The sequence below is a fragment of the Doryrhamphus excisus genome, chromosome 1, assembly GCF_030265055.1.
Source record: "Doryrhamphus excisus isolate RoL2022-K1 chromosome 1, RoL_Dexc_1.0, whole genome shotgun sequence".
In the NCBI taxonomy this organism is placed as follows: domain Eukaryota; kingdom Metazoa; phylum Chordata; class Actinopteri; order Syngnathiformes; family Syngnathidae; genus Doryrhamphus; species Doryrhamphus excisus.
The window spans coordinates 7166832-7455189 of record NC_080466.1 but is presented as its reverse complement, the minus strand read 5'-3'; the positions used below and the strand labels follow the sequence as shown (position 1 = coordinate 7455189).

General features: G+C 40.3%; 19 protein-coding genes across 44 annotated transcripts in view; 11 read left to right on the top strand and 8 right to left on the bottom strand.

Annotated features, from left to right (window-relative positions):
* Positions 1-13348, top strand: part of septin3 (septin 3) — a 15640-nt gene extending 2292 nt beyond the window's left edge. For both annotated transcript variants that reach the window (XM_058085766.1, XM_058085775.1), the window contains 9 exons: positions 1463-1843; positions 3132-3260; positions 4975-5056; positions 5431-5568; positions 5814-5931; positions 6158-6253; positions 6328-6424; positions 6532-6583; positions 7717-13348. In XM_058085766.1, the coding sequence (XP_057941749.1) occupies positions 1465-1843; positions 3132-3260; positions 4975-5056; positions 5431-5568; positions 5814-5931; positions 6158-6253; positions 6328-6424; positions 6532-6583; positions 7717-7846 (1221 nt within the window). In that variant the 5' untranslated portion in view covers positions 1463-1464 and the 3' untranslated portion in view covers positions 7847-13348. The remainder of the gene's footprint in view (positions 1-1462; positions 1844-3131; positions 3261-4974; positions 5057-5430; positions 5569-5813; positions 5932-6157; positions 6254-6327; positions 6425-6531; positions 6584-7716) is intronic.
* A 4060-nt stretch (positions 13349-17408) lies between these two features.
* On the top strand, positions 17409-54040 carry atf7ip (activating transcription factor 7 interacting protein). Of its 6 annotated transcripts, XM_058070512.1 has the most exons (14): positions 17409-17981; positions 29772-29904; positions 32714-33217; positions 34540-34912; positions 37676-37854; positions 38753-38890; positions 39007-39078; positions 39173-39258; positions 45139-45209; positions 49223-49873; positions 51519-51620; positions 51704-51778; positions 51970-52049; positions 53069-54038. In XM_058070512.1, the coding sequence occupies exons 3-14, from the start codon at positions 32720-32722 to the stop codon at positions 53534-53536; spliced, it is 2793 nt and encodes a 930-aa protein (XP_057926495.1). In that variant the 5' UTR covers positions 17409-17981; positions 29772-29904; positions 32714-32719; the 3' UTR covers positions 53537-54038. The 6 variants fall into 6 exon arrangements, with proteins under 6 accessions (XP_057926495.1, XP_057926486.1, XP_057926477.1 ...); XM_058070503.1 differs by lacking the exon at positions 29772-29904 and having other exon boundaries at positions 17410-17981; positions 53069-54036; XM_058070494.1 differs by lacking the exons at positions 17409-17981; positions 29772-29904 and adding an exon at positions 21768-21834 and having other exon boundaries at positions 53069-54040.
* A 2973-nt stretch (positions 54041-57013) lies between these two features.
* Positions 57014-152092, top strand: grin2bb (glutamate receptor, ionotropic, N-methyl D-aspartate 2B, genome duplicate b). Of its 7 annotated transcripts, none has more exons than XM_058069451.1 (17): positions 57014-58505; positions 61141-61745; positions 78156-78827; positions 114488-114631; positions 116920-117190; positions 117799-117991; positions 130371-130485; positions 130571-130776; positions 132394-132565; positions 133448-133601; positions 134989-135114; positions 137589-137818; positions 139890-140050; positions 141524-141711; positions 143106-143344; positions 145943-146351; positions 147915-152092. In XM_058069451.1, exons 2-17 carry the CDS (start codon positions 61737-61739, stop codon positions 148301-148303), a joined length of 3678 nt encoding a protein of 1225 aa, XP_057925434.1. In that variant the 5' UTR covers positions 57014-58505; positions 61141-61736; the 3' UTR covers positions 148304-152092. The 7 variants fall into 7 exon arrangements, with proteins under 7 accessions (XP_057925434.1, XP_057925433.1, XP_057925431.1 ...); XM_058069450.1 differs by having other exon boundaries at positions 145943-146945; XM_058069448.1 differs by adding an exon at positions 62563-62690 and having other exon boundaries at positions 145943-152092.
* A 5407-nt stretch (positions 152093-157499) lies between these two features.
* Positions 157500-160612, bottom strand: si:ch211-243a20.3 (uncharacterized protein LOC100151507 homolog). The gene is made up of 4 exons (XM_058086238.1): positions 160511-160612; positions 159006-159128; positions 158792-158921; positions 157500-158032 (listed from the first exon to the last, which is right to left on the bottom strand). Exons 1-4 carry the CDS (start codon positions 160536-160538, stop codon positions 157768-157770), a joined length of 546 nt encoding a protein of 181 aa, XP_057942221.1. The 5' UTR covers positions 160539-160612; the 3' UTR covers positions 157500-157767.
* A 4993-nt stretch (positions 160613-165605) lies between these two features.
* si:ch211-243a20.4 (uncharacterized) lies at positions 165606-168417 on the top strand. Of its 2 annotated transcripts, none has more exons than XM_058046182.1 (6): positions 165606-165752; positions 165818-166087; positions 167367-167488; positions 167718-167843; positions 167940-168050; positions 168133-168417. In XM_058046182.1, exons 1-6 carry the CDS (start codon positions 165659-165661, stop codon positions 168193-168195), a joined length of 786 nt encoding a protein of 261 aa, XP_057902165.1. In that variant the 5' UTR covers positions 165606-165658; the 3' UTR covers positions 168196-168417. The 2 variants fall into 2 exon arrangements, with proteins under 2 accessions (XP_057902165.1, XP_057902164.1); XM_058046181.1 differs by having other exon boundaries at positions 167715-167843.
* Positions 168418-168570: 153 nt separating this feature from the next.
* Positions 168571-174047, top strand: f8a (coagulation factor VIII associated). The gene is made up of 12 exons (XM_058046180.1): positions 168571-168685; positions 169028-169074; positions 169182-169254; positions 170045-170204; positions 170812-170880; positions 170976-171096; positions 172049-172141; positions 172586-172650; positions 173181-173262; positions 173362-173408; positions 173698-173753; positions 173828-174047. Exons 1-12 carry the CDS (start codon positions 168627-168629, stop codon positions 173907-173909), a joined length of 954 nt encoding a protein of 317 aa, XP_057902163.1. The 5' UTR covers positions 168571-168626; the 3' UTR covers positions 173910-174047.
* Positions 174048-174539: 492 nt separating this feature from the next.
* On the bottom strand, positions 174540-179900 carry emp1 (epithelial membrane protein 1). The gene is made up of 5 exons (XM_058046183.1): positions 179809-179900; positions 179034-179117; positions 178012-178111; positions 177089-177229; positions 174540-175781 (listed from the first exon to the last, which is right to left on the bottom strand). The coding sequence occupies exons 2-5, from the start codon at positions 179106-179108 to the stop codon at positions 175624-175626; spliced, it is 474 nt and encodes a 157-aa protein (XP_057902166.1). The 5' UTR covers positions 179109-179117; positions 179809-179900; the 3' UTR covers positions 174540-175623.
* Positions 179901-182911: 3011 nt separating this feature from the next.
* On the top strand, positions 182912-193243 carry LOC131100911 (uncharacterized). 5 transcript variants are annotated; one of them, XM_058046173.1, is made up of 20 exons: positions 182919-184263; positions 184337-184495; positions 184817-184935; positions 185005-185176; positions 185548-185660; positions 185742-185850; positions 186655-186822; positions 186907-187019; positions 187401-187647; positions 187857-187984; positions 188078-188174; positions 188269-188391; positions 188693-188865; positions 188971-189068; positions 189573-189700; positions 189822-190002; positions 190122-190266; positions 191937-192013; positions 192186-192218; positions 192299-193243. In XM_058046173.1, the coding sequence occupies exons 1-18, from the start codon at positions 183882-183884 to the stop codon at positions 192009-192011; spliced, it is 2730 nt and encodes a 909-aa protein (XP_057902156.1). In that variant the 5' UTR covers positions 182919-183881; the 3' UTR covers positions 192012-192013; positions 192186-192218; positions 192299-193243. The 5 variants fall into 5 exon arrangements, 3 of the variants coding, with proteins under 3 accessions (XP_057902156.1, XP_057902155.1, XP_057902157.1); XR_009119141.1 differs by having other exon boundaries at positions 182918-184263; positions 185742-186822; positions 192117-192218; XM_058046172.1 differs by having other exon boundaries at positions 185742-186822; positions 192299-193241.
* Positions 193244-193593: 350 nt separating this feature from the next.
* LOC131100957 (RNA binding protein fox-1 homolog 2-like) lies at positions 193594-231636 on the top strand. Of its 4 annotated transcripts, none has more exons than XM_058046178.1 (13): positions 193594-194789; positions 202704-202754; positions 216237-216443; positions 217436-217603; positions 217967-218020; positions 218112-218204; positions 221300-221387; positions 222299-222355; positions 222447-222600; positions 224049-224085; positions 226753-226841; positions 227627-227699; positions 228601-231636. In XM_058046178.1, the coding sequence occupies exons 1-13, from the start codon at positions 194538-194540 to the stop codon at positions 228643-228645; spliced, it is 1368 nt and encodes a 455-aa protein (XP_057902161.1). In that variant the 5' UTR covers positions 193594-194537; the 3' UTR covers positions 228646-231636. The 4 variants fall into 4 exon arrangements, with proteins under 4 accessions (XP_057902161.1, XP_057902160.1, XP_057902159.1 ...); XM_058046177.1 differs by lacking the exon at positions 224049-224085 and adding an exon at positions 223681-223726 and having other exon boundaries at positions 193595-194789; positions 217439-217603; XM_058046176.1 differs by lacking the exon at positions 224049-224085 and adding an exon at positions 223681-223726 and having other exon boundaries at positions 193596-194789.
* A 1442-nt stretch (positions 231637-233078) lies between these two features.
* On the bottom strand, positions 233079-235025 carry LOC131101061 (retinal cone rhodopsin-sensitive cGMP 3',5'-cyclic phosphodiesterase subunit gamma-like). The gene is made up of 3 exons (XM_058046185.1): positions 234928-235025; positions 233745-233863; positions 233079-233677 (listed from the first exon to the last, which is right to left on the bottom strand). Exons 2-3 carry the CDS (start codon positions 233852-233854, stop codon positions 233560-233562), a joined length of 228 nt encoding a protein of 75 aa, XP_057902168.1. The 5' UTR covers positions 233855-233863; positions 234928-235025; the 3' UTR covers positions 233079-233559.
* A 4881-nt stretch (positions 235026-239906) lies between these two features.
* On the top strand, positions 239907-244870 carry LOC131135677 (endoplasmic reticulum resident protein 27). Its single transcript, XM_058081874.1, has 7 exons — positions 239907-240063; positions 240521-240606; positions 241902-242039; positions 242116-242232; positions 242304-242429; positions 243531-243728; positions 244790-244870. Exons 1-7 carry the CDS (start codon positions 239997-239999, stop codon positions 244829-244831), a joined length of 774 nt encoding a protein of 257 aa, XP_057937857.1. The 5' UTR covers positions 239907-239996; the 3' UTR covers positions 244832-244870.
* A 6342-nt stretch (positions 244871-251212) lies between these two features.
* bglapl (bone gamma-carboxyglutamate (gla) protein, like) lies at positions 251213-252667 on the top strand. The gene is made up of 4 exons (XM_058081514.1): positions 251213-251326; positions 251503-251805; positions 252076-252169; positions 252249-252667. Exons 1-4 carry the CDS (start codon positions 251266-251268, stop codon positions 252349-252351), a joined length of 561 nt encoding a protein of 186 aa, XP_057937497.1. The 5' UTR covers positions 251213-251265; the 3' UTR covers positions 252352-252667.
* Positions 252668-254416: 1749 nt separating this feature from the next.
* Positions 254417-268432, bottom strand: LOC131123108 (sodium-dependent phosphate transport protein 2B-like). Of its 4 annotated transcripts, none has more exons than XM_058065438.1 (13): positions 267198-268432; positions 260183-260219; positions 259965-260075; positions 258701-258829; positions 258483-258626; positions 258297-258408; positions 257877-258069; positions 256509-256604; positions 256321-256441; positions 256076-256243; positions 255875-255991; positions 255338-255462; positions 254417-255261 (listed from the first exon to the last, which is right to left on the bottom strand). In XM_058065438.1, the coding sequence occupies exons 4-13, from the start codon at positions 258750-258752 to the stop codon at positions 254737-254739; spliced, it is 1653 nt and encodes a 550-aa protein (XP_057921421.1). In that variant the 5' UTR covers positions 258753-258829; positions 259965-260075; positions 260183-260219; positions 267198-268432; the 3' UTR covers positions 254417-254736. The 4 variants fall into 4 exon arrangements, with proteins under 4 accessions (XP_057921421.1, XP_057921419.1, XP_057921420.1 ...); XM_058065436.1 differs by lacking the exon at positions 267198-268432 and adding an exon at positions 261537-261799; XM_058065437.1 differs by lacking the exon at positions 267198-268432 and adding an exon at positions 261537-261799 and having other exon boundaries at positions 259965-260033.
* Positions 263089-265332, top strand: LOC131123206 (OCIA domain-containing protein 1-like). The gene is made up of 8 exons (XM_058065444.1): positions 263089-263274; positions 263429-263513; positions 263628-263681; positions 263766-263813; positions 263957-264086; positions 264181-264323; positions 264900-265061; positions 265150-265332. Exons 1-8 carry the CDS (start codon positions 263221-263223, stop codon positions 265185-265187), a joined length of 714 nt encoding a protein of 237 aa, XP_057921427.1. The 5' UTR covers positions 263089-263220; the 3' UTR covers positions 265188-265332.
* rhbdd2 (rhomboid domain containing 2) lies at positions 263844-267238 on the bottom strand. Its single transcript, XM_058065443.1, has one exon. The coding sequence runs from the start codon at positions 267019-267021 to the stop codon at positions 266020-266022; it is 1002 nt and encodes a 333-aa protein (XP_057921426.1). The 5' UTR covers positions 267022-267238; the 3' UTR covers positions 263844-266019.
* On the top strand, positions 267844-274109 carry chic2 (cysteine-rich hydrophobic domain 2). Its single transcript, XM_058065447.1, has 6 exons — positions 267844-268220; positions 269467-269521; positions 270271-270426; positions 270516-270572; positions 270738-270797; positions 271623-274109. The coding sequence occupies exons 1-6, from the start codon at positions 268090-268092 to the stop codon at positions 271671-271673; spliced, it is 510 nt and encodes a 169-aa protein (XP_057921430.1). The 5' UTR covers positions 267844-268089; the 3' UTR covers positions 271674-274109.
* A 594-nt stretch (positions 274110-274703) lies between these two features.
* On the bottom strand, positions 274704-278615 carry LOC131123224 (uncharacterized). Its single transcript, XM_058065445.1, has 6 exons — positions 278338-278615; positions 278126-278271; positions 277586-277647; positions 277353-277466; positions 276191-276289; positions 274704-276052 (listed from the first exon to the last, which is right to left on the bottom strand). Exons 1-6 carry the CDS (start codon positions 278443-278445, stop codon positions 275889-275891), a joined length of 693 nt encoding a protein of 230 aa, XP_057921428.1. The 5' UTR covers positions 278446-278615; the 3' UTR covers positions 274704-275888.
* A 168-nt stretch (positions 278616-278783) lies between these two features.
* On the bottom strand, positions 278784-282124 carry LOC131123240 (uncharacterized). Its single transcript, XM_058065446.1, has 6 exons — positions 281163-282124; positions 280857-280999; positions 280696-280757; positions 280495-280608; positions 279309-279407; positions 278784-278933 (listed from the first exon to the last, which is right to left on the bottom strand). The coding sequence occupies exons 1-6, from the start codon at positions 281274-281276 to the stop codon at positions 278809-278811; spliced, it is 657 nt and encodes a 218-aa protein (XP_057921429.1). The 5' UTR covers positions 281277-282124; the 3' UTR covers positions 278784-278808.
* Positions 282125-282262: 138 nt separating this feature from the next.
* Positions 282263-288098, bottom strand: fip1l1b (FIP1 like 1b (S. cerevisiae)). Of its 3 annotated transcripts, none has more exons than XM_058065441.1 (16): positions 287814-288098; positions 287445-287496; positions 287013-287133; positions 286818-286936; positions 286575-286639; positions 286372-286482; positions 285698-285828; positions 285452-285570; positions 285148-285201; positions 284668-284767; positions 284434-284590; positions 284252-284333; positions 283752-283804; positions 283433-283634; positions 283038-283184; positions 282263-282829 (listed from the first exon to the last, which is right to left on the bottom strand). In XM_058065441.1, exons 1-16 carry the CDS (start codon positions 287890-287892, stop codon positions 282688-282690), a joined length of 1734 nt encoding a protein of 577 aa, XP_057921424.1. In that variant the 5' UTR covers positions 287893-288098; the 3' UTR covers positions 282263-282687. The 3 variants fall into 3 exon arrangements, with proteins under 3 accessions (XP_057921424.1, XP_057921425.1, XP_057921423.1); XM_058065442.1 differs by having other exon boundaries at positions 282263-282832; positions 286818-286930; XM_058065440.1 differs by having other exon boundaries at positions 282263-282832; positions 287814-288097.
* Between the last annotated feature and the right edge of the window lie 260 nt (positions 288099-288358).

Sequence of the window (288358 nt, the reverse complement as noted above, 5' to 3'; positions counted from 1 at the left end):
CATACTTATGGACAATTTGGAGTCACCAATTAACCTAGCATGTTTTTGGAATGTGGGAGGAAACCGGAGTACCCGGAGAAAACCCACGCATGCACGGGTAGAACATGCAAACTGAGGGTGGAATTGAACCCTCGGTCTCCGAGCTGTGAGGTCTGCATGTTAACCACTAGACCGCCGTGCAGCCCCATGTTGGACATGTGAATCCAAAATTTGAGAAGCTCAAATTGAAGTTTTGGTTCATCCTGAAATGTATCTGAAATATTCCTAACTTCTTGTGAGTAGTCTGTAATGATAATTAAAATAATCAATTCCAGGGTCGCTCTATCATACAAGTACACAGGCCATGTTTAAATAACATTTTTGCAAATATGCAATAAAATATCCATCAATTTTCTATGCCGCTTGTCCACACTATGGTCACGGGGGTATGCTGGAGCCTATCCCAGCTGACTTTGGCCGAGAGAGAGGGATGGTGGGTGATGAGAAGGTTATTTGTGTCACAGATGCAGCTCACGCATCAGCAGTCTTGTGTAGTGTAGAAATAATTGAAGTGCTGTCAAATATAAAAACAATCACTCAACCTTGCCAACCCAACAAAAGGCAACAAAAATCAATGAAAACACAAAATGTGCAGTCTTTTAAGGGTTGATGCTTGCTGACCTGAGAGGCTTAACCACATTTAATAATCAGCTTCTCCCCCACATCTCAAACCTCAATAGCATTTGATTTTAGATCTTCGCCTAATGGGATCATTAGACATACATTCATTCATTCATTCATTTTCTGCCGCTTTTTCCTCACGAGGGTCGCGGGGGGGCTGGAGCCTATCCCAGCTGTCTTCGGGCGAGAGGCGGGGTACACCCCGGACTGGTCGCCAGACAAACAACCATTCACACTCACATTCATACCTATGGACAATTTGGAGTTGCCAATTAACCTAGCATGTTTTTGGAATGTGGGAGGAAACCGGGGGTACCCGGAGAAAATCCACGCATACACGGGGAGAACATGCAAACTCCACACAGAGATGGCCGAGGGTGGAATTGAACCCTAGTCTCCTAGCTGTGAGGTCTGTGCGCTAACCACTCGACCACCGTGCCGCCCCATTTGACATACATCACCTAGAAAACTATATTTGGAGGCAAAAACTGGTTAAAACAAAAACTCCCACAGACATACTTCATATAGAAAGTCTTCCCAGAAGAGTAGAAGCTGTGGAATCGGCAAAGAGTCCAGGGTAGAAATACTTTTGTTCATGTAGTGGACATTATAAGGTCAACAGTGTCTTATATTTGCATCACTAGATACTAAATGTGTCAAATAATATAATAGAATAAAAGCATAAAAGTCTCTGGTAGTAGCATCCCAAGGACTTCCTGTATCTGCTCTACTGGCCTACTTCTGACATGTGACAGTATATTTTTAACCTGAAATATCATTTCCATCTCGCTGTCCTCTGCAGACATGTCAGATATCGTTCCTCCAGAAGTGAGACCCAAACCGGCTGTCCCCGCCAAGCCCCCTAATGTGGGCGCTCCTTCCCCGTCAAGCCCCTTCCCACCCCAGTTGCCGAGCATCGGAGGAGGGGGTATATCAGCTCCGCCTCCCAGTGCCATCCCAGTTCCCATTGGGAGTCACGGAACGAGCCATGGAGGAACTCACGGTGTGGGTCACGGAGGTGCTCACATTGGAGGACACAGTGGAGGTCATAGTCACAACACCTCCAACAGCACCAGTGGCGGGGGGTCCACTCTGCTGGGTTACATCGGTATTGACACCATCATTGAGCAGATGAGGAAGAAGACCATGAAGACTGGCTTTGACTTCAACATCATGGTAGTGGGTGAGTGTGTCAAATGGGAATAAAGTCACACAAAAACTTGCACGAGAGCATTAAAACTTGTAAGATGTTTGCTCAGTGAGCATGAAAGGAAGTAACTGATGCCACTACTGAAGGCTACCACCTATGGCAAAGATATGAAATGTGATAACAGAAGAAGAAATACAACTTAATGCAACAAAAACAGTAATATTCTGAATATGTAGTGAGTACACTGAACCCTTTGGTGTTGTTTTATGGTAATACTGGTTCACCAAAAATAGGAATAATTCACACTTCTTTGACGCATTCATTCATTAATTTTTTTACAAACTGAAAAACATTTCTGTTCTTATCTTTTATTTATGTATCAAGTACATCCGGCCCTTCCTTCTCAAGCCATAAAGCGCCAACAACGCTCTGTTTGCATATTAAGATTAAGATTAAGATATGCCTTTATTCATCCCTCAGTGGGGAAATTTGCATTGCACAGCAGCAAGAGTACAGAAATCAGTTAAGCAGTACAAAAATACACAATATAGAAAAATAAACAATATAAACAACCCAAGTATTAACAAAAATCAACAGTTTTTCCCAGAGTTATATACAATACAGTATGTAGATAATATGAAACGAGATGAGATATATGATCTTGCTAGTGAGTTAATATGAGGCGTTATGGAAATACTTCACATTGAACTTAGTATATTGCATTTAGAGCCCTTAATAATGCACATGGAGGTTGATCAGATATTGCACAGTGAATATAATGTGACGTGCACATTAACCGCGCTACAGCAACATTCTTTTTATTAACATTTTTGCACAGATGGAACTACGTTACTGGTGTATTATCACCATGCTACACCATACCAGGTAACTACTAGCTGGCTAGAGACTATATGAAAATCAAGAAGAAAAGAATGCCATCAAGGATGATGCAGCGATGATTCCACGTCAGCGCCATCATAGGTGTTATACAACAGAGTGCTGTCATAAAGGAATGAAAGTTAGAAAATGGAGGAGGGATATGGAAGAGTAAGGGAAGGAGAGATTCATCATGCATCCCCTGACCACACATCACTGATAATACTAGAAATTATAGTATAGATACATGTTGTTTCGCTAACAGGAGACTGTAAATGATATAAAGGTTTGAATGTTTATATATGTTAATATATGATAGTATGTGTCCTGTGATTGGCTGGGTCAAAGTCAGCTGGGCTGGTGTCCATCTCACTTGTGTCAACTCCTGTAGTATCTACGTATTTCCAGCTTGTTCATCTCTGCATCTAATTTTCTCCACCGTCAGGTCACAGTGGCCTTGGGAAGTCGACTCTGGTGAACACATTGTTCAAGTCCCAGGTGAGCAGGAGGAGTGCAGGGTGGGGACGCGATGAGAAGATCCCCAAGACTGTGGAGATCAAATCGGTGTCTCACGGTGAGTACATTCAAGAAATTCAATGCTTGGGCACACACTTCAAAAATGAAATAACAAAAAATGCATTAGCCAGCTCATTCAAGCTTGAGTGGTTTGGGTAATTGTATCCCACCTGTAGGTAGGATATTGTACATTTTATCCACAGTGCTCCATCTGCCATCACCACAGAGTTGTGTTGTGCACAGAATGCAGGTTACATTTTCATTTCCAACAGGATTTGACATCTCAACATGGGTGGAATTTTTTTTTTCAGTTATTATGAATTAATTTGGGGCGGCACGGCGGTCTAGTGGTTAGCACGCAGACCTCACAGCTAGGAGACCAGGGTTCAATTCCACCCTCGGCCATCTCTGTGTGGAGTTTGCATGTTCTCCCCGTGCATGCGTGGGTTTCCTCCCACATTCCAAAAACATGCTAGGTTAATTGCCGACTCCAAATTGTCCATAGGCCGAATTGTCCATAGGTATGAATGTGAGTGTGAATGGTTGTTTGTCTATATGTGCCCTGTGATTGGCTGGCGACCAGTCCAGGGTGTACCCCGCCTCTCGCCCAAAGACAGCTGGGATAGGCTCCAGCACCCCCTGCGACCCTTGTGAGGAAAAAGCGGTAGAAAATGAATGAATGAATGAATTTGATACAACCATACATATTTTTGTCTGATAACTGCAGGGTGTCTGGAGGGATACATTGTGGTGTGCAAACTTTTTTTTTTCTTCCTAGTTTACTGGCAATGGTGTGCCTCCTGCAGAAAAGTGATGAGACCATCATTAAGCATCCGCCTCTGTGATTTTCGAGATGTGCGGCTTTGTTGAACATTATCATACACATTTCTGATTCAAAGCCATATCCATATTTTACACCATTTCCAGCCAGACATGATAATGTCCCATGTTCAAATACTTGCTTCTTGGCAAGAGAAGACAGACCCAATAGAGGCAGCAGATGGACAAACATAACGCTCGTACAACACAGGCTGAGTCACTGAGGAAAACCCAATAACATGGCTGTTGGATAGATTTAATTATTTTTAATTCTGTTACACCAAGGTTGATGTAAATTACTTTTGCAGAATGCCATGAATGCTGACAGTAATGGTTGGAGGACATGGAGACCCTCAGGATGCAACTAACATCTGCGTTTATGACTAAAGCTTCAACATCACACGTTAGCAAGTCTTTAAAGGACGTAGTTTATTCCTGTATGGACTGGATCAACTTCTTTTAACCCCGCAAGCAACGTTCTGATCTGGCAGTTTTGACATTTTCTCACAGGCCTACAAAAGAAACATCACACTGGTTGACCTTTTGTCATGGACTCATCGTCCCTGCATATTTCTCTTTTCATATAACAGAGCAGCAGGCTACATGTACAGTACAGTACAGTAGGGGCTTTCAAGTATAAGGTGTGACACTCATTTCAGAGTGGCCTTTTATTGTGGCCAGTATAAGGTACACCTGTGCACTAATCATGTCAGATTGGCATCTTGATGTGGCAAGTGATCACTATCAAACATTTAGACAGATTTGCGAATAATATTTGAAAGAAATGGTAATATTGTTTATACAGAATGAATTTTTTGAGGATCTTTGAGTCCATCTCATGAAATATGGGAGCAAAAACAAAATTTTTGTGTATTATAATGTGAATATATATTTAACACCCAACACCGAAGATTGAAATGTTTTGTTTTTATTCTTGTTCTTTGTATGTACAGTTATCGAAGAGGGCGGTGTAAAGATGAAGCTGACTGTTGTTGACACTCCAGGTTTTGGAGACCAAATCAATAACGACAATTGGTGGGTGAATATCACATATCACAACATTGTTTTGTGTAGTCTTTCAGACAAGGAGGCTACTTAGTAGGGAGGTTCCAATCAGGGTTTTATGCTGCTGATACCGATCCAAATAATCCATGAGTGAAATCCATACATGTAGCATCAATGTTTAAATATACTACAGCTAAATTAGGGCTCAGCAAGGTTTTTGTTTTGAAAGCTACTTTCCCAAAATAGAAATACTTATTTTTGTAACATTTATTTTCATAGCTTATTTCAAGCCAAACAAAGCCAAAAGCATCGTTCGATATCGATCTGTGCTTTTTCACACTGTCTCTAGCTGATCAACCCTATCAACTCTAGCTTAATGCAGCTTTTTTTATTCATATCCGCAGCTGGGAGCCTATTTCCAAGTACATCAACGAACAGTACGATAAGTTCCTTAAAGAGGAGGTTAACATCACCCGAAAGAAGCGCATCCCTGACACCAGAGTACACTGCTGCCTGTACTTCATCTCCCCCACTGGACACTCGTAAGTGCATCTTTGTCATGGCTAATGGCTCGCATATCACATCAAATTGAGACATTGAGTGTGAATTCAAACAGCATATTTCCCAGCCTTATCCCCCCCACTCCTTAGACTTAAGAGAGCCAATGAGACGTACGAGACATGGCAGCTTAATTAATTATCTGCTCCTCCTGCTGCTGTTCTGATTAGTACATATGCATGGAGAGTTACAATCTCGTTGTTTTCCATTTCCTGACTGTATGTGACAGACTGCGGCAGCTAGATGTGGAGTTCATGAAGCGCCTGAGTCACTCTGTCAACATCATTCCTATCATAGCCAAGGCCGACACAATGACCCCTGAGGAGAGACAGGAGTTCAAACAGCGGGTGAGTGTTGCACCATTGAAAATATTCTATCGTGTGCATATTGTTGCCCATTGAAGGATGAAAAAAATTAACATTTTTAATGATATATGCTATGATTATACTGCAATATGTCGGTCATCTTACTGAAATATTTCAGCTGGACCCACCTTTTTCACATGGCTATTAATTTAAATAGCCATTTTTATTAACATATAACACATAATTACTCCTGCGTTTTGCAACGCAGGTGAAGAAGGAGCTGGAGATGAACGGAGTAGAGTTTTACCCTCAGAAAGAATTTGACGAGGACATGGAGGACAAGAGTGACAATGACAAAATCAGAGTAAGTGATGCACTTTGCACCCCACGACTTCTCAGTGGTCCATTTCACGTTTGGAAAATGTCTCATGTCCACAGGAGGTCATGCCCTTTGCTGTGGTGGGCAGCGACAAAGAATATCAAGTGAATGGCAAGCGTGTTTTGGGGAGAAAGACAGCATGGGGAGTTGTAGAAGGTGAGTTGTATTTTTTTTTCTGCTGACCATTTATAGCCGTTCCCACAGAGAAGCTATTATTGATGCTTTGGAGGTGATTTGGCATTTGACTTTTTTTTTTTTTGCAGTGGAAAACATGAACCACTGTGAGTTTGCTCAATTGAGAGACTTCTTAATCAGGTAAAGCTGCTTTATTTATTTTTTTTTACTATGACGACATTAAAATGCTTAAAGTAACTCATGGAATATTTTTAGTCCATGAGACCCTGTCTTGATATTCTACAGCAGGGGTGGGCAAAATATGGGCCAGGGGCCACATGTGGCACACCAAGCGTTTGAATCCGCCAGTTGCTTTCTAACTATTTCAACTTTTAACATACAAAGTGGCTACATGACTTGCAAGTCGGATGTGTTATTTAGTAAAAAAAAATAAAAAAACACAAAATTATAAAATTAAATTCCATGTTTATAGTGCTCCTGAAAAAAGGGGACATGAGAACATACAGCTGATAGTATAACACTTTTACAGATAAAATTAGACAAATAATTCAAGAAAAATTCTAAGCATAAAATAGTGTGTGTGTTAAATATATGTTCTGCCCCCCCCCCCCCCCCCCCCCCCAGATAATTTTGTTAACTCAATGCGCCCCATGAATCAAAATATTTGCCCACCCCTGTTCTACAGTGGACTCCAAATTATCCATAGGTATGAATGTGAGTGTGAATGGTTGTTTGTCTATATGTGCCCTGTGATTGGCTGGCGACCAGTCCAGGGTGTACCCCGCCTCTCGCCCAAAGACAGCTGGGATAGGCTCCAGCACCCCCGCGACCCTCGTGAGGAAAAGCGGTAGAAAATGAACGAATGAAAGAATGTTCTACAGTGTACTGTATTTCCTCAAATAGTGGCCTCCCCCTCAAAAATATGCCTCAGTTAATTGCCAAACTGCAGTAGATGCCTTCCTATTCACCATCAGGAAAAAACTACTATTACCACCTATTGTAATGCCTGCATTGGGGATGTCGATAGTTCAACCCTCCTTTTTTTAATGAGGGACAGGAGACATGACCTTTTGGGAACACTGTTAATTCCTCGCATTACAGTTTGGCTCATATCAGCACCATTGAGATATTATGAACTGGCCATATTAACACACATAACATATACCTTAAGAGGAACTGGGCAGTAGAGTTCAGCTTATATGTCACGCTGAAATGCCCTTGGCCACTGTTTGAAAAAATATAGTACATTTGTCACAATACAACTGTAATAAAAAAATGAGAGAAAAACAAAAGCGCTGACCTTTTTTCCTCAGGTCTCACTTACAGGACCTGAAAGAAGTGACTCATAACATTCACTATGAAACTTATCGTGCCAAGAGACTCCATGAGAACGGAGGCCTGCATCCCGTGTCCTCCAATGACACCCAGGAAAGCAACTTGTAATCAACGCCGATACGACGCAGTACATCAATCTACAGTATAGTAACATTACTGGCATGGTCGCATGCTCAGAAATCACTCCCGATATGTACATATCTGTGTCATTTACTGTTATTTTTTTATGATGCCACGCCCTGTTACGTAAGTAAGTAAATAATAAATAAGGAAATATTTGGGTGTCCCACCCAGAGTCATGGTGCCATGATATTGAAGACTGCCAACGCCTTGTCAGTACTCATAGGTTAGTTAAGCTGTGCAACGTTATCATCATGTATCTCAGAGCTAATGTTAGTCATTACTAGGGATGCTGCTATCGATCGGCCACCCATCAGTATCAACCGATTTCGATAATTAATAGTCAAAATCGGCAGCTTACACAGCTAAAAAGGTTGGTCAACATTTGCCCCATATGCGTCACAGGCAGACGGCAAGGCAAATAACCCCCCCAAAATAATTAAATTCAATAATTGCAGCTGCTAAAGTCCTCTCTAAGTTTCAAGAGTGATTTATGTTGTCTTGAAACAGTTAAGCAGAATATTTTTTTGTCTAAATGCGGATTATATGGTTCCCTTTTTCATATTATATAGCCAATAGCAGGGGTGCAGACAGGGATTCTGGGACACATGAGAAAAAAAAATAATTTTAATAATTACCGGCTACCTATTTTTTGGTCAGTTCGATTTTCATATTTCACTGATGAGGATCGGTATGAGGATCAGCCCTGATTGGAGCATCCCTAGTCATTACTTTTCTGTGTATTTTCTGCACTGACATGTTTTAAATTAGAACTAATTCAAGGAAACTGCACTTTTTTGCAATGTTTCTCATGACATGTCTCTTTTTGCTGTGTTCTAGATGGCCACCTCGTGCTGGCCGTTTTTTCACTGACAGTGCAGGTAATGTAGGATTCACCTATTTCACCTATAAAGCCCTCTAAAAAAATGTAAATCCAAAACCTGTCAAAAACGCTCCACTTACATGCTGTGACCTGGATAGGAATCAAGCTATAGCAGGGGTCTCAACTCAATTTACTTGGGGGCCACTGGAGCTCGGGTCTGGGTGAGACTGGGCTGCAACAGGTTTTCCAAATAAACCAAACACATTTATTAAAAAACAAAAAATTTAAAAAACTTTGCTTTGGTTCCAATTTTCTACAAGAAAAGCTCTGATAAAACATTCCATTGTTCTCTAATATCTTACTTTTTATTTTTCTACACAAAATAAGATGAAAAATAAATAAACAAATAAAGAATAAAGAAAATCAATCAGTAATAAATAAATAAATATAATAATAATAATAAAACGGCAAATAATAAAAACTTAAGAAACCACATATAGTTGGTGGGTAGACAAATTATTTTTCAGATTAAAATGAACAAAGCATTATTAGAGCCCTGTAGACATGACAAAACACGACTACAGTCACATTTATACTTTTTTTTATTTACAACATATTGCGCAACTGCAGGGTCTTGAGACACATGCTAACTCGCAAACGAGAGAGCTAGCGACCTAAACGGTAGCCTTCAAGTTATTTCCTTTAAACTTAAATAGCCAAAAACTTACCACTTCCACACAGATAGGGAGGATAACTATTAACAGTTATTTAACCTTTAACATGAACATTAATCAAATGTAATAATTTTTTCTGGGTACATGATACCATACAGCATCCATATCAAACTTGCGCGGGCCGCTCTAACATTAAACTTTCATATCAAGGCGGGGGCCTCAAACTAGTGTCCTGCGGGCCACATTTGGCCCGTGGGCCGCGTTTTTGAGACCCCTGAGCTATAGCATTATTGTAGGAGCTAACACTAAGGAAGTACTTTTCTGGTGTAGTAACACAGTGCCTTGCTCACTGCACCCCAGGCCACTGAGAGGTAGTAACGCTAGCTACTGGAGCTGCTGTATAGCTTTTGGAGTGTGAAAAAGTTAATGCTAGGTTATAAATCATTGCGGCAATGAGCTGGGCATTAGCAAAAAGTGATGTGTAACACAACATTACGTAACGATTGCTGTCCTTAATGCGTTTGTGACAAATTCGAGAATGCAATGGGAGTCAATATTTTCATAACAAAATGATTCCGCGTAGGAGATTAGGGAGGAAGAGAACATTTTGGCTATGGCAGTTCATGGAGAATTTACTGCGACGTCTGTTCCGAGGAGCGCGTGTGGGTGGCAGCTGTGGTGGAACATCACTGACACTTTTTAAATATACAGTATTCTATTTTGTCATATTTTCAAATGACAAGAATAACCTTTGCCTACAACATTGAGTACCTTTATCCAAGTCTCGCATGGTCAACCATGCCATTTGATGACATGTGACCTACACGTCATATGCGACCTGACCGTTCTGACTTCAGTGGAGCGGATAAATAACAGATTTATATCAAGGCCTGGGTTGCATTTGAAAAAATTGGAATGTGCGACATCGCGAGGAGGACTTGCAAGATGCTTGTTTATTTTTTACCTAAGGACAATGCTGAACTTAGCAGTTCAAGTCGTGTGCTGAAAGATACAGCCATCTCATCAGTTTGCGTCCCAGTGATAGCGGACATTGTAAATAACAGTTTGTCTCACTGTTTTTATGTTATTTTATGTTTTTATTTTATGTTATCTTATTTTGTCTAAATATTTAGCACAGGGGTGTCCAAAGTGCAGACTCGTGGCCATTTGTGGCAAGTGGCACTATTGACACTACACATTGCTCATTGATACATTAAAACTGTCAAAAATAACGCTTTAACGGCCGTAACTAATTCATTTCTTTAATTAATTTAAATGTTTCAGTGTAATTAACGCATGCGCACCTGAGCAAGATCGGGTCCACTGTCATAAATTTCATTCTAACCCAAACACACACAGCAGTACAATTCCAAAACCTGTATGTATCTCCAACTCAGTTTGTTTATCCTTTCACATTGTCATTACAAGGCGAGATGCATTCAGGGACACTGCGAACATGAATTGGATATTCTTATCACTCACTCTTAAAAGAGTTTGAGTTTGATGTGGTGCGTACATTTGAAGTGCCGTGTGCAGAGCTCAAGGTTGCTATGAAAGTTCACGAAGCAGCACATTTTGGGTCGCAGAAGGGGACATCCCAGAGGATGCACAGTGTACGGTATGTGTAGCACGAGTGATCAAAACTATGGCGTCTAAAGAATTAATTCGGATGTACAATTTGTTACATTTAAGTATGCTGGGGAAAAAAATTACCTTAAATTACTGTCTTTTGAACACAACCTCCATTGCTCATAACAGTTTAAAGCGTGATTCAAACGAAAGACAGCTGGTTAATTGGAGTGGCAAAAAACATGACGCAATATTATGCAGTGGTTCTCAACTGGTTTGGTTCCGGAACCCACCATCACTCTTCACTGTCAAGCGGTGACCCGAATTTGCAAAAAAATTGAAACGGAAACTTCTCAAATAACACACACTTGCACTGGAGTTTTGAGCCGGTTGCAACAGTCCCTTTGATGTAGACATTAAAGTGCAGTTGGAATTTGAGGGGTGCAAAATAACAAGGAACATTTATTCAGTCAACGCTTATCCTCACGAGGGTCGTGGGGGTGCTGGAGCCTATCCAAGCTGTCTTCGGTTAAGAGGCGGCGTACACCCTGGACTGGTCGCCAACCAATCACAGGGCACATATAGACAAACAACCATTCACACTCACATTCATACCTATTAACCTAGCATGTTTTTTTGGAATGTGAGAGGAAACCGGAGTCCCCGGAGAAAACCCACGCATGCACGGGGAGAACATGCAAACTCCAGACAGAGATGGCCAAGAGTGGAATTGACTCGGGTCTTTTAGCTGTGTGGCCTGCGCACTAACCACTTATCCAACAAAGAACAAGAAGTTAAAAATAAAGTCCAGTTTCTCCAATTCAACATTATTTATCATGTAGATCACCCCTCTGCCGCGGCCAATAGATCAAATTTTACAATTAAACAATATCATCATACTGTACCTGGTAGTCTGCATTGTGGGCAGAATTTTCCCATGCTTTTGGCTTTATTCCGCATTCTCCTCCAGTAGTTATCTACCTGTGTGTCAGACGAACACAGCGTCCACACAATGTTCTTCCTCTCCAGCTCAAGCAATATAACGTACTTTTTGGAAAATTTGCCCGAAGACAGCTGGGATAGGCTCCAGCATGTCTGCGACCCTCGTGAGGATAAGCGGTAGAAAATGAATGAATGAATGAAGGTTAGGAGAAAATAAAAATATAGGAAAAAAAGTCATCATACAAATGGTAACCTTCCACTGTTTCCAGGACTGTTTAATTTACTCCACCCCCCCGCCCTCCTCTAGGTACGCTCACTCCGCTGTGATTGGTCACACTCTTAAGTGCTCCTGATGACTTCTGGATATACTAGGTCTGCAGCCCGTATAAGGAAGTCTAGATGGCACTGACGTCAGTAGAACCATCCAAAACTTCAAACCTCATTATCTGACGCTTTGGCATCATTTAACCAATCATTTAATACAACTTTTTAACAACATTTATAGGTCAGAAAAGTGAAAAAAGTATAATTGGCCCCCTTTCAGAAGAAATCGAGTGAACTTAGCAAGATGCGAGTCAAGCCAAAACACTAAGTATTACATGTTATCATGAACATATGATGTTACTACATGGTTACAGCATGGATATAAAACATTGTTGGAGTTTTTTTTCATGTTTTCTTTTAAGAGGGCTTTCTAGGCATAATAAGTGAAAAACTGCCAGCATGAGGCATGTGGCCTCAAGGGAAAGACGTGTTCTTGCAGTTTTCCTTTAAAGTGGCAATGGTTTCTGAAAGGGTCCATTCTATATAGCTGTTTTTGAAGAAGTGTGTGTCCTATTTTAGAAGACATCACTAGTAATGCTTTTTAAAATGGACATACTCCTCTCTACCACTTGGTGGTAGCATTCTTTCAGTGTCCAATGTCTGCATCCTTTTAAGATGCTGCAGTCATTTTTCGGTCTTTCCCTCCCATTTTAATAACATTCTACAAGATTCTATATCATTGATACTTTTAATGTTTACTGTCATGCAGCAGTGAACAAATATGCCAAAAACGACATGCAATTTTACTGATTTTTACTGGTTCTCTTCTTTTTTGTGTGTGAGAATTGTGCATTTGTGTGATTTTCATTTAAGATGTGATGTCTGATGTCCAAGTAGAAAAGCAGTAGTTTGTGATTTTCAGTGGAAGTAGAAGCAACAGTACTACATCCGTTCTGTTTCTGCTCTGTTTACGTGTGCACGCTTGAATCCACAAAATCTCGGTTACAATTTATCAGTCTTTTTTAATTTTCAATCTGTGATATTTATTTCCATGAATTTGTTACAAAGTAAAACACTGCTGTATCAAGATAGACAGAACACTCTGCCATTTCATTTTCATTTATTAACTAGTTTCTGTGGTACATTGAGGTATAGTTTCTTATGATCTGTATTATTTATTACCATGTATTCCTAATTTAATAAATGCACATTCCCGTACATGTTTTCTTTATTTTCTTTTTTTTTGTCAGTAAGTGTGAAAGCCTCACTGGATTTTAATTATTTGTTTAAATTAAGTCCATATTTCTTGCAAAATTGTTTAGAGCTGTCACAAAATGATTAAAGCTGTGGATGATAATATACGTAATATAGAAGTGGCAGCGAGCGAGGCAGGATTGGAACTATACATTAAGTGCTTTACACACACAATAAACCTTGCAATGCTGCCTGCACTTGGTGTTCACAACATCACTTGTTCGCAACTTGTGGCTTCCGCCGTTTTAATGTCCAAGCAGAAGCTGTTCTACATTCTACATTTGATCAACTTTACTTAAGATTTGTCAGATCAAAACACAATCATTGTAAAAACAAGTGAAAATATGAGAATCCAATCACTTCTGTCACAACATGTGATAGAGTCTATTTCGGATTCACTACTTAGCTACAACTACTAATTACCTTGTATCAATCTCTAAGCAGCACAAGAACTAGTTCTTTTAGTGGTTAACATGAAGCTAAACTACTTCTAAAGTATATATAATCCAATCACAATGAGAACAATTAACTAACAGTCATACCAAGCTTCTCCTTTGCCGAGATAATCCATCTATAGTAGTCAGGTGTAGCAGAAATAGATGCTGATTAAACAAGCATGATTATTGGACATGTGTGCTTTAAGTTGGCCACAATAAAAGGCCAAATTAGATTTTTTTTTTCACCTCTACTTACCATAATTTCTTCAGCTGCTGCTAAGTTTTTGCGCCAGGACATATTGCGTCAAACGTCATTGTTATGAAATATGTTGTATATGTTTGTGGCCACTAGAGGTCAGGCCTGCATTGGTGACTGAGCCCCACACAAGCAGGCACTTTAGCGTTGGAGGCAAGGAAAAACTCGTAAGAGGAAACTTTGCACTGAACCCAGTCTCGGGTTAGTTGCTACAGCTAAAAAAGTGCTAAGAGTTCTATGGGTTGTATAGACCAGGATCAACCAACATTTCTATTAATTGTACTTAAAATGTCAACATATATATAGCAATTCTGGAATAATCATATATAACCACCAAGAGGGTGCAGACCTCTGCCAAGGCAAACAAAAGTGAGGGAAAAATAGATTGAGACTTATGTTTGTTTTCCTTGGCCTGGAGGTTACGTTGTGGTTTATTGAGGGTGGATTGTTCCATTCACGGTCATGGTAAAGGTATATTTTATTTCCAACATGTTCGACAAAGTTACATTAAGGAACATCACGTTTGAACGTACTTCAACATATCTGAAAAGGAGAAGGAAGAAGCAGAGCATAATTCATATACAATACAGTTACAATGCACATTTATTTTATGTGGCCAAACTAAGCCAGTGGCAGGCTGGTTGCCAGCCAATCACAGGGAACATATAGACAAACAACCATTCACACTCACATTCATACATATGGAAAATTTGGAGTCACCATTAACCTGGAATGTGGGAGGAAACCGGAATAACATGCATACATAGAGATCCCCAAACGGAGATTCAAACCCAGATCTTCCCAATGTTATTATTGTGTGACCAACATGCATGGTAGTCCGGACTGTTTTGACCATTTTGGGATGTAAGCTTCAATGATGATCTACAATTGAGCCATATAAAAAAAGGCAAGTATCAAGGAACAAAATGGAATTTACCCCACCAACTGCCAGTAGAGGGCACTAAATCAGTGCTATCTACTTCCTGGTTTATCTTAACAGAATCGCCTGTTGACCTTGAACTCCATCCATCCATCCAGCCATTTTCTATGCTGCTTGTCCTCACTAGAGTGTATGCTGGCAGCTGACTTCGGGCGAGAGGCGGGGTACACCCTGGACTGGTCGCCAGCCAATCACAGGGCACATATAGACAAACAACCATTCACACTCACATTCATACCTATGGACAATTTGGAGTCACCAATTAACCTAATAATTAACCTAATCATTTTGGATTTGGATTTTAGGAGGGAGCTGGAGTACCTGAAGAAACATGCCAACTCCACACAGAGATTTGAATCCAGATCTCCTCACTGTGCGGCCAACATGCTAACCACTAGCCCACCGTGCAAACCCAAATGTAAACTCAGCAAACCGAGTCAGTCGTGGTCAATTTTTCAGGCTTCTGATTGGACAAAATGCATATGACAACCGGTGAATGTTTTTATGTGGAATTATGGTAATGAAAGAGAGAAGGGACATTTTAATGCAGGTGGAACTTATTAATGTGGAACAACTGTAATTCTGAAAGTGAAGTTCACATAGGTTAGCTGTCCGCTCTCTGCACAAGCCATATAAAGACAGAAGATAATGTACTAAAAGCCGAACAATCACAGCTTTACTGATCATGACCTCATTTTGAGAGGTAGCAATATGCTAACTGCAACTTTTGGATTTTAGCCATGGTGCGGACAACCGGCGCACAAGCATAATAAAGTCATCTTTATGTGGCAATGTGCTCCAGCTTTGTCCCAAAAACATGCTAATTCAGCGGTTCTCAATTATTTCCTGTCGTGCCCCCACTGGGGGACAGAAATGTGTTCCGCCCTCCAATTTGAAATTAATCTATTCTGTAGACCAGGGGTCTCAAACAAGCGGCCCGCGGGCCAAATGTGGCCCGCAGAATGCTAGTTTAGGCCCCCGCCTTGATATGAAAGTTTAATGTTAGTGCGGCCCGCGCAAGTTTGATATGGATGCTGTATGGTATCATGTACCCAGAAAAAATTATTATGTTTGATTAATGTTCATGTTAAAGGTTAAATAACTGTTAATAGTTATCCTCCCTATCCGTGTGGAAGTGGTAAGTTTTTGGCTTTTTAAGTTTAAAGAATATAACTTGGAGGCTACTGTTTAGGTCGCTAGCTCTCTAGTTTGCGAGTTAGCATGTGTCTCAAGACCCTGCAGTTGCGCAATATGTTGTAAATAAAAAGAGTATAAATGTGACTATAGTCGTGTTTTGTCATGTCTACAGGGCTCTAATAATGCTTTGTTCATTTTAATCTGAAAAAAATAATTTGTCTACCCACCAACTATAAGTGGTTTCTTAAGTTTTTATTATTTGGTGTTTTATTACTATTATTATATTTATTTATTACTGATTGATTGATTTTCTTTATTCTTGATTTGTTTATTTATTTATCTTATTTTGTGTAGAAAAATAAAAAGTAAGATATTTGAGAACAGTGGAATGTTTTATCAGAGCTTTTCTTGTAGAAAATCGGAACCAAAGCAAAGTTTATTCATTTTTCTGTTTTTAATAAATGCGTGTTTGTTTGTTTTTTTTGGAAAACCTGATACGGCCCAGCCTCGCCCAGGCCCTAGCTCCAGTGGCCCCCAGGTAAATTGAGTTTGAGACCCCTGCTGTAGACTGAACTAGAAACTAAATCCAGTGAAATGCAACACAATGGAACAGTGACGCCAATAAGCGTTTTCAAGAGTCAAATTGCATGCTGAGTATGATAAACTCACACATTTTGGCAGGAAGTCCTCCGTGCCTCTTACTACCGCCCCCCGGGCACTGGGGTAATTGGAGACTCTAAATTGTCAATAGGTGTGAATGCTTGTTTATTCCTGTGTGTCCTGTGATTGGCCGGTAACAGTCCATGGTGTACACCACTTCTCCCCCAAAGTCAACCGGGATAGGCTCCACCTCAGGGCACCATAACGAATCATGTATAAAAAATGGATTGCATGACATACCCCCCTGGTGGCCTCCTGGGGAACTACATGTTTGAGGCAAGTAGACAAAATGGCTGACAGCTGCATGATGTCAGCAGAATGTGATAACCACCAATATGTCCTCTCAATTTAATAAAGGTGAAATGTTTTTAGGGTGGAAGAGAAGACAGGAAAGGAGGTTTGTTTTCTTAGCGGTAGCGGCTGTTTTTGGAGCCTATTTTTGGAGGGAACTCACCTACCTGTGTGAGTGTTGACAGTCACAGGGTGACTCAGGACTACACTGCAATGAAGAGTGAACAACAAAATTAGTTAATTGTCTCCATTTTGTTGCTGTTCAAATAAGTTGACTCCTCCCCTTTCGATTTAGTCCCTCCCCTTCAGGTCCTGGCTCAGTCAAACCCCGCCCATCCCATACTAATGTTCCTAGCAAGTCGCCTGTGTGTTTCTCATCCATTTTCGTGTTACTGCAGTCCGGATACCATCTAGCCCAGTTTCTTCCTGAAGTCCAACGGTAGCCGGTCTAACCCTGGAGAGCTATATACCTCGTTGTGATCCATTAAAGAAACTGACGACGTCCCCTACGCGAGTTTTTGTTGGTCCCACCACCACCCATCGCCAACAACACGACCTCTCTAGCCTTCCCGCCTCCGCGCCACAGTGGGTTTTTGTGTTGCAAAAGAGGAGGAGCGATTGAAGGAGACAGGACGACTGACTGGAGAGTAGTCTGCTCGCCACAGCGAGAAGCAAACCTGACTGCTGCCGTTGTGGCACCAACAGCTAGCCGGTTGTTGTTTATTCTCACTTTCAAGCCACCGGACTTTTTTTTTTTTTTTAAAGTAGCGTTGGTGCAATCTCCACAGCAGGCGAGGAGAAGGAGCGGACAGTTTTTTTAATAGAAAAAAAACGAAAGAAGAAAAATCGGGGAACACTGTGACAACGCCTCTGTAGGTGAGTCCTGGTACTGCAGCTAGCATAAACCACGAGATACTGTTTGTTGCCATTTAATGAAAACAAAATGGCAATTCTTTCAATTATGTTTCAATATGTAAACATTTTTATCACTTGTTTCTACTTAAGAGCCTTAAAGGTTGTGCTCTTAGGTGACTAGCTGTTAGCGTTTGCCGCTTAGTGAGTCTTTTGGTGACATTTTAACAAATCTCTCTCTTTTATTTCAACATATTTTCACTTGTTTTTGTGCTTTTACCTAATTGCTTATATGTTGCACTTTTAGTGGCTAGCGATTGGCTTTTGTTTATTTTGATAAACAGCTTTAATGCTGTTGGTTTAATTTTAAGCATTCCGACAAAATGGTTTCGTGTAAGTTTCCAAACTCAAATTAGAGTTTTAAAAGAATTGCACGTGAGTTCTGAGAAATGTCTTAAGAAAAACAAATTAGGAAATGTTGTTGCCCCCTAGAGGCTGGGAGTATGATTTGTTTTCTAAGGGTGTACTATTAATGTCCGTGTTTTGCGGGTGTGAGGATGGGTGATCCATTTTGCGATACACTGCAGCTTGTTGCGATAATTATATACATTACGATATATTCTTCTATAGATTATAATATAAGCATTTCAAAACACATAACAGATTACAAAGGCTCTTTTTCCATAGGTGGTAACGTGATGCGTTGTTTTCGGACGCCTGCGCTCACAGTGTAACTGATAATACATTCAAGCTAGCTTAGCTATTCCAAGAAATGTAATTTATTTATTGTCATGTAAGCGAGGAAAAGGAACTTAGTGGAGCGACTCAACATATACGTTAGCCTCACTAATTTCAAGGCTACATCACATTGGCGATTTGTTGAACCTTGTCTCCGTGCTTTGCAGAACACGGCTTGGTTGAGTCATCAAAATGTATTCTCGCAATTGGGCAAATTTAATTCAAATATTGATATTTCTGATACCATGTTTTCGTGTTCTAAAATTGTCACTCAAATCAAAACGGGGATACTTTTGATACTAAAGTCATTCGAGGTCATGTTTGTCTGAAACGTTTTCCTGGTGAAACGATGTCCGATCATTAACAGATCCATGTGCGAATTTTTAATAAACTTTTAATTTTAAGGATTATTTTTATTGATGTGCTTATTTTCTTTAATTTAAAACACAGTCGTCACATATTTTATTTGAGTTCTTCCTGTTTTTTGTGCTGATTTTGGCTTGAGCACTTTATATTCCAGATGCCCTTCTGGGCGAATACCAATGATGCTTACTAGTGGAGATTTGAACCCTTTCCTCCGAAGTCCAGAACACTAACCACTACACCACAGCGGCTTGCGTTAACTCAATATACTTTAATTAAATGTTTTGTATTTTTATACTATAATATGAAATAGACTACGCACATTACATAAATTTGCACAAAACATTGTTATTCGATTGGTATAGCTGATACCAGCCTGAATTTTACTGCATATCGTATCGGAAGCGAAATCAGTGGTATCGTACATCACTAAAGATTAGTCGACATAACCAACAGTGTCGGTCATCAGAAATTGTTGATGAAGATTAGGTATTGTCGACGCGCTGCTGAATAACATTTTAATTGACAGACCTCATGAAAGCAAAGAAGTACGAAATAAAATTTACGGGTTAGGAGCAAGAAGCAGAGTTATGCGAGATAAGAAGTCGACGCAAACAAAAAATAAGCATGCAAAACCAGGCTCATGTTTCACAGCCAAAGAATCCATGAGCACCTTAAATCCAAACACCCCGATATCGTGTTGCCTTCCCCACCATCACAACCAGGTAATGCTCAGCTCGCACGAAACTAATAAAGCATTGATTGTTTGCAGCGGGTTTCTGTGTTTGGGCGAAATGTAGAAATAACTTCGAGACCATGTTCAAGATGTTTTTCGCTTTTTCAGTCGCTTTTTAGTTGCAAAAGGTCCCACGTGAAAGGGTCGGAATCTCTCCCATTTGTTGCTATTTAACACACCCTTGCATGCAGGTTGCTGCTACGATTGTTGAAGTAAGCGATAAAACCAACACAAACTAGTTTGCACATTGTATGATTTCTGTATATTTCATGGTATTCATTGTATGTCTTATTGGATTGAATTGTTGGTGCTTGAACGACTCACGAGGCACAGCATACTGCAGAGGTGAGAGAGTGGGACAAGGACAAAAACAGGAACAAATTGGCCAAGAAGTTGTTGATCTTGGAGTACACGTGCCAGTGTTTTTATACAGAAATAATAGATTAATTTTAACTCTTTATGTATGAAAAAAATGTGTTACTAAAAACACTAGTGTTTTTTTTTTCAATACAAGGTTTTTGGGTTGAAGCCCCTCTGACAGCAGAATTTGTTCCAGGTACATTTTCAGTCATCCACCCCTCTGTATATAAAGTGGTAGGATCCAGTAATTTTCCATGCGCCACACTGGGCTTGAATGTGGGTGTGGCCTAATTTCAGCGGCACAACAGACACAAGCAGTTTTGTGAGCGTGCCCTTAAAATATCGGCATTCTACTCTATGTAGATGGAGGGATTTATTTACACATAAGTGACTAGTAATGTGTGTTCTGTGTCCAAATCACTGACCGTAAGTCATACTTATGCAGTTCGATGAATTTGGCCCCGTTCAGGACTGTATTACCTGAATTCATAGTAACAGATCACATTGTGCACATGTTCAGTTTATATTGTAGAAGGTAAAGATTTTTCAAAAACATATTTATATTTATGTATTTATCATTGAACAGCCCATCTCAGTAGAGGCTCCTACTTGCATACTGGAGATATCGACTCAATCTTCATTTTAGACCTGTTGATCTGATCAAGGTAACACAGACAGATTTTAAGTGCATATCAAAGTAATGACAAGTCTGATCTGGGAATAATTTAGTTTGTTTATGTTGGACCAACAGACTAGGTTAAGATTCTGTGGCTGGCGGTCATGGCTGCTCTAGCGATTTCACGTTGCACCCATTCGATTGACTGCGGCAAGATGTCTGCCACACAGACAGCACAGAATTCACTTGATTTAAAAATGGGCCAGAAATACTACAGCTGATTTTTGATCATCTCAAACAGATAATCACATGTATGAATTGATCACGATTAAAAAATTATGATTATAAAAATATCGGAAATATGCCCATTAAAACTATTTTAGTAACACAATGATAATTTACACACATAATATATTTATAATAATCCATGTGTATTAACAGCTCTAAATGAATCAAAAAATGTAATCAAGCTAGAACATAGTATAAACTAGCACTGCAATGATTAATCAGTGATTAACTGACTATCCAGTTAATCAAAAACTGTTTCGGTAATTGATGAATCGTTTCGTTTAAAAAAATTTAATGTAAATATCCTGATTTCAGCCTCTGAAATGTGACTATTTTTTATTTACTTAGCCATTCATGAAAGCAGACCGACTATCTTTGTGTTTCAGGCATATGAAAATATCAGTTTTATCGCGTATACCGCCATCTACTGTACATAGTTGTAGGTTGTAATGGGTTTATGAGCGAGGGGCAAACTTGTTTGCGGTGGTGCAATCTAATTGAGGTGTTTACATGCGTTTTAAAAAGCTTCTTACAACTGAATTCAAATAGTATTTTTTTGCGCATGTAAATATAGTGAGTGATGAGATAGAAATCAAAGTAATATGATTGGATGCTCAAAAATGCTTTGATGCAAAGAGTCTTGCTCTCATTGGCACATAATTGCTTTTCTGTCCATGATCTTTACCTTTAGCAGCAAAACAAGTAAGAGCGATTAAAAACGAGCGGACGACTATCCCCCCCCATCTGTTATGCTTGACAATCATATTGGCTTCTTTGTAAGTGCTCTGATCTTTTGGCGATACTATTTCAACAATGATGTCCAACTGCTTCCATGATCTTGCCTTGATCATATCACCAAAAAGTCCAATATTTTTCACAACAGTTTTTGGAAAGTGTGATCTTGTGAAACATCCAGGTATAAAATCCTCTTTGCTCCTTCTTTAGGTAGTTCAGAAGTGCTCCAAAAGCCAACAGAAGTTGCGACAAGCTATAAGCAATGGAAGTCGCTATAGGCTACCATATAATTATCAAATGTATCTTCACTAAACCAGGGATAAAAAAAGGGCACTTTGCTTCCGGTCTTCAGTTAGTCATATTAGATCCAGATAGTTCATGTTCAAGGTTTCAGGTCCCCACTCTTTCTGAAAGATACATTTGTTAAACCATCTGGCCTACTAGCTTAGCTTTTGATGGTTTTACTGACGTCACTCTTTACCATTGCCCATCGGTCACGACTGAAGGGAAAGATAAGAAATATGATTGTTGGTATAGACCTTGATTAATTAGCAATATTCGGAAGAACTACAAACCAGTTTCCAAAAAACCTAGAAGGGTAGTTCACCAGCCAATTAAGCACCCAGTAGCTTTTGCCGAGCTCGGGATAAAGATTTGGACTCAGGAATTATACTTAGGAACCACCCACCCACTAGATGAAATAATGAAGCCGCCCTATGTTTGCAGCATCTGTCGTCATCCAAGAAAACCAGGAAGTACCCCACTATCTATTGAAGGAATTCAAGGAGTCTTTTTTTTGGAGAGTTCGTACTTGGCAGCTCTATCGAGTACTATGTTGTTTATACAGGACCAATTATTGCTGACAAATCTTCATGTACTGAATTCTCTTCCGGTTGTTCTCAGAGAGATTGACTCTACTGTGGACTTACTACGGTCAGACTTGAGTTGCATTAAACATTAAGCAGCCAGAAGCCAATAAGATTGTGAACAATGGCATCGGTACGAGGAAGGATCGCACAGTAATAAGGAATTGGCTTTGTGTGAGGGATTATTGGAACAGATCATTAAGTGCTTATGCACAATGTAAACCTTGCAATCCAACCTACCTCTGCGCATGCCGCCATGTTAATGTTTGATGAGAGTTACTTAAGATTTGTAAGATCAAAAAACATGGATGTTCAGAATTGTTTTCACCCTGAATCACAGACTGGCATGGCTCAGTTGGTAGAGTAGTCGTCCTGCTGTGATCATGTTGAAGTATCCTTGGGCAAGATACTGAACCTCCAGTTGCTCCTGATGCTGCGTCATCAGTAGGTAATGTGCTAACAGTGTCACAGCCCTTTGAGCGCCTTGGGGGTGGAAAACAAGTGAAAGACCATTTACTGTTTGCATTTACTGTAAAGCCAACTTTTCAAGCACCGGCGATCACCGGTGGAAGTTAGATACTAATGCTTCGAGTAGCAGAAATGTTAGTCAGGCATATCGGTGACAATGTATTGGAAGATTAAGTGTTTTTCTTCATTAATAATGCTACTGTAACAACAATTTCATCTTCGCTTGATAACACACCTCATACATAGAAGAGATCCGCATTGGCCATTTAGTGACATAGTCGCTATATTCAGTGGGTAGGGGTGCGCATTGAAACTGTCTCTTGCGTCATGTTTTTATTCAGTAATTAAATAAAAGTGGTCAACAAAGGTGAAGCTTTCTAGATCTTCCAGGATCTGCACCTATTCCAGTTGTATTCCTTTGATTTCTGTTTTAATTCAGTCCACCCATATGAGTGAACTCAAAGGGTGGTGATGTAGGTCCACGTTTACTGTGTGTAGACAATCTTGACACAACACTGGTAGTCGAAATGTGGTATATACACATTCTTGTGGGACTGCCCGTGGGTAGATCTGGTAGATCCACCGATTTGTGGTGGAAAAGGCTATTAGCAACTCCAGAATCGGTGAGCCAAGTAACATTGGAAAGGCATCAGGCTTCAGCAATAGTTTGGTTCATAGTCCAGTTTTGTCCATGTCCATTTTTCTGTTCATCTGGGATTTGCAACTCCAACTACTTCTGCCTGATGCTGTCCTCTTTTGGAAAGTTAGCTTTCGGCAATGGATTTTCAAAGGCTGTGAGATGGGTGAGCTTTCACACAGTGTTGTATCATTTCACAACTGAATACCGTAAATTCTGGTGTATAAGTCTCCACTTATTTCTTAAACTTTCAACCCTGCAGCTAATTTATGGCTAAATTCCAATGTAGTGACCTCTTCTTTACTCTAGAAGTACTACCAATTGTTGAAATATTTGCTATGCGCAAGTCAATGAAGAAACGCTCTTTATTCGTCAGGCGCCAATCACAAGCTACTGGATGAGTGCTCTCACAACAAGCTTGTCAACCCACTGGAAATCTCAGGAGGTCATTATATGTAACAGTATACCAATACAGTCTGATTCACCGTGTTAAATTCGTCACACAGCAACTTAACACTCAAAAGCTATATCTATATACAATATACAAATGTGTACCAATACGAGTTCCAAATGAAAAAAAGAGAGAAGGAAATCATTGTCTTTGAAGGGTTTGAAGGAAAACGTGGGGTTGAAGATCGATATAACCAAGATAGCCTTAGAATTGTCCATAGCTTCAGCCCTTGACTGTTGAATCCCCCTTTGTTCTGCAATGGTTTAGTCCAGGCCGGACTGTAAAACCTCCAACTGGAGCAAACCGGTTGCTGCTGCGGGGGAGGGGTGTTACCTTTGTTCTGCAATGGTTTAGTCCAGGCTGTACTGTAACACCTCAAACCGGAACAAACCGGTTGCTGCTGTGGGGGCAGGGGTGTTACCGCTCTGTCTCTTGTTCTTGACTTCAGACCCGCCTATTTGGTGCTAGCTCTAGTCCAAACGTAAAACTTTCATATATATTAAAAAGCTGCTTTGTACCAAGGACTATATCCAATATAAATTGACTGAATAGCTTTGCCTTTTATTCTCTTCATGAGGGGGGCTTTGATGACACTTCTTGACGCTTCTGTTCATTGTGTAGCATTATGGGTCAGCATTTTTGTTGTTTTTGCACCCGTAAGGAGAGCTTCCGTAGTATGGTAGCGATGAAGAATGAGGGAAACTAGCTCTGAAACTAGCGCTGAGGGAAAACTAGCACCGCTACCATGCTACCATCCCCCACCTTTTCTTCCCCCTTTTCCTTCTAATCAGCCTGTGCTAGCCTGTGACGAAAGGGAAGCAAATCATGTGCACTCCCATTTGGCAGGCTAGAGGGCTGTGCTAGTTTATTGCTAATTCTATGGTTGCTATAACAGAAATGTTGAAGACTGGCACATTTTCAGGGTCTCTCACTGTGGTTACGATATGAAAGCATTGGGTAGCTACTTTGGGAACAATGTCAGAAATCTGAACCAAAAAGACACAGAAACAGCTGTTTTTTTTATTCCTATGAACTAAACAGATAAGATAAGATGTGCATTTCACTGCTTTAGCCATTTTCTGTTGTCCCCCCCCCCCCCCCTTGTGCTCTAATGGTTTAGTCCAGGCTGGACTGTAAAACTTCCAACTGAAGCAGGCAGGTTGCTGCTGCTGTGGGGGAGGGGTGTTGCCGCTGTCTGCCTCTTGATTTGAGACCCGTCTGTTTGGCGGTAGCTGTACTACAACAGTGACGTTTTCACTGTCATTTAAAAAGCATGATAAAACATCACAGAACAACTTATGTTAATTGGATAACATTGTTTTTTTTTTTTAAAAAAGAGAACTTTGTTTGCACTCCATTGTAACCTTGGTACATGTGTTTATTATGTAGCATTGTAGGATTTACATGCATTTTTATTTGTTTTTTGCACACACTTCCGCAGTAGAGCCATGCTAAAGAATACTCGACATGCGCTGAGTGAAAACTAGCGCTTCTACCATCCCCCACCTTTTCTTCCCTTTTTTCCTTCTAATCAGCCTGTGCTAGCTTGTGAAAGAAGGAGGCGGTGCTTTAGATTGCAAGTTCTTTTACTTCTTTATGCTATGACAGAAATGTATATTTTTCAAGATTATCACATGTCTATTAAGGTGGTGCTTTTAAAATAGCAAAATGTTTGTCTGTGCTGTAACTGAAAAATTATTTTTTTTAAAGATTTTCAATATTGTCACATGCCCATTTTAACACACTTTCACAAAGTCTTGTACGTTGTTTTTGTAGATGAAACCACAGGGTTGCTACATTGGGAATAATGTCGGAACTCGAAAGCAAGGAGACAAAAACAACTGGCTTTATTGATTTATGAAATATAATACACGGATGAGATAGACTACGATGTGCATTTCAGTGCTTAAGATGTTCTCTGTCGAGAACCCATTTGTACCGAAGTGGTTTAGTCCGTGCTGGCCTGTAAAACTTCCAACTGGAGCAGGCAGGCTGCTGCTGTGGGGGAGGGGTGTTGCCGCTCTGTCTCTGTCGCTTGATTTCAGAACCGCCTGTTTGATGCTAGCTGTACTCCAACTGTAAAACTTTCATAGTTTGCATTTTCAAAACTGCTTCTTACACCATAAAACATCAATGAACACGACCACATATGCACTGTACATTTACTGGATAAGCATTAATTTTTTGGGAGAACCTGGTTGGCACTACTTTGCCATCTTGATGATTCTGTTCATTCTGTATCATTATGCAGTTAATGTACATTTCTGTTGTTTTTTTCACGCATATAAAAAGAGTTTCTGCAGTAGAGCAGCGCTAAAGAATACTTGACATGCGCTGAGTGAAAACTAGCGCTGCTACCATCCCCCACCTTTTCTTCCCTTTTTTCCTTCTAATCAGCCTGTGCTAGCTTGTGGACTAAGGACAGGAAATCATGCGCACTTCAGTTTGGCATTTTAGGAGGCGGTGCTTTTGAATTGCAAATCCTTAGCTTGTTTGTACGATAAGTCAGAATTTTGTTTTTCTTTTGTTAATTCTATCTTGGCACACTGCCACGTGGTCCACATTCTAAACATGTGGTTTTGTATTTGGAGATACATTTTTTTTCTGTGTGGCAGATATACTTAGATGGAAAACCTGTTACAGGAAAGCCCAACTATTATTTCAACTCTGGTTAGTTTTATATTCATAGACTAGCATGTATAAAACAGGCTGAACCTGCAGAGAAAGAACACAAATATCGTAAGGATAATTGTGTAACATTTGCTTTTGTTCCATAAAACTAGACACCGTTTTTGTGTCTATGATATATGATCAGATTATTATATTATGTAGGTCACAGTTATGCAAACAATGCGATTGCTTTTATTTTGCTGTTGTAACATCAGGCATGCTCAATGTAGCAGGCTCAGCGCGCAAGCAGACCTAGTGGCCATTTTGAGTTTCAGTGAATCCAGATGAGCACTGTGAGGACGGATGGGGGGGAGGGGAACCATATGCACCATGCGCATTATTATTGGAATGCACACTCTCAGAGCTCTGGATTGCGTTTTTATTTTAATGCACATAATAACCCATCTGTACTAAATACAGTATATTGCTTTTGAAAAGTAAGAGAGTATGTGGAAAGTCCAAGATACTATGTTATGTCAACCTGCAAAGTTGCAAGGTTGACTCCATTTGACTCCACCTCATCAGTGATCAAAAAATGAAAATGTTTCTTTTTGTTTTACACTTATATATAAACAGTTATAACATTGAGCATGGAGCATGGTCTCAGCAAAAACAGGTCTAGAAACGTTATGTCCGTTTTCTAACCACATTCATACGTGACAATGCAGATTTCTGTTGATACGGTTTCTTGTTTCTTTGATTTTTTTTCTTCTTCCTGCGTGGTAGGCGGAGTCGGTTGAAGGACTCAGCAGTGTATGTCTCATGCTGCTCACAGGAGAACTGGTGGCCATTTTGTGTTTCTGCACTCTCACAAAGTGGGGGGATGGGCACAGAACAAGCATGCAGCCTGTTTTATTTAACTTCAAATAGGGCTTCCTGATTTTATTAAAGTTCATTTTAATCACAGTTCACATGTCTTAATATATTAAATAATACATACAGTACATTCATTATATATCAAGTTAAACATTTTTTTTGTGATCAACAGCTATTTTGAAAAAAAAACAAAACAACGTAATTTGAATATTTCCAGTAAATTATAATCAAAGATTGTCCTTATTCTCACCTCTTTTAGTGAAGTTACCACCCCTGAGTTGAAATGGTTCAGTCCATTCAATAACAGCCCTGCCCTCTGTGGGGGAGTGCAAATGGAGGCTTTGTCGTGTTCCTGCCTGTGCTGCGGTTCCTTACCAGGCTCAAGGCTAACATGCGATCGTTGGCTAACTGCCCCTTTTCCTGTTATTGTTAAGAATACCTGACAAAATATACATTTTCTGTTGAGATTTGCCAATCACTTCCTATGCTAATTGTCTTTTACTATAAGTAATCTTTGCCTCTTCTTTTTATACTCAAGTTCCAAAATGCTAAATACACTCAAGAATAAAAACTTAGTAATGATACTTTGAGTACTTAAATGTTACCTTTTTATACTCGGCTTCACCACTGGTACAATGGTTCATTCTATATGTGAAAAGAAAGGGAGGGGTGTATGTGTGTTTGACAGGGAAGCTGTCTGCCTGTTGTAGAATTTTCATTTTTATGGCACATTTTAGAGCTATTGTTTTCACTCATTCTCTGCATTTGGAGAAAGAGAGACCGGATATAATAGCTTTAAAATTGACTGATGAGGGAAAAAAATGGAACCGTTCAAAGTAGGCTCCTCCCCTTATGCTCTCATTTTTTTCCATGAGGCAGGTCTTCATGTATGTTGTGTGTTGTGATTATTTTTGGAAATGTCTGGCTCATTCGGTTGCTCCTATTCTTGATTTGTTATGAAAGAGGCATTTTGGATTCAGACAAAGTGAAGTTCCGATTCTTAAATTTTTTTTTTTGTGCAAATGAACAAAAAGAGTAGGAATAACCCACCCCTCTAGAAAGATAGCGGACAAACTCCACTATAACCATGCCCAGCGTCGTTACCCAAGTCTCAGGTTACCACTGGGAACGAGAGAACAGCTTCTCTAGTGTTTTTAAATTCACAGAAAGAACTCAACCTCCGGTATATTATCTTTGACCTTTATATCCTTGGTTCATATTGGAAAAGGACATTTCTCTCTCTCTCCCCCCCCTGCCCTCTTTCAGAATGGTTTAGTCCATGCTGGAAGTAGATTTCCATATAGTGTACTAGTCCGTGCTAGAGTTGGGGGAGGGGTGTTGCTACGCAACTACGGGTGCAATCTACTCCCCTTCTGTCTGTGCGCTGCTAGCTAGAGTTGATCTTGATTATCACCGCGCTACACCGCAGCACGCTACAGACATCAGATTTCTATCTATGACATCCATACAGGATCTACTGTTTACAGAGCCAGAAATATATATTTTCATATGAAAAGTACTTTCTTCTTTTGTGTTTATAGAATTCAGATTTGTACATCTGGATTCATGAACATGAAGGTTTTTATTTAGCCCATGTTACAAGGTAACCACATATCCTATCCCAGGATGCACCTCTACTTGCAACAACATGGACTCGTCCTCAAAGCTCCTCCTTCTTTCTTTTATGTTTTCCAGCAGGCATGCACAGCCTCTCCCTTCCCCCACTATGATTAAGCGTCAAAGGCCTCAATCTCGCAAATCTCCCTGCTGAACGTCAATGTTTCTTTGTCTTTGAAGCATAGTTAACACTTATTTCTATCTTCGTACATGGACATACATACCTGTATATTCTGGTTGCACAGCACTGTTGGCACATGTTTATCAATGCCATTTATTATGCTATGCTAAGCTATGTTAGACCAAGACGTCAGAACTATAGTGGTAAAGGAAGTCCTAATTTAATGAAACTGGTATATTATTGCTTCAGAATAACAATGTTATAATGTTGCCACATACTATAATGCACAGCTGCCCACACACTCTATCACAACATTCACCCCTTCATTTCAGTACAAGATGGACTAGTCCTGAAAGAGCTCCTCCCCCTCCTTCGTCTTGTGTTCCCTGGCTGGGCCTGGTTAGCTTTTCCTTGCGCCACAATCTCAAAGCAACAAAAGCCTCAATCTCAAACATCCTGCCAAAGGTGGTCCTTTTTTATTCTATAGCATGCTTACATTGATTGTAGATATTTCTATGCCTATATATTTATTTCACATTTTCATGTCATTTCACATTTTTGCCAAGGTCATTTTTTTTAATGCTAAGCTAGTCCATGGAGTTAGCATTGCAGCTACCGTATATCTGCAAATATATTGCACGTTTGGCTTTAGTATTAGCACGTGAGCCAATCAAACTGCTTGGTCACATCTTGTGCTATTTGCTCTACCAGGAATAGTAATGCATTTTTAAACTGTTTTAGCAGTTGGAGATCACTTTAATGCAGATTTTTAGCATGATTTGAATGTTGGAAAACACAATATGACTTGTGCCACAGGTTTTATGTTAATTTTTCATTGCAGCGTGAACATCGCTCCCTCGCTCAGGTTTTCAGGTTGTACAAAACTGCAAAACTATTACATTTATTAGTAATGAGTCCTACTTTGTGGAAATTCTCAATGCCAACAGTTTTTGAGAGTTAAAAAACAGTTACTTACCACAATATATTTCTAAATAATCTCTAAATAAAGCGATTCATAGTCCAGATATTTTTTCTTTCTCTTCATGATATACTCCGGTGCGACTTATAGTCCAGGAAATACGATACGTTTAGCTTGTAAGAGTGCATACACACATGGTGCACGTGCAACATAGCAACATCGTAGAATGACATTTTACACATTTTATCATATAAATGAAATACAAAGACACAAAATGTACATTGCTTAACCGCAACTATACTCATGTGTATGATTAAAAGGTGTCATTTAATTAATGCGATCACTCAAATAAATGAGCAAAATGGAAATTTACTATAAAGTTATCGAAGTTGCAGTAATACAGGAGAATAGAATGTGTCATTTAATTATCGAGAAAATTAAATGCTAGTAATTGACAGTGGCTACTTTGTACAAAGTAATTTGAATAATCCAATAATAATAATAAGAGTAATAATCCAAATACGACTGGAAATAATCCCCAAAAAAGAAACAGCAGAGTCGAAGTTATGGGACAAGCAAGTGGGCCATGGCTTGAATGCATTGCATGAACGCAGGCCAGCAGGGGCCATGAGTGTGAGTTGGAATTACGCCCAGGTCCAGCACAGCATGAGTGGCCTAGTGTGAGTACGTTCTAAAAATCCCGAAGTTTGGTGACTTTCTTTCCGATAAAACCAACTTGTGAATAGTGAATGCTGCGGCACTGTGGTCAAGCATTGTTTGCTTAAGCACGCTACATTCTTACTGAACATTGTTGCTGCAACCTGATATCTCCGACGAGACAAGTCCTTTCAGCTAGCTCATGATAGTCCCACCTGGCAACAAACAGCAGAGCCGACGGCCATTTTGAGTTACTGCACTGAATCCTGGTGCAGAAAATGAAGCCGGTGGGTGGGGGAGGGGTTGATGTGGAGCTCTGCGCAGTGTGCAACACTGGAATGTAAGGACTTGCGGTATTTATGCTCGCAATTCACATCGCTCTTTACTTCTTTATGCTGTGCTTTTTATGTTGTAGGTTGTTTTCAAGCAACTGTGCAAAGTAAGTATGCACTGATGTTTTAGATTACAGCCATTGCTGGAAGAAGATTTTGATTTGAAAACAGCACAACAATAGCTTTCAGTGTTGTGCGAAAGTATACGCTCTCTACCAAAAGTGCCTTTTCATCTTTTCATGTGACTTAAACGGATAAATTACCTTTCTGTATTCATAAAGTTTAATTCCCTTGAAGTTGTCCATACTTTTGGTAAATTAAGAGCTTTATGAACAGAGACATGCTGCTCTCACATTGCATATTGCTGTACATTGGAGCACCTTTTAGATTCTTGATAGATTTCTGTTTCAAATAATTGACCTTTCTTCTCGCATTTAGTGCAAGGTCTTCTGTGATTAAATTGATTTTCCTGTGATTAATGTTTTAATATGCTGCAGTTTTTCCTACTAGTCTAAGAATGTTGAGTATTGGGTAAATTAATTAGAAACGCTCTGGATTGAGTGGGACTTATTTGCATGTGGTTTAGGAATAGGTTTTATATATAACCAGTATAATTGAATCAATTTACTACCTTATTACTTGCTTGTTTTTTTAATGCTTCATGGTGCACCTAAGTATGCTAAGTACAGTCTCCCGTAGGTTTTCATGCATTTCTACTCTCCTTCAGCTTGGTTTCAAGTCAAGGTGCAGTTATTATGTGCAAATCAAAGGCTACTATTTAATGTTAAAATTAAGTGAGTAGTTCGGAAGCTGAAATTGTGTGCAATGCTTATAAACATACGGGAAAATCTTCCATGTTTTTACATAACCTCTGCACTGCTACCCAAACCGGCCTCAATGTATGCACTCTGATTGGCTGAGTGTTGAACCAATCGGAAGGTGGGGGGATGGGAGGAAGGTTAGGTTGCTGCTGCTTGTTGTTAGCTTGTTCGCCACGTTGGGACTAAAGGTAAACTTTGGGTAGAATTCATTGGGTGAACAAAAATATATTTGAAGCAGGAATAATTTGAAAGAGCAGGTAAAGCTTTCCTCTCTAACTATGAAAAAAGGTCAAGTCCACCTTAACCATTGTCTAGTGTGCTACCAGAGTCGTGGCTTTGATTTAATTGGGAAAAAAACATACTATTAGAGATTTAGTTAAAAAGAGTTAGAGTCTATCCCGCATCAACACATTTTGGAAAAGGACAGTCATGAAATCCATAGGGCTCCACAGTGACATCTAGTGTTTCTTCTCAAAAGCTACATTCTTTTTCCTATGTGCAATTCATCTTTTGATAGCATCTAATATGTCTTTATTCCTCCACAGGCAGCTATGGAAGTTGTTGTGGCAGAAGAGAAGAAGAAGATTTTCCGTGCCAGGAAAACCATGAAGATCAGTGATCGGCAGCAACTGGAAGTTCTTCATGGCACCTTGTTTACGGCTGCGACTAGTTCATCTGAACCATCTATACCTCTAATGAACGGCTCACACAAAGAGGACGGACAAAAGAGCGGGGAGGCCGAACAGAACAGCCACCAGGACTCAAACTCCCCGATCCCCACATCACCTGCCTCTCAGACCTCGCTGAGCTCTCCCGCTCCATTCCTGTCACTTAGTCTATCCCCCTCGCCTGTACCTTCGCAAAGTCCAAAGGAAAAGGATGATTCTGCCCCTTCTTCACCATTCCACTCTATTAACTTTGAACTGAAAAAGTTGGAGGACGAAAAGACTGATTTGTCATCGCCCTTGTCAAAGGAGACTGTTGAAGCAGCAGCAAAGGAATCCAAAGAGCAGCAGGATGAAGACGGCAAGGTGTTGGAAGAGACAGAGGTATGGTATTTCTTTCTAAATCTGCATAACAAGCCTCTTTAGATGCTTTAAGTTAGTGCTGCCCATATAGTGGGGCAAGCCACCCTGATAGGAGTGTGGTGAGGTGTCGGAGTTATGGAGGGACTATACTTTTGAAATATCCACAAGTTGGTCTTTATTCTTGTATGAATGATGCTGGTGCCACCAACTCATAAAGTGGTTTGTACCGAATAAGTAAATATTACAGGTTCTCAATAGTAGGGTTGTCGCAAGTTCTCGCAAGATTAAAACGTGACAATATTTCTCCTCTCGTGGGCAGTAGGCCTGGCACGATAATAAATAAATGAATAAATCACCCAATATATGAAATTGAACATGCTAATTTTGCCGGCTTCAATATATTGGCAAGTGCATGTGTGCCTGTTTTTCTCATCTCTAGCATCCAAACAGGCAGAGTGCATTGGTTTCAGCACCATGTCACGTTCCGTAGAACACCATGAACACAGTGAGCTATAAATATAGCTAAAAATAAATATTTTTTTCAATTACTTTTCAAAGTAATGTTAAAGCAGGGTCCGATGGGGTGGCATGACAGAAAATATTTGAGAACCACTTCTATAAAAGTTAGTTTTGCCTGTTTTGCCGTTCCATAGAAACAACATGAACCCGAGCAGAAAGGAAATCGTTGAAATTTTGAGGCTTCTGAGTTATTATCGGAGATGGTATGATTATTGTTTGTTCCATACCACAATAACAGGACAGGGTTGTTACGGTGTATGACACCTGAGAGTCTCTTTTCCCACCCTCTTGTGTTGATATTTAGATATATATATATGTATGCACATGTGCTGCCCTTCACAGCTAGGAGACCCTAGTTCAATTCCACCCTCAGCCATCTCTGTGTGGCGTTTGCATGTGCATGCAGGTTTTCTCCGGGGACGCCGGCTTCCGCCCACATTCTAAAAACATGCTAGGTTAATTGGCGACTCCAAATTGTCCATAGGTGTGTGTGTAGTGTGAATGGTTGTTTGTCTATATGTGCCCTGTGATTGGCTGGCGACCAGTCCAGGGCCTAATCCGCCTTTCGCCCGAAGTCAGCTGGGATAGGCTCCAGCACCCCCGCAACCCTTGTGCGGATAAGTGTTAGAAAATGAATGAATGAATGAATGTACATATGGGTCCAAATTTGTATGAGAATTAATTTATAACAAATATAAACCGCTAAATGTAGAACTTCTATAACTTATATAATCAAAAAGATCCGCTGTGGCGACTCCGTAATCAGGAAGAAGCCGAAAGAAAAACAAACACTTTATACCTTGAACTTATATTTTCTTCTTTAGGAGGACCAAACCGCCACAGAGGGCAAAGCTAATGATTCCAACAAGGACCTTGCTAAAGAATTAGCTTCCCGTTTGCCACCTCCAGTATCTGACTGTACAATCCTAATGGAAACCGACACTACTCCCAAGGCCAAGCACACAGCTCCAACAAAGTCTTCTATATCTTTGACTTCCATTTCCTCCACTCCTACTTTTTCTGTGGATATAAACCAAGATGTAAAAGAGGAAATGAGTGGCAATGAAGAGACAAAGAAAGGCTTGATAAAAGACAACAAAATTGAGGTGGACTTTGTAAAAGTGGACACCAAAAAGGAAAAAGTGGAAGTTGGGCAGAAGTCCTCTCGCCCATCATCCACCCCACCATCTAATACAGGTAAGAGATATTGTTGAGTGCTTTAATGAGTGAATTACTTGTGGGTGCCCGCACTGTTTCATTAAGCGTCTACTGGAGGGCAGCAGGCCTTGATTAGTTTTGCAGCTCATTTTCTCTGCAGTGCTAGTTAGAATTTGCTTGAAGAACATTGAAGAACTCTACTAGTTGGGTTCATGTGAGTCAATGACTGTGGCTTTGAAATCTGCTCTGCAGAGGCAGTAAGGATGCTGCAAGCCCCACCTACAAATCCATCATGTACAAGTATGCTGTGGAAATATTTCATTGTCGCAATGAAATGGATAAGACTGGTTCCTCTAGCGATCACCACAGCATGATCTCCACCTCTTGCCCGTAGTTATCGTGCAGAGGCTCCAGCCTTGTTGTGACCCTGAGCAAGCTTTGTCCTTGCTCTTCATGTCTATCGTTATCAAGTGTCACCGGCCTCTGCCATTCATCATTAATTGAATTTTCTTTTGACCTGTCTTTTATTATGGGCATGGATGTGCTGTGGAACATTGCTAGATTGTGAGTCAATTAGCCAAGCGCTGTTGTCATCTCACCTGTGTGGCGTTAATATTAGGGCTGGGCGATATATTGACATTTAAAAAAAAAGATATTTGTATTATGCACGATATCAAAAACAAGCATATCGTTCATATTGATATAGATTGGACTTGACGAGGAGGTCTCATGTTTCAAGCTAGTAAAGCAGCTCTGAGTCTTCTGCTGCGTTTTAGTGTTTAATAGTGACTTTTGAGTTTTGTCTAAACTATATATTGGGATGTATATCGATATTCAACCTGGAGTCTGGAAGTAGGGGTGCTCCGATCAATTGGCCGATATCAGTGGAAAAATCATGGTATTGGTAGACGATACTTGCTTTAAAATGCAGATCCCTTCCGCCGATCAGCTCCGCCCCTGCTGCTGCATTCAGAACAACCACATTTGCTGTGGACTTCCTGTCTTTGTGAGTGATATACATTTTGCACCCTGCAAAATATGTCTGAAAAAATGTCTCATCGGTGTGGTGCTTTAGAAAAGCTTTCGATTGGTGTGGCTTTAGCGGGCTAGCATTTAGCGGGTTGTGGTGAGATTGAGGCTGTTTGATGTGATCATCTGTCAGGAAGCCACTATAAAGCCCTGGTCCCAACCTGCTGTACTTGCAGGTGTAGGGAAAATTTGTGGAGGAGTACCGCCTCTGTACGTATTTGGGAGCATGCAGACACTATGTAGCACATTTCGTGCAGGAGGAACTTGCGTTGTGTGCAGGGGCTGCATCGGGCTTCAGATGATGTGAGACACGCGTGCCCTCTGCAACCATTTCTAACTCCATGGTGGGTGCACCGAAGTCTCTGCACTTCCCCAGTTCGGCTGTCCAATGAGCATGCTCAGCTCGCGTTGACCGTGATGAGTGAGCATATGCGCCGCGCTTGAAACGTGCATTGTGCACCCTGATTTCAGCAGTGACGCCAGCATTTTGTCTCCTCTCCGGGCACAGAAGAGGGACTCTGCTGCATCTGCGGTTCAGAAGGCAGCGGATGGGCTCAGCAGAGGGGGGCAAACCTGCTTTTCGTTTAGATTTTCAGTTAACGATGTGAGAAGACTAGAATACAAGCATATTGGCTTTGTTTGGCTTGAAATAAGATATGAAAATAAATGTTAGCTTTTGGCCATTTTCATTTTGTAAAAGTTGCTCTCAAAGAAAAATACGTTAGTGGCCCCTAACATAGGAGGTGGTACAATTAAACATTTACACTACATGTACTGTATGTGATCGGTATCAGCCGATTTCACTTTCACTTAAAACCCTGAACATCCCTATCTGGAAGGCATCCTGACAAGATACCCAAACCACCTTCTCTGCATTGAGAGGAGCAGTAGTTCTACTTGGATGATGGTTTCTGCCAAATGAAAGTGCTTCTCACCTTATCTTTATGGGAGAGCCCAGCTACCCTACAGAGAGAACTAATTTCAGCTGCTTGTATCCGTGATATTGTCCCTTCACTACCCAAAGCTCATGACCATAGGTGAGGGTAGGAACATAGATGGACCGGTAAATTGTGATATTTGCCTTTCCGCTCAGCTCCCTCTTCACCACAACCGGCCAATGGATAGTCCACATCACTGCAGTTCAGGGGTGCTCCGATTGATTGGCCACCAATTGGTATAGAGCGATATCAATATCGGCCGATACTTGCCTTACAACACCGATTCCCGCAGTGCCCGTCCCCGCTGCAGCATGAAGCATGTCTGCAGTTTGTGGGACTTTCTGTCTTTGTGAGAGAGATATACGTTGTGTACCCTGGGGTGGTGCTTTGAAAAGCTTTAGATTGGTGCAGCACTTTGGGGCAAGCATGAAATGCACCCAGTGCACACTGATTTCAGCAGTGGTGCCAAGCAGACAGATGAGTGCTGGCATTTTGTCTCCTCTCCGGTTCAGAAGGCAGCGGATGTGGCTGGAGGGACCCAGCAGAGGTGGAGAAACCTGCTTTTCAGTTCATAATGTTAGAAGAAATACATGCATTTTCAAATCCAAAACTTGAGTTGTGCATACCAGCATTTTATTAATGTTGTGTTTATTATAACGCACTTCTTTATAAGCCTGAATTTTTTAATGAGCAAAAGGTTTCCACACTACAAATGATATGAAGTTATGGACGAGGCAATGAGCCGCAGAAGACTGCTATATGATGTGATTCATTGAAAATGTAGTACAGTGAATGCCACATACAAGGTGATGGAATGTCTTTGTATCTCCAACAGCGTCAGATGAAAGAAACTTTGCTTCTGGACTCAAGCGCACTTTATCAGAGGGCTTTGACAGCGATGGGCAAGCTCTGAAAAGGGAGGGGAAGAGACCGAAGATGGAACGAGGAGAGTTGGAGGCTGAACTGGAACTGAAAATAACGGCAAAAGCTGGCAGTCATCACAAGCTTGAGAAGGTTTGTATCTCTTATCCAAATGCTAAATAAGATTACACATGCATTATGCGCATGCTACACTGACAGTCAGTAGAAACGGCGAGACCATACTTTTTCAAAATGGTCTTTATTTTGAAGCCATAAACTAGATTTTCCTCAAATTAACAATTTGTTTAAATCTCACATTCAAGAATAATTTCAAAACTAAAACATAAAACAAAATGGCACCTGCCAAACACAAATCCACTGACACACAGTGGGGCTGCTGATCTGAGTGTTGTTCTTGCTGTTCGTGCTGTATGGACTGGCACAGTGAAACCAGTCCCGCAGGTGTTGCAACCGGATGTAGCGATCCTGGTCTGGAGTTGTCACTCTCTCTCTCTCTGGACTTGGTCTATCGTCAACAAAGACTGTCATGTTGTTGCGTTCATGCAGGTTTCTGATTGTGGGTTGGGAACAGCCAATACACTTGGCTATATCAGTGTATCTCAAACCAGCATCCACTATACCCAGTGCCTGGAGACGTTCCACATGATAGATGTGGCATGATGCCGTTCACTGAACTAACAACGCTGGCCTTTTTTGGACCTTTATATAGGCCCCCAAAACCAATCCTCAAATTATCCAGACACCTACTGAGTATTGCACAATATGTATTTGGTCCAAACCCTGTACAATAAACCATGATAACATGTCAACTCATCATTATCCCAACTACCCGAGCACTCGGCCAACAATAAATCCACAAAATATAATTTCAACCCTCCCACAAGTAGAAATATGCACACATTTCTACCTCAAACTTTCCATTGACTGTCGGTATACATTGTGACATTTTTTTTACCCTAACATGTCAGTTACTTTTGTGCAGTTCATTATCCAATACAAATGCATGAAAAAAAATGATTCTCTTTTTCAGATTGTGCAGCAATTAGTGGAGGAACGATTGAGGATCCTAGAGATGTCCATTTTTGAGAAAAATTTCCTGGAGATGAAGGGCAGAGTTGACAAGATTGACTGTGCCAATAAGCACCAGACAGCCATCCACACTCTCCAAGTACGTTGCACACATTCATATTCATATACACATTCATATAGGCAGTATCCGTAAGGTATTGTAAACTGCTCTCGATATTTATCCCAAAATGTTAAGCTTTTCTACTTACTTCTTAGGCCAAGATAGCCCGACTGTCAAAAAAGTTTGGTGAGGCTAATCAAGCATCAGAGAACAAAAGGAAACAGGAGGTGAGAGTTTGCATTAATGTTTGCATGTGTTTATCAAGTGATGACGTGCAGAAGAATTTTTTTCTGACAATATATACTGTCTCCATTTCTTCAGGCCCTTGCCGCTTCTGCTGCCGTCGCTGCTTCTGCTTCTGCCGCTGCTGTCAAGTCAACTGTTGCAAGCACGCCTCAAGTTCAACGGTAAGTGTGCTATACATTCTTTAATCTTGATACCTGCTACCTGTTTTATTCATTTTGAGATGGGTTTGTGGTGGAAGGACCCTTTTCATCACTCATCAAATGACAAATAATAATGGTTCACTTCATAAATTTATGTACACATATTATTAACCCTAAGGGCTCCCTCGTACCGGTTTACAACCAAACTGTACACTTTTTTTCCAATGCGACACAAATCGCTCATTTACAAAGGTTGCTGGGCTGAAATTCAGTCAAGGAGCTTCTAAGGGTCTACAGCTTTTGGCCATAAAATGGTACCGACGACTCTATGGTCCCATTTAACGGCCAGTTGACTCCCACTATAACATTTTCAATATGCAATAAATCTAATATTGTAGCACAAATTTTTCACAAATACTGGCAGTATCTAATTGTTTGCAGTTTTATGAATAAGTTGTAATTTGTCTCTACAACCACTAGATGGAGCCAAAGCTCCATAGTAGGTTTTTTCCATGTGTTGTGCTATTTTCACAATTATATGCAAAAAAATAATGATTTCTGCGAGTACAACGATCTTAGTAAGTTGCGATTGGTATAGAAGCGTTGTGTGAACAACACTCTGGGTATGTGCGTGTTAGGATTTTAATAGAAGAGCCGTGTGGGGAAAAAAAGATATTTCTTCAATATTCTTGGCACTAGCTTTACTGATAAATTATGAAATTAAACTTACGGTATTGCTTGATCAAAGAAGCAATCTCTTGTTGTTTGAAATAAATCAATACACTTGTATTTAAAGATTAATATGATAAGTAAATCTACAATACTAGTAAACATCAAAAGGGATGAAAGCAGGTATAAATTGGAGTTGTGAAGCTCGTGAAGCGTTTTAGAAATAAGATCCGCACGAACAATTATTGAATTATTGAAACAGGTAGCATTACAGTTTGAACTTTACTATCCACGAGAACAATTCTAAACTATTGAATTAGTGAAAAAGGTGATTACAGTTTAAACTTCAAAGCAATCAGGGGGCAATTAGTGAAGTGAATATTTAAATCCAGTTACACGTGACCAGCTTTCGTGTCTCCTCGAGACACTATAAAAACGGTGTAGCAGAGCTCACATCTTTCATTACTGCTGCAATAGCATCTGAAACATAGTCTTCTTATATACAGTTTTTCAACACCAATTTCAACCACGGGGAAACGTAAGAATTGTGATCTCGAAACGAAGTACAAGGCAATAGTGGCTGTGGAGGAGAATCCAACAAGAAGCAAATCCTCCATTGCGAAAGAGTTCGACGTGCGGCAGAATACTTTATCAACGTGGTGGAAGAGTAAAGATAAAATAAAGACAGCATACGAAACGTTGGTCTTCGGCCCTGCATCAAAAAGGATGAGAAAGGCAGCACACCCTGATGTTGAGGACGCGTTGGATACCTGGATGAGGCAAGCGAGGAACCACAACATCCATGTATCAGGAGTGATGCTGCAGACCCAGGCAGAAACGCTAGCAAAAGAATTGGGCCATGACGACTTCAAATGCTCCAAAGGCTGGTTAAATCGGTTCAAAGAACGGAAGCATCTGAAGCTACGCAAAATTACTGGAGAGGCCAAGACAGTGGATCAGAAGCAAGTTGACGACTGGCAGAATGGCAGACTGAAAGAGCTGCTGAGGGATTACAAACCCGACATCTACAACGCTGACGAAACTGGTTTGACCATTGGTTGAATTTTAGAAGAGAAATAGTCATTAAAAAAGTGTAAAGATGTGTTTATTTAATGCACAAGTTTATTTTTCACTAATTATTTTTTCACTAATTTTTCACATTATTATTCATTTATATGTGTGCAAACATAAATATATTTTACAATAAAATAATAAACGCAAATGCAAACAAATTTTTGGACTTACTCATTGTATGAAGTCAAAAGTGTGTCAACTTGGTCTGTCTCCTGTCTATACAAACGTTTGCTAACGTTTGCTACCTGGGTCTCTTTATTCATCATTCACAATCGCCGTGCACAAATACAGCCATATGCTTGAACTCTGAACTCCAGTCTGTCACTTTTTAGAGGTCTGTGGTAAACCCAAACAACAATAACAATTCCTGTTGTTACAAAAAGGCACCTGTAATGTCTTGTTGTGTGCAAGACGTGGTGGTGTCTGTAATGTACCGACCACGCAAAACTCATTTCACAGAACCAAAAAAACACTGACATCTACGACACCAAGGCTGTTCACGCAAATACAGCCATTGTTTACAATAACCTCCCGTATACAAGGCCAGTTATCACGTGAACATCTGTTCTTGCGAGCACAGTTTTTGCCGCCAGAGTGGACGCTCCCCGCAGTGCCCACCGGTTTCTGTCTGAATGCCACTTTGCACCAAGATGGATTGGTCCAAGACCACTGCCGCAACAGATTCAGTGTGAGTGTGGGGTGATGTAGTCAGAGGAGGTTGACCTTTTTTTCAAGTGAGGAATCTTCTGATAGCCGGGAGGAGCTTGAAGAATTTATTCCTGCTGTAGAGCAGCTTTGCAGCACGGAAGAAGAAGAAGAGGAGGATGATGAAGGCAGCAAGGCACAAGAAGCTGTGCTATGGAGGTCGTATGATGGAAACATCCAGTGGTCGCCCGCCCATCTTTACCCCAGGACCTACACATTATGTTCCTACCAGCAATGTTTGAGAAGCGCTTGAAAACTAGAACCATACGCTTTGATGATCTCCTGGACCGCCCAGCCCCCCACAGGAGGGACAAGCTGGCTCCAATTCAAGATCTGTGGAGCAGATAGAGTACTTTACAAAGATGTTCAATCCTGGCGTTGATGTCTATGTGGATGAGCAACTGGTCACTTTCAAAGTCAACCAAGGGATGAGTGTTGTCCTGGACCTAGTGGATGGCCTTGAGGGCCACACGGTCACGACGGACATTTTTTTTACATCGTTCCCTCTGGCTGTGGAGCTAAAGAAAAGAAGGATGGCCTTGGTGGGAACAATTCAGAAGAACAAGCGGGAGCTTCCCCAGCAGCTGCTGACAACAAAAGGCAGACTGGTTGCATCATCAATTTTGGACTTCACTGCTGGCATCACACTGGTGTCACACCTTCCAAAAAAGGGCAAAAATGTCATTGTGTTAAGTTCAAGACACCACCAGCCAGAAGTTCAAGAGGATGCAGGGGAAAAGCCAAAGATGATCCTTGGATTACACCAGCTTCAAAGGAGCGGTTGACACTGTGGACCAGGTAAGCACAATTATTCATCAATTATTTTATTTTTTTTAATTTTTCTATTGAAGGATTCATTCTTAAATGTCACTGGGGCGGGGGAGTTTCACACCTTGTGGGAGCAGGGTAAAGTTTCACACCTTGGGCTCTAATTATTAGTTGTTTAATGGGTCACTTTTTTCTGTTTCCACAAAGTCCGGGCTGCGTGATGGCTCATTAGATGGTTACGAAGGAGAGGGAGGGGGGTTGGGGGGGGGCCTGGGCTATGAAAAGCATCCAACACCACCTAAGTAGAATTGCGATTATGTCTTTGGTCTGACATCAGATGTGATGGGACCAGATCAGAGCTGGCAAGTTTTCAGCGCACCTTTTGTGGACACCTCCCATGGTGCGCCGGCAAGCCCATCTCCGTGCAGTTTACAAACCAAATTACCAAATAGGCTGCGCCAACACTCGACACCCTGCACCACCTTGTGCTGCGCCACAAAATTAGAGCCCTTTGTTGTTAAAAGCTATTTTTAGTTGTCAATACTACTGTGAGTAGTATATATTTTAATAATTCATTTTTTGCAGATGTGTTCAACTTATTATTGCCGCCAGAAGACAAAGGTGGCCCATGTGCCTCTTTCAGCACATCTTGGATGTGTCATGTTTCAATGCCTATGTCCTTTACACTGCGGTGGACCCAAACTGGAACAGCAACAAAACCTACAGACGGCATAGTTTCCTGGAGGAGGTGGCGAAATATCTTTTGACTCCTGCAATTTTGCAGCGAAGACATCTCCCCCAAGACCCATCCACAGCAAGACTCTGAGAGAAACTGGAGGTCAGGCAGAGGAGCAGCAGTCACAGTCTGCCACACCAGAAAGAAAACAGTGCCCGGATGTGCTCCCAGCGTCAGCGATTGCAAAACCAGTGCAAAAAAAATATGGGCGCCATGCTTGTCGCCAGCACATGCAGCTTGTCTGCAACAATTGCTATGAAGCATAAAGGTACTAAAAAGTTTAATTTTTAATATGTTTATGTTATTTGCCGATGTATTTTTTGTTCATGTGCCATTTGTTTGTTTGAAGTAAATTCTGTTTGCATCAAACTCAGTGTTGTCATTTACCTATTCAGGGTGTAATTACCTCATAATAAACATTCAGCTTTAAAACGATTTTTTTGAAAATATTGCATATTTTGTGTTTTGGGACAAAAAGGTCATAAAACATTTAAAAAAAAAAAAGAAAAACTTTATATCAACGGACAAATCTGAAACTGAACAACAAAAATTTCTATATGACTAACATAACTAACATAACACTCTTATGAGGTCTTTAGGACCCAATGTCTCTTCACATATAGTTAATTGAGGGATGCCCTAAGGGTTAACGGTACAACAGACTGCAGCTTTTTCTTATGTGATGTAATTTGGCCCTTGTATGAACGTGACAATACCGGACTGAAGCCAGTACCTCATGTTCACAGTGTGATTGTCCCTGGTTTGCTATCTGTAAACTGCTCAATTTTCAAACATATGACCAAACTGAAACAATCCTTACATCCTCCAAATCCATACCATTCTGTGTTCCACGTCTTCGAATTGATCAGGATCATCTTCAACTTAGAAAGTGGATTTCTTCAGACTGGTTTGGGCATACATGTCCAGGTCTGTATTGCATGCCTGCAAAGTAAACCTCCTGGTCCTGAGTCTTGTGACGTTCTACAATATCAAGCCTGAGCCTTTTTTTCGGGCAGTGCAGAGCGTAGTTACAGCTGCACCTCTCCTTCCAACAGCGTGGTCCCTCGGCAGACAGTAGAGCCCCAGCCCAAGTCCGCCAGACAGGAAGTGACGCTCTCTGATGGGAAGATTCCTGTGCGCTATAACAAGAAGGAGAAGAAAAAAGAACACACAGGGAAGGAAAAGGAGAAAGACACTATCCGTAACAATACCATGGCAAAGAATCTGGTCGAGTACAATGAAGGAAAATGCAGAGCCGACATTAAACTCCGCCCAATCACGACAACATTGGAGCAAGTGCTCTACCACAATTCCAAGACAAACAATGATGGACACCGGCCCCACCGTTATGCCGCTTACATATTTCGATACTTAGTCCCTTATGAAATTTACTGCAGCTGGGTTAAAAAGGTCAACTATACTGGCACAATGGGCAAGGATGCACTGCCAAAGAACTTGCGTAAGGCCATGAGGGTGTACATCGAGCGTAGATTTCCCAGCCTCCCGTGTGGCCACTGGAGAGGGATTAGAGATGTTATCAATGAACTACTGCGAGTGAGGAGAAAACCATCCTGCTTCAACAAATTTTACCGAAAAATAGCTGTTCATTTTGACAGTCATGTGTTAAAGTCATAGAAGCATACTGGGACAATTGCCATTGTGGAATATATCATTGTAACACTAGATTACCATCAATGTGTACTGAGGAAACAGGTCTGTAAATGCTTGATGAGTTGTACACAATTGTTGAAAACGTTAAACTGTACTCAACTCGCATACTAACTGATCACAAGAAGACACCCTTGTTTTTAGTGTTTTAGAATGGGTGTCATAAGTTGTTCAGAGGAAATTTAATAAGGAAAAATAAAATGAACTTCATCAAAACTGGTGGGTCCATGTCTGGTTTCCGTGAGGCGAAACAAATCTAAGCCTCAAATCTTTCTAAACAGGCCAGTCGTCCGGGCGTCCATGGAGGTGAAGCAGCCTTCAGCGACAACTGTTACGATACCTTACACCAATGGTGAGTTGCAACTTTTCCTTTCTCTCACTACAGTGCCACCAAGGATATCCATTTTTAATTTTTTTGCATTGAATTAGCCGTGCATGCATCCATAAAATTTTACAAAGGTTGAAAATAATGTGAAATGAAGGATTGCAAAGATTCCTTCCTCCAGCTAGTTTGACCAAGACAAGCTTTCTAGAATTTCTAATCCCACCTAAAGGATGGCAAATCAAAGATGCCATAATCACAAGATCCATGTGGGAGGTCATATTCTGAGACGGCCATTTCTCAAGCATCTTTGCTCTTGATTGGCACATGACTGGAGGTTAGTGCTGCAGTGTTTTGTAGTTGCTGACTTAGGACACAGGGGCTCAAAGTCAGCTTCCTCTCAGAACTAATTTGAGGTACATTTTTTGAGAATATTTTTTTTACCATTTCTGCTCACTCCGCTGTATAAACATGAATGAAGTCAGCTCAGCAGGTTTGAAAAATGCCTCAAGTTACAGGAACACATCTGGTAGTAGCGGTCTTGCGGAAGTCCTTGTGGAGTTTTGTGTCCATTTTCTGGCAAATGGGATTTGTTTCAAAGAGAGAAGCATTTGGGGAAAAACACTTTGGTGATTCAAGGTTTCCCAGGTTGACAATAGATGAAAAAAATGGCACCATGCTGACTCTCTGAGCTGTATAATAAGACTATGGAACGCAATTAAAATCCGACTTTTGGCAGATAGACTCCCATTGTAATTTATATTTGTTGATGCACTGTAAACCTGTTATCATGCATTTCCCGTGATTTCCGATTCAGTCCATTCAGTGGTGAGTTGAAAAACAGGAGAAAGTGAAAATTGTGTGTTGAAAATGTTTACACCCAGAATCCACTAGGTGGTGACACAGACTAAACTAATGAGTTTTGCGTCTTTGAAATTAGCGCACAATCGTGCAAAATGAATGTCATGAAAACTGTCCAGATTGCTATAATATTTGTGTGTGTGTGTGTGTGTGTGCAATGCTGGGTGAAGTTATTTTGCAAAATTTTGTCATTTGAAATTTGTGCATTTGAGTACGCGCGTTTGTGTATGCAGAATCTGCAGGTGCGTCAACTTCAAATGGCTGATCTGTTTGCGGGAATGCTGCGATTGTTGTTTGATGTTGCTAATTCAAATCTATTGGTACAGAGTTTGGAACTGACCCTTCCCCCTTCCCTCTTCCTATTGGATAGCGGTGTTTTGAGCAACTTTAGAAAACTTTGCTCAGCATTTCCCAATAGAGCTCTAGTTTGTAAAACAGCTACAACGATAACGATGAAGCGATGAAGAAGTTCGAGGATTGGTCATGGAGCATGGAGAGGATTTTTCCACTTATTCCACATCTTTTTCCCCATCTTCCGATGCCTCTGATCAGGATTTTATCCCTGACTTTTGGTCCGATGAGTCGGAAGATGAGTTGGAGGAGCAAGAAAGGCCGGATGATGACGTGGAAGAGGTAGTTGATTTTTCGAATAATTGGAGATCAAAAAATGGCAAAATAATGTGGTCAGCTACTCACAATGTTGCCGGACATTACATCTCCTGGCCATTCCATTGCCGGGTCCAACATGCTACACCACAGCCAGGATCAGCAGCAATTTGTTTTTTACTGACAACATGATCATGATCTTATTGTTGAGATGACAAATTTGCAAGGAAACCGTACGATGACTGGATTGAAGGCGATGACCATGCAAGAGATGAGGACCTATTTTGATCCTGTCTGGATTATATAAATCAAGACAAGCAGCCTGTGGAACAAGAAAACTGGTCGCACATTTTTTGCAGCGGCAATGGGGCATACCAGATTTGTGCATATAAATAGGATGTTGTGATTTGACGGCGGCCACAGCGACATCATGAAACGAAGATGTCGCCTATTCTAGAACTGTGGAGGACATGGAACAGTCTTCTGCCCCGCTTGTTCAATCTTGGCAGGGAGGTCTGTATTGATGAGCAGCTCATTTCATTCAAGGGCCGCTGCTCCTTCCGGCAGTACATGCCCTCAAAGCCGGCCAAATATGGCCTTAAAATCTGGGCATTATGTGATGTCAACACCGCATATGCCTGGAAACTTGATGTCTACACAGGCAAGCCACCTGGGGGACGACGGGAGAAAAACCTGGTGTGATTCTCTTGAGGGTCACACCCTCACAACTGACAATTTTTTTTACATCATTCACCCTGGCTGATGAACTAAAAAAAATGTCCTTGGTTGGAACACTAAGGAAAAACAAGGCCAAAATTCCTGTGCAGCTCCTCAAGCATCAAGACCGAGCACTCCTCTCAAGCCTCTTTGCTTTCACCAAAGACAAGTGTTTGGTCTCTTGTGCTTAGCACAATGCACAGGGAACCGCAAGTTGAGGACAGCAGCAAGAAAAAAACTTAAATTATTCTTGAACAAATGCAAAGGAACTGTAGACCACCTGGACCAGGTAAGCACATGTTTTGTTAGCACATTGTTAGTGTCCACCGGCGGGCACAGAGATGGCCGATGTGCCTGTTTTATCACATGGTGGACGTGTCGTGCTATGATGCTTTTGTGCTCTTCACTGAAATCAACCCGGATTGGAACGCAGGAAAGCCGTACGAGCGGAGACTTTTCCTTGAAGAACTTGCTATGGCACTTATTGAGCTAGAAGGAGGCCGCACCTGGACCTTCATCGAAGAGAAAGCAGTGTGGACTTTGTGATAACCCACTGAGAGCGTCCAATGTCTGCTCTAAATGTGGCATATCAGTATGCCGAAAGCACATGAGGCCGATTTGCATGAAATGTTAGAAAGAAAAAAAAGTTCACCATTAGTTTATTGTTCATGTTTACATTCATGTTGTTCATTATTTGTTGGTTGTTTATAAATTCTGTTAATTAACTATCTATTCTTTGTTGTGACTATATATAGCTATAGTACATTTACAGTCTTGTATTCATAAATGACTTAGTTATCACACTTCCAAGGGTCTGCCAATGTCTGGACAAAAAAATCACATTTCAGGGGTCATCAACAGAAAATTGCTATTGCCAAAAAAATGTGCATGCCTCAAAAAATCTGTTGCTATGTTTTCTTAACATATTCCTAATTATTCATATCAAACATTCCAATTTTTTTTTTATATGGATATACACATAATTGTTTATTCACTGAAAGCACATTATTGCTTTTATTGTACATAAAGGGTATCAAATTAAATAAAAACTATATATGTATGGATAGGTCTGATGCCACTGAAAATGTTGAGTGGTCGAAAGTAAAAAAAAAAAAAGTATTCATAAATGACTTAGTTATCACACTTCCAAGGGTCTGCCAATGTCTGGACAAAAAAATCACGTTTCAGGGGTCATCAACAGAAAATTGCTATTGCCATGCCACAAAAAATCTGTTGCTATGTTTTCTTAACATATTCAAGGCCCTAATTATTCATATCCAATTTTAATTTCTTTTTTATATAGATATACACAATATTGTTTTTTCACTGAAAACACATTATTGCTTTTATCGTACTTAGAGGTTATCAAAAATAAATAAATAAAAACTATATATGTATGTATGGATACGTCTGATGCCACTGAACATTTTGAGTGGTCGAAAGTAAAAAAAGTATTCATAAATGACTTAGTTATCACACTTCCAAGGGTCTGCCAATGTCTGGACAAAAAATTGGATTGCGGCATATGTTTGACAAAAATGCCACAAGGGTGGACCTCCGTCCCCCTCGACTGGATGCTTCTGTTTCAGATGTTTCAGATGCTGGAATAAGGCCTGAATGGGCCTGAAACAAATGTTGCAGTGTGCAGTCACTTGTTCAACATCTGTTCCCGCAATGCCAAACCAATGAAGCAAATTCCTTTCTTCGTAACAACGTTCTCACTGTTGTTAGTGGTGATGGTAGCAGAATCAGGACTTTTTTAAAAGCATCCACAACAAACAAAATTGAACGAATTAATAAATTTGATGCATTGGCCAGTTGGAGGAGTTAATGGTTTCATTGTTTTCTTCTATTCCCAGCAAAATCCGTCCCACCTTCTCCGGCTCCAGCACCAGCACCTACCTCCACAGCTATGGTTTCACAGGCCCCCATCATTAAACTGATCACCTCCACCCCTAATGCTGTCTCCACCTTGGCTACTGGCATCACCACTCAGAGTTCTCCAGGCACATTGGTGCTGAAGACAGCCCCTGGGAGCGGCGTGATGGCTACTGGCCAGCCACTCCTCATACAGCTCCCGCTCTCCATGGCTAATGGCCAGACAGGAACACTGGTCAACATCCCGGTGTCCTCTCTGTCTGCAGCAAGCTCGCTCAATAAGCCCAAAACCACTGCTTCCACTGCCACTTTCATCATCAAGTCCGCTCCTGTCACTACGACTGCCGCAGCCTCCATTCCAGCTGCTGTCACTGTGCCGGCGCTCCAGGCTCCGACTGGACAGATGCCTGCGGGTCAGATCTCGCTTGCCCGAGCTGTATACCAAGGTGGTGCTGGAGGGATAAGTACCCCAAGTGCCGGAGTGTCTGTGACCACAGCCAGGACCGTGGCTCAGCCTGTGTCTGTAGCTGGAGCCATGTCGACGGTCTCTTCATCGGCAACTTCTGGTCCAGCGGCGACGGGTTCAGCAGCTCCAGGCCCACCACAAGGGACATCTCTGACATCCAAAACAGGTGTGGTAGTTTGGGTCTTCATAAAGTTGTCTCTACCGTTATTTGCATTTTACGCCATGTATATACTGTAGTCATGTCAACCAATTTGGACACTCCCTGTCTGTAAATGAGGATTGTGATGCCCCCTATAGGTTATGCTCTAAATGGTTTGGAGGATATGCTTGAATACAACATGTATACCCTCAAATTTTAATAATTTAAAAAAATGTATAATTTATTCGACAAATTGTCAATGACTTATGGACAATTCTTTGCCAAATCTGATTCCATGTTTTTCCAACCAATATTGCTCACACACGTTCTTGTCAGTCCTGTAAAGCAGTGACTCCCAACCACATAATCATGTGTGCCATGGAAAGTTATCCAATTTCAATTAATTGGTCCGAAACTGTGTTTTACTGGGAGGAGGAAGTAGAAGAGGCAGGAGATTCTACAGAAGGTGCAAGGCTCTACAGCATCACTTGCAGGTCTTTCTACTCTCTTAAAATATTGTTCCAGACTAGCCTGGAAATATAAACTCCTCTTCTTCTCCAGAGCACAGGCAACCCTTACATCTCAATAACACCACTATGTTGCTTAGTTATCAATAGCCACGTTTACATGACGAGTTTTTCCTCTTTCCGAATGACTTTTCCGAAAAACAATGGTATACATGGAAAGGACTATTCCAATCTCTTGTCTACATGCGCCATTATAATCAAACAGAATAGTCAATGGTGCATGTGCAGTAAAGCGTAAACATCAACATCATGTGATACTGCCTTCTCTGAGTTTTTCTTTCACTTGTTGGAATAACTCTGCATTGTTTTTTTTCGTTCGTCCAGTGTTGAAATTTAGTTCGGATCAAAAACAAAAACGATTACTCGCCTCCATTTTTAAAACTGAAGAACGTCTCGAGCTGCATGTTACGTCATATCTGAGCATGCGCTGAAAGAACGCACCAGGGCTAAATTTAAACAGGAAAATCTTGCTAATATTTTATAATTAAACTCATTTTACATTGATATACATTTTCTGTATACATACATTTAATGCACACAGAAAGCTGCTTGCCAACCGCTGAAAAACACGACGAAGAAGAACACACCCAACTTTCCATTCGAGCGGGTACAAGATACCTCAATCGGACTGGGGAAAGGAATATTCCACCCCTGTGAATCCGATTATATGTTAATTCGGATTGACACTTTTCTTTCGGAATGATGTGTATACAAAGGTTAAATTCTTTCCGTTTGAGCAAATAAACCAAATGCAATTGGAATATTTGGGTCCAATTATACGTGGCTACTGTCTCTTTCATAGGAGCAGATCTTTTAACATGGTCATGCATATAAATTGACCAAAAGTGTGTGAAATATTGGTGTCCGTTTCTCCTCTCTCTAATGATGTCCAGCCATTGTATTGGCTGTTCTTTTTCTCAGCACACTTCTGCCAGAAGAGCCTGTCTTACCTTTAGACATAATAAAATGGAAGGAGTTAGTTAATAAGTGATGTCATCCGGTATGTGTCGCTGTGAATGAGGTGCTGAGTAAAAGAGTTAGCTTCCAAAAACCTCCCATTAGGGGTCCTAATATTTTCACATGAATGTCATGATATTATATAATGTATGTATGTCTTAAAAATATTTTGTTTCCTTCCTTTAAAGACAACCAAGCCACAGGATTCACCCCATCTAAAGTAGCTACTCCTGGAGCACGTCCCAAAGGCTCTGTCATTGACCTCACTGAAGACGACGATGATGTGATGGGTAAGGTTATTACTATATGCCTGTCTATTCCCATTCACTACATTTTCCCACTTGAATCTGAAGAATTGCATCCTGCTTTGCAGTGACTGGAGTGAAGGCGGCGACAGTCCCAGCCCCCTCGCCGACCCAGCGTTCGCATACAGTCAGCATTCCAAGCAGTAAGTCTGCGTGTTTTTCCCAATACTTATTAGGCCAATGTTTACCTTCAATAAAATGTGTTAAGGTTTTGGTTCCAGCGGTTTGTGTTTTACCAGTGTAGCTCAAATCCCTACTTCACCAGTTTCAGTTATTAAACTTCTTGGGTGGGTGTGGCATAAGACAAGGTGTCTCATTTGTGCTCTCTCTTCAGGCTCAGGGGCCAGGTCTTCCCCGCAAAGCAGCCAGAACACCTCCAGCAGTAATCCATCCGCGCACAACCGCCCCCAGCTGGTGAGAATTTGGAATTGCATTCTTTTAATGTTTTTGTAACATTCCATTTTTAATATCTAAATTCGCCAAGTCTCGTTTTGTATACAGAGGCTGTTTAATGAGAAGCACGTATTTCCAAATGTCAGGGTTCTTCAGTTTTTAATCTGAAAAAATTAAGCCATCACCATACAAAATCAGAAACGCGCACAATTTACTGATACATGCATTTCATTGGACAACAAATGTATACACTGTAAATACTAATCATGATATTGAACTCACAATGATATTATCAACCCATCGGAAATCATAAGAGGTCATTACTCACTATAACAGTTTGACACACTAGGCTCTCATTTTGTGGCGCAGTGAGACTGGGCTGCGCCGAGATCAGCTGTGGCGGCGCACCAGCTGGCGCAGTGACAATTTTGTGACAAAAGAGTACACCAAAGCAGGCCTGAAAGGACGCCAGCTCTGACCTGGTCTATTCTTGGCGCAGGTGAAGCTAATGCATCATAACTAATGCATTATTCTCAGCAGTTGAGTTCATTGGTAAACGACAGCCATGGCTGCAGGGCCACCATAGGTAGCTCATTGCTCCCTACCTTTTGAGTGTTAAGTTGCTGTGTGATGAGTAAAGCGTTGTTTGTAAGATGATACTGTCAGTTAGACTGTTTTATATTGAGTAACGACCAACTGCGATTTTCAATGGGTTGACAATCATGGAGAAATAGCTAATCAAAAATAACTAAAGTGACATTGTTCCATATTCCATAATCTATGATTCCATATTCAGCGCGCACATAAAGAGGACCACCCGTAGTTTCAAATATGACTCTTACTTTCCCCAAACTTGTGGGTTGTTTTTTTGTTCAAATTGACACAACACAATGGTTGCATATGATTTAATTCAGTAAGTTTGAGTCCTGGTAAAGGCCATAAGTGGAAAAGGACAATTATTTTGTTTATAAAAGATGGAATGTTTTAATTGCATTTTCTAACTTTGGGAAATGATCTGAAACATGTTTTCTTGATTGTAGGAGTCTTCAACGAAATCCCGTACTTCATCAACCACTACGCCAAGCCGTGGCTCCAGCACAACACTGCCACCGCTCCCGGCTGCACCTACACCCATGAGCCTGCCACCTGAGGCTCAGCGGACCTCGCCTCCCCAGCAGCCTCAGCTCAAGCTGGTGCCAAGTCAAACCGGCATAGTGCTATCGTGGTGTGTGTCCGAAACCGATCTAACGTGCGCGGCTGTTGAAAGCTACCACCTGTATGCTTACCACCAAGACTCAAACACCAATTCCAGCAGCAACGCAGCTCAGCAGCACTGGAAGAAGATCGGGGAGGTGAAGGCCTTGCCACTGCCAATGGCCTGCACACTGACTCAATTCCAGTCCGGCTCCACATATCATTTTGCAGTCCGGGCCAAAGACATCTATGGTCGCTTTGGCTCCTTCTGTGAACCCCAGTGCACAAATGTTATCAATTCCAGCTCAAACTGAACAGCTACAAAGCTATAAGTATTCACATTTGACTGTTCTCCGGTTTTTATTCAACTTTTGTCTTAGGTGCTCTACTGTTGTGCTTTGTAGACATAATGCATCTGTAAATACTTCCGTGCAGGCTTCTGACTTATGTCTAGGAACGTTACAAAGGTTGCAGTTGAATGGTTTGTGTATGTCATGTATTTTTCAGGGTTGATACGGTTTGTATATAATTGAACTACTTTCGCTCCTCACTTACCATGTCAAATAATTTATGTTAATGGATCATGTTAGTCTCATCCAGCTTTCATTTGCTTTACTGGAGACATGATACCATGAGGATTGTCGTGTAAACAGAATTGCACAAAAGCGTATGTGTGATAGGAAGTAAATGATAACTTTTGTAAGTTTTGTCTGGTAACCAGACTTGTGACAAACACAATAAAAGGTTTTATTAAAGCCTGGTCTTGACTTTGTTTATGGAGCATTTCATTTTGTGAGAGTTAATGCAAGTTAATGCATGAGGTTGCATTCCAAGAAAAGTATTTAATAAAGTAATGCACACATAATTAATAGGGAACATGGAAACAAAGGGCACGGAGGGCGCAAAAAGGTTGCAGTTACAACCAGAATACTTAAACTAGTCTATAAGCCTAAGGGCAAAATACATACACCTGATGGAGAGGGGTTGTCTAGAAGCTAGCAGGGAGGCGAATAGATGACCACGACAACTAAAAACAACTCCCCTGGAGCTAATTATGGACTGGAAACAGGTGCAACAAATCCTAACTGGTAGGGAAAAAAAGACCCAGAATGATAAAATGTATGATTATTTTTACATATTTCCCCATTCAAAGACTTCCAGTGGACATAAATATTTAAACTACCGACCAGAGCGAGACAGGTTGGCGACGGAAAGGCGGGCAAGAAGCTGATTGACTGACCGGAAAAGGAGGGGCCACAAAGGGTAGCGCGAGGCAAGACCGGAAGTAATCAGCCCGCCAAAAGCTTTCAAAAGTTCATATAAGAAAGGGGAAGTACGTTGTTCAATAAAGGGAACGCAATTCTTTTCAAATCATCCGGCTTCTTTTATCCATTTTGGATCGACGGGACGACCATCCATCGACCAGGCGGTCATAGAAAGCAGCTTAAACGACAAAATGCACATGAATGTCTGTACTATTCAGAGCTATTATAGATCATTTTGGTTCGTTTGCTTCATGCTCCCATTGGGAAACAGGTGGCCAACACTTTTCAGGTAAGCTGTAATGACAGATCTTCACCAATAGAGGGTGCTCGTTGGGTATACAGTACAATAGGGGAGACCGGGCACTATTGTAACACTTTTTGTTTGAGCAAATGTAATTCAGTGGTTCTTGACACACACTTGGATTTCTACTACACCATCACAGATTATGTAAATGAATGTCAAATACAAAAAGGTATTTCGTTGCAATTACCCATACCCTACCAGGGTGAGTTGTAACCCAAATGATGTAACAATTAAATTATTATGCTTTAAAAAGATCCACATTAATAAATGAATGGAAGCACTTGAATAATAATGAACCATAAACCTGTATGTATGTATAATGAATAATGTCGACTTTCTTTCAGTATAGTGTATGATAATGAAAGTTTATGCCACAGTTTTTTTTTTTAATTCACGGCATTGGTAATTACCAAAAATCATTTTTGTAAAAAAAAAAAAAATCTGTAATGGTTAATACGGCAATATGTACAAGGTTTTAACCACTCTTTAATGTAAAAATATTAGTGTAGGACAGTATTTTTATTCAGGAATTTTCAAATGTATTGTTTACAAAAATAAAGAAAAAACACTAAAATGTTGACCTCGACTCGGGATGTAGTCGGACGGTGGAAGGAATACTTTGAGGCCCTTCTCAATCCCACTGACATTCCCAGCCCAAAGAAGCCACAAGGGATCTCCCCCTCGTAGACCCCCCCACCAACGGGGGCAAGCATAAGGGTCCAGTGCATTGTGTGTTGGGTGGCGGTTAAGGGCGGGTGCCTGGGCGACCTGGTCTTCGGCGGCCAAATCTGGTTCTTGGGACATGGAATGTCACTTCTCTGGAGAGGAAAGAACCTGAACTTGTGTGAGATGTTGAGATATTCCGACTAGACATAGTCGGACTCACCTCGACCCACAGTTTGGGTTCTGGAACCAAACTCCTCAAGAGGGGCTGGACCTTGTTCTACTCTGGAGTTGCAGCAGGGGAGAGGCGGCGAGCTGGTGTGGACTTATTAATAGCCCCCGGGCTTGGTGCCTCTGTGTTGGAGTCAGCCCCGGTGAACGAGAGGGTCATTTCCCGACACCTTCGGGCTGGGGAAAGGGTCCTGACTGGTCCGCACTGATTTGTGCGTAGGTGCCAAAAGGCAGCTCGGAGTACCCGGTCTTCTTGGAGTCCATCAGGGTGCTCTACAGCACCCCAGCTGGTGACTCTGTCGTTCTACTGGGAGACTTCAACACCCATGTGGGCAATGACAGTGTGATCTGGAGGGGCGTGATTGGGAGGAACGGCCTCGGGCATCTAGTCCGGACGCCTCCCTGGTGAGGTGTTCCGGGCATGTCCAGCCGGGAAAAGGCCCCCGGGCAGACCTAGGACACGCTGGAGGGATTATGTCTCACAGGTGGCCTGGGAACGCCTTGGTTTCCTCCCGGTGGAGCTGGAGGCGGTGGCCGGGGACCGGAATGTCTAGGCTTCCCTACTGAGACTGCTGCCCCGTGACCCGGACCCGGATAAGTGGAGGAAAAAGATGGATGAATGGACACTAAGATGTCATTCATTCATTCATTTTCTACCGCTTTTCCTCATGAGGGTCGCGCGGAGTGCTGGAGCCTATCCCAGCTGTCTTCGGGCATGAGGCGGGGTACACCCTGGACTGGTCGCCAGCCAATCACAGGGCACATATAGACAAACAACCATTCACACTCACATTCATGCCTATGGACAATTTGGAGTCACCAATTAACCTAGCATGTTTTTGGAATGTGGGAGGAAACCGGAATACCCGGAGAAAACCCATGCATGCACGGGGAGAACATGCAAACTCCACACAGAGATGGCCGAGGGTGGAATTGAACCCTGGTCTCCTAGCTATGAGATCTGCGCGCTAACCACTAGTTCGCCGTGCCGACTAAGATGTCATATTCTACTTTTTTTTAAAACTCATATTCCTGACCACAAAAAATGTTTTACTGATTATTAAAAAATTCTGACTTATATTATGTATGGTAGCGTTATCATAATTGAAAAGTGAACTACCTACAAGGTACCAACAGAGGGAGCCATTTCTCCCATGATACAACAACCATTGCTTTGACAATTGTTGCACCCTCCCTTCTGTAGCATCTCATTCAGCATCCTATGGAGGGACCCCACCTCCACAATTCTCTCTCTCTCTCTCATTCGCTCTCCCTTTGGAGGAGCGCAAGCGAGCACAGTTGGAGTTGTGTGCTGCGCCTCACACCAACCAGTGGTGCTCCTGGCCTCCACACTTTGCAGCCTGTCTGTCTGTGCAGGCAAAAGGTATAGCGCTCATCCAAAGGAAGCGTCTTTCTTTGAGGAGGAAAGCAGACAGCAAGAGCGACAGAGTGGGGGGGGGGGGATAAAACTGAAAGCTCCCCTCTTTGCCCCACTAAACACAGCAAAAACGGAAGGCTTTGGAGTATTCAATTTTTTCTTTCGCTTTATATTTTTCCTCTTCCTCATCGCGGTGCTGGGAGGTGCTTCATCTTTTCACATAGTCTCTGTGTCTGTTATTTGCCTCCTCATCTACTTCACCATCTACCTTGTGTACAATTTTCTCTATTTATGACTGAGAAAAGTCGACTTTTCTCATCATTGCCATCTTTTCTTCTTGTCCTCCTGTGACACTCCTCTCTCATCAACATCTTCCCATCACCATTTCACCATTCCCACACCTCTGTCTCCAAACTCTCACCTTTTACCAACTTGGATCAATTTTCTGACAAAAAAAAAAAAGCTCCATGAATGACTTTTTCCCCCTTTTTTCTTCTCTTTTGGTCCCACCCACACCCGTTTACTTTGCACCACATTCTTGCGGGATTCTTAAATGTTACTCTAGGTAGGTTAACTATCGTTTAGTGTCTGTCTATCTATCTGTCTGTCTGTGTGGATTTGTGTCTACTTTACATAACACACATATCAATATCCCATACATGCACGAAATCAGGGTTTCTCAAACTTCAGGGTCATTTTTTTTATTTATTGGGAGGCCAGGAAAATATTAGTATTTCTCATCAAGCAGGCACATGAGTCTTTTGTAAATCTATGGTATTTTTGTTCTTTATTATTAGTTTATCTACTGTTATTGTCCACATTATGCCAATACATTACGTATTTTCTATGACTAAATTATACAATGTTTCTCACGACCCTTCTCGTGTATTTCAATTTTTAATCAGTACACGTATATTACACAAGCAAATATTTTCTTGTTAAAAGGAGCAAAATTTGTAACCTTTGACACATATTTTACACATGTTTCATTCATTTGATTTATATTTTGGATACTATAAGATATATATATATATAGACTATATAGATACTATAGGATTTCATTAGATTGAATTACTGTATATAAAATATTAATATCTTTTAATCTGATTTGAAAAATATGACACTATTATATTATTTTAGTTTTATTTTAATGACATCTTCATTCAAAAGAAATTGAGACAGACTGATAGACAGATTAAATAACATACATGGCCAAATAAGCTCATGTTTCTGTCACATTTCCCTCATTTTTGTTTATGTTGTGCTTTACCGTCACATCCCTTTTTAACCTTAAGGTGAAACATTACCATCTTTCTTATGAAAGGAAAAAATGGACGGCTCCTTTTTTTTTTTTTTGCTCTGTCTTTGTATTTATCAGCGCTCCCTGTAAAACATCTGCATTGTGCTCTGTAAATTATGTTTTGCAGAAGAGAATTAATTAGGTGAGTAGTGCATATATAGCGTCCCTTTTCAAATGAGCATGAAGAGTATAGGTGTGTGCACTGAATGCACACACATTTGTTTTGCATGATGGAAATGGAAATGTACTGTGCATGAACTTTCCTCAGCAGCAGTAGCTTCCGTCTTTCTATTTAAACCCTATTTCACCCTGATGTGACTAATTGGTTGTTTCCCAGGCCCAGCTTTTGATCTTTATCCATCTCCTCTGTACGTGTGCTACTGTATCCATGTCTTATTTCATGTTGTAGCATATTGCTGGATAAGGATTTGAGCAAAAAGCATCTCTAGTATATGACAGAAGGCAGCTCCAACTACACTGATAGCGTAAATTCACTTTTCAATTCATTTTAGTGTGGGGCTTTGTGAAGGTGCATGTAATCACCTAATCACCGTAATGCAATTATGTACGGTTATGTTTGCTCTTTATGCTGCACTTTCCTGGAAAATATGCAGTACAGCTATGATAAACACGGACAGGCCACACTGAGTATACCTGTGACAATTTTAAACACGTATACGAAATCCTACAATTGTGTATTGGAAGTCTATTTGCTGGAATGAGTTTTTAGTACTAGAAAGTACTTTTAGTACACTGTACTGGGAATACACCATTGTGTGTGTCTGTAGCTTTAATGTTGATGAGTTGTTTTTGTCCACACCTGTCAGTTTGACTCCAACAGGTGCTGTTGTGGATTTTATCCACTTTGTTAAATACACATTGTAACTGTCCAACATAACACATACAAATGTTAGCATAGTTAGCATAGCTAAGCATGAGCTACATACAGAGCTACACAACAGGTGCTGTTGTGGATTTTATCCACTTTGTTAAATACACATTGTAACTGTCCAACATAACTCATACAAATGTTAGCATAGTTAGCATAGCTAAGCATGAGCTACATACAGAGCTACACAACAGGTGCTGTTGTGGATTTTATCCACTTTGTTAAATACACATTGTAACTGTCCAACATAACACATACAAACGTTAGCATGGTTAGCATAGCTAAACATGAGCTACAGAGCTACACAACAGGTGCTGTTGTGGATTTTATCCACTTTGTTAAATACACATTGTAACTGTCCAACATAACACATACAAATGTTAGCATAGTTAGCATAGCTAAGCATGAGCTACACTATAGTCACATTTTGACATCAGCTTCTGCTAGGTTAGCTTATTTGCTGGAGAAAAACTAAATTAGGAAACCTACAGCTCCCATGTCTGTAGCTGATTGAGAGGCCAGGCTTTATTTTAAGATGTATAGTGAAGCCTGATTCTTTCCTCTTTTAAGTGGTGATGTATACACACAGGCCTATCTAGTTAGGTGCAGGTCAGTGGTGGTGTCGTATCCATAAGGAAGAACATTTTTCCTTCATTGCGTCATGATTTCGGGCTGAGCGGTGAAGAATTACCACGCTGTGAGTGCGTAACTCTTTAAATAACATGGCACGACCACTTCTTGGTTTTGCCTTTAATAAAGGATTTATTTATGTAAAGAAGAGCGATTAAGAGTGCCCCCACTTAGTGTACATCAAACAGCAAAGCAAAATGATGCAGTGTTTAGAACAGGGGTCTCAAACTCAATTTACTTGGGGGCCACTGGAGCTAGGGTCTGGGCGAGGCTGGGCCGCATCAGGTTTTCAAAAAAAACAAAACAAAAAAAAACTTATTTATTAAAAACAGAAAAATGAATAAACTTTTCTTTGGTTCCGATTTTCTACAAGAAAAGCTCTGATAAAACATTCCACTGTTCTCAAGTATCTTAATTTTTATTTTTCTGCACAAAATAAGATGAAAAATAAATAAACAAATCAAGAATAAAGAAAATCAATCAGTAATAAATAAATATAATAATAATAATAAAACAGCAAATAATAAAATCTTAAGACACCATATAAAACATATAATTGGTGGGTAGACAAAAATTTTTTTCAGATTAAAATTAACAAAGCATTATTAGAGCCCTGTAGACACGACAAAACACGACTATAGTCACATTTATACTCTTTTTATTTACAACATATTGCGCAACTGCAGGGTCTTGAGACACATGCTAACTCGCAAACTGGAGAGCTAGCGACCTAAACAGTAGCCTTCAAGTTATTTCCTTTAAACTTAAATAGCCTAAAACGTACCACTTCCACACGGATAGGGAGGTTAACTATTAATAGTTATTTAACCTTTAACATGAACATTAATCAAACGTAATATTTTTTTCTGGGTACATGATACCATACAACATCCATATCAAACTTGCGCGGGCCGCACTAACATTAAACTTTCATATCAAGGCGGAGGCCTCAAAATAGTGTCCGGGCTGCATGTTTGAGACCCCCGGTTTAGAACTTATGAAGTACATCCAATCCCAGTTAGTAGAGATTACACTACCCTGATTGAATGAGTGGTGTAAGGTGTTTTACGACAATGAGAACAAGAAAAAAACAAACAGAGTGGAACCTCTGAGGTCAACTAGTTGATTTATTCACTGACCGATTAGTTCCAGTGTGTCAAGCTGTCACCGTCATAAAACTTTAAAGTGTGTGATTTAACCAGTAACCCATTGTTCTACAAACAGCCTTCATTTGCTGATGCTGTTCTTTCTCCTTCAGACTGAAGAAGAGAAGATCCAACATCGAGTCGGGAAACCGCTAAAGATGGCTGGCTAGCGACGGAATTCAACAGGCAAAGAGAGAGGAAGAGAGGAGAGAAGAAGAGAATATAAATACATACGGTACACTGGTTCTCATCTTCTCATCTCCACGGCAACTGCACAGACTTCTGGGAGGAGACCTGGCTGAGTTGTAGTCGGTGTTGGAGCAGAGCTTGTGGAAAAAAATGCCACTGAACCAACATTCCTCCATGATGTTCCATCATCCAACATCTTTTACTTTCTTGTGGTTCATCTTTTAGAGCTGCTTGTCAACAAGTTCAAATATCAGCCTCATTTTGTAGTACATTTACACAACCGCAGCCTTTTGCATCCTCACATTGATACACCCCCCCAACCCTACCTTGCCTCGCTCCAAGCAGCGATTCTCAGCTACAGGCCACTCTATTGCCTCTCCTTGCAACGTTCCCCCCACCTTCAAGCTTCCGTGAGTGAGCTTCCGACTCTTCATCCGAGGCTATGAGAGGAGGAGTCGAATCCCAGCAGCTCACTCCATCATGCCAGTTGTGAAGAGCAGAGAGGAGATCCGGGCTGGCAATGTTCAAGGTAGGCCAGCGATATGAGTAGTTGATGTCTTGTCAGAAAAATGTCATTTAGTAAGCATGAGCATGAGCATGAGAACATGGCAAATATTCACATGATTAAACATCTTTGTTCATGCAACCAATGAGGCTGGCATATCTAGCATATATGCTATGACTTTGTTTACATTTACTGAAAGCCTAAAACAATTTATATGTACTACATGTGTCCATAATGCAGATTTATTTTTCTATGTAATGGTCTATAGGCAATAGAGACTCTCATTGGGGGTTCGAACCCTGCTTTTTCCAGCCAAGTCACTGTTGTTCACGGCCAAAGCACTGCATCCACGTTTCCCACAGCCCATACTGGTGCTACAACTGTGGATACAGATATAGATTACCACCACCACGTGTGACTTTTAAAGTGAATGAATCGGGTGTAAATTGCGTTAGGTGTCCTTAAAGCCAATTAATTAACAGACTATTATTATTAGGGATGCTCCAATCTGGGTTTTATGCTGCCGATTCCTATACCCATCATCCATGGGCCGATACTGATCACGTCAATTTTTCAATTGATTTATCATGAGTGCTTTATAAGCCCTGTAAGGGGGGAAGTTAGGATAATTCCAAGGTCCTTTGACTGCCAGCGGGATCAAAAAATAGGGAATTATTTAAGAAATGAAAATGGGTGACCAATGTAATTAGATTTTTTTTTTCATGGGGCCCGGAAGTCCTGGTTGCACACCTGCTATTGGTAATATGATATGAAAAAGGCAACCATAAAATCACCTTCATTGAGACGAAAACATGTTTTGCTTACTTTACTGACAAAGCAGAGAATGAGACGCCTTCTTGAAGGACACTAAGGATGTGAGCGTACATTGCCAGATGAGGCTCCAGCAGGACTTCCATGCTGCAGGGCTCCAAGTGAAAGGGAAGTCATCGAACCGATGTCTTCCACCTCGTAAGGATGCTCATCTAGTCCCATGAATTCAATTATTTTTGGGGGACATTTGCTTGGACTATTGACTGTCACACACATATGAGTGACTGTCCTAAGTACCGTTTGTGGCCCACAGCCAGTTTTTGATTGGCTATCTTGCCTATCTTAGTTCATATCTTGACCTAGACTGCTTAAACAAATTTGACTTCCACTCAATTATGTTTTACAAAGAAAATCCCAGTAAAGTACATTGAACTTGGTTGAAATCACTTAATTGATCAGCTATTGGACAAACAAAAACCAGTACATGTCAACATCGTCTTCGATGTGCAGAGACTGCAAATTAAATAGGCAGATCTTATTGAATGTAAGAAACACCTTGCAGATGAGGTGAATTTCATCTCATTTTTGTGCCTTTGCCAAAACGCTCTTACTTGTCTGCACTATTGGAGGAGGTACATCGATAACATGTGACAGTGAAGAAACAAGTAGACAACAATTAGTTCTGCCTCTAACCACACTGCATTATTGATAAGAAGCAAGAAAACACAGTCAAACAACGTGTGATGCATTCACCTATTATTGTACCACTGAAGTAAATTCTCAAGTCAACAGATTTGTACAAATGACACCTCCTTCAAACAAACATCCTTGAAAAATGAAATACAAGCGGCCAACAGAGGTCAGGTATACTCTGAGAAAAAGTTGTACTCGTTCATGAGCAAATATGTACTAGGACAGCTCGTAACCAAACTGTTGAACCTTCTCAGCTACTTTTGCTCGTGTGTGAAACGGAGAACATGTCAAATCCGGTCAACGTTCAGGCCACTGCCAGTAGAAGGGACTCTGGGATTTCTCTTTGGCTTTCTGCCTTTTCTGGATTAGCTTTTTGTCCATCTCTTTGTTTTCTGCCCCCTCAGCTTGGAATGAAACTAGCACATTAAAAGTGAGCTTTGAAACATTTGCGCTTATACGACAATGTGAGCAAATCATCTTATATAGTAAGATCCATGTTGAAGCATGACCAACTTTTTTTGTATTATGTTTGTATTCATGTGTAAAGTGCCATGAGATAGCTGCTGTTGTGATTCTGCACTTTATGAATACATTGAATTGAATTGAATTACTTAGCTAAAGCTGCATAGCTTTGTAAAAATATCCCCACTGTTAATATTAGGAACAACAACAAAAAAAAACTTTTTAGAATTGTATGACTTTCAAGGAGCCACTCTAGAACCATCCATGATTTCAGACAGGAAGCAGAACTGGAGGTAGCAGAGATGCGGATGCTGAGGTTCACAGTTGGAGTGACCAGGATGGATAGGATCAGGAAGGAGTAAATAAGAGGGACATTACATGTTAGAGGCCTTGGAGATAAAGTCAGAGAGGTCAGACTGAGATGGTTGGGACATGTCCAGAGGTGAATATATTGGTAGAAGGATGCTGCGTTTAGAGCTGCCAGGTAGGAGGCGTAGATGGAGGTTTATGGATGGCGTGAAGGAGGACATGAGGGTAGTTGGTGTGAGAGAGACAGATGCAGAAGAAAGGGTTGGATGGAGGAAATTGGTTTGCTGTGGCGTCTTTGGGAAAAGCCCAAAGAGAAAGAAGATACTCTAGAACCATCCATCCATCGATTTTCTTCCGCTTATCCGAGTCAGGTCGTGGGGGCAGCAGCCTCAGCAGGGAAGCAGAGACTTCCCTCTCCCGGCCACTTCATCCCAAAGCGTTCCCAGGTCAGTTGAAAGACATAGTCTCTCCAACATGTCCTGAGTCTTCCCTGAGGTTTTCTACCAGTTGAATGTACCATGAACACCTCGTCAGGGAGGAGTCTGTGATGCATCCTGACCAGATGCCCAAGCCACCTCTGTAAATTTCAGATTAAAAATAATGTACTAAGCCACACCCGTTTCTGGTTAAACCATGCTCATTTCCGGCTTATGCCCCACCCAAACAGATACAGATATTGATAGATCAAAATGATTTTTGGGCGTGGACTGATGCTAGCGTCTTCACGTGCCTGCACTGCAGGTGACCTGCATGTGTGTAGAGAACAGCCCATTTGGGTACAGGATGGAGACGGCTTTTCTACAAGCATCCCTCACAGTGTGAGCGTCAAGGAAAGGGGTGTGACATCGCAGCGTGGTGATGCTGAGCGTTTTTAGGTTGTGTATTGAAGGGATTACGGGAGCTGAGCGCTGCCTCTCTTGTGAGGCTTGAATGTGAGGACTGTTCACACAGTGGCAGCAGTGTGGTGGAGCCCGCACTCACGCACGGGCGCACGTACACAGCGACATCAAGATGTTGGCTGCACAGGCCGAATGAGTCACTTTTGTAAACGAGCTGCTGTGCGTGAGCAGCTTTACAAATGTTGATTGAGTTGTTGAAGGAGCGGTCGGCTGTTTGTTGTTTACTGAGAGCTGATGAGGAGAGAAGAGAGGGCAGGTGTTTTGGGATGGGGAGTGTGGGGGGGCTCCACTGCCAATACAATGATAGTACTAGTACTGGATTTACTCACATGGTAGCCAGGAACTCAACTGCAGTGAGTACTAGGCATCTATTAAGGGTAAGGTGTTTATGATTATTTGTGTTTATTTGAGGATACATAATATTCATTCATTAATTTTCTACCGCTTTTTCCTCACGAGGGTTGCGGGGGGTGCTGGAGCCTATCCCAGCTGTCTTTGGGCGAGAGGCGGGGTACACCCTGGACTGGTCACCAGCCAATCACAGGGCACATATAGACAAACAACCATTCACACTCACATTCATACCTATGGACAATTTGGAGTCGCCAATTAACCTCGCATGTTTTTGGAATGTGGGAGGAAACTGGAGTACCCGGAGAAAACCCATGCATGCACAAGGAGAACATGCAAACTCCACACAGAGATGGCTGAGGCTGGTCTCCTAGCTGCGTGCTAACCACTAGACCACCATGCCGCCCGTAATATAATATAATGAAAAAAATATATATAAATATATTGCTTCATTTTTCTGGACACGAGTGTACTGTGTTTCTCTGACCACCCCATCGCTATGACTTTTTCTCTCCCCTCCAGCAGACTCCTCTCTTCGTGTCAGCAGACATTAGGATGTTTTTTTTTTTTTTGTCAGTGTTGAAATGTTTAGTAAAGTTCCCTCCAGAATGCTCAACCCATCTCTTTAAACTCCACCATAAACTTCAGCTTTACAGATGCCATGTTTGCAGTGCAAGGAGGGCAAATTGTGCTTGGGCAGTCCCTTTTTATTATTTTTAGACCAAAACTGGCTGACAGGCTCCCAAGCTTCTTAACAAATTTGGCAACTGCTGGCCTATTATTAAAAACGAGTCAAGTCAAGAACAAATGTCATGGAACTCAACAAGTCACCCTTGAGCTTTGGAGAAATACAACTAGCAATCATTCCTGCTGGCCTACCTACACTCGCCTATCACTAATAAGTATGTTTATACAAGACATAACAGAACCCTACAAACAGTTGGCCACAGGGAGCGTTTCTGTGTAAATTTATATCCATATAATCTAATGTGACTTACTTTCCTGTTAAAGTGGACCTATTATGCTCATTTTTCGACCCTTTGTATTGAGTGGAGGCCTCCTATGGAGCAGCTACACACAATAACCCGGCACAGAAAACTTTCCAGATTGAGCAGAATCTACATCTATTCCAGCTGTATTTCCTTGGATTTGTGCTTCCTGCCAAAACGTTCTGTTTTAACACACACACAAGCGGCAAAGCAAGAAGGTAGGCTATAGCTATGCAGCCAAAGTACTTCATGTAAATACATTATTAAGTGTATTAAGTGTATTTATATTTAAAAAAGAAGTGGTGTCCAAATCATTGTGTATGTTATCACTGATATTGTGGCCACTGTTTTTTATTAACTTTATTGTACATGTTTTTTTTGGGGGGGGGTGGTGATTGAATCAAAACAATCATACTTCGAGTGCACCTCAACTTTAAATTTAGTTTCCCTAGTTTTAGTTAGTTTTAGAACGTGTCGGTGCAAAAGTCGGTATTCCATAACATTTCCCGTTAATGCAGAAAGTCTAATCATAAAACCTCTCCCCATCCTCCTAACTTCATGGATTGAATAAAATTGGATTAAAAACAGAACTTTATTAATAAATTCCAATGTACACTGAAATAGTGAACATAAAAAGAAAGCATACAACGTAGTGTGAATCTCATCCCATGGTTTTTATTCTCCCTCGCCTTCTCTACACCTCGTCATGTGTGACTGAGATAGGAGGAGGAAAAGCTAATAATAGAGAGGAGGGGGCCCGATGCTGTGATGCCGCCTCTACCCACGCTGATCTGCTCCTTGGTGTGCTGCTCAAACAGCGCCCGCTCTGATATGCGGGTTGCACTGAACTGATCATCAATGTGTATAACACATGTGATTTTTGTTGGGTCTCTCTCTTCGACAAAGATACTTTTTTCCCCACCCTTTTTGATACAACGAACAATACGACGACAATGTCTTCCTTGGTACATGGAGAAATTTCATCAAGAACTGTCACATAAAGGAAGTCTTTTTAAAGGAGGTCTTTCGGCTTCCTTCTGAAGATTTTCCATAGAGATGGAACACGCTGACAGAACAACTGAGGGAAAGGTTGAGGTGTGCAGATGAAAGGAACTAATAAAGGGGGGTTCTTGATAGCGGAACAAAGCTGAGTAATATTTCATGGCACTGTCTTCAAAAACGAACAGAAAACAAATATAAGGACTCATTAGAATATGTGTCACTCCAGAAAAGAGAATAGAAATATGCTTCTGTCCTATTCAAAGGTGGCGGAACATGATGAAGGCCAAGAAGCTCCTAAAAGTAGTTGGGTGCTTTGCAATCAATAAGGTATCAATAGTTGTATTAATGCCATGGGACAGTTATATTGGTGCTTCCACCTGTGACCATGAATACATCTCCATTAGACACACAGTGTGTGTGTGGGGGGGGGGGGGGCTTGGTAGAGACAGTCTGCAGCTTGACACGTAATTAGAGTTTTGGAAGGCAGACAGCTGCAGAGGTGAGAATGACATGGCTCACCACCTACAGACTCCAAGCAGGAATGACACATGTGTGCCGGGAAGGAAAAGCAGTTGCTAGCGATTTTTTTTTTTTTTTGCTCCCCAAACAGTGTAGGATAAAGGTGAACACTGACCTCCTCAGTGGGGTAAACTGCAAGGGTGGAAGGTGGAGTTTGTCATTAGATGCTATTTTCGAAGGGTTGTCAAACTGACACTGGACAAGTAAAACACATGTGACAGAAAGTCAAAGCTTACTTCACTTCTCAAACTGTACATTTAGCTGGATGGTGGTGCATGGTAGTGTTGGGCGATATTTTTTTTATATACCAGCATATTCTAGTATTCTATTGATAAGAAAATTACATACCGGTATGAATCACAATTTACATTTTGACAGTGTATTTCATTATAGGGCTTAAATGGGACCTATTATGCTTTTTCCACTTTTATGACCTATAAATGTAGTTACAATGTTGTATTCTCGTGTTAAATGATGCCAATAATGAGGTTTGCGCAGGGGTCCCAAACACGCGGCGCATGGGCCAAATGTGGCCCGCAGGACACTAGTTTGAGGCCCCCGCCTTGATATGAAAGTTTAATGTTAGTGCGGCCCGCGCAAGTTTGATATGGATGCTGTATGGTATCATGTACCCAGAAAAAATTATTACATTTGATTAATGTTCATGTTAAAGGTTAAATAACTGTTCATAGTTATCCTCCCTATCTGTGTGGAAGTGGTAAGTTTTTGGCTTTTTAAGTTTAAAGAAAATAACTTGGAGGATACCGTTTAGGTCGCTAGCTCTCTAGTTTGCGAGTTAGCATGTGTCTCAAGACCCTGCAGTTGCGCAATATGTTGTAAATAAAAAAAAGAGTATAAATGTGACTATAGTCGTGTTTTGTCATAGGTATTTTGTCTACAGGGCTCTAATAATGCTTTGTTAATTTTAATCTGAAAAAATAATTTGTCTACCCACCAACTATATGTGGTTTCTTAATTTTTAATTATTTGCCGTTTTATTATTATTATTATATTTATTTATTACTGATTGATTAATTTTCTTTATTCTTGATCTTATTTTGTGTAGAAAAATAAAAATGAAGATATTTGAGAACAGTGGAATGTTTTATCAGAGCTTTTCTTGTAGAAAATCGGAACCAAAGCAAAGTTTATTCATTTTTCTGTTTTTAATCCGATTTTAATTAGCTCCAGTGGCCCCCAGGTAAATTGAGTTTGAGACCCCTGGGTTTGCGCATTTGGAAGTGAGCCCTAAAAGAAGTTTGGGATGGCTCACAACGCTGGGTTTCAAAAGGTGTGGTAAAACTGCCCCTTTGTGATGTCACAGAGGGGCGGACTTCCTTATATGGTTACTAGTTCAGAAGCACTTTGGGCGTGTGACCAAACACAGCAAACACAGCCGGAGGCCGGCTGTGGGTGGAATAAATGAAAACGGACCATTTTGGCAGGAAGCACAAATCCAAGGAAATACATCTGGAATAGGTGCAGATTCTACAAAATCCAAAAAGTTTTCTGTGTGGGTTATTGTGGGTAGCTGCTCTATAGGAGACACAACTCAAATGGTCAAAAAAAGAGCATTGTAGGTCCCCTTTAAGGTAAGGGGACTAGACAAGAATTGAATGCACACATCCTTTTGTATATGTATGCTCAGACACTTGGAAAAATGAATGGAACGTTTTCCCTGACAGTCCAACATGGACTCTTCTGACATATTGAACATTTAGCAACAATGTGGTGTTCTGCAGGCATGTTTTTTTAAGCTTTGAAACAATAACGCTCTGGAGGCTCTAAAGGCCCCCGTGTTGGCACAGAGGGACACGTCACTCTTCTGCTAAATTAATTCGAGGGCAGGACATATACTGTAAGCTTGGTGGAATAAATGGCTTCAATGAGGTAATGAAGGCCCAGGGGAGAGATGGGTCTTCAACCCTGCTTTCCCCCGCCTTTTTGTTATCACACTGCTAGTGTCACACTGTATGTGTGTGTGTGTGTGTGTGTGCAGTCATATTGTCTCAGCTAGTTTATTTGCCTGGGCTGAAGAGAGCATATAGTGTTATTTAAAGAGCCGACGCCGCCTCAGTGCGACAGTGGAGATCTGTAGCGGGTCTCATTAGCGAAGAGAGGATTCTTGACCAGACTAAAGTGCACTTAATCAAACACAAAGACCTTCAGTGAAGTAACATTTTTCTCCTACTGATACGGCTTGTCCACAAGTCACACAAGGCGGTGACTATAACTAGTTCTTGCTTGTTGGTCAACATCCCATTTGATCATATTTATATTTATAGATTTTTATTTTTTTTACCCTATAGGAAATAACAAAAATCATAATTCCAGTATACAGTACTGATAACATTAACAGGTGTAAAAATAGACCCAAATATAAGACTTGGGCAAATTTAATGAAATAAAGAGATAAACAGTACATCTACATGATAGGATAATTCATAATGCCGCCTACAGAAAACATACTAACTCCTTATTTCTAAAATCACAAATACTTAAACTTGCTGATAGAGTTAATTTCCAAACGGCTAAAATAATGCATAAGGCTAAAAATAACCAATTACCTAAAAATGTCATTCAATACTTCACTACAACTTCGGTACGAGGTGCATTATTAAAAAACAAAACAAAACAAACAAACAAAAAACCTTAAACTGTATTATGGAAAGCAGGAAGTGAACAAATGTAACAGTTACTGATTGTAAAAGTACCAGATGGAGGGGTAGGATTTAATAAGCTTTGCTTCTTCCTACTCCTTTTGGACATGTGGAACTGTGAACTGATTATGGGATGCACTCATGCACTCTGATGCATGTTCAAATGAAATAAAACCATTACCATTACCATTACCATTACATGAAGTACTTAAGAAAACACATTAAGGAAGTGAAGAATGATACTGCGTCACTTTGTAAATAAATATATGAGACGGGCCCAGCGGTTGGCTGGTGACCAGTCCAGGGTGTACCCTACCTCTCGCCCAAAGTCAACTGGGATAGGCTCCAGCCACGTTCCTGTGTGGAAATTAATTTTGAGTCTGTGGTTTTGGATTGTTTGACTTTCAAAGGTCCACTGCATTCCCTTGATTCTTTATTTTCTGACACTGATTTTTCATACTGTGGACTGGCAGACTGATTATTATTATACACTATTTATCTGTCATTTTGACATTCTTTCTTTCTACACTCTTTTATTGTTGTCATAGATCTGCTTCTTCTTGTCCATTTTTGGATAAGGTCATTTCTCTGCTGTAACAAGAGCGAGTTATCATGGATAATATCAATAGAACTTTTCAAGGAAAGTCTAAATATGTTTTTGGGAAAGGATTAATTACACGGGATACAAATAGAAAATGTGTTGGCATCCACTCACCCTGTAGGGAGTCATTATAGCTGCATTATATCTGATTACCTGACTGAGCACAGCGGTGTTGCACGGCTTTGATAGACAGTTGCCAACGTACGTCATTCACACAGCACGGCACCTAATATTTGGGATGATTGAAATCTTGTTTTCATTTTTTTTGTGTGTCCCATAAGTAGTATCATTAATAATCTTTGCTGAATGGATGCAAACAGGATTCCTTTTCCTTATCTGTCTCCCACTGAACCATCAACACCAAGACGAGTGATAATTACTTACACACTCTGGTATAATGTCAACAGGTGTCAACTCTCAATAGCAACTCTGCAGTCTTTAAGGTTTGAATTTGCCGTGACTATTTCCTTTGACAGTTTACTTTCAAGCCCCCCCCCCCCCCCCCCCCCCCACCCACCCATGCTTCTGTCGTTGCTTGCTCATATGGGGTTCAGTTGGGTTTCTTTAACATTTCAGGAGTGTGGGTCCATACATGCTTCTAGGGGTGTGCATTGGTTTCAGCTCCTTTGCTTGTTCCACAGAACAACGGCATGAACGACAGTCTCTGTCTCGGTGGGTGGAGGCGGGGCCGGTAGCATACGCATAGAAGAGTGTAATGTAGTATATATTAAATTTGATATTTTTCAATATATTGTCATGGGGGCGGCACGGCGGTCGAGTGGTTAGCACGCAGACCTCACAGCTAGGAGACCAGGGTTCGATTCCACCCTCGGCCATCACTGTGTGGAGTTTGCATGTTCTCCCCGTGCATGCGTGGGTTTTCTCCGGGTCCTCCGGTTTCCTCCCACATTCCAAAAACATGCTAGGTTAATTGGCGACTCCAAATTGTCCATAGCTATGAATGTGAGTGTGAATGGTTGTTTGTCTATATGCCTCTCGCCCGAAGACAGCTGGGATAGGCTCCAGCACCCCACCCATCTTGTGACACTCCTACCTGCTTCATCTTTAAAGGACCCTGAGATAACTTCTGTTGTGAATTTTGCACTACAATCTTGATGTGACTTAATCATCAGCTTCCTCTGTAGTAGTGCCTTGCTCAAGGACACCTCAGTCATCATCAGGATGCCTAAAATGGCACATGCTGCTAGCTGCTGTTGCTAGTCTCCTGTCAGACAACTAGCCTTTCATGTAAACATTGATAATTGCATTAAGGACGTATCAGAGAGGTGGCATTATTTCAAGTGCTTTTTGTGTGTTCCGTGAAATGATTCATTATTTAAATAAATCGCGTGTCATCTTCTCATTGCAGATGACACACGAGCCACTTGTACCTGCAACTGACCACCCACTTAATGTAAATGGGGCCCCATTTAATAGATATGCCTGTCAGCTTGTGTTAGCCATAATGCCCTTCATAAGGCGTACTGTACAGCACAGCTCAACACATCAAATCTCAAAGGATATCATCGTAAAGGCCGATTACGAGTGCCTACGTGTGTTTGAAATTATGTGGTGCATTTTGTTTTAATGTTGCTCAGCCTGATGATGATGGTCTGTCATGCACTCTCCGGGTACAGAAATGTTTTCCAAACCCCTATGATTTGAACTACTGTTAAGAAAAACCTTTTATTAGTATTTATATTGACACATGACAAAAGCGTAACGTTATCGTGATTAGCCATCCAACTGTGCCTCTATATTCTTATTCTTGACATATTCTTGTCACAAGAGTACGAAGAAGATAACCCCAGTAAAACAAAAACAAAAAAAAATGCTGATGGTGTTGTTGCAGTCTTGCGTAATTAGAACCATAAATGTTCTAATTATAGCCAGGCTAAACATCATTACTTGGAAGGAGGTGATAATCGGGGATTGAAAATTGTTGAAAGTCATTAATAACAACTTTCAAGTAACAATAATTTGGAGTACATGAAAAAATTTTGGGCGGCACGGTGGATGAGTGGTTAGCGCGCACACAGCTAGGAGACCAGGGTTCAATTCCACCCTAGGCCATCTCTGTGTGGAGTTTGCATGTTCTCCCCGTGCATGCATGGGTTTTCTCCGGGTACTCCGGTTTCCTCCCACATTCCAAAAACATGCTAGGTTAATTGGTGACTCCAAATTGTCACATGAATGTGAGTGTGAATGGTTGTTTGTCTATATGTGCCCTGTGATTGGCTGGCGACCAGTCCAGGGTGTACCCCAAAGACAGCTGGGATAGGCTCCAGCACCCCCGCGACCCTCGTGAGGAAAAAATGGTAGAAAATGAATGAATGAATGAATGAATGAAAAAAATTAAAAAAAAAAAATTCCTTGCTCTCTTTGACTACATGGTCATTTATGGTCATATGGCCACAACATAACACTGATTTCGGACGGAATCGTGATATCGGCCAATAGAAACTAGAAAATCAACTCTGCACCACCACCAGGGGAACACATTTATTTAGTTTTATTTATGTCTTAAATTGATTATTTTCTCTGATTATATCTACAATATTGGGTAACACAAGTCTAAATGTGACTTCCATGTCTAGAGGGCTCTAATAATGTTAAAATACGCATCTAGAAGTTTGTGAACAGGTTATAAAATCCAAAATGTTCTATGATTTATAAATAAGGAATGCTCTCATCCTACTTCACGTCACTTTTTACGGTCAACCACAATAAATGAGGGATTATTGTATATTTGTCCTCGTTCGTCTTCCCTTTATTTTAAATTGTCATGAAGAAGCCAAGGTAAAAGTAAAGCACACCCAGAGTTGGTCTAAACCAGGGGTGGGCAAACTTTTTGACCCGCGGGCCGCATTGATATGACAAAATTTACGGGGGGGGCAGACTATATATTTTACACGTAACAGTCCACCTGGTATTGTTGTATCTGTAAAATTGTCATGCAATCTGCTATTATTATTTATTATTTTATATTTATATTTAAATATTTAAAAAATAATAAAATATTATAATAATTACAATAAAATTAAAATAATAATTATTATATTATTATGTAAAATCTACAAATATAACAGTATTATATATAATTAATATAATAATTAGCATTAATATAATAATTATAATAATCATAATAGTTCTAATAATAATTATAATAATCTAATAATAATAATAATAATAATTATTATTATTATGTGCTTGTGTCCCTTTTTTCAGGAGCACTTTGTAAACAACAGACCATGTCAAAAAACGAAATTGATAAAACCATCAAAAGGTTGGCTCAGGCCATGATGCCAGGTTGTATGTTGAGTTTAAATGAAATACTTTGGAAAGATTGGGCGGGCCGTATTCAAACACTTGGCGGGCCGGATGTGGCCCCCGGGCCGTAGTTTGCCCACCCCTGGTCTAAACTGTAGTTAGTCTTTCTGTAACTTTCACAACATTTTTAGTGGAAATCCAAATGTCGAATTTCACATGCAATCCACCTTTTGAGGTTGTACTGCATTCATGAATGTGTAGCATTCGATTAAGGAGCACAGTTCATTGCTCCATTGATCATGCAGAATTGGTATCGGTAGGTTGGAGGTCCGCCAGTGTGAGAGAGAGCAGCGGTTCAAGTCACTCTCCTCATTTTGTTGGTGCTTTGTGCCATTCGACAGGCTTCCCAATCAATACTATTTGTAAATGTTAGGAACCAAATGACTGATGGATTCTAGCGCCTGCTGCATGAGCGTGACCCTGGTAGCACTTGTACAAATAAGGGCACATATAGTGCATCTCTGTATAGTATATTGCAGTGATTTTCAACCTTTTTTGAGCCACGGCACGTGTTTTACATTGGAAAAATCTCGTGGCACACCACTAACCAAAAATGTTACAAAACGTCACCACGACCTCACACGTGCATCAATAAGTCTATCGGAGGAACAAGGTTGCCACACGGACCAATATTACATTGCTCTGCCAGTCTTTACAAAACAGACACACGACAGTAGCCACGTTGACGAGTTTTTCTCTTTCCGAATGACCTTTCGGGAAACAATGGTATCCATGGAAAGGAATATTCCAATCTCTCGTCAACATGCGCCGTGAAAATCAAACAGAATAGTCAATAGGGCATGCCCAGTAAAACGTAAACATCAACATCACGTGATACCGGCTTCCCCAAGTTATTCTTTCACTTGTTGGAATAACTCCGTATTGCCAGTTTTTCGTCTGAATCCAAAACAAACTGCTTCGTCCAATGCCGATTGCTCGCCTCCATTTTTAAAACTGAAGATCGTCTGGATCTGCGTGTTACGTCATATCTGAGCATGCGCTGAAAGAACTCACCCGGGATAAATTTAAACAAAAAAAGATCAAATTCAATCTTGCTAATATTTCATAATTAAACTCAGGACATGTTTTATATAGATATATATTTTCTTTTTTAATAAAACTGCACTTGTGAATAAAGTATAGAAGGGTTTAGATTCTGTTTCACAGATGACGCTAATGCATACGAAAGCTGCTTGCCAACCGCCAATAAACAACAGAAGAAGAAAAACACCAGGAAGAAGAACGCACCCTGACAACTTTCCGTTTGAACGGGCACAAGATACCTCAATCGGATTAGTTAAAGGAATATTCCATCCCAGTTCAATTCTTTCCGTTTGAGCAAATAAACCAAATGCAATTGGAATATTTGGGTCCATGTATACTATTGACATAATGGCTATTGACATAATATTTGCAAATGATGATTAATAAATGTTAATTATAAAAAGTGATATTGGATAATTCCTCACGGCACACCTGACGGTTTCTCAAGGTACACTAGTGTGCCGCGGCACAGTGGTTGAAAATCACTGGTATATTGTGTAAACAGAAGCTGCGAATGCGAATTGAGAGAGCTCTAAAGTCAAGGACCCAAACAGTGCTTGACCTCCTATATGAACCACTGCGCTCATCATGCATGTGTGTTTTCATAGGAGCACCAGGGTTCGCTGCGTGAACACGTCCATTGCATAATCCACATATGAAGATGCTTTTGTGCAACCGCTCATCACCAGTTATTTTTAACGCTGCTGCATATGTGAGTGTAATTGCTGCATAAATGCTGACAGTGTACGTCAAACATCGAGCCTTTGCTGCAGGGTTGGATTTCTGTGAGTGAAATGATCCGCTTTGTGACACCCACTATTTAGATGGTATTAATTAAGAAGCCCTTTATGACAAGTGGAGATGTTGTATGGTGCTGATTAGTCCAAATGACCTGGCAGCGCCGACTCTCTTGTCAGTCTCCATCGTGCCTGTAGCGCTTTTTTGGAGATACATTTTTAATGTGAGGTACACTAAAAGGCAGCGCATCCGGCTCATCTCGATCTGCAGTGTAGCGCATTAGCCTACCTTTGTGGGTATTTGTGTTAGCTGCTTGTAAATAAAAAAAAAAACAAAGTCAGTTGTCGCGTTGTGATGTTGCACCTCCCAAGATGTGTGTATCTTCTTGTCCATCACCGTGTTATATGTGGTGATACATTTGAATTGTTACTATGGCAACGGAGCACTGGCTGTTACACACACATTCAAATGGGCAACAGTCGCTATGTCACACTTTTTTTTCTGCTAGTTTCTTTCTTCTGTTCTCTCTCTGCGTATTCAATTGCCCTCTTTATATTTAACATCCTTTTTCCCGCATGCTGATACCTCAAATCTTTATTATTTAAATAATGAAAGCATCCTGCTTTAGCCTTCTGTTCTCCTTCTTCGTCATCTTGCTATTCATGTCCGCTTTTCTTCCATATTTCTGATGCTTTGTGGCCCCTCTGCATCTCTCTCTTTATACATCTTCTGGGTTTCTTCTTGCCATTTCTTGCCTCCACCTCCGTCTCTTTTGTGGATGTCTCTATTTATTCTCTCCTCTGCTCTCTGCTGCTTTCCTCCCACACTCTTCCACCTCCTCCTCCACCTCCTCCTCTTCCTTCCCTGCCTTTCTTTCTCTGGGCTCGTTCATCCTCATGGAGAATTTCACTAGTTTACAATTAACGTGTGCACCTGCAATTAAGGGTGACAAACCCCGGGTAATTAGACCTCTTAGATGTTCTTTTCATGCGGAGCTCCTTGTCTTTCCTCCTCTTTCGTTTTGCCTTCTCGTAACCTTGCCCCTATTTCACACATTGCGTCCATTTTTTTCTTCTCTCAGATTTCAACTCTACTCACAAGTTTGCTGCTATTTTTTTTGTTTTTTTTTTGTTTTAAGTTGAGCGTTTGATAAATAAAAGATGAACAAAGGTGTTGTGTGCGCAAAGAGGACGAATAAGTCCTACATTCAGGCCTCGTCTAAAAGGTTTGCATAATTTGGAGCATTATAACAACAGCACTCACAGTTGAGCGCAGAGCACAGAATCTTAAATAGATCAGCATCTTCACACATACCTATCTCTTGTATAAATATTCTGTGATAAATAGTGTAAAATGTACCACAATTTTAGTAAAAGTGGAAATAAATCAAGTTGAAAGTTGTGTGGAAATTAAATAAATACTTTTTGTGCAATGCTTGTAAATCTGTCATGAACACATAACCTACTTTTCCTGTGTGCACTACTTGCCTGAAAGCCGCAGAGGCGCTGTTGATTCAGTCTTAACGACATTGTAGTCTGAAGAAGAAAAATGAATACATAAGTTGAGCTGTCGCTCCCCGCTATGGCACAACCTCTGAGGGTAGCATTATTCTGCTCATTATAGGGCATCTAGTCCAATACAGTAACTGTGTATATTCACACACATGCAGCCACCCAGAAGACCATTTTCCCATCAAGTGGTGACTAATTGTGTTTCTCCACGTCTGTCACCTCCCTCCATCTCCTTTATGCTCCACTCTGCTGCTCTTTGTGTGGCTGCGAATAAAGGAGCTGTAAATAATAGCAACAATAGAAAATAATAGGTCTGCGCTTGACTTTAGACAGCAGTGAAGTGTTGTAGGAGGAAATGTTTTGTTGCTTGAGTAGAAGAAGTAAAAGTTGGAATGTTTGGAGGCACACTCGCGCCTCCTGATTCCTTTTCCATGCATTTTTTTTTGTCATATAAATCTACTTGTGCTTAGATTCCCAAAAAAGTCCCCACTGTGTTGGGTCACAGTCCCACACTTGTAAGAATTAATATCCGGTTTTTCATCTCTCTTCCTGCAGGGACGGAATTTACACTACTCCGCAATGCTTGTCAGCCTCCTTCCATCTCCCTCCTGCCTTCAGGACAAATGTCTTCTCTCCTCCTCTTGCCCCCATCATTCCTCTGTTCGACCCCGAAAACAGTCAACGCATCACCCCAATCCCTGGCCGCGGCTGCTCCTGCCCTTCCTCGTCATCTCATTGCTCCTGCAGCCTGTTTGCGGGGCACGCAGGGCTGGAGGTCCAGGCACAGGTTCAGGAAGCTCCCCAGGAGGGCAAGGTGGCCCGAGGGGAGGCAACACACAGCGCGGCGTTGTCATCCCCCCGCAGTACTCTCCTGGACCACAAGTGCTTCCGCCAATCAACCCCAAACTCATCAGCTCTCTCAGTATTGCTGTCATCTTGGTAGGGAACTCTAGTGAATTGGCTCTGGGAGCGGGACTTGAAAAAGAGGACTTCCTGCATATCCCCTACCCGCCAAAAGTGGAGGTGGTCACCATGAACGAGACCGATCCAAAGAGTATCATCCGTCAAATCTGTGCACAAATGACAAGGAACTCCCTGCAAGGTGTTGTTTTTGGTGATGACACAGACCAGGAGGCCATCGCTCAGATTCTGGACTTCATCTCCGCTCAGACTCACATCCCCATTCTGGGCATCAGAGGGGGATCCTCCATGGTCATGGCAGCCAAGGTAGGAAGACTAATCTGTATATTAAAAAGGTGGAATCAGAGTTTAAATAGATAAAACTTGTAGCTTTGGACAGTATAACCAATTGATATAATATATAATATAATCAATTCCAAAAGTTCTAACTCATAAAGACATGATTCTGCTACGATTTCCAAAATTGTAAAAATATACATAACTATATAACTAAATATCAAACAAACATGTACCTTACCATTTAAACCAACAACCACTACCAGCAGTGATATTGATATTTTCAACTCCCTGCTATGCACATGTTATGGTAAGTTGAATGCTTATGGTTTGTTGTTGGATCCAGAAAATAGTGTTATGGATGTAAAACGTCATTTTTGATGCGCCGCCGGGTTGACAGTGTGTGTGCACTGCCACGTCTGAGCCATACCTCTGAAATGACAACCTAGACGTCTTTTCTTTAAGCCGTTATATTTGTCTCGGTACGGTCCATCGCCTTGTGTTTGTGTCTGTTACATCATGCATCTCTTTATGACTCTGCTTAAAAAAAATGGTGGCCGCTGCTCATAATGCATTGCACAATCACATGCAAGATTGTGAGATTTCGTCTTCGGTGCGTGATCCAAGATGGTGGCGTAAACAAACCGGACGGTATTTTGTATGTTAAACAAGCAAGTAAACACAAGCCAAAATTTTAGATGTTAACTGAAAAATGCCTTAACTGAAGTGGACTTTAACCGAGGTACCAGTGTATTTGATTCAGATTTACAGATCCTTTTCTAATCATCTTAATTCACTGTCACAAAGGGCAGCAATCAGTTGTTCATTTTTTGTATTTCCCATAGTGCAGTTGAGTCGATTGCTGTGTAAATAAATACCAGTGACCGCAAAGGATTTTTTTTTCAGATTACACTCACTTCATATGTGTATCAGCTCATGGAATATTTCCCATATTTTATTACAGATATGAAAATGAATTCTATTAGCAATTAAGTTTGGAGCATTTAGACAGAATGTTACAGTGCTAGAAATATCAGGTATTATGTGTGTTCGAGAGACGAGGGAATTCCACCTGCAGTGTTTTCATGTGTATTGTTATGAATACAATATTTTCCCTCTGTTGTAAAGACGTGCTGAGATATCTCAGATGGGCTTCACACACACACATACACACACACACACACACTTCCCTGTGATTACAATTGACTTGCTTTTCTTTGTTCAACCTTTCTTCAGGTCTTTCCCATACACACAAACACACCCTCCACATACTAGAATGCCGGATGAGTGCGGTGGACACGGTTGGCATGGCAACCACTTTCTTATACATTTCTCTTGACTTACAGTATGAAAGCAATTACAGGGAGAAAAAGAAAGGAAGCACTCGTTCTTGGTCTGACAAAAGCAGTGCCTGGGGTAAAAAACAGCAAAAAGTAAAAAAAATAAAATAAATGCCTCTGCGTATTCAGGGGGATGGAGCGTTAAGACTTTGATCAGATGAACGAATACGAATGAATACGTCAGACATGGGCAATATGATCAAAAATAGATCGCTATAAAGGGGAACTGTCCATGTTTCTCCAGATATTGTTCAGGTTTGTGTACCACAATGCGGTTCTTCATCAAACCCACAAATTCTCGCAAACTTTGGAGTGGGTGAGGTTATTCCAAACTGGTTCAAGATTACATTTTTTTTTGTCATTACTAGTACAAGCTCACAAAAGGTTGTTTCGCAACCAATCCAGAAGTGCATTGTACACAGTATTTATACTACATGTGTACAAAATCAACCAGTAATGCTATTTAATAGTTGAATATGTTGATGGGAATAGGAATTGTTAATAAATTTTTGATTACATATTAATGCTGTGAAAAATAATGTGTATAACTAAATTACTACATTAATGATGTAAGCATTTTTAACACAATTAATGCATGAACATCATCAATCCACACCTCTGTTATGACAGCAGAAGTAGGCACAGTGTCACGCAGCGTCTCATTATTTATAATAACTTTATTCTGACCTGAAAACAGTGGTGGTGGAAAACAATTCCAGAACCATATAACTCAAACACAAACATGTCTCCCATTTTCTACCACACTACATCACAATAACATCTTTTTTTTTTTTGCATATATGTGTGGTCTAACACAGAAACACAAAGAAAAACATGAAGTGGATGTTCTCATCACTTACACTCAATGTAACTCACTTTAGATGTAAAACATAATCATTAAACTCATTTATTGGTTCATATAATGCACACAAATGATGAAAACCTCCATAATTTTTTCCTTTCTTCATATGAGAGCAACTACCACCACCATATTTTACTGTTAGTATGTTGTTTCTTTTTTTTACGCCAGCAGTAATGAGACACACCTTCCAAAAATGTTTTTTTTGGCAGACCAAAAGTTACTTTCCCAAATGTTTTGGGCATCATCAAGAAATAATCTTCTGTCTTTTGGCAAGAGGTCGCCAGCCAATCACAGGGCACATATAGACAAACAACCATTCACACTCACATTTATACCTATGGATAATTTGGAGTCGCCAATTAACCTAGCATGTTTTTGGAATGTGGGAGGAAACCGGAGTACCCGGAGAAAACCCACGCATGCACGGGGAGAACATGCAAACTCCACACAGAGATGGCAGAGCGGGGAATCAAACCGGGTCTTCTAGCTGTGTGGCCTGAGTGCTAACCACTCGTCCTACAGACTAAATTATACGGTAATTATGAATGTAAAAATTAGATGTACAGACTAAATGTATTTTACAGACAAATATACAGATATACGTGTACTATATACGTGTGTAAATATATATATATATATATATATATATATATGTATATGTATGTATATGTGTATATATATATATATGTATATGTGTATATATATGTATGTATATGTGTATATATATATATATGTATATGTGTATATATATGTATGTATATGTGTATATATATATATATGTATATGTGTATATATATATATATGTATATGTGTATATATATATATGTATATGTGTATATATATATATATGTATATGTGTATATATATATATGTATATGTTTATATATATATATATATATATATATATATATATATATATATATATATATATATATATATATATATATATATATATATATATATATATATATATATATATATATATATATATATATATATATATATATATATATATATATATATATGGAGTTCCATCAACTACTTTACAGATTTACATATGTGGAGAAGAACAGTTTGGGATCTTTATTTGTTTCAGCCATGCCTGACAAGTTACATGATGGTTACGTTTGCATAATTCAACATGTCTGAAAAGGAGTAGGAAGAAGCAGAGTTTATATTTAATTCTACCCCTTCCCCATATCTATTACTGATTCATTCACACAATAACTTTTACTTACAATATTTCACTTTTTAATAACCTGAAATAACGGTGTTTAAAAAAAATCAAGAAGCAAATAGAGGTTAAAATAATGACACTACTACTGTCCTGCAAATAACCTTAGAGGTTCCACTTCTAGTACAAAAAAAAATGCCCTCTGTGTTCTTCTTCAGCCCTTCCATTAGATTTCCATTTGAAAACATTGACTGCAAATGTGTGCTTTTGCAATATTTAAATAGCATTTTCACAAATACACATTCTCAGTTGAAATAGCGCGGCCACAAATAAAAAAAACACTCGCCAGTTTTATTTTCCTCTCCAACAGTGATTTATAATGAGCGAGTGCATCAGTGACAGATGCAGGTAGGCCCAATCTGCAGTAAACAATTTGCACATTTCCATTTAGCCATTAATTCTCACTCTACCTTACGTTGCTATTGGCAGAACATGGTGACAGCGTCGGACCGGGCCTTTGCTCAGCTCCACCTATGGAGACTAATGAGGTCTTCTAGATCTATTGTTGGGACGTAAGCTGTGTGCTAGCCTCTGTTGTGTGTGCGCGTGTGTGTGTTCAATGCTGGTGTTGAATGATAATAGCTCTTTGCCTGTGTTTTGGGAGATTACAGCGGTTGTTTTCAGAGTACACAAGGTATAGCCAAAGATGCACAACATTTTCTCATAAAAAAGACCGCTTTCCTTAAAAAGTTTCTTTTGCACAACATTCATTATGTGTTATATTATTGTTTCATTTCCCCATCCAACAATGGCTGCCGTTATTTTTAATTATGCAGGAGGGCTTACAGTTGCCGCATGTTAAATCCTAATCTCACAGGGTAAAAAAAAAAGTGTCTGTCAGGTGGTCGATAGGAAAAGCTGGGTGAATCAGCTTCAGAGCTGTGGCTCCCACGTGGTAAGAGGCCTGCAGCTGAGTGAAAGGGAGGGACAGGGTGTCATTAAATTCCCTTTTGCCAAGCACATATAATATTAAATGTCACGCAAAGTCAATCACACCGCCTTTTAATGATGTGGCAACAGCCACTTATGTAGGCTACATTGCATTTCTTATGTTATACATTGCACAGACAACAAAAATCATTTATTCACAATCACATCACAATCTGGATTATGTTTTCTTGGTCATGTTTAGGGATGGGAACATTAAGTCAATTGTTTGTTACTTTTAAAACATTGCTTTAGATTAAGGACGATTTCCATGAAAAAGCATGTGATACCGATAAATGCTCTTTAAATGCTGATGTGAATCCTACTATGGCAGCTTACAGCAATCCCTGCGTGTAGTGTAGTGTAGGGTCCTAACATCTTGGGTAGCGTTCGACTTATTCTTTCCTTCACACTACGCAGGCTGATATAAAAAAAAAACAAACAAACACTGCCATGTGGAACTTACCTGCCAACATATGCCACAAAGACTATTTTACGGGGCGTTAAAAAACTTTAATTTAATACGGCATTTGAAACAATGGTGAGTTTTTGAGGCTCATGGTGTAAACATCTGCCAAAACGCAGATTAAACAACTTGCCCGTGTGTGTGTGTGTGACAGTCCGAAGCGTAAGCAAATAACCCAAATTATTCAATCCATCGGAAGAGATTAGCAGCCTTTCTCAGTGGTGGGTTTCATAGACTGCTCTCTCACCTGGAGCTCAACTATGAGCTACCTGGAAGTCTTGCTAGAGTTCCACAAACATACTCTTACATCCAAGGTCTCCTTCATGGGTTTCTTGAAAAAGTGAAATATGTTTTTGCAGCCAATAACAGGAGGAATTCAGACCTTTCATTAAGTTATTATTCATTTTATTAGTAATGTCTAATACTGTAGGCGGCACGGTGGTCTAGTGGTTAGCGCGCAGACCTCACAGCTAGGAGACCAGGGTTCAATTCCACCCTCGGCCATCTCTGTGTGGAGTTTGCATGTTCTCCCCGTGCATGCGTGGGTTTTCTCCGGGTACTCCGGTTTCCTCCCACATTCCAAAAACATGCTAGGTTAATTGGTGACTCCAAATTGTCCATAGGTATGAATGTGAGTGTGAATGGTGGTTTGTCTATATGTGTCCTGTGATTGGCTGGCGACCAGTCCTCGGTGTACCCCGCCTCTCGCCCGATGACAGCTGGCTCCAGCACCCCTGCGACCCTCGTGAGGAAATGAATGAATACTGTTTTTTGGGGGGGGGTGACTTTTTCCCCTACGGCACCCTTGGCCAATAGCACTCATTATAAATTGAAAATGTTCTAATTAATGTATTTGACCAGTATCGGTTTCACTCATGGATGATCAACATAAAACCCCGACAGGGGCAATTGGAGATTCTCTGAATTCTCTGTTTAATGTGCTGGTGTGGTTTTCATATTTCATATTTTCCAGAGTTGTGCCATGCTGAACATGTACACCAAACAAAACACCAGCATTTGATGATGGAAAAATTATTATTAAATTATCTACTCGGTGTGTCATGACACACAAGATTGGGTCCATAAGAATGAGACTTTAAGAAAAGTACAATGAAAAAATATGACTGAGATTTCTGCATGCACGCAGGAAAGCCTCGCACGCAGCCGGGTCGCAAGGGCAAGGCAGAGGAAACCCCTGTGACCCCTGCGTGTGTGGCAATTTTAAATGTGTATATTGCCTGGCCACGGCAGTGGATCCTCCCGCAATGAGCAAGTCCTCCAGCTGTACACTTTAGCTCTCCCAACATCCATGAGCATCTCACATTAATGCACCTGACCTGGCCATGACGCCCGGTTCTTCCCGCTCTACATTCCGGTTCTCCCGGTCATGATAACTAGAGGTGCCGTAGGAAGCCATGCATTTTGAAATCAAAATGAGTGCGCTGCCCGAGCCTCATACGATGCCCATACACGTATGTCGCCAGTGAGTGAAACGTACGACAGCCTTACATACTTGCAACTCCTTTGGCTACCCCAATTCCTCTACATCAGGGGTCTCAAACTCAATTTACTTGGGGGCCACTGGAGCTTGGGTTTGGGTGAGACTGGGCCGCATCACGTTTTCCAAACCCCCCCCCCCTAAAAACGCATTTATTAAAAATGAAAAAATTTAAAAAACTTCGCTTTAGTTCCAATTTTCTATAGAAAAGCTCTGATAAAACATTCCACTGTTCTCAAATATCTTACTTTTTATTTTTCTACACAAAATAAGATGAAAAATAAATAAACAAATCAAGAATAAAGAAAATCAATCAATCAATAATAAATAAATAAATATAATAATAATGTTAAAACGGCAAATAATAAAAACTTAAGAAACCACATATAGTTGGTGGGTAGATAAATTATTTTTTTAGATTAAAATTAACAAAGCATTATTAGAGCCCTGTAGACATGACAAAACACGACTATAGTCACATTTATACTCTTTATATTTACAACATATTGCGCAACTGCAGGGTCTTGAGACACATGCTAACTCGCAAACTAGAGAGCTAGCGACCTAAACGGTAGCCTTCAAGTTATTTCCTTTAAACTTAAATAGCCAAAAACTTACCACTTCCACACTGATAGGGAGGATAACTATTAACAGTTATTTAACCTTTAACATGAACATTAATCAAACGTAATAATTTTTTCTGGGTACATGATACCATACAGCATCCATATCAAACTTGCGCGGGCCGCACTAACATTAAACTTTCATATCAAGGCGGGGGCCTCAAACTAGCGTCCTGCGGGCCACATTTGGCCCACGGGCCGCGTGTTTGAGACCTCCTTTCACTTTCAGTCAAGAAAATGAATCATAATAGTCAGCAGAGCACATCAGTAGCACTGGAGATGTTTGTCATCCATCTCAGACGTCACCCAGACGGGTTAGTCTGCTCCATTTGTGCAATGTCAATGCGACAAAGATGCTCCACGAATCTAAATAAAATGATTGATGCTGCAAATGACAACACTGTTGTGAGTAATGCATCTGCACTTATTGATCCAAACTTTATATTGATCATTTTAATGAGACGTGAAAGATGATTTTCTATTGTCTGTATCTGTCGTCTCCCCGTGCATGCGTGGGTTTTCTCCGGGTACTCCGGTTTCCTCCCACATTCCAAAAACATGCTAGGTTAATTGGCGACTCCAAATTGTCCATTAGGTATGAATGTGAGTGTGAATGGTTGTTTGTCTATATATGCCCTGTGATTGGCTGGCGACCAGTCCAGGGTGTACCCCGCCTCTCGCCCGAAGACAGCTGGGATAGGCTCCAGCACCCCCGCGACCCTCGTGAGGAAAAAGCGGTAGAAAATGAATGAATGAATGTATCTGTCGTCAGTTGAAAGGAATCTCCAACTAGAAGCTTTGGAGCTACAAGTAGCTCGCCACCTGATTTTAAGTATATACCGACATCTGTATCTGTATACAAATATATTTTCATTCATTCATTTTCTACCGCTTTTTCCTCACGAGGGTCGCGGGGGGTGCTGTCTTCGGGCACGAGGCGGGGTACACCCTGGACTGGTCGCCAGCCAATCACAGGGCACATATAGACAAACAACCATTCACACTCATACCATTCATACCTATGGACAATTTGGAGTCACCAATTAACCTAGCATGTTTTTGGAATGTGGGAGGAAACCGGAGTACCTAGAGAAAACCCACGCATGCACAGGGAAAACATGCAAACTCCACACAGAGATGGCCGAGGGTGGAATTGAACCCTGGTCTCCTAGCTGTGTGCGCGCTAACCACTTGACCACCGTGCCGCCAAAAATTTTTTCATTATACTCCAAATTATTGTTACTTGAAAGTTGTTATTAATGACATTCAACAATTTTCAATCCCCGATTATCACCTGCTTCCAAGTAATGATGTTAAGGTAAATAGAACAGCCTGGCTATAATTAGAACATTTATGGTTGTAATTAAGCAAGACTGCAACAACACCATCAGCATTTTTTTTGTTTTTGTTTTACTGGGGTTATCTTCTTCGTACTCTTGTGACAAGAATATGTCAAGAATAAGAATATAGAGGCACAGTTGGATGGCTAATCACAACAACCATTCACACTCACATTCATACCTATGGACAATTTGGAGTCACCAATTAACCTAGCATGTTTTTGGAATGTGGGAGGAAACCGGAGTACCCGGAGAAAACCCACGCATGCACGGGGAGAACATGCAAACTCCACACAGAGATGGCCGAGGGTGGAATTGATCCCTGGTCTCCTAGCTGTGAGGTCTGCACGCTAACCACTAGACCGCCGTGCCGCCCCCAAATATATTTAAATTATTAAAAAGACAGGTTTGCACCCGTCAAACAGTGGCATTTTTTTTGGATATAATCACTAACTTGTTTTGTTTTGGGATTTTTTTCACACCGCATCCCAACAGAAGCGCAAACAGTAGTATAATTTGCAGCTTTGTGTATCTAAATATTTCATGTCAGTGCTGTTTCTTGAGAGTAAAACAGGAGGGAGTTTGTCTGACTGCTGCCATGACGCCACACACACACACACACACACAAATACCAAAGGTACAAAACACCGTATGAGCTTTATATCCTTTATCCATCTTTGTCCTTATTCCATCTCTGCAGTGTTTTCTCTTCATGGATGTTATCCCACCATCAGTATTCCATATCCATTCTCTTTTCACATTCTTACCTGATACATTTCTCAATTTGAACGTCTCAAACACAACTCTAAAATCAACCCTCTCTTCTCCATCTCCCCCCATTACCCGACCACTTCATCAGCGGGCGTGCCGCGCGTGGACCGCTTGACTAATTTGGGAGATCACAGGGACCGTGGCAGCGTTGCACTAGGTTACAGCACGTTGTCAGAAAGCTTCTCCTGCCATCCCCTGGCCTTTTAACATTCCAGCACATGAATCCCAATTAGCTAGTTAATCTAATTAACTAGGCTGCATGTGGAAACCATGTTAAGCTTTTTGGACACCAAAATGGCAGCGGTCGGTTTGATCACTCTTGATTGCCAATTAGACTGAGACAAATGTGTATTGATTACTGAGCCTTCTCACACACAATAAATATTCTTTATAGTCAAGTTTAAGGACCACTAGTGGCCGAGTGAGTTATGAGACTTGTCAGTCAGGCTCATGGCTTCCCGACTTTCCCGTCTGAGCTCTCCTACAAACAACTCTGCAAAGGTCATGAGGTAAAGAAATAGAACACTAAGAGAATCTGACTTCAGGCCTTTACCTGAATGAACTAAGCGGTAATATTGTACTGAACATTGAGTGTAAGGTCTCCACTAGCTTTCATGTATTAATGACTCTTTTCCACAGCAATCAAGAGGCCATATGGTTGTACTCCAATCGTCATGGTGGTACAGCTCCTCTGGCTGGACAATTCAAGGGTACTTGGACGATGAAAAGTGAAAATGCATTTCCTTTTCTTTATCTTTACTTTGAGCCAGAATGTAATGGATTCATATGGGCCAACTGATCCGATTCATGGGCATAGGTTTTTGGCATTATTATGTTAACAAACTAACAAATTGCAATCAAAACAATACATCTTGCACTACTTTTTGCCTTTTTTTGTGTTACTTGTCTGCATTTTTAAATACCATATCGACCCGAATGCAAGGCAAAGCTGCACCGCAGCCACTTCTGGTTCCCTCCCACATTATAGCCAATGGCACGCAGCCAAAGTTGTCCGTGACAGGAAAACCATGGAATTTATAGGGTGACAATTCCTTGTTGTCACAGCCCGGATAATTACAGGTATGTATGTTTTAAACCACTCTAGCTCTTGCGTTGCAGTGATCACGATCCGCGCATCTAAACACTGAAACACACAACAATGGACAGGCGGGAGTTCAAAGTGATACAACGGCAAATAAAGTAATGGTAATGGTTTTATTTCATTTGAACATGCATCAGATTACAATTGAGTGCATCACATAATCAGTTCACAGTTCCACATGTCCAAAAGGAGTAGGAAGAAGCAAAGCTTATTAAATCCTACCCCTCCATCTGGTACTTTTACAATCAGTAACTGTTACATTTGTTCACTTCCTGCTTTCCATAATACAGTTTAAGTTTTTTTTTTTTTTTTTTTTAAATAATGCACCTTGTACCGAAGTATGAGGTGATATGACCATACAATGACATAATGGGTACCATAGTAAGTGTCAATATAGTGATATATATAGCACATCATGACTCATCATCCTTGTATTTAGCAAACATCAACTGCTTGTATTGTTTCTTAAATTGGCTCATCGTTGTGCATTGTTTGAGGTCCTTACTCAATCCATTCCATAGTTTGATTCCACATACTGAAAAGCTATGGCTTTTTAACGTAGTCCTAGCATAGAAGTGTTTCAAATGTAGTTCTTCCCTGAAATCATATTTCTCCTCTCTTGTAGAGAAGTATTGGATGACATTTTTAGGTAATTGGTTATTTTTAGCCTTACACATTATTTTAGTTGTTTGAAAATTAACTATATGAGCAAGTTTAAGTATTTGTGATTTTAGAAATAAGGAATTAGTATGTTCTCTGTAGGCTGTGCGATTTGTGAGGTCTAATTTTTCCCGAAATCTGACCAGAACTCAGCTCAGGATGCGAAGTGGGGAGTGAGTCGCTGTTGACGAACTTCACTGCTTATGGGAATGTCATACAAATTCATGTAAAAAAAATCTAAACTATACCTTTAAATGTGACAAACGTGGGAAAAAAAACATATCAGGAGGGGGGGGCAAACAGTTTTTCACACCACTGTATGTGCAAACTGCCTGTCAAAGCGTGTCTCATTCGCATGGATGGGTTAACACCTCTTGGGGTAAGTTGGGAGGAATTCTTAAGTAATTTCCCTAACCTCTGGGATTTTCCTTGTGAATTTCTGTTAATAAAGTAATGTCATCCAGCCAGCAATTCCCTCTCCCACAGTTGTCCATGCCTTCTTTTTTGTAGTTTCTGCCTTTTTCCTGCTCTTTCTGCCACTGTAAGATAATATAGACTTAGCTTTTTTTCTGCAATGAGAGCTTCTTCTCTGGATCTTGTAGGTCCCTTGCAAATAGAGGAATTAATGAAGCTAGGGGTGATGCCTGCTGTTAAGTGTCATCACGCAGGACAAATCGGGACCAAATAATGCTATGCGATGTGGGACCAATGCGTGTCCTGCACACTTTGTACAAAAGACACAAACAATGCAGGACTTTGGTGTAAATAAGTCGTGTGGGAGGGTGGCACAAATTGCATGCCAATTGCGTAAACACTTTATAAACAGTGCATAACTCTTCTTCAACCTTTTCTGCGGCGGTAATATGTGTGCAAGTGTAAAACCCACAGCCTGAAAGAGTCCAATTGTGATGGTTTTAAATGCCCCGAGAATACACTGACCTGAATGAATATTCACAAGCAGCATGTCAATAGATCTCGGCAGCTTCAACGCTCACCTTTCACTCGGCTGCCCGGCTTTTCATGACTTATACTGATATCAAGCGATACCCATATGGGCAGCAGCTCTTCCCCTAATGCTGTGAAATGAACACAGCGGCGTCTCCATATGGCAGACCGCAATTTCAACTAGTCCATGTCATCAGGGTTTGAAAGTGAACACTCATTAGGTTGACAATTTATTCTGCAACTACTGGCCATGAGCATCATTTCATGTTTTTTTTTTTTATTACATTTTTGGAATAGAGATATGATTTAAAAAACAGTGTCAGATAAAAGATATAAAGATAAGAGATGCTTGCAGGGCGCGGGGGTGTTTGGGCTGTCATAATGTGGTGGTTTTCATGGCTTTGCATCAGGCTGAGGACCGTAAACGCAGAGAAAGCTGGCTTTGGGTATTTAATCCCAAATGGGCACAAAGGTTGAGTTAGCTCTAATTGCATGGAAGGGGGTGGTGGTGGTGGATATGGCCACTTGTTTTCATTTATTACACAGTCGTCAAATCGTTGAGGCTCATGTGCAGAGAAATAGATGGAGCACCACAAACGTGACACAGAATTTTTGTCTCATCTTCATACTGTATTTGCTATGATTATTATTTGACTGTTGACACAATTTCTGCTGCATGTACTTCTGGCATCCCAAGCATCATCGTGTATGTACGTAATAAAATGGAGCACCATTATTCCCTTTTACGGTGGAAACAAATTCATAAGATTTAATTGCGTGTGGGTGGTGATGGTGATTAAAATCCTTTTCTGGTCATTGATGATTTTTTTTCCCCAAAGCCTTATATTTTTCTCCAATAATAAATTACAATCCAGTGTTTCTTTTTAAAGCTTCTTGGACATCATCCCATGGTGGTGTACCGTATTTTAACCTTTTCTGTATGTTCAACCTACCATTGCATCTGCAGTAATCCCACTTCCACCGATCGGGATTTCTTTTTCTTTTTTTTTTTTATTTGGGCAAATATATGAAGCATTACAGTGCATTTCGTACATCAATCAAAATATAACTTTCCATTATTTACATTTGTATTCAGCTATCTGATCACACGCCCAAAAGGAGTAGGCTTAAAGCTTATACTAAATGCCTACCCATTTTTGCAAGATATAATCATGTTCATGCCACTGTCTTGTTTTCCCCTGTTAATATTATCATTGTAATATTATTATTGTTATTATCATTATCATTATAATCTTTATTATTATTACCATCATTATAATCATCATTAATATTACAATTTTCATCATTATAGTTAACAATTTTTGGATTATTTAATTTGACAGAGGGCGGCACGGCGGTCTAGTGGTTAGCGCCAGACCTCACAGCTAGGAGACCAGGGTTCAATTCCACCCTCGGCCATCTCTGTGTGGAGTTTGCATGTTCTCCCCGTGCATGCGTGGGTTTTCTCCGGGTACTCCGGTTTCCTCCCACATTCCAAAAACATGCTAGGTTAATTGGCGACTCCAGATTGTCCATAGGTATGAATGTGAGTGTGAATGGTTGTTTGTCTATGTGTGTCTATTTGTGTGTGTCTATTCTTGTGCATTAAAAAGCAAGGTTTTAGGTCTGTGCTCAAACCGATGACCAGCTCCAGCCCCTTCTATGTATGTTTCTATAAGCTGTAACACACTTCATAGTCACCTTTACACAACATCACCCAATATACGTAGTACATATAATCAGAGAAAGTAAGCCATTTAACACATAAACACACGTTGAATTTTAGCTGGAGTACGGCCACAGGAGTAACCGGTGTTATTATAATTTTGATGAGTTCTGCAATAAAACCCTGCAATAAAACCCTGTTGTTCTGGCGACTAAGTCTGGTGCATGTGTTAATAGTGACACCTGCTGGCCAGTGTAGACTACAGCGATCATACAAAGCAGCGATCATTAAGGAATGAATGAATGAATGAATGAAATAAAAAAAAATGTGAGGGTACGATGTTAGAACGGCGAAGTGGCGAGGGACAACTGTACAGTACATTCATTTGTGTGCATCTGCCAGTCTGGGAGGCGCATGTTAACGATGGAGTGCTGCAAGTGGAATGTGTTTGTGACAGCTGCTGAGTCTGACTGACACATGGAGCCGGCTGGTCATTATCTACGCTGAGACTGACACCCACTGAGTGGCACCTTCACTAGCACTCTTCACTCACGCTTTTCTCCTGTAAGCGCTGACCTGATTCACACTCTACTGCAACGACATCGGATGGACACTGGGAATGTGAATCTCGACTGCCGAGACTGATGTGACACTTACACTGATACACATCTTGATTGAATAGGATACATTTAGCATGCTTAACAACTTGATTCCCTGCAGATGTGCTATAATGCAATGTAAGAGGATAATCATATCATACAAAATCACAAGGCACAACTTAATATTGGCTTAAGTCACTTCATTTAAAACTGATATCGACCGATACTTGTACAGTATATGCAGAAACGTTCCCTATAGTGTCAGGTAATCTCACACCCTCACCTTCCACATGGCCGTGGTCTTGATGATAATTTCACTTTTGTTACAGGTAGATTGTGCATTTAGGGCCGCACTGTGGTCGAGTGGTTAGCATGTTGGCCACACAGTCAGGAGATCGGGACCACTTGGTCATCTCTGTGTGGAGTTTGCATGTTCATCCCATGCATGAGTGGGTTTTCTCCGGGTACTCCGGTTTCCTCCCACATTCCAAAAACATGCTAGGTTAATTGGCGACTCCAAATTGTCCATAGGTATGAATGTGAGTGTGAATGGTTGTTTGTCTATATGTGCCCTGTGATTGGCTGGCGACCAGTCCAGGGTGTCTCGCCCAAAGACAGCTGTTATAGGCTCCAGCACACCCCCGCAACCCTAATGAGAATAAGCGGCATAGAAAATAGATTACATGCATTTTGCATTTGAATGTGAAGTTTGGAGCCTCTGTCTTGTTTGTTTAGCCTTTATGCTTATTGTCTTTGTTTAAGCAACCCAATTAATCATTGCTGTGACTATTATGGAAAAACATACCTTCTTTAATATTTAATGTAAATACTAAAGAGGACCTAATGTGCTAATTTCCGGCACTTTGTATCGAGTTGTGAACTCCTATAGAGCAGCTATAGAGAAAGCTTTCTAGATCTTCCAGATTCTGCACCTCTTTCTGCAGTATTTCCATGGACTGCCTGCCTCTGACCGTCTGCTTCTGAACAGTCTGTTTAATTTAGTCCAACCCCAAGCGCTCACGAGGACTTCCGGATATGTAGGTCCGCATCTATACAGTATTTTATACTATAAGTAATAGTTTATTTTTTTGGTAAATTTAGGTAAATTTTGGTAAATTGATAATTTCCCAGTTATCCATCGAGTTAATTTATTATAATGGCAAGTCATTATTGGTACATCACAGCCATCAAGCTTGTGCAGATAGACTTTATGTAATAGTAAGTTGTCATGCGGCTCGATATGTATTTTTGTTGCTTTTGTATTATTCCAAGCTGTGATGAGTGTTCTGATAATAGCTGCTGCTAGCCAGGATGTGATGTGACACTGCAGCTGTTCACTCCTGCAGAGTGTTATCACACGCAGTCACGTTGAGTCAACACTCACTGCCGACGATACCAAAGTGCTTCGCTGGTATCTGTTTTTCCTGCATGCTTTCCTTAATTTCCCCTTCTGTTTCTGCGGATTCCTCCTTCATCGTCTCTCCCGGTCTCTTTCATTCTCTCCTCCTCTATCTTTATGCCACATCTTTGTCTTTGTGCTCACACTTCTCTCTAATCTCCCTCCCCTTTTCAGCCTCCTGCTCGGCATCAACTTAAGCCCTGCTCCTCGACAGGCGCCAGCTCGGTTTATATTCTTCACCATCCAATAGAAAAACGACAACAGGAAATGTGTAGGATTTTTATTGACACAAGAAAATGTGTTATGTAAATGTCAAATGTTGCACAAAGAATAACCAAATTTCTGACCGATAGAAATGTTAAATTTTAACTTATAGTAATCTAACTTTATAGTATTGGCCCAAGCGACCCTGAATATAAAAAGATCCATCCATCCATTTTATATGCCGCTTATCCTCACGAGTGTTGCTGGGGCCTAAAAACAGAACTTTGGAAAAGTTCAGCTTGTCTTTTTGGGCCGCCACAATTATATGTTCGTTAGAGAAAAACTGTAACTAATGTGTAACATTTTGTCGGCAGTGAGGTGTGCTGGGAATGTTTCATTCTGATGACAAATCGACGTTAACTCATCTACTCCTGCATCTGCATGACCTGACTGCCGCAGCAAACAGAGCAAGGACTTTGTATACGGTCCACTTCTGTCAGCCCGGGTTAGCTCATAGTAGTTAAATATAGCATAAGAGTGATCATTCGAGTGTGTGTGTTGATGTTGGTGGTCCCGGGCTGAAGGATGTCAGAGTCGATGAGAAAATATATGGAGAATCCGGTCCCCCTGCAGCCTAATTTGATAACTGAAGTCACAAGCAAAGTCGGCATCACAAGTGCAGCTTGTATCATTAGCAGCGCAATCGTCGCTTGTTTTCCCAAGTGGCACCAACCTATAATTGAGTGAGCGCATAAGCAGCCTGTAATTGACCTATCATAGTCGACCTCAGGTGTGTTATTGACTGTAATTGTGCAGAGATGTGCTCACATGTGTCAGCTCGTGCGCAAATGCCAACGCAGTCTTTTTTTTTTTTTTTTGTTTCCACCGGAGCCAGCCAATGATATTTCTGTGCATATAGTGCAACAGAGTGTAAGTATTTTTTTTTTCACACTAATGGCATCTTTAGCACGGCCGTTTCCATGGAAACCGAGTTGCCACGGAAACACTGCACGTCTCTTTGAATTAGAAACGTCTCCTCCAATCTCCTCACACCGTCCCGCCTGTCCCTTCTTCACTTTTGCCATCTTGACTTGTGCCGCTTTGACAGGCCAGCTGCTGTCAGTCACAACAACTCGTAGAAAAAAGAGTTCCAGAAAAACAGGAAATGCGGTAAAAAAGTGCTGGAAGGGTTTTGAGGGTGGTTTGCGTCCCTGCTTTCCATGAACGCACAAAGTGTAAGCATGAGAGGCTTTGGGGTTTTTCATCATAACCAACATACTGGAACAGGAAGGAGATTCTGAATGACACTCAAAAGATAACGATGACGAGGAGGATGCTGCAAACTGAAGAGCGGGAACATTGAATAAGGTTTCAAGAGGTGTGTATGGGGGGGGGGGGCTACATATACAGGGAGAAGAGACACACACGGTTACTGAAAGTGAGCACGGAGAGGTGATTGATTTTTCTGCTCTGGTATCTGTAACCATGCTGCCACGAGTTAAAAAAAAAATGGATATATATTTATTTGTTGCGTATGCAGCACAGAGGAGGAGATGCAAGCGTGCAAAGAATATCAGAAAAGGCGGGGAAAAAGTACAGGAGTCACCAGAGAATAGAGTTATTCAGGGTGAGCGTACAAATGAGAGCTGGGAAAACGATTACGTTCATCCCCCAGGTGGTGATGAATTCCTGGAAGCACAGGAGGGATGCGCCGCCAGGGAAAGAAGAGGAAAAGGAGGTGGGGTAGCTGGAAGAGGTGACGAGACACAGGCAGAGGAAACAGAGTCCAGACGTGCGGGTGGGTGGGGGCGGGTGGATGAAAGGGTGTCATGATGAGGTTTTGAACCATGTGTCTCAAATTGCACACTACACTTGACTCTAGCCTGCACCTCTAACCTCAGGTGTTTGTTCTAGATCAGGGGTCAGCAACCCGCGGCTCCAGAGCCGCATGTGGCTCTCCAGCCTCTTTGTTGCGGCTCCCTTTGCAATGCTTGAATATTTTTTAGCACCCGTGTGGTGAAAATGCACGTCTTTGTTATGAGTTTACAAAAATCCAACTTTGTGTGAGACCATGAATGCATCCTGACTGAGTTCTGACTGGTGACTGAATGAGCAGACAGGATGCTATCCAGTTCTCTCTGACAGGTTAACATGAAGGGAAATGAGTAATACTTTGAGTTATTTGAGTTATTAATTATTATTAATGAGTTATTTGACGATTCTAAAAAATAAATTAGAGCTCATTTAAAAACAAAAGTTTATCTCCAGTACTAGCAAGAGTACTCCAACTCGTCTTTTTTTTTCCCTCCAATGTTGTTTTAAACATACAACGTTTTGCGGCTCCAGGCTATTTTTCTTTAGTGGGCAAGTGGGTGAAATGGCTCTTTTCATAGTAAAGGTTGCCGACCCCTGTTCTAGATAAATGGGAGCGGGAGGCAAGACAAATGTAGACCATGTCCTCTTGGGATTTCATTGACAGCAGAGATCATTTATTAATTATTCTTCCTGTGATTGAATGTGACCACATACACACTCAATATCTTAGTACAGTGTTCTCTGCATGACTATAGCTCAACTTCGCAATGCTGATGATGACGTTTATGTATTTATTTTTATAATAATGAGAGTAATAATTAGGCCTGTCAAAAATAATGTTTTCATGACACCAACTCCATTATTGAATTAATTGCATTAAACATGTTAACTTAATTAACACCTGTGCATGATGGCAAGTGGAGGCACAGTGTAGTGTCACCAGAGTCACGAAGAGTCTGACGCTCTTTTATTAATAACTTTATTCAGACCTGAACACATCAACAGCAGTGCTCAATTCTAACACCATTTATACACACGTAAAGTTCATTCATTTTCTACCGCTTTTTCCTCACAAGGGTTGCGGGGGTGCTGGAGTCTGTCCCAGCTGTCTTCGGGCGAGAGGCGGGGTACACCCTGGACTGGTCGCCAGCCAGCACATATATACAAACAACCATTCACACTCACATTCATACCTATGGACAATTTGGAGTCACCAATTAGCCTAGCATGTTTTTGGAATGTGGGAGGGAACCGGAGTACCCGGAGAAAACCCACACATGCACGGGGGAGAACATGCAAACTCCACACAGAGATGGCAGAGGGTGGAATTGAACCCTGGTCTCCTAGCTGTGAAATCTGCGCGCTAACCACTAGACCGCCGTGCCGCAACGTAAAGTACAATTTGCTATAAATGTCTCCCAAAACACGTGAAACCACCTTAATTATGTGGTGTCTTTGAAAGCAACCTATTATCATGCACGTGTGGCATCTTTTAGTTTCATTCAAATTTTGTGTTCATTTGGAGGTGTTAATATTACACAAACAGTTCATACTGTATAATTTTGTCTTGTATTTTATCCTTCTGTTAATAAAATACAGTAAAAATGGCCATATTTCTGTCATGGTTAATTATGATAATAGTTAATCAAGAGCAGTTTCAGATAAAGTTATAATTCATTCCTCACGAGGGTCGCCAGCCAATCACAGGGCACATATAGACAAACAACCATTCACACTCACATTCATACCTATGGACAATATGGAGTCACCAATTAACCTAGCATGTTTTTGGAATGTGGGAGGAAACCGGAGTACCCGGAGAAAACCCACGCATGCACGTGGAGAACATTCAAACTCCACACAGAGATGACCGAGGGTGGAATTGAACCCTAGTCTCGTAGCTACGTGCTAACCACTCGCCCACCGTGCCGCCTGAAATATAATATAATAAAAAAATATATATATACGTAAATATATGGACGGGGAGAACATGCAAATTCCACACAGAGATGGCCAAGGGTGGAATTGAACTCAGGTCTCCTAGCTGTGAAGCCTGCGCTAACCACTCTCCACCGTGAAGCCCCTAAAGTTAAAATACTCTTTTTACAATTATTTTAATCAGATTTTAAATGTATGTAAAATAATTTAAAACAGGCTTTTTTGGCCATTTTGAAAAGTAGGTTTTAGCTGCCTTTGGGATGTCTCTGTGGCACTCAGGTCCTGTGGGAGGGTGTCCCAGAGTCGTGGGGCAGTTAGGGCCCTGTCTCCCATGGCACGGACCCCGGTCCTGGGGGGTTGGCTGCCGTTGGGGCAGTGACATCTTGGGGCAGTGTGACGTTAATACCAATGCACTTGTGGACATAGCCTTTGTCTCCCCTCCTTGTACTGCGGCAAGGTAAGGCTGCTGGAGGACTTGCAGTACATGCAGGACTTGTATGACTCCTTCATTTTTGCATATTTTTGTAGAATCAAAGTGCCTCGAGCATCAGTTTGAAACAGGCGGAGAAATGTGGAGATCACACAATCCTCCTAATTTAAGCTGATTTCATGGTTGGGAACTACCATCCTTTTTATGGTAATGTTGATGCTTAGAAAATTGCAAAATATTAACAGCTGCAAAGGACTTACAGAAATCCTTCATTTATGGTAAAACCTTTTCACACTGCACCAGTTGGCCGTTACAGCGCCACCTGTTGCTTTGGCATCCCTTTGGCAGCCTGCAAATGCAATTTCAATGCTCATTAGTGAAATGTCCCCTCCGGTCAAAGTATCGTTAGTGTTTTGTGAGTGTGCTGGGCTTGATTTCACATGTGACTAACTGTTATCCAAACTGTTGACAGGGGTAGTTTAGATGTGTTTAAACAGAGGCGGGCCATTTACTGTAGAGAGGCACAGACATCTCAGACTGTGTGTCAACCTCACCTTCAATGGTGAGAGCAAAGCAGAAAATTTCATATGTGAGTATTTTTTTCCCCTTCGCTGCAGATATTTTGTCTCCATAGAACAGTAGGATGAGTCATTTGCATCTTTATGAGAAGAGCAGCATGCTACCAGTTGTGCCAGGTGTGTGCAGGTAACATTTTGTATAGCCACCGAATGATGAGTTATGAAGCCCAATTAAAATACTTAAAGTTCACTTGACTCCATTCTTACCCTGAGGCAATTATCTCTGTTTGAGCTCACCTCTTTTTACAAGCTGAGGCAAGACGCAGACATTTAACAATTTAACATTTTCTCTTTGTTATAACTGTTTTTTTTTTTGTTAACGCACACCAGTTGCTTAACCGGGATCACATGTGTCAGAGCTAATTGGTTGTGTGCTTGTTTCGATTGCCGCTGATCTGGTCCAATCAGTTTACAGAGCTCCCATGTGTCAGTGATTAATTACCTGCATTCGCACCAGCGCAACAAGCGCAATCAACTCCTCATGCACGCTGAAAAATAATACAGTGCAATGATTTCCATTGAATATTTTTAAGCAATGCCATCATCTTCTAAATTGAGTTAGTACAATTATCTTTTTCTGTTCCGTCAAGAGGAATTTTAACTTGCATATTAATATTAATGAATTGAAAAATGATTTTTTGTAAGTAATATGCACTTACAGGGCACAACTATTGCCATTGATTATATTTCAGCTATATGTGTACTGAGTATGGGTGTATGTGATCTGCAAGACTTTCAAACAGACTTGAGTTTTATTATCAACTCTTCCACAATTTTTTTTTTATTTGTATATATTTTTTAAAAATTTGATATTGTGTATCTACAATGTGCCATTCACAGGCCCATTAAAAATGTGGTCCACAAATGGCCCACGGACCATAATTTGGAGATATCCGGTTTACAAGTTTCACAGGGAGGGCGGGTGTTAACAAATGAGTGTGTCCATATTTGTGTTTTGTAACACTATCACTAAATGACCACCGCTTTAGACATAGGCTGGATGCAGGCTTCCACAGTGGTGCACACACGCCGGGAGTGATGAAAGTCCTATAGCTCAGTTGTCAAAATATATATATATATATATATATATATATATATATATATATATTTTTTTTTTTTTTTTTTTTATTGGTACTATGCTAAACTGGCTGGACATATGTAATACTACAGTTTAAAGACCAGCATTAGCTTTCTCATATAGTACAGAATGTACTCAGGGTCAGATATAACTACTTACAGTACCTCTAGTTTATTTGAATGCGTAAGATAAACTCATTATATGATGCAAACTGCATGTACGTTGAAAAATGATAATAATCTATATGCTGCCTTTGTTGTTACAGTGTGAAGAAGCTTTCCTGTAAATGGCAGGATCAAATTGACTCCTCCACATGGCTTAGCCCTTTTTTTCCGCAAAATGTTCATGAACTTTTACTTCCTAGTAATTCTAGTACCTGGAAGTAATGGAAACTGGAAAAAAATATGTGTCAAGCAGGAAGATATGTTACATTTCTGGCTCAGAAAAAATTCTTCCTAAATTCAACCCGGATCCTCAATTCCATGTTCTCGGTCTGTGAGCAGCATTTTTGTCATGCTTCTACCCAAGTTGGTTCCTCCGTATTTTGTGAGAGGTAGAAGTGTCTGTCCGAGGCCCTCTTTCTCCTCAAAAGCTGCACAGAAACACAAGGCAAAAAATACACCGGTGGAGTGTTAGTTGGTATTACTTATTCTTGACCGACAATACTGTTGTTTGGTTGTTTGATTTCTGTTTGTATCATTCTAAAACAACAGGTTGATTGTTGTTGTTTGAGACACTAAAAGAGAATTGTACTACGAGCTCAGCATGTCATTTCTTAAAAGCAAGGCTTGCTGGCTTCATAAATGGCTTAACACTTAGCTAGAGCAGCATAAATGCAGTAGCAGTCATCCGATCAATTATGTTCAACACTACCAGAGTTTTGTGGAACTTAAAAATCAGGTTCCTTTAGAATGCTTAGGAACATCATTCTGGTTTTTGCAATGAAGAAGGGTCCTCAGCAGGCTTGAGTGGTTTGTTGCTTTAATTCCTTGAGGAGGGTCATCCATTTTTTATTGCTTACTGCATCTTGTTATAGCATCCTATAGCACATCAAGGTGTTTCTGGGCTCGTTGCCATATTGGAGAACTGCCATGCCGGATCAGTTTCCCAAGGGATGGGGATCAGCCTCTGCTTCACAGTGTCACAGTACATGTTGGAATTCAGTCCCCTCAATGAACCGCAGCTTCCCAAAGATGGCACCACTCATGCATCCACAGACCATAATGCTACCACCGTGGTGTTGCCAGCTATTTTGACAATCATGGCTGAATCATGTTTCATAAGAGATGTTCAACTTCTTGAGCTACTTGTGGGAAGAAAGTGGTGATATGAGATATTATAAGACATGACGGGTGCAAACTAAAAATGTCCCTCCTTTCAATAATCTTTTGTAAAGGTGAAAATACTGGATATGTTCTGCATATGTTAAATACAATATTTGGCGTCTCTACTCGGATGTCCTTGAATAGGCCATTGTGAGTCGTGTCCAAACCAGTTAATTGCTTCCCTTTCCTGGTGCAGACAATGGCACTAGAAGTAGAGTGATAACATGAATCCCTAAGAGGTTGATACCCTTACACAACAAAGAGTATGCTCTCGAGTAATCAACATTCAGTTGATTATAGATCAGTAGCTTCTGGTACCCTGAACTGAACACCTCATTGTGTATTTTGGAGAGACAAATGGGAATAGTTTAATGCAACTTTGAGGGAAGTTTGATCTTGTTAGTATTAAAGGTAAGGCCCATTCAACAAAGGCATGACATAAAATATTACACAAAAGTTAGATCCCCCCTCTCCCACACATATGATTGATAATGGCGGTGTGAATCATTTACAATGTAGAGTATGTTTGCCCGAGTGCAACCAGGATGGCCTCTGTTTTCTAATTTCCAAATCTCACTTTTCACTGTGGTCTCCTGTGTCTTTAAAACTGGGTTAGATTTGCAAAGCTCTTCATGTGTGATAGTAAATTATTGATACATATCATTTTTAACGAAAAATTTTGCTGCTTTAGCCTTTGCAAAAATATATATTTGCTTGTTAATTGATTAAATAAATGACAGGCAAAATCATTTAGTTGCAGGGATGGGAAATAGATTCTTTGGTTGACTATGAAGAAAATGAAGCAGATCAATTATTTTTATTTTGTTTTTCAAACAATTCCTTTAAAACCCATCTCATTCACCCAAAGTTGGAAACGATTTATACATACTTGGTAATACAGGTCAGATTTATTTTAAAAAAACATTGTTTACACCTCTTTATGTTTCACATAATGTTTTTTCATCAAGCGTTGAGACTTCACACATTGTTTGGTAGTTATTGAACGCACCTTGCTGTGAGATGATGAAGTGAAACTTTACAGTGAAAATAACAATCTGGCCTCAAAAACGTGTTGGGACATGAATATCTGTTAATACATAGTCGTAAGTGGTTACTAAGATTATGTTGTATAAATTACATGTGTATTTTTGCCATTCGCTGGTTGGTGTAGAAAGCAACTCCAATGAGAGCTGGAATTTGCTGTCATTCAATGTCTCATTTTTCTTGCTTTACGTACTTAATTTCAAGTTTTTCTTTTCTCGATAATAAAACAGCTGAGACTGAGCTCAAGTATCAACAGCTGGTTACGAAAATGCTAATAATAAAAACTATTAGTGTGGAGGTGTTAATAATAATAACCTCTGAATGTAAAACACTACTGTATTTCCTCTTGATGACTGATGTATACTTTTTTTTTCTTTGGGCTTTTCCCGTAAAGAGAATCCATCTACTCATGTCCTCATTTACTACATCCATAAACCTCCTCTTTGGTCTTCCTCTACGCCTCTATTCCTCTAAACGCAGCATCCTTCTACCACTATATTCACTATCCTCCTCTGGAAATGTCCCAAACATCTCAGTCTGGCCTCTCTGACTTTATCTCCAAGGTATCTAACATGTAATGTCCCTCTGATGTACTCGTTCCTGATCCTATCCATCCTGGTCACTCCCAATGAGGACCTCAGTATACTCATCTTTGCTGCCTCCAGTTCTGCTTTCTGTCTTTTCCTCAGTGGTACTGTGTCTAGACTAAACAACATGGCTGGTCTCACCACAGTTTGATGACTGATGTGTACAAAAGCGGTAAATACATTAGTTGCTATGTTAAAAAAAAAAAAAGAGAAAATTATTCAGGCTGCACTAATGAACGACCAAACAAAGAACATCGGCTTCAAGAGCGCTGAAGCATGAAAAATCTTTACCTAAATGAAATGAAATATTGATGTTCACGCACGCTAACAAACAAATACCTGTTTAGTTTTCATGTCATGCTTAAATCCAGCCACATACACAGAAGGTTGAATTCTACTTCATCCCTTCTAAAATTATTACATTTCCTCGACAGAAATTCTTCACTCTCCTTCAATCAGGAACATTATGGGATGTTTAAAATGGGCTAAATGAAGCTGCGAGAGCGTCTTTTGAAACAGGGTCATTGATAATGAAACAGCTGAATATGAGCTTAATTAACACAGTATGCGTGTGTGTTTGATTAGAAAGACGGCGCTGGGTTCACGCTGGGGAAGATTGACAGCGGCTGCGGCGTTCCGACTGCGAGGAGGGTAGATAGAGGGAAGAAGATGAAAGGAGGAAAAAGACGAGTGTGATGAAGTGGAAAAGCTGATTGTTGACGTGCACCGTGTTTCGTGTGCGTGTGCGAGTTCTTAGCTTTTGCCTGCTCTCTCTCTCACTCTCTCAAGCAAGACTTCTCTATCTCGTCCTGTGTCTTGCCAATCCCCCCCTCCACCGGGGCTTCTTGAACATGGGACTTATACGTTGCTTTACCCTTGCAAATCTAATTGGAGACAACCTCTTATTGGCATGACATAGAGATGAGTTACCAAATCCTTTCAGGCCCTCATCACTCTACAGTGACACAGTAGCTTGCCTGTAGCAGGACCATCCATGACAGTTTACACTGTTTCTATGGCTCCTCTGTGGTGCATTCAAGAGAACTGGGGAGTAGAACTTATGAGGTCTGACCTTACATTGTTCCAGTGGGAAGTAAATGGACAGAAAAAACATGGCTGGCTATGGTGGTAAACTTGATTGTAAGACAGCAAGATTTGTCAGCAAAATTAAGGCATTTATTATGACACTTTTGTGACAGTTAAGAATGTTAAAGGGGACCTATTATGCTTTTTCCACTTTTCTGACCAATAAATGTAGTTAGAATATTGTATTCTCGTGTTAAACAATGCCAAAGTTTTAGATAATGAGGTTGAGTGAGCCCTAAAAGAAGTTTGGGATGGCTCAAAACGCTCGGTTTGAAAAGGCGTGGTAAAACTGCCCCTTTGTGGTGTCACAAAGGGGTGGACTTCCTTATATGGTTCTGCAAAATCTACAAGGTTTTCTGTGCAGGTGATTGTGTGTAGCTACTCTATAGGAGTCCACAACTGTAGAAATCCTCCCCCTGAGGACTCTAAGTGGGTTTCGAATAGAGGATAAGGGAATCTTAAAGAACCAAATTATAGAATGAGAACCATATTATTTATTCCTGACAACAATACCTAATACAGACGTCCGAGCTTATCTGTAGTCCCTGTATACCTACAAATAAGCGGGTCTTATTACAGCGCAACTGCAAAAAAGCACGCTTCCTTTCCCTGCCCGGTCTTTTATACACTCGAGGCTGGAGTCCTGATGCTGGAGTCCTGGACCAATCAGCTTTCGCCACTGCCCTTGCTTGAACCGCTTTCATGGTGTTTCTCCTTTTGTTTGTTCGCTGTGGCATCAAGGCATCTGGAACATTCTGCTTTTCCTTTGTTGCAAAGCAAGCTGTCGTACTCGATGTTTCCACCTTAACTGTCAGTTGTCATGTTCGTCCTTTTTTTGTGTGGGTGCGTGTATAAGTATCTTTTGTCTGTATTTGTGAGACTATGTGTTTGTTTTAGCTTATACCTTTAGCTAGCACAATTGAGCAAATACCTTCACAACTCAATACAAAGGTTTGAAAAATATTAAATTAATAGGTCCCCTTTAAAGCAACATCCATGTCATGTGTGTTTTTTTTTAATTTACTTTCTTCTCTCTCAGTCACAAGAAACCTGTCTTAAAAAATATGGAATGTTCATATCTCTGTAAGGGTGTATTCTTATCAGCGGCAAATCAACATGGGATCAAATATTTATTTGCCCCACTGAAAGTGACAGTGGTTGTTTACAAATAGGAAACCTGTTTACTGGAATCTGGACTACATCATACAGCATCCCTGATGCTTGGCTTGTTTTCTTGATATCCGACACACAGAGAACTGTAGAGGCACAGGAATGGGAATTTTGTCTTGTATTTAACCAAATGTTTCTGTGGGTTCATGACATTGTGGGAAGTCACCCTGGACACTACGGTTTCTGTCTCTGACCTAAACATGGCACCACGCAGCATCTACACAACGTTTCACCAACGCCTCCCAAGTGGCTGGTGGGCTTCGTAACGGCTGCATATTCAGCCCGTCAAACTATTCCGGGTGTAGCTGAAACTTAAAAGCCACGTTTGATGTCACTTGTTGAGACTCGGGAATGAAACGGTAGTGAGATGCAAGGGAATTTTTATCAGGAAGAAAGACCTGAACTGACAGAACTTTAATTGGTCACAATCTTTTTCATGGAAACATATACTTGAAAGTACATCAGTAGTACCACCCTCATGCTGACTTGTAATCTTTTTTTTTTTTATTAAATCAGACTGAGGCCACTTGTACTAAACAAATAAAAGACATATTTAACATAACACTTTAAGAGTGGAAATACTTTAGCCCTTTCTCCTTTCGTTTTCAATGAGAAGCCACACCAAAAGTCAAATCATGGTGCTGGAAATAACTGATATGAAAATTCTTTTTTTATGTACACGGGCCAGACATGTCCAGACAGTTTTCTATTTCTTTCATTTCTTATACAATAACCTTGTCAACCATGACTCTGCTACACTCAGCCAGTGAGAGATTTTAGAGCACAGCAGGCTCAAAACTCCCAACATTACAATAATCCTGTCTGGATGAGACAACGAAGGAGTGCATTAAAAGGCGTGGATGGAACAGATCGCTATCACTGTCCTGGTCTTTGATGTGCTGATGAAAAGGAAAAGCCAGATCAAGTGCAGTTGTAAATCTAATGCTAATAACTAGCTGCACACTGCACTTTTCTTTCTGTTTTGGGTGACAATGCTGACATAGTTTCTGCCTTTTAACACGACATACATCTATTTAACACCACACTGCTTGTCAAAACAAATATAAAGCAACAATAGGTAAAAATTGGACATTTAAAAATAACAATGGCAAGTGTGTTTTTACCATGGTAACCGTACATCACCTACATTTGAGGTCTGCAATGTTGATGGGCCAGTTAGGATACCGCCGCTCATGTTGTGTCAGCACTGGAATTAACCAGTTAATTAATTAGTAAATAATTTGGTACAAGATTTCAGTGTCTTGCAAGTTTCAAGTAAGACTTGGAACTTTAATTTGATACCTCATTCATTTCTCGACCCCATATATTAAAGAAGTTAAAGCAGATTTTATACCGGAAAGTAGAGCCATTGTGTAAGGAATCCTACTTTGGGGAAATTAACTTATCACGGTCGGGTCTGGAACTAATTAACTACAAGAAAGGAGGGATTACTTACAATAGTATGTTCAGAAACCCAAATAAACACCTGAAACACACTCGTATGAGGTTTCCCACCATCAATCCATCTTCCCAAAGCATTACTTCACAAAACGTATAAGCCCAATTTACTGCAACTTTAGGTATGGAACAAAGTTCTAAGTTGTCGCTTCTCCATCTGTTATTCTCGTATTACAGGTTTTGCACACAGCAATTTGTTTTTATGTTTTTTGTTTTGTTTTTATGACCTCGTAATTTGCCAATACAAATGAGTTTGCCCTCATTATCATATTAATCACTGCCACTCTCCAGCAATTGGACGTTAAAGAATGCATTCAATGAGGCAAATTCTGGCTGAGTGGTTACCATGTTGGCCACACAATAAGGAGATGGGGAAGACCACGGTTTGATTCTCTGTTCGGGCATCTTTGTGTGGAGTTTGCATGTTCTCCCTGTGTGTGCGTGGGATTTCTCCGGGTACTCCAGCTTCCTACCATATTCCATGTTAGGTTCATTGCTGATTCTAAATTGTCCATAGGTATGAATGTGAGTGTGAATGGTTGTTTGTCTATATAGTATGTGTCCTGTGATTGGCTGGCCACCAGCCCAGGGTGTACCAGGGTTCCAGCATTTACCTGTGACCCTAATGAGGATAAACTGGATAGAGACTGGATGGTTTCAGACCTGACCGTGATAAGTAAATTTTCATAAAAAAGGAATCCTTCTTTATTGTAGTGCAAGTCAAATTCATAGTTATGGCATAGAAAACCTGCTTACACTCTTCTGAATACATTTGTTTGATTATTGGAGCCCTGAAATAACACCCATATAGCAACAGGATAGCAACTAAGTAAGTAAGCAGTTGTGAGGAACTGCAAAGCCACGGTATAAGAGGAAAAAAGGTGCGTGCGACATCATTCAGGCTCAACATGTCACAGAGAGAAAATACATAAAGGTCAACTGTGACAAGACTGTTGCTCCCCGCAGGACAATTGCAGAAAGCTAAATCACAATGAGGAATAGACTTATGAAGGAACTGCTGTGGTGTGCTTGAAAGTCAGTTAACATGCAGTGGCAGACATGAAGTCATGTACCGAGTTGGTTCGCAATGGCTTGGTATGACAATCAAGGGACCATTGTCACTGACGGCAGGTAAACGTGGTCCTGCAGGTTTACTGTTACTGCATCAAACAGATCGGTGTGTGGATGCAAAACAACTTTCTCCAGCTAAACTCAGACAAAACAAAAGTCATTGTCTGTGGCCCAAAGAAATAAAGAGAAAGTGTTATTAGCCACCTGGAGACTCTTTCTCTAAAACCTCATCATGACGTTAGAAATCTAGAGAAAATAATGGACTCAGATCTGAACTTTAACAGCCACATTAAATCAATAACATCAGCAGCGTTTCACCACCTTAAAATACAGGGAATAGTATCTAAGCCAGATTTAGAGAGACTAATGCAGGCCTTTCTCCGGCAGGGTAGACTACTGTAACGGCCTTCTCACCGGGCTCTCTAAAAATGAGCTGTAAAAAAAGCTGCAGTGCATCCAGAATGCTACTGCTCAAGTCCTGACTAAAACCAGAAAATATGACCATATTAGTTTCCGTACGCAGGTCACTTGTTCCTGCAATTTCCTTTTAGCTTGTGGTTCACCTCTCTCTTCACCATCTATCTTAAGATCTCACAGTTCATGCATGACAAGATCGTGAAGGTACTTGATCTGAAATCGAACACCTTAGAGTTTAATATTAACATTGGACGTGGTTCTTATCATTATCTTTATGGTTTGTTCAGCGGCCTAGACAAGTTATTGATGCTATTTGCACATATTTGGTTCTAAGTATCTTAATAAAAGTAAAAGTATTGTCATCGAGAATTTTTAGGAACCAGAATCAAAATGAGTTCAAATTCAAACGATGCCCAATCAAACCTCAAAGTGTAAAATATTTCTCAGTCAGAATACAGCAGCTTGAACCCTCCAGAAATTAGTAGGTGGGAAAAAATGGATCTGTGAATCATAATCATGTGGAATATTGTTTAAAGAGCTAGGGAAGGATTGGGCATACAATTAGTTATATGGGTCATCCAAAGCTAGTAGAGGTTGCCTTTCCTGCTGAGGTGTTCCAGTTGGTAGGTGGCTTCTGAACAGAGCCAGGATGCTTTAGTGGGACTCCGCCTTAGTGTCCTCCTGGTGGAACTGGAAGAAGTGGCTGGGGACAGAGACTTTTAAAGCTCCCTGCTTGAAATAAATCGAGACAAGCAGTAAAAAATGGATTTCCTGATGAGTACAATTGTTGTGATTGTAGGGACAGTAATGATCTTTTTCCTGACAAATATACTGTTTACCCTGCGGCTACGGTTAAACATTTAGTATGCCAAACAATCACCAAAGTCTTGGAAGAAGTGATTAGCTTTGATCAGGGGTCTCAAACTCAATTTACTTGTGGGCCACTGGAGCTAGGGTCCGGGCGAGGCTGGGCCGCATCAGGTTTTCCAAAAAAAAAAAAAAAAAAAGCATTTATTAAAAACAGAAAAATGAATAAACTTTGCTTTGGTTCCCATTTTCTACAAGAAAAGTTCTGATAAAACATTCCACTGTTCTCAAATATCTTAATTTTTATTTTTCTACACAAAATAAGATGAAAAATAAATAAACAAATCAAGAATAAAGAAAATCAACCAATCAGTAATAAATAAATAAATATAATAATAATAATAAAACACCAAATAATAAAAACTTAGGAAACCACATATAGTTGGTGGGTAGACAAATTATTTTTTTCAGATTAAAATGAACAAAGCATTATTAGAGCCCTGTAGACATGACAAAACACGACTATAGTCACATTTATACTCTTTTTATTTACAACATATTGTGCAACTGCAGGGTCTTGAGACACATGCTAACTCGCAAACTAGAGAGCTAGCGACCTAAACGGTAGCCTTCAAGTTATTTCCTTTAAACTTAAATTGCCAAAAACTTACCACTTCCACACGGATAGGGAGGATAACTATTAACAGTTATTTAACCTTTAACATGAACATTAATCAAACGTAATCATTTTTTCTGGGTACATGATACCATACAGCATCCATATCAAACTTGCGTGGGCCGCATTAACATTAAACTTTCATATCAAGGCGGGGGACTCAAACTAGTGTCCTGCGGGCCACGCGTGTTTGAGACCCCTGGCTTTTTTATAAAGGTCTTGTTTCTCGCCTCGCGGTACGCACCTCCAACCAAGCATAATTCCAATCGCCAGGGTAGTTTTTGAGCGTTGCGCTGCCCTCTTAAAGGATTTATTAACAAAACTCAAAAACTGATGAGGAAAAGTAAGCGTACAATAGATGTAAATCATGCCTCAATCTTTTCATACAGCCCCCCTACTACCTTTATTTCCACACTGCCAATCCTTTCACCCTAACTTGACACTGCAATGTTGGTGCCTCATTACCGTGAAAAGTAGGTAGCAGCATATCTGTCCCTGTGGGTGAAAAGAAAACGAAGGGGGTGTAGGGAGTGGGGCGTATGGGGAGTATGGGAGTGTGATGTGATGTATTGTGCCTGATGAGCACTCACTCTTCTGTATGATTCATAAGTATGACCGATTGTCCATGTGGATGCATACGTGTTATTCACACACGTGCATGCATGATTATGACCTTTTTATTCCTCATTTATGCAGTGGTGCATGTAAGTCCAGGTTAATGCTCACAGTTACAATTAAATGACGATTTGATGAAATTAAATGCTTTGAAAACTTGCTACAATACATGTAATGCAGTGGAACCTTGGTTAGCATCATCAATGTGGTGCTTGAACCGAAATGTACTCTGTAACCACATCAATTTTTCCCATAAGAACTAATGTAAATACAATTCATACATTTGGTTTGGGAAAGTTTACAATTATAGTTTTACATGCAGTAAACATTTCAAAGTATATATAAATTATACTTTGCAGATTGTAGTTTTTTTATGCTTTATTTTAAAAATTAGATAAATGCAATCTCATAAAAGGCTGCACGGTGAACGAGTGGTTAGGAGACCTGGGTTCATCTCTGTGTGGAGTTTACATGTTTGCATGCATGGGTTTTTTTTTCCGGGTACTCCGGTTTCCTCCCACATTCAAAAAAAAACATGCTAGGTTAATTGACGACTCCAAATTGTCCATAGGTATGAATGTGAGTGTGAATGGTTGTTTGTCTATAGGTGCCCTGTGATTGGCTGGTGACCAGTCCAGGGTGTACCCCGCCTCTCGCCCGAAGACAGCTGGGATAGGCTCCAGCACCCCCGCGAACCTCGTGAGGAAAAAGCGGTAGAAAATGAATGAATGAATGAATGCAGTAAACATTTCAAAGTATATATAAATTGTACTTTGCAGATTGTAGTTCTTTTCATGCTTTATTTAAAAAATTAGATAAATGCGATCTCATAAAAGGCTGCACGGTGAACGAGTGGTTAGGAGACTTGGGTTTGATTCCCGCTCGGGCATCTCTGTGTGGAGTTTACATGTTTGCATGCATGGGTTTTTTTCCGGGTACTCAGTTTTTCTCCCACATTCCAAAAACATGCTAGGTTAATTGGTGACTCCAAATTGTCCATAGGTATGAATGTGAGTGTGAATGGTTGTTTGTCTATATATGCTCTGTAATTGGCTGGTGACCAGTCCAGGGTGTACCCCGAAAATGGATGGATGGTATCTAATAAATAGTCAACACATGCACCATTCAATCTATCTTTAGCTGACTAAGAAGACTGACTAAGGCGAGATAAAGTACGTTAAAACACTAGCATCTTCATTGAAATATTGAACCAAGACATCAGCTTTAAAGGGCAGACCTTCGCCTACAATCATCAGTGTCTGCAATCAGCATTGAACCCTCTGACAAGAATGAAGCAATCGATGATTGAATGGCTCTAATTGTGAAGACAAACACAAGTTAACAGTTGTATGACAGAGTACATAAGCAGGGGTGTTGCTCAAAGACGTGAGACTGATCATGAAAAGTTGATTAGAACTGATTAATAATGGCTACGTTGCCCAAGTGGAGTGTTCCAGGAAGGTAGCAGTTGTTGAATTGCTGCATTAATCATATCATTTGTCCTCTACTGCTCTATGTGCGAGTACAGCGCATGCTGTGTGTGTCCGTCACTGTGAATATGCACAATATAACTTCACTTGCACACTCCAGAATGAAGCAGTGCTCAAACCTTGGGTGTGTACGACAGCAAAAACAGCAGTCAGTGTTGTTGCTCCAGTCATCACCCTCTGTCACACAGAGGACCCCTGACATGATGCCGCTCTCATTACAGCCCCTGTGCCATGTCGCCTCCAGTCACTTACACCTCATGAATAATCCATCTCGACTGCCGGGTCCTGATGAGCCCGCTTGGCGCTTATGACATGGCTGGCTGACCCTGCCTTGATTCAAAGCACCAGACGGTTCCTCCTTCTTTTTTCTCTCAGTCTTTTCTTGGCAAAAACCCCTCGGAGATGCCCCTTGTCATACTTGTAGACAACGTGCTGACAATGTGTAGTAATCTGACCTTCGAATATCACTTTCAAAAAGATATAGATGGTCACGGCTTCCTTTTATGGACAATAATTGTCTTTGTCATTGACCTGGCAACTCCAGATCTCATACTTTAGTGATCTGTTATATTGGTGGATCAGACACTTCTGTTCATGGCTTTATGTTTTTCTTTATTTACCAGTGTGGCTTAAAATGAAATTCCGTATCGATAGAAGATCACAAGGTGCTTTTGCTGTTAACACCATTCCGTATAAAGATCTGAATGATGTTATTACACTGTGGTAAATTGGAATTAGAAGAACCTACTTTAATAAGCTACTACTTCCTGCATTTATGTCTGTTTAGGCAAACCACACTTTAAAACACATTTGGGAGACACAGAATGTTTGCAGTTCTCTAAAGAAAAAATGCACTTTTTTGGCAATTTTGCCCATTATCCACAATCTTTATTGGAAACATGAACACATTTCCCCACCCTCGGCCATCTCTGTGTGGAGTTTGCATGTTCTCCCCGTGCATGCGTGGGTTTTCTCCGGGTACTCCGGTTTCCTCCCACATTCCAAAAACATGCTAGGTTAATTGGTGACTCCAGGTTGTCCATAGGTATGAATGTGAGTGTGAATGGTTGTTTGTCTATATGTGCCCTGTGATTGGCTGGCGACCAGTCCAGGGTGTACCCCGCCTCTCGCCCAAAGACAGCTGGGATAGGCTCCAGCACCCCCGCGACCCTCGTGAGGAAAAGCGGTAGAAAATGAATGAATGAATGAACACATTTCTTTCTTTTTTCTGTGTATTGTAACAAAAGAAACATTAAAACATTACTGAAACTTCTTTCCTAGGCATATATATTTCACATACTAGCCCAGAAGCTTCTGTCAACAACAGCAGCATAGAAACAGCAACAAGACTAACAATGTCCGCTCTCATTGCGATTGCTGTGTCTTCCAACTCAAGACTTGAACTCCACTCCTCATGTAAAAAAAAAATGCTGACAGCAAATGAAAAAGAAGCAAAGAACCAGCATCCACTCTTCCGTCTATTCTGTTGTGTTACTCTGCCAGATAAATATATATATATTTTTTGTGTTAGCTGCTAGAATAACTATCGCTCAAGCTTGGTTAATATATCAGTCACTGTTGTTGTTTTTACAATTACAAAATAGGTACCTGAATTACCTACTAACTCCTTTTCCCTCAGTAGAATGCACAGAAAAGGAAAATAAATAGAATTCATGCTTCACATGAGGATTGTGAACGATGGGCAATTTTCAAACTTCAAAATCAAATCAAATCAACTTTATTTGTATAGCACTTTTCCTGCAAAGACATGCAACACAAAGTGCTTTACAGAATTAAAACAATTGCCACAATTAAAAGGAAAAAGCAAAAAAACAAAAGAAAGCCCCTCCTTCCCACCCTCCATACTAGACACACACACACACACACAATCACACACAGTAGGGAGACATGGCAAAACGTGCAAATTTAGCTCACGATACGAGACTTAAGAGATGTTTTGTGTTCTTTACACACTAGACTTTATAGACTAGTTATGTAGCAGCAATCTGAAAAACAACAAAATAAATCCTAATTTCTAAAAATAATCCCAAAGCAACACTGATTATGTGGTGCAAGCATAGCATCTAGCATCTAGTAGCATATCACGCACGATTGTGAATAAAGAAGCTTATGCCATCACTGGATTCTACGTCTGGAAAACTTCCAATGCCAATATAAAACGATCCCGATATTGGCAGCAGTTCTCCAAAGAAGTTTAGAGTAATACAAACAGCGACGTTAGTATCACACTGATTCTTTTGTGGTTCCATTGCAGCTCAATAGTGACATTAAAACAGGAGCTCAGAACATTAAGTTAGTTTTCACTTCAGTTTATCAGCGGTAGAAATTGGAACATGTGTTCCTGAAGTGTACTGTACACTCGCTATGCTTGTGTCATAATTATCCGTCTCATCCCGCTCGCGCGATTTGACTTTGTTGGCTAATTGGCTCCCTATCTCTTGTTTCCAGGACGACAACTCCATGTTTTTCCAATTTGGTCCGTCCATCGAGCAGCAGGCCTCCGTCATGTTGAACATCATGGAGGAGTATGACTGGTACATTTTCTCAATTGTCACCACATACTACCCGGGCTACCAGGACTTTGTCAACAAGGTAAATAAACAGTGCATGCCTTCTTGAGGTAAAGGTTGCTGGTGCATGTGTCACATGTATGCTGTGTTATGAGACACAAACACAGTCGGTGGATGTGCCACCTGTCTGCTTCATTATCACCGCAGTGAATATGCTGCCTTTGTAAATAAAATCACTTCAGGAAGAAGGTGAGGTCAGTGAAGAATATTATCTAATAGACTGAACATTCTCTTAGAAACATTTTCAACGGAGAGATTCACTTTTACACATTAGGTGTTATTATCTGTCACTTTGGAACACATTACAGGAAGGCTTTCACTTCATGTGTTTCTGTTCATCATTTCAGTTCATCTGCTGATGTGTGCCGCATAATTCCTTTTCATGATTTTTCTTTTCCACTTTATAAAATTTCTCACTTGATGGGTAAATGATGAATTGGTCCCTACAAAGCCAGGCAAAGTGGAGAACCTGCTTGTGTAGGTTCAAACTGTAATTTCAAGCTTTGAAAAAAAGATAAGGTTGGCAGACTCGAATGTAAAAGGGATGCGTGTTCCATTTTCTGATTGCTTTAATAGAAAAAGCAGCCCGGGTGAATTATTTTTTTTTTTTTTGCCAATGCAGCCGCTCACTGAGGTTTCATGGTCCTTATCTCCCAGACCCCGGCAGAGACTCTTTAAACGTGGATGCTGTGAGATTATGAGTAACACGGAACACCATGCATGCATTTGATACTTGCTACACTTACAATTGGGTTCACAGAATAGAAAACTAATTCTGTGAGTTGACAACTATACTTAGTACACATCTCCTCTTTTTCTGTCATTCAACGTAAACACTTGTGAAATGGAGAGAGATACCAAGTAAAGAATCAAACATTAGTATGAAATGGATGCAGAACTGGAGGTAGCAGAGATGAGGATGCTGAGGTTTTCATTGGGAGTGACCAGGATGGATAGGATCAGGAACAGAGGGACATTACATGTTAGAGGCCTTGGAGATAAAGTCAGAGAGGCCACACTGAGATGGTTGGGACATGTCCAGAGGAGAGATAGTGAATATATTGGTAGAAGGATGCTGCGTTTAGAGCTGCCAGGTAGGAGGCGTAGAGGAAGACCAAAGAGGAGGTTTATGGATGTAGTGAAGGAGGACATGAGGGTAGATGCAGAAGACCTGTTTTAAAGGTCTTCCAGTCAGACATTGTTTATGTATGACCATTTTTTAATGATTTATTTTCCCTCAAATATTTTCACAAATTTAGTTTTTTGTTTTTCCGTGTACTGTGCCGTTCTGTGAAGTTGGGTGCCCAAACAAAACGCCTACGCATTGCTGACTTAATGTCACCATCATGCATTTTTTATTCAGTGCAACTGTTAAAGAACCCGCCTTGGGGCCAAAGAAAGTTGCGAGTGCCAGAAATTTGATAAAGGAGGTGAGAAACACTATTAAGTTTGATCTGGCCAGATTGTATGGGAAGTCTGCATCACACTGAGGTCCATCCATTTTTGTACCTTTATAAGTATTTTGCATTGTGTAAAAAAAAATATTAAGTGTTAAGTGTTGTATACTAAGTGGTGCTTTACTTATTTGCTGTTAGTTATGTTGCTGCAAAAAGAAACACAACTCAATAGGGTATATTTTAATTTTTTAAAAACAATATCATCATGGTAACCCACACCAATGCTAATCCCATAATGGTGGTGGGTTATTGGTGTTCTCCAATTATCTCAAATTTACCTCCAAACCCACAGCGAAATTACCGTATTTTCTGGACTATAAGTCGCTCCCGCGTATAAGTCCCACAAGGCCAAAAATGCATATTTAGGTAGAAAACAACATACATAAATCGCACTGGCGTATAAGTCGCATTTTTGTGGGTAATTTATTTTACAAACTATTGACCAAAACAGACATTACGTCATTGGAAGGCAAGTTCTAACATTAATAAAAGAATAGAGAGCAGGTTGAATAGGTGTAAGATATGCTAACACAATGCTTATTCAGCTACACAAAAAATAAACATGAACAGAAAAGGTGTCCAGTGTTTATGTAACATAAACAGTTTTTTAATTTATACTGTAAGTAACTCTGGAGTATAAGTCACAGGAACAGCCAACCTATGAAAAAAAGTGTGACTTAAAGTCCGGAAAATACGGTAAATTGTTTTAAAACTTGACTTGGAATGCAAGCATAAAATCTTCCAAATCCATTTTTGCTAACCATTTATGTTTTTGATGTTTATATGATAGATGTTGTTAGCATGGTTTACCATCTACACACTATCTAAACAAGGATCTGTGTTTTTTTTCAAGGTCCGTAGTACCATCGAGAACAGCTTTGTAGGCTGGGAACTGGAGGAAGTCCTCTTACTGGACATGTCAGTGGATGACGGCGATTCCAAGATCCAGAATCAGTTAAAGAAACTGCAGAGCCCAGTCATCCTGCTCTACTGCACAAAGGAGGAGGCCACCACCATCTTTGAGGTGGCTCATTCTGTGGGTCTAACAGGTTATGGCTTCACCTGGATCATTCCTTCGCTGGTGGCCGGAGATGCGGACCACGTGCCTGCTGTTTTCCCGACAGGTACACACACACCTGCATTACATTACATGACAGCCTGACTCAAACAGGCATTATATGATTCTTATGATCATATGACCTGTACTTATGAGAGGGTCTGCTTTGCTATTAGTTGGAAAATTTCACATAAATACATAATTTCAAACATTCCCAGATAGGAAACTTTGATGCCTGTGAAATCAACACTGCACTTTATTTGCCTCTCTTTCTGCTAGATTTCAAATGTGAACATAAAATGCAAACCAGCCAAGTACCATGAAGCCCAAAAAGGCACTTGTCTATGGGTGAGAGACAGTGATGCAGACATCACAGCTTCCTCATGCTCCAATAGTTAAGCACAGCAAAATGAGCTGCGGGATGAACCACAGTCTTTTTCCCTCTGCAGTCTTAAAGAAAGCTTTCAACCACTGTTGATGAAAAGACATATTTACACTGAAAATACTCTTTGGTTCAGTTCAGTACAGTTTTTTTTTGTGATAATAGTTTTACAGGGTACCGAAATGACATCCTAGAATTTTTTGCCACTCTCCCGCTGGGGTAAAAACCAAAATAAGTTTGAGTGGTCACTAAACTTATTCCTCGCCTTACACTGCATCCCTTTATACACACAGGGCTGATTTCTGTGTCGTACGATGAGTGGGATTACAATATCGAGGCCAGGGTGCGTGATGCAGTCGCTGTCATCGCTACGGCGACATCCACCATGATTCTGGACCGGGGGCCTCACACCTTGTTGAAGTCCAGCTGCCTTGGCACACTCGACAAGAAGAGCACCAGCACCGGCCACTCGAAGGAAATACTCAGGTAATGGTTTTATTTACAGTATGTTGAAGACGCATGCAACTTACAATGGAATCCATCACTTAGTACAATTCACAGTTCCACATGTCCAAAAAGGAGTAGCCTTATAATTTTTTTATTATTATTCACATTTCCACTATTTCTTCAGTCGGGTGAAATTTAGTAAAAAAAAATGGTGGTCAACCAGATTCTTTGAACAGATTTTTAGAGGTTCTATGTTGAAAATGAAAATGTAAATGTGCTGTAATTTGGTTGTCCTGCATGGGTTTGGATGGTGAGACGATCAATAGCAGAAGGATTGAAGTCCAAAAGTCATCAAATCATAAAACCTACGACACAGGTCAACAAGGCCTTTACATTAAGCACAGGCCAACACAGCAATGAACACATGGACATGGACGCCACGCCCAAAGAGAGAGTGTTAAATAGGACAAAATACAGAAATGCTGTACTGTAGGACTAAAGGCATTCTTTGTTCTCTTCCTGTGAGCATTTTTTGTTTTGCCTTTTGGCACATTACAAAAAAGCAGGAACATTGCTGTTCAATAATTCATTGCAGTTCAAATTCATAAGCAATGTTTTCTCTCTTCACGTTGAACTGCAAACTGCAGGATGAGTGAAATAAGTCATCCATACACCTTTCGCTTGTCGGGTCATAGTCTCTTAACATTGATTATCATTGATGTCCTATGGTATCTCACAAAAATGAGTGCATTTCAGGATTGGATTTTCTTGCAGCATATCTACACAAGGTACAATACTGTGGAAATGGAACTTGGATGTGCTGTAGATTAGTTGGTGTACAGCTTTTATACGCATAGAGGCTCAATACATACTCATTATTGCCTTAAAAGCAACACAAGTGAAAGAAGCCCTGCCACCAGTCAAGCATGCTTTTGTGTTGCTGGTTCAAATGTGTAATGAAGTTGGTCATATAAATTTATTTATTAATATTATTAATATTATTAATATTATTAATATTATTAATATTATTAATATTATTAATATTATTAATATTATTAATATTATTAATATTATTAATATTATTAATATTATTAATATTATTAATATTATTAATATTATTAATATTATTAATTTACAAATTTCCCCACTGATGGGCGAATAAAGGCATATCTTAATCTTAAACTTCCTTGGTTATGTGCCACCACGGAAAACTTGTGCATGACAAGTTTTGCACTCAGCTGTCATCACTCCTGCTCCTTGCTACTGTGTTAACACACACTGTTATGGTCATGTGGTGTCTGCATGATGTGTTTAGGCGTGTATGGATGAAAGTGCCAGTTGAATAGAGTAGTGTTGTGTGCCGAGAGATGTTTGATTAGATTAGAATTGCTCACAATGGACGTGGACAAACGCATAATGTGCATATTATGCATGTTCTTGCCTTTTACCTCGAATACGTTGAAGACACTGTTACTGCTTGCTCTTCTGATTCTTTGACATGAAGTAACGTTGGAAAGGTGTCAGCCTTCAGCAAGTTTGTTGGCCAGTTCAGCTGCATACTGATGAATGCTCATGAAACAGTCCAGTGTGAAATGCCGTTGACAGAGTAAAATACATTTCTTTTGCTAATCAGGAACTCCAACCACTTGTGCCTGATGGTGGTGTCGTTAGGAATTGTAAACAAAAGTGGCTTTCCCTTATATCCAAAGAAACACTTTTTACGAGCTATTACTAAGTTATATCCATCTATCCAAGCTTAATTTGAATAGTATTTTCTCCTTGGAAATAATACAATCCTGGAACAAAAAGCATGTCCTTTTTAAATTTGATACTTTTCCTCATTTTGTTTTGTTTCTGCGTCTTGGAATTTAGCAAAAGTGTGAAAGTGAAAATATTATGCAACATTCTTTCTCCCCCGGAGCAATCTTATGCATGTTGAGTTTGATGCATTACTGTAAATGTGAACAATGTTTTTGTTTTTGTTTTGTTTTTTAATAATCAGAGTTCCAGTACACATCGTCATTGCATCCTACCCCCAACAGGACTGATATAACAATAACACCACAACCATGAATATTTCAGTCCCCACAGGGCACTGTGTGACGCTGTGTTAGCGCTCAATCATCCTTTAGGCCCACTGCAGTGCACATTGTGTGTGTGTGTGTGAGTGTGTGTATGTGTGTGAGTGTGACTTGAACGAGTGATGTGTGTTTTTTCAAGCAGCCATTCAATTTTTCTCCATTTGGCTGAGTGGAGATATAGAATTTGGAGCTTGGCAGTGACCCTAGGGGGGCATGCCATGGCCTTCTGTACACACACACACACACACACACACACACACACACACACACATGCACAGATCACACAGGGTGCGAGGAGCTCATTGTAGCATTTTTCCTGTGTGAACCAGCCCAAACAGAAATGTCCACACAACTAAAGTGGAATTTCAAGAACATATACGCATACACACACCGAGAGAAAGAAACAATCAAAAGGCCATATGCCTGAGATAGCTACAGGCCACACTGGGCTGCATGCATAGCTGATTAGCATGCTATCCTGTCAGTACTGATGGACGGAGATCGGAGGTCTCTGTGAGTCACGCTCTCAGATTTGTTTAGGGGCTGCTTGACCTTATGGGGGAACACACACACATCACGTTAGATACACACGCAGAAAGCCATGGACACGCTAAAAACATATCCACACTAAAAGCATAAAATAGCATCGTCTCCCACCTGACAACGCACAAAAAACATGAATGACAACATGTGTGAGGAAGGGTCAGGAGAAGGGGTGTGTTTTTATTATTATTAGGCTTTATTGACAGTGTGATTCTGTGTGCGGGAGCACTACTACCTAAGTATTGTAGATAAGATACTGTATGTAAGTGATAATTAACATTGTCATAATTTCCATATGCATTTACATGGGTTTCTTTAAAAACCTCTTACGTTGTCATTAATTCGGAATTTATTAACACAAGTGTTGGCTAAATAAATACATTGAAAAAAAGTTTTTCCCTCCATGGAAACTCCATGGAAGTCACATTAATTACAGTGTACAGTCATGGCCAGATATTATGGGAGTGTACTTAATGTTGTACTGCAATAACTCATTTTTTACATGTCTGTTAGCTACTGCAAAAACAAGAAATGTTTATGTGGATCACAAAAATAAAAAAAATATGCAGCAAAGGTATTAAAGTACAAAATGTAAGATAATCAACCCGAGTTCGATTCCACCCTCGGGCATCTCTGTGTGAAGTTTGCATGTTCTCCCTGTGTGTGGGTTTTCTGGGTACTCCGGTTTTCGCCCACATTCCAAAAACATTCCAAATTGTCCACAGGTATGAATGTGAGTGGGAGGAGGTGAGAGACGGGGTACACCCTGGACTGGTCACCAGCCAATCACAGGGCACATATAGACAAACAACCATTCACACTCACATTCATACCTATGGGCAATTTGGAGTCACCAATTAACCTAACATCCATGTCATCCGCAATATTTCTGACTGGACAAACTTTCCCCTCAAAAGGTAAATCAAGTATATTTACCTGTCAATTTTTTTTTTATTATTATCACAAGGCAGTTTTTTTCCGAGTGAGAGATCTTGTCACACTTATGATGCCCAATGTCTATTTTTTTTCACTTTTGTTAACAGTTCAACCTTGGTGGAGGTCAGCGTTCTATCGAGTGCTCTATTCCAAGATCTCATTTATCCACAGCAGAAAGCAAAATATCAGAAACAGCTTTCAATATGATGCAACATGCACCACTGCAAACTACACTCCCAATGATAAGCATATGAAGTCAGTTGTTGATACAGCTCTTTAATTGGCTCTCATTATATTGTGGAGGTGTACGGTTGAAATCACCTCACCCAATGGAGCTCCAGTCATAGAAGTAGACAGTGTGGCTGCTTTGTGCACCACCATGTCTGCATGTGAGTTTAGAGCTTAAAAGACAATCTTCTCTGCAGGCCATGCGAGGCGTGCACTGCTTCTTTCTCTCTCGTGTTAGTCTTCGTCTTATGTCACCTCTTAAAGCAGTTTCTCCTGCGGCAGCGGCTGCAGCATGGCAGCATGGCAGCATGGCAGCATTATAGCATTATAGCATTCCTCAATGGCCACAACAATAAAAGTGGTTGTCTGATAAATCCTGCCTCTGTCTATTAGTGAGCGAGCTAACCATTGCATTTTGCTTTTGGGTATGTGGAGCCCTAGTGATGCATTCATAGCCTTTTTTTTTTTTTTTTTTTAACACCGAAGTGGGTCAGAGTATCACTTTAGACGTCGCCCACACACTTTGTCAATCTCGCTTTTTTGCTTCTTTTGTTTGCCGGTTGTGTTTTCCCCTTTTAAGTCTCTGTGAATCTCTTTAAGAAAAACTCTTTTTAATGAAGCTGAGTCAGTTCGGCTCGATCATGCGTCTCTTCAACCGTCCTTCGTCCCCTATAAATACATACACACATACATCTTGAAGAGGAGGGATTAGTATGTACTCAGTGTAGCTGATTTAGCGAATGCACAACGAAATCTCATGAGATGGAGACTAAAAGTATGCAGTCCATTTTTGTGGCCCTGATATCAACATCCGCTCATTAGATGAGCAAGTCGTGTGTTTTATTGTTTCATTGATTTGTCCTACAATGTACGCTATAGTGGTGATTACTTTTGGTTTACATGTAGTACTTTATTTAGAGTAATAACCACACTCTTATAAAAGTGTTTTATTTTATTCGCAAAAAAAAAAATCACAGCACATTCAACAAAAATATAAACACTTTTGGTTTTGCTTCGATCTTTCATGAGCTGAACTTAAAGATAGTGGTTCTCCTTTTACGAATAATCCATCCACTTTACAGGTGTGGCAATCAAGACGATGATAATACAACATGATGATTGCCACACGAAAAGGCCACTTCAAAATGGGCTGTTTTACTGATTTTTTTCAATTATCGATTATTATTTTTATTTGATTATTTTGAAGTGGACTTTGAAGTGGAATTTCCTCCCACATTCCAAAAACATGCTAGGTTAATTGGCGACTCCAAATTGTCCATAGGTATGAATGTGAGTGTGAATGGTTGTTTGTCTATATGTGCGCTGTGATTGGCTGGCGACCAGTCCAGGGTGTACCCCGCCTCTCACCCGAAGACAGCTGGGATAGTCTCCAGCATACCCGTGACCCTCGTGAGGATAAGCGGTATAAGAATGAATGAACTGGTCTTCTATTATAGCATTTATATTTTAGTTGAGTCTAGCTATATGAACTGTCACCATATATTTTGATTTGTTTTGTATCAGGAGTCTGTTTTACAGACTGTTTTACCGGTTTTCTATCAGTAAACAACAACAACATGCATATTTCATCCAAACACATCACAAACAACTGTTACTCTGCTGTATGTCATACATTTTAAAGTTTGGAAATCTTGAAGTGGACTCCATAACCACATCTGCCCCATAATGTGTCTCTGTAACAAGCTGATATTTAGTTACTTTCCTCTCAGTTTGTAGCAATGTGTAGAAAGTTACAGAGACGTGTCATACTGTAGCTAAATGGCTAATTTGTCCACACATTTTGGACCTGCACCCATCATTCAATTGCCAATCATCTGATGAAAGCATGATGTTCATGATGCAAAGTTTTCTGCACTTGGTTCATTCACAAAAAGTAACAATTGTGAAAAAACAATTGTGGCAGAGTGTTTAAACATGGCATGATAAAACATGTATTCATTGGTTGTTTAGCTACACAGTAAGTATGCAACGATATAAACTCAATGTTTTGTCGATGTAGGCCTTCGGGATGTTTCTTTAAAACGTGTGGCACTCGGTGGAAAAAGTTCGGATACCCCTAAAATCTAAAATGCACTAATACTAATGAAAGTCATATTTTAGTTCTTAGCTCTCCCTGCCGTTGTGTGCAAAAGAATTATTTGAAGATTGAAATTAATTCATATTAAATATGCATTTGATGAAGTCATGCCAGTGAATTTACCGACTGAACAGAACATCGTGTCCTTAAATAACGATTGCCATGGCAATGACAGAGGGGCAGTGTACTATCAACATGATTTTGAAGCTGTTATTTTCTGATACACAGATGTGCTTTGCTTCTGAACTGAGCGACTGAGCTAAGTAAATTGCATCAATATGATGTGTATTGTATTGTGTATTATGTCTGTATTGTAGGATGATTTCACCTATGAGCAAATTCAGAAGTTCTTTTTATAGTAGTGCTTAGTTATTGTTGTTTCATATGACATTTAGTAACATTTCCCTTTGCATAAATCATCTGTAGGAGGAAAAGCGACTACATGGAATAATATGTAATTGGGGTCAAAACATTTAATTTGCCGTGAATATCCTTGAGCTGTTTAGGAAATGAAGTACTTAGGCTCCACCAATGTAGCCCGCAGCAGTGAATGTGCTGAAAGATGCAGCCAAGGCGTTCCCATGTCAACACGTATTTATCACTTTCAACTGCTCTTAGTCATAATGCCTCTGTTCCATTTGTACACATTTATCACATATTGTATGTGTACTGCTTTTACTGCTTAGTGGAGTTGTAAGCCTTTTAAAATTCTTGTGGCGTAGACATTAGTGGAGCTTTTTAGGAATTCAGTAAAAGGCTTTTTGCCTTGCCTTAAAAAAAAAAACATGTAATGATTTTAATTTTGTGGGTTGACTGAAAATAGAAGAAATTAATATTTGATGCAGGTATGCAGTGGAAGGTGTGCGCCGGAGCCATGTTAAAGCCTGGCTTACATTTGGAATGCAAGAAGAAGACGGTCTGTGTTACAGTGCCCCCCTTGTGCACACACCACAGGTTTGCTGTTTGATGTCTGTTGCTCACCTGCCCCCCTGCGGGGCATAGAACCATAATGCTGCACCGGTGGACTCTTGTTAAAGGCTCACATACAGTAGAAGCTGAGCCTTCCGTCTCTAAGGTTAGATGGTGGATTTATTTCAATAGAATATTCAGTTAATTTGCACTTATTAATGCCTGTTTAGTATTAGTATTATAGTTGGGCATCATTTGAATTTGAGCACTTCCAATTATGATTACAATTACTGTAATCTGTAATTCTGATTCTTTCCAGACGTAGAGTCATAGGTTGTCATGGTGTAAATGTTCATGGATGAAATCTGTGAATGTTTCCATAATTTTCTTTAAATTATATGAACTTTTTGTGATTTTTTACACTTTTCTGGTCAAAAACACAGTGGAAACCTCACACACACTCAACAGGGGCCCCAGAAGCACCCAAAAATGGCATAAAATGCCAGAGTTTGAATTTTGTGATTTTTGACAAAAAACGTAAGGGGGGGGGTATCGGTTTTTTCAGTTTTTTTCAACTTGCTTGTAATGCACTTTTCTGGCCAAAAACACAGTGGAAACCTCACACACACTCAACAGGGGCCCCAGAAGCACCCAAAAATTGCATAAAATGCCAGGGTTTGAATTTTGCGATTTTTGACAAAAAACGTAAGGGTATCGTTTTTTTCAGTTTTTTTCAGTTTTTTTCAACTTGCTTCTAATGCACTTTTCTGGTCAAAAACACAGTGGAAACCTCACACACACTCAACAGGGGCCCCAGAAGCACCCAAAAATAGCATAAAATGCCAGAGTTTGAATTTTGCGATTTTTGACCAAAAACGTAAGGGGGGGTGTATCGTTTATACACGGTATATTTTTTGGGTTTTTTTTAGGAAACTCTCAAAGGGCTTCATAAATGTTTTGAAGTATTTCACATAGAAGTATACGTTCATGAATTACTTTTATATTTGCAAACCTCATGAAAAAAACAATTCACATATCTTGTTTACGTGTTGGAGTGTGTCTTATGATGCAGAATAGACAAAGCACTGCACTGTTCGTTTTTTGGCTGAATTTCCGCCAAAGTTTTGAGTGTCGTTGCACACTGGCCATGTTTGAAATGGATGCGGCTTCTTCTTTATCGATGTACCATTCATGCTTGACGCTCGATGCCCAATCTTAATAAATAATATATAAAAGTAAGCAAATTGTGAGTATGCATTTTGGCTCCCTTGTCATGTTTTTAGTCAGTAGTTTTGGAGAACATGACATATAGAGTATAATGTGTTTTCACATTCTGGAAATAACAGCTTCTCTTCAATGATTGTCTACTTGGATTAATTCCCAGTTCTAATGAGAGCATTTATGGTATTATTACATGAATGATTGTAACGTTAGAAAGACATAATTGTATATGCATCTCTTATATTGGATCCCGGTGTACCAAAGGATGTGGCTGGTCTGTGTTTAATACCTGAACACTCATGATGTGATAAGTGTGACAGTTTGCTCACTGCACCTTTGTGATGACCTGTTGTCCCCCTCTAACCTCTGATTTAATTAGTTTTGCCGCTTGTGGCTGGGCTGCAATATTCTTCACAATTCCCAAACTCCCAAACCTGATTCAGTATGTTGTGTGTGTTATTTCTTGACACACACACACACAGTATGTGTCTTTTACATCCCTGCACTGCAGTGACAGACTTTGCATCCCTTTTTTTTTAGAATCACTCGGCAATAAAAGATGGAAATCAACATGAGTCACTGAAGATATGCCAGCTTTAAGGTGGTGTTTGTGTGCTCCACGTTCCCCTCACAGCCACGCACTGAACAGTTGGTGGGTGAAACGCACAGAAATGTAGCGCGTGACTTGTGATTGAGCTGCGTGAGATTCTTTTAGTAGCTCATCCCAGTTGCCTTTTTCTCCTCTTCTATTTCTATTTCCAGCTCAGTCAGATGGGAACACCGACACTAGAAGGGATCAAACACTTCATAAAAGCCTTATCAATAGTATGGGTTTGAACATGATCAACACAGTGACCAACTCATCTAGCTCCTCAGTCCCAGCATGCATCAGTCTTACTTTGTAAAGGTTAAAGCATCGGCTTTGTATTCTATTGATGAGTAATTTGTGGTGCCTATCGGAGGTGAGTTCGAGGCATCGACAGCAGGGGGAACATGTAAACACTCGGGTTTATACAGGCAACGAAAAAAAAAAAAAAGATATGCCTCCCTCTGCTGAGATTACTGTTCCCATGGCAACACAGCTGATTGCATGAAAACGGCTATGGTTGTGGCTACCATGGCAACACGTTACATGACATTATGCAGAGGTGTACAAACCCCCCCCCCCCCCCCACCCTCCCTTGCGGCGTGGTTGTGATTACACGTCACATCACAGTGATATAGCAACAAGTTGATCTTTATAGATCTTTATGCATTAGAGCACATTTACGCTCCTTCTAAATTGTAGCATCTATGGCACAACAAAGCGTGCATACGTGAGGTGTGATATTAGACGTCTCACTCAGTGTTCCAGTGGGCGGTACTTGTGATTCAATCTTTGGCCCCTTTTTGCTCATATTTTTTTTCTTCCCTTCTTAATAGATTTATTGTCTTTTTTTTTTGTTTTGTTTTCACACTTGAAGAAGTGTGTCTTTTCACACACATTTACTCCTTGTATGCGGACAAGATATTTATTCCTCCGGTGGATTGTGTTCAGAGGCAGAGTGTCTCCATGGTGACAGCAGCCCACAGTTTGGGACGAGGGAAGGAGGCGTCAGAAAGAGAAAGACAAGGATGTGCACTTGTTGAGGCACATGTTTTGCAGATAGGAGTCCTTATAGGAAGTTCATACGCTTGCCCTCTTTTTCATGTTTCACCTTTGCTATGTTGGCTTTCTCACCCTTTTCAGCGTGAGAGAAATCAAACATCGGGGCAGTGGCTTTGTGTTCTTTCCATTTAAATCATAGATCATGTCTTTTATGGTCAGTCTGCGTTATGTTTGTTCATCTCTCCTGCACAGGGAGCTTGCTGTTTGGAATTAACGGCCTTTGTCAAGGTCATCAAGCAGGACAAAACTGTGTATAAATATGGGAGTGTTGATGCAAGTTTGTATATTTTTTCTATTTGAAATACAGAAAATACTTAGAAAATACTTTTTGTGGGGTTCCTTTACAGACTAATCAGAAAATGGTGACAAAAACTCAAGTAAATGACTCAAGTTAATTAGTACGGGTGTGCCGATACACCCAAATCATGACACAAGACTGGGTTCACAAGACCAGAGCAGATTTTAACATTTCACTGAGGTGCATTTTGATATATTTATGTTTAAATAAATGTATTTCAATGCGAACCCTTATTGGCTGAATATATCGACCCTGTTGCTAAATTGCCAACACTGATCTCTTCTATCGATGAGGAAGGTGTGTTATGAAACAGATTCGGAGATGGTGGGGGGTGCTTGAAAGCTGGAGCTGAGTCAAATGCAATGAGCGTCAGTAGAACCGCCCGGTGATTAAGGGTGCAGACAAGTCAGAACAGCTACGTGAGTTGATCTGACAAATCTTTTAGTTGATCAAATGTAAGAATTACTACAGAGTCTGCTTGGAGTAGCAAGAAGCTTTTTAAATCTGCTGGGGAAAAAAAAAACAACCACACATCATTCGCTGATGCTGGGAACAACAAGACAGGAAGTGTGCAGGGTTTAAAGTGTGCCAAAAGCACTTAGTGTGCGCTTCTATATTATTGTAATATCATCCACAGTAGACATGTTATAGTATCTTGCGTTACAGCTTTTCTCTCATGTGAGGAGATCTTGCAACACCCCTATGAATTAATTTTATTTGCATAATTAATGCATGTGTGTGGTGTGAATGGTTGTTTGTCTATAAGTGCCATGTATTTGGCTGGCGACCCAGCCTCTCGCCCGAAAACAGCTGGGATAGGCTCCAGCACGCCTGTGACCCTTGTGAGGATAAACGGTAGAAAATAAATTAATGAATTAATGCATGCACATCATTGCAAACCGGTCATGATGACAAATGGAGGCGTAGTGTAATGTCCCAAGAGTCTGACACTCTTTTTTTTTTTTTAACTTTATTCTGAACAAAATCTAAAGCAGTGCAATTCCAACACCATGTATGTATCTCCAACTCCCAAACACATCTTCACTATTATCAGAACACTTCTCTATTATTAGTGGGTGCTTGCGGGTTGCATTAATGGACAGTCCGTACATCTCAGCAACATGTTTATTATGTGTGTTCTAAATAAACAGAAACACAAAGACAAACAGTGGATATTCTCTCACTAACATACACTCAAGACGTGGTGGTGCCTTTAAATGTCACCCGTCATTGGTCATAATAGCACGGTTAAGGTGTGATTCAAATGTTCTGCTTATTAAAGAGACTACTATTAGACATAATTTACATTTTTAGTTCATCTACAGCTGTCAGTACATGCATTCCCTGTCCAGTTATATAGCTTTTTGTACATAAAATGCGATAAAAATTGCCATATTTCACATGCAGTTTCAAACGGTGATTAATCATTATTAATTGATTTGAAAACTGATTAATTTAATTTCAATTTTTTTTTTGCCATTTGGCAGCCTCCTGTTTTTGACACATTTTTTACACTCACAATTGACTTCCACAACACAATCCAGGTTTAAATATACATTTCAGAGTCTCATTGATATGTTGCTATGTCCCTTACCTCAAAGAGACAAACCCAAGGGAGTATTGAAACCCCCCACCCCCAACCACCCACAACGTTACCAAACCTCAGCACAGGTTTGAGACGACTGCTGCATACGTCGTTAACATTCATGCCCCAGGTATCTATGTGTTCATTCTGGGATTGATCCACCTCATCCTGTATGTACTGTATATACTACAGTATATTGGTTTCACTGTTGCTTTGCCTCGGTAACAACTGTATATTGCGTTTGGACCGCCGATCAAAGTGCGACATCTCACCCCTGGGGGAAAAACATTTTCACTTTGTTGAGGAACATTTTTGTTATACATGTGTAAGCAAGGTTATCAGTAAAACTTTTATCCGAGACTTTCCAAAGCCAGAAATTACAGTATCTGTTCAGATTTATAGAACAAATCCAATCATATCAGTATTCAGTAATGACAGAAGGATATTTTTGAGACCCAACACAAACACATTTGATATGATAGTAGTGACAAATCCTCCGGCTACAAGGTTTTAGTGTCTTTTATGTCACTGTTATTGTGTTAAGATCTCAGATTCTACTGTTTTGGTCCATGAACCTTATCTATTTTTGACAGTCTCAAACAGACTGACACAACCTAGCAGGTGAACATGGTGTAGAATTTCAATGGTGTCATTTCCCAGAACAGAGAGATGTTCATGTTGCACTCAGCAGCTTGAGAGAAGGCTGCTGATGTTGATGTTAGTGTGCATGCTGGACAAGTGAAGCGTCTGTTGATCACAGCTTGTTCATCATGTCGAAATCTGTGCAAATAAATTGCAGGCTTTGTAAAATCATTCTCATACAGGCCCACACAGACACGCTTGACATTTCTCATTGCAATCTAATTCACAGGTACATCATGAATGTGACATTTGAAGGGCGTAACCTGTCATTCAGCGATGAGGGGCACCAGATTTTCCCCAAACTGGTCATCATCCTTCTCGACAAGGACAGACAATGGGACAGGGTAAATATCGTCTTTATTCTTCTTCTCTTCATTTCACAAAATCCTGCCCATAACACGGCCTCACCCTCACGCTCCCCTGCTGAAGGTGGGCAAGTGGGAGAAAGGTTCTCTAGCCATGAAGTATCACGTGTGGCCTCGTTTCGAGTTGTTCACCACGGCAGAGGACCACGAGGATCACCTGTCCATCGTTACATTGGAGGAGGCGCCCTTTGTCATAGTGGAGGATGTGGACCCACTGAGTGGTACCTGCATGAGGAACACAGTGCCTTGTCGGAAACAGCTCAAGCTCATGTGAGAGGACATTTTCTTCCCCCTTTCGGTGTTGAAAAACAAGATTTTAGTGTACCCTCCTTCCCCCCTTGGTTTCTGTCGCTTACTTAATTCCTTCATTCTGAATTTTACTTTAATTAGTCATCATCATCCACAACATCAAACATAATGTACATAGTATATGTACACAAAAACATAAACTCAACGCTATTTTTTCCTCCCAATTTTCATGAACTGAAAAAAAATGACCTAACGTTGTTCTATGTACACAAAAGGCCCATCTCTCTCAAATATTGTTCACAAATCTGTCTAACTCTGTGTTAGTTAGCATTCATCATTCATAATTCATCCACCTCACACTCACATCAAGACGTTCATTCGACAGCAAAATAGGTTGGCCACAATAAAAGGCCACTCTGCAATCTGCAAATTTGTATGGCCATGAATGCTGAATCTCGATACATAATACATTGTATTCTATTTAGCATTTTATTCTATATAATTGGCTCACAGGCATGATGTGAATGGTAATGGTAATGGTTTCATTTCATTTAATCAGGTTACAATGGAATACGTCACATAAATCAATTCACTGTTCCACATGTCCGAAAGGAGGTATGATTTTTATTTAATATATACATAAAGTGGCCACACAGCTAGGAGAGCCGAGTTTGATTCCACCCTCGGCCATCTCTGTGTAGAGTTTTCATGTTGTCCCCATGCATGCGTGGGTTTTCTCCGGGTACTCAGGTTTCCTCCCACATTCCAAAAACATGCTAGGTTAATTGGTGACTACAGGTTGTCCATAGGTATGAATGTGAGTGTGAATGGTTGTTTGTCTATATGTGCCCTGTGATTGGCTGGCGACCAGTCCAGGGTGTAACCCGCCTCTCGCCTGAAAACAGCTGGGATAGGCTCCAGCACCCTGCGACCCTGGTAGAAAATGGATGATTGAATGACTATACATAAAGAAGTGTAAGGTAATGTCACCATACAGTGATAAAATTGATTTTTGAGTGATTTTTTTTACAACCATAATAAATAATGATCATGGATATAAAAATCAAAATGGTGATATAAAATGAAAAAAAACACAACGTGACCCGTTTAACTCATTTTTCTTGCATTTTGCAAACACCATTACAAACATGGTGTGTGTGAATGATGAGAAGAAAAGCTCTTGTCAGTCGTTTGACGGCACCTGTTGGTATGCATGTATATGTACGTAAATCTATAGACCCTGAATATCAGACGACTAGAGAAACAAAATAATTTTTTCATACTTACAGCATTTTCATATCAAAACATTAAATAGCAAATGTTTGCATATAAGACGACCTGTACTGAGTTTCATCCTAACATCGGGTCAATGATGTGTTTGTCCATTACTACTAACAACATTACCATTATTAAACAGAGCATTATGCGTATAGACAAATCACCACTTGACGTATTCCTCTTTTTTTTTCTTTTATTCTCATCTCAAGTGAAACACCAGCATGTGCCCATACTATACACTACAAATGTGGGCAATTGATGTAATTCCTCCCTCTATTTTTGGAACAGCCATTTTTCCTGTACTATAACTACTAATCTTGCTGTTAGTAATTTCCCCTCCCTCCTCATTTCACCTGTCAGCAACCAAACGGGCAATTCCGGCATCTACATCAAGCGCTGCTGCAAAGGCTTTTGCATCGACATCCTGAAAAAGATCGCCAAGACAGTCAAGTTCACGTATGACCTTTACCTGGTCACGAATGGTAAACACGGCAAGAAGGTGAACGGGACATGGAACGGCATGGTCGGAGAGGTGAGCATTGAAAGTGATGGACTGGAGTATCCTCCGTCTCCCCTCTTCCACACATTGTCTTGTAATTATCACACCCTCTGCAGTATTTATTTAATCAGACTCCAGTATGTATGTTTGTTGTTGATACCACAGCCTTAAGAGTTTGTTAGAGCGCCCACAGAAATTTACAATTGCGATAGGCCTAATTATATTATCTCAGAGACTCTCCCTCTCTTGCTCTTCTGCCTATTTCACATCATCAAGCACATGTTCCCCCTCAACCTGGCCTGAGGGGAAGCAAGCGATCGGCTCCACACGACCTCGGGTGTAGCACATTGAGGCTCCTAATGGGAGATGGAGAGGCTTAGAGAACAAGTAGATGTGAGAAACTGTGTGTGTGTGTGTGTGTGTGTGTGTGAGAGAGAGAGAGAATGTGTGTTTTGCATACACATCAGGCCATTAAGAATCAATGTGATGTGCAACTTCATTGATTGTGGCATGGAATAGGTGACATTAATATCATCTTAACAGAAATGGGTTACGATGTTCAGCCTCATTTAAAATTAATAACTCCCTGCCTACTATACATGCTTGGTTGTAGGATTTCCAAAAGATACATCTACATGGAGGCTATGCTAATGTGTAGTGCGTCAATGCATTACTATACAACTCCAGGCCTCAGCAGCTAATGATTTAATTCAAACACATAAGCTCTCTATGATAATGTGGAAGAAACTACAAGTGTAAGATTCCTGCACACTCTTGCATCTAGTTTCAATTTTTATTCATAGCTTTATGCAGTAGGACCTCAGGCTAAATGTACCGGAACTCACTCTTAGGGAGGTCATGCACAGTAATGCATCCACTGACTGCCTATATGCCATCTCTGTGTGTGTGTGTCAGGTGGTGCTGAAGAACGCTCATATGGCAGTAGGCTCGCTCACCATCAACGAGGAGAGGTCGGAGGTCATTGACTTCTCCGTGCCATTCATTGAGACAGGAATCAGCGTCATGGTCTCCCGTAGCAATGGGACCGTGTCGCCCTCTGCCTTCTTAGGTAAGAAGAAACTCATAGAAACTGGACAGGACCCAACAGCACAGTCTGAGGTGCAGGAAGTATGGGGAGAATAAAGTCATTGAAGTAATTAAGATGAAGTAGTACTAGATGGAGAAAATATATTAACTGTGTATTAACCAATGAATGTTGTATTTTGGTGTGTCTTCTATTCTGTTTACTTGCTTTATTCAACTTCATTCTTCTGTAAAGTGTCTTTGAGTATTTTGAAAAGCGCTATACGAATAAAATGTATTATTATTATTATTATTAAAATAGGAGTGTCCAAAGTGTGGGCCGGTGGGCATTTGCGGCCTACTACAGTTTTTTATTTATGTAAAACTACAAGATAACTACAGCAAAAATAGAACAAAAAACAGCAGTCATTAAATGAGAATAAAGTCGGAATATGAATAGAGCAGTGTTAGTAGTACTAACACTTGAACACTGGTTGTGTGGCCTGCATGCAATCCACTCTCCACCGTGCAGACCCCTCTTTGAAGCGTTTTTTTTTTTTCAAATTATCGGTTATCAAAGCTATTATAATAATATTTAAGAATTATCGTATATGACGTCAGAATTTCTTGGTCCGGTATTTATCGTGCACCCCTTCTAAATATGTTTATTATGAACTTAATTTAATTTTCTCTGCATCATAATATTATTTTTTTTCCCTTCTTTATTTCAAACATCATCCAAAGCACAACAAACCAAACATAAATCAACACAAATAAAAATACCTATGTATATATAAACGTACACATGTTCGAAAGGGAATGGGATGAAGTCAAGACTTATCTAGTCCCACCCCCCTAACCACCCAGATTCCAACCTCATCCCAACAAAACATATATTATTCCTTATCTACAAGAATGAAAACCCCTCCAACCACCCTCACCCAGCTTGAGGCACCCAACTACATGCCAAGAGCAACCAGTTCATTACTAGTCATTGTATTGTACATAGTCCAGTACAAAAGAAAAAAGAATGAAACCACTCCAACTATACAGTCACCACACCAGTCATCACAAGCTAACATGGATATAAAAAACATCAATGTTATGGTATTGTTTCAGTGAGATTAAAAAATAAATGTGAGAGAAAAAAGAAAAATATTCTTTCAAATAATAAAATTAAAAAGTTAAAAAATTAAAAAAGTAAAAAATTAAAAAATCACATTTCATGTTGTGCAATAAAGTAACCAAAATATTCGAACCAGCTCTCAGTATGATGCAGTGCAGCTTTCCGCTACTACAACCACAATGATAAACATTTTTAAATGGCTATGCTGTCATCTCATTACATTATACCTAATGTGTTTGCTTTTGTGTTGTATAAATATTATGATGTGCACACCTAACCTAATACCCTCTCCATTTGATTGTTCCAGAGCCCTTCAGTGCCGACGTGTGGGTGATGATGTTTGTGATGCTGCTGATTGTGTCAGCCGTGGCCGTGTTTGTGTTTGAGTACTTCAGCCCGGTGGGTTACAATCGCTGCCTGGCAGATGGGAGAGGTAAGAGGCACACACGATGACAAACACACACACACACACACACAAGGACAGACTCGGGCATTCAACCAGTCAATGAGTTACCTTGAAATTGGTTTTATTATCACCTCCAATGTGCTTAAGTTGACCGTGGGTCTCTTAGCATCACAGACAGTCACTTGAGCTCCTTCTCTAATAAAAAGGCTTGTTTAACACAATCGGAAAGTTATCTTAGCGTGAGCAAAAGCCGCCGATAGGCACATAGCTGACACAGATGGGCGGGGCTATGCATCTATTGTCACTTATACTGCCAACTGTGATTAATTACAGTAATAATTAATTGTCCTGTATGATGATAGCAAACTTTTTGTTTATTTAGATCAGGGGTGTCCAAACTTTTTCCACCGAAAAATCAAAGGATGCAGGAGGCTGCTTTGATAATTTTATTCATTCATTCATTCATTTTCTACCGCTTTTCCTCACGAGGGTCGCGGGGGTGCTGGAGCCTATCCCAGCTGTCTTCGGGCCTGAGGCGGGGTACACCCTGGACTGGCCGCCAGCCAATCACAGGGCACATATAGACAAACAACCATTCACACTCACATTCATACCTATGGACAATTTGGAGTCGCCAATTAACCTAGCATGTTTTTGGAATGTGGGAGGAAACCGGAGTACCCGGAGAAAACCCACGCATGCACGGGGAGAACATGCAAACTCCACACAGAGATGACCGAGGGTGGAATTGAACCCTGGTCTCCTAGCTGTGAGGTCTGCACACTAACCACTAGGCCGCCGTGCCGCCCTGATATTTTTATGTATTTTTAAAAAAATTATATATATTTAGCGACAAAGCTTTGTGTTATTGGTTATTAGTATCACCATATTGGCTTCATCTCTTAACATTTTGCCTTTTTGCTCTATTTTCGCTGGGTTTTTTGGTTTCATTTTTATTTTATTTGTTCCCCATGTGCCGCAGGCCAATAAAACACAGCTGTAGCCAGCAAATTGTCCCCGGACTGCACTTTGGACGCCCCTGATTTAGATCAATTCTTTGGAGGTCATATTTTGGAGGTTTTATCCTTGATCAAAAATGGGTATGTTAGATTTAATGAGTTGCAAACCAGTATATTTTCAGAAAAGTTATCTTAGCGTGAGCAAAAGCGCCCCCCCCCATCTTAAGTATTACGCCAGTGTTACACCATCTCCTCCTCTTTCTCGGCTTGTAAGAAGGGGCTGAATGTACCGGATTGGATCTATTACTGTTCATTGAAAATATTTGTCAACTTGTACAATGCTTGGCAGACACGAGTGCTGCTGCCTGCTAGGAGTCAAAAACCATCTCAGGTAGCTGCCAGTTTCAATCAACTTTCCTATCAAAGTCAGCACTTTTGCTTTTTCTGCCAACTCTCAGGATAGAATTGACCTGGCGCAACAGCAGCAGCCACTCATGATCAAATCTGTAAAATATTTTTATAGCCTGATTTGTCAGCATACTCCAGAGGGAATATGTGTTTGATTTGTAGTAACATTTGTCCATGTAGTACTCTGAGAAGAAACTCTCCTATTATTTGTGTATCCATTGTTGAGTGTGCACACTAGGTTACGTAAGGCTGTCGTCCTGAGCACACTCCTGCTCCAGATGTGGAATAATTGTAGCCTGCTGTGCCCGTCGACTGCTTCCCCCCACCTCCTTTACGCCCTCTCGAATGCCACATAGCTACAGTGGAGAGCTTGTCATTCCTCCACACACAAACACACACGTGGGTGGAATGGTCTCTAACAATGAGGTCGTCACTACTCACCATACAGACACAACATTAGGTACACATGAACAATCGTAAGCACGGTAACCAAAATGCTGCCTTTATAAAGATAATAGTTTTAATTGACACTGTGAAAGATGTATTAATTAAGCAACATCCATCCATTTTCTATACCGCTTATCCTCACAAGGGCATGCTGGAGCCTATCCCAGCCGGGCGAGAGGCTGGACACTGGACTGGTCGCCAGCCAATCACAGGGCACATATAGACAAACAACCATTCACACTCACATTCATACCTATGGACAATTAACCTAGCATGCATATTTTTGGAATGTGGGAGGAAAACGGAGAAAAGTCAAGCACAAGGAGAACATGCAAACTCCACACAGCGGGGAATCAACCCTGGTCTCCTCGCTGTGCGGCCTGCGTGTTAACCACTTGTCCACCACTCTTGCCCCTTAAGGGATGAGATAATAGCACTACAAGAGGAATCTATAGTACAAATACAGCTAGATCTAAGAGACCTGCTAACACAGATTGGAAATGTACTATCACAGAACAAAAGCCTCAAGAAGAGCTTCTCTGTGATCCATGATGAAGTCATTATTTTTGTAAAGGCATCATTTTTGTACCAAATGAAGTAGTCACCAAAAAAGCACAGAAGTGAATCCAGTTATCCATCAAGTATTCTTTCCTTCATCCATCATGCCTCTCCTCCTTTGTTTGCCAGAGCCCGGCGGTCCCTCCTTCACTATCGGAAAGGCCATCTGGCTACTTTGGGGTCTGGTTTTCAACAACTCTGTTCCGGTGCAGAATCCCAAAGGTACCACCAGCAAGATCATGGTGTCCGTGTGGGCCTTTTTCGCTGTCATCTTCTTGGCTTCCTACACTGCCAACCTGGCAGCCTTCATGATCCAGGAGGAGTATGTCGACCAGGTGTCGGGCCTGTCAGACAAAAAGGTGGGAATACACCTCACAGGAAGAGCTTCTAAGGTGTAGGAGCAGAATCTAAATATGCTGCATGTACAGATTACTACTAACTTTTAGTTGTAAACCCAGTATATAGTACTGGTAGTATTTCTGTTTACCATTGCATTGAACCCCTAAGGATGAACACAATCAGACCTCTGGTGGGGTTTGGATTTGGAAACAATGGAAATAAAAATAATCTGTGTCAAATGTCAAACTATCTAAGCAATATTTAGGTAACATTTTAACTGAACAGTGGGTTGGTTTACAGTATTTCTTTTTTGAAAGGTGTGTTACATGTGAGGAACATAACATATTTAAGGAGGACACAGGAAGCGGGGAAAGGAAGTCAGATACATAAGATACATAAGATTATTGATACATAAACAAAAAAATACATGAAAACTCCCTACCATGCCCAAAAATAAACATTCCTGCTGCACCAGCCCAAACGAACAATCAGAACAGGCCAACCCTCCACAGGGCCATCGACCTGTTACCTCATCGCTAGGCCTGAAGTCAACTAAATCCCAAAACAAAACCGAAAACAGAACTACCAAGAACTAAACACTAATATAAAACACGTTTATGCCACCAGCCAGCACAAAGCAGCGTAATGGCCGTGGATCACATTGCATAAGAAGGTATACCACAGAGAGTGGAAGGTGGCGAGCGGAGACAACCAGCAGAGCACACCTGCACTCATTAATAGGCTCCAAAAACGATGGGACCCAATCAGCTGCTTCCTGTAAAAAAAAAAAATTTTAAAAAGCAAAAAAAAAAACTACTCAGACATAACAAAGGGCAACAGTAAGAGTGATAATTAGTATCACAGGGTGATAATAATTTTACTTTTAATAAAGTTCCTTACTTGAAGTGCAGCGTTGTGATGTGCAGAAGAATTTTTTTCATTTTTATGCACTTTTAACGGAGGTGAAGTGTTCAATAACAGGAGCACCAGACCTGATGTTGGGGCCAGGAGGCCGGCCGGTATGCACATAGCTGACACAGATGGGTGGGGCTATGCATCTGTTGTCACTTATACTGTCTGATATACAGTATATACTCAGTGCCGAATGACTCGTATTTTTTTCCGCTTTTAGGCAGACTGTCACTCATTTGAGATGTACAGTGTAGGAAATGGGCACAGGCACACACCACACACACCCACAGTGCAAAGTGTATTGAAAACCCGCAGCCCATAAGGTAGGATTGTCCCGTGTAGGGTTGACTGAATCATATCCTGTGTACCCAACCATCGCTAGTTTATAAAATACAGTGATATTTCATAGGGTATTTCAGGCATACAGTAGTTACAGATGGTGATTCATCGTGATTAATTTGTAAACTGTGATTAATTACAATAATACAATTAATTGTCCTGTATGATGATAGCAAACTTTTTGTTTATTTAGATCAGGGGTGTCCAAACTTTTTCCACCGAAAAATTAAAGGATGCAGGGGGCTGCTTTGATATTTTTATGTATTTTTTAACTTTGTAAAAAGGCTTTAAAAAAATATATGTATTTAGCGACAAAGCTTTGTGTTATTGGTTATTAGTATCACTAGGCTTCGTCTCCTAACATTTTGCCTTTTTGCTCTATTTTCACTGTTTTTTTTGGTTTCATTTTTATTTTATTTGTTCCCCATGTGCCGCGGGCCAATAAAACACAGCTGCAGCCAGCAAATTGTCCCCGGACTGCACTTTGGACACCCCTGATTTAGATCAATTCTTTGGAGGTCATATTTTGGAGTTTTTATCCTTGATCAAAAATGGGTATGTTCGGTTTAATGAGTTGCAAGCCAGTATATTTTCAGAGCTGTGTGCTCGTCCTTGAGATGTGCGTCAGCCCCCCTGATCACGACTCCAAACATTTAGTAAATTTAGACCTTCCAAAGCATAGTTCTGTCTTCCCTGCTCAACAGTGCATTAAAGACTATTTGATGCGTCTCAGTGCCTTTTCAACACTAACGAGCACTCCTCTGTCATTTTCTCTTTTGTGGTCTCTTTTCCGGAAACCGCCACCCACATCCACCATTTCCCCCCTTCATACAACAACAGTTCCAGAAGCCTAACGAATTCTCACCGCCATTCCGCTTTGGTACCGTGCCCAATGGGAGCACAGAGCGCAACATCCGGAACAACTACCGGGACATGCATGCCTACATGACCAGCTTCCACCAGAAGAACGTGGACGAGGCACTGTACAGTCTCAAGACTGGGTGAGGAGGGGCTTCAGAGCGGCTGACATGGGGATGAAAGGGGGGGAAGAAAAAAAAGTGGTGTTTCAATGATGCAACCGTAAGAAAAGATGTAAACAGTGGAGGGAGATGAAGGAAGAGACACCATTCTGATTCATGGGGGTGGGCTCTGACACCCAGAATAACAATCTGTGTAACTAATAACCCATCCAGTGTCTCCATTTAAAGCTAAAAGACAATGGAACACTCCATTAGAGATCAAGCTGAATGACCACTGAGCCCAAAGGCACCATTGACAGCAGTTTGCTGCGGGTTTGGTGACTGTCTCATCAATTACTATCTGTCAAATCACTCAGAGATGATTAGATTAGCACAGAAAGGTGCCTTATTTAGATCAAAATGTAGATTTACATATAGGGAAAATAATACTACATTTCATTTATAGGCATAAAAAAACAAAAAAGCAACACTAAAACAAATACATACTGTATAAATCAAATCAAATCAAATTAACTTTATTTGTATAGCACTTTTCCTGCAAAGACATGCAACACAAAGTGCTTTACAGAATTAAAACAAATTCCACAATTAAAAGGAAAAAACAAAGAAACAATATAACAATACAATATAATATACATAAACAATATAACAAACAGTATAATGCGGTGGAATTCATCCATCCATCCTTTTTCTATAACCCTTGTTTTCACAAGGGTTGCGGGTATGCTGGAGCCTATCCCAGCTGTCTTTGGGTGAGAGGTGGGGTACACCCTGGACTGGTTGCCAGCCAATCACAGGGAAGGCAGTGGAATTGCGAAAAAATAGTACTTCTACAACTGATGAGGCTATAAATCAATATAATGAAAAAGTGTGTATTATAACATTCATTCATTCATTTTCTACCGTTTATCCTCACGAGGGTCGCATGGGGGTGCTGGAGCCTATCCCAGCTGTCTTCGGGCGAGAGGCGGGGTACACACTGGACTGGTTGCCAGCCAATCACAGGGCTGGAAGTGGAATTGTGAAAAATAGTACTTCTACTACTGATGAGGCTATAAATCAAAATAATGAAAAAGTGTGTATTATAACAGTTTTTCATAAATGTAAATATCTAATCACAAAAAAAGTAAAACAAAAATCTACATTTTCATTTATTTTAGTGAGTGTCTTTACTTTCACATCTCTTCCAGATCACTGGTGTGTGAGCAAGATGACTTGTTTGTGGAGACGTTTGGTTTGAATGCATAAATCTAAAGACCCCGAGTGTATACCTCAGCTTTTGTCGGGCTTTTTTTCTGGAGTAAAAATGAAGTTTTATTTTTACTTCTACGGTAATTCCATCCAAATATCTGTTGACTGATTAAGTGCAGTATAGAGTGAGGAAGGGACTGATTTGAATGTGCCCATTCTGCTGTCATTATGTTATTAGTGATTCATAATATTTAAAGCTGTCTATAAAAGTGACTTATTCAACTCTCCCATTGTATTCCACAGCAAACTGGATGCCTTCATCTACGATGCTGCAGTACTTAACTACATGGCGGGCAGAGATGAAGGCTGCAAGCTTGTCACTATTGGCAGTGGCAAGGTGTTTGCCTCCACTGGGTATGGCATCGCTATCCAGAAGGACTCGGGCTGGAAACGTGCTGTGGATCTGGCCATCCTTATGCTGTTTGGAGACGGTAAATGACAATGTTTACCTAAGATATCGCATTAATGTTGCATCTGTAAATACTGTATGTATGGCTACGTTCGCACTGCAGGTCAGTTAAGACGTTTTTATTCATGTGTGATCTGTATCTCATGTTTTTATGTCAGTTTGAATACAGATTTTTTTCAAATGTTCGTATGTAGATATACTGTATATCCGATGTGGAGTTTGTTTACAGTATTTCCTCAAATAATGGCTTCCACTCTAACAGGGGGTGCCACTGTTTGGCTGCTTATTATGACAGCAGACATCTTTACCACAACACAAATTGGCCGCACAGCAGAAGTGGCACCTGTAAAGCTGAAGTTTACAGTGGAACTGTGTTGCCGGACTGGTGCATGTCACTCCACAATTTATTCCCTTTGATTGTGTCTTGAAAAATAAAATGAAAAGCATCGTGAAGCCGTACTCCACAGTGAGCGATGGTGCTGAAATGGTTGCCAGAGAGACTGATCAATGTTTGCATGAAGTATAAGTCACATGACCCCCTAATCAGTAGTGCTGCCTGTAATGATTGACATTTAGACTGACTGACCAGTGGTGACATTAATAAGTCATGTCACCAATCAATCAATCAGTGTTGTGTCGACTGGCAGATGCTGAGTAATGAAAGAAATAATTTTGAGTCCCAAAAAAAGGACATTTCCAGGTAAAATATATCAGCTGGTTTTTTATCTATATATGATTTATCTATATCATCGTATCAATAATTCTAATATAATTAGAATTAATTATATTAGAATTAGAATAATTCTAATTTATTATTCTAATTTATTTATCAAAAAAGTATGTCAGAGCCCGCTTAGATGAAGGGACGTCAGTAAAAGCAACTTAACACCTCTCTAGGATAAACTCATTCATGCTCCTTTGCACAAACTATATTATGTAAGCATTGAAGAACTATATACCCCACTTGATCTCTCTCTCGCACACACACACAACCATCGGGGCAAATCCAGCAAATCTCTCTGGACGTGTCCTACCCCTTTAGCAGCCCCCAGAGATATGGAACTAAGATGGAGCCATTTTAGGGTGGAAATACTGGTCACATGACCATGTATACTTCCTCCCTAAGGATTGTCAAGTCCCAGCAGGCAGTTTTTTTTTCCCACAACAAAGAATGATCACCCTTGCATGAGCAATCCTTAATGAGGATGATCGCCTGTCGGGGCGTTGAGTTCAAATAATGCAATGTGACATTTTTTTCCCCATACATGAGACCTGAGTTGTTTTTGGCATCAACTCACCACCCAAAAATATGTGTCCTTTTTAACCGAGCTCACACTTGAAGGCGGAAACACCCAAGGTTCCGTGCGGCTGACACATATCACTAACCTTTCAATAATGTGTCTGCTCCCCTTCCAGGTGAGATGGAGGAGTTGGAGGCCTTATGGCTTACAGGTATCTGCCACAATGAGAAAAACGAGGTGATGAGCAGTCAGCTGGATGTGGACAACATGGCAGGGGTCTTCTACATGCTCGGGGCTGCCATGGTTCTGTCATTCATCACCTTCATCTGTGAACATTTGTTCTACTGGCAGCTGCGCTTCTGCTTCATGGGCGTGTGTTCGGGAAAGCCCGGGGTCACCTTCTCCATTAGCAGGGTGAGTGTGCATGTGTTTTATTTTGGCTTTGACCTTTGTCTTCCTGACAGTGACGACATCACAATGGTTATGGAAAGATTTCTGACTCTTTTTGATGATGACTCGCATGTCATTTGCAGTTCAGGTTTTCACTTTGCAACAAAAAACTTTAAGTAGGGGCGGCACGGCGGTCTAGTGACCTCACAGCTAGGAGACCAGGGTTCAATTCCACCCTCGGTCATCTCTGTGTGGAGTTTGCATGTTCTTCCCGTGCATGCGTGGGTTTTCTCCGGGGACTCCGGTTTCCTGCCACATCCCAAAAACATGCTAGGCTAATTGGCGACTTCAAATTATCCATAGGTATGAATGTGAGTGTGAATGGTTGTTTGTCTATATGTGCCCTGTGATTCGCTGGCGACCAGTCCAGGGTGTACCCCGCCTCTCGCCCGAAGACAGCTGGGATAGGCTCCAGCACCCCCCGCGACCCACGTGAGGAAAAAGCGGTAGAAAATGAATGAATGTTAAGTAGCTACCGGAAGTTCATTTTCCAAAAAGTAGTACAATCAGGTTAAGTTTGGAAGGATACACTTTATTTGGTCATTTCCACAAACAGTGGTCGCAATAAAATCACTGACCCACTTTTCAGTAACACGGTGTACAGTTTGCTTACAGTTTACCTTTCTTTGTTACAGTACTGTACACAGTCTGACAGTAGAACAACAACTAAGCACCACATGTAAAGAGGAATTTATGCCATTTATGTCACTTTTTATTTATGGATGATGGATTGCTTCCTGTCATGTTTATCATGTTTGTTTACTTGATTTGCAACAAACACGGTGTCTCACTGTTATGAAGGGTCTTAAGTTGAGATGTTCATTACTTTCACCTTAAAGACTGCGGTGGAACATAATTGAATATAACACATTTTTAAATTTTTTTCTAGTATATTTTGCCCATTTCTGTTGACTAACTCACAAAAGCATGGTTAGATAATCCAAGCGAAACCCAGTATATTTTGAAACTTCTTTTTATTTTGGACAAAAACTACACACATCTCTATTCATTATAAATAGGTATTATTTATCATCTTTTCTGAAGCAGAATCAACTCATTATGTGGCACATTTGGAGCTTGTAATCCAATAATGTTAATGCCGGAAGAGTTTACAGTACTTTACCGCGTTTCTCTGACGGACCATTTAACAAGGTGTCTTAGTGTTATTGCATGCTGTTTCTTTCCCCAGAAATAGCCATTCCAGGAGTAATTCATTTGCATAATGTTACCTTTTTCAGCGAGGAGGTTGGTGTGCCTAAATAGCCCTAATAGATAACATTTATCAAAGAAAAAGATGCCGGTGTTTGTGTTTGGTTACAAGCTGAAGCAGTTTGTAATTATCATTTGGTTGAACACCCACTCACACTGACCTGACAAAACTGCCATTGAATACTCAAGCATTTTTTTGTCTGGTGTCCATGTAAAGTGTGAAGCCACAACTCTGTTTTTATTGCTCCATAAAGTGTGATATTTGTCAAGTTTTATGACTTTTTTCCTTGGGAGCTTTGAGATTTAATGCGCGCTCACACGAGGCAATCCGTGCCGTGCTTGGGTACACTTGACATCTAAAGTCATGGTACACTTCACGATTGGAGGAGGTGATTTGAGATACATTATTTGTAATCAGGGTATCATGTCGCCTTTTTTTATGCCTAGTTAAATGCTAACTGATGATTGGTAGCAGGACAAAGTATCGGAGGGAAAAGTCACAGTGGTGTACCGGTAACCTTTGTTCTCTTACCTTTTCGAGACGTAAAAAGATTGTCAGTTATTCCCTCTGGAGAAACTGCCATTCGCTCGAGCATCCGGAAACCGATAAAACAGACAAAAGGAGTATAAAAGGCAACTGGGTTGACGTCAGATATCAGACTGACGACTCAGCAAAAGTGAAAACGGCTTATCAGGAACAGGTTTTGTTCTTCCTTTGAAAAAAGATGGGTGGTCTATGCGCAGATTTGGCCACTTAACTGTGAGTATTTCACATGACGACAACCTTGTCTGCATCCATTTTCTACCAATCTGACTTTGGACAAAAGATATACCCTGGGCTGGATTCCATCCATCCATTCATCCATCCATTTTTTTGTTGTTTATCCTCACTAGCACTGATATGCTAAAGCCGAGGATTTCCAACCAATCGCAGGGAAAATACAGTATATCAATCATTCACACTCACATTGACATCTACAGTCAAACCATCAAAATGCGCAAATTTCAGTGCTACACTACCTGTGACCTACGACACCCATATTTCTTCTCTGAAACAACAAATGAGTGGTATATTTCTGAGTTTCCACAATGACATTGTGGAAACGGCCCGGAGGAAACTGCAAATTTCCTCACACACGTTTGACTTCATGCTCAAATGCTCACAGGGAATTAAGATTTAACCAACCCATCGTGACAGACACTTTCACTAATCCTTCTCTAAATGATGAAGTTTTGGGTTCTGGGCTCATACCTTCTTATTCTCACTCTTGCTCCTTCTTCTCCCACATCATCTTTCTTGCCCTTCCTTTCTCCCTTGACCTCCCCACGCATCAATCAATTCCCATATTCCAGGGTATCTACAGCTGCATCCATGGCGTTCAAATAGAAGAAAACAAGTCTACCATTGACTCGCCTTCGTCGAGCATAAAGAAGAACATGAACAACACCCATTCGAACATCTTGCGATTGCTCCGCACTGCCAAAGACATGACTGCAGTGCCAGGCATTAATGGTTCTCCGCACGCGGCCCTGGAATACAATCACGGTGGTCGTGAGTCTGCCATCTATGACATCCAGGAGCACCGGCGCAGTCTCGTGGGGCACCCCGCAGACTGTAAGTCAGCACCGCCCTATTTACAAGAGGACAACATGTTCACTGACTACATCAGCGAGGTGGAGAGGACTTTTGGGAACTTGCCCCTGAAGGACAACAACTTGTACCAGGACCCTTACCGGCACCACCACCCTGTCTCAGCTTTGGGTATGTCCGGCCCCCCACCTAATAGGCCGCGTAGCTTAGGCAGCGCTAGCTCTTTGGAAGGGGGCATGTTCGATTGCGAAAGTTTGGGGGGAGGAGTAGCACCCATCTTTACCACACAGCCCCGCCCCTCCATGACTCACAGGAATACCAATAAGTTTGACCTGATTGCAGGTCACCCCCCTGCGGATTCCAACCAGGTTGGGTTCAAGGGAAGCAATGTGTACGGGAGGTTTTCCTTCAAAGGAGGTGCATCCAGCACAGGGCTCATCGGGGGTCACGAGAGGTACTGTGGTGGAGGTGGGGGCGGGGGAGGTTCAGGGGGTGACGATGGAAACATTCGCTCTGACGTGTCGGATATCTCCACTCACACTGTCACCTACGGCAACCTGGAGGGCAACGCCAAACGTCATAAACAGTACAGGGACAGCCTGAAAAAGAGGCCAGCCTCAGCCAAGTGCAGACGGGAGCAGGACGAGATAGAGCTGAGCGGATTCAGGAGGAGACCCCACCACCACACCGTCCACCACCACTTCCCTCACGGGCCCCTGGCACACCGCACCATCTCACCTCCACTGGAGCGGAAGCGAGGAGGGGGTAACTCTTCACCTTATTTATTCCGCAAAGACAAAGAGAACTTGAGGGAATTTTATGCTGACCAATTCCGCTCTCAGGAGGGCAAGTGGGAGCAGGAGGGTGGAAGTGGAGGAAGTGGTGTGGGCGTCGGTAGCGGTGGTGGTATCTGTAGAAGTTTAGTTCCTGTGGAGGACTTTCTCAAAGGTAAAGTCAAGAAGCAAGAGTCTAAAGGTGGTCTTGGGTCAGTGTCGGCAGGTCAGCAGGCCCACACCTGCTGGGAGAAGGCAGTTTCTGGACTGGGAGGAGGAGGCATAGCTGGAGGTGACTGGGAATGTCGGAACTGCCACAGTGTGTGTCACCACGGTGGAGGTTTAGGAGGTTCATGTCCAGCTAGCGGGGTTGGGGGGACCGGCAGTCGCCCAAGCTCTGCTAGCTGCAAACGCTGTGACTCCTGTAAGATTCAGCCGAGCAACCTTTACAACATCAGCGAGGATAACAACATGGTGTTCTCTGGAGGGAAGAATAACTTAGGAGGGGGTCAACCGCAAACTCAGGCACAGCGCAGGAAGCTCGGGCCAGGTGGGAGGGTCTTAAGGAGACAACATTCTTATGACACCTTTGTGGATCTGCAGAGGGAGGGGTCAGGACGCATGGGAGGGGTCGGCGGGGGTAGCGGTGGCCAATTTGGCCAGCCCCGAAGCGTGAGCCTGAAAGACAAAGACCGCTACATGGAGGGCCCCAGCCCTTACGCTCATATGTTTGAGAGGTATTCGGGGGAAAGAGAGTCCCCCGTGTTTGGAGGAATAGGTGGAGACAGGGCAAAAGGAGGCTCCTCCTTTAGTTTGTTCCGTGGAGGCGAAGGCGGGTTGCATCGGAGGTCAGTGGGGGAGAGAGACCTAAGAGACAGGGACAGGGCTATGATGGGAGGGAGCGGTGGTGGTGATAGCAGAGGCACCGGGACTTACTCCTTGTCTAAATCTCTCTACCCAGATAAGGTGAACCAGAACCCCTTCATCCCAACCTTCGGCGATGACCAGTGTCTTTTACACGGTGCCAAACCGTACTACATCAAAAAGCCACAGACGCCGCAACAACAACAGCAGCAGCAGCTACTCAACAACAACCGAGGAGGAGGGGACTTCCGGGGCTCCATGGGGGCGGCTTCTTATTTGCCCGCATCGGCCACGGCCGGGGTCATGTCCAATGTAGCCCCCAGGTTCCCTAAAGATCTGTGTCTGAGCGGGATGGGCAACCACCTGGGGGCCAACAAGCTCATGCCTGGGGGCCGGGACACATTAGGTTTGGGGCAGAGACCCTTCAACGGTGCCAGCAATGGACACGTCTATGAAAAGCTCTCCAGCATAGAGTCAGACGTCTGAGGGAAGTTAGTGGCCAGAAGAAACGGGCGAAGACAAGAAATGAGAAAAAGATCCAATGAAGAAAACCAGCGCTGTGCAGTGTCCTCTTTGTGTGAAGATAAGGTGACAACACCAATGGGTTTTGTTCTCACGCCACTAAACGGAACAGTTTGGACAATGAGGATGCTCGAAGCCAACCTGTGGTCCAGCCCGGCGGATGGCACATTTTTTTAGCGAGAAGGGAAGATTGTGGTGCTGGGAAGGAGGTAGGGATAGACAGATGGAGGAGGGTGGGAGGGCAAGCAAGGCTCTCTTTCTAAGCTCATTGTTCCAAAACACAATTTTTGTTACACAACGGTTAATACAATCAACACTGCTGAAAGTAACAGGGTAAATTAACAACAATTGTACCAATAGTGTTAATATTATTGCTGAGTATTTCTCAAGTGTTTCAAGATGATTGGTTTGGGGTGTTTTTCCAATTTGATTTCTTCAAGTAGTACTTCTAGTTGTTTCTTAGCTTATGAATTTGACAGGAGAGTTGTGGACCATCTCTGATATTTTGGGCACTCCTGTCATTTTTGATTCTTCTTTGCGATTAATTCTATCTTCACGTTTGATTTTTTTTTTTTTTCTAAAAGTATTGTGATGTGTATGTGACAAAAAGGCATGATTTGCTAAGTACAATGTACTTAATTGATTACTTTTTCAAAGCTCTTTTGCAAACTGCACAAGCAACATCATCATACTGATTTGCCCTTCCTTCTTATTTGCTTTTTTTTTTTTTCCTCACCAAAAGGGTCTCACATTTGGAGCTGGATGTGCCTTAAAGGATTAATGTTTCACCTGCAGCCAGTTTGTTCCAATGTCAGGGTAAAATCTGCTGGAATTGCATAAAAAAGCAGTTAGTGTGACAATGACAAACATTCAGGCAATTGAGTTTAAATACATGAAAATAAAAAATGGAGAGGACCGTTTTCAAATCTGATCCTTCAAAAAAATCTAAAAAAAAATTATAAAATATCATCTTTATCAACTGACTCTTTCTAAACCTTAAATTCATTCGAACATAAATCATCACCCGCTTTCTGCTTTTAATGCATTTTCATTGACTCAATTGGCCATGACACACTTTTTGGTGTTCAAGACAGAGTGAGACCTCTGTTGCTGGGTTGAGCAGCTCTGCATGTTAATTCTGTCATAATTAAGGCTTTATTATGCCTGCTGTGTTGGATGGCAAAAAGCTCATGTTAGATCAGGGTTGTCACGACCGAGCCATAACGAGTATTACTACTGTATTTTCTATGCTGGAAAGGCACTGTTCGTTGTTAACAACACGGCTCGAAACCCGTGTTACCTGCTATTTTAAGGAATCACTTGACATTTTCAGAAAGAAGCTTTTTTTTATTTTAATGAGTCACAAGGAAATACCTGAAAATGAAGCTACAGTCAGCTTGCTGTGAAGAGCGGAAACTCACACAAGTGCAGAGTAAAGTCTGGATATAGACACCTGAAATCCAAACTAATGTCAAATGCTTGTTTTTCAGAGTAAAAATTGTTTGTGTGTTTTTTTCTGAAGCTTTGCTTGCAGATTTAGCATTTTTTTAAACTACCTGGACAAACTCTATTTTCGCACTTCTTTTTCTGAAATGCTACCCAAACTCAAATTCAGTGGAACCTCCAAATTTCGCTTTCATTTCCACTTTTTTTCCATGGAGATCAATTCATTCATTGTTGTGATTGTACCTCCTTGCACTTATTAATGATGTTTTTGCACAATAAAAATCAACACAAAGACTTCAAATAATCCGCAAATTCAGGAAAGTTGCACAAATTGTGTTGAATTATGAAGTGATGGCATACAGGAAGTTACATAAGGTGAGCTGTTTGGTCACCCTTTTATTGTTTATTCGTTGTTCATTGAGCCATTAGATTGACCGGTATTTAAGTTAGCGTTAGCTTATTAAGTTAGCGTTGCCAAAAATGGACAAAAAGCCAAAGAAAAAGCAAAACCTATGCACGGAGTTAATCCGCTAACACTTGCCGAGTTGACTTCTCGTAAAATCAGGGACGTCATGCCCAACAGTTGTTCTAATACCGAAGTCTTTATGACTTGAGAGGGCACAATTTTCCCCGAAATATTGGTAACATTCTAAACGTTAACAAACATTTGACCTCAGGTTCCTGTGTCAGTCTGTTTTTGGAATTTCAAACATTTTTGTCTTTGCTTAAACGGGAAATTTTAAATTTAAAGTTTCACAAATTGTAATAACACTGACAAGGACAATAGCGAGGACCGTAACATTCGGAAATTGTCGCGCCACTGCTCTTCAAAGTGAAGCAGTATTGTATAAAATCCCTTAAAGGGGACCTATATGCTATTTTTTAGCCTTTGTATTGAGTTGTGTAATAACCCGCACGGAAACCTTTTTAGATTTTCCAGAATCTGCACCTATTCCAGCTGTATTCCTTTGACTTGTGCTTCCTGCCAAAACGGTCTATTTTAATTTATTCCACCCACTGCCCACCTCCATTCATGTAATTGGTCACATGGCCAAAGTGTTCTATGAACCATATAAGGAAATCCGCGCCTCTGTGACATCACAAAGGGGCAGTTTTACCACGCCTTTTGAAACAGAGCATTTTCAGCCATCCCAAACTTCTTTTAGGGCTCACTTCCAAATGCGTAAACCTCATTATCTGAAACTTTGGCATCGTTGAACACCAGAATACAACATTCTAACTACATCTATAGGTCAGAAAAGTGGAAAAAGCATAATAGGTCCCCTCTAAGTCAAATACATCTACTCAACTTTAGCCATTAACTTAGTCAGCCATTGTAGGCGGAACTTAACTTGTTGAACATTTGTGCGCCGATCAACCAATCAGGACTTGACGCATGCAAGCTGGCACTGAGAACCAAATCAGACGTCTGATAGGCTAAGAAAAACGGTTGATAACAGGTAACAGCACGCCTGATTCCTGAAGGAATTGACATCGACTGGAAGAACTGCAGCCAAGAAACACGACAAAATGAATAATAGGCTTTTGGGAATAAATTAATATCATTTAATGGAACATACATACTGGAACATACATTTGAAATATAGGTCAGGGCTTCTGGTACTGGTTAGGCCAGCAGAGAAGGCCTTAAGTGCCCCCTTAATCAGCAGACAGGAAAGACAGGACATTTTTGCACAACTTTGCGGATGTATTTCTTCAACATGTTCATTGACTTTGGAGGTTCCACTGTGTTTGTCGTTAATATTTTTTCTCATCGGGTATAGTTTGAGTGGAAAAACTTTGATTACTATTACAATTGGACAAAAAAAGCAGGAAATATGTTATTAAAAATAATTTATATATTATTTTGGCTCTAAAAACATTAAATGTAAAGCACACCAGCTAGTTTCTTGCACATCCTTGTCACAAATTTCGAGCACCTTTTATTTCTTCTCTTGGTTGACAAGTCAGTATGTATGATACAAAGCATGTATACACATTTCTTTTTTTATGCTTCTACAATTTTAACTTTGTGCCCAAAAAACTGGGTGTATTTTAATAGCTACTTTTTATTTTCATTTTTTGGAAATGTCATTGCTACTGATCAGTGTTGTAGGTGTGTTTGTGTGCTCGTCCTTGCAAAAATAACCCACCAATATGCCACACACACACACACACAATACAAAATAAACACGGTCAAATTGCTGCAAATGTCACCAAAACATGGTTATTGATGATTTGTGGAGGCTCGATATTTTTCAACAAGGTGGAGGCTTTGCTCGCTGTCACTGAAGAAGCCTTTTTTCATACTTTTCCTCTTTTATCCTTTTTTTAAATAATATTTCAGTACATGATTTCTGTTGTCGTATGTGCCTGAATTTGTACGCTTGATTACCTCTGTGTGTATGCGTGTGTGTGTGTGTCTGAGTGTGTGTGAGAAATACCCACTTATTTTATATGTACTATACATCATGTAAATAATGGCGCTCATGGACTTTTGATAAAAACCTGTACAAACGGCAAGGAAAAGGTCTATTTCAGATCAATCTTAGATTCGTAGGTGTCCCTTGCTAAATTGTTTTGTAACGACTTCAGGATGCATTCTGTGCAGTTGTTTATTATCACACAGAAAGTGCACATTTACTGGGTCGGTTTTAGCCCAACAAAGACGTTTCTTAAAAAAAGAAAATGCATGACTCGGTCCACGGGAAGCACAATGTGTTCCGTTTTTGCTCAGTTGTCTTGTTCCTCTTCTGTTTTGGGCCTCGGACGATCGAACAACATCCCAGAGCTGTACAGATTGTGAAAAATGTACATATTCACCTTCACTTTTTTTGTATGGAGATCAATTACTTGTGTGAAGAGATTTGATTGAATATTTAGTTATATTAATAATGAGATTAAAAACACACAGTCCATGTGCTAATAAGTGCTGAGAAATATTATTCTTCTGTCTCTTTGGAATAAAAGTGTTGAGTATTAATAAAAAACATGAAATCTCACACATGCACGTCTATTTATTTGCACAGGTTTCATTGATTTTCCACACTGAATGAATAAACGATATACTTTTAACCCCCAAATTACTGGTCTCCTATTGAGTTAAAGTCACTTTTATTTGTTCAATACATTTTCCTTCAAATGACACAAGGAAGTGACTTTAAAGGGGCCCTTTCATACATTTCATACTCGTTTAAATTGCATTACCATGCACAATTGCCATATCATGAGGTTGGTGAGTTTTTAAGTTATCCATGGTTTCATTTGTATGCCATTCCTAAGTCTTGTGAATGGTCGGGTACGAGAACTTAATGGGATTTTTGGCCCAATGGTGGGTTATTTACCTGTTGCACTCTATTAAAAAAAACTGCATGGACAATGAGTTAGCAATGCATAGGGTGCTTTGTTTCGGCACTTGTTACACTTCAGGCCAAACCAACTTGTTTGTTAAAGACAATTTTGTACTAAAAATTTTAGTTTATGAAAAATAAGCCAATATTTTCAACAAAAACTAAATATATGACTGGACATTTTTTTTATTATTATGTTATTTATAATATACTATATATATAATATATGATATTATTATTTTACAGAGTCCCAAAACTGTTTGTTAATTTTCCCACAAATTGATGCTATTTGATATTATTGTCATGAATATGACATTTATTGAGAATAAATAATCCACTATTGTGATAATATATAATAATAACAACAATAATATATCATTATATGTTATGTATGGCATGTATTTTCCAGTGACTTGCGGTCAGGCAAAGCAGATGAGCCAGACAGAAATTCATGAAAAATACAAAAACTAATAATAACATCACATAAATATGAATTTTTGTACATTGAACTGTATTATAAATGGGTTTTCTTTATGATTCCAATCATTTTCTTAACACGAGGAGTCATCGCATGTCACTGGGTATTTTCTCACTGTCAAACATTTGCAGCATTTCTCAAAATGCTGCCTTTTCAACCGTACTAAAGAGCAGCATTTCTTTTGCCATGTAGCAAATTTCACTTTTAAAGCACACCATTTTGCACTGCTCCATTTGTATTTAATTGTGCAAATTGTATTTTATTATTTGTATTAAACTTCTGAGTAAGAATTGACTGGTGACAAAGGCTGCATCTTCTGTAGGTTTTTTTTTTCCAGATTTTATGCTGCCACCATTTTCAAACAATTTTGGCATACTGGCTTGTTTGTGTGAATGGGCTCACCTTGCTCATTATTAAAGGGGACCCTATTTTTCTTACCCATAAATGTAGAAATAATGTAGTCTTTAACAATGAGAGCAAGCATCCAGCTCTGCATCTTCATGAACTCCCAGGTGAGATTAGACCTGTGATGTGACAAAAAAAAAAAAGTATCGGCGCAGGAGATGCAAACAGCTCACATCAAAGTCTTCCAAAAAAAAACTCCCCTTTGCTCCTCCTTTTTTCAAAAAGCCTCGTCCAGCAAGAGGAGATATTTAAAGACAGCAGCAGGTTTGTTCGCGTATCAATGGCTGCCTTTTTGGGCCAATCTTTACAACACACTAGCTGGACTAATCCTTCATCAGATTACAAGGAACAGCCTGTCCATCATCTTCTCCTTACTGCTTCCCTCCCTATATACAAGCTCCAACACATGTAACTACTTCTTGACAATTAACTGTTACCTAGCAACTGGCTCTTTTTCCACAGAGATGACAGGGAGGAAGAAGGGGAGAGCAGAGAGAATGAGAGATTTATACCCAATTCCCACAGCATCTTAACTGGATGGGATGCAACAATGCATAGACAAAAGCAAAACCAAAATGGAAAGTACAGCCTGATCTTAACGCCCACATGTAGCAGCGAGCGGAGGAGAGGAAAGGAGGAAGAAGAAAGGAAGAGTGGCGGTGCATGCACATGTTGTACAGCTAACCTTATAAGGGGCGGATAGCAGAGGAAATGCAGCAAGTGTGCAGAATTTGAAATAAATAGACCAAGAAGGGACAAGCTACAAGTGGAGATGTAGGAGGAGAGAAAACGGTTGCCGTAGAAACACTTGGCAAAGTTTTATGAAGACTAAGAGCGTGTGTGTGTGTGTGTGTGTGTGTGTGCCCCCAAACATCCACACACACGTCCAGTGGCAATCCTTGAAGACTGTAATTATATGAACAGAAAATAGGCAGCTTCTGTCGGCCCTTTGACAACAGTTCCTGACTTTTAAGTGAGAAGGAAATCAGATGATTATCATAACACTTTGACAGTCGTCAAGCGGTGCAAATCTGGTTAAAAAAGTGTTTAACTTCATGTCAAATTGTGGCTTGCAAGCGACCGCTGTCGCCTTGTGACTGAAAAGTGGAATAGCAATAGCTCACATAAGTTGTATTTGTCTTATTGAATACTGGATATGTTCCGTTTCTTGTATTAAATAACTGTTATGGACTTTTTTTGTTTCAGGAAGGCCTTCTGAAGAAGCCTGCAGATGACAGTCCAAAGGTAAAAAAAAAAAAAAATGAAATAGTAATGACAAATAATTTCAATATGACTGACTTTATAGTTTAAAGTTTATTTAAGTGTATTTACTTTACAAAAGTAAAGAAAAAATGGCAGCTCATATGAAATAATTTTAACAAGTTAGTTAAATATAATCAACAATTTTAAATTATTTTCCCTGCTTACGAGAGTTTCAAATTAAAGAGGACCTATTATTATTATGCTCATTTTTTTTACCCTTTGTATTGACTTGTAGTCTCCTGTAGAGCAGCTACACACAATAACCTGCACAGAAATATTTTTAGATTTTGCAGAATCTGCATCTATTCCAGCTGTATTTCCTCGGATTTGTGCTTTAGTAAGCCTGGTGATTTAACACAATAAGTAATAATAATAAGAACACAATAAGTCATTCAGCTAAACGTACCAATATCCTGAATTTCCTTGCAAGTTGCATGACTAATTACTATGGAATATTTATATGCCAAATGTATTGATAGAATTTGACCCATGAATACCTTCCATGAGTCAAACAGTTTTGCTGAGTGATGTTAATGTTTATGTTTTTGACCTGTTAGTTAGATATATTTATGATTATATTTATGACTTTTTTTGTTGTATTCACAACAGCATGGATCATAGGCTTTTTAAGCGAGATAGCAAAGTAATTAAAGAGGTTGACAATTTTGTGTATTTGGGGTCATGCGTTAACATCAAAGGCACCAGCAGATCGGCAATCAGAAGGATGTTAGCGATGGCAAGGGGATGGATTGCAGAGATCGGCCATTATCTGGAAAAGCAGAGGGATTAGTATAGCTCTCAAGGTCCGTTTGCTAAGCGCTAATTTTTCCCATCGCTACTTAAGTGAGTGAGTCATGGAAAATGCTGAAAAATGCCGAGAAGTGGAAATGTGGTGCTACCGACAAATTCTGGGGATCCGTCATGGACAGCGAGAAGGACAAAAGATAGGCGGAGGGGTTTGTCGTGTGCAGTTCCATCAAGCATCACACAAGCTGCATTACTTGGGCCATGTGATGCGGCGTATAGTGGACTTGAGAAGGTGATAATGTATGGCAAGGTCACTGGAAAAATAGGGCAGGGCAGGCCTCCTGCGTCGTCGTGGCTTGGAGACATTAAGAAGTGGACCAGCATGGGCTTGGCACATCAGATGGAGGGCAGAGAGGATGGAGGTGTATTGTGATGGGCACACTATTGCAATAGGTGATTAAATCCATTAATTTAGTCATTTTAATTGGCTTTGAGAGACGTGCAATGGCCTACTTATTGGTCACACAGTCAGGGTTCAAATCTCCATTTAGGCATGTCTTTGTGGAGTTTTCATACTTGTACGTGGGTTTTCTTCAGGTACTTCAGTTTTCCATAAATATGCATGTTCGGTTAATAGGAGACTCTAAATTGTCAGTAGGTGTGAATGTAAGTATTAATTGTTTGTCCTTATGTGCCCTGATTTGTCTGGCAAGGTACATCCTGGACTCTTGCCCAAAGTCAGCTGGGATAGGCTCCAGCAACCCCAATGATAAGCAGTAGAAAATGAGTGAATGAATGATAATGCCATGTCATGTCTCCCTACTGTGTGTGTGTGTGTGTGTGTGTGTGTGTCTAGTATGTAGGGCGGGAGGGAGGGGCTTTCTTAGTATTTGTTTTTCCTTTTAATTGTGGTAATTGTTTTTAATTCTGTAAAGCACTTTGTGTTGCATGTCTTTGCAGGAAAAGTGCTTTACAAATAAAGTTGATTTGATTTGATAATTGGCTTTGATTTTCGGCACACAAACCTCCATAAATCCCAAAGTGATTACCAGTGCCATCTTGTGGAAGAAATATTGCATTGCAAAGACTGGAACTTTTACCCGTCAGTTAAATATAACATTTATTTATTTATTTATTTTTAGCTATTAAATGTTATTCTTATTTGGAACATGAACTTGCTTAAGTCACTTCAATAAGTCAATAATTATTTTTTGTGCCAAACCTAAGAGCTATTTAATAAATTACTTTATTATAACTTTAATTGACTTGAATTTTTGGCTCAAAAACTACAGATAACAAACTGATTGATAATCCCATTTTATGGCAGGAACATGGCATAGCAAAGGCTGCTGAACCTGAATGAGTCAATATACAATTTTATTTTTTCATATATGATTATGTTTCAATTTTTTTTTCAATTTCAAACGTTTGGTTGCATTATGTGTCATACCTTGTTCTGAATGTTCACCTTTTGAATACTCGGGACTGTTTATTCACAAAGACAAAAACAATTCTGATGGTGATTCCAAACCCAAAGTATTTGAAAAGAACAGAACATATTCATATATTCATATTAATTCATACATTATATTCATTCATATTTATGAGGATGACTCATAATGCTTTTTCCTGAATGAAAGAATGCATAAACTCTGTGTACTGTATGTCACATGAAAAAGGAATAGTTCCTCAAAAAAAAAGTAGTTCCTCAATAACAAACCTGTCCGCTCTTCCTTTAGCTATCCACTGTGCACCACCCTCACCTTCCCATTCTTCTTAAACACCTTCACCCTTCGTCTCCTCTTCTTTGGGACTGCCCTCAACTCCGTGTTGTGGCTCTGACGCGCCAAAGCTAGGCCATACCCGTCACCCGCCTCACGGTAGCCATGACGACGCAGGAACGGTTCTAGGGTTGCTAGGCGATGGGAGAGTTCTGTGATACGCAGATGCAGCATGGAGATTTCTCTGAACAGGTCGTTGATTGTCTCTGATAGAGGGCGCACCCTGCAAGAGTTACACAGTACATGGACATGTCAGATGGGTTCCATCCCAGTCAAAAAAACATATCACATAGCTACAACACCAGTCAACCACCAGGCCACTGAATCATTCCATCATTCATGCCAGGTCAGCTGAGTGAACCACTACACTATCAAATGGCTTCAAATAATATCCTGACAGAGTAATAATGTAATAACAATGGAATACAGTATAGCAGGACCTTGAAGTCGTACCCCAAAGTAGTACAATTATGAATGCAACGTCACACGGAACACCTACGAAGTTCTTGGGACTTCCGCTTGGATTATTTACATTTTTTAAAGTTTTTTACATTGGAAAAATCTTGCGGCACACCACTAACCACTAGGGCTGGGTTAAACGATTATTTTTGTAATTGATTGATCTAGAAAATTGTTCTTCAATGAATTGATTAATCTAACGATTCTTTTTAAAATCCGATTTGATTCGATTATCTCCCCATAATTTGAACTATATAGCAATTAATGCTAATTTGTCTCCATGAATAAAACACAAATTTCTTCTTTCTCATATATTTTTATTAACAATTAAAAAAATAATAATTGTATTGAACAATACAACAATAAAGTGCACAATAGAATCCTATAATTAAAAAAAGAATAAATTAAACTTTCTTTCAATAAATAAAAGTATAAATAATAAACAAAATATAAACATAAAATAAAAAATAAATAACAGCAGTGTATGTGTGTGCGTGTTCCTGCAAGACCACTTTATCTTTACCTGGAGTAGTCAGGGAGCAGAGTGTTGGGTTTCGAATGCAGCAAAGTCTTGATTTCTTTGAAAATTTGTTTCCCCCACGAATCCAAAACTTTAGTCAAACTTCGTACTGACGCCACGTCGACTCTGTCAGCTGATGCACAGAAAAACAGACACACACCTTCAATGTAATACCATCCCCCTAAAATCTCTAAATTCCCTTATGTGTGTATTTTACCTCCTTCCCTGTAGTTCCAGTGCCCATAATAATCCAGTTTGTTGTCCGCATCATCCATATGGACCCCTGTTGCCATGGCGGCCACCATCAGCAGCCAGTTAGGATTCATGACCAGCAGACGTGCTTTGTAAAATGCAAGTAAAAGAGGAAAAACTCAACAACAATCCAAATATTTAGTAAACAATATATTTCTTCATTGAGTGACCAAGTTCAAGGTTAGGCAGAGAGTACCAGAGTATGCATCAGGGGTCAGGGGTCTTAAACACGCGGCCCGCGGGCCAAATGTGGCCCGCAGGACACTAGTTTGAGGCCCCCGCCTTGATATGAAAGTTTAATGTTAGTGCGGCCCGCACAAGTTTGATATGGATGCTGTATGGTATCATGTACCCAGAAAAAATTATTATTACGTTTGATTAATGTTCATGTTAAAGGTTAAATAACTGTTAATAGTTATCCTCCCTATCCGTGTGGAAGTGGTGAGTTTTTGGCTATTTAAGTTTAAAGGAAATAACTTGAAGGCTACCGTTTAGGTCGCTAGCTCTCTAGTTTGAAAGTTAGCATGTGTCTCAAGACCCTGCAGTTGCGCAATATGTAGTAAATAAAAAAAGTATAAATGTGACTATAGTCGTGTTTTGTCATGTCTACAGGGCTCTAATAATGCTTTGTTCATTTTAATCTGAAAAAAATAATTTGTCTACCGACCAACTATATGTGGTTTCTTAAGTTTTTATTATTTGCCATTTTATTATTATTATTATATTTATTTATTTATTACTGATTGATTGATTTTCTTTATTCTTGATTTATTTATTTTTATCTTATTTTGTGCAGAAAAATAAAAATTAAGATATTTGAGAACAGTGGAATGTTTTATCAGAGCTTTTATTGTAGAAAATCGGAACCAAAGCACTGAAAAAGTTTGTATATTTTTCTGTTTTTAATAAATGCGTTTTTTTTTTTGTTGTTTTTTGGAAAACCTGATGCAGCCCAGCCTTGCCCAGCTACCCTAGCTCCAGTGGCCCCCCAGGTAAATTGAGTTTGAGACCCCTGGCATGCATGATAAACTTACATTATTTGGGCCACACCTTTGTAAAGGCAAACCTTTTGATAAAGCTACTATTAGATTGTACGTGCATAACTAATGAGAAAATCCTCATCAAGAACTGAATTAACAGATGCTACACTCTACTGCAATTCAATACAAGATCAGCCTGTTGTTATTGCTACTATTCCATCACCGCAGGTCTAAGTAGAAGGTAAGTGCATGCATCCACATAACAAGAGTGTTTTAATCACAGTGGATCACGGTAATCCTGTGACTCACTGTTTAGGTATTATAGAAGCTTTATAGGCATATGAAGGTGGAGAGGGAAAATGAGCCGTAAACAATAATGCCATCATGGTATTTGTTTCACATCTGGTAAAAACATGTCACTTCCTCACAATCAAGTACTTCGTTAAATACACAACTGCATGCTGTACACATTTGCAGTACACATACTCACAAAATGAGATTGCAACGAGTTCTGACATCAAGTGCCTCTGCCTTCTTCTTTTCCTCTATTTTGTACCAATGTCTTCTCTGAGCAGGTCCGATTGCTGTTTGGAAAATGTTTGGATTCTGGGGAGGTGTGACCCAACTCTCACTCCCTCACTCTGGGTATGCAGGCCGTCCTCCTCTTCGTCACTGACCTCACCTACTCTTATGGACCAGTTAGGGGCATTTTTCATGTGGGTAAACATCAAAACAGAAGCCCTGCCTTTAAAAGCATTTATTTTAAAACCAATAAGGATAAAACATATAGAGAAATTCTACACATATAGCAGGTTGGCCATAATTTACAAAGTTGTAGTTTTTATTATTTGTATTTATTTAGTATATTCTGCTATTAAATTCCTATAAATAACATACTTTCTATTTATTAGACAGCAACAGCTACTCATTTCATTATTTGCAATCAATATCTTTAATACTTTTTGATTAAAAATGTACACATACAAATACCTTTGTAAATTACATTTTTAACAGTGAATTTTTCACTTTAAAATCATTCAATTTGATTAATTTGAACTAAAATATCAGCATAATACATATTTTTCCAATGCATTAAACTATAATTGTTTCATTGTTATCTTTCTAAGCTTGTGAGCATTAGTTCCTCAATAACTACTCTAAATATATATGCCTTATATATGCCTTAGTCATTAGTCCCTCATTATAGTTATTCAGTATACTTGCATATACTTTGATTTCTCAGTAACTACTCTACTCAAGTTCCTCGTTTGTTCTTCATTAGTTCCTCAATAGCTACTCTAAACTTATGTGGCTTAGTCATTAGTTCCATATTAGTTCCTCAGTAACTACTCCAAATGTATGTGCTTTGGTTCCCCAGTAACTACTCTACTCATTGGTTCCTCATTTGTTTGTCATTAACTATTCTATTATTGTATGTGCCTTAGTCATTAATTCCTCATTTGTTCATCAGTTCCTCAGTGACTACTCTGAGTATATGTGCCTTAGTCATTAGTTCCTCATTAGTTATTAAGTAACTACTCTAACTGCATATACTTTGGTTCCTCAGCAACTACTCTACTCATCAGTTCCTCATTTGTTAGTCATTAGTTCCATATTAGTTCCTCAATAGCTACTCTAAATTGATGTGGCTTAGTCATTAGTTCCGTATTAGTTCCTCAGTAACTACTCTAAATTCATGTGCCTTGGTCCCTGAGTAACTAGTCAGTCGTTCTAGTAGTAGTACTAGTAGTCCCTCGTTTGTTCTTCATTAGTTCCCCAGTAACTACTTTAAATGTATGTCCCTTCGTCATTAGTTCCTCATTTGTTCTTCATTAGTTATTTGTTCCTGTTCTACCCTCATGTTGTTAACAGTGAGGAATGAATGTGTGACGTAAACGTGCATGACATATTTGTGTTTGACTGGCATCCAGATGTTATTGCAGTGTTTTTATGTACGGCTTTGTCTGAGAGCGAGAACACACTTGGTGCACAACACACAAGTCCTGTCCAAGTAAGAAAAAAGCAAGAGGAGTGCAGGCCACCAAAAGGAGGAAAGTGTCAAATTAGGAAGGGACAAATGGGGTAACTTCACTTCCATGTGAAAGAGAATGATTGCAGCAACAGAATATCGCTTCTTTCTGCAGCTGGTTTGCATTAGCGACATGCCATGTGTCAGCCTCAGTGGAATTCCTCACACACATTCACACTGCCTGCTTGATTCCTTTTTTTTTCACCATGCGTCTCCTCTCTGCAACACGTACAACACATTGTTCATTTTCCAAAATTACAAAAAGGTCCAATTGTTGGATGTCAAAACAGGGTTTCCCATAAGAAATCATGTGAAGTGAATTCGTCTGTTCCAGGGTGAAATTGGCATAAAATCTATATATTTTATATAAGTACATTTTTTATGTTTGTATGTTTGTAAAAGTCATAAAGACAATTTAAACAAAGAATAATCAAACTAAAGGAAAGTAAAACTACTTGCCATACTTAACTATTTAAAGATTCTTGCAGATAGAAATCGAGAGGAAACAGGAAGTTATTTGCAGACCCATACTGCCATCTATTGGCATTTTATTGCTGGAATGGAGAATGTGATAATGAATTGTATACAGTAAAAAAATATATTATAAATCATGATGTATTGTGGTTGAAAATGGCATATATTCAGGAAATATATTTACATATTTTTTGCCTTCTTAAGCTTAAAATGGCTGAAAGGACAAAAATCTATGTATTTACTATGTACATTTACAGTGAAGAAAATAAGTATTTGAACACCCTGCTATTTTGCTATTTCTCCCACTTAGAAATCATGGAGGGGTCTGAAATTTTCATCGTAGGTGCATGTCCACTGTGAGAGAGATAAACTAAAAAGAAAAATCCAGAAATCACAATGCATGATTTTTTAACAATTTATTTGTGTGATACAGCTGCAAATAAGTATTTGAACACCTGAGAAAATGAATGTTAATATTTGGTACAGTAGCCTTTGTTTGCTATTACAGAGGTCAAACGTTTCCTGTAGTTTTTCACCAGGTTTGCACACACTGCAGGAGGGATCTTGGCCCACTCCTCCACACAGATCTTCTCTAGATCAGTCAGGTTTCTGGGCTGTCGCTGAGAAACACGGAGTTTGAGCTCCCTCCAAAGATTTTCGATTGGGTTCAGGTCTGGAGACTGGCTGGGCCATGCTAGAACCTTGATATGCTTCTTACGGAGCCACTCCTTGGTTTTCCTGGCTGTGTGCTTCGGGTCGTTGTCGTGTTGGAAGACCCAGCCACGACCCATCTTCAATGCTCTGACAGAGGGAAGGAGGTTGTTCCCCAAAATCTCACAATACACGGCCCCAGTCATCCTCTCTTTAATGCAGTGCACTCGTCCTGTCCCATGTGCAGAAAAACACCCCCAAAGCATGATGCTACCACCCCCATGCTTCACAGTAGGGATGGTGTTCTTCGGATTGTACTCTTCATTCTTCTTCCTCCAAACACGCTTATTGGAATTATGACCAAAAAGTTCTATTTTGGTCTCATCTGACCATAAAACTTTCTCCCATGACTCCTCTGTATCATCCAAATGGTCATATGCAAACTTAAGACGGGCCTTGACATGTGCTGGTTTAAGCAGGGGAACCTTTCGTGCCATGCATGATTTCACATCATGACGTCTTAGTGTATTACCTACAGTAACCTTGGAAACGGTGGTCCCAGCTCTTTTCAGGTCATTGACCAAGTCCTGTCGTGTAGTTCTGGGCTGATTCCTCACCTTTCTTAGAATCATTGAGACCCCACGAGGTGATATCTTGCATGGGGCTCCACTCCGATTGAGATTGACCGTCATGTTTAGCTTCTTCCATTTTCTAATGATAGCTCCAACAGTGGACCTTTTTTCACCAAGCTGCTTGGTAATTGCTCCGTAGCCCTTTCCAGCCTTGTGGAGGTGTACAATTTTGTCTCTGGTGTCTTTGGACAGCTCTTTGGTCTTCGCCATGTTACAAGTTAAAGTCTTACTGATTGTATGGGGTGGACAGGTGTCTTTATGCAGCTAACGACCTCAAACAGGTGCATCTGATTCAGGATGATACATGGAGTGCAGGTGGACTTCTAATGGGCAGACTAACAGGTCTTTCAGGGTCAGAATTCTAGATGATACACAGGTGTTCAAATACTTATTTGCAGCTGTATCACACAAATAAATTGTTAAAAAATCATGCATTGTGATTTCTGGATTTTTCTTTTTAGTTTATCTCTCTCACAGTGGACATGCACCTACGATGAAAATTTCAGACCCCTCCATGATTTCTAAGTGGGAGAAATAGCAAAATAGCAGGGTGTTCAAATACTTATTTTCTTCACTGTATTTATATCCACCCTTGGGCATCTCTGTGTGGAGTTTGCATGTTCTCCCCGTGCATGCGTGGGTTTTCTCCGGGTACTCCGGTTTCCTTCCACATTCCAAAAACATGCTAGGTTAATTGGTGACTCCAAATTGTCCATAGGTATGAATGTGAGTGTGAATGGTTGTTTGTCTATATGTGCCCTGTGATTGGCTGGCGACCAGTCTAGGGTGTACCCCGCCTTACGCCCGAAGACAGCTGGGATAGGCTCCAGCACCCCCCGCGACCCTCGTGAGGAAAAGCAGTAGAAAATGAATGAATGAATGAATGAATTTATTTATATTACAGTACTAAAATATATCTTATACTGTATATGTGTCATTCTCTTGAAAGGAGTACCAAAAGCATGACATAACAAGCAAAAAGCAAAAGTTATTACGTAACCAATTTGAGTATCATTGGTTCTTTTTCAGTTTGAAGAAAAACTTTTTATTCTTAATATTATTGTTTTTATTCCATCCGAGCAGGGCAATGTTTACTGAAATTATAGCATTTACACACAAAAATGTTCTACTTTATTAACTTATTTTAGATAAATGCTGGCTTTGTACAATTATAGAACTACGATAAATGGGTAAGTGTATGGTTTTGAAAAAAAATCTAATTCAATCACTGAAAAAATACAGATACAAACATTTGCTTGTAGGATATGTTTAGAAAAAATACAGCTAAATCTCTAGTAGAGGAGTAGGGAGCCAGGAGAGAGAGCCATGAAAGCCACATATTTAAAATTTTTGTTGTGAAAGCCATATAATGTTTTTTTTAAACTCTGATATGCCATCGTGATGGTATGTATGATTGTGAACAGTTCTTGCTAGAGGCATGTTTTTCATTCATTTGATTATCTTGTCTTTGTCCAAAAAGCCATCAAAAATATTCACCATCGTTATATTTCATTTTTAGAACACACCAGGGGCCAATAATAAATGGGATGTGGGTCAAAATGGCCCTTGGGCCACACTTAGGAAACATCTACCTGAAGGAATAATCCGATGTACTTTCCTCCCTTTGTGTACTACAGTATTCCCACCAGTGCACAGCTCTACGTTGCTTGTTCCTCCTGTGGAATTTCAAATGGCCAACGTCATGAAGGCTCCGTCTCCTTCTGTAAGTCCGCATAGAACAGACAAACACTTGAGGAAGTGTATTTACCAGAAACAGGAAGTCCCAGTTTGCACTGTAGGTGCCTTTAGAGAAGAAGAGACACATTTGAGGACTGTCAACACCCTTTAAAACATGCCGTCCTTCAAAAACTATACGCTTCTTTCTGCTCTGTTGAGTTGGATTCTCAATATGCTCCTTCCTTTTTGCATTGGAACTGAACCTCCAAGTAAGCCATCCAAAAACATATATAACACGTATGATCTGATATATTTGTCTTATTTGTTCCCACAGGATTCATACTTGGCAACACTGTCTTTGTGGCCTTCACAGGCGAAGATCTCCTCGTACATTTTGATCTCAGGGTTCCACTGAACCAAAGTAAAGACGACATGACATGCTTTGACCCTTTTCACAAGACAATTTTTAATCGGCCCATCCCTCCGACTGTTGGCCAGTCAGAGACGATGAGGGTGGTAGTGCAGCTGCATAAGCTACAGACTTCAGGAGAATACCATTGCCAGTATAAGATGGCCAGAGCTTACTGGTTTGTCCGTCTGCGAGGTGAGTACGAAAAGGAGAGAAAAGACAGAAGGGAATTCTATTCGTGGCCATGAAGCAGCTAAAATAGCCTCATTTAGCTACATGATAAGGGCAAATATTCTGACTCTTAAATCTGCATGTCATTACAGTGTGCAGGTGTACCTAAAGTTGTGACATTTAAAGATATTCATTTTGTGCAAACTACCCTTTCAAGGCTTCACGGATCATTTTACAAGATGGCAAACTTTCAACCCTTGTACATTAACAAATGGAGTGACATTTTGTTGGAAACTGAACTACATTCACAGCGGCAGACTTTTTACAGTAATTTATGGCACAATACATCCAGAGACTGCAATCACACACTAAAACCAGACGCTATTTTTGCTGGAGTTGTTGCTTTCACATTGCACTTTGTTGAGAAATGAAGACAACAGAGGGGTTTCTTAAAACTGCTGTATGTCGCCACCACCACCAGATATCCATAGAAAAGTATTTTTTCACAATTACAAATTAAACTGCATAAAAATTGGAGTAAATTGTTGTTCTGCCGGATAAGATGAATAGTCACTCACAGTTTCCTATTCACATAGATTTGCATACCGCATCCACACACTTTTAAAAGCCTTCTCTGTTATTTTGTTATGATGATAGGCTATACATTAAATGATAGCTAATTTTCATAGCAGCTGCACAGAGGACGAGTGTTTAGCGTGCACAGCTAGGATACCCGAGTTCAATTCCACCCCCGGCCATCTCTATGTGGAGTTTGCATGTTCTCCCCGTGCATGCTAGGTTAATTAGTGACTCCAAATTGTCCATAGGTATGAATGTGAGTGTGAATGGTTGTTTGTCTATATGTGCCCTGTGATTGGCTGGCGACCAGTCCAGGGTGTACCCCGCCTCTCGCCCGAAGACAGCTGGGATAAGCTCCAGCACCCCCTGCGACCCTCGTGAGGAGAAGCGGTAGAAAATGAATGAATACATAATTTTGGTCGCTGAACTTGCAAATTGCTATAATTAGCATCCAAGAAACATAGGTAATGGCATGGTAAGTGCAGTAGATGTGACGCTTACAGTACTATTATGAAAATAATAATAATATAATAATAATTATGACAAAGATAATCATGTTTGACTCCATCGGATAGGTATTAATTTAAATTGGTTGGAGTCTTGTGGTTGAAACATACATTTATCTTCATTTTGTACATATAGTATAATCACATATTATTGAGGAATATGTCATAACTTCTTCACAGGTTTTGGACTGATGTGTTTTTTTGTTTTTTTTTTGCAGATGAAGGCTACAGGGATGTAGTCGGACTGGATTACACAAACTTCCTAATAGTGGGCTTCTTCAGTGGAGTGTTGCTGGTGTTTAGTGTGGTCGGATCTGTGTATGTCTTCAGAGGAACTTGGGTAAGATGCTCACCTGCAATGTGGTTATTATACAGCATGTGACTTCAGCCGACTAGTGTTTGGCAGGCTATATACAGTATATATATTTTTTGTCAACCAAACTCAATCCAGGGTCAAAATTATGGAAAGTTCCACATACTAGTAGTCAACGAGTTACAATATACAAATTTAGGACCTGTTTTCTTTATTTTTCTATATACATGCATGGTATCTATCCTTTGCATAGAAGAACCAAATCCCAGAATGTGGCAATACAAGCAAAGACCGAAAGCAGAAGAAAGAAAGAACACAGGCAAAGAGGCCGGAGGATGACAACATGGGTGTAATAATAACTTCTTCCACATCTCTCTATGCTGTAAGTCCTTACCACCATGGGTGTAGGCACATTTATGCCATCCTGTTTGTTCCTTCCCTTTCTTAAAGTCAGTCACAAGAAACATTGTTTGTTCAGAGTCTGGAGACGCGACCTGTGTCTGTTTATGATGTGCTGGACCGCTCAGCTGTAAACACTGATTCCCAGGAAAGGAAACCCGCAGTCAAGCCAAAAACAGGCCAGAAACCAGTCGGTGTTGCTGCTTTATCACATACTCATGCATGTGTGACGAGATGAACAGTTAGTTATCTGTCTTCTGTTGTATTCACAGGTGCCACAAAGCTCGCAAGCACAGGAGGAAACCGTGTTTGAGTCTGTGTATGAAAATTTCTGAATCATAAAGTAACATGTTTCAACCCTGATTGTCATTGTAACCCATCAAATAAATTCATAATATACATTGCAATGTTGAATGACTAAAAGTGGAAAAATACACTCATATACTGCAGAAGATTTCACTACAGCATTGTGAATGACAATGCAAAATTACAAAACTGTATGCAATATAGAAATGTAAATAAATATAATAAAAGAGTGCATTTTTTCAATCTAATGAAGATAGGGGGATATACATTTTCCACATACTATACTTAGAATAGACTCTAAAATATTCTCAATAAAAGTGCACACTATCTTACATGGCTGTCATGATGTCGTTTCTCTTAACCAATCAGATTTCAGGACTTGTTTTCAAGCAGCCAATCACAACGCTCCTGTCAGCTCCACTGTGGGGTTTATTTTTGTGTGATTTTACCTGCGACGACCATGGCTGCAGAGGGTGACTTTTTGGCGAGATACCGTGCTGTATCGAATAAACTCAAAAAGTAAGGTTTTTGGTGACTGGTGTGGAGTTAAGACTAACCGATTATTTATGGATTGTATTTCTGTTCAATGTGTTGAGGGGCGCTACTGCTTGCAAGCTAACTACAGGCACCTACCTTCTTGAAATTGTAACGTTTTTGCTAGCGTGCATCTTCTTGCAGTCATTTCCAAAAACAAGTTTTTAAATATTATATATATTTCGTTAATGGATAGCATTAACTGGACACTACTGTCATGAAAACCCAGTTGGCTAGCTAACCGAGCTCTACGTCCATCTGGTTTAGAACAGCTAGTAGCATGTAGCTTGTTGTGAAATGAATAAACAGTGTTTGTCTTTGTCGCAGACGTTTTCTTCGGAAGCCTAATGTCGCAGAGGCAAGTGAGCAATTTGGTAAGTTTTAATGTTGACTTACTAAGATAAACACCGTCTTGGTTAGCCTACCTTCACAATTGAACCGTTTCTTGTTCTGCTTCTATCAAACATGTTTGCTGTTTCAGGCCAGTTAGCCAAGGAGCTAAAGCAGCAAGACTGTCTGCAGTATGCTGCCTTCTGTAACCTGGCCATGGCCCGGTAAGTACACAAATCATACCTGGGGATTGTTAGTTCTGCATTTCCCCAATTATAATTTGATCACGACAACTTCATGATCAAAAGCTATACTGCTAAAGTGGCTAAAGATACGCGGGCTGTGCTCATGATGCAACTGAATAAAACCTGATGTATCCGGAATTCAACGGTACCACTATCTTTTTTAAAAAATGGTTATTGAGGGGCTTTGTACTTTGTAAGTGTACACGTAAAAGGGGGTGTTTGACGTCATATTCTACTTCCGGGGAAAAATGGAGCGACCTGGGCCTGTGTATTTTACACAAGGGGAGAAAGTAATGAGTGTGGAGCTACATGAGGAGTGTAGAAAGATTAGCACTGCCATAAAGCTGGCAGAAAATTGTCTGTGAATTTGTAAATTAACCCTGATTATCAACCTTTGTGTTTAAAATTTTTGAAAGAAGTGCTCTCCAGCAAAGATATTAATATAAGACCAACAGGCGATGTACTCATTCAAGGGCTGCTGTGACATATAAGTCTGCTAACATTGGCCAAATTAAAAGTTCATATCACGTTTTACTCCAGACTTTCCACTCAAAAAGTGGGCAAATAAAGTGGTAGAAAATGAATGAATATTTTGGAAAATTGTGTTGCCAAAGAGAAAGTAAAAGACACTCACGGGTTTATCATTTGATGCATGAACTGGCCTCCTGTGAGATTTGCTCAGGCAAGGCGTATTTTTCCCCCGCATATTTCTGTGAAAATCTAATGTCAGAGGCATTTCACTTCCACTGTAAATGATTATGTCATATAGATGTGAGCAGACTCTCTTTAATGCTCCTGGCGAAGCTCTGGCGTTAACGGATGCAGCCCGCCTCTTTCTGTCTTCTGAGAAGGAGAATCGATCTCTGCAGGCACCAGGCTTTGATGAGCATCTCCAGGCTGCACTCAACTGCTACAGTTTTGCCATCAAGGTGCACTGTGATACCCTTTTTCTTTGTTTATGCTACATACAGTGGTGTGAAAACGTGTTTACCTCCTCGTTGAATTTTTTTTTTTTTGTCCAACATAAATGTTTCAGGTCATAAAACAAATGTAAATGTTAGTCAATGACAACACAACTTTTTATAAGTATACATGGCCCTGTGTGGAGGAAAGTCATTACCGCCTAAACCTAGGTTGGGTCACCCTTAACATAAACAACTGCCAGTCAAGCATTTGTGATAACTAGCAACGAATGATGTTCGTTTTCTGAAATGCAATATTACTTTTACGGCAGATGTAATGGGACACTTACCTTCCAAAAAGTTCTGTTTTTGTCTCATCAGACCACAGCATTTTCCCAAAGGTCTTGGGGATTATCAATGTTTTCTAGCATATTGGATAAGAGTCATACTATACATTTTGTTCATCAGTGATTTTCGTCTGGGAACTCTGCCATGGAAGCTGTTTGTCTTTCATGTGACAAACATTCCAAAAAAAGAAGTCAGGAAAGGGGGGGGGGGCACTTTCACACCACTGTAAATAGCTTTAATTACCTACAGTATAGTCGGATAATGCATATCTTCATATACTTTACAGGTGTATGTTGAGATGAACCAGCCTGTGATGGCTGCGAGTCTTTGTCTCGAACTTGGAAATGCCCTCAAGGTAAAGCTTTAGGATCACACTTATAAACACACTTTTTGTCTTATATACATTACATACGTCACTATATGGATGTGCAATTGCTTCATCTTGGACAGGAGATGAACCGACCAGGAGAAGCTATTGTCCATTACCAGAGGGCTGCAGAGCTGCAGACACAGATGCCAGTGGAAGCTCTTCTATCACTGGGAGAGATGGCTTCATGTAAAATTCTCACGCGTGAGTTGTTTGTTTTTTTTAGCATCAATTCAAAATGACATGGCCCTTTGACCTCATGTTATGTGTGAATGTTTAACTTGTACATAATCCGGACAAAAGAACCCCCTATTTCAGGGGTGCTCACACTTTTTCAGCATGCGAGCTACTTTTAAAATGACCGAGTCAAAATGATCTACCCACTACAAAAATGCAAAACATCTATTTATTTTCAAATGTATTGAGGATTATTTGTACGTACAATGTATGTTGATGTACCTTACATAACCAAATGAGCCAATATTGCAAAACACACATAATTAACTATTAACATTTTTTGTAATTACCTGAGTTTACTTTGATGACTTGCACTGAATTGAATCAGCCAGGGATGCATAGTCCGGACAGTAGCTGCTGATAGCCAGGTTAGCCAGGCAAACGCAATTCGAAAAAGACATTGTGAAAAAAAAGTCCACCTCCCATTCTGTATGGGAGTGATATGTTTTTGCCTTTTTACTTGGTCCAGCTACTTCACTCATTTTAGTGACCATAAACTTTAGCGAGGGCTTAAAATCTGATGCAATTCGCCGACTAGCTTAGCACTTTGCATCGTTGTTTACGCATGAGCGGTGACCTAAAGGTCAAAATTCAGTTGTCATCTGACTGGTTGTCCTGTATGTCAATCAAGTAACGGGGATGGATGATAGGCTGACATCGTAAGTTCTGCTGCACTTAGAGACGTTGTTTGATTTGATTGGTCACCCGAAGGGCAACATTCAGTTGTCATCTGAATGGCTGCCCTGTATATCAATCAAGTGACAGCATTGATGCTAGGATGATATTTTTTTTAATGTCACGCCGCGATCGACCAGTACCACCTCCGCGATCGACCGGTAGATCGCGATCGACTTAATGAGCACCCCTGCCCTATTTGCAACATTAACAGCTGTATGGTGTGTGTGTGTGTGTCCTTCAGGTGACTATGATGGTGCGCTGACGGTGTTTACAGAGATGCAGTTGATGTGCCAGGAGAGAGGATTGCAGCTACCAGGCACCAGCACCCTTGTTGGTGAGGCTCATTAGCATTTCATTTGTCAGCCTTTTTAAATCTGCTGTATTGAATTTCGGGCTGTCAAAAATTACGTGTTAACAGCGGCAACTAATTTATTTCATTAATTAAGTTAATTTTTTTTTGCACAATGATCAAATCAAAGGAAATACAGCTGGAATAGGTGCAGATTCTGCAAAAAGTTTTCTGTGCAGGTTATTGTGTGTAGCTGCTCTATAGGAGACCACAACTCAATACAAAAGGTCGAAAAATGAGCATAAGAGGTCCCCTTTAAATACAGTAAAAATGGGCATATTCTCCCAGTTATTAAAAGTGATTTAATTTTGATTCAATTAAAATATATGATGAATCTGATTCAGACTTTTAATAATTTCACAGCTCTAATTAAAATAGGTGTGCAAATGTATTAGGATTAAGTTTTCTTGCTGTATTCTTCATTTTAAGGTGCTTTCCTGGACATTGTGGCAAGATGTGAGATCTCCAGGGTACTCCTGCTGATGCTGCTTGAGGTATGGACATCAACCTAAACAAATTATTTATGCATTTGTTTTGTAATTGTACAAAAAATATAACAAAGGGAATGTCGTGTCAATATGAAGTTTTAAAGTGTTTGTTTAGCAGTATAGTTCCAAGACTAATTCGATCCCAATTAGTTGTATAATGATTGCGTCACATCAGAAAGTAAATACACTCGTCAGCCTCGTAATTGTTGCAAACGGGCCTTTTAAATATAAGATATTTAAGAAGGGTTTAGTTGATTTTTTTTTTCCCCAGAGAGGTGATTGCACAGTAGCATTGTTCTGCAGGAATGGATGATCAACTGCCAGAATTTCAGTGGCACGCAGCCATCAAGTTGCAAAATCACAGGAAAGATTTGAGGTTTAGTGGGAAAGAAACGCCTCAGTAGAAGTAACTAATACCGTAGCACTAAGATAGCTTATCTGACCGTTCCATATTGCAAATCATTTAACATTTTTAGTGGTATTTCTTCAGTCATTTAGGATTTCGGGAGTCCATATCTCACTGTTTTCCTGTGCAGCCTCCACCTCAGAAGCTGTTGCCAGAACACGCACAAACACTGGAGAAATACGCATGGGAGTCCTTTGACCCACACAGCCAAGGTGGGCACACATTTATTTCCATAAGCCATAATTGGTTGTGTTAATGAGAAGTCAAGTTATTTGAATGCTCCAGAATGAGTGCTCATGTTCTCTTTTCAGTGACCTTCCTGCCTGAAAATGTTTTCCTGCTCCTGCAGTCAGTCGTGGTAAGTTTCATCAGCTGCATACTTGTGCACGTTACAGGATTTCCTGGTCTTCTCCTTGGGGCCTATTGCAAAGCTATGATAAATGTGCTAGGATTGGCCCTGATTTTCTACTGGATTTTGGTGTTTCTTTTGTAATCTGTAGCTTCAATCGTCACCCGAGGAACAATTGTAGCTTGTCGCTGTTTGATGTTATGAGTCCCTATCAATGACATTTTTTACATTTTTTTTAAGCATAACATTTCATAGCATTGCTGTTTGTGCAGCATATAAAAACCAATGTGTTTAACAGATGGCATGCCAGGAGAAGGACACAGAGTCCTTGAAGTCTCTTCAGACAGCGCTATGGTGAGCATTCAAAATGTTTTCTCATTGTCCATTTTCTATACTGATGATGAGTATTTGTTGTTTTCCCACCTCAGGCCACTGCTGACAGCTGAGCAAAATCACCTCCTCCACCTAGTGGTTCAAGAGCGAATCACACCATCAGGCCAAGGCATTTAGTAGTAGTTGTCTTGTGATCTGCTTCTTCAGCGAAGCTCGCATCATTGAACATTTCTGCATGTGATTGGGTCTGTTGTAAGACCTCCCCAAACGCTGTTGTCTTACCGTGCACTGAGAAATACATCAAGTTTAAACATGTCTTTGCTGTGAAGTCACCATTATTAAATAACCTTGAGGAACCAAACATTGAGCTTTTTTAAAGCCAGTTGTATGACACTTGGCTAAGATTTCATTTATTTTATTTATACACGACCCCCCTTATGCTATATGCACTGTATATAGAATAAGAGATTTGTCTGAATGCCTCTTTATACTTTTTACCCTTGGGATCATTCGCTGAAGGCTGTAATAACTTCACCCCAAATATTCCACTTTGCACTTCATTTTTGAAAATAATGCAGATTTTGTGTTTTCCCATTGAAATAATTAGGGGTTCTTATGACAACAAGGCCATAAAAACCTTTCATATTTATGTTACCAACTGCTTTTATACAGGGACCATTTTCGTAACTTCTTGATTTTTGTTTAAGCTAACAAAAGTGCTTTATTTGATGGATGCAAATCTGATTTATTTGACACATATTTTTCTGCCATTGAGTAGTCATGAATAAAGCATGAAGATTGTTTTTTTTGTTACAAGTTGTTTTATTGATAATATATGGCTTCAATTCCAATGTAATTACAAACCTTCTAATGCATTGTTTAGAAAATGGTCAAATGAAACACTGTTGTCCTCCATACTTGGTTCACATGTACAAAGTACTTTTTTAGGATAGCAGCCAACTACAACAAAATGCAAAACATAGTTTGAGGGAAAAAAACATTACAAAATGTTACAAAAATATAATGGTAACAATGTACATGGATAAAACGAGGATACATTATACTTCATAAAGATATATGAATTAAAACTACTTGGGTTTTTTTTAGCTTGTTCAAGTACTGCAACAGGGAACTTGTAGTGTTGCTAACATGCTGTACCTTTGCAGATACATTATCAGCCTCCGCTTTATTCAAGGTTAGTAAGCGCTTTATTTTATTTTTTTCAACCCCACAGTCTTCCAAAATAAACTTTAACTGGTGGCTTTATTCCAAAACAGCCAGCAGTGTGAGGCCCTTAAAGGAGCAGAGATGGTTCACTCCTGTTTGCACTGTAAATATGGAGCTAAGATACACTTTGAATTAGCTTAGCATGCCGGCTATACTATAAAATGTAACAATAACCATTTTTTTAAAAAAAACTTCTGAATGTTACATTTGTGTAAACTCTAAAAAAAACAAATACAAATGTAGAGCTAAGACTTCTCCCAGATTTTGCTCATGCTAAGCTAACTGGCAGCTAGCTGGTAGGGTCATAGTCTATGAAAGCGAGTAGCAACGTTATCGCCTTACTCGTTCACTTACAAGGTAACATACAAATGTACCTAAATATCTATAGTACATCATTGTAACTTGTTATTGTGAATTGATTCTTTTACATGTAGTATGTTATGGTTATAATGTAAATTAGCTTGTTGAAAAGGGTTCCAAACAACTTAAAAGGGGGGAAACTTGCTAATGACAGTAACAGAAATGTGAATTTAGCTTATTTTAGTATTAAAATAAAGTAAAAGTATTACTCCCGAATTGTACTCACTAAAACATATATTTAGACTTGTTGAATATCCCAATTAAGAAGGAATGTGATCCCAGAACCTAACATCTCCCTTTCTTCCTACTCGCTTTTTTTCCGCAGGACAAGGTAGGTGATGGCTAAAAGCAGCGTGAGGACAAAGGAGATCCAGGCCAGGACATAGGAGTGTCCATATCCTCCGTCTTCGCCCGCATGGAAGGTGGCGGTGTAGATGGAGGCCGCTATCATTATACACAGACCTGCAGAAGAGAAGAAAGAGCAGGTAACTGGAGCAGTAACTCCTACACCTACTCTGACACCTCACAACTACTTCCAGGAGTGTTTTTTTTTTTTATTTACTCAACTGAGTATTGAGAACATCGTTTATTGTGGAAAAACAATACTTGTAGAAAAACCACACAGGCACGGAGAGAACATGCAAACTCCACACATACGTAGATGTTCCAACAGAGATTTGAACCATCGATCTCCTGACAACTGCGACTGACTCTAGGCCACCGTGTAGCTGTGCACTATCATAGTAAATAATACTCACTAAATTACTTCAGCTTTACAGATGCCATGTCTGTTCTGCATATTTTATCACGACGGAAGAGTTCCCTTGGTGTAACATTTTCAAGCCTCAGTATTAGACCTTTTGACACTCTAATGTGAGACCATGTGAAATCACTGCTTTTAATAGACGTGAAAATGACGGATGAAATATCTAGAGCATAAAGTCATAACCCCGCACATGACTCACTCATCTGCTCACTGCTGGGCGTTGGTACTTTCAGAGAAACGGGGATAAGAATTGGATTTGCATGATTAGATTCAGGATGGAGGAATTAATGTCGAAAAATATATGTTGATCTTTGAAATTAATTTTTTTAAGCTAATTTTCAAGCCAACAATTTTGTGCCACAAAGCAATAACAATGGAATAAATTCATCCATCTTTGCATACATCTTTTCAGTTTGCAGTGTCCTCAAATTAAAGGCCATTAAATACACAGAAGTTCCAATAACTAATGAAAAAGTTCATAAGAGAAATTCAAGTTTCAATTATAATTATTAAGATTTTAAGTTTAGAATTTAATGAATCACTGACGATTTACTTAATGTTTAATTTTCTGAAAAGGGTTTAAAAGTGTATGGGTTTTTTTCTTCCTATGTGGAAGTGCGTCCCAAATCTAATATTTCCATGCATTTTCAAACACAATGTCTTCTACTGCTAGTTTTACTATTATTTGGCATACAGTTTTGAGCAGTAGCAGCAGTAGTTTACAGTCTGAAACACATACGCGCTATGAAAATGAAAGTGATTTTCATGCATGTTATTCCATTTGTCGGCTTGAGTCTAACCATGCAGATTCTTGAGAGGAGATGGTGACACATGAGCTTTTGTTATACTGGTATCATGCAGAACAAATAAATGTACAGTGATTGTGAATGCCACTTTCTGTATTCTCAGTAAGAATTTGGCGCTAACGTGACAGACTTTCCATCAATTTCCATCCAATTAGATGTACACATTATCTGATTAAAGCTTCTCTGAGGTTACTCACAGGCGAGCAGTTGTAAAACACCAGTGAAGGTGAAGCGTTGGCCTTTGGGCAGAGTGAAGAGCTGAGCCACAAAGACAAACAGGGCCAGGATGGCAAAGATGCATGCCAGCACTGAAGTCGCCTGCACCGCCTGGAGGTACTCTGCAACAACAACACACACACACACATACACAGTCAAGGAATGAGAAGAATGCAGGTTAGAATTATGAGTGCTTATTAACATCAATGTAATTTCAACAGCTAATTGCACACCTGCCAACCTTGAAGAAATTGGAGGAGTTTTTTGTTTATGTTAGTTCTACAATGTGCCACAAGTCAATAAAAAAAGGTCTGCAGAGAGCCCCGTAGCCGCACTTTGGACACCTTTTTATATTCTTCGTCTGGGTTGAGCATATGATGTGAACTCAGCTCTGTTAGCAACCAAAACACTCACTGTCTATTTAGTTTGTTCTAAGAGAGAAGGGGAGTGTTTTTACAGTTGGAACTAATTGATGCATGACAAAAGTCAGCAGATCTCAAATCAGAGGAAAATGCTTTTGTGGAGGTGGGCTGTCCGCTCTGTAAACGAGTCATATACAGACAGGAAATAATGTACTACAAGCTGACCAGTCACCGTTTTAACGGTCAGCATTACTGCCGCTCAATGATTTTTTGAGGTGCGCCTCTGACTATGCTGAACAAGGAAACTGAAACCCACTAAAATGAACATATTGTATTCCTGAGAAAAACAGGGCAAAAGGGTCAAAGTGACTGCAGTGTATTAACGTATACATGTGGCGGGTCTAATTGTGAACAAGATGGGATGAACACCTGTCTGCTAGTCACTTACTGGCCATTACTTTACTCATCACCTAATACTTATACACAAAGCAGTCTGACCAGCAAAATGTAATTTGTTGTGTTGATAAAATAAGACTTTTTACCCTCGGGAAAGTCTTTGAGGTTGGTGTAATGCCAGGCTGAGTTGACCAGCTCCCATCTTCCCCACAGGTCAGTCGACACAGTGTTAGTCAACCACCAGGCCTGCACAGACACACAGTTAGTAGCATCATTAGTACTTAATACCATTGACTAATGTAAATTCCATTAGTCGTTCAACGATATATTTATTTTTTGTAATGCTTTGGTCACCTCTGAAAAGCAGAAATCAGTGTGATATAATGCAGTTCTATAGAACAGCAACCACCATAGTAAACATATTATTAAATTAGTACCAAATCATGGTATTATTATCTTTGTTGAAGACATAGAAATTTGTATTCATCTCCATAGGATTCAAATTTTAAAAAAAATCGATTTTTTTTAAATGCACATAAGCTGGATGTGTGTACACTCTAAATCTAAAGCAAAGAAAATTTGGGTCGCAAAATAATTTCATCCTGCTCTGAAACCTAATACTAATGCTTACTAATTCAGGTTTTCTATTGGATTTATGACTGGGCTCGGGGTTTTTCATTGTTTGACTGCATTGATTCCTTTCAGTCAAATTCTACAGGGGTTAATTGGAATTATTTTGTTTAAAAACAAGAAACTTTCCACTTGTTCTATCCCATCTATTGTTCCATCCATTGTGCAGGTGTCCTCAATGTTGTGGTTGTTCCAGTGGTCAGGCTGCATGGGTAGTAAAAGATAGGGCTCCAAGTAATAACTGATTCATTGGTCTATTATTTTTTTGACTAATGGATTAATCACATTATTTACTGAAAGACTGAAATCGATGATATTTACATATTTAAATAAAAAAAACGATTAATCAGTTACCAAAATAGTCAATTATTTGGGTAATTAATTAACTATTGATTAATTGTTGCTGCTCTGGTAAAATACACTTCAAAAAGCCTCTTTCCATTTGGTTAAATAACACATACCTGACCCAATCACCATTCTCATGTTTTTACTCAAGTAGCTTTCTGGATGGAGACTACAAGTGTCAGAACCAACTTACATTATCAATGGTAGCAACCAGGAGCAGGATAATGGCGGTGAGATGCACAACAACAATTCCAGCCAGCATCAACATTGTGACCCTCTGGAATGAAATAATAATAATGATGTGAAGGGGTTAAGGGGTGTGTGTAGGAGGATGCAGACCATTTATTTAAGACAGCCTTCCACTTGGAGAAAACCCCCTCACAGCTGTCCCAGATAAAACACTTCCAATGGGCCCCCCAAAAAACGCCCCGCAGACAGAAGTGGGACGACCCAGCCCCCCAGCCCCCCCTCCCTTCTTGGTCTGATTTATCAACTTTTAACACGTTAATTCTTTCACGTGGTAAAATGAAAAATGCGTGGACTGTATTCTAATAAAGAAGCGGTGCTTTATGATTTTACGCCGTTTGGCTTTAACTAGAAAGGCGCATTTGAGAGTCAGGACGTAAATGACATCCGCAGGCCTCTACTGTAATACTGTAATAGTCCACCTCTTTAAAAAAAGCGCGAGAACACGACGCTTTGCACCCTCATCATAATTAACACTCCCTTTTGCATCAAACCCATTACTAAAAGTTATTATTCATTGATATGAATGCTTCCCAACACGCGCCTTTTACGCTCATAACTTTTCACCGCTTTCAGCAACTTTTCAAAGTTTGGACTACGCCAACAAGCTCGTTTTCCCGCTCTCAAAGACGCTATAAACACCCAAAAACTACCAAATATGAGAATAATTAGGATGTAGAACGTGATTTTAGATAAAGATGATTATAATAATAAAGCATTACCTGAAAGCGCTCAAACACACAGCCCTGGAAGTTATTTGGAAAATGTGAACGGCCGTAGACCCACCCAGCTCTGACTTTGGACGCACACACATCAGCCTGTTTTCCCTCTCTTCCTCTTGTCCAAGCCCCACCCAGAAAGTTTCACATTTTTTTTCCTCCTCAATGAAATGTCCAGACTAACCAAACGCGCCTCTGCACTATTCCCACAAAACAACAGAATAGTTTTACACTGATTGAAAAAAATCTTCTTCAGGTCTCTTTGATGGGATAAACGCAGTGTTTGCTAAATTTATATGTTCATAAACAAACACATCATGGCTGAAATGGCTGCATCAATATGAAATGACTTTATTTGTGCTTTAAGAATATTCCCATATTCTTTCTGTCATAGCAATAAATAATATAGCCTAAAACTCAACTGAATAAATTCATTGATAATTGCATTGTTGGTTAATGCATCATATATTGTTTCTATAACATTCTAAATTTGAAAGCCCCTACTCATAACATTTCGAATTTTCTGGAAAACATTTTCTGGAAAAATATGCCCTCCAGCGGTATGCACAGTAATAGCATGCATCTGTAAAACAAACCACAAAGTTTGTACTTAGAACATTTAAATGCTCCTAATTTCAAATGTGAGGTGACATCTTCATACACTTGAATGGCAGTTAATCACACAGTAAAATTTTTATGTTGTCGCCATTCATTATTAAAGTTAAGAATATGTTTCAGGAGACTTTTATTGTGTTTAGAGGTTTGTGGAAAGAAGTGCTTAGAGGTTAACTTATTTTTACACTTGCATGACATTGTTAAAATGGTACCAAAAACATTGCCTATTCAGTTAATATTGAGGTTTTATAATGTCAACAGTTTGACCCTGGAAAACATTTGTTGACATTTATGGTTAAAAATGCTCAATTTGTTGTCTGATACTGTTTCATTGATAATAAAAAAATATCGAAAAATTGATTTGGAATAGACGCAGAGGCGCTCACACATCAACCATCATGGTGGCCATAAGAAGAGCTGCATTGAAATTTCAAGATAATATTCACTTTTGATTGACAGCACCTGATAAATAGCCATGTAAAAAAAAAACACATCTGCAGTGTGGATTGATGACTCTAAAGCCAGATGTTGCATATGAAGCTGATGCAGAATTCACATACATAAACACTAAGTCATTCCAAGAAAATGTGGTGACGTCCCACATGAAGCCACATCCACTGAATTATTTTCTGTCTCTGTAAGTGCCTGCCCTCCCTTATCATTCTCTTCCATCTGCTCTCAATCATTACACTCTCTTGACACGTTTGTATCCTTTTCAGTCGTGGTGTATAGAAAATTGGCTGTTTTTTTAGGCGTTACATTCAACAGTGAGACAGACCATCGTGACATCACACAGGGAGTGTTTCTTTGTTAACACTGAACTTTCCTGTCTCTCTCTCCTTTCATACGTCTAAGCAATGGGGCCTCGTGACCATGTAAACGACCTTAAATAACATTGTGTCACAAGAACAGAGATACAGATGTACCCCACAGAGCGGTTGTGGGGCTTTGACTGTTCACATTTCCTCATAGGGAATAATGGAAATACAATTAATCAGTTCCAGGGTCAAACTGCTGCTACCTTTAAAACTTGTATTACCTACACAGGCAATGTATAACATTTAAAAATTGCAGTGATAGTAAATCTGATGTGGATTTTTAGAGGATCACTTGTCAGCCAGTGCGCACCCAGTAAAGCCTTTCACTACCTGTGTCGGATGAGAGAAAAGCTCAAGTGTGTATGAGTCTTTTTCGGATGACAAAAGCATGTTTTGAAAGCAGCCTCAGCTCATCTCTGCCCTCAGGCCTTAGGGCTTTCTGGCGGGGGGCCCACATGGACAGAGTAGTAGTTCTTATCCAAGTCCAACAATGGTGGCTTTGTACTGCTGGAGGTGGGATGAAGATAGATGCCATAAGGTTGGATGTGGTAAACTGACCAGTCCACACGCTTTTTTGCTTTAGTCTACCACGCAGAAAACATGATAAAAAGAATGAATCATCCACAAGTGTGTGTTGAGATATCCGTTAATTCCAGTCTGATGTTGGCATCCTAGCGTTGAATTTGAGCTTTACTCTTTTTTTTGTCCACTCACGATGGCTATGATTGAAGTCTGCATATTAATTTAATTGTAAATTCATTCATTCATTCATTTTCTACAGCTTATCCTCACGAGGGTCGTGGGGGTGCTGGAGCCTATCCCAGCTGACTTCGGGCGAGAGGTGGGGCACATAGACAGACAACCATTCACACTCACATTCATACCTATATGGACAATTTGGAGTCGACAATTAACCTAGCACGTTTTTGGAATATGGGAGGAAGGCAGAGTTCCCAGAGAAAACATGCAAACATCACACAGAGATGGCTGAGGGTGGAATTGAACTTGGGTCTCCTAGCTGTGAGGCCTGCGCGCTCAGCACTCGTCTGCCGTGCAGTGCAAAAATATATACAACCAACAATAAAGCCTAATTTTCAGGGCTATCCTCAATCACAGTGACCAGATTTCACTGCTGTGCCATGCAGGGATTAGATTAAAAATAAAAATCTTCAAGATTAAACACTCTTAATGCACAAAATAATCACCAAACTTACTTATTAGTCCAAATAATGCACCAAGAGAAAATCCCAATTCCATCTCTCTATCACATGAGACTGGGAGAATAGTGCTGGTACCTCTTGTGTACCAATTGTGAGTCGGTGCTGTTTTCTATTCATGTCCCAACATGTGGGCCTTAAAAGAGAGTTCCCTATAACGACAATGTGCAGAGAGTGCTTATCGGGAACACATTACAGAGCAGCAGTTGTAACAGCTTCTTTAAAAGTTGCAAGGTCTCCTCCCTGTGTTGTGACACTGGAATTTAAAATGCAATGGCCCATTCCTGATTTGCTTAATGTGCTTTTCTTTTAGTGCCACAGCATTACACTAATAATGTCATAATGCGGTCTTGCCACAGCCAAGGTATTTTGTCCTTCCGCTTTGCTTTTGAACTGCCTTTGTGCATAACATCATACATTTGATTGATTTCCACACCCATCAAACATTTCAGCTGTGCAGAGTACATTCCAGATGAATTCCAGAGGTTCTCGCTGCCTCTGGACACTGCAGCGCATAACGGTCATCTGGAGCAGCACCACAAAAAGTCCCTCTCCAGCACATGACTTAATCATGCAGATGTCCTTAACTTTTTAAAATTTCTCCACATGACCATATAATCCTGCCATTACAGTAACTTTATTTTCATCAAAGCTAACATGGAGCCTGCAAGACCATGTTGCACTGTGAGGCTCCAGATGCATGAACAATAATATACTGTAATGCTAAATATCCATAAGAAGAACAGAGAACAGATTCAGTGTTGTCAGCTGGCATGGCATAAATATATTCTTTGTTTTTGTTGAATCCATGGTGATCCATCAGATGATGTGTGATGTTTATCACAAGGAGCACAAAGAATATATAAATATGAACTAAAGGCATTGTTTGAGCCACATGCTATTGTATGAACCTAGACTACCCAAGCAGTACTTTTTACTTTTTTACTGGAATGTAGGCTGCATGGTGAATTAGTGGTTAGCATGTAGGCCACACGGTCAGGAGATCAAGAAGATGGGTTCCATTCTCCACTTGGATATCTCTATGTGGAGTTTGCATGTTCTCCCTGCACATGCGTGGGTACTCTAGTTTTGCTATATCTATTTTATTTTAATTTGAAATGCTTCAACTTAAAAAAAAATCTGTACTTTTGTATTATTTATTTACTATTTTATTGTTTTAATATGTCATCTTTTTATTATTAAAATAAACTTTAAAATTTTAGTATGTGTATTGTGCATTTTAGAACATGTTTTGCGTTTTTGTTTAAGTTGTAAACTAAGAAAACAACCGTCAATTGATTATGATGTCATATGTAGGCGACGTTACCGACAGGCCTTCTTTACCCTGATTGGTTAATAACTCAATTAGCTTCACCTGGACCTTACACCTCCGAGCATAAGCGAGCTAAGCATCAACTACCTGGCAATGTTTTGCAACGAAAACATGAATAATTCCACTTTGTTTTTATTTATAATAGCCATTTATGCCTTCCACCTCTGCGGGTCCATGTCAACAGTGTCGCGGGGGGGCAGTAATTTCCCCCACGGAAACCAGGAGTCAGCCTCAACCGTGCGAGGACTCGTTAAACAATATACACACCGCGGCTCCCTGGATAGTCAGCTTGCCCAAGGAAGAAAACTACGCGAATCTGAAGCATCTTATGTGAAACATCTTTCAAAGTCCAGTAAGCCAGAAGATGATAAACCTGTTACCCAGAACATCGTGTCATGGAGCTGGACCAATGGTACAGTAACCACACAGCAAAGAGTGGCTCACACTAAAGATGGATTTCAAGGAGATGTCGCAGGTAAGAGCTTCCTATAATGCACAAATGCATATTCAAATGAGGTGTTTTTTGTATGATGATTGATTTGGCTTAGGATTTCATGGAGTTCATGGCAAGGCACTGGTGCCATCATCTGTCTCCTTTCCACATGTCTCTGAGTGGCTGGCAATGAACCCTGTGCTAATGTGTTATCACGATGCCATGACATTCACAGCCTACAGACAAGCATTCACACAACTCTTTGTGGACACAGGTAAATGTATTACAGTACTTAATGCTTACTCACGGCTCTTTTCACAGTCAGAATAACTGGAATGCTCAACATTTTTGTGTCTTTTATGACAACAATGCAACTATTGTCTTATACCAGGGCAGATAAAATTCTGCATCCCGAATGAAAATGAAAAATATATTAAGTGGGCACACATCACTGCCACAAATGTACAGCCAATTTGAAAAGTGACATTGTTTTCAATGTATTTATTTCATTACTGAGAGAATACTGGTTGTGTGAAATCAATTGGCGTATAACTCTCCCAGTTACCTGTTAACTATTTAACATTTCCCTTAACAGGGAGAGCTTATCCTCTCTCCCTGCTACAGTTACCTCCAAATTGTGGTTACACTGTGAGGACATCCAGCACTGACCTTCAAATGATTGTGCCGTATGATGCATGCTACATTACCCAGGAGGTATGGACACTAATTCCTCACCTCTCTCTCTGTGTCCTTGACTGAACACCATCTCGTCTATTCTCCCAGAATGGCAGTTATGTGCTTCCTATGCTTTGGTGGAACAGCCCATTGAAGCTCGTCTGTCCAGCACAGATATCTACACCTGTGTCGATGATCCCTGACATCCTCTGCTCTCCATACGGCATGGCAGTGCAGCTATACCAGCAGGAGAAGGATCTCCCAATGCTGGGAGTCCTAGGTACTATAATCTATTATACTGTCAATATTCTAACTATAATTGGGGTGTTCATATATACTCATGATATTTCAAATGCAACTATGAATAATAATACATAATACAAAATTACGTAAAATTACTGTTAATGCCAATGTGTTGTTTTGGTTGGATGAAAATTAGAAACTCCAGCCGTTATTTGCTTTTGTAAACCATGTACCAGGTGACTAAATGTAGGAGATTGGAGATAATAAATAATAGAGGTCTTAATTACTGAATTTACGGTATCACACTAGATCTATTTATAGCTGTCTGCTGCAGAAATTAATTTTCTTTCTTTCTTACAAATAAACATTGGGATACTAACATTTATGCATTTGTTTTTTGTAATGCAGTAAATGGAGTTTGGGCTCAATTTGTGTCTACCCAGTGTGCCTACCGTGTCGACTCCCAACAAGAGAATCTTATCTTCTTCGTCTCTTTCATTGCTCCTTGTATCACCATTGGAGTAAGTTATGTAGCCATAACTTTATCGAAGCAGACTACTCAGAAAACTAAATGTTTTTTTTTTGTTTGTTTGTTTTGTTAGGATAGACTGCAAGTCCAGCTTGTTTTTGATAAGCAAGAAATTATCCTCTCATGCCCTGTCCCCTCAACTGCATCTCCTTCACGTCCTGATGGTACACGGCATATACCAGGTACTGGTAGTCGTTCACCCCTGTTTCCTTCTCCTTCTCCAGTCCAGGAACCAATTGCTCCACTTCCCGATGATCTCCACACTACATACCGTGAATACCCATACACTAAATTTCCGCAGTTCTACCCTCCTAGTCCGCAGCCTGCTGGCCCAATTCCGCTCTCTCCTGGCAGTCTTCCTGGAGCCCCATCACCTCATCAAATCCCATCAAATGCTTTACCTGGTGCATTTGGAGTTTCAGTCCAGGATCAGATTGCTAATCCTGATTATCTCCACATTGTTCACTCTGGGTTTCCGTATCCTATTTTTCCTCATTTTTCTTCTCCTGGATTTCAGCCTGCCAGTCCCACTAAACCCAACTCTCCTCAAGTTCCCCGCCAACCCAAACTTCAGGATTATCTTCAGACACCTTTCTATCTAACACCTACTATAGCACCTTCCATGCATGGACAAGCTGCTCCTCCTTCCAGCCGACTTTTTCATTCACCTAAACATCCCTCTGGGCCACATCACCAACTTCCACCCAGCTCATTTGGTGTTTACCATCTTTATGCACACTTGTTCGACCCAAAAGAAGCTGACATAAGGCTGCCTCCTATGTCATACCCTAACATTATGCGTCCACCTGAAGCAACACCCACCCAAAAACCTGCCATCCCCAGATATCTTTTCCCCCAAGCCCCACTTTACTTCTTCCCGCCTCCACATTCAGAACGGCTACATCCCACCTGCCCCCCCTATGCTAACACATTTTGTGGCTACTACCAGCATCCTGATCCTTTTAGCTTCCCCTCCCATTTGTCAGTACACCCTGCTGTGCCCCAGTACCCAACCGAGTCAGCGGCAGCTACACAAGAACCTGTGCCGCCCTCCCCATCTAAACCCACTCCACCGCCCCCATCTTATCACTGTGAAGTGGGCAGTGTTGTAGTCTTTCTGCCTACTGCTCACCCACACCTTATCCAGGTGAAAGGTCAGTCACTGACTTTTATAAGCCATAATTTCTTCTAAGATGATATTTAGCACATTTTGTGGTCTTACAAAAAATATTTTACAGATCAAGAAAGATGGCAGTCCCTATCCAGTGTGTGTGGGCATAAAATACACAAGCCAACAATATCGACAGTAATACTTTATTCTCCTCTGCCTGGCTGTCACACCAAGTTACTGGTGAGATCCTGCTTGTGTGTGTCGTATGTCATATGGTCCTCAACATGACATTGAATTTCATTAAATGTATCATTCTTACAGAAACCCATTAGTTAGTTTCAGAAATTGCTTGCAACATTCATGCAAATGCAAAACGGTGCAGTGCTTATAGTTAATGGAGATGAACTTGAATATTACTGCATATACAGTATGTGGACAATGGGGACATTTATACTGTATATTATGCACCCTAAATAAAATATGTACTGCACCAAAGCACTGCATATATGTGTAGACTGCATATAAGGCTTGATTGAGATGCAACTAAACCAGCAAGAAAGAATGTTACAATATTTTCTTCTTTGTTGCCATTAGTATTTATCTCCATTTCTCTTTTGTCAGTCTCCCATGGTCATGTCCTTGTCCGTGAGGTATTTGGACTTTTCATCGAAGCATTATCTCACGATGGACCTACAATGCCCATACCAAAGTTCCACTCCCCCACCAGTTACCCCATCCACACCACCAACCCAATTCGGCAAGATTCTGATAAACCGTACAGCTCCTCTGAAGCCCAAAGTCTTCTGCTCCTCCAGACAGATGCTTGTGGAGCTTCCACCTGGTCCCATCTCTGGAATTGTTCTTAAAGGTGCGTGTGTACTTTGACCCGGGATTACACTGCATATGTATGAAATGCATATGGGAACCATCAGCTCTGCATGACTTGAACTTGTTTCAGGGGTGCCGCTGGATGGGGGAGGGGAAAAGGAGTGTTTTTGACTGGAAGAAAAAACTAGTATGAAGTCAGTGTGAAACTATTTATAAATGTGCCATGGTTCCTTCCTTCATTTTTTTCAGATGCACAAGGGAAGGAGACAAGTGTCCAGGATGTTCCACAACACTGTGGGTATTCTGCTAACATGGGAAAAGATGGCAAAATCCATTTGAGACTTCAGTTACATACAAGCTGTCAAATGAGTGTGCAGGCAAGTATTGTTTTGGGTTTTATACTGAGCATACAACCTTTTTACATTGTAGTGTAATTAACAGTTAACTTGTGTGCAAATTTTCTGTCAAAGGATAATATGTACATCATCACCGTTGCCTATATGACTCAAAGTAGAAAAACCGGGGCTCAGTTTTACTGTCCAGTTTCCAACTCTTTAGCTGGACAAGGTACTTTTGTATTTCTCTGAAAGGCTATTCCATGCCATTTACAATTATTTAAACTGTGTGGCTGACATTTGTCATGCTGTCCTCTTTTTGTTAGAGTGTAGCCTTCCCAGCGAACAACGTCTCCCCTGTGGCCAAGGCCCTATATCTCAGCCATCATGCCTCTCCATGGGCTGCTGCTTCAGCAAGAACCCCCCTGTCTGCTATTACCCCATAGATGGTGAGCTACAGTCTAACAGCGTTTTCACACCCCACAGTGGAGAACATGTGACTCTTTAGCAACAGAAACGTAAGCACAACAGCTGCTGGATGCATAGAGGCAGTTCAGAGTGACGCAGTATGATTCAAAATGGCAGCCCACAGCGTGAAAAGGGTGTAACGTTGGGTCTATATCAATTGCCTCTCAATTTGTGACATTTTGTTCAGCTGCTATTTACTGCTGTATATGGTGTGCAAAGCTCATGGTCCATGCATGTTCTGAGTGTATATACTGTATGCGTGTGATTGTGCTTCTCTTTCAGAGTGCACAATTGACCGCCACTTTGTCTTCTCTGTTCCTGCATCACTCACGGAGCCACCCCTGTCCCCGTCCCTCTTGGTGGTTGCCAACAACTCCACCTGTAAACCAGTAAAAGCTACTTCCGAATATGCCTTGTTCAAACTCCCCATGGATGGCTGCGGGGCTCGCAGAATGGTGACTTTTAACAAACGGAACACCTTCTACTGACTAAAATGTTCAATAGGAACAGGCTCTTTTGAATTCAGATTTTTCAACCGTCTCTTTTCTCTGCCCTAACAGGAAATGGGGAAATCTTTGATATATATGGTGGAAGTTGTCAACATGGTTCAGACGATCAGCCTTAATTATGGCACCATCACTAGAGATTCTCCTGTTAGGTCAGACAATTTTTTTGTCATCACGACCGAGCAATACTACTTTGCTTTTATTTGGAAATTTTTCTGATTTATTGTAAAAATAAATCATAAAGCCAAGAGACAAAACTCACCTGGCTTCTTCAGTTGACAAGTAGATCTCTTGTATGTATCAGAAAAAGTAGACTCTCCAAAAAGTAGCCGCCAAAGTTAAAATTGAATATTTCATGAAATGTCTATATTTACATACTGTATGTTGGTATGGACATCAACTTTCAATCCATACCGAAATTTATTGCGTAATTGCATGCATGGGTGAACACAGGCCCGTTTTCCGGAAGATGATGTCCACACCAACATGCAAATGAAGGAAATTTTATGAAAATATTCCTCTAACTTCTGTGGCTTCTTTTTGGAGAGTCTACTTTTTTGATACAGCCTGTAGTAATCATCTCCAATTGCTCTGACAGCCAATTTGTTTAAAGGTGATTGACTGATACATGCTCCTGTGCCTTTACTCATTGGCAGGTTGCTGGTGGAGTGCAGGTATGTACCAGGTAGTGTCCGAACTGTGAGCTACTTGGTAAAAACTCCCACTCTTGGGCCGACCGTCCAGACTCAAGGGGTATTTGGTGTGCAACTCAGACTTGCCAAAGGTAGCCAGAGAGCATTTATCACATTTGATAACTGGGGAAGATTATGAAAGATAGCAGAATCAAGGTGATTTACGTATTACCTCACACTGTGCCAATACCACCGCCTTTCATCATCTCGCAGATGCTCAGTACACCAGCTACTACCCACAGTATCACCAGCCCCTGCAGATGCTACTGGGGAAACCCCTCTACCTGGAAGTGCGGATGCTTAACGCCCCGGATCCCAGTTTGGTGCTGCTGGTGCACTACTGTGTGGCTTACCCACGCTCTGGAAAAGCTGTGTGGGTGCTGCTTTACAACGGGTATGTTTGAGTGGCTCTATGTGAGGATTGCTTTGGATGGAACAAAAATCCTGCTGACAAATGTCTTGGGGAGCTGGTAAACAGCTACTTATGTGCCGTATCATCTTTTTTTTCCCAAGATGCCCCAACCCGTTGGACCCAGCCACTCAGCATGTTGTGCTGTCTCATCCTCAACCACCATCCCCTCAGGGTCAAACCCGTCGCTTCACGATGAGCACCTTTCAGTTCCTTCCTGATGATGAGATTAAGGATCCAGATGAGGAGGTAATCATAAACAGTGACCCCTGTGTTCTACACATTCACATGTCCTGACAAATCTATTGATTCGCCTCATTGATCTTTAGTGTCAGGATGAAATATGACATACAATATTGGGTCCATGAGAATGTCACGAGAGTTTAACATTAACTTTAAGAAAATGGCAATGGTAAATTTGACTGTTTCATTTCAGTGATATCATCTCCATCATTGACATTTAACTGTTGTTGTTGCTGCTGTTTTTCTCTCTCTCTCTCTACTGTCACAATATACTGTCAAAATATGAGTATATATTAACTTTTTTATTTAATCGAGTCACACAACAATGCACATGCTTTTTGAAATTTTGACATTCATTTTGTCAGATGGGAAAACTCAGCCGGGTTTATATGTTTGAGGTGTGCAAGTTTGTTTTTTCGTTTTGTTGCCTTTTACGTTGCTACCACTTTCATATTAATTCAGCATCCTGGTTTGTTTGTGTTGATGGCTTCAACTTGCTTTTATTATTATTGCCACATGCTCCATGTGGCTTTGCAAGCATCTTTTATCCTTGCTTTACTTTACATTGCTTCTCACAAAGCGCCATGCTTTTGCTGCGTGTCTGTGTGTCTATGCCAGTGGTTCCACCTTCCCCTACAGAGACAAAGCAACTGTGACTGACAAGAAGTCTCACTCGGTTGGCTGTTGAATATACATACGTATGTAAGAAGCGTCAAGGTCACATGTGTCAAAGGATGACGGAGACACTGCAGGTTCTTTTTTTAACCATTTTTTCCAGCAGTTCAAATTGAAGGAGGTGTTGATCATTAAAATCAACTGCTTTGGTGACCGGCTGGAAAGAAAACCTGCAGTGTCTTGGCCGTCCATCACACAAGTTTGACACACCTAGTGTAGGTACTGAACCAATCCCCAAAGTATGGTACTCCTAAGCTAAACTTATTACGTGATATGCAAGACACCATGTCCTCCTGTGGCAAGACCAAATAGCCGTAAAAGGACCTGCACGACACTGGAATTAACTCAAAGATGATGAACAAGAAGCTTGAAGAGAAAGAGAAAATATTATTAAAAGTTATTTTTAAGTTTTAGTTATTAAGAAATGAATGAAATATAAGAACTCCATGCACGTGTTCAGCTCTTGGGGTAAGTATGATTGTGCGAAAGGTGAGGACCCACCCAGAATTACAAGGGATGAGCTAGTTAATCTCAAGGAAGCAAAGGAAAGCATTAGTAAGATGGTAGGATATCCTGTGAGCAGGACAGTACTTCACGTTTTGCATTGGGATCAAATATGTTTTTTCTGGAATTTGTTTCATATTCCGTAAAACCTAAAATTAAAACTATGGCCTTGTGTCTTTTAGAAAGGGATATACAGTAATTGCAAAATGAGCAGATGATGAAGTACTCATATTCCCCACTGTAAACATGAAAATGACACTTTAATAACTACTCTATTGAAAACAGAAAAATGACAAAGGAGAAAAACGGCATCTGGTGGGGCACAGTCTTGCATCAGTAATGAAGAGCAAATGACCAATCAGTGCAAACAAACGTACTGTATCATCTTTGTAGCAATTATGTGTACTTAAGGGTCCAATCGTGCCCTGATAACATAATGAGATCCACTGGTTATTGGACACTTCATATCACTGTCTGATTTTGGCTTGCGCTCACAGATTTACTTCATGTGTTCAACTGAAGTCTGCTCGCCGCGTGATGGCCCATGTGTCGAGGGTTGTTTTGGTCAATGATGGTGAGTAAAGTGACAATCTCTCTTGTGTGCACACATACAGCAACGCCATTAATTCTCACTGAAAATGGCAAGAGCCACCAATGCTGCTCTTCTTCTATGACAGATGGACAATGATTTAGTAATGAGAGCTTTGAATTATTTATCAAGACTGATCCATTTCCTGTTTTGACAGTTATGGAATGGGAGACTCGATTGCAACAACCTGGTAGGAAGCCTGAACATTTTCTTTTGTTAGACATTTTGATGTTTCCTTCCTGACCCTGTCTCTTCTGTTCTCTATTTTAGGCAGCAGACATTGGCCATTTAACCACCATTTAAAAAAAAGGCTCTTCAAGGCCATAGAGGGTGTATATATGTGTGTCTGTTAAGATGGCCAACACTCAGCATTGCAAGTACTCAATTTAAAATAAAGTGTGAGGCATTGTTTACACAAGCTTGCTTAAGATTTTAAGTGGCTTAATTGTTTTTTTTTAATGTGCATTAGAGATTTGCAACAAGAACTACTAGTTTTTATTTTACTGGCTTCCTCTTTGTTGGCGTTTCCATTGTGAGCGTTCTTCTGATAGGGCTCCAAATGTGTCTGGTGATAGGATGGCAGTGCAGACTGCAATTCATCCCTATTTAGTGGAACACTCATACTGTATGTGTTGGGTACATGTGCAACAAAGAATTATCGTCCTCATGTGGTCCCGCTCTAGTAGCCTTAGCACCCCTCTGTCAAGTCTAAGACATCTGTGTGCCCCATCACATAGCGCCCAGTTTTTGCTCATTATTTCTTTCACCCCACCCCTGTCTGGTGCCAGGTAAACAATGGACAATTTAAAGAGACCGCTCCACTTATTAATCGGTTCCTGTGCATTCATTGAATGCTAGCACCATTGTAGTATGTGCCTTCTGTCTTTTACATTCAAATTAAGTTAATTGAATTTACAGAAAGTGTGCAATAATTACTTAAACCAAAGTAGGCAGGTGTATAAATTTGGGCACCCTTGTTTTATTGATTTAAATACCTTTTAGAACTAATTATTGGAACACAAAATTAATTTGATAAGCACATTGACCCTTGACCTACATACACAGGTGAAGCCAATCATCTACAGAACCGTTGGATGCATAAGAGCATAATATGAGCATATGAGCATAATAGGTCCCCTTTTAAGGGATCAGCTGACCAGGTTTGGCCCACGAGTCATAGTTTGCTCACCCGTGCCTTATATATTTTAAGTTGATGAATGTGTTTCCACCTTGCTTATTAGGTGGTCTTTGAGACATATTTAACAGCATAAGTATATTTCTACACTCTTGTGTGCTACTGTACCTTTGCTGCTGTAAACCTGAAATTTCCCATTGTGGGACTAATAAAGGCATATCTTATCGCTTATCTTTAAATTCAGTTATTTAATGTTAAAAAAAGTTACTGTTACTGTTAATGCCAAAGTGGTGATTTACCAAAGCTTTTTCCGGCAGTTGTGCTGCAGGCTTGTTGGCCTTTGACCACTGGGTGTCATCCAAGCAATAAAAATACCAGTGGAACACAAGGCAAGGCTCCATGCTGCATTACTCAACACTGGGCCTAGGACCTTGGTTGTGTAAGAACTTGGGAATTATATTTTTCAACAGCCAGGACCTTTTAGGGGGGGGGACGCAAGCTCTAACGAGGTACATTATGAATCAGTAATCATGTAAAGTAAGGTAGAACGCAAGACAGCATACAGTGCGAATATTGTTGTCTTTGGACCATTACGTTCGACCCCCTCCTCCCCCCTCCGCACAAATGTATGGAGGCACTGCGGCACATTGCGCACACTTGCGGACTGCGTGGCTTTGCGTTCAAAGGGAGAGCGGAAGACAGGAAGAGGGGAAAGACTCCGCCAAGAGGGAGGGGAGGTCGGCTTCCTTTTCCTCTGAGCACACACAGCTATAGAGAACACACCGGGAGACAGAGCACACTCTTTGACTGAGGCAGGAAGAGAAGAAAAAACGCGTCCGTCGTCAAGCGTTCTTCCGTGTGTGCTTGGGGAGGACACTTGCGGACTAACATGTGGGGAAGACAGCGTTCCTGACCGGCTCCACTTGGCGTGAACCTCCGCTTGCTCTTGAGGAAAACAGAGGCGACATGTTGAGGGGGGTTTCGTCTTGAGGTTGCTGTAGGATGTTGAGGCTCGAAAACAAGCGGCCATCACTGTAGAAACGGGAAAAAAACATATTCCTTAAGGAAATTTGGGCGATCGGCAGCCATTTATTGTTAACGGTGCTGTTTTAATTGGTTTGTTATGGTGCGGAATAGCATAGGCCGCTTTCCGATGCACCATAAATAGCCAGAAGCGGACATATTTGATTATTTTACCCATACAAAGTCCCATGTATATTATTGGGGAGTCGCATTAGTTCCTAGCGTTGGAAAGGGGCTCACACAAAGGCCTGGGCTAATTTAACCGCACTTACGCTAAGCACAAAGCCTAGAAGCAAGCAAGCCCCCCCCCCCAGTTAGCTTAAAGAAGAAGACATAAGCCCGGTTTTTTAAATGTTAATGTCGACCGACGTTGCATCCATCATGCTGCCCGTGTCCCGCGGTCTCATGGAGCGGGATAGAGAGCTGGACACCCTGGTCGGGGTGCACCCAAACGCGGGGGGCGCTCCTGCAACTGTTCGGGGAATGAAGCGAGGAGACCCAGAGCCTGATGGACAGACGGCGGTGGCACTGGTCGAGTCTGTCGGGGCTGAGTGCAAACGTCCTCGCATGGACGGGACTGGAGGTATCGGCGAGATTGGACAGGTAAGGAATGTACACCAAAACGATGTAAACACAAAATATAGCTTTTTGTTTGTGCTGAATACATGAGCTGCTCCCACAAGGAAGCTAGGAACGCCTCACCTCCACGTTTGGTATATTGTAAAGGTTGAGGTGGGTCGTCTTTTTCTGCCACTGCTGTATAAACCTAATCCACCAAGTCCCTTTCTACGAAATTGGCTTCCAATCAGTATTATTTTATACTATTGCAAGGTAACGTCAACAGTCTCAAGTTTCTCAACACCGTGCAAGAAAAGAATGAACATGTGGGTAACATTTGTTTTAACGGAGGAACTGCATGTCAAATGTTTGCCTGTGTGATCGTTGAGGGGGTGGAGTGCTGGAGGGTTGGTATTTGAGTTAAACAAGAAGGAGGAGGGGGTCACTCAGTAGCCTTGATTCTCCAAAACATGCTTTGACCAACACCATTGCTCACATCAGTAAATGGCATTGACCTATTTTTTTTCTCCAATGTGATGTTTTTGTGGCTTTGTACTCTCAAATGCACAAATATGCATTTGATAGAGGAGTGCAGTAGAGAAGGAGAGAATGCTCTGCAGTCATTATGGTATATTATGTATATTGAAGTGGCCTACGAGAAGAGAGAGGGCTATTTCCCTGCCATTGGAGGCAGCTGTAATAGAGGTGAAGTGGTCTGTTTGGAAAACTAAATGGTTGATGTTCCATGCCGTCATGCTGCCAGTGAGTGCTGACAGGGAGCTTTAAATGCACTTAAAGGAGATGTGTGTGTGGGATAGAAGAGAAGCACAGATCAATAGCTGAGGCCTCTAAAATGTATTGAACGTGAGCTTGTTGGACAGTGCTGAAATGAAAGAGGGGGAGTGGGCCATAGCACCGTCTCTTTCACTCTGTTGGTGCAGGAAGAGATTTTCCCTATCACTGCCTGTAAAGAGGCTTTGTTTGCAGCTAATGGGATCAGGTCTTATACTGAAGGGGGCATTATAAACACACTGATCCCTAACATCCTTATCTAAGTCAGAGCATTAGCACTACACTCGTACTATACATATGTAAAAGTTTGATTGAAAAATCGATTAGCTCTTCAAAAGCCCTACTGGTTGTCAGTTTGCAGAATTGAAATGTAAAAGGGCTTGAACATGTCTTTCACTGCCTTCAGTCAGTGTGTGCTTGTGTATTATTTCCCATAGGAAATTGAAATAATCTGTTCCAAGTTGGAAATGTCACCAACGTCATGCCTTTATTCATTGCACAGTCGATATTAAACAATATTCTAACATTATTAACTCAGGGTGTAACGTTATGCCATAATCATGGTTTTCGGCCCTTGCCTCAGTTTGGAGACCACAGTTTGGTTAATTTTTAGTACAGCAAGGGACCAAATTTTAAAACATAAAACTGCTTAGCTTCTGTGTAAACAGCTGAACTGGTTTTGCTGGCAGGTAATTTTCCAATAAATCAATCTCTCAGTTGGACTCGCAAATATATGTAGATATGGCATACAGAAAAATGCAGTGGAGGGGAAGGGGGCTACTTTGGTAAATTTTCTAAATGAAATATGCTAAAACCTATCTAATGCATATCAAAACACTGACATCTTGTTTTGTGTTATCAGTGACACAGCAAGCAAAGCAAACTGCAGCACAAAAAGCCTTTCTTCTCCCTGTTTTGTTGCTGATATTTTGCTGAAACTTGCCCATGTTCTACTGCTAATTACGAAAGAATGGAAAAATAGAAACATGTTTTCCAATGAAAGGAGAGTCTAGTCTTTCTGTATATGGTATACACCATGTCTATATACCCCAAGAACACAATATTCTGTGTTTTGAAAAATCAGTCAAAATGATCAAAAATGGTTGGTACCGTGAGGGATGGCTCTTAGAAAAATGGCTGAGATCGAATGAGTTAATTGTTAAATGTAAACTAAATGTATGTTTGTGTAAATTAAGTAAAACTCACTCTTCCTCTAAACTGCTATTAACAAGGCTCAACACATCCCACACATAAGTCACTTATAAGTCACTGTTTCTCTTTGGATAGTGTGACTTTTGTTTTATTTACTCCATAGTCTATTTTTGTCTTACAACTTTTATACTATTTGCTATGTTATTTGGGTGTTTAATGTATAGAGAAGGCTATCTGAAAGACATAAAATAGACACAGATCACCTTCGCCATATTTTTTTTTTTTTTGCAGTTTGCTTCTGTGAAAGCAAATCACAAAAAATGCTAAAACGTCATATGTCATATGAGGAGGCTAATAATAATGATAATAATGATAATAATTGTTAAAGTGTAAACGTACGCATAAAGTGTGGATGAAAAATGTGTGCTAAAGTCTCACAATCTTAATTCTAAGCAGAATTGTGATTTGCATTTGGCAGAATCGTGCAGGCCTACTTTTGCAGTTGAAGGATATAATAATGTGCACACAAGTGCTACAGTAAACCTAAACGTATAGAAAAGCAGTAAGTGGAAAATATTACCTGTGCACACGATGATTCTCTTTTCCTCCCTGCTTTATTGGCAGCATCAAGTCAGGAGTTGAACTTTGACCTCTTTGTGAAGCCAAGACAATGGGATGTGGTAAAGAGCAATCTATTTGGCTCCCTGCAATAATGGGAACATTCCCTGCTCCTGTTTGGTTCATTAGACGTAGAGGGCTGATGTCATTGTGCTTGTGTGGGTGGCGATGCTACATCGATTCAGCGATACATTTTAGCATTCAGAAATTAACATAACCCCTCAGCTAAGCGGGAGGGGAGCAAAGCATTCGGTAGTAAGTGTTCGAATGATGGTTGTTGATTATCCTACTTCAGTCTATTTTGTTTTCTCTCTAGCAGCGTATAAGGAAATCCTTACTTTCCATATTCTTAAGGATATTTATAACACCATACTGCATCACCCCATCTTTGCTGCTAGCCAATGTTGAGATGAGGTTGTCTGTTTCAATATCCATCCAGCCTGTTGTTGAGCGTCCCATGTTTTGTTGTCACTCTGTGTAGGAATTGAAGGGCTGTCTCTCTTCCTCCCTCCCTCTCTCGTTCTCTCTCTAACCTATTAAAGTTTTGCCCTGGTTGATAACTCTGAGGACAAATGACCAGACTGGAACATAAGTGTACAAGGCTCATCCTATAGCAATTTAGCCAATGCAATAGAGTGAAATCAACGGCCTCTCGCCCAAAGATAGCTGGATAGGCTTCAGCTTATCCCAAATGGAGGGCATGGGTCTCATACCATGACTATTTTTTCTTTCCGTTGATTTCATTCTATTGGGCGGGGTACATATAGTGGTCAAATGATGTCTAAATGTTGTGAACTCCTGTTTTCATGCCATATTGAGCATAATAATGCTGCCTGCTGTAAGCCTTAGCTGCCATGTTGATCTTTAGGCCATAAACTCACTGAGAATGAATCAGCAGTGTCTCTGCTGGTTGGAGCCAAATAGTGCACTCCATTTTTGCCTCAGTTACAATAAATTCTTCACAGTCAACAGAATCATGAGTAATTAAACAACCAATAGATTATAATACCCATCCTCATTAAGTGTGATTTTTTTTTATTTCATTTTGCTGGACATCTTTTTAAAAAAAAAATATTTCTACCATGTGTTACGTCCTAATAAAAAATTTAAAAAAGAGGCCCCAGTGACCGCCAGACCACACTTTGGACACCACTGATGTAAATGAATAACCGTATTCTACAAAATACTGTTTGGTTTGTAACATTAAAGAACCAAGAACAGCTCATGGGGACGTTTCGGCAACATGTGCATCGAGGAGCACGCATGTGAGACACACCTTCTCCCTGCTTGAGGGAGGTAACGATGTCCACTAATTGAGTCTCAAGGCAGCATATCCACACATTGCTCTCGCTTGCAATCTTGCGACTTTTTGCTTACGCTTTCAGTGAACCCTAAGATTTTTTATTCTGTCCTTGTGGAGACTCTTGCCTTGTTCAAGACAGTGGCTCCAACTAGTTTTAAGTATAAAACTTTTACTGGACGTGTATATTGTATTATGCACAGGCAATTGTCACTTATATTTTGATGTGGGCCAGTTAAAAATGGATGGTGAGATGCATTTGGCTTGCGTCTCACAGTTTGGAGACCCCTGTTTGAGCATGTCTTTACTATCGGTGCTCTTGTTTGATTGCATCTGATGTCTGTACAGGTTTACATTGAATAAATCTCAAATTTGGGTGTAATTCTAGTCCCAGCATATCAATATCAGACATTTTATTATAGTGAGGTCCATTAATCCTCATGTTTGGGTAGGAGTGTATAAACAATATAATTGCATATAAACAATTTAATTTCAGCAGCTCCCAAAATCCCCGTCAAATTCTTTCAACATCTCCTTGAAAAATTGTGTGTCTCTCTTCAGTGGAAAGTTAGAATCATGTGAACTACGTTGCAGGAAAATAAACATGACGTTGCTGTTTGGAGGCTTAGCACATAAGTGCTCTGTGGATGGATTCACTTTTTCTCTGTCAAGTGTGTGGCGTGGCCAGCTTAGCACTGATGTAGGATGACTGTCAGAACAGTGAATTATAGTTCTCAAAAGAGAGAGCAGCCTCCGGCATTACCAAGCTACCACAAGAAAGGATACAGGTCCAAATTAGACACGACACACAACCACCTGGAGAGTAACAGGCTTTTTGTGTGAGTAGATCTCTTTGTACTGAGCTTAAACAAGTCAAAAGTTTGGACAAAGCTTGTCCTTCAGTAACGTGAGAACATGTGTCCAAAATTTTCATTATATCTGTATGTCACCAGTGTAGCCTACTACTAAAATAAGGCCCACGGGCCACGTTCGGCCCACCTGATGCTGGGAAAGTATTAAATATAAATCTTTAACATATTAACCGGCAGCATGACTTGCAATGTTACTGTGATGAGCTGGAGTCACACAAGAAATAGACAATTCACAACAACCTAAAGGGATTTTTTGACATAAAGTTCCCATCTCCATCAGCATAGTAGTGCATCACAAGTGAGTTGTCCCCTACTTTGTCCCTTGAGCAGAGTTCTGGTGGGTTTTCATTGTGGAGGAAAGTAGCTATTTCCCCCCTACAAAAAGTTAATTCATCTTATTTTCAGAGTCTGGAGACCTATTACATAGCCATGAGGTGCCGCCAAAAGACGTCTCCCTAAGGTCGTGAGAGCTTTTCTTCCTGTGACTCACACACTCTGGTAACTCTAAGTTTGGGCAAATTATGAGGAGGATGAAACAGGAGGTGTTATGAGGCTCATTTTAAGATGATGGTGATCAGGAAGTATCAAGAGTGATGAAATATGTTTTTGATTACAATCTCCCAGATGCTATTGAACTTGTGTTTTGTCTCCATAAATATTTTTTTTTACAAAACTCAGGTTTTGAAAATGAGAGGTTGTTTCATCTTATATACAGACACAATATACAGTACATCCAATAGTACTGTATATGTACAATAGCTATTGACATTTCACAAAGCGAAAGAATACAACTCTCATTTTTAGCTGCAGTGTTTTGCATCGGCATGACTGTATTCAATACAATGTTGCTTTCTTTTCAGTGTCCTGTTATTGAGAGTGACTGTGATACACACTCTATCTCCTCCTCTTCATTCCTCCAGGAAATCAAGCACATGACTTCACTCATGTATGAGTCATTGTCTTTGCTCCATCTATTTCTTGCATTTCTTTCCATCTCAGGTTGCCTGTGAACGTGTGGGCATCTCGTCTTTATTTTTTGATCTTCTGTTGCTTTTGCTTTGGTTTATACTTTATTCATGTTATTCAAGTCTCTAAATAGTTATTAATTATTCAGAGCTTCTACCTCCCAAAGCTGTACCACTAAGTATGTTTTTAGCTCTAAGATTATCTTGCAGTCTTTTTCACTTGCAAAGCCACTTCCTGTTCCACCAGCTGAAGCCCCTGCATTGGGAAAGTCGTGCTCACTCTTAGTGAAATGGCCCCCAAGGGGCTCGGAGTGAGATGGCTACAGTACTAATCAGCCCAACTCAAGCTTGGATGCGCACAGAGCAAAGTGTTTCCCTTGGGGGCAAAACAGGCGAAGGGACATTGGTTCCTGGAGGAAAGATGAGAGAGATGAGGGAGAACGATATGAAGAAAATCTGTTTTTACTTCAAAGTGTTGTCATAATGCCTGCCTAGCTAATGGAGAACATTAGCATAAAAGTCAGAACACAGTCTTGTGATGGAGAATAAATGACTTTCTAATGTTTTAGGGAATATTGATTGCATCCCACCCAATACTCCCCTGTACGTAAACAATGTCCACTGGCAATGGGAATCAGAAACCCTTCCTAACAATCAATAGGTGTTGCTTTTTTCCCCACATTGATTCATTTCATGGATGCAGGCCTGTTCCCAGGCGCTAAAGAAGCAGAATGCTCATTGTAGAATGTAAATAGGCTATGTTCGGGCAGGCTATCATTAGTGTCACATGGTTAGGCTCAGCAGAAAAGTGATCCACAATCAATTGGGGAATCGATAAAGAATCTGACCTACAGTATAAGCATAACCAATAATTGTAGTGGTGTACAGTCAGCTTGATATAATTATGTGTATGTAATTCTGATCTATTGCTGCAGAAGTCATTGGCGATGTGGGTTTTCTAACGCTTTTAGAGATGTTTTAAGTATTAATGACTTCTTTTAAGTGTGTGTGATGTTTTATTGATGTTATGATATCATAGTCAGAATGACAGGATAGGTGAAAAGGAAGCCATCTAAAATATGTCAAACTAGAAAGACTATGTGCCATCACCTGTCCTTTGCTCCCAACAATGTCTTGACATCTCCGCCAAAAATATTTGCATTCAACGGAAAGAGCGGCCACTAACGAGTTGGCGAATGCAGGATGTCCAGGCCGACTGAGCCACAATAAAAAACATCCTTATAGTGACCACCCCCAGGGGACGTCCCCACCAGAGACATAAATAGGGAAACAACGCATCTAAAATTTTAGAACTAAATAAGCCGTTTGGAAAAAAGTTGATATGTCTCCATCAAATAAAAGTCCTGTTGCTGTGATTCAGACTTTGCTAATCAAAGGGTCAGAAAGTATCATTTCACAGTACCTGTAGTTGTTATGATTTAAGAGACATGCCTCATTTACCTCAAACAATGCTACCGAGTGGGAAAGTTTATACAATTGATTAAAAATAACATCGGCCATTTACACAATAGTATTTTAAAGCCTAAAAATGCACCCTGAAGTATACGCTGTACAGTGGTTCTTCGTTAATCATCGATAATTGGTTCCAGACCAGACTGCGATGAGTGAATTTCCACAAAGTGGGATTCAATCTCAATGTATGAAGTATTTTCGATGCTAAACCTGTTTATGAATTTGTAAATATGGTTACAATTACTAGAGCCCTATAGACATTAAATAACACCCTTATAGTCACCCTTATTATTCTATGTTTACGGCACATTGCTAATGCACAGACTACGGGATCACTGCAGGGACACAAGATGGCCGCCGCTTTAAATATTATCATGCTAACAAGTTAGCCTCCAATTTATTTATTCTAAACTTAAAGGGTTTTACATGGAGTGGGCAAGAAGGACAAAAAGTAGGCACATCTACATGGAATAGGAGGGGAACTTGTTTCGGACATGCTATGCCATTACTGACGCCAAGGACCAGAATACTACATATGACTTGCCTTTCAGTATTTTACTGCTCATTATGCATACGAAAGATGTTCATTTTTCAATATCTCCATGATGCGAAATACAGAGGTATTGAATTGAATGCAAAAATCGTGTTTGTAAATTAAAAAGTAAAGTAAAAGAAAATCCTTGTTGAAATACAGAATGAAAAACAGTAGAAAAGAACTTGTATACAAACATGATATGAATCCTTTTTTGTGATCTCATTTTAAAACACATGCTCTCCTTTCTTTTAGAACAATGACCCACTGACCCTTGGTTACCATGGATACCCGTCTCACAGTCAGGTAAGGAACCAATTACACCCACACATGCCAATGAAAATCAATATTTTCTAACATACCTACACCTTTTCTAAAATAAAATTGTAACCCGACACCCAACATGAGACTTGAATGAAGCAGTCCAAACCACAAGGTGGTGATGTAATATGTCTCAGCTTTCATTGTAATTATGCAACACAAATCCATTACCCTTTACTGTGTTCCCTTTTTGTGTGTGTGTATATATATATATGTGTGTATGCATATTATCTATATATTTTATATTCAACAAGACCTATATGAAAGAAGTTCTATACAGTAGAATTACTCTGTGTATGTATGTACTACGTGTGTGTGTGTGTGTGTGTCAAGCTGCCGTCTGTTTATTCGTGTTCCTATTAGCCTTCAGACTGTTATTAGACTGTTCAGTTGATATGGTTAATCCCTCGATCATCCGCCATTCATCCACTCATCCTCTGACGCTATACCCATAATCCTCTTCCTCGACTCTCACTCTGCGATGCTCACCAACCTCTGGCTGCATTTCATCCTCATCTTAAGCCTTTGCCCCAGACCCTTAGCATTTGTTTTATCCCCCCCCCACCCCCCACACACACATGGCTGGGAGCCAATAAGCCACTTTTCATTTTTGCTGAAGCGTGATCACATGAGCAATGAACTGTTTCCTCATGATCTTCAAATGAGAAGAACCATGAAGGCAGTACTGCTCTCCATATGTGAATTAAAAGCTGACCGAATATTTTGCAACTTCTGCAGCAATATTTTCACTTGTATACCGTGAATGAATGCTCCAGCTAATGCTTCTATACAGTTAACTACAGGGTCTGCGATAGTCGCCAGGTGCATGGTATTGCAAACCAGATAAGCTGGTTTAAAAATGTGGGTATTATCTGCTGTGGATGAAGGCAACCTCCAAATATAATGTTTCCACAAGATGACCGCAGCTATACTGTACATATTTGAAGTCTTCAATCAGAAGATTTATCCACCTCTGTATGCGCTTTAAAAGGCTGGTTGCACTACTTACTTACGTTGTACTGTTGCTTAGAGGGAACTCCTCAGTGGTTAATGCTGACTAAGCTTATTAGTGCTAATACAACAACTAATAAATGACAGTGTAGTCAAAGAGAGCTAGATTTATCTTTCCACACTAATTGTATGACAGAACTAGATAAAACGCCAATTAATGTGCTTGTGTGTAAGCTACGCAGTGGTGCACTGTATATTGTACACGGTTGACACAGATATCGCCAACTGCTGTCATGGCATGCATATTACATTTTTGCAGGTTTGTAAAAACAGACTCTGTACACAAAAATAAAAGCATCCAAGTTCTCCTTTATTGTCGTCATATTGTTGAAGCCAGCCATTCAGATTCCTTGAGGGATTGTGAACTGTCAGCTAGCCATTGATGTGGACAAAAGACGGGAAGGATGAGACGGATGCTGTGCAGAAGATGTTCCCACAATGCAGAGGTGCTAAACTGTCAACAGCAGCATGAAGGTGATGTGATCAAAGGCTCCCAAAAGGAAGCGCCTGGAGGAACAGCAGAAGCTCAACGTGTGAAAAGAGAGAGATGAGCTCTGCCTGCTTGAGTGATGCTTTAAAGTCCTCCATTACATCTGTGTGCTGTCAACAGCTTTATTTAAGCATGATAGGTTGGTTACGCGCATACGAGTTCCGATCAATTAACTTACTGCTCAACACCACTGCACGCTACAACTGTAATAATTAACATATGATCATCTTTAAAGCAGAACACAGCTCTCGTATCACATTTCTTTAGATTGTGCATGTGTGCCTGATGGACATGTACAGGGAGTGTTGCCAGGGAGTTTGGGTTTGTTGGAAGTGGTGCTTATATGTTTTGGAAATGAAGCGGTTTGTGTTTTTACTCACAATTGTTAAGTGTGACTTTGTTGTTATGTCAGTTGCGTGTGTTTTCTGTAAATGCCCTCATTGTTGTAAGCGTCATGTGGGACATCTGCCCACCAATTGGTGACTCTGCTGACATTTGTGCAAGAGCCCTAAAGCCAATATATCCCTGAGACTATGAACATGTAGAATGAGACCTTTGAACGGTTTTTGTTAATTGCATCTGTTTGGATGTAATGTGAAAGACCTTGGGCGGTCCAGCCCTCAGAGAATTTTCCAGTAGTGTCTTTTTCCCCCACAACTAATCTTGTCAGAATTCAAGATGGCTATGGGTATGACCTACCTGTGGCACCGTAAACAGGCAAGCGGACAGAACCATGTGACACTGAAACTATAGAAGAACGCATGTACATAAGTCTGCCAGATAATCAATAATTGATTAGTCAAAAAAGAAATAAAAACAATGTGTTGGTTCTCTATTGGAATAAACAGAGAGAGGGAACCCTCCTCACCAATTCAGCCTCTTTGTCCCAGGAAGTGGAGACAAGTTGATAGAGTTCAAGTCCGCCAGGTTAGTATTCACATGAGTTAGCATCCACAGCCCCAGGGTGGTAATATTTTGGTTTTAAACAGAATGGATAAGGGTGCATGAACACAGATGAACCAATAAGTCGCATTTTCTGGGAAGTAGTGACGAGGAAGAAGGGGAGTACGAGCAACTTACATGTGCGCATCAAACAAAAACAAAAAAAAAATGGTGCACACTCGCAGCCAGTATTATTTGCTACATGTTAAGCCTTCCTGTTAAGGAATAATATCCAACAATTATTTTTTTCAATTGCAATTTACTTTGCAGAAACTTACTGCATTCTATTTTTGTGTGCTTTTTATTGGAGTGTTTTATCTTAACAGAGAAAGACAATTTTTTTTATTGTTTTTGGTTAGGTCTATGTTTCAACACAATTAACATAATTACATATCCAAAGTGCATTTTAGCTAATTTGATTACAGTATTTTGTCAAGGAAATGAGGACGATCATAACTGGATGCAAATAATGCTTAAATTAAATACATTTTGAAAGATTAAAAAAAAAATACTAAAGACCACTAAATCAGATATTTCACTTGCCAAGGACAAAGGTGACTCAAATAATCCTCAAGTTTAGTTAAAAGTGAAAAAAAAACAGACCTTTTCTCTGGGTACTCCGGTTTCCTCCCACGTTCCAAAAATATGCATGTTAGGTTAATTGGCAGCTCCAAATTGTCCATAGGTATGAATGTGAGTGTGAATGGTTGATTGGGATTGGCTCAGTGTGTACCCTGCGTCTCGCCCGAAGTCAGCTGGGATAGGCTCCAGTATAGCCCTGCAACCCCAATTAGGATAAGTGGCACAGAAGATGGATGAATGGATCCAGTTGCAAACTGTCACTTTAAGCTTGTGATGGTGTATATTTTTTTCATATTTTGTTGTGCTTTTGCACAGTACTCAATAATACAGACAAAATACAGAGAGAAAACGAAGGACTCCCCCAATGGTGCCATCAGTCCCAGTTAACTCACCCACATGGATACTAGCGATAGAGTGACGAATAACGAGAGAGAGCAAAGCGAGAGAGGTCATTGCAGCTACGACAGTAAGCAGAGGGGAGGTGCAAGTGTGCAGGTGTGACAGTCAAGCGGGGGCGGGGAGTGTGGGTTGTCTCTGTGCAAGAGAGGCCGACTGGAGAGGAGACAGAAAAGATGAGCAGGCAAGGGCACAACAGCAAAACAGAAGGCTGGGCGTAGAGGGAAAAAAGGAGAGAGGGAAACACGAGTGAGTGGGAGAGAGAGAGTGACAGGGACAGAGGCTGGAGGAAGAGGGGGCGGAGGCAGGGAAGGGAAGGGGGAGGCTGTCAGGGCAGACCCAGTGTGCGGGGGCAGAGAGGGAGATTTTGAATCTGTGAGACAGACAAGAAGAGAGCGAGCTGGTGAGGTGACAGGCTCGGGAGAGGGAGCGCCAGCGAGGCAGCGTGACAAGAGGAAAGGAGTGAGAGAGGAGGAGGAGAGACGACAGTGTGGTGTTGCACAGAATACGATGATGGGACTCTACTATCCTTCCGTGTTGTCGGTGAGTGTTTATCCTCCTCTCTGCCTGTGCTGGGGTCGATGCTTGATGACTCTCTTTGCAAAGGTTCTGTATTCCAGTCCAGCCTACAGGACTGTCATCAAGCATGAAGTGTTGATTAATTACGGATGAGGACTCAACTTGACCCTTTTACCCCACTGCTCCACTCCTCTGCGTTTCATGATGGCCGCGATGTAAAACTCCAAGTTGCCGTTTGAAAAAATGTTGCAACATTGAAATGCTTGTGACGATGGATGGCAACACTGTTGTTGTGGCATCTGTTCTCCTGCCCAGAGCTAGAGGCGCACGCAATCTGAACATCAGAGCAGTTCCTGCCAGAAATTGTTCTGCCATGTATTATGTATGCTTAGAGGAATCTATGCGATCGGTGTGGTGCAGCTGGATGCTGCGGCTCTCCTCGCTAACAAACTCTGCACATGGCTGCTGGGCTTTGAAAGCAGCAAGGCAGGAGAGAAGAGGGGGGTAAGTAAAAGTGATCTTTATTGCCCCTGCAGCTGTCTGTGTATATCACTAGGGCCTGTGAGCAAAAGGGACAGGTGTCCACACAACATTTGCTTGTCCTTCCTGCACACTTTTTTTGTGTGGCGAGCACCTCATGTAAAAAAAAAAATAATAATAATCAAAAGTTGCAAGTGTTCATATAATTTCATTTAACTCTCTATGACTCAGACCCAGGCGTATATGTTTCCTAATTTCGTCTCTCATCGCGTGTGCGCTCCTCTTTCAGCTCTACCTTGCTCTCTTTACTGTTTGACCTCTTTTCTCCTCTCGTTCTCCCCCGGGCCCTGGCAGCTGTTATCTCAACGTTTTCCTTCAAGAGCCCCTGGAAGAGGGGGGATGGGTCAAGCCGAGGAGAGAATAGGAGCAGGAGAATGAAAATTGATTATTTAGAAGAAAGTGACGGGACACCCCCGGCCAGGGAAGCCCCGTCACGTGATGTAGCTGACATTAGGCAGGGGTGAGTTGACGAGCATACAGGAGGCTGCCATGTCTTTTTTTTTTTTTTTTTGAGAGAGGTCGTTTGTGTAATGCTGCACTGCTGAAATATTTTCTCAAGCCCCACCTATGGCCTAAAGCAAGGGAGAGACGCGTACCTGCTGCAAATGCACGCACACACACAGACACGCGTACACCAACACCAGCATCCCTCTTATGTATACAATCCCTCTGCCTCTTCTCAAAATCTTCTTATCGATTCTTTGCAGGGTTAACAATAATGGTCTTTAAATGATCCCAATGAGCTGCGTTGCCATGGCAACTGGGATGAGTCATTCATTTTGCACAGATTATTAGATGGTTCGAAGCGTGAGGGAGACCGCCGATAGCACCGCTATGTTAGATAAACACCTTTGGTCTTTGGCTTCTTTTGTAAAAGAAGAAGGAATTGGATCTGGTTGCCAAGGTGCAGCTCACAATTTGCTTAGTAATTGCTCCGACAGCACTCGTAGTGAGGCATCTGTGTGCCTTTTGAAATAGATCGGGGTTGCCCTCACTGACTTGTCGAGTGGTGCTAGTGATAACACTCTACCGTCACTGATTTGTGTACATTTTTTAAAAAAACACACTAAGCAACCTGCTACCATTATCACCTTTTTCCTAAACAAGACTAACTTGTTCCAAGGTCAACTCTAATGTTTTGAAAAACAAACAGATGTCTACATTTCTTTGACCACCTGCACTTGTTTGCATTGAGCTTGCGTGCAGCCTCTAATGAGAACTAATTGAAGACAACTCATGTCACTGTCCTTTTGTCTGGTTGTGTTTACCTTTCATAAGTCGCTGCACTGGAGCCCAGCGGACCATTGATACAGGCGGAGGCGGGGACAGCTGAAGTCAGGGATAGGGTGTGTACAGGCTTGCATACATGTACAGTACTGTGTGTGGAACAGCATGGAGGGGGATTTCTCAGAAGGGCAACCAGATGTAAAAACCTTAAAAGGAAAGCAATAGGAGCGGATGGGGAGGGGTTTGGTTGACAAGCAGACACGTTACCCTATAAGGAGATGCAAAAGCGTGTGGGAGGAGGGGCCAGGACGCCACTAAAACACTGTTGCTATGAGGCAAATGAGCTTGATTGACTTGAATGGGGACAGCACGTATGCGAGGGTCCCGTCTGGATTTTATGAAGCGTAAAGAAGCGGATCGGCGAGTGGGAGGAAACAGCGGCAAAAGGGGGGTGGAAGAGGAACTGTGTTGTAGGGGGATGATGTGGGTTGGAATAATTGAATAAGAGGGTGTCTCCTGGCTCATCGGTATGCTGCCAACACGTTGTAAGTGTTTTTTTCCAGCTGTTTGCGGCCCTGCTAGCAACACAGTGGAGCCAAAGGCCAAAATGTGAGGTTAATCCTTAATGGGGCACTCATTAAAATAGCATACTATTTAAAATACTACCCTAGATAGTTATTACAGTGCATCCATTGTCGGGTTTTCACAAAGTTGTAGTATAATTATATTTCATTTAGGGCTTTCAAATGATTACAATTTGGACTCTGATTGATCTCAGTTCATAAATTAATTCATCAGGATTGCTATGGTTTGTTTCAGCCATAACAAGTTACGTTAAGGAACATCATATGATTACATGAATGGTGATTAATTACCAAAAAGTACAATGGCCCCAGCCTATATTTTGTCATTGTAGTTTATGTTAAAATATCGTCTTGTCGAGTCCTTGTGAACCCAATGTTGTGAATCCTCTTGACTCTTGAGCTGAGTATATCATGATACCCTTCGTAGGCATTATTGCAGTATTTAAACACAATGCCATGTTTTGATGACACGCTTGTGATTGGGTAAACCATGATCAGGCTTGCTTTGTCACAGTGCCATGGTAGGTGGGATGGCCAGTTGTCGGATTTATAAATAACATGGCATCATGACCTCCCGGTGACATAAAATGCAAGCTTAAAAAGTGTACCTATATATTTTTATACCATATTTTCAGTAATTGTATGGCATAATAATAAAAACAATAAATCAAATTTATACAAGAAAATTGCACTAGAATAAATCATGAACATTGAGTGTTTGGAATGTTTAACATGTAGTGAACAACACTGTGTGTGAGTATGCACCATTTTCTGCGGTGCTTTTACGTTTTTATGATTTACGTTGCCCACCAAATGCCTCACTAAGGGTTGACTTTTGGGACAAAAGGCTCTGCTGCACCTTCAGCGGTTCGTCTGAGTTTATGCAACCATCCTGTTCATTCTGTTTACTGGGGCGGTGGCATTTGGCTTAGAAAGCATTGCTTTTGTGCCTTCATTCACATTCAAGTTGGCTCACGAAGCTAACTTGTGTTAAAGCTATGCTGGTGGACTTCTCTGTGCATCAACTCACTAGCACGCATATGCATACGCACGCCAATTTTTCGATGCCGACAAAATTATTGACTTTGTTTTTATTTATTGATTTGTTGATTACGTTGGTTAAAACGTCAAGAAGGTTTTAATACTTTTAATATGAAAACACGGTTTATTGGGGAGAGTCTTGTTTGGCCCACAACCTAAAGTTGACTTTGATTTCGGCCCCCCGTGCAAGTTGGGTCCCCCGTTGAGTTTGACACATTCTCACATGATACAAGATCACAAACAAATAAATACATGATACACGTTCCCAAATATGGTGTTTTTTTTCCTCGCCTGTTAAGCCGCTACTTTGGGAAACTGGGGCTAAATAAGATCCACTGCCAACAACATAAATTTGCCCTTTTATCAAGCAAAACTCTGAAAAGCCACTCTTCTTGTGAAATGACCCGGTGCTGCCCTAGTTCGTTCTTTCCCGTACTGTCGTCTCTGCCATGCTTGTCCTCATGTCGCGCAGTGCCGACTCGTGCACACAGGCGCATTTTATAACATGCCTCCTCAGACATACTTGCTGCTGCTAACTGACCCGAAAGTAAGTCAGCTACAGCTACCGCTCTGAGTCACTTGCTTCGCCTGGCCAGCACATACACTTACACAACCCTTAATGCCTTGACACCAGGGGAGCGTATGCACACACCGATATGCACCCAACATGTACACAAACAAAGCATACACAAATTTGAGTGCTGACACAGATGCCCACTCTAAAATCTATGTCTACAAGAACGCCCCCCTTCTCTGTTCCTCTGCCCTCTTTGTGTCTTTATTCAGTAGATGTGTATCAGAGAGGCCACTCGCAGCCAAAAAAAGACCCATCACTTGATGGTTTTAGCACATGCAAACACTCTCTATTTTTGTAGACGGTGGGCTGTTGACTTTGTGCTTCAGGTAATCGGAGTAAGCTGCTGAGATGCTGCTGAAACAGTTGTCATCTGAAAAGGCCAGTCTTCTAACAGAAACACAGGGTTGTTTTATGGCTGAAGAGATAATTCATAGTGACGAGGCCAAGATACTGTATGAAAACCAAATTGTCCGAATTGCCGCCCTTCTGAGCTGCTTCACAGGTTGTCCAAGTTTGAGTCATTGTTAGTCAAGTGAGTTGTGTTTGTGTGAGTCACCAACAGTCTCTCAGAGGGTGGTTTTACCAACAAATTGGACAGAATGTAGATGTGTCCTCCCGGTGTTTTGAAGTCAACACTGTTCTCTCAAACAGTAGGTGGAAATTGTAAGTTAGGTTCTTTTGAAGCAAACTTTTCCACAATTGTGTTAGACATTTTCTAAAGGTGGGGAGTAAACCTCTGGGTTTGAAAACATTGTGCAGATGACCAACAGTCCTTATAATGGCCCGTAGGGGAGTCTTATTACTTTGGCAAATATTTTTCTTCATTAGCATACTTAAATTACCACACATCATAATGTTTATTTTGGTGCTCCCAAAGGACATACAAAAGAGTTTTATTGACACCCAAATAAGGTTTACTTTTTATTTGTCTGGGTAAAAGAAAGATGATGGCTGGGAAAATCCTCATTCAAAACTTTACCCTTAAATATAAACTGCTGATCAAAATTTTAAGATGAGGCAAAGACAAAAAAGATTTCTCTCTTTGAACGTGGTCGAATTGTTGAGCGAAGCAAGTCCTACTGCAGCATGCTGAGGTTGGATGCATCAAGGAACCAAAAAATCATGTGGTAGATCCATAAAAATGTCATTGGACACGGGACGATTCTCGGTCCAAATGAAGGTTGTTGCTAGTGCGGTCCAATAACCATCAAATTACGTTTGCAAGATAAGTGTTCTAAGAACAAAAATGTACCTGGCATGACAGGAGGATTAGGGTTAGATGGGAACCATCATGATCCTTGGTGTTTTTTTCTTCAGTGAAACAGTAGAGCTTCAGATTGTGCAGGGTCGTCAAATGGCCACTGGCTATGTGGAGATGTCGCAGGGGACATCCCTCATGACTCGGCTGTGTGATTATGACTGGGTTTTTCAAACAGGACACCCCTGCAGTTCACAATCCCTGCCTGGCAAAGGATTTCTTCTCGAGCAGGGGTTCATAAAGACATTTGAAGCCATGCACCTCCTCGTCCTGCACACTTAAAAACACAAACCGTATCTTAACTGACTTGAAAATTTGAACACAATTAATTGATTAATTGATTGTATAGTAATTCTGTGTCAATAATTTGTATTTTGTATGGTCAAATTTTCACTGCTGCGCCTTCAGGTGATTGGAACGCCAATATAGATGAAATCTTCAAGGTTAAAAACAATGGCCAAATGATCATCAAACATAACCGTGTATAACCGCAATTGACCATATTTGGGGGTGTATGACAAAGGAAGTTTACAAAAATCAGTTCCAGACAATGGATGTGACCCATCTTCATCACCTGACTTAAACCATAGCAGATTTTATCCAAAGCAAACTCATAGAAAATCATGTAAATCCAATGAATCCAGACAAAACTAACAAAACATTTTCTAGGGAATAATTATAGTTTTGCATGTACAAAATAATGCAAACACAATTACAACTGAACATTTAACATCACTTTTACAACGTTTTGCAAAGAGGGAGGGGGAGGAGAGGATCTTATGCCACAAAATATCTATGCAGTAGTCTGTTAAATGCTTTTTAGCATGCAAAATTTTACATTCAAAAACATGACTTATGAAATGGAGAAATGGACATTTAACATGATTTTACCTGTAGTGGACACACTTGGACAAAAAAAGGATAACAACCATTTGTTCACCAAAAAAAACATGCTAATGTAAAATCCATAAAAGCAAAAAAACAACCTTATGTGCAAACAATGTCTCATTTACATGAATGTGTTAACTTTTCCACCACCTGTTGGAGCAAGTTGGGAGGTATTCTCAAGTAGGTCCCTTGCAAATAATGGAATTAACAACGCTAAAGGAAATGTCTGCTTGTTGTGTGGCATCACGCAGGGCACAGTTGGAACGACTGACACCATGACTGCTTCACGGATGTGGGAAGCGGTGGTGACAATGTATACCCTTGAGGCTATGTTAACTATGTTATACGCCCCCCCTAACATAAAATTCCAATTTGTAGGCTTTTAGTGACGTTCGTAGAGGTTCCAGCATGCCTTTTGGTCTGTTCTTGGGACATAACGACCACTCATAGTTGAAACCATTGCTTGCCTATCATCAGAATGTAATTCCATTTGTGGTGTCAATACAAGAACCACCAACCATACTTAAGATACCTGTAAGTCATGTCAAATATTTTATAATACGACCCAAGGGAAGTGATCAACTACTACCGCACAGGAACAGATTTAGTTCCTTTGTTTCCATTTATGTTCTCACCGGGTGACCCATAAGTGATCTGTTCCACCCGTTATCATTTTCACCTCGTCCAGAAGTTGCAATTTTGCAAAAAAGAAATTAGGCCACCCAGGTCATATTTTTAGCATGTCCTCCTGCAGCTAAAAACATGAGTATAGTTCCCGTTCACGTAATTACTGTATTGCATCTTAACCATTTCAGTTTGAGATTATTTGTGTGTGTTCTCAGTATTAGTTAACGGAAAGGGATGTCAACTCTTATAGGGGAAAATGTGCATTTGGATGAGATGAGATGGGAAGATGTTCGTACAGCTGCAGGCTTGAAATTAGTGCACACAGCTGCTCTCGGAACATGTGAATAAAGTTGGACACACTGGTCCGTAATCTGGCTACTGTACTGATCTGGTATCTGGTGCCGAGATCCAGCACCATTTCTTGGATTTCTGGGCAGGAGAAGCACGTGTGCAACCAAGGACTTCTAACTTGCCATTCATTCTAAGCATTTATTCACCTAAATTATACAGCATAAATAACAGCAGATTTCACTAAATTATGTTCTGTGTATGCACTTAGTAGTATGCTGGGAAGTCATTTTTTCACTGTTGTTTAGCGCCAAAACAGGCTCATGTTGCATGCTGTAAATGATGCCGCAGTGGTTTCACGCAGAGTCGCCATGACGACCACCCACACCGGGGTAATATAAGTGCATTGGAAAACTGATGTGCTGGTGCCAAAAGAGACAAGCCGATAGGATATGTAATAGGAATATGATGAGTGAAATTTGCACTCTGTGACGGCTGTGTGGCAGCCATGGCGGCTCGCAGGCCCCTAGGTTGACACTGAAGTAAGGGCCTGTGACACAGGTGTGTCACTGCGAAAGGTCAAAAGCTGGGAGACAGATGGCACACACACATACATACACACACACACACGAGCCATCCCACACACTTTTAACACTCCCAAAGGGACAGAGATCTATTGTGCTACTCAGATGGGCATCACTGCCGCCTGTCTCATAAATGCATGCACTCATACACACACACACACACACACACCGTCAGTGTAGCCTACCAGATGTCAGGTAAGCATGGCATCTTTTTTGATGTGATGTTTGGTTTGAAAGGAAAATGTAATTTAAACTAACCGAATAATTGTTATGTAATGTGATCCCAGTGCTATACTTAGTTCTTTTTATTATGATATTTAATTAGAGTGATGAATGGAGAAGATAAGGAGTAGGTGGACTACACAGAAGGAAGTTGAATAGTTAAGGTGGATTCTGTAAAGCCAAACACAATCCGATGTGTGATGCTGGTATAGTCCTCCAATTTTGTTCACATTTCAAAATCCATTTTTCCAACAGGAAAAAACTGAAATGTTCTCTTTCAGGGTCAAACTGTTGCCATCATAAATCATTCATGCAGGCAATTTTTAAAGTAACATTTTAACCTTTTTGTCATACAAATGTAAAAAGAAGTGAATGTTATTACACATTTAGATATGAAAACAGTAAATATAATGACAGAGTATTGTCAAGGTGAGCTGCTTATTGTATAGCTTTAACAAAATCATTGCTCCTAAAAGTTTCCCATGGACCCAATGGTTAAGGACCCCTGCTATAGAGAATCTTTGGCCAGTGTTTTTTTTATGTTTTATTTTTTTGCAGGAGGTCCTTAAAAACATTAGCAGAGCACTGGTTTAGAGTCTTTCTAGTGCTTTCTGTTTTAATTTTGTGAATTGTTACTATGTAGGAGAATGCGAAACATCCGGCTTTGCATGTGAATGTTTGTGCCCCCCCATCTGTAAACATGGTGGTAATATTTTTTTTTATTTTAATTGTCACTCAAGTGCAAGAAGTTAGCATCAAAACCTTATATAATGGCATGTATCCACCTGTGCCTTTTACACAGAGCTAAGCTTTTGAACAGTAACATGAAATACCACATTCAGATAATTGCATGCATGAAGATAACAACAGTCAGTGTCTGGCTTTGACAGATAATCAATTGGTCGGACAGTGACAATTGCTGTCAACACAACAGGGTGATAGAATTGTTAAACTTGATACCCCATTCCGGCATTACATTTAAGTATTTTCCCGCCTCTATTTTGACTTGGATACCACAATAAAAAGAGTTACTGTGTTGTCAACAGCATATTAAGATATCTTGTTAAAAGTTAAAAATAGATTCACAAGACACTGATTATTTATCTCTTTTTAAAGGGCCATGTTGGACACAGGCCATACTTCTTCAGTTGTCACTTTCAATGCCCCCTCCTCCACTAAGTCAACCTCCTGTGACCATTTAGGGTAACCATCCCTGCAGCCACGGCCTCGGTGTGTGTGTTTATTATGGCCTGCTTTGTGTCCTTGTGGGTGCCTGCATTGTTTTGTTGCGTCTCCTACGCACATGGTAACTTCCATGAAGTATATTCCGGACTAAACACAGAGCTCTTGGGAAGACTTCCATGCTAACAGTTTGCGTGAGGTGTGTGGGTGTTTGCGTGTCAAAGGTGGTTAGTATGCAGAGAGACGTTGGCGAGTGTGTGTTTGTGTATGTGTGTGCTGGCATGGTACATGCGATTGTACAACACTGAGCACGGGGGCATGTGACCCTCAATAATAGATGTGTGCACTGAATATTTGAAAGGGGGGTGGTGGGGTAGACTATTGCACATTTTCCATGGGGATTGCAAATGGCAGGAACTAAAGCTCATAGGAAAGTGTGGTCAGGAGATCATTCAAGTCGATACCCAAGTGTGGATTGTCACCAACTAAGCTGCTCTTCCTTCCAACAGGGCTCTCAGGATAGTACTTCTGGTCAGGAAGGGCTTGTACCTCCACCCTTCTCCACCTTCCCTCCACCACCGCCACCACCGCCACAAAATGGCCTTGCGCTAGATTACGGCAGCAGCCTGTATGCAGCAGGTGCGGTCCAGGGTCCTGTGGAAGCAGGCGGAGCAGCCAACAGTGTCGCCAGCGTTTCCAACAGTCTTACTGGTCAAGTGAGTGCTCGCATTCTTTTACACATCTTTCACATTGTTTCCCACCAGTTTGCACATAATCTGCAGCGGTCGGTTGAAAGGGCAAAGACGAATAAATAAATGTATGGATGCTGTCTTTTAAGTGTATAAATGGCGACAATGTTGAGTACAAAATACTGGCATCAGATTATATTTACCACTTTGTGCAATCTGAATTTGATGATTACAATACTTTGTATCAATAATAATACCGTGTTATTGACCCAAATATAAGACAATTAATCAGAGATTTTCAGGAAAAACAGTGTTGGCAAAAGAGGAGGAGTTGTACTGCTAATTTTAAGATAACAGTGATCACTAAAGCGTCATCCAACAACAGTCAAGCAGCCAAGTATGATTCATGAAATATGATTTCACTGATATTAAACAGATTTGCTTTGACTTTATATTTTTCCAAAGATGGATCTTGAAAAAGAGGGTGATATTACATGTACAGAGTTGCTAACATTGCTAGTGTGAATTTTTTGTACACTGCACTCATTTGACCCTTGAATACGCTTGTATGCTTTGCTGCTGTCCAGCAGGATTTTTCAAGTTAGTGGGGCACTCATAAAATGTTTTCAAGGTCTGAAGGTCTGCAGTGTATTCAGGGTCGTCTTTGTACCAATATGATAGTAATCTAGTGCTTTTTTTGACACTCAAATATGCCACTGCTTTTTTTTGCATCTTCCTGCATTTTTCATGCCAGGTTTTGAAGCGCAGCAACATTTAGTGCTTTATTTTCAGCAACCACACAATGACGGCATCCACTCTCATGATAGCACATGATTTGTTTTATATGCGAATGATGTGGATCACTGCATATTCATTTTATTTTTGCAAATAGTCATGTTATTAACTGATCTATAATTTTCTAAATGGCATCATTAAAACATTCATTCCTTCATACATGGATGAATGTGTCGTTTATTTGTTGTCTGTCTGTTCTTTCCTCTCTCGTCCCTGCGGCCCAGCAGTCAGATGGCTCTTCTCAGATTGATGGCCAGTCTGGCTCAGGAGGAGGAGGTGGCGGCGGTGGGAGCATCGGCGATGACTCAGACGCCAAGGGGACACCCAAACGCCTCCACGTGTCCAACATTCCCTTCCGCTTCCGAGATCCTGACCTACGGCAGATGTTTGGGGTAAGCAGACTGAATTATTCAACCCCCCCCACCCTCCTATTTCCACCATGCATCACTACATGACGAATCACTTTGGTCTGAGAGCCCATCTGGTGACGTCTGTATCCAAACTACCCTTGTTATGTTTCTCTAGAAATATTGCCCTCTTGTACTGTGTGGCCTGTGAACTCCGGAAGCCTTGTTGTGTGTTGTAAAATGTGGCCAAGTGCACACATGTAGAAAACATACTGCAAGGAGTGACTCCCAACTGGCACAGTGCCAGATCCGCGTTGTTTTTGAACAGCTCTGACACCTTGTGGCAAAGTACAGTACTTCCTCTTGTGTAATGCTCATGTTCTGCTGTTTCTTTCTTCTGTTGTACAGCAATTTGGCAAAATCCTCGACGTCGAGATCATTTTCAACGAGAGGGGTTCCAAGGTAGGATGGCAGCGAGGGTCAATGTGCATTTTAAAATCACACAAAAAAAAAACAGATTAGGAACCTTACTTCCCCTCCCCCTCTTTTGCAGGGCTTCGGTTTTGTAACATTCGAGACAAGTGCAGATGCGGAGAGGGCCAGAGAGAAGCTTCATGGTACTCTGGTGGAAGGACGTAAAATTGAGGTATCTCAGCCCTTACACCTCTTTGTTTTTCATCGAAAGGTGCCCATTTTTCTCCTTTTGTTCTCCCTCCATGTCCAATAAGAATGAGGCATTTGGCTTTTTTCCGGATGGCTGTTATGTGCTCGATTCTAAACTGTCTGGCTTCACTCTAGCATGGTGCATCGGTGCACACGTCGGCGTGGACGGCACTTCCTGTTGTTTCTTGTTGTTGGATGTCATGCTCTGTCCATTCAAAGCTGTGTGGTTTGCAAAGCATGCTGGGTGGAGTGGCAGGCATGGCCAGGGGAGACGCGGTGGCTGACGATTATCCGCTTCTCTCACAAGCATGGAGGATCGTTTGTGTTTTGTTTTTTTGTTGTTTTTTTTGTTTGTTTTTTCACCCCCTGCACCATTTTGCATCTTTAATCATGATGCGTGGGCATTATTGCGTTTTGGTCGAGCGAAGGTGCCAGTTATTAGCCTTTTGTGGAAACAAAGTGCTTGTCGGTGTTATTAGGAGTTTTAATGTATGCTGCATGGATGGGTCACGTAATCAGATGGTGTTTATCAGAAAGGTGTTAAGAGACGTGCGTGTGCATGACAAGGCCTTCTTAAAGAGCCAGTGTTTGGGAATGAAACTGTCCAAAGAAATTTGGTGTCATTGATGATGCTTCAATTTTTTATTTATTTTTTTTGTTAAAAGATTGTTTGACACCAGCTTGCATCCAGCACTGACAAAGACATCTCATGAAGTGGGTTTATTTTTAGCATGAGCTCAAATTTAAGTGGCAAATGGCTTTGAAGATCAAGTACATCACACTCACCATTTGCTCAATTATTTTTTTTCTTGCAAGCAAAGCTCCTTTGCATGGTTGTGAATGTCCAGCACTATTTCTGTCTTTGCGTATGTGAAGAATGATTACGTGAAAGGATCATACCCTCTTTTCTCCTGTCCTCCCCCCACCTTGAGTCGTTCTCCATCTATCGCCACTCTTCTTCACCGTGCCAGTCTCTGTCATTTGTCTGTGTCCCCCTCAATGCCCTCCATATACTGTATCGCTGTACATTTTCTGTCCTGTCATATAATCCACACCTCACAGCGGTGAGCAGAATAAAGTTTTGTTTTGAAATTACTCCCAGTAGTTAGTATTTAAGTTTGTTTTCATGTGTTTTCTATTGTGCTTGTTGTGGTGTTAGTGGCTAGATTGGCTTTGGTCCATGTAGGTGACACATGCTTACACGTGACACCACTTCCTCTTTAACGCTGCAAGGTTATTCATTATCTTTATGTTTTCTTGTTTTGTTTTTTTTGGCTCATCATTTCTTTCTTACACATATTTTCTCTATTTCCCTGATGATTTTTGTATGTTGTTGTTGTCAGTCTCCACGGTAACTGCTCGCGTGTCCTCGCGCCGTTTCCCCGGCAACGGTAAGTTGTGTACATGGCATCATCTTTTGAATAAAAAAAAAAAACCCTCACCCCATCTACCCCAACTTGAAACAAAAATGCACCCAAATGATGGCCCCGTGGGAGCTTGCTTGATTGACAGATTCTGATTGGCTCATTCTGTAATTGTTTGGGGAGGTGGTGAATGAAAGGATTTGGAGATTAGCAATTGACCGCATGGCATAATGAAAGCCACCTGTATAACTGAATGTACTGCATCAACTATATGACCTATAGCACTTATGCATTCATTCCAATCACCTCTCTAACTGCATTGAACTCCAGAGCTGTGTATCCTGCATGGTTTACTCTCTCTCTCTCTATTTCGGCATCTGTATGACATCATGGTTCTATGTCATCTCTCTGTGTTGTGTTACAGCCAGTAGCTGCATTTTGGCACCTTAGTGGGACAGCATGCTAAAGCATGAGTGCCGTGTAAGCCGTGTTGGAGAGGCTAGTGTTCCTGTATTTAATGTGTAGTAGCTGAACATTTTTTGTGCATCTGCTTTCAACTCTGCAGACCGTTGTATACGCATAAAAGATATGTGGATGAAAAGTGGGTGCAAGTGCTTAACATTTAATCCATGCTCCCTGCTGTAATATGTGCACTCCTATTTAAGAAAACAGCCACAAATAGACTGATGCCTTGCAAAAACGAGAGGTGTCTTTGTATGACTTTTTTTGACCCGTTTGGTTCTGGATGGTGTGCATTGGTGGTCATGTGCTTTGAGGTCTATCGGTGTGCGACACTGACCTGAGATGCCTGGCAGTGTTTCACAACCAGGGTTTGGTTTTTCATTTATTTGAGGAATGACATTTGCATCCCCTTCCAATCTTTTATTTTTCTCCTCATTCATGTGATCCATCCTTTATTGTTGCTCATGCACATTATACATAGCTCCTGGTGTGTGTGTGTGTGTGTGTGTGTTTGGATGTATACGTGTGTTGTTCATGAGAAGATTCGCATACTGGGATGCCTCGTTCACTCTCCCCTCATGTACTTGTTCTGTGTCTTTTCATGTAGACTGGCTCCTCCTCTTCCTGCATCCCTCCATATTTCTGTCTTTTCTCAGTCCTTCTCCCCTTCTTGTTTCTTCTGTACGATGTGGGAGGGCTGGCAACCTTATTTTTTTATTTTGATTGCTCTCTCGCTGCCTCCGATGCTTGCTGATTGGCTCGTTGTGCTCACCTCTGCTGCCGTAAGCCGCTCTTGATTGGCTGTGCGTAATTTGTGTATTCGATTGTTTTTTTTTTCTTTTTGCATTGTCTTGAACTGATGACTTTGCTGCTTAATTCACCTTTTTTCTCCCTCCTTTTTTTCCAAAGGTATAGCCATGCAATAATCTCGGATTTCCTTTTGAATGCCCTTTTTTTTGTTCTGAAATATTTGTTTTGTGTGCCTTTTTTGGTTATGTTGTTTGTGTGCAAAGCTGCCTGACTATTCACAAGGATCCTCGTTTTCAGTGTCTTTTTCTCCTTCAAAAGAAGCGCATGCATCAAATACCATTGCTGCTCATCAACAAAATTAACCAATGTCAAGGGATAATGGCACCTCAAGATACAGAAATCCCCAATTTATTTGAATTCAGTTAACAGCGAGCTAAAATTGTATATAAATATTGTGAATGTGTTAACAATTACTAAATATTGTGTCTCCTCTAATGTTTAGGTCAACAATGCCACTGCCAGAGTGATGACCAATAAGAAGATGACGACCCCGTACTCCAATGGAGAAGGACTTGCAGCCCTTCCATACGGTATTACTTTTAACTCTCCAACACTGCTGTGTAAAGTCATTTCATTTTTTTACTATTTGAATTGTAGGGGTGTCACAAGATCCTGTGTTATGAGATCTTGCAAAATTAAAACTTGGTGATATTTCTTGTTTCAGAAGAACAGGACAGCCATAAATCAATCAGACTGTGAGCTATGGCATCTCGACTATGGATGATAATACTCGTAACATGGAAGTGCAAGCGAAATTGCAACCACGCAATAAAATTTAAACAGCATAACAGCTAATGGTGCCCTAAAACAATACTGTATATCAAGGTGTCAAATGTCAGATTATTAAATGCTTTTTTTTCCAGTCCGTTTTCTATTTCAAGATTTTCTCTTACCCATCAGTCATAAAAATCATGTATTTTTAAAATGTGAAATCAAAAGACCATTTTGATGTTGTGAAAATGTTATGCTGCTGGGACTCAAGATGGCCGCTAGCTAGGGAGCTAACAAGCTAACCAGTTTGCCTCTAATGTATCTCTTCTAAATGTAAGAAGCCAAAAAATTACCACTTCCACACGAATTGGAGGAGATGCCATGTCGTACATGCAGATGTCATGTCCTACATGCCATGGCTGACTTCATGACCTCTCAATGTTTTTTCTCATTACTGCCACCTCGTGGCCAGAATACTACATAACACTTGTATTTCAATATGTTTTGAGAAATAATAGACCACTGTCTACCATGTAACAGGGATTATTAATTCGTTCATTTAATATTTATTATTACCCCTGTATTTGATAACTTCAGAATATGACCTTGCAGGTAGTTTTGACATACAGTAATTACTCGGAATGATAGAACTTTACCATATGTTCTCAGCCTCCGGTCTGGTTGTACAATGTGCTTTTGTAGAAATGTGATTTGTCTTGTTTGTCTTCAGCTGGCTGGAAGCTGAGTCCTGTGGTAGGAGCCATGTACAGTCCTGAACTCTACACAGGTACAACAGCAAGCCAGGATGCGTTAGGGTACAGTAAATGTTCAATGTTTGCTCTTGTTGTTAAGATGGTCTCTCTCATGTGTTTTATCAGTCCCAGGGTTTCCATACCCGACAGCAGCCACAGCTGCTTCCACGGCAGCCGCTGCTGCGACCTTTCGCGGTGCCCATCTGCGGGGTCGTGCACGGCCCGTCTACAGTGCAGTCAGGGCAGCAGTGCCACAACCTGCCATCCCCACCTACCCTGGGTAAACACACTTTAAAATGCACGTTTTTACTCATAATATTCATTCACGGGAATGCTTTGTGTTTGATCATTTTGTTTAAATGACACTATAAGGCTTTGCTGAGCTAAAATACAATTTATTTGTATGTCGAATCTGGTAATTAGGGATGCTCCGATCAGGGTTTTATGCTGCCAATTCCGATACGGAATGTGAGATTGACTGTTACAGATCACATAGTTTAACTGTACAGTTTTCTATGTGATAGGTAATTATAAAAAATGAACTTTTGGTCAGATTGTGTGAATTTAATTTGATGCATGTTTTCGGAAATAAATTGTTGAATAATATATTTTTTAATTCAAGCTTTCTATTAAAATCTGTCCTGCTTAACTTTAAAGAAAATAGATTCAGTGTCCAACTTCTATTTGTGTTTTATTTATGACTGGCAACATTTTAAATTGTACATACATTATTTACCAGACAGATCTCTTCTCAAATAGTGTGACCATCGTCTTTGTGCTATTGTGGTCATTTTTGTCATTACATAAAAGGCACAAAGTCTGAACTCAACAGTTATAATGAACTTATAATGGGTGAGCTACCCAGCTAAGTCAGCTGGCTGTGATATTCTCACCATCATAAGGCTGGACACTCCCTGAAAAGCGTGTAAACAATGATGCATGAAAAGTCGACTGGAAATAAAAAAAAAATGTTTTTACCAAAAAATCGTCTGATACTGATTGGTGGCCAATAGATTGGAGCATCCCTAGTGATAGTGACATGATCCTCAGCTGGTTTCAATGTGATCAGCTGAAGTAACAGTAACAGTAGTGGCACATTAGTGATAATGTACAATGACATAGTGTTGTTTTTCTTGCATGTTGCACGGTGTGTAATAATCTCTCTCTCTTCTCTCTTCACAATCTGTTTGGAAACTTTTCTTATTTCTGTCCCTGTGTTGTTCCCCGCATTGGCCACTTGTTGGCGCATCACACCATTTAAAAAAAAATGTTATTTCCACCCACTCTCTTGGTTTGTTACAACCCTCCACCACCACGCCTTTTTCTTTCCTCCTTTGCACTCTCTCTCTTTATCTCTTAGTGTGATGGCCTATCAGGATGGTTTTTATGGTGCAGCTGATCTTTATGTAAGTATACATCTCACTCCGCCCACTACCTCACCCTTTGCTCCCTACGTTTCCACCCCTCTTGCCTGTGGGTTTTTGAGTGTGACGATGGCACGGATCAAAACCACAGAGATGTGTACTCTTGGGTGTGTTTAGCATCACTGACAATCCTCATTATCACATCAAAACAATGCAGAGATGCTTGCACACTCGTGAGTTCTCCTCTAGGGTTTGCTTTCTGTGCATTTGTCAGTTGTGTGCCATTACAGTTATGAGTGCGTAATGGTGCGTGTGTGTGTGAGCGTGAACAGGTTGACAAGAGCTGTTTCTGTTCTCTCTGTAGACTAGTGTTTCAGGACATTAGTGGCAGATTGCCTCAGGTAGGGTTGACACTCTCTTTGCGCGAGCCAGTGTGCATCCTCCTCGTCTCCAATGACTGCGTGCTGCTAGACGTTTTTTGACCATCTGAGATTTGAGATGCCTTCTCTGTCCTCTTTTTACTAACTCACTGGATTCTGACAAGGGTGGAGTTGCGGAAGGGGGAGAACCTATTTCCACTAAGGGAGGTGGATGAACATGAGCAAGGCGAACAGGAATAGTCCATGTATAGTTGTTTTTGTTTTACTTCTAAATTAATGCATATGTAATTATTATGCAATTAATGCAATGTAGTGTTTAGAGGCCATTTTAAATGCATACCTTTTAAGAACGTCAAGAAGGTTAACTGAACAGCCACGACATTGGGTTCACCTAGTGGTTGTTCTGCATCATACTGAGTGTTTATTGCTGCTGGATTCTGGTTCTCATAATGAATTAATTGTATGTATGTATTCCTTAAGATTAATGCATAAATACAGTAATTTCTCGTTTATCACAGTTAATCGGGTCTGGACCAGACTGTGAATTAAATGTTTGCCAAGTAGGATTTTGTATTTTGCAATTGGCTGGCAACCGAAGTCAACTGGGATAGGCTCCAGCATACCCTGTGACCCTAATGAAGATAAGCGGTAGAAAATGGAAGGATTTTTTTTTTTATTTCTAAATGGAATATATTTGTAGTTGGAGCATAGAAAATCTGTTATGACCCTCTAAATGCAGTTTATATTATTAGAGCCCTCTAGACATGAAATAACACCCCTATTACACCTTTACACACTACATTACCCAATATAGTAACAACAACAAATAATCAATTCAAGTCATAAATAAGACTTGTGGTTGTGTGTTGCTAAAAACGTGTTCCCCATGGGAGCTGAGTGTCAGGCGGACAGGAAGTAATTTTTAGCTTTGCGCTGGTAACTACAGCAACAGTAACCTGTGTTTTTATTAGGGATTAGCGTCTTCTGAATGCCTTATTTGTGTTTTAGTTCATTTTGTCATGCTTCAAAATGCATATTTTCAGACTAATCCAAGCCTGAAGCAGTATTATTTATCAATACATTTTTGAATAAACATGAACGATGGCTGAATTCGAACCATGAGGTGGCAATGGATGATTGTGTATTTCTGTAGCATTTTTCACCAATAGCTTACAAAACATAAATTACTATATTCATCCAATTTGTGAGGCAGTGAAGCAATCTGAAAAAGACAAGTTGTCTTGTATTCAGAGTAAATAGATATATATATCGAAACCAGCAGGTGGCGCCAAGCAGAGACAGTAATGGCTTTTCTTCTTGATGTTGCGACACAAAGATGCACTGGAAAAAAGTATTGGCCAAGTTAGTAAACAGACGAGACATTATGATGACAGCTTTACAGATACCATGTCTCTTCGACATCTTTCGGTTGTAACCAAACTATTAGAACCAGCTCTCAGTTTGATGTAGCACACTGCCAAGTACAACCACAATAATTACCTTTTCTGACCACATCAAACCTTTTTTCCGTACAGCTGTACCTAACAAAAGGAGCGGCGGGTGTGTATGCCATTGGGCTGACTTCCCTGTTATAACATAACAGCTCAGAAAAGGATGTAACTGTGGTTGAACACATATTTTGGTCAGAAAATGCAACACCGTATCTGTATATGTTGATACATTTGTCTCGGTCGCTTCAAGCTGCCAGGGGATTCACATATGTCACACAGGGATATAGGTTAAAAGACTAGAAAATAAATTAAATTAAAGAATTGGTGAGACCAGTGTAATCAGCTGCTTGATTCAGACCCCTTCCAGGAGTCTCCCTGTGTGTTTCACTTGTGGCATGCTAACTCCAATCAGTGTCGGCATGCACACAATCTGTACGTACTTACAAGCAAACCCTCTTACCCTTTAAAAATTCCCTTTGTCCTCTCCTACACTTCTCATTCACTTTACTCCTTTCATTCTTTCACTTGACCTCCTCTTCACCTACTTCTCGATTACATTCCCTTCCTCTTTCCATCCTTTACCTTACCTCCCCTATGGTACAGCCTCCCCCAAAACTGTTAGAACGTGTATGGTCTTGAATGCTGAGGGGGGGTGGACTTGATCGTGACTGATCTTTAGGCTATTGCAGGAGTGTTGTGTTGCTGAAGGGATGTTTTCTCTATACTAGTACTATACATTTAAAGGTTAGGGGAAAGCATGCTGTGTCTCTGATTGGTCCTTTTGGCCACCTGAGGATGTTTTGAATGTGTGAGAGGGAATGTGCTCCGTTTTTGTAAATGTATACCTATAGTTGTTTGTGTGTCCGTTTAGTGTAAAAGTGCCATATCTTTGCTTTTCTTTAACTGTGTGTTTATGCTAGGGCCGCATATACAGCGCTTTTCTCCCTTCATGTCCAACTCCCATTGGGAAAGATACACACACACACACACACACTGCAATTATACATTTTTTGAGGGTTAGTCATGGAGGGAGAGATCCACGCTACATCCTTGTGAATGCTGCACCAAATTAGCCCGTTTTACTGACTGTCTGCTTGTTAATCTTTCTCTTCACCCCACGTTGTAACCCTGTAGTTTACTGCTAGCTTCTTAGGGTGTGCGGGATATAAAGCAAGATTTTTAATGAATGTCTTTCTCTGCCACACACACACACACACACCACTTCTCTCTCTTGTAGGGTGGCTACGCGGCATACCGTTATGCCCAGCCTACTGCAGTAGCAACACCTGCAGCTGCGGCGGCGGCGGCAGCAGCTTATAGCGACAGGTGAGTAGGCCCACATTGTCATAACTCTTTTCACACCGTTTGTATTCTCATAAAAAGTGTACATAAACCAACGCATTTAAAAAAACTACAATATTACATCTGAAGGTTAAACGTTTATTTGGACTTTTCCTGATCCAAGCCAGTATATATTCATTCATTCATTCATTTTCAACCGCTTTTTCGCCAGCCAATCACAGGGCACATATAGACAAACAACCATTCACACTCACATTCATACCTATGGACAATTTGGAGTCGGATTAAGGAAACCGGAGTACCCGGAGAAAACCCACGCATGCACGGGGAGAACATGCAAACTCCACACAGACATGGCCCAGGGTGGAATTGAACCCTGGTCTCCTAGCTGTGAGGTCTAACCACTAGACCGCCGTGCCGCCCCGCCAGTATATATTATATATATTAAAAATATATCAGTAATACTCCTATCAGTAATACATAGGCAGTCTTTCATAATGCTGTTTTATTTGAAGCTTTGACCTGCCTCACAAAAGAGAGAGAAAGGACAAGGACTGACGACAGGAGCATGAAGTGATATTTTTTTTTTTTTTTTTTTGTTGCATGAAGTGATATTAAAGACACGTTCTGCGTGTCAAAGTCTGTCAAAAGAAAACATCAGCAATCTGTCTTTCACCATGGTGTCATCTGGATTGCTCTTTATTATTTATACATAATGAGCTGCCTTGGCCCCCTTTGTGTGCGGTTTCTTTATTTTTATTTTAATGTGGAATATTATTTTGAGCAGTTGTTCTTTTTGCTTCCAAAAGCTACGGCAGAGTCTACACAGCTGACCCATACCACGCTGCACTCGCCCCAGCGGCGTACGGTGTCGGAGCCATGGTAAGTCACGTGCATTTCATTGAGATCATGTAACCCAATAATACATTATTAGCGCCTTTTAAACATGCAATATCACCCCATAGTCACCTTTATATGCATATTATGTAATATAGCAGACGTGATATGCAATAATCAGACATAATAACTCGCCTTTAGCATTGTGGAAGTTCCTTGTTGTATCTCAAATGTAGGTTGTGTGGTTGACAGCTTTTGGCCGCAGGCTATGACATCCCTGAAGTGACACAAGAGACGGTCGCCTCTTTAAATACGGCAATACTCTATACCGAGCTGCTAACTAGCTTATCCTAACCATAAGAATAGATTTTAAACTGAATAAGGAAGGACAAAAAATAAGCAGACAAACGTACCACTTCCACACTGAATAATAGGCCATAATCAACCACAAATCGGTTTTTGAAACACCATGATACAGTAATGGAGGGGATGACAAGGCAATATGCGATATACACACACATGGGCATTGTGTTGCGGACCAAACCACTAGTTGTTCATGTTGATTTGGTCCATCTTTGGTAGGGGTGTCCAAACTATGGCCCGGAGGTCATTTGTAGCTCGTTTTTTTTTGTTTTTATTAATGTGCTGTGGCATATTTTAGAAATTAAATTGCAAACAAAAACAGCATCAATGGAGATAAAAAAGAGCAAAAATATGTAAAATCAGGTGTTAATAATATGCTTTGTATTAAAATGGCTTCCTTGAACTGGTCTAGGGCCTAACTGATTAACCGATTAATTGATAAAACAAGCTCACCCGAGGAAAGTCAAATCCTGATTATAGTATGACGTGTGTTTTTCAGACTTTTTTTCATGAAAAAAAATCAACAGACTGTGAGAGGAATATCAGATGTCTATTGTTTTTTTTCCTGTGTTATTGTCCGCAGGCCACGCTGTACAGAGGAGGCTACAGTAGATTTACCCCCTACTAAGAACACTAAAGTTCCCAGGAGCTCTTCCAGTCAATACACCCCTGAAAGAGCTCCCTCTGTTGTTGTGGATGTGGACTGCACCCAGCTTCAAGTCACCCACCCAGAGAGGTCCCATGTTTCATATATATGCTACCACAGAGAGAGAGGAATGCTTTATCAAAGACTGATGGCCCCTGGCCTTTACATTACATTACAAGAAAAAAAAATGGGTTAAAAAAAAAAAAAGTCCATCTTCCCTATTGCACGGCTGTATTATATCCCGCCCCCCTCTACCCCTGTCACTCAACACTCAGCAGCACAAGACTCTGGATGGAGCCAGATGTTCTTCCAAATGCTGTTTTGTTGACCTTTTAACCCGTTGTCAGCCATGTCTGACAACGACGTGCACGAGAAACACAAGCAACTGTTTCAAGCTAGAAGTTGCACCAGTGCAAGAAAAAAAGAAAAACAAAACATTTTTGACCCTAAAACACCCACTGATGGATTCCATGATTCTTCCTGACTGGATAGTAGAATAAAGGAGAGGATTCCCATTCCCACTGTGCTCCTGTAGAGGGACTCAACATGTGGCAGCTTGGAAATGTATGAAAGCTGAGGGAGGGATGGTAACTAAGCGCCAGTCTTTACCTCAACTTTTCTTAGTATACGGAAACGGTGTACCTTTAAAATTGCTCTTATGCAAACAAATTAGTTTAGAGGCAAAGTTACCAAATTTCTAATCACTGTAATTATTCTCCCTTGTCATTGTTTTGTTTGCCATCCGCTGCTCTTTACTGACACAGCGTGTTCTCCCCACAGTTTAGTAGCGAATGGTACAATTAGTTTATGTTCAAAATACGGTATTTCCTCCTATAGTGGCATTTAATTACTTAACTGAAGAGAGTATCTGGTGTCTTTTTAGTGACAAGTCACTTTTACGATTTTTTTTAATATAATATATATACAATACAATAGACATGGTGTGAATAGATGTTTCCCCCTTCTTGAATTTTTTTTTTTTGCATGTTTGTTGCACAAACAGTAAAATATCAGTCAGTATTTAAATTTGCTTGATGATGTGAAACATTTAAGTGTGACAAACATGCAAAAAAACAAGAATTCAGGAAGGGGGCAAACACCTTTACACACCACTGTATGTATTTACAGTGTTGGCTAACATTTTATTGGCCACTACTTTGGTTAGCGCGCAGGCCACAAGGCTAGGAGACTCTGGTTCGATTCCAATTCCAAAAACATGCTAGGTTAATTGGTGACTCCAAATTGTCCATCAGTATGAATGTGAGTGTGAATGGTTGTTTGTCTATATGTGCCCTGTGATTGGCTGGGATAGGCTCCAGCATACCCACGACTCTTGTGAGGATAAGCGATAGAACATGGATGGATGGCCCCTACTTTCTATGTGGAATATACGGTATCTAGTCTTATGCTCGCTTCTACAGTAAATTCCAGCTTTACAGGTGCCATGTGTGGCCTGTAGGTGGTCGGTCTACCACAACAAATGGTGATATTCATAGTAAAGCCACCCAGTGGTACCATTGCATCTACAGGAGTGGAGGCCACTATTTAAGGAAATACAGTATGTTTTTAAAATCACCCCTAAAAGTGAATAGTACCAATTGGAGTGGATTGAGGCCTCACGAGGCTTAAGAACAGAAAAAAAAACAAACACATGGTAATATTTTGCCTTTTTATTTTTTACCACACCATAATGTCACTACACTGTGTGAAATCACCTCAGCACACGCAAAAAAAAACCCCACAACACTACGCTGACAATGCTCGTTTCAGTTTTTTAGCTATTGTAGAAATTTAACCCCCCCGCCACCCTCACCCCCCACGCTCCATCTTTTTGTGAGCAAGTCCAACGTAAGCTGATTAAGTCTTCCTCGGGGGGGAAAAAAAAAAGAATAAATAATGAATAGATGCAGAGATTTCTGGTGAATTAATGAGAAAGAAACATATTTAAATGCAAAACACCTTACTATTGTGCAAATTTCTATACTGTTGTATTCTATATTTCCAAATGTGGCTTTTTTTGGCTTTTGTTTTTTTTTGTTCCAAAGATTTGTAGAAAGCACATTTTTCGGATTATATGTATAAATATATTATCTTAATGTCATAATCTTTGATGATCCTGTTGCTGTCTTGATTTACTTTGTATTATTTTTTTTATATCTGCAAGTGTTGTTTTTTTCCTAAGAAGGTGCAAGTTGAATCATTTTTTAAAAGAATTACTGAGTAAATGCTAAGTCATCCTGAGAGGTGACGTGAAGGTATGCATGTAAACACTAGCAGACTGTTTATGAGGTAATTATTTAGCATGACCATCCATGAAAATAGATGTCCATATATTTTCAGGTGAACGAGCAGCTATTATAACACTACTTTGCTTTTGCAATGACTCCGTACATTTCAAGAGAGCACATCTGTACACATCAGGTGATTCTAAATTTTGTGTGTGACAGATTTCTCCTACTTATTTTTTTTTTTATGTGCTGCTCATTTTTTTAATATCTTCATTGAGCTATACAATGTGCTCTGGACTAATTAATGTTAAAAAAAAAAGACTAGCCAAAGACGCTAACAGCAGTCCTGTGTGCATTCTACATTTCCAAGGCATGGACAAACCAGCATGAATGATATTTGTCAAGTTAAAAAAAAAAAAAAAAAAAGACGAAAGTTGTTTTGCATGAGTCTTGTGTCTTTCATATTTGACTTCTGAAAAGTCCATTTGCATCCTTCCTTAAATGAAAACCATGACGAATGACGACAGGCAGCTAGCGGTCAGTGGACACAGTGTTCACGTTGTTATGGTTCTCCTGCAACTGTATTATAGTCATCAGAAAACCTGGCCCCTCTTCGTTATGGTTGCTTTTAGTTCTCAGTGACTTACTTTTAGTCTCCCTTTGACTGCCATTATGTTGGGGTTTTTTTTGTTTTGTTATTGAATGTCCATATAACATTTTATATAAAATTGTTTTGTTGTGATAAGGCTCTCAGGTTTTTTTCTTGTTTGAGTTCTTCATTAAAGGTAAAGTAAGGAATGGTTGGACAGCCACTATCTTCTGCTAACAAAACCCTAAAGGGGCTTCCTGCTTGAGCTACAGCTGCTGTAGAAAAATAAAGAAAAACATTGTTCAAAACTGAATTCAATTATGTTTAAAGGTCAAACTAATTGATTTTTTCTTCCCATTATATCCCCAGAAAATACATTTTTCAGGCAGGAGTGAACCCCCCCACCCGACTATGATTTATGATCTATGGCTTTATGCACCAATCTAAAGGGGGAATCTTAGCACTAATACATTAGAGTTGACGTGGTTGTTGCATCAATTGTATACACGACACAGAAGTGATGTTTTTTTTAATCACTTATATAAAGTCAGAGTTCAGAATTAGCATTTTCAGGAGGGAAAAAAAATCCTTAAGTTGCACAAAACCTTGGATTTCAAAGCCGCTGTACAGTAAATAAAGCTTATATGGTCATGACTAGTAACTGTCTGGAACTTATTCATTCAATTGCTGTCATTTCCCATGGGGGGGGAAACTGCTTGAAACAATTACACTCATCAACATTTTAAGACCAGTTGAAAAATTGCATGGATGTACATTGTGCATTTTTACAACTGGAGGTTCTAAGTAAAAAGGCAAAAAGAAAAAATGGAAGTCAGACCCCAAAAAATGTATTGCAAACAACCATTAACTAAGCACCATAGCTCTATGGCAGGGGTGGGCAAACTACGGCCCGGGGGCCACATGCGGCCCACCAAGCGTTTGAATCCGGCCCGCCAGTTGCTTTCTAAGTAACTTCAACTTTTAACATACAAACTGGCAACATGACTTGCAAGTCGGATGTCTGATTTAGTAAAAAATAAACAACAAAACTGTAAAATTAAATGACATAGTTTGATGTGGTGTGATGTTTAAAGTGCTCCTAAAAAAGGGACATGAGAACATACAACTGATATAGGATAACACTTTTACAGATAAAATTAGACAAATAATTCAAGGAAAATGATAAGCATAAAATAGTGTGTGTGTGTTAAATATATGTTCTGGCCCCCCAGACAATTTTGTTAACTCAATGCGGCCCTCAAGTCCAAATATTTGCCCACCCCTGCTCTATGGTGTTAGGATAATATGTAGTTGTACACTGGGATTAGTGGATGTAGTTGCAGTTCTCTCCTGTCCGCTAGAGGGCAGCAGAGGCAATGGAAACACTTAAGTGAACAGTGGCCTGCTTATTAAACTTTGTGCACGTTTATACCAGTAAGTTCAGCTTTAATTTGTGTCCACATGACCAAATCACACTTTTAATGTCGAATTTAAATGATTTGTGTCGCTCCGAGTGGTCAAAAAATGCCAAATTGAACCACTTTTTGCATCCTCCCAAGTAATAGATAAGTAAAACATAAAACACCAAAAGACACTCCTCTGGGAACAGGTCTTTAATGACTGTGCATGGCTGCCATTGCTATTGTGTCATGCAGGCTGACACTCGTATGAAGTAGCTCATGAAAATAAATATACATCTGTACAATACATAAATCATAGCTCAAAAGAAGGGGTGGTGCCGTGGAGCAATAAAGGCAGGAAAAGGAAAGTGGGTACAGGAGGCAATGGTGATAGAAGTGCTAATAGACACATTAAAGGACATTAAAGATGCATCTAAAAGTGCAAAGTGACGAGGGAGGGGGGTGTCACATACAACTGTAGTATTTCGGTATATGTACTGTATGTATGATATACAGTAGTATATGGTACATTTGTATTAGTGTGGGCTACACAAAGTTTTTCAAGATGACATTTGCCTAAGATGACATGAGGTAGTTTGGTAATGGATGGGGGGTCAAGTGGAGAACAGGTTTGAGGTAAATCAGAGCAGAAAGGAATGACATCGGTGGAGGAGGCCTTCTAAACAATTCCGTATTTAGCCAGATCACTGAGCTCCATGTCACCAAAGGCCTCCCAAGGACAGACCACCGTGATGTCCGTGCCCAGGCCCTCCATGCCGGGAATGTCGTCTCCGAATCTGCACACGGAAAACACACCATGAATGCACCGTGACAGTTGCTATGGACAACCTAAAGTATACTCACCCCTTCTGGCCTGGCTTAGGGGCCTTGCTCTTGAACGTGCGAGTGGTCCTCTGCTTGAACTTGGGGGGAGCCTTCTTGTCGGCGGGGGTCGCAACTGCTGTGTCTGCCATTGTTATTTGCTGGAAACACAAGTTTAGAAGTGCTTAAGTGCTTTTCCTCTAAAGCTCTTTGGGATGATCTCACCTGCGCATGGAGTGGTCTTAAGTGGCCAAAGCTATTTTTAACACTCTGGCTTTAGATTACGAGTCAACACCACAATAGCTACCATTCACCTACTGCCTCACTTACACACACTTTAAGGTGGTTTGTGTTCTGGACAACTGACATCTTTTTTTATGTGACATTTCATGCAGAGAAATGGTCCACTACAATGATTACAACATAATTTATTAGTTATTATAACTTATTTATTGTGACTAAGTCACAGACTCATTTCTTTTTATAGATTACATTTTCTGCATATTTTATGTTACCTGATTTCATTTGGAAATTGGACGTTTTTCATTATTTTTTCACCGACTTGACTGAAGTGAAGTCTAAATTTCCCTCTCATTAACACAAACTGAATAAGTTTTCCTCTTGCAGATCATTAATTTTAAGATAGATTAATTATTTTTATATACATAAGAAGAATGCAGACAGAAGTGGGATTTGTGTGTTGCATCCAGTCAGATAAGGACTTCAAACTGTCCTTAAACAATATAAGTTCATAAGGATTTCTAATATTTTTTTATCAAAGTTTAAAAAACTGAAAAATGTAAAAAAAAAAAAAAGATATTTACTTTTTACTTTTCTGTAGAATTAAACAAGCTCCGCTTCTTCCTACTGCTTTTCAGACATACTGAATTGTGATGTCTATCTTGAGCATGGCTGAAAAAACGTTTTTTTGTGCTCAGTAATATTCTAAACACACATATAAAATGTAAAACAAAAAAAGGTAAATACAACACTATTAACTGAAAATATTCTGTAATGTAAGCGTTCTATTTTTTTTTTGCCTTTATTCGACTAAATGAAAGAAAAAGCATGCCATTTTCTGAATGCTGCCATGTCAAATAAATGGTAATAAACAGTTCCAAATGAATTGAAGGCAAGTATGACTAAGGAATAACAAAGGCCGCTAACATAGTCTCCTTTCAATGTCACTTTACTTTAACGCTGAAAGAAGAAAGTGCCGTCTTACCTGCTGATGCTGACTTTCTCACGTCCTTCTTTTCTGCTGTCTTACTTTGCGTCTTTGTGCCGTTTGTTCTCCTCTCGTCTCTTTTATACCGGTACTGCTAATCCCCCTGGCAGGTACGCGTCCCACCTCGGGGTCGCTAATTGGCCTTAATGTTATTTTAGTTTGCAGGGTGAGGGGTGGGTTTCCATGTGAGAAGACTGAGTGGACATTCTTACATAAGGATGTATGCATAGTCATTCTCAACAAAATATAACCCCAGGCCTCATATAAGAAAACGTATGTTTACTTCAATACATACTAAAAAATTCATACATAGTCACTCTAAACCAAGGGTGGCACACAGAATATTGTGTTTTATGGCTATATCAATATGGAACCTAGCAAAAGAAAGAGTAGTTTGTTTCTATCTTTTTCCATTCTTTAGTAATCAGCTGTAGAACATAGGTAAGTTTCAGGGAAATATTAGTTCCCGACTAAAAAAAAATGGCGAAAACCAGCTTTTTGTGAAAAGGTACATTTCAAACATAACTTTCACTTCGACATGTGTCACACTTTGGCACACGTGTGTGCGCGCGTGTTAAAATTCCCCTTCAGTGCATGACTCCATGCTCTCTCACTTCTCACTTCCACTCGTGTGATTCTTCCATCGACACCAGGCTCTTATCAAATGCACTTCTGCAATTTTGCAACTTTTTTACATGCTTTAAAAGTGCCCTGAAATGTTAATACCTTAGTCTAGAGTTGCATCATCATCTCTATTTGCCCCATGCACAAAAAAAACACATAAATACGTTGTTGGGATGGAGTGTATTGAATGAGTGTATATACACTTTTTCACATTATATAATTACTTTTAAATGGCTTTTAAAATATTTTGTTTCTCATATTTTCTCATAAAATGACAATTTTTTGTTTGTAACTTTAACTTTAATTCTCCAAATGCAGTATTTTGACATCATTCTCATAAAATTACTACTCTTTGTTACTCTTAGTTGTTATTTTTTTTTAAGTTTTCTGTTGAATTGTATTTTAGAATGTGTTGAGGGCTGTTTAAAAAAAGCTGTATACAACACATATGTGTTTATTCCACCACAGGAGATACAGTATGTCATATTACGGTATCGGAAATTGAGTTAGACAATTTTAGACAAAAGTTTAGACAAACTTTGGACAAAAGTTAGACAATATAGGCCTGTTGTTTTTCAGCAAAAAGCCAATATTGAACATCCATACATGTGAGTATTTTAGGGCTGCACGGTGGTTGGCACGGGGACCACAAGGGTTCGATTCTCCACTTGGACACATTTGTGTGGCGTTTGCATGTTCTCCCCGTTCTTCTCCGGGTACTCCGGTTTCCTCCCTCATTCCAAAAACATGCTAGGTTAATTGGTGACTCCAAATTGTCCATAGGTATGAATGTGAGTGTGAATGGTTGTTTGACTATATGTGCCCTGTGATTGGCTGTGATTCATTTTCTACCGCTTATCTACCGCTTATCCTGGGGTGCTGGAGCCTATCCCAGCTGTCTTCGGGCGAGATGCGAGGTACACCCTGGACTGGTCACCAGCCAATCACAGGGCACAGGGCACAACTCCACGCAGAGATGGCCGAGGGTGGAATTGAACTCGGGTCTCCTAGCTGTGAGGCCTGCGTGACACAGGAAAAGGACATGAAATAGCACACATTCTTTCCTTCCATCGGTTGTATTCTAGTTGACCCTTCAGTGCCACAGAGTCAGTGCACAAGTGAAATTCTTATGTGGCCAACACATATAGTACTGTATATATAGTATACACTGTACATTGAGTACTCCCCATACCAACTTGTAACATATATTTAAATGTATGTATAGTTTCTCTTATTGGGGGGGGGGGGTTAGTGCGGTCGCCACAGATTGCCAATAAATCACTTCTATTGTTACGTTCTTTTGAAGCTTTTGTGGACGGTTAAGAATGTTAATTGCACATTAGACCCGGGGTCTCAAACATGCGGCCCGCGGGCCAAATGTGGCCCGCAGGACACTAGTTTGAGGCCCCCGCCTTGATGTGAAAGTTTAATGTTAGTGCGGCCCGCGCAAGTTTGATATGGATGCTGTATGGTATCATATACCCAGAAAAAATTATTACGTTTGATTAATGTTCATGTTAAAGGTTAAATAACTGTTAATAGTTATCCTCCCTACCGCTACCGTTTAGGTCGCTAGCTCTCTAGTTTGCGAGTTAGCATGTGTCTCAAGACCCTGCAGTTGCGCAATATGTTGTAAATAAAAAAAGTATAAATGTGACTATAGTCGTGTTTTGTCATGTCTACAGGGCTCTAATAATGCTTTGTTCATTTTAATCTGAAAAAAATAATTTGTCTACCCACCAACTATATGTGGTTTCTTAAGTTTTTATTATTTACCATTTTATTATTATTATAATATTTATTTATTTATTACTGATTGATTTTCTTTATTCTTGATTTGTTTATTTATTTTTCATCTTATTTTGTGTAGAAAAAAAAGGTAAGATATTTGAGAACAGTGTAATGTTTTATCAGAGCTTATATTGTAGAAAATTGGAACCAAAGCAAAGTTTTTTTAATTTTTTTGTTTTTAATAAATGTGTTTTTTTTTTTTTTTTGGAAAACCTAATGCGGCCCAGTCTCACCCAGACCCGAGCTCCAGTGGCCCCCAAGTAAATTGAGTTTGAGACCCCTGCATTAGACCTTCATCATTCATTATGACCTTATTTGAAACATCTATGACAATGACTAAGCGTTTTATGATGGCTGATTACTTAAGTATTTATGTTTTGTCGTTGTTGTTGCCAGAATGTTTTTCTCTTGTTCTGTATTATAAATGAGCAGGGCACATTGCATAAGCTTGCTGCATCAACAACAGGGTCTTAGGATTACCAACACATGTCGTGAGGTCAAGCGAGTTATAGGTTGTGTAAGGGATCTTTGTCAAATAGCTACAGAGTTGAGGGCTGAGTGTAATCCAGCAAGCTGAGGTTTACCTGCATTACATCATGATGTTCTCTTACTGCTAAACTCTCTTCAAAGAAGAATCAACTTGTCAGCTTGAGCTGCTGGAATGTCGCACGCAAACTGATAAGCATACAGGACTTATTACGTCCATCAGCATGTTTGTGGCCAACTATTGTACTGCTCACATCCTGTCTGTAGGCAACTTAAAACGTCTTACTGAACAATCAAAGGATGCCATGGTAACTTTTACATTTTTTTAACACCAAACTTCTTTGTATTTAAGGAAAAAAGAGACTTTGTTTTGTTTTCATTCATTCATTTTCTAACGCTTATCCTCAATAGGGTCGTGGGGGTGCTGGAGCCTATCCCAGCTGTCTTCAGGTGAGAGGCAGGGTACACCCTGGACTGGTCGCCAGCCAATCACAGGGCACATATAGTCAAACAACCATTCACACTCACATTTATACCTATGGACAATTTGGAGTCACTAATTAACCTAACATGTTTTTGGAATGCTGGAGAGAAAACCCACGCACAAGAACAACATACAAACCCCACACAGAGACTTTTTTTTTATTAACACATGTGTTTTTAATATGAAATTTCCCCTAAAATATATATGTTGTCTTTAATTATGTGTATTTTTTACTTTGGATTTGTGTACACTCATGAATATTCCTCCACTTATCTTTATCTTTGTTTATTTCAATTGACTTTAACATGTATTTCATATGTTAAAGACAGGAAGAAACCAAGCTATGATTATAATTTTTGCTTTTTTCTACTACTTTTCGGATATGTTGAATTGTACAAGAAATGTGCTGTTCCTCAAAGAATACCAGAAGCAACCAAACCATGACCATCATTATTAAATTTGATGAATAAAGGAATGAATTCCATTGGTGACAAGATACAGGATTAGGATGGGGTCTAATACAAGGATTGTGTCCCCCATGTGGACAACAAGCCAAAATGCAACCAGAAGGTCACCACATTAGGAGCATATGTAGGATAAGCGCAAGCACTCTTAGATGATTTTGCCCTTGTAATTAAAACATTGTGGTGAATTAAAGTACCTTTATTGTATTGTAACCCATGGTCACTAAAAACAGCTAAAAAGAGGCAGCTAATAATGCACATCATGGGACGCAGGTATTCCAAAAAGCTTTTAATAGCGGTTATTGTCGGCGGCAGAGGTGTTTCCCATTACGTGCATAAATTAACTGACTCTTTTTGGCTGTTTTGATAAAAAAAAACTGTGGATGATGGGCAAAATCCCCAAATATGTAGGTGTGTATGTATGAATTCCTATATATTTTTTAATTGGTCTTACCAGTTTAAATTGATAGTAAAAATATTGTTGGAAAAATACCAAATTTGATTTATGTATATATATGATTTGTATTTTTATCATCTGGCAACATGAATAGTATTTGCATTGGAACTATTAAACATTGTTATAAATACTAATGCTATGTAATGTAAGAAAGGATACCTATTGGTTCATTCTACCTTCAAAAGACCATCACTGTCAACTCTGTTGTTTTCCAGGGGGAAAATGTCACCACTCAGACAACTTAAGATACCTTAAGACACCTAAAAACACATTAAGACAACACCCAGTGTAAAATACAGTAAAAGCACATCAGTAAAATAATATGGTTGCACCAAAGGAGGCAGTTATGTTTTTATACCAGCACCCCTTCCCTCCCAACCCGTGTGTCGGGGAGGCTTGGCGGGAGGGGGCTGCTTGTGGAAATTCTGGCTCAAAGACCACAATTTCCATGATTTATCATATTCTCTAAAATCTCCATCCATCCATCCATTTTTTCATGCCGCTTAAAATGTCCACTATTTCCAAATACTAATATTGGAAAGTATGGGAAAAAAAGCCCAACACTGTCCCCTGTCCAGAGGCGACACGTCATCTAATGTCCCGGCAGTCCAACTTATCAAGAACAACTGTCCGGTTCCCAAGAAACCTCTTATCACAACTGCCTCCACTACTACGGTTACCACCACCGCATGCGGCTAATAAGTCCAAAAGCTGCAAAACATTTCAGTTCATTCTTTCTATCAAAGCAGTGGAGACTCCAATGAAAAAAATGCTAATTGGATTTTTCTCCTTTGTCCTGGTGTCATCCGTCATTGCCAATGAGAAAGGTAACTAAGCTGATCCAACACGTGAACTGCATGGAAAGATCATGACTCCTTTTCACAGCTTTATGATGTTTGACATTTACACAGTTTAAATGTTACATATTGAACATGTGAAAAAATGTAATGTGCATGCCGGGCCAGTAGTTGGTGCTCCATAGTAGAGAAAGTGTTTTGAATCATTTTTATGCCAGAGATGTTCATAAAATTTAAAGGATTCACTTTGACTTTCACATTTGGTTTATGAAACGCTCAAACCAATCCAACATTGTTCAAGATATGCAGGCTCTGCTATGCTAACTTTGTCTGTAACGTTCTTTTGACTGCAGGCCTAATCCTCTTTCATAATGTTTTCATACAATTATTGTTTCATTTGATTTATTCATTTTTATTTTAGTTTATAAAGTGGAATGTAAGACATTCAAAATGTCTTATGTATCACTGCTGATGTGCTTTTTCTCAGATGGGACGCTAGCCAAGCTGAACGACAGAAGAGCTGCAGAGGCCTTCATCGAGTCTGCTGAAGTGGTGATCATTGGATTCCTGGAGGTCAGAAAACAGACATCTGCACTCAGATGGAGGAGATGAGAACTTTTTCGTGACTTCTTGTATCATTCTTCCGTGCCACAAACCAGACATAAAAGAGCCAAATTAAGAGACGATGCGGAGGTCCCACCATTCATTCACATCTTGCTGATTCTTTGATATAACTGACGCTATAAGACGCTCGGCCACTTTGAAGGCTTGTGGGTGAAGCTATAGTCTCTGGTATGAATAAGAATTACAAAATAGCTCATAGTGCAAGCAAGCAGTGGAAAATGTCAGGTATGAAAACTGCTCTGAAGAAAGAACAGTTGAGAATGTATTGTAATAATAGGCTAAATGAACCTCATTGGATTAGCTCATAGTGTACTTATTTTTACTGGCTAGTGACAGAAATGTGTGTGTAATGGTGTCTCGCAAATAGCTCGCATTTAAAGTCTGTGCTCATTCCTGCAATTTTTTTTCCAGCTCACTTGCTCTCTTTTACGACCACGGTCGCTCCTTCAATTGCATTTTTCGTTTTGGTTTTGAAGAAGAAATGAAGGGAAAGGAAGCCGCACAGACTCTTGATGTGCTTCAACGGTTTAAATGAGGCCCAGAATCCTCCCATCGCCCGTTCCTTTTACATTCAGAGTGTGGGAATGAAAACAGACATCCAGATGGATTTTGCAGAAAAAAATTATATTTGGACTTGTCCATACTTATGAATAATAATAATGATTGTTAATACATCACATCATATCATAGCAATACCCAAATCACACCAACAAAGATGTTAATAGACATTGATAGTTCTCATAATTTACATTTCATGTAATTTCTCATTGCCGAGTAATTAACACGCAGGCTAGGAGACACAGGTTTGATTCCCTAATCGGGCATCTCTGTGTGGAGTTTGCATGTTCTTCCCGTGCATGCGTGGGTTTCCTCCCACATTCCAAAAACATGCTAGGTTAATTGGTGACTCCAAATTGTCCATAGGTATGAATGTGAGTGTGAATGGTTGTTTGACTATATGTGCCCTGTGATTGGCTGGCGCTCTCGCTGGGATAGGCTCCATGGATGGATGCCTCTTTTTTAAAATACTATGTAATAGAATGCTGTTGCTTGGTGTCTCAAAGCAGTACCAAAGCAGTACTGTGAATACTTGTAGCTTTTATACAAAACGGAACAGTATTTACCAGTGAATAGTTTTACATATTTTGTATACACGCTTCCTGTGTATAGTGAAATGTGCATCAACAGCTTTATTATGTTGCACTTGTGTTTGTGTACAAAAATAAGTAACTACTGCATTGCAGGGAGAGGAGAGTCACGGCTACAAAGAACTTCTGGAAGCTGCAAAGCGGGTCGATTCCGTCCCTGTGGCCACTAGTTTTGAGAAGGAGGTGTGGGCCGACTTTGGCATCAAATCAGACACCATCAGCCTTTTCAGGAAGGTACCCTCATGGATGCATGTGTCTTATTAGATGTTGTGAGATTTTGACAATACTGAAACGTGTGCCATGTGTCCAGGCAGATAACCATCAAGAGAACCTTGTCGTTGCTGAGGCCAAGAAGCTGGAAACTGACGGTCTTGTCAACTTCATCATTGTAAACGAGGTCCGATACGTGACAGAATACAGTCAAGTGGTGGGTTCATTCAGATGTACCATCTTAAAAAATGATCTCTTACTCCTCCTTAACTAAATCTCTCTCCGTAGACAGCCGTGGGCATCTTCAACTCAGAAGTGAAGACGCACCTCCTGCTCTTTGCCAACAGGGGGAGCAAAGAATATACCGAGCTGAAAGAGAAGCTAGTGGCTTTAGCTCCAGAGTTCACAGGCAAGGTGAGCAAGCTCTACGACTGATGTCTGAATCGCCATCAAGTGAAAAAAGAAGTGTGTGTTTTTGATGATAACCAAATGGTACTGAGCAGCCAGGATGCAGATGTGTTTACCCCTTTCCTCGGCCCCTGATAGGTTCCATTTTACATTTTACAATGACATAATGGGTACCACTATATTGACAGTTACTATGGTACCCATTATGGTGTAATGGGTAATAATGGGTACCATAATTGTACCAATTGACATCCAGATGGATTTTGCTGGTAATTTATTTGCTTATTAAATCCTACCCCTCCATCTGGTACTTTTACAATCAGTAACTGTTACATTTGTTCACTTCCTGCTTTCCATAATACAGTTTAAGGTTTTTTTGTTTTTTTTTAAGAATTTTTTTAAATAATTATAAATAAATAATTAATTAATTATTTTAATAATGCACCTCGTACCGAAGGTACCAGCAAAATCCATCTGGATGTCAATCGGTACAATTATGGTACCCATTATTACCCATTACACCATAATGGGTACCATAGTAACTGTCAATATAGTGGTACCCATTATGTCATTGTATGGTCATATGGTACATAATGGGTACCATAGTAACTGTCAATATAGTGGTACCCATTATGTCATTGTATGGTCATATCACCTTGTACTTCAGTACGAGGTGCATTATTAAAAAAAATAATTAATTATTTATTTATAATTATTCAAAAAATTATAAAAAAAAACAAAAAAAACTTAAACTGTATTATGGAAAGCAGGAAGTGAACAAATGTAACAGTTACTGATTGTAAAAGTACCAGATGGAGGGGTAGGATTTAATAAGCTTTGCTTCTTCCTACTCCTTTTGGACATGTGGAACTGTGAACTGATTATGTGATGCATTCAATTGTAATCTGATGCATGTTCAAATGAAATTAAACCATTACCATGAACCATTACCAGTTCATCACTGGTATCCATCTGTGGTGCCATCACAATAACACATGCCAAAAAAGCACGCTGAGCTGAGGTGTCAATTTTAGAGGTGTATTTAATAAGAAGAAAATAGACGCTTTGCTTCTCTTATCCAATCAAACTAACCAACCTGTTTTTAAGTTCTTATTCGTGCTCATCGATGGAGCCGTCACGTCCAACTCACGGTCACTGGGATACTTTGGACTCAGACCTAAGGACCTCCCACGTGTCGGCATCTACGACGGGGACTCTGACATGAAGTGGCTCCTGCCAGAGGGACCCGTTTCTACTGAGCATGTGCGAGAGTTCTGCCATTCCTTCTTGCGAGGGGAGTTGAAGGTGAGAGGCCACTGAAATAATGTAATGTCAACAATTGCTGGTTAAGGGTTATCATGTCTTACCACTGCCGTAGTACACTTCCTGTGTACTCTTAGCACTTTTTGCATCTTTTAAAGCTTGGGACCATAACTTTATCTCTTTGGGTCTGGAATTGGTACACTCAAAGTATTGAGAAACACTTCTTAATCAATCAAACAGGATTGGACTACGCCAGGGGTCTCTACTTTTCTGCACAAAATAAGATGAAAAATAAATGAACAAATCAAGAATAAAGAAAATCTATCAATCAGTAATAAATAAATATAATAATAATAATAAAACGGCAAAAAAAAACTTAAGAAACCACATATAGTTGGTGGGTAGACAAATTATTTTTTTCAGATTAAAATGAACAAAGCATTATTAGAGCCCTGTAGACATGACAAAACACGACTATAGTCACATTTATACTTTTTTTATTTACAACATATTGCGCAACTGCAGGGTCTTGAGACACATGCTAACTCGCAAACTAGAGAGCTAGCGACCTAAACGGTAGCCTTCAAGTTATTTCCTTTAAACTTAAATAGCCAAAAACTTACCACTTCCACACGGATAGGGAGGATAACTATTAACAGTTATTTAACCTTTAACATGAACATTAAACAAACGTAATCATTTTTTCTGGGTACATGATACCATACAGCATCCATATCAAACTTGCGCGGGCCGCACTAACTTTAAACTTTCATATCAAGGCGGGGGCCTCAAACTAGTGCCCTGCGGGCCACATTTGGCCCGCGGGCCGCGTGTTTGAGACTCCTGGACTACACCCTTAGCTGCAAGCCATCATTGCTGCAAAGGGAAAATTAACCCGATATTTTTCATTTCCCTTCCTGTGTAGAGGTAACACCCTAGTATCAAAATACTTTTGTCCAAAAAGTAGCACCGAAATTTAAGTTGTGACTGCAAAAATGAATTCAAATTTAAATGTTTCAAACAGTGTAGCATTTAAAGTTCTAAAAGATATCATAACTGCTCTAATGAATTATAGGTAAAAATTGCATTTGCTGTTTTTTCAGGATGTGAAGCAAGCTGGACCAGAAGGCAAAACAGAGCTATAAGACTGATACAAGTTGAAAAGTGAATAAAAACAAACAGTCAAAGTTGAGTGTGTTCTCTGCCAGAGGAAACCTTTGCATCCTCAGCTGCACGACTGCCCATTGGTGTGTCTTCTCGTGTTTTGTCTGCTCAAACGGTCCTCAGCGAGGCCGTCTGCGGCCTGTTTTCGCTGACCGCGTGACGGCGGCCAACAAGTTGCAGAAAAGGCTGGCATGGGTTTTCAGTCTGCCCGCAAATGTCACAGTCACAACCACAACACAACCACTTGAGGGAGAGTGACACACAGCAGAGCAGGAAGACACCGAGGACACTGTGGACAGCGGTCAAAGGTCATCACTCACATCAGCCAATTAGATTGTTGAGCTCCGTCGTTGTGCAGGTGAGAACATTATCAGCTCTGTTGTAGAGTTATTAGTTTCAGTGGGTCGAGTGAGTCAAAAAGTAGGTGTGGGTCAGTGTGTGTGTACAGAAAACCCACCTGCCACGTTCCCACCAACCCACAGGCCAGAGTAAGTGGCAGTAATGGAGGGTTACCAGTGAATTGAATGCTAGTGAGGGTGATGCCATCTAAATGTCTGTTGTTGGCTAGCAAAGGCTGCACTATTGTATCGACTGTCATTTTGTGTTCCACAGACGGCCCCCTGCACCACACTTTAGACACCCATGCATGTTTTGTCAGGAGATAGAGGAGTGGGTCCAAGTTCTACCTTCTTGAGTCTGTCACTGGTAAAGGACTGGGTTGCATTGTGGAGGGGTTTATGCAGAATTCAGACTTGCATTGCATGGTGAGACTTTTCCACAATCGGAGGTGGAATTCCGCTCCCGCTCGCCTGCGCTAAATTGTCATTGTCTTCTATATGTATGGTGTGTTATGAAGCAGTGTTATGGTCGCTACAGTACCATTATTAATGAAGCAAGACACTCTAACCCAGGGGTCTCAAACTCAATTTACCTGGGGGCCACTGGAGCTAGGGTCTGGGCAAGGCTGGGCCGCATCAGGTTTTCCAAAAAAAACAAAAACGCATTTATTAAAAATAGAAAAAAAGAAAAGCTCTGATAAAACATTCCACTGTTCTCAAATATCTTTTATTATCTTACTTTTTTTATTTTTCTGCACAAAATAAGATGAAAATAAATAAACAAATAAAGAATAAAGAAAATCAATCAATCAGTAATAAATATAATAATAATAATAAAAAAACACCAAATAATAAAAACTTAAGAATCCACATATAGTTGGTGGGTAGACAAATTATTTTTTTCAGATTAAAATGAACAAAGCATTATTAGAGCCCTGTAGACATGACAAAACACGACTATAGTCACATTTATACTCTTTTTATTTACAACATATTGCGCAACTGCAGGGTCTTGAGACACATGCTAACTCGCAAACTAAAGAGCTAGCGACCTAAACGGTAGCCTTCAAGTTATTTCCTTTAAACTTAAATAGCCAAAAACTTACCACTTCCACACGGATAGTGCACACCCTAGGGGCATATTCCACTGCACTTGTATATATGTTAATAAAGTAAAAAAAAAATTCTCTCAAACTGAGCTACAGATTGGCTACAGACGACAGTGAAAACATTTGTGTTTATCCCAGAATTTTTCACTCAAGCAAAGAAGGGAATGTCAAAGCCCAGACGGAGATCAACTTAATTGTTGGTGTTGTCCTGCCAAACCAATGCATCCGACAGGATTGGGAAACCCTGACAGGTGGCATGGAGACACAGTGGGGATAGTGACATAACTAACAAGGAATTTTGTTTTTTATGTCATAAAGAGGCAAATATGGAATTTTAATATTTTATTTTAAGAATGAAATGAATAATCATGGCCATAATGAGTGTGTGAGTGTGTCTAGTCACATAAAGTACATAAGTTCTGTTTTTTCAAAGTTTTTGTTTTTAGCTTTCTTACTGGTACACGAAGGATAAATGTGAGGACGTGTCCGCTGTTGTGACTTCTCAGACAAATATGTGACCATTTCTCCAAGTAACTGAAATAACTGTAAACACAGGGCTGTATGTATTTACACAAAACTTTTGCAATATGTTTGACTTTGGGTCTTTGGGCTGGGCCATAGTTGGCTTTATAGGTCATACTTTTTTAAGCGGTTCAAAAAAGGTAAAAAAAAAAAAACAGTATCAAGTTTTATATTGCCACAAAAAATAAGCAAAATTTTAAACACCACACGAATAGAAGAGAAAAATAAGCAATATACAAATCCCTCAAGTACAACACGTCCCAGCCCCCCTTCTCACAAACTTTCCAACTACTGAAAGTTTATTATTTCACAAGCTCAAAAAAATGCTATTTGACTTAAATCCACATTTACACAAAACTCTCATTCAAGAAAAGATCATATACATTTCATAATATGGTGTACATAAAGTGATGCCTTTACCTTTGGCCCCTTTTTCCGCTTAATATGATATAACATTCATTCATTCATTCATTTTCTACCATGGGGGTGCTGGAGCCTATCCCAGCTGTCTTGGGGCGAGAGGCGGGGTACACCCTGGACTGGTCACCAGCCAATCACAGGGCACATATAGACAAACAACCATTCACACTCACATTTATACCTATGGACAATTTGGAGCCGCCAATTAACCTAGCATGTTTTTGGAATGTGGGAGGAAACCGGAGTACCTGGAGAGAACACGGGGAGAACATGCAAATTCAACACAGAGATGGCCGAGGGGGGAATTGAACACTGGTCTGTGTGCGAACCACTTGCCCGCCGTGCAGCCAATATGACATAATATTAACAATTAAATGTGTTATTTTTGAGCAATTACTGTTGTCCCCCCCCCCCCCCCACCCCCCCCCCCCCCCCCCATGCAAAACTTGCTTGGTTTCATCCACATCAGGATTTGAACACTGAGCATTGGTAAAGAGACCCTCCGCTGCCCTCACCCTGCAGTGTTCCTTTGAATTTCCGCTATGACCCATACCTAAAACCACCACTGATTACAATACATTTGCTCACTTCATTTTAAAATACATAGTTAATCAAGTTAATCAAGATGGTAGCCAAGAACAGATTAATTCATAAACATAATTTTTATTGGACAATTTTTTTTGAGCAGCAGGAAGGTCGAGTGTTTGGCACACAGACCTCACAGCCAGGAGACCAGGGTTCAATTCCACCCTCGGCCATCTCTGTGTGGAGTTTGCATGTTCTCCCCGTGCATGCGTCGGTTTTCTCCGGGTACTCCGGTTTCCTCCCACATTCCAAAAACATGCTAGGTTAATTGGCGACTCCAAATTGTCCATAGGTATGAATGTGAGTGTGAATGGTTGTTTGTCTATATGTGCCCTGTGATTGGCTGGCCACCAGTCCAGGGTGTAGCCCGCCTCTCGCCTGAAGAGAGCTGGGATAGGCTCCAGCACCCCCGCGACCCTAGTGAGGAAATGAATGAATGAATGAATTTGTTTTGAAATGAGAAGACTTTAGGAGTAAACTAGCATCACATCATTTTTATATGTGTGTGTATTTGATTTGAGGTTTGGTTGTTTATGTCAGGTGAAAAAGTGGATAAAAGTCCTTTTCCTGCAACTGTGAAATAAGAACACTGCTCTAATAACAAGAGAAGTCTTTGATTGCTCCTCAAACAAACATGTTTACCTCCCTGTCTGCTGTCTGCTTGGCTTCATCCTCAAAGAAAGAAACCATCCATACACAATGCCCTTCCTGTCTTTTTAGGAACATTTGCGGCAATTGTTTTGTGAAATTCATCCACAAAAAAAAATGAGCACAAGACTAGACATTGAAATTACAAGGCATGCTGTCCAAGAAAAATGCCGGACACCAGGAATAACGTGGAACACTAGACTTAGGAAACAAGGGCTTCAAGGTCAGCCCGCTCGACTAACATATGATGGCTGACACATTGTTGGCTGCTTGGGAGTCTCTGAGGCGTAAAGCCTCCATAAAGTATGCTTCTATAACCGACATTTAAATGCACGTTGCCGTATAGTTTAGATTAGCTGTTTTCATAGGAAGTGACCCACAGCTTCATCCACACTTGAACCGTATGTCACATCCAAAGCCACATACATATCACATTTGTCCAACACAGGCTTTGCTTATATTTAGCTTATGTATGCATGATCCCATGAAGCCTTGGCTTGTGTGTGTTAGCTTGGAGTTGCCAAGCGTTGGCCCCGGCCAGGTTCTGGTCCCTAAATAGTGCCTGCCGGATGCTGCAACACTCTAATTAAGCCCTGTCGCATAATGAGCCTGACCGCTGGTCCATGTCACTCGATTAGTAGCTTGTGGTGCTCTCAGACTGTAGTTTGGGGTTTGTGGGGGTGGGACACGGCATGTGGGAGCGACGGAGGGCAGTAAGTTGATAGCAAAAGCGCAGCTGGCAACCTTGACCCTGGAGGGGATCTATTAAAATACAATCACATTCTATACATGGATTTTACACATCAGTAGCAACGCTAGTTTGGACTTTTATGGACGTGTTATTGTATTATTGTGAATCCAGTGACCAAGGGAAAGGACTAAAACATATGTGCATGCGACATACAGTATTGTGCAATTTTTTTTGCAAAATGCATGTTAAACACTATGAAAAATATTCATTATTTGGTATAAAAACAACAACTTGTGTGGATGCAGAACAGATAGGGAAGTGGGGAGGGACAGTTGCTGAAGTCTTTGCTGTAAAAGTGTAAAAAAAAAAAGTTCAGACAGCTCCCCTTACAGTATACATTCTTCTTTTATTATTGATGTTGATTTATGGATGCTTTTTGCTACAGTGTATCGTACTGAACATCTTAATTCATGCAAGAACTCTCAACTGGTCTCACACTGGAACCCACATTGGAATTAACCTTGTTTATTATTGAAATAATTGTGTGATTTTATGTCACACTAAAAAGGTGGTTTGATGATAATAGATTGTCCTTGAACCTAATGTGGCCCGCAGGACACTAGTTGGAGGCCCCCGCCTTGATATGAAAGTTTAATGTTAGTGCGGCCCGCGCAAGTTTGATATGGATGCTGTATGGTATCATGTACCCAGAAAAATTGTTAAGTTTGATTAATGTTCATGTTAAAGGTTAAATAACTGTTAATAGTTATCCTCCCTATCCGTGTGGAAGTGGTAAGTTTTTGGCTATTTAAGTTTAAAGGAAATAACTTGAAGGCTACCGTTTAGGTCGCTAGCTCTCTAGTTTGCGAGTTAGCATGTGTCTCAAGACCCTGCAGTTGCGCAATATGTTGTAAATAAAAAAAGTATAAATGTGACTATAGTTGTGTTTTGTCATGTCTACAGGGCTCTAAAAATGCTTTAAATAATTTGTCTACCCACCAACTATATGTGGTTTCTTAAGTTTTTATTATTTGCAGTTTTATTATTATTATTATATTGATTTATTTATTACTGATTGATTGATTTTCTTTATTCTTGATTTGTTTATTTATTTTTCATCTTATTTCGTGCAGAAAAATAAAAATTAAGATATTTGAGAACAATGGAATGTTTTATCAGAGCTTTTATTGTAGAAAATCGGAACCAAAGCACTTTGTATATTTTTCTGTTTTTAATAAATGCGTTTGTTTTTTTTTTTGGGCGGGGGGGGGGGGGGGGGGGGGGGGGGGACCTGATGCAGCCCAGCCTTGCCCAGACCCTAGCTCCAGTGGCCCCCAGGTAAATTGAGTTTGAGACCCCTGATTTAGAACATTTAAGATGCCTTCATTGAGAAAAAACGCTTTTTGTCAAAATACAAAAAATATTCTATATAATATGAAATGATATAATGTCATTTCCAACTAAAACATGCACATTCCACACACAAAAAATATTTTTTATTTTACTAACTCTACTAGACTAACATTGTACTAAAACAACAACACTGGGATTTTCTGCACATACAGTAGTTATATTAATGCAAGTAGACTGTATATGATATCATATAAAAAAAATACACATAAAATAAGATGTCTTCCTGCCCTACTCTTTACTGTTTTACTTTTTGAAATAATTTCATTTAGTCAGCAAAGCTGTTGCCATATGTGAGTTAATGACGGCTGCAGCAATAATTTCTATGGATTTTAGCTCATCTTCTTGCAACCACTGAATGTCAAAGAGGTAAGATGATTATGTAACATTAATTTGATGAAAATACTCTCAAATTCCCAGACATCACACAGACCCAAGAACATTTTAGGGCTGCGCTGGGCTGAGTGAATTCTTGAAGCGAGTGCCAGGAGTGAGTAGGAGTTTCTGCGGCATTCCCCCTTTGACAAGTGCAAGAGTTGACATGTGATTCTCCAGCCAATCAGAAGATCACCTCATTGTCTGAGAGGGGACGCAGATAAGAGTATATAATGGACGTCGCATCTGGACGATAGAAGCAGAAGAACCAACCAGCTCGGTCAAAGCACCAAGAGAAGACATCTAAGGAAGACACCATGAAGACTCTCACCATCCTCGCTCTCTGTGCTCTCCTGTCTGTGTGCTGGGCCACAGGAGGTAAGGAACATTCTAGAACAGGGCTACGGGGTAGGGAATCGATGACTACATCTGGCTTTCAGACATTTTTGAACAAAATATTGTTTTCTGACATTTTAAAGTAAAAGAGTACAGAACTCACCACTGATTGTGGAAGGAACCTCTTCTCATGCATGTGTTGTCTGTCCACTCACCAGCTGTTGAATATGAGGTTTACGTGGATCACGACGGTGATCACACCGACGACCAAGGCGTCGCTGTTGACCATGCTGACACCGGTGACAACGGAGACAACGGAGACAATGGAGACAACGGAGACAACGGAGACAATGGAGATTCAACCAACTCTGACTCATCCTCAGACTCGTCTGATTCAGATTCAGACTCATCTGATTCGGACTCAGATTCCGATTCAGGCTCCGACTCTAACTCCGACTCTGCCTCCGATTCTTCCTCTTCCTCTTCATCTTCCTCCTCATCCGAATCAGCCAGTACTGAAGGTAAGCATTGCTTCCCAAACTGTGGTACAAGTACCCTTCATTGTACATGGCCTACATTTAGTGGTACTCCAGAAAATCATGATGGTTCATGAAGGTAGTAAAAACATTTTGGAGGTGGTGCTTGGTGTCAAGATCTGAGAAACATAGATTGCTAGTCCAGATTGCTAGCAAGGACTTGACCTGGAGACCTGTGAAGGTCCTTCAGGCATGTCCATACAGGCATGTGAAATGTACTCCACCGTGACTTCTTATGTCTGGTATTCACCATAGAATCCCACGTGGTCATGAAGCGAGACCTGGCTGCTGTTATGTTGAGGAGAAGACGCCAGGCCTCAGGAGTCCTGTCCCCTTTCCAGCTCGAGAGGTAAGAGCTTGTTTTGGACTTGACTTCCCTTCCCTTAAAAGCACCAACGTAATACAAAGTCTCCTGTTTCTTTATGCAGCCTTAGAGAGGTGTGCGAGCTGAACATGGGCTGCGATGAGCTGGCCGAAACACAGGGCATCGTGGCGGCCTACACCGCCTACTACGGACCCCCTCCCTTCTAAGCAGGACGCTCACACGGGAACTGTGTTGTTTTTCTCTTTTTCATTCGCAGTCCATCCCAAAACGGAGGTCACAAATTTTTTTTGCACAAGTGTGCGCTCTCTCCAAGGACCTCCAGAGAGGTGCAGAGTACACCGTAGCCCTAATATGTTGAAATTAATCATCACGCCCCTTTCTATAGCACCATGAATAGTGCTACCGATGTATTTATTTATACCAAAGTTTCTTTTTACTATAGCCATGAGCTTGTAGGTGTACTGTAGTGGCTTTGTACAGAGTGTGTGACATGACATGTGTGCATGAATCATCTGCAATGGACGTAACCACACATTGCCGCTGGATTTGAAAGAAATAAATTATTTTGTTTGTCCAACGGTGACTTTGCTCTAATGTGTTCTTTTTCACCACCGCGTGTCACTATCTATCAGATATTTGATTAATAAAATTGTGATAAGACACAAATAATTAACTTTGGTGTCAGTATTATATGAAAGGTTGTATAATCATTTTTTCTTACCTCTGAGTTGACCGGGTTCAGTAGGAAATGTTTAATCACCTTTCAATAGGCTGTTAGTATTGGAATACTGTATATTGTACAGTATAGGTAATATCTAAATAATATAATAGTATTACAACAATAGAAAAGACACTCAACCAATATGGAAATAGATGGCCTAGACATTGAAAAAGGGAACAAAATCAACTTTCTACAGATCATAATAGATAATAAAATGAGACACATGCACAAGATAAAATGGCAAATCTCAAAACATGTGTACACAGGAACAACACATTCAGCATATCTGTCAATGGAATTAAATTATGGAAGACACAAGTCAGATATCTTTGTTTATTTACTTACTGTAGGTTGTTAATATCAGTTTTAATGGGACTATACTCGTAATGTATAGTCATAATGTTATGATTGCTGGAAAAAAGACATGGGGTTGGATTAAATCATATCTGCTTCCTCATACTTCTTTTTGGACATGATGACTGATGCAAGTGTAAACATCCATTCATGTACTGCTACGTCAATTGTTATCCATGTTATTTTTTCATTTATTTATATACATATTTTAATTGTATCTTATGTTTAGATATTTCATGTGATAAATTATTTAAATTAAGATGAATGCAGAAGGTGTCATCGGTCATTTTTCAAATAAAATAACAGTAGAGCTCAAGGGGTTCCTCTGCTGGACATTCCACAGACTACAGCAAGCAACACAGGTAAGAAAATACACTTTCAAGGTCAACTAAGTCAATCACAAACATTGTGAACTAAAACCTTCAGAACTCCTTCAGAACTTTTTCCCACAGCACATTCTGTGAGTAGTCTGTCAAATAAATAACTAATATATCCTAATACATAGAACAACCATAGATATACATTTGTTTGCATTTGAGTGTGAAACAAGCAGAATTATGACAACAGATAAGATGAGAATGTTCTTAAGACAGCTATACCCCGTTACACACTATCACAGTCACACGTGCCGCTGCCTCACCAGTAATTTAAAGGACATCAGCCAAAGTCCAGGAAATGTGTGTGTGTGTGTGTGTGTGTGTGAGAGACAAGTGAACAATCACACGTATGTTTGCAGCACATAACATAACAGGACATGTGATGTTATATATATCAGACTTTTCATGTATACTTTAGGGTCCCATAATATTTTTATCAACAGTACATACAATATTAAATACATCTGACACTGGGAACATACAGTATTGTTTTCTGTGTCTGTAGCTTTAATGTTAATCATCTGTGTTTGTCCATGTCTTTTTTTTATCTACTAGAGGCAGGTCAAAGGTGGTGTCGTGTTTTTGAGATAACATGAACCCAGAACTTGAAAAGCCACAATTTCTCTCAAACATGGAGCAGTAAATTCTTTCTACAAAGGCTTGATGGACACATATTACTTTTAGAACATCATGAAAAAGCACACTTTACTTGTAAAGTTTAAAAAGTTTATTCAGTTGTACATTCATATCATTACAAAGAATATATTCTTTGAATACAATCACTTTTTTACAATTAGAAAATCATTTATACACCTTAAAATGATGTGTTATTGTGTTTTTTTTTACAGTGAATAAAATCTATAAGATCCAAAAGGTGAAGGCTGATGACAACGCAGTAACACTGAGAATATTTCTGGAAATGAAAGAATCAAGGCTGCGCACGGATATGGTTTATCATTTGGACTGTAGTAGATGTTTTTTTTTTGTCTCAGTGATTAGTTGACAACATGAAAAATACAGATTATTGTCATAGGCTCTTGATAATCTCACAGTTACTCCATAATCCATCCATTACTTTAAATAATCTAGAGAAGACATAAATAATGTGCAATAAAGTGCATCTTTGCAACCCACACACCTCAAAGTTTGGTCATTTTCAGAATGTTTATGTCGTTATCCACGACTTTCTCTTCACACATTGCAGGGTTGTCATACACTTCTATCTGCTTGTGGTCTCCCTGTTTGTCGTTGTCAATGTGGCAGCATTTGCAACAGCAGCAGCATTTGGCTGCGATAACACCCACCACTTTGTCCCAAGGTTCAAGCGAGTGAGCCCAAAGCGGGAGGAAGTCCCACGACCTCAACTTTGCAGGCAGACACCCAGGCTTCCTTTTCTGCAGCACGTTCACCACTATGATCGCAATGAGCAGAGCCAACAGTGGGCAGGCCACGCCCACCAGGACCTGCCACCCAGCAAGTGACAGACTGAAGACGAGGAGCGGCAGGAGGAAGAAGCAGAAAATGATGTATACACCGGCGAACCAGCGATAAGAGGCCGTGATGTTGCCTAAGCCTTTGGCCAGTCGGATGGGGAGCCGCGTGAAAGGGATTGGATACCACAGAATGATGCCAGAGATGTTGAACAGGAAGTGCACAAGTGCAATCTGAAGGAAACATAGCAAGACTTTTTTAACATGGAAGCAAATCACCAATATTGAATGTTTGTGTTGGAGAACTCACCTGCAGTGCGTTACCCAGTGTATCACCTGGACTGGCCATGGCTGCCAGGATGGCTGTGGTGGTGGTGCCTATGTTGGAGCCCAGAGACAACGGATAGGCTCTCTGTATGCTGATCACACCAATGCCTGTGTGCATGGATGTGACACATGACAGTCGTCACTTGTCCCATCAATCAATAAGGGAAAGATCGTTGGTAATACTGGAAGTAGGATTGGTGGATGACTGCATCATCGATGGTGGCATGATGGGTTGATGACTCAGTGGATCAATGGGATCAATGATGTATGCATGCATAGATGTATGGACTGGTGGTTAGTTGACTGACATATGGATGGTGAAGATGGAAAGAAAGATAATGGATGACTGGAATGATGGACAGATATCTGAATTGTATATTTGGATGATTGGTTGAATGGGTGAATGCACATATGGCTGATGGATGAATGGAGAGTGGCTGAATAGATGGATTTATGATGAGTGGAAGGATGAATGCATGCATGCATATGTCGCTGTGTGGTTGCATGGGTGAATCCTTACCAACAAGTGGAGTGATAGCGGAGGTAAAAACCGAGCTGCTCTGCACAATGAACGTCATTCCAGCTCCAACTAAGATGGCAATGTAACCAGTGACCCACCCAAACGGGAATGGGAAATCTGTAACCACACACATGTACACACAGCCTTAGTCCACATGGAGTGTGTTATCAGCGTGAAATCAAACCCTGCAAATCCACTCACCTGTGTTGAGTATTTTCTTAATGACCGAAGCCACTTGACCCTTCAGCATGGAGTTGAGCAGCTTGACGATGAGCAGCAGACAGGAGCAGAGCACCAGCAGAGAAAGTGCCAGAAGGATCAGACCCACCACGAGGTCGGACAGGTTCACGTCTACAAACAGGTGCTCACCTGTCGACACATGGTTACATCATGCCAAGTACATGAAGACGTGATACATGTGTCAGCATGTACAATGTCATGCTTACATTTCTTGATGTTGTAAGTCTGTGAGATGTTCTTCAGGGTGAAGGTGTAGTTTCCGTCAAACCAACACACCTCAGGAGAGGTGCAGTTCTCCGGACCAGGAACTGTCACATTCACTGTGCTCTGAATGTCAGCAATACATTTCAACTATTGCATGGTCTATTTTGTGTTTTTGTGTGTTTGATCCTACCGTATTGGTGTAGGTTTGGCACCATTTCTTGATGAGACTCTTGTTCCGGGCTGCTGGGTCTCCTGTGGCGATTTCACTTAAGACAGACTTGTCCAGCTGTTTCATAAGTAAACAACATATATATTATTTTAGGAAGAAGAAATGCATGATTATTGAAGACCACAACGTATCCCACAGGATATCATTTGCATTTCCTCATACATTCCAATAAGAGTACATAAAAGTACAATTAGATGTATTCCACTTGGTGAAGATTAGAAAACATTAATTCATTCATTTTCTACCGCTTATCAGCTCTCTTCTGGACTGGTCAGCCAATCACAGGGCACATATAAACAAACAACCATTCACCCTCACATTCATACCTATGGACAATTTGGAGTCGCCAATTAACCTAGCATGTTTTTGGAATGTGGAAGGAAACCGGAGTACCCGGAGAAAATCCACACATACACTGGGAGAACATGCAAACTCCACACAGAGATGCCCAAGGGTGGAATCGAACTAGGGTCTCCTAGTTGTGAGGCCTGTGCAGCCGATCATTAACTTAAATCTTCTAATGTGTATTTACAAAAAATACAGTTTTTGAAAAATACAAGTAAAACGGGAATAATTACTAGTTTTAACATGATGTCAGCAGATTCTATATTCTGCACATAAACAAACTTTGTGTCTATGTTGAATTACACAGGTGTAAAGAGTGTAAGAGTGTAAGAGCATTAAGGACATAGCAAACACTCGCTGCGTATCAAGAGCCCGTCGGATCTACTCTGACCCCACACACCCCCAGCATGGACTGTTTTCTCGCCTGGCATCGGGGAGAAGGCTCTGCAGCATCGGCTGTAGAACAACCAGGTTTAGAGACAGCTACTTCCCTCTGGCCATCAGACTGCTCAATGCCAAATAAGCCCCTCTACCTGCCCACACGCACAACCAAAACTTTAAATTATTGTTATTTATTCTAAATTATTTCAATTATTTGTACAAATTACTGTTTACGCTGTATATTGTTGTTCATATTTGATGTAATCTATTTATTCTCCATATTATTATTTATTATTTATTATTTATTATTTATTATTTATTATTTATTATTTATTATTTATTATTTATTATTTATTATTTATTATTTATTATTTATTATTTATTATTTATTATTTATTATTTATTATTTATTATTTATTATTTATTATTTATTATTTATTATTTATTATTACACAGGAGCCAGGCAACAACATTTCATTGGCAATTTTACTGCTGTGTTATTGTGCAATGACAATAAAGAAAGTCTATGTGTATAGTCTAAACATGTGATGCTTCTCAGTGTAACTTTGTGTAACTCAGTGCAAACTAGACCCTTTTACTGACCTGTATGATGGAGTCTGTCAGGACATCCGTGATGACATTCAACAGGTCAGGAGCTTCTCCACTCTGGATTTGGAAGGAGTCTATGATGAGCTTGGTAAACACGTACAAGTACCCTGTGGCGACCTCTAGAGGCAGCAGCACCAACACAGAGAGCCAGTTGAAAAAGTCGTGCACTGTGGCCCCTGCGAATGCCCTGCACATGCCATAAAAATCAATTTAGATACAATAAATACAAATAGTTATGAACTTTGATCTGCCAGTTGGTAGCAACATATGCTACAATGATAACTACTGTCTCTTTTATGACAAATCAGTTGATTTATTGGGCTACTTGCTACAGCAATAAAGAGATATTATCAGTGACTTTGTTCAGAGTGTTCATGTGCCAATTCAAACACACCTTGGGCCTCAAATGGTTACCTGCGAAAGACACTGCGGTCCCCAGCCTGCGTCATGGCCACAAGTGTGTTGGTGACAGAAGTACCAATGTTGGTGCCCATGATGATTGGCACGGCCAACTGGACTGTTAGCACTGCACAAAAAAAAAAGCACAATACTTCCCCATCCTCTCTGTGGGTCTTGTGTTATGTGAATTTTTGTGCTCACATCCAGAAGAGACCATGCTGACAACAATAGAGGACGATGTGGAAGAGCTTTGAACCAGCAAAGTAACCAGGACACCAATAACCAACCCGGCCAGAGGGTTGGACAACACAGCATTGTCCTGGAAGATGTCACCTGCTGCTTTACCTGCACGGAAAAAGTGGAGATATTACTTTTTTCAGTGCTTCGTTGGAATGTCATATACTTTATTTATTTCCCACCTCCAACAAGCTGGAAGGCCGAGCTCAGGATGTCCAAGGAGCAGATGAACATGTAGAGGAGGCCCAGCAGCACAACGAGCTTCACCACTGACACCACCACCCTCAGCACTTTCCCCCGTGTGTCCAAGTCTGACACATACAAGCAAATCAAAATCACATTATGGTTCATGCATGTAAATAATAATAATGACTGAGGCTCTGATCTGGTTTTTATGCTCACGATTCCGATCATCCATGGGTGAGATCAGCCAATACCAACCACATGGATTAACTGGAGTATTGGTCAGGGGCACGGAATGATAGGTTGTATGTTTTTGCCTTTATTTGTGTGAAACAATTTTTATACTATTTGACACACACCTGAATATCATTTGATCCATGTTTTGGAATAATACTACTACTAATAATTCAATAATTACCTCAATATAACAAAATTAACAGAATAAATTCAGTGTCCAGGTTGCAACTTCGACTTTCATCACTATGAGAGTTCCATGACTGGCAACATTTAAATTGTATACTACTTTATTTACCAAACAGATCTCCAGGCCCTTTTAGATGGATTCAAGAGTTCTAATAAAAACTACTAATGAATAATACATTATGTATGATAATAATGGCTAAGTTAGTAAAACTAGTGACACAGTAGTAAAACTGTAACTGTAAACATTATGTTGTGAATGGATAGTTATGAAGTACAGTCCAAATAAAAATGGTAAAATGAACGTATTTCCAACTGTATAAACACACTAGATCTGTGAATTTCAATAATTGTAATTCAATGTGTTAGAGGCTTGGGTGTTGCCTTTGTTCAGCATTGTGGATTAGCTTTAGTTAGTGAATGAATTGCCGGTACTGATTTCTGGTTGAGAATATATGTTGTTTTGTTCAGTATTAAAGGGTTTTGCCACTTTATGTTGTATATGTTTTACTATTTATAATATGTAACCTAACCTTAAAACAATGAAAACACATTTGTGTATCAACATAATACATAATACATCTGGATAACATAAAAATATTTAGTGAAGACACGTCCATGTGCATTCATACATGCCATTTTATTCTTTACGCATGTGATTCATATTTATGACAAGTCCTATCAATATTTTTTATATGATGCATGTCATTAATTCATTGTATGGCCATATCAGCTGGAGGGGACACGCCCAACATATGCAGTTTGCCATATGACATGACAAAACTGCATGGTTGCAATTGCGTAATCTGCAATTCTGCAGTTCTATCTAAAAGTTCTCCTCACCTGACCATGGCACCCCAGTGTCCTGCAGCTCAGGAAGGTCCCATGGGTCGGCCTCGTCTGGGTCCCCATCTATCAGAGCCAGGGTGGAGTGTGCAGGACTCCCTTTATTCTCTATTCAAACATGAACATGACAGTGCATGTACTAATAGGTAACATATAATATCCAATTCTATTATTGTATATTGTTTTCACAACAAATTATCAAACACAAAAGTTACCTTTGCTTTCATTTTTCTCATTGTGATCCTCCACAGGCTGACAAAAAAGAGCAGAAAAGGATCAGGCCAAAATAGCATGACAGAAAATGGAAAAAAATTATATATATATAGACACACACACACACACATAAAACCCAATACAATTACTCCACAGTCACACAGCCTTACATGTATTGATCAATTTATCACATGGTCTCAGGGCCACAGTAAAATTCCATTAGCGACACAGTGCTACACGGAAATGAAGCATAATGGATTGTAGGAAAAAAAAAGTGTTACAGTCACACAAAGTAATCTTTAATCTGCTGTTTAAATATTTGCTTTTCCATTGTCTGCCATTGAAATAGACAACAGATGTAAGTGAATGTAATCAAACAAACTGTGCTGATCTATATCACATTAAAAAAAATTATAATTTTAATAATTATTATCTAAATTACTTGGTGCCGTTTAGCCATTGCTAACAATTTTTTTCAATTAAAATACCAACAATGCTAACAGCTAGATGGTTGCTACAATGCTAGCAACCTGCTGGGCTATATTGTGATAACATGGACATATTTATTACTGCAATAAATGGTTGCTATAAAGCTAAATCTCAATGAGATATACAAAATGCTAAAATGCTAAAGCTAGCGAAATAGGCATGTATAGTCCATTTTTTATTTTATTTTGGGAAAATTCCGCAAAAAGGTCAATGCTCATAGCTAGCAGGCTAAGAGTTAGCATGCTAGTAACTTACGTGGATAAACCGATATTATGCAGCACATAATTTCTGATGTCAGGTCATAAATAATATCTTGTGTCATAAATGAACACATTATGTAGTTCCCTATTGCTAATACCTAACAAGGTATAACAACATACAAAAAGTGCAGTTTCACATGTGATTTTTCATCATGTAAATGTTTAACATGATAATATTGACTAAAATATCAGCATGCTAACAATTGGTATGCTAGCACTCAGTATCAAAAGTGCCTGAATGACTTGAGGATTTTGACATTGGAATGCTTTCAACTCATTGAGAATTATGGAAGTAGTACAAATTCTGAGGTTCAAATGGAAATTATTTAACAAATCTTGTAAAATTACAGGAAAAAAGGAATTATGAGACATGAAAAACAGACATACATCATGTCCTGAATGAACACATTTTCACCGTAGAATGGTTTGAATCAGAAACAAAATCACAATGAATAAATTCTCCATTATTCTCCATTATTACTCTGTATTCTGAATTCATTGCAAGAAAAATGGCAGAATTATTTTGAGCAACATTAAGATGGGCTGCACTGCTGTCCAATGCAAAGCAAGCATGTATATCATGATAATAATAATACTGTATGCTCACCCCAGGTATCTTTAGTGCATCCATGCTCTCAATGTGCAGCCTTCAGTTTGACAAATCCACACAGGTGGAGTAGAAAAAGTGAAGGAGGGTCCGTCAAGGCTTGGGGAAGCCGTCACATCTCTAAGAAGGTTTCACCTCTCACAGATAAGATGAACACACCTCTCAAACCTTGGCGAGCCCCTGTAATCTCTGCTGCAGATTGTGGTGCAATCTAATTGATGTTGTATACCTGGATGTTTGCGCTGGGACTGTCACCGCCACTATCTGACTATCCTACTGTGTGTGTGTGTGTGTGTGTGTATGTGTCTTTTTCCAAAAGGACAGGATGTGAAATGTGTCATTCCGGCTCCACTTGACACAGTTTGTGTGTGTGTGTGTGTGTGTGTGTGTGTGATTACTGTGACAAACTATTGATCAACACAGTGGTTAATGCTCCAGTGTGCTAAATTTAGATTTAGAAATGAAATCCCACTTGGTCACACATAGAGCTCTAATTCAAACCAAGTTTAGAATCATAGTTAGACTAACTTGTACACAGCCATGAGAGTGAGCTATAAGTAATAGGTGTTGCTCTGGTGCATTGTTCTGAGGAATTTGGTGAGGTCAATACTCTTTCATGCACTTTTTTTTAACCTCAATGTTTCCCTTCAAAGTTAGTGCTATATCATTCATATTCTCTTTATCTTGACCTCGAAACATGTAGAAATTCTGTAAAACCATAAAAAAAATATTTTTTGGTGGGTTCAAATAATTACGAAATAGCGTAATGGCGACATCTAGCGGCTAGACTTTTTAATCCCTTTAGGATTACCTCAGGAATTTTTCAATTTCGTTGTACTTGTTACAATGACAATAAAGGACTATTTTATATTCTATACTGTATATAGTTTACATTTTTTAGAAATATGTTTTATGAATGTATTTATGTGTTATATACTGTAGTGTTTCATTTAATGCCTGTTTTGTTTGTTTGTTTTTGAAAACATTGATAAACCAAATATAATACAATGCTTATTTTTATAATGTCTACATATGGGTCTAATGAATGAGATAAAATGAGATTAAAAATATGATTTTTTTTCAATTCTTTGATGTTTTTCACGGGCCAATTTTGAATATTATATTTTTGTACAGTATAATTTTGTTTCCGTATGCTTTTGTCATTTTATCCCCAATGCCTCCATTATGTCTCCTGTTTATATGTTAGATGAACAACAAATTATGCCAAAAATAATTAAATATATTTGTAGTATTTGTTGTCGCGAACAGAGTATTTGCTATATACTATATACTATATGCTTCTCTATTATGATAACACCCTGCATCACTGTACAGCCCTGTATTTAACAAAAACGTCACTAGAGGGCACACGTGAGCCATATTGAAACTTTTCTAACGAAAAGGTCCCGTTGAAATATTGAACTCTATTTTTTTTATTATTAACACACATAGCTTTAAAAAATAATAATAAATAATAATATTAAATATAATTTGTTGTTGGGCTGTTCTCTATAAAGACACCTTTTTTGTTTACAGCTACCCATCTACTAAAGTCACCTTTCACTTCCGGGTTACGTCACACAGAGGACGACATTGTATCAAATGGCACTCCAGTTTTAGTGGATTGCTTTATGCTATTTCCCATGCATTGAAGGCTACGAAAGAGGCTATTGTTTTGGGGGACATGTCTTCCTCTGCTGCGGGTTTCAAGGAGGAGGTGGAGCGGCGAGGAGCACAGGTTAGCATTATCCAAGCATGTGCTAAGACGGTAGCATGCTAGCTTGAAATGACTATTACCCAAACACCTGCTGGTTTATCCTTCACCACTTTGTCTTTAATTAAGCCTGAGTGTTGCTTAACATTAAACATCATCTCTGGTTGCTCATCTACAGGCACCTTTGGGTTTGGCCTACATTCCAACGGAAGAGGAGAGGAAACTTTTAAAAGAGTGTCGCCAGGAGAGTTTATATTACAGAGGTAAGTTCATGTCGCTGTGCTTGAAGTGCTTGAAGCAATGCCACAACTTTAGGGAAGAGGTGCTTCACTATGTTGACGTTATAAGAAAAAATAAAAATGATGCTTCTCTTGTAGAGTTGCCATTTGCTGTGGTGAGCATGGCAGTCACTCAAGCCCTTGTTTCCAGAGGTAAACACACACATTTTCTATCGAGAGTATTTATAGAAAATGAGTACATATGATTAAGCTAGCTCTGTTTTGTTTATATGTTAGGGTTTCTCTCTGCATCTCCAAGGTTTGGGGCTTTTCCCAAAGTGGCCTGTAAGTTTGAACGTCTTTCTACAAAACTCCCACTGTATGAAACAAACAAATGCTGTCGTTTTGTTCTCAGTGGGATATTTCCCAGTGTCCATGAATGCAGCTGTACGTTTTAATGTATGCACCCCCTTGTTTGTGCCCGCCAGTTGCTGGCTTCTGTGGCTACATGGCAGGCAGGATTTCCTACATAAAAACGTGTCATGAGAAGTTCAAGAACCTGGAGAACTCTCCTCTGGCAGATGCCCTGAGAAGGAAACCAGGACTGCTTCCACAGTCGTGTGTACCACCCACACCACACCCACTGTGTCATTCTCCACTCTCCCATCCTACTGTAACACAGTGTTCTGATTTTCCTCCCTAATCCCATCAGTCCTCAGTCAGAGCTGAGCGACCCAAACAGCCAGAACTTTGACACCATGTTCCAGCCAGCAGAGGGCGTGACCCAGACATCAGAACATGGATATGGGTTTAATCAAGAAACACCCTCTCAAATGAGGAATGAAGATGCACCAGGTAAGACTGTGACATTTATCATTGTTTATTTTACCTATAACTTGTATGTATGTTTTAAATGGCAATGGAAAGTAGGGTTAGACATCACAATGACCTGAGTGTTTATATAAATCATATGTAGGTATTGTTCAAGACCTGTTTTTGAAAAAAAAAATCTCTCCAGGTCACTGCTCGTATGTGTGAGTGAGTGATAGGAAAGTGTTGACTTTCTGGTGTCACCTGTTGTCAGAATATTATATAATAACTTCCACAGTGAATTGTTTATGCTGATATCAATTAACCATCCATCTTCTATGCTGGAGCCTAGGCCAGCTGACTTTGGACAAAAGGCAGGGTACACCCTGGACTGGGCTGGTATCAACTAAACAATGGAAATACTCTAAGGGGACATTAAGACACAGAAATGATGCTTGCTATACCAGCTGAACACAGACTTAAGTACAACCAAGCGTTTGAGGGCTACTCAGGGACAAATTCAATTGGTAAAAATGACGATGTGCAGCCAAGAAATTAAAGAGACAACTTTCCCCAATGCATTCAACTGTTCACTAACTAATTCCTTTCTGTCCCCTGCAGTCCAGACGTACATGGAAGAGGACATACCCAAAAGGAAGGCCATCCTCTATGAGGACTTGCGGCTCAAAAACCGTGAGAATTATGAAGTCACGCTCACTCAAAAGGCAGAGACACTACCTAAAACGCCACCCGAGAAGGACCAGGAAAGACCAACAAAAAGCGGTGGGCTGTCTTTGAACAAATGTATTAAATATGACTTATTATATTTTTCATGAAACACATTGTATCATGTATGTTTCCTATGTTACAGTGAAGAAAAACATCTATGGTGATACCTGGGAGGAATGAGTCCTGTTTTCCATGTAGAGCATTAAATCTTGTGAAACTCAGCATCTCAGTGGCTTTCCTGATCCAAAGGGACTCGTATGTCATCTGAGCAGCTGATTAATTTGTCTTTACAAAATTGTCAATTAAACCAAAGTGCTGATGTGCACACCATAGTTTGGCCTCTGGTTACTCTGTCACTCACTAAAGTAATCCCATTCACATGCACATTGTTACATCAGTGGTGGGTGGTGCATCTGGTAACTGTGCCTCCAGTAGGGACCCAATCCACCTCTTCATAATACCACTATCACAATTATACAAATCAATAATAATATTTAAAAAATGCAATATAACAATGCATAACATTACAGATATACTAAAGCAAGAAAACCAGTTAACACTTAATCTTTGAATACATAAACTACTCCAAACCAACAACATCTGGAACCATTCAGAATCAATATCTAATACCATGACAAACATAAATGAAATAAAATACATCACACTCGCCACTCTTAAACTGGTCTGGAAGCATTCCAGTAAAAGTGGTGAAGAATCCCCTTTCTAAGCTGAAGTGTATATAGAAAATACATACACAGTATAAACTAACTTATTTGCTCATATAAAGATGTCTGTCTCTGTGTCAGAAGAGCATCCATTAATAATATTGATGTGAAATGACATTTTTATTGCAGTCACAGGGGGACGCTGATTATTAGCATCAGTTGTATAATGCATGCTCATAGTACACAGAAAAACTAACTTAAAAAGAAAGTACCAAGAGAAACAAGACTATATCGATGGCCCTCTGCCTCGACTGAGAAACAGAAAAACGGACAGCGAGATGAGAAAACTACTTAAACTGAAGATGGCCATGACTATGGCCGTGATGGTTGTGTTTCCAGCTTTGACTGAGGTTTTGTTCTAAAATGTGTCCACTAAAGCCTGGTGCAGAACCATGAAGATGAGGGAGAAGTGCTGGACCAGATACAGCACCGGCAGAGTTCCTCCAACCATCATACATCTCGCCGGTGCTCCCAGCAGCCATGTTGGCGCTCGACACAGGTGCATAGGCCTGCACTGGGTAGGAGCCAGGTGTTGGGTTTATTTGAGGGAGCAATGTTTGCCTCCTCTCCTCTGTGGACGCTGGGACGAACACTATCATGCTGATGCTTCTCAACAAGCGGAAAGGTGCGATCTTCTCCAAAAGACCTGCCCTGGCCTCAGACATGTCCAAAAGGGAGAACCATCCTCTTCCGTGGATCCATCCAATGAGTGTGGCTATGATGCAGCATGGGAGCACCGTATGAGGAATGAAGATGTTGGTGATTAGGACAAACACACACGGGAGCGCCATGGTGGGGAAACTGACCCCACAAAGGAATCCTTTCGTCATTTTTGTGTGTGTGGTGGTGAGGGTCACACAGGCCAGGGCCACAGGTACTAAGCCCTCTGTGGGTGCTTGGCTATCCTGCAGGACATCCAGGAAGGCGTACAACAAACCAGTGATGGTGGACATCAGGGTGCACACAAACAGGAAACGAACAGTGCCAACTCCTTTCTCCAAACTACCACTGAGGAACACAATGGTGCAGTTGCTGAGGAGCAGCTGGCTGAGGCTTCTGTGGTAGAAAGGGTAGGTGAAGAGCCTGTGTACATGTCCATTGAGAAAAACACTGGAACCAACGCTCAGGCTCACAGGAGGCAGGTCTAAATAGGTTAGGATGCCAAACAAAGCACACGACGTGAAGATGATCAAGAACACCCCGCTCGTCACGACAGGAACCACGTCCCTGAAAACTTGTACAATCGCTTTTAAAGTGCTTGTGGTCATGATTTGAAAATACTCAAACATAAACGGATTTAACCAAATGATGGCGGCACTTCACTAAACCAGGAAGTAATGTTCTTGACGTATCTAAGACTGTATGCACAGTACATATACTTTCAATAACCACCAACTATACAAAAATAATTCTAAATTATGTTAACATTGTTCAATAAAAAAAACATTTGTATGTCTACACTTACACGACTGTTGCTTCATGTTTTGGTTCTCGTCCTACTTCCGGTATAGTATTTCAGAATAAGACATATTGGTGTCTAAAAATGTTACCGGATAACATATATGTACGCATATTATAGTAGAGTATATATCGTATATGTATAATTTATCATACATTCGTAATTTTGAATATTCTTGTGTGAATTAACAAGAACAACGTAATAACGTAATAATATGGATACAGTATTTTGGTACTAAATAATTTCCGGCCATGTCTTTCAAAATAAGACAACCGGTAGACAAATAACCGTTACGTACAAAATAGAACCTGATGACAAGCTGGATTTTCTGTACTGTCCTAATTTTTATATTTCTGGGTACTTTAACATCAATAAGATTAATGTTTTTATACTATGTGTATGTATTAAATCATTTCCGGTCCAGCCTTTCAATAAGAAAGGTACATTTTTCTCTCGTAGTCCTGATTTTTAAATGTTATGGCACTCATAAAACATGCGTTTTATATATCGGTGTATAATTTCCGGTAAATATTTTCTAAATAAGGAAATATGCTAATATGGCGGTGTGACATAATTGATTCACTTTTAAATAATTTCCCTCGTTGCTGTGTAAAAACCAACAAGAGTTTCTAGTTTGTCTTAAATAAGTATTTATGTATATTGTATCTCCGGCAGAAAACATACAAGTGCGCTTCCGGTGTCGTACGGCGACTGCCGCGGATGTTGATGTTTTGTTTGTGAGCCTGCGCCTGGAAGATGTGAACTATCGTTTGCGGGACGCCTCGCTTTATTCTTTACTTGCTCAGTCTCCATCCGAGTAGGTTTGCTGGTAGAATCCATCGTGTCTGACCCGGCGTCTCGACCCGGGAGCATCGCGGTTTGGCGGGGACGTGGTGCGATGATGGAGGACTTTGACGAGATCTACGAGGAAGAGGAGGAGGAAGAGGACGAGGACAGGGCCGCGGAGGAACAGCTTCTCAAGTACGCTCCGGACCCGGTGGTGGTGAGAGGCTCCGGACACGTCACCGTGTAAGTGGCTGACGAGGCTCGCTGCCATTGGGGGGAGACTTCTAACGTTGTCGCCTGACCATTAGCCCGGTTGGTGCTAGCTGGATGCTAACTTTATTAGCCTCCGTTATGGCTCAATTTAGCTACTCTGTTAGCCACATGCTAACTATAAGAGTTGAGGCTACTTTTACATATATGCATTGTTTTTCATGTCATTGTCTCCCTTCATACTATACTTGTTCATGCTTATGTCAGCCATTTTTAAAATTCGAAGCATGACTAAGAATGTGAGACCAAAGGACAGGCAAAGTCTCGTAGCATTGAACACAGTTATAGTACACTTCATTCTTCTCATTTTACCATTTTGTTCACTAGGAAATGACTTCACATCGCTTCCACATTAAAAAAAAATTCCACATTAGTTATTTATTACGGAAAAAATGTTAAACTTGGTTGAATCCGATTATGCTGCGTTATACCAGTGGTCCTCGGATTACAAACGAATTCCGTTCCTTCGACGTGTTGGAAGTCGGAACTCATACCTAAATTAACACTTAAGTCACCTATGTTGTACACAGAAGACTCGATTGACATAAAATAAAGTAATACAATCACTAAATACAAGCATTAAATCCATAGCTTTTGCTCTCTTACCCCGTTTACGATACTTTTGAAGGTTACAAACAATCAACATAAGGTTCACTGGGATAGTGTTGAGTCTGGTCTTCCAGTCAAAGCACTAGCAACCTTTCATTCTCAATTATGAGACCTCTAGAGTGCTTGGTTATTACTGCGACTTTCATAGGAGCAGATCCTTTAACATGATCAAGGATATGATTTTTCTTCATCATTGAAGGGCATCCGGCATATAAAGGGCTCAAGCCCTGCACACCCTGAAACTAATTCTCCAGTGAGTCTTGTATTTAAAGGCCAATACTATTTTTTTAAATTAATTGATTTGTAACCACAGAACATAATAAAACGAAAAACTGTACATTTAAACATCACAGCTTCATAAATTTTTACCATCATAAAACATTTGCAGCTGTACAGGCAATTTTAACGTAACGGTTTTAAACAGCTGCTCCTTCTTGAAGAAGCCACATGACACTAAATAACTTTAAACAGAGATCTTTGAGATTTGCTTTAAATTGTACATTTTCTGTGCCAGTTTAGAGGGATATATATTTTTAATGATCATGACAAATGCCACTTTAAGACTCCCAATGTTTACATCTCCATTTTGATGTTCCTCTTAACTCCACAGGTTTGGGCTTAGTAACAAATTTGAATCGGAATTTCCTTCAGCACTTACAGGCAAGGTGAGTGAAACACGCTATTGGAATACAATGTTCATATATCTGGCATGAATCAATTTTTACTGCAGCATATTGTCAAGGGACAATATTATAGAAATCCCTTGTTTATCATGGTTGATTGGCTCCAGAATTTCCGCAAAGTAGAAATCAATAGCATTAAATGGAATATTTTCATAATTACAACATAGAAAACATTAACCTTATTAGCCCCCTAGACATGAAACACCCATATAGCCACCCTTACATTTGTATTAGCCATTATAGTACATGTAATCAGAAAAAATAATCTATTTCCTGTAGGTTCCTTTTTGTTCTTTTCCAGACAATCTACTTCCCAAGGTGGCTATTGTCTCATCCATGTATGTGATGATGGTTTAAAGTAAGCCATTTAAGATGTAGATGTACTGCTACTTGTGTGCGTCACGGTAAATGTGTTCCCTAGCGGACCTTAATGTCGGGCGGACAAATGTGTAGAGGACAGGAAGTGACTTCGTAGGTTCAGAGCTGTCGTGGCTCATGGTAGCCTTTGTTATTATGATTATGTTATTACTTTTGTGCTTGTTGTGAAATTAAACCTTTTCTGAGATGACTTCTGTCTCACCAAACACTGAAAGCCTGAGGCCAATGTAAATGTAATGTTAAATGAGTATTTTTTTTGTAGGCCATATTCAACCACGAAACAGCGATCATTAATTACTTTGTGAGTTACATGGTAAGTACCACCACATACCTGTACATGTGTGCTCTCTCAGGTAGCACCAGAAGAATTCAAAGCAAGTATCAACCGCGTGAACAGCTGTCTGAGGAAGACGCTGCCGGTGAACGTGAGGTGGCTCTTGTGCGGCTGCCTCTGCTGCTGTTGCACACTTGGCTTCAGTTTGTGGCCTGTCATTTGTCTCAGCAAGAGGGTAAGACACACACATGCACGCACACACACACAACTTTTGTATCTGTAATACACATAACCATGAGAGCATTTTTCAATGTTTGCTTTCAGACAAGAAGATCTATAGAGAAGCTTCTAGAGTGGGAGAACAGTAGACTCTACCACAAGGTCTGTTTGTGTGTTTATAGACAACATGCATTTACAAAACTGTTACCTGCATTCCTCTTCCTTGCAGCATAATGCTAACTGCTATCCGTTGTGATTGTTGGGCCTTGGCGGAGGTTTGCTGTCTATCAGTCTACTGAATGCGCTGTGTTGCCATCTGTTTTACAGTTGTGTTTGCATTGGCGACTGAGCAAAAGGAAGTGTGAATCCAACAACATGATGGAATATGTAAGTGCAGACCAATTTAAAGGCTTCAACTTTGATTGTTGTTCTTTTGACTTACCGTGCCAAACACGATCCATTCTGGAAATTGGAGACAGTTTTCTTCATTGTGAGGGATCTGTTTCAACTTTCAACAGCATAAAACTCTGACCGTACAGACAAGGTTTTTAGCAACATTAGGTATTGTAAAACAGTCTAAGAGTGTAAAAATATGTTAACCACTACTGATATTTAAAAAAAAGCTTTTGATGCAGATGTCTTCCCACATGATGGCAGTTCAGATACACATATCACACTTGTTAATGTTCCTGTCAAACAAGCATAAGAAGTTTAAAAAAAACAAAACACACTTTATCAACTCAACTCCAGTAGATTTTCTCGCAGTTTTATTCCACCCCCAAACTATTTACAGGAGTACAGGTTAGGTTGATAACCTTAGAATCAGGGAGGAATAGCTTCAAATTATTACTCACTATGACACGGTTTGACTTAACAATAATAATAACAACGTAAACAATAGCATACCAGTGGTCTTCCTTTGATACAAAATAGTCAATTGATGCTTGGAGTCTGTTTTTGTCTTTTCCATTTGTTTACTTTGTACAACACAACCACCTAATTAACGTGTGTCATTATTCTGTCACATAGTTATTAAAATTCATCGCAATTGCCACATCAATTGTGTCAGGGACTTGAAAGATATATGCTATTAGCATCATAATTGTTGCAAGAATTGTCATGTTCTTTGATAAATACACGTACAGTCATGTGACGCCTGTTTTTTAAACAATGTTTTCAAATTGTGCTCTCTCTTTCTCTCATCCCACTCAGGTAATCCTAATAGAATTCCTCCCGAAGATCCCCATCTTCAGACCCGACTAGCCCATCTGCTCTGAAGATGCCGACTAACGAACTAAAGTCCCTCCTGAATCACTCCAAGAGGATTTTTGTGTTTACAGGGTACAACATCCACCCTCTTCTTTTCCTTTACGGACCACTTCTCTCGCCATTATCAAGCTTTTTTTGTTTACAAGAGTGCTAACTGGTGGTTCTGAAAAGGGGGGATTCACACCCAATGTTTCAGATTTTACAGCTGGAAACAGTTTTCCAGACCGAAGCACAGAGTGAACACATGGTGACACTGTTGGCAGCTCGGGTACTGTCCACCAAACCACCAATACATGCCCGGGCTTTTTTTTGTTTGTTAGTTTGTTTTTAAACAGGCGGCTGTGGAGGACTACTAAATATTAGGCTCCAAAAAGGCCACAATTGAAGAGTGTAGCAGTCTTACAAGGAGCACCTCTGTAAGGAACCACCATCAATATTGCCTGCACCCAGAGACAATCAGTCTGAATGGATGAACTCATTTGGCTTAACAAATATGTGTTGTTTTTTTTACTGTTTTGGGTTACATCACATCACAGATTTTATTTGAATGGCAACCTTGTGGTTGCCAACAAATAGCAAACTTATCTTTTTTTTGTCTTGACATGTATTCTTATTTTAAAGTCTCTCTCTGGTCATGTGTCAACTGTAAAGTAAAAGCACACGATTGTCTTTTTGTCCTTCATATTATCCTAACCCAGGGGAGGTAAACAGCTACGAGTGTGGCCCAGATGAGAGAATATATGACTAAAAGTAACATTACAGTAACCTTTATTTTGTAGTTTGAATAATAACACTCATCGTCTGTTAATATTCACATTTTATTAAACTTAGGATATATTTATTCTACAGCTAATAAACCAATGTTTGGATTTGACACAGTATGTAATAGGATGGGTGTTTGGCTACATTATTCTTAATCTACGTAGTAATGCCAATCGATTATTTCAAAAATATGTTCAAAGTGATCTTTGAATGTTCTAAACACCTATTTCCATGCCAGTGTTGTATTGAGCAGAACGTGCCAAGCCACCTTCAGACCACAAACTTGAGATTGAATCAACAGCGCCTCTGCTGGTGGCAGCCAAGTAGTGCACTTCAAAACACAAATTCCTCACTCAACAGAATTCCTACTTATTGTTATTCCTAGCCCTATGTGAAACAAAGCGACCTATATGTGGGTCACACTCAGGGGACTATCATCCATCAACAACAACAATGTAGCACAGTCAGGGTATTCTCTATGGTTAATATACCACATTACTTGAATATTTGTTTATTATATATCTATATATATATATATACACGCAGTATATTCCCCAACAACTGTCCTAGTTGAATGAAGTGAACACATATTACCAGAGAAGCATTTTGTGTTGTTTTATGTGTTGTGCTTGCTATGTTCTGCACATTCACATCCACTTACAATGATTGATGCTCAAATGTTGAGTTTAAGTGAATTTGTAATGATTGAATGGGTAACATTTGGTTGGAAGTGACACACAAGTGAATTTTGTATTTTATTTTATATTATTACAGTTTGAAAATGTACATCCTTTATCTTATCTTACAAGGGATCTTGTAAATTCTCACAATCTAGACCAGAGGTCGGTAACCTCTACTATCAAAAGAGCCATTTTACCCCCCCTCCCTCACTAAAGAAAAATAGGCTGGAGCCGCAAAACATAATTTATAAACAATAGCTAATAAACTTTCAAAAGTTGTAATTTTTAAGTTTTAACAGCAAAATGCAGTGTAGCAACGTGGTCACATCCGGAGCGAATTGCGAGTCTCCCAAGATTTTGATTGACTGCCAGATTCAGAGGGAATTTTGGGGTATCAAAGTAGTTCAGAGGAGAAAAAGCAGAGTTGATCAAGTATTCTTGGTAGTATACAGTCTCATAGAAAGTCAGATTTTTTTCAAAACTCATTACAAAGATGGGCATTTTTCTTCATTTGGAAAGGAAGCCAAAACAAAGAGGCTGAAGAGCCACATGCGGCTCTGGAGCCGTGGGTTGCTGACCCCTGATCTAGACCAAGGGAGTCCAAACTTTTACCACAAAGGGTCACATAGTGGAAAAAAAGATTGAGGGGCCATTCAGTATTTTTAAAATATCCAATAGAGATATGTTGAAATTTTTTTTTATATTTATAAAAAAAAATTCACATCATGACTATTCTCATATATTCCCAACCTAATTTTCCAAAAAATTGCAAGGTTCTTTTTGTTTCTCATATTGCAACTTATTTTTTATTTTTACTCAATATCATGACTTTTTTTCTCCTACTTTGTCTTTATCCTCTTAACATGAGCCGAGGGCCAATGTGCTGTAAATGGCACCCGGGCCGCACTTAAGACATCCCTGAATATGTCATATGGATGTTCATGTCATGTTCGGTATTCAAGAAAATAACATTTTTTTGTCACTGCAACTTGAACATTTTCTACACAAGACTTCACTTAAACTGAAGATATAAATTGCCGTATTGACCCAAATATAAGACAACCTTCTTTCTTGGAAAAACAATATCAGTGAAATAACTGCTTGCTGCTCAGCAGTTTTCACAGTTATCTAAAATTTGTATCATAACTCCTGTTTGCAAAATTGGTGCCCAAACTTTTCAGATACGTTTTTCCTGCAGCTGGAGTGTGCGGGTGACAGGAAGAAAAGCTCTGCCTTACTTAGGCAGAAGTCATGGTTTGCTTATATATAAATTTCCAACTCCAAATATAAAACAACCTATCTTTTATGGACTGTTTTTCGGGCAATCATCCCGTGGTGTATTCAGGTCAATACGGTAATTTGAGTGTCAATGCACATCACTGGGTCGTGACATTTCTATGTTTCATTTCTTATTTATTTGTCTCTTAAAGGCGTGAGGCCATAATATGCAGATATTTGTGAAGAGCGTGCACACATGATGCAAATGTTGATCTCAGACTGTGATTACAAGCCTGCACAGAAGTTGTGTGTGTGTGTGTGTGTGTGTGTGGTTACACAGTGATCTTACAGAGACCCGTAAGTCTGGAGACACTTTCTCATTTAATAGCAAGACAAAGTATGTCTAAACTTTTGTAACCCCTTGGTGAGATCTCGGAAACAAACAGGAAGAAGTGACAGAATGCCAGGAAATGAATGTAATACTTGTGTGTTGTTGGGGAGAAAGATGTATGTATATATGACCCATATGCAGGTGTATGTGCAGTAATAAATTACCAATAAAGCAGGCAATGGGGCTTTCTTCTTAGTGTATCTGAGTTTGATTAGTAAACCTGAGCTGAGCTGCTTCATGAGATGAGATGTTTCCACCCTTTTTTGGGCCAAAACTTACAGGTTCATTATCCAGTGGATGTATAGTCGGTATATGTCACAGGTATAGATGAACAAAGATACATTATTTTAATTTAAAAAATATTTCTGCTACAAGAATAACAAACACTCCTGGGGCCTCACCTATAAAAGTTGGTGCGCTATGGCCGACTTTTAAAAAAAGTGTTTGATATCAAGGCACACAAGTTTCTACATTTTTTCTAATTAATTTTACATTCATGTAAGCTTAGCAAAATGTGTTTAAAAGGTGATGATGAAGCTATGTATGTCAAAAATTAATTACTGTAATTCCAGACCGATATTTAAAAATATGTTACTTTAAACATTAAAGCGGACCAATTATGCTACTTTTGGCTCTTTGTATCGAGTTGTGGACTCCTATGGAGCAGCTACACACAATAACCCGCACACAAAGCTTTCTAGATCTTCCAGATTCTGCACCTCTTTTCTGCAGTTTTACATGGAATTTTCTGCTACTGACCCAAACGGCCTGTTAAATTTACTCAACACCGGCACGCCCACTCCGCTGTGATTGGTCACACTCCCAAGGTCTCCCGAGGACTTCCGGGTACATAGGTCCAGCAATATGCAGCCCATATAAGAAAGTCCAGATCACCATTGGGGGGTTGAAATCTTTGCCTGTTTATTTATTTATTGAATCATTTACTTTTTTTTAATGAGTCAGGGTAATTTGGCGTGCCTTTATTAGGAATACACTGATATTTTTACTGTGATATACTAACAATGACAAAGTACTTCATTCCTGTTGTCTTTAAGTACAAACTAGCAAGACTGTGGCAGCTTCCACTTTATTTATTATTATTTTATTATTATACTTTATTATTTTTTATTGTGTCTGGGTTCATATTAAGATACACGTTTATGCTGATTGCCCAAACTGAGTAATCAAACCCAAAAGTGTCTTTACTCCAGTTTCACTGCCTAACAGCTTGTTGAATAGTTTCATATAATTTGAGTTGGAATCAGCCATTATGTCCGTCAGGTCGATGGTCTCAGTGTCCTTTGAACCTTCTGGACAAAAGCCTGTAGGATTCCAAGAAAGAAGAACGGATGAACTGAAGTCATTCCAGGGAAGGCGACAGTCACATCATATTTTCTGATTTCAATGCTAGTAATTAGCGAACACGTTATTTCAAAAACACAAAAGTTCAATATTCTGACCTTTTTCTGAGTCCAGGACGGCTGGTGGGGGTAAGTTCAGGCAGTCCACCTGTCTCTTAAACTCGTCCATCTCAGCAGTTGTCACTTTGGGTCGCCTAGCTGGTAAACATAAGAACATGGTCTTTACAATTACGTCATATAACACTTTATCGCAATAACACAAACAAATTTATTTGTGTTTTTTGTTACACTGTATGACCTTCTTCTTTTTTCTCTTTGGGCTTTTCCCTTCAGGGGTTGGCACAGCAAATCAATCTCCTCCATCCAACCCTGTCTTCTGCATGTCTCACACCAGCTACCCTCATGTCCTCCTTCACTACATCCAAAACCTCCTCATTGGTCTTCCTTTACGCCTCCTACCAATATATAGATAGAGGCTCCAAGGCCTCAAACATGTAATGTCCCTCTAATGTACTCGTTCCTGATCCTATCCATCCTGGTCACTCCCAATGAGAACCTAAGCTCATCCTCATCTCTGCTACGTCCACTTCTAATGGACACATTTTCAACAGAAAATATTCACGGACATTACAGTCCGAGACCTGCAGCAAATGGTGTGTATGTGCTGAAGATGAAGCCACTGTGACGTTGCAGCCATCCAAAGTGGATGAAGATGTGAGGGTCGCAGCCATTTTCATCACATACACAGCAATTGACAACTGATAATGATGGTGGGCGGATCGATCCAAATATCGATAATATCAATCCCAATGTTGGTATCAATATTGATTGATACCAATGTATAAAGATCAATACTTAGACTCTCTCTCTTGTGTTTGATTTACCGTCACTTGCCTCAGCACCACGGAGAGAGCAGGAGGATGGCAGAAAGAAAGAGGAGCACCAAAAGGGCCATAAAAATTCATTCCGATTTAGATTGATTCAGATTGATCCACGTAGTATCGGTGATACTGGTCCTGTATTTACTTACAAATTTAGCAGTACCACGGTACTAAACTAGAGCAGAAAGGTTATCCATTGTTTACTTTACTTCCTATGTGGAAGACAAGTAGACTTGTTGCGTGTACTACCAAAAATTAGTAACAAAAAGAAAAGATTATGCATTAAAATGTTATTCCCTTACTGAAAACTCTATGATTTTTTTTTTATTCATAGGATGATTCTTATTCCTATTCAGTGGCTTGTGTGGATGTGCCCTTACTCATCAGCTGAACCCCATTGTATGTGCTTTCCCCGATGGTATAATTGGACAGAACAACCATGCAGTCAGAGCAGCTGGTCGTCAGAAGAACCTCCGAACCATTAAGAGGATGCACTGGAAATCAAATGCAAACATAAAAAAGACACTTTGTTGACATACTTTCTGTAGTCCAAAGTTTAAAAAAAAAAAAAAAGAGAACAGGATCGATGTGAATGTTTACAAGTCCAACTCACCCATCGTGAGAGCGTTGTTTGCCAAGGTCATCTTCGAAGTCACGCTGTAGCAGCTACCAAACCTTTTTTTGGGGGGAGAAGGAGACCTCATAATAGCATTTCTATAACGTATTCATTCATAACGTTTGTTGAATAAATATCTTCAGGCTGGCAATGACACAATAAAGTGTAAGAAGTGATGTTATATTTACGAAAATTGTTTTTGAAGAATATAATGTTTTCATACACACTCTGGGTTATCTGGGTTTGCCCACTTATCATTCCAGGGAATGGAATGCCCATACAAAGCATCCACATATTGGTGACTCACTTTCTGCAAAGATAGTAGTTCTTTCAGAATCGTCTTCGGAATTCTTGAATCTTTTTATGTGTGAATAAAGAAAATGAGAAACACTACTAAATTGAATAAAACCTCGTAGCTCTATCTTACAGTCTTTGGTCACATTTTGTGTCATTTCCAGCCATTCACTAACAGTTTATACACTCAGAATCTGACCAAGGTATGAATAATATGATATTATTCAGGCATAGTTACTGTACATTTTCTGCACTTGACGCACGCTTAAGGAATCACTCTCAATGGCAGGTGAGATATCCCCCCACACGGTGTCCACAAACATCTTCGTAAGCAATTTGGATCCCGGAATGTTAATGCTCTCTGCTGCATACGTCCACCTGCCCAAGAACTACAACACACAGAGGACATACAATTACGATGAAGCCCCCCCCTCCCCCAAAACAAAGTATCTTACCTGGTCCCGTCCTTGGATTGGCAACTGCTGTGTCAGCGTGTCACAGTCAGCCAGAGGAGCAGATTGCCCGGCGGCCAGAAGCACCGCGGCAAGAATTAAGAAGAACATTGCAGCTCGGCACGTCTACTTACTGTGTGTGAAGATCTTGGGAGTTGTTCCGTTTAGACTGATCAATCGTAGCTGCTCCCAGCTCAATAAAGTACACACATCAAAGTTCACCCCTAAAGTTGTTTGTGCATGTTTCGTAATGTGTTTGCTATTCAGTTGATGGTCTACTAAAAATCTAATGTCTATTAAAAGAAGCCATAATATTGGGTACCTACTGTAAAAAATGGGAGTGTAGATTATTATATCAACATCAAAACCTTTCTGTGAGTGAACTTTAATAGCAAATCATAGCAAGGCACGACTACAGACAGGTTTGATTTGTTATAGATAGCACTGTAGAAGTATTTACCCCCATGATGTCAATCAGTTGACAAAGAAATCAAAAAGTTTATCCAGGAGTCTCGCAACCCGATGCGCCATCTTGCTTTCTAACAACGAGTTGAGGGCGACAAGTCCATCTGAGGATTCAGTGTCGTCTGGGCAGAGCTCTGTATGGAATAAGATAAGATAAGATAAGATTATTTATTCGTCCCTCAGTGGGGAAATTTGCATTGCAAAGCAGCAAGAGTACAGAATCAGTTAAGCAGTACAAAATACACAATATAGAAAAATAAACAACCCAAGAATTAACAAAATCAACAGTTTTTCCCAGAGTTATATACAATACAGTATGTAAATAATATGAAACGAGATGAGATATATGACCAGTCTATACACTGAGATCTTGTTAGTGAGTTAATATGAGGCATTATGGAAATACTTCACATAGAACTTAGTACATTGCATATATTGCATATTGAATATAGTGTCTCAATATACATAGGGTGACCAAGTGTGTGTAAACGTGTGATGCTTCTCCTCACCGTTGTTGGGGTCCATCATGAGTGGGGAGGGCATCTGAAGACACTTTGCTTGTTTTCTTAGTAACTCTATGTCAGCAGGTGAGATGTTCCGTTGCCTGCCTGGAAAGCAACCAAGCAAATATCTATTAATAATTATAACGATAATCAACAAAGCATCAACTCCGGTTTCCTCCCACATTCCAAAAACATGCTAGGTTAATTGGCCACTCCAAATTGTCCATAGGTATGAATGTGAGTGTGAATGGTTGTTTGTCTATATGTGCCCTGTGATTGGCTGGCGACCAGTCCAGGGTGGACCCCGCCTCTTGCCCGAAGACAGCTGGGATAGGCTCCAGCACCCCCCGCGACCCTCGTGAGGAAAAGCGGTTGAAAATGAATGAATGAATGAATGAACAAAGCATCAATAAGCAATAAGATGATCTGCTTTTACCATATCAACCCCCCGTGGACCCTGCGGTCCTCCAGAACTGGCCTTTTAACTATACCAAAACCCAGAACTAAAATCCACGGTGACGCAGCATTTAGCCACTATGGCCCCCACCTGTGGAACAGCCTGCCGGAGAGCCTCAGGGCTGCAATTAAAGATTAAAGACACACCTTTTTAATCAGGCTTTTAACTAATAGTTTTAAACTTTTCTTATGTTTTTATCTTTTTAGTCCTATTTTATGCTTTTAGTCTTTAGCTTTTAACTCCAGTATTTCCTCAGGAGGGGTCCTCCACACTGGGGGCTGTGTCAGGGCTGCTGAGGGGGTGCCATCCTTGGGTCCCTTTGACCCGGCCGGCTGGGGGTTCCTCCCTTTAATTCGGGGGTCCGCCCGTCTGTCGGAGTCGGTCCCCCGATGGCACGGCCTGCGGGTCCTCCCAGTGTGGACGGCCCCAAAGGTGGCGTTTCCTTGATCCTCAGTTCCAATTCCATGTCTCCCTACTGTGTGTGATTGTGTGTGTGTGTGTGTCTAGTATGGAGGGTAGGAGGGAGGGGCTTCCTTTTGTTTCTTTGTTTTTCCTTTTAATTGTGGTAATTGTTTTAATTCTGTAAAGCACTTTGTGTTGCATGTCTTTGCTGGAAAAGTGCTATACAAATAAAGTTGATTTGATAAACCATAAAAACAACAATCAGCCATGCAACACTAACAACAGACAACCAAATGGGAATCAACAATGATTGAAGGGATAGGTGTGTCTTACTGAAAAGCATAAGACTCTTAAAAGAGTCCTGGGTGGAGTTGACTTCTTCATAGACCACCAGACAGTCTGAACAGTCCGTCTTCAGGTAGACTTCCTTCAGGTAAAAAGGATGCTCTGTGAAAACACACATAGTAATAATATAAGACATACAGTAAACACAAAGTAGAGTTCGTAAGACTTGATGTAAGCATGTTGGCTGACCAATCAACATGGTGCTGTTCTCCATCGTCACATTGTACGTTAAGCTTGAACACTTGCCATAGCTGGACAGAAGGGGGGATGTAATCACAATATTAGAATGCTCAGTATTACTTGAGCAATGTTTATTTTTGTTTATTGTGGTTGTAGGGGGTGCAGCATACATTCTCTGAGCCTGGACAATGTTGAGCACGTTGCTGCGGGACGTGGCACTGATGTCCAGCCAGATGTTGTTCATCAGGAGGCCCAGAGATCGACTTCCCGGGAGGTCGGAGCTGCCACCGATGTACAGCCAGCGGCCCAACATCTGTGTGATATCCACGTTAGAGCAGTCTTATAATGTAATATAATTCACCTGCAATTATGGCAAATTGTTATTGATAAAAAACACATTTGCGTTCCAATCAAATAGTGAATTTCAGTTGTGTACAAAACAAATAATATGCAAAAGAAAGCAGATTTTCACTTACTTGTTCATTGCTGACACTGATTGGTTCGAGCAGAGTGTCGCAGCTCAATAAAGGAGCACAACACCCCACAGACAGAAGACCCAGAAAAACAACAAAACACTTCATCCTCTTCATCGGCTCTTCCAAATGTTTTTACTCGTCTCGGAGCAGATGTAAGTGAAGCATATAGAAGCAGACTGGGGGGGGTTGGAATTTTTTTTTTTGTTTGAGCTTGTTTGAGCTTTGACCCGCAACAGGAATGGATGGAATTTTTATCCAGTTGCCACTTTACAGAGCAGCTTTGTTGAGGCGATTAGCTTCATTAAAGATTTTCAAAAGAAAAAAGGGCTTAGCAAGGAGGATAAGTAAGGATCAAGTAACAGAGAAGTTTGATACAAGCGCTTGCTGTGTCGTACTGGTCAAATGACACGAGAGTTTTCACTGTTTGTGATGACTAAGTGAAGACTGACTGGAGGTGGTCGCTGCACTCATTCATTTATTCAACATTTTGGAACTAAAGGCCTCAGTGCTTATGTTTCTACCAGCCCTTGTATTAGAGATCAGTCATAGACGCGTACTTGTGCAAATGAAAATCAGTATGAAAGTGTGCACTTCAGTCTTTGTGGATTAAATTTAATTGACATGATTGTTCAAAATAAAATAAATTGTTGGGTAAATAGATTTGTCATGTGTGCTATCTTTTCGTTTAGCATGCTAGTTTTCAGGTCATTTGGAGCTATAAATACAAATGTACTGTATATAATCCTGTATAATAATAAATAAAGTAAATAATAAATAGTCATTTATAGTTCAATAAAATACAGAAAATATTGGTGTATTTCAGATGATGGCAAAATACAGGCCAAAGGTTAGGGCACATGCAAATTTTTAAAATTTATTTTAGGTTTAAAAACTTGAAGGTTACTTGAACTATGTCCTTTTTTACTTTGACTACCTCAAATTAAAAACTTACATTTACTGTCTGTAGATTTTTTTAAATTCCAGTTTACATAATGCCATTTGCTAACATTAAAATACTGTTAACACTCAAATTCGACATTCTAAGTTTGAGACAGAGCTAATACTACTAATTGGGGACAAAATACATTTTCCAAGAAAAGTTATCAAAAATGTGTTTTTTTTAATTGAAGTTGACAAACTCTGGAACTAAGTGACAATTTCTGTCTTCATACACAACAAATTGAACTTGACAAATGAAGAGAAAGAAACAAAAAGAGTAGACATGTTGGAGAAAGGGAAGGAGGCGGATGAGGTGATGTTAACATTCAGCAAAATGGCTACTCCTTCACCACCTGCTTTGCTGCATCCATTCTCGTGGCGAGGAAAAACAGCAACAGATTGGCAGGAGAACAGAGATTGATGGTTAGAGAAGTGACAGGAGACATGAATCACTGTGACATCCCTGTTTTGTTGGTCTGCACTCGTCTCCTCCATTTCTCTTTCTCATCTTAAGTGGGTGACATGGTGGGTTGGACAAAGAGACAGAGAGAGAGAGCGGGAGGAGGGAGGAAAGAATAGGTTGTGTTCACTCCATAGCCTCCTGATTCTCTTGGTCTGCACCCATGTCCTCGCTGGTCTCTTTGCCCTCCTTGCTCCTCTTGCTCTTCTTGTGTTTGTGCCTCCGGTGGCTGTCACCCTCTTCGCTGTCGTGCCTCCTCCTGCTGCTGCTGCTAACAGAGGAAGCGGGGCAAGGGCGGAGCGAGGGGGATGCCAATGTGCAGAGATGAAGGGTAAAACAATGAGAGACAGAGAAATCAATAAGACTTAGACAGAAGGAGAGAGAGAGGACAAGGCTAAACTGTGGCGTCGAGTCGGTAAGAGGAATTGGACGGGAGAGTGTAGCTGCGCCCCCCTGAGGTTTACATGTTGGCATACCTGCGAGAGGACTTGTGGCGCCCCTCGTCTTTCTCTCGGTGCCGCCTCTCCCGGTGTCTGTCTTCCTTCTCACGACTTGCTCGCTCGCGATGACGGTCTCCATAAGCACGTTCCTGGTATTCTCGGTAACGATATCGCTCCTCGTCACTGGGGCAAGGACAACGGTGGTCAAATATCACACTTACTGGGGCCTTACTGTCTGTTATAAAGTGCAATCAGATTTATATAGCAAAACAAAAAGTGACATGGATTACGAGTAAAACCTTTTCCGCAATAAAAAAAATAAATAAAAGGAGCAGATTATACTACTGATGATACTGACATGACAGGGACATTAATATTGGGACACATGGGGATGTTTCCATACAACACTTTCTACTCTTCTTCATTCTCACCTGGTGTATCCAATCCCCGAGGGGCTGTGCTCTCGTTCCCTTTCTCTATCTCTATCCCGCTCATGCGTCCTCTCTCGGGGCCGCTCTCTGTCTTTGTCGCGCTTGTCGTCCCGCCGAGAATAGTAGTCCCATGGTTTGGAGTTATCCATTAACGGAGGCCAGGAAGGAGGCACACCGCCAGACATGGGGGGAGGGTAGGCACCTAAAGATAACAAGTGGTCAGATATGTTTCAATGTTTATTTGGCAACAACACAAGCAATGGAAGATGTGTTTAATATTCAGAATTAATAATGCAGAAATTTGACAATGCCCACTGACCTTGCGGGAATGGATATGGAGGGATAGCGCGTCCATCGTAACCCCCGGGATGGCTGTTGTAGAAATGCAAGAGCATTAACAAGATTTTCTATTAATCAGCTGATGATCGGCACATGCTGATCAATGCTTTTATAAAGCTGATCACAAAAAACGATCACGTGTTTTTCGTATTATTGCAGCCTGCAACCTGTAGAGGACACTGTGATGTGTATTGTCATGCCCTCATGTCTTGCATAGTATCGCCATCTCCCTTCCTTTCACACTTTTTTTTTCTATGTTGTTGACTGGAAAGGACGTTCATGGCAAGAGCTCTGCTGTTACTACTACTAGAGTTTTACTATTTTGGCGCTCTCCTGACAGCACTTTGGGATGAGAGGATCAGAAAAGCTTGCTGACACCATCAACTTGAAGTCAGACCGACCATACTGGATAAGCGGTACAAAATGAATAAATTAATTTACTGTAGCTGTTTGTCGGCTCTACGCAGCTCATAACATTACCTGTCCATAGTGGGGATGATAGAAGGCGGGGGACCACTGGGCGGAGGAGGAAACCCTGGAGGAGGTACAGTGATGGGCAACCCTGAGAGAGACAAAAATAAAAAGTAAGTTAGAAGGTAATTAGTGTCATATACCATACAAGATTTGCACAAGATAGGCTATTCGAGAAAGATACAACTTACTGGGTGGCGGGATAAGTGGAGGTGCAGAGCTGACGTTGGGTGGCGGGGGCAGGAAAGGAGGCGGAGGGATGTTTGGAGGGAGGGGTCCAGGAGGGAAGAACGTGGGCATCTTAGCAGTGGTAGACTCTGCCTCTGACGTAGAACGTTCAGAGATCACCTGTACCATGACAGCCACAGTGTAAGAATTATAATTTACCTTTTCTTCATTAGACTAATTGTGTGTGTTTAAAATACCTGGATGTTATTGCCTTCCAGGTTATGCCTACGTCGCCCTTCCACCCTGCTGATAGTGGCAGTCTGCCCACCAATTACATCTATGCTACCACTTGACTTCCTGGGAAAACAAGAAAAGCAATATTGCAAGTTAAAAAAAAAACAAGGATGCACACCCATCGCTCCTCAGCAAACACTCTTGCCTTTTCATCCAACTGAAAAAAATACTATATTGCATGAGGGACATAGACTGTATGTAGAAATGATCCTAAACCAGCAATGTACAATATGAAAAATTGGACATGACTATGCCATTTGAGCTTGCTTACAAATTATGTTACGTTACATACAACTTCCAAATGATTACAAGTACACACAGTACTTCAAAAAGAGCACAGAGGTATTTTTTCAGTAAATAAAATCCACCAGAGCCCCCATTTTCTGAAAACATTTCACATCATCTACATTTCACCTAGTTGGGACAAGGCCGTGCCCACTTACGTATAATAGGACATGTCCTGGGCAGACGGGGCAGTCCACTGAGTGGGGGAGATCCTACCAGGGTGTAAAGGAGATGAGAGTAACAGACACCAACACACACAAAAGTTGGTGAACTTTTTCTTCTCCTTTTTTTAACCATCATAAGTTCTGTCTTCTATTGTAATAGTTTAATACATTTTTTATAAACTGTTACACATTATTTCTACTTTGTTTCCATTTGGTCCGCTGGAAAACAAAATGGGGCTTCTACCTTTCTGTTGTGATGGAGACTGAAATGCCTTCAGGATAAAAGCAGAAGCATTACCTGGTGACCTGACTGGTGACAGACTTGTAGAGACTGACTGGAGACGTAAAGTCAGGCTTGGAGGTGTGAACAGGAAGACTGGACATATCTTTCTCATTGCCTGTCCTGCCTTGCTGGACCTTGGATGTTACGATGCAACAAACAAAAAAGAAGAGGTTTTATTTCCAATTTACCTACCACTTGATATAGAAATGAATGATACTGCTAAAACACAAAGAGACGATACACTAATGGGCCTTCACTTACGGTGATTTTACTTGTCCCTGACCCTACAGTAGAAACTTCCAGGCCCATGCGCAGTCGCTTCTGTTTCTCACAGTAAGCTTTCCACGTGTCCTCATTGAAGCCATAATTAAAGTAGTCCGACAGATCCGCACCTGCACACACACACACACACACACACAAACATAGAGAGAGTAGGACCATAATCTTTGCATTCGTCAGAAATAAGCTGTGACACATACGTCAGCTAGTTGGAGTAAATGTTACTTCATATGGATGTGTACTGGTGGAAATATGCCTGGGTCTGGCCCCTTCATCAACCAAACAAAATAGTATTCAACATCAAAGGTGACCTATTATGCTAATTTTCTGCATTTTGTAGTGAGTTGTAGACTCCAATTGAGCAGCTACACCCGATAACGCTCACATAAAGCTTTCTAGATCTTCCAGAACCTGCACCTGCGATCTAGCGTGCCTCCAGCACAACCACAGAGATGTGCGTGGACTGTCATGTGTTTTTTTTCTGGCGGAGTTTTCACTTCTAAAATGTTGATTTCAGGGGACAAGCCATTTGGGCGTTGTCACCCCCCCGGGTAAAAATGCTATGTTGTACAAAATCGTTCTAATAATATGAATACACTGTGTGTTTATATGAATATGTTGGTGTACTGAGATGTTATTTGTGCTTGCAAACATACCTGGTTTCCTCCAGGGTTTCTCCTCAAACAACTCCATATCCACTTCAAGCACAGGAACACCATTGATGTTGCCAGGTGCGTCAAGATCGACTCCTTTCAGTTTTGCATTAACTAGAAATAAAACAAAGGTGTGATTATTTGTGTCTCTCTGCGAACAGTGTTGTTGTAGCTACAACAGCAGCGATAGGGTAATGAAGACATACCTTGTCCATAAGACCTGGAGCCAGGCGTTTTAATGTTGAGATTAACTGGTGGGGTGCCATATGGTCTGAGGGAGAAACACAACCAAACCCTCACAGTCACAAGCTCTATTTTCTGAAACTGTTGGATACATCAAAAGTCAGGTCTATAAGAAATGAGAAATAACATGTATAACAAAACTAAACATGTTTGCAAAGTAGGTTTTTCTGTTGTGTGCACATGTAGACAGTATTTCAAAAGCATACGTGTATTGTGGAGCCCCAGTTTTAATGTCTCCAATGGTGACACGGACATCGTCGTCGTCATCATCACTGTCGCTGTCACTCTCCACATCATCGCCAACAGCCTCCCCAGTAGCCTGTGACTGAAAACAGTTAATGGCACTTATATCAATCGTTACCATAATAACTGTGGCCTCTCACTATGTAAAAGGGGTCTACCTCTGAGGCCACACCATTTCCCGTAGCGTGTGTAGCAGCAGGAGGAGGAGCAGCAGCAAGAGCATCATCATCAGCATCATCAGTAGCGGCTGTTTCCTCAGTGGATGCATCAGCAGGTGCACTGTGGATAGGCGGTTATAATTATCTCTACTTTGACTGATATCATTATGTGTTGCAGTAGACCTTATGAACATAACACACAATGCCTGTACAAGAGATATGGCATCTGTAACTCTGGAGTTGAGGATGAAGCAAGTATTACAGAGAAAAAGCTGCATAACTTTCCAACATTGACTTTGAGGAATTGAGGAAATGAAGTGACTGACTTCATTAGTGAATTGAAATACAAACAGGGGGGCGTTGTCGTTCTATGTGCATGAACTCCCCTTTAAATAGATGTCGTTTGTGTCTGTTTAAATGCGTTTCAGATACCTGTCAGCAGCATTCGGTTTGGCTTCTTCCTCGTCTTTGCCCTCAGATTCATCTGAAAAGAAGTGAGCGTGTGATGAATTTACATTAAATAATACACTAAAAGCCCAACATTGTAGTAAATAGTAAATAAACATTTCATTTAACAACGAGTAAGTACGTACACAAACGTATTTACTTGGGTCACGCTCAGATAGCCTCGGTTAGCCTAGCAAAGATAGGCTAACTATTTAGCAAATATTAATGTAGCGATGGCTTTACTGGTGAGATGTGCAATGATAAAGCAGCAATCACACAAATCAACGCCACTGGCTGATGGGTAGATGACATTTAAGGACATAATTAATAATAACATTAATAATAACATTTTACCTCCATACAACCATTCTTCCTCCTCATCCCCAGCGTTAGCATCCGTGGTGGCTGGCTTGTCCGCTTCTTCGGCAGACATGTTTACAAACCTTTAAAACGGCGTAGGTCAAGCAACTATAAGAAAATATTCTATGTGGATAAATATGCGAACAGTTTCTCCCTTTGGTCGGGAAGCGAGAATGTGAAAAATTATGATTTCATAGATTCATCTCGACGTTGTTGCGAGCCAAGCAGTGGGAAACAGGAAGTGATTAAAGGCGCTTTAGCAAGGTCAAAGTCTTGTTGGCAGAGTGTAGGTCAGAAAAAACAGCGCCCCCCTCAGGGGATGTAATGAATACACAGTTGGGAACCTGGCTTTCTCTCTGTGGGAGGATGGCAGTGGCAAGCACCTTCCAGCTCATGGACGCCCCACCCCTTCAGGATGATGAAAGTATTGCAAGCACATGGGTCTGACATTTTTCTCATCATCATCATATTGTCTAATTAGCAAGAATAATGATGCCAAACGTACATTAAGGCTGTAGAAAATCATTGTGTATTATAAA

Bases quoted from the DNA above. Each gene is read 5' to 3' on its own strand.
- atf7ip (XM_058070494.1), top strand. From the start codon at position 21,808: ATGCTTGACAATCATATTGGCTTCTTT. The intron at 38,891-39,006 runs GTACGTTGCACA...CTTACTTCTTAG, and splicing joins CAGCCATCCACACTCTCCAA to GCCAAGATAGCCCGACTGTC. The intron at 49,874-51,518 runs GTGTGGTAGTTT...CTTCCTTTAAAG, and splicing joins ATCTCTGACATCCAAAACAG to ACAACCAAGCCACAGGATTC.
- grin2bb (XM_058069447.1), top strand. The intron at 133,602-134,988 runs GTAAGAAGAAAC...TGATTGTTCCAG, and splicing joins GTCGCCCTCTGCCTTCTTAG to AGCCCTTCAGTGCCGACGTG. The intron at 143,345-145,942 runs GTGAGTGTGCAT...CCCATATTCCAG, and splicing joins TCACCTTCTCCATTAGCAGG to GGTATCTACAGCTGCATCCA.
- si:ch211-243a20.3 (XM_058086238.1), bottom strand. From the start codon at position 160,538: ATGTCAGAACTCGTTGCAATCTCATTTT. The intron at 159,129-160,510 runs GTGAGTATGTGT...CATTTTACAAAG, and splicing joins ACTCGTTGCAATCTCATTTT to CACGTCTGCTGGTCATGAAT. The intron at 158,033-158,791 runs GTAAAGATAAAG...TAACTCTTGCAG, and splicing joins CTGCTCCCTGACTACTCCAG to GGTGCGCCCTCTATCAGAGA.
- si:ch211-243a20.4 (XM_058046181.1), top strand. From the start codon at position 165,659: ATGCCGTCCTTCAAAAACTATACGCTTCTTTCTGCTCTGTTGAGTTGG. The intron at 166,088-167,366 runs GTGAGTACGAAA...TTTTTTTTGCAG, and splicing joins CTGGTTTGTCCGTCTGCGAG to ATGAAGGCTACAGGGATGTA. The intron at 167,489-167,714 runs GTAAGATGCTCA...TCCTTTGCATAG, and splicing joins ATGTCTTCAGAGGAACTTGG to AAGAACCAAATCCCAGAATG.
- f8a (XM_058046180.1), top strand. From the start codon at position 168,627: ATGGCTGCAGAGGGTGACTTTTTGGCGAGATACCGTGCTGTATCGAAT. The intron at 170,881-170,975 runs GTAAAGCTTTAG...CATCTTGGACAG, and splicing joins AACTTGGAAATGCCCTCAAG to GAGATGAACCGACCAGGAGA. The intron at 172,651-173,180 runs GTATGGACATCA...TTTCCTGTGCAG, and splicing joins TCCTGCTGATGCTGCTTGAG to CCTCCACCTCAGAAGCTGTT.
- emp1 (XM_058046183.1), bottom strand. From the start codon at position 179,108: ATGTTGATGCTGGCTGGAATTGTTGTTGTGCATCTCACCGCCATTATC. The intron at 178,112-179,033 runs GTAAGTTGGTTC...GTGTCTGTGCAG, and splicing joins TGGTTGCTACCATTGATAAT to GCCTGGTGGTTGACTAACAC. The intron at 177,230-178,011 runs GTAAAAAGTCTT...TTGTTGTTGCAG, and splicing joins CCTCAAAGACTTTCCCGAGG to AGTACCTCCAGGCGGTGCAG.
- LOC131100911 (XM_058046172.1), top strand. From the start codon at position 183,882: ATGTTTTGCAACGAAAACATGAATAATTCCACTTTGTTTTTATTTATA. The intron at 188,392-188,692 runs GTGAGCTACAGT...CTTCTCTTTCAG, and splicing joins CTGCTATTACCCCATAGATG to AGTGCACAATTGACCGCCAC. The intron at 189,069-189,572 runs GTCAGACAATTT...ACTCATTGGCAG, and splicing joins ACTAGAGATTCTCCTGTTAG to GTTGCTGGTGGAGTGCAGGT.
- LOC131100957 (XM_058046176.1), top strand. From the start codon at position 194,538: ATGTTAATGTCGACCGACGTTGCATCCATCATGCTGCCCGTGTCCCGC. The intron at 221,388-222,298 runs GTATTACTTTTA...GTTTGTCTTCAG, and splicing joins ACTTGCAGCCCTTCCATACG to CTGGCTGGAAGCTGAGTCCT. The intron at 222,601-223,680 runs GTAAACACACTT...TTTATCTCTTAG, and splicing joins GCCATCCCCACCTACCCTGG to TGTGATGGCCTATCAGGATG.
- LOC131101061 (XM_058046185.1), bottom strand. From the start codon at position 233,854: ATGGCAGACACAGCAGTTGCGACCCCCGCCGACAAGAAGGCTCCCCCC. The intron at 233,678-233,744 runs GTGAGTATACTT...TTCCGTGTGCAG, and splicing joins CCTAAGCCAGGCCAGAAGGG to ATTCGGAGACGACATTCCCG.
- LOC131135677 (XM_058081874.1), top strand. From the start codon at position 239,997: ATGAAAAAAATGCTAATTGGATTTTTCTCCTTTGTCCTGGTGTCATCC. The intron at 242,040-242,115 runs GTACCCTCATGG...CCATGTGTCCAG, and splicing joins CCATCAGCCTTTTCAGGAAG to GCAGATAACCATCAAGAGAA. The intron at 242,430-243,530 runs GTGAGCAAGCTC...CCTGTTTTTAAG, and splicing joins CTCCAGAGTTCACAGGCAAG to TTCTTATTCGTGCTCATCGA.
- bglapl (XM_058081514.1), top strand. From the start codon at position 251,266: ATGAAGACTCTCACCATCCTCGCTCTCTGTGCTCTCCTGTCTGTGTGC. The intron at 251,327-251,502 runs GTAAGGAACATT...TCCACTCACCAG, and splicing joins TGTGTGCTGGGCCACAGGAG to CTGTTGAATATGAGGTTTAC. The intron at 251,806-252,075 runs GTAAGCATTGCT...TATTCACCATAG, and splicing joins CGAATCAGCCAGTACTGAAG to AATCCCACGTGGTCATGAAG.
- LOC131123108 (XM_058065436.1), bottom strand. From the start codon at position 261,560: ATGGATGCACTAAAGATACCTGGG. The intron at 260,220-261,536 runs GTGAGCATACAG...CTTTTTTGTCAG, and splicing joins ATGCACTAAAGATACCTGGG to CCTGTGGAGGATCACAATGA. The intron at 255,463-255,874 runs GTAAGGATTCAC...CCATGCACACAG, and splicing joins CGCTATCACTCCACTTGTTG to GCATTGGTGTGATCAGCATA.
- LOC131123206 (XM_058065444.1), top strand. From the start codon at position 263,221: ATGTCTTCCTCTGCTGCGGGTTTCAAGGAGGAGGTGGAGCGGCGAGGA. The intron at 263,275-263,428 runs GTTAGCATTATC...GCTCATCTACAG, and splicing joins TGGAGCGGCGAGGAGCACAG to GCACCTTTGGGTTTGGCCTA. The intron at 263,514-263,627 runs GTAAGTTCATGT...CTTCTCTTGTAG, and splicing joins GGAGAGTTTATATTACAGAG to AGTTGCCATTTGCTGTGGTG.
- rhbdd2 (XM_058065443.1), bottom strand. From the start codon at position 267,021: ATGTTTGAGTATTTTCAAATCATGACCACAAGCACTTTAAAAGCGATT.
- chic2 (XM_058065447.1), top strand. From the start codon at position 268,090: ATGATGGAGGACTTTGACGAGATCTACGAGGAAGAGGAGGAGGAAGAG. The intron at 269,522-270,270 runs GTGAGTGAAACA...GTGCTCTCTCAG, and splicing joins CTTCAGCACTTACAGGCAAG to GTAGCACCAGAAGAATTCAA. The intron at 270,427-270,515 runs GTAAGACACACA...GTTTGCTTTCAG, and splicing joins TCATTTGTCTCAGCAAGAGG to ACAAGAAGATCTATAGAGAA.
- LOC131123224 (XM_058065445.1), bottom strand. From the start codon at position 278,445: ATGTTCTTCTTAATTCTTGCCGCGGTGCTTCTGGCCGCCGGGCAATCT. The intron at 278,272-278,337 runs GTAAGATACTTT...TGTGTGTTGTAG, and splicing joins CAATCCAAGGACGGGACCAG to TTCTTGGGCAGGTGGACGTA. The intron at 277,648-278,125 runs GTACAGTAACTA...CCCCAAAAAAAG, and splicing joins GTGCGTCAAGTGCAGAAAAT to GTTTGGTAGCTGCTACAGCG.
- LOC131123240 (XM_058065446.1), bottom strand. From the start codon at position 281,276: ATGAAGAGGATGAAGTGTTTTGTTGTTTTTCTGGGTCTTCTGTCTGTG. The intron at 281,000-281,162 runs GTAAGTGAAAAT...GATATCACACAG, and splicing joins TCAGTGTCAGCAATGAACAA to ATGTTGGGCCGCTGGCTGTA. The intron at 280,609-280,695 runs GTCAGCCAACAT...GTGTTTTCACAG, and splicing joins GAACAGCACCATGTTGATTG to AGCATCCTTTTTACCTGAAG.
- fip1l1b (XM_058065440.1), bottom strand. From the start codon at position 287,892: ATGTCTGCCGAAGAAGCGGACAAGCCAGCCACCACGGATGCTAACGCT. The intron at 284,768-285,147 runs GTAAGTGGGCAC...TTGTTTTCCCAG, and splicing joins CAGGACATGTCCTATTATAC to GAAGTCAAGTGGTAGCATAG. The intron at 284,591-284,667 runs GTATTTTAAACA...GTCATGGTACAG, and splicing joins TGGAAGGCAATAACATCCAG to GTGATCTCTGAACGTTCTAC.